The sequence below is a fragment of the Furipterus horrens genome, unplaced genomic scaffold (genome assembly GCF_987537825.1).
Source record: "Furipterus horrens unplaced genomic scaffold, mFurHor1.1.pri manual_scaffold_3, whole genome shotgun sequence".
Lineage (NCBI taxonomy): Eukaryota > Metazoa > Chordata > Mammalia > Chiroptera > Furipteridae > Furipterus > Furipterus horrens.
The window spans coordinates 85,572,110-85,857,081 of record NW_028327173.1 but is presented as its reverse complement, the minus strand read 5'-3'; the positions used below and the strand labels follow the sequence as shown (position 1 = coordinate 85,857,081).

General features: G+C 40.6%; 1 protein-coding gene and 3 pseudogenes across 6 annotated transcripts; 2 read left to right on the top strand and 2 right to left on the bottom strand.

Annotated features, from left to right (window-relative positions):
- The first annotated feature begins 34,309 nt into the window (after positions 1 to 34,309).
- Positions 34,310 to 37,981, top strand: LOC150015436 (annexin A2-like; annotated as a pseudogene).
- A 7,561-nt stretch (positions 37,982 to 45,542) lies between these two features.
- On the top strand, positions 45,543 to 46,028 carry LOC150015435 (small ribosomal subunit protein eS24 pseudogene; annotated as a pseudogene).
- A 23,610-nt stretch (positions 46,029 to 69,638) lies between these two features.
- Positions 69,639 to 258,618, bottom strand: NEDD9 (neural precursor cell expressed, developmentally down-regulated 9). Of its 6 annotated transcripts, none has more exons than XM_090269818.1 (9): positions 258,459 to 258,618; positions 195,711 to 195,834; positions 189,114 to 189,302; positions 95,771 to 96,217; positions 78,396 to 78,497; positions 77,851 to 77,952; positions 75,409 to 76,656; positions 74,011 to 74,100; positions 69,639 to 71,942 (listed from the first exon to the last, which is right to left on the bottom strand). In XM_090269818.1, exons 3-9 carry the CDS (start codon positions 189,123 to 189,125, stop codon positions 71,433 to 71,435), a joined length of 2,511 nt encoding a protein of 836 aa, XP_090125944.1. In that variant the 5' UTR covers positions 189,126 to 189,302; positions 195,711 to 195,834; positions 258,459 to 258,618; the 3' UTR covers positions 69,639 to 71,432. The 6 variants fall into 6 exon arrangements, with proteins under 6 accessions (XP_090125944.1, XP_090125943.1, XP_090125945.1 ...); XM_090269817.1 differs by lacking the exon at positions 258,459 to 258,618 and adding an exon at positions 202,987 to 203,137; XM_090269819.1 differs by lacking the exon at positions 195,711 to 195,834.
- On the bottom strand, positions 165,996 to 174,955 carry LOC150015434 (survival motor neuron protein-like; annotated as a pseudogene).
- Positions 258,619 to 284,972: the final 26,354 nt, after the last annotated feature.

Genomic DNA, 284,972 nt, shown 5'->3' with positions numbered 1-284,972 from the left:
ATAAGGCTATTGACCGATTTCTCAACAGAAGCACTACAAGCCAGAAGGGAATGATCAAAAATATTTCAAGCAATTAAAAACAAAGGCCTACAACCAAGAATACTCTACCCAGTAAGGCTCTCATGCAAAATAGAAGGTGAAATAAGGAGTTTCTCAGACAAAGGAAGACTAAAAGAATACATCTCCACCAAATCAGCATTGCAAGAGATGCTAAAGGGAATGTTCTAAGTAAAAGGAAGAGAAACAAAGAGTAGAGGAACAGAGGTACGAAGGGAAATGAATAAATACATGTCAATTATAACCTTAAATGTAAATGGATTAAATGCTCCCATTAAAAGGCATAGGGTAACGGAATGGATAAGAAAACAGGACCCACATATTTGCTGTCTACAAGAAACACACCTCAAAGCAAAAGATTTACATAGACTGAAAGTAAAGGGATATAAAAAAATATTCCAAGCAAACGGACCTGAAAAAAAAGCTGGGATAGCAGTCCTCATATCAGACAAAACGGATTTCAAAGCAAGGGCAATAAAAAGAGACAAAGAAGGACATTTCATAATACCTAAAGGAACAATCCATCAAGAAGATATAACACTGATAAACATATATGCACCCAACATAGGAGCACCCAAATACATAAAGCAAATACTAGAAGACCACAAGAAGGACATTAACAACAACACATTCATAGCAGGGGACTTCAGCATACCATTATCAACAATAGACAGATCATCCAAGCAAAGAAACACCAAGGATATACAGGCACCAAAAAATACACTAAACCACATGGACTTAACTGATATATATCGAACTTTTCACCCCAAAGAAGCAAAATATACATTCTTTTCAAACGCACATGGGACATTTTCAAAGATAGACCACATGATAGGACACAAAACAAGCCTCAATAAATTCAAGAAAATTGAAATTATATCAAGCATCTTTTCAGACCACAATGCCTTGAAACTAGAAATCAACCTCAGAGAAAAAAAATCAAAGACACCCAAACTCATGGAGAATGAATAACACGCTATTAAACAATGAATGGATTAACAATGACATCAAAGGGGAAATCAAGAAATTCCTAGAAGCTAATGACAATGAACACACAACAGCCCAAAACCGATGGGACACAGCAAAAGCAGTCCTAAGAGGGAAGTTCATAGCAATACAGGCATATCTGAAGAGGATAGAAGAAGCTCAAATAAAAAATCTAATCCTAAAGCTACAAGAACTAGCACAACAACAACAAACAAAGCCTAGGGCAAAAAGAAGGAAGGAAATCATCAAGATCAGAGCAGAATTAAATGACAGAGACTAAACAAACAATTCAAAAAATCAACAAAACTAGGATCTGGTTCTTCAAAAAAAATAAACAAAATTGACAAGCCTCTAGCCAGGCTCATCAAGAAAAAGAGAGAGAAGACCCAAATAAATAAAATCAGAAATGAAAGAGGAGAAATCACGACTGATACCACAGAAATACAAGAATTGTAAGAAATTACTACGAACAACTGTATAGCAAGAAATTTGACAACCTAGAAGAAATGGACAAATTTCTAGAAACATATAACCTTCCAAAACTGAATCGAGAAGAAGTAGAGAGTCTCGACAGACCAATAACAAAGAAAGAAATTGAAACAGTAATCAAAAATCTCCCTGCACACAAAAGCCATGGACCGGATGGCTTCACAGGTGAATTTTACAAAACATTTAGGGAAGAACTAACTCCTACCCTCCTCAAACTATTCCAAAAAATTCAAGAAGAGGGAAAAATCCCAAACTCTTTCTATGAAGCCAGTATTACCCTAATCCCAAAACTAGGTCACGACACAACAAAGAAAGAAAACTACAGGCCAATATCGCTGATGAACATAGATGCTAAAATCCTCAATAAAATATTGGCAAACAGGATCCAGCAATACATCAAAAAGATCATACACCACGATCAAGTGGGATTCATCCCAGGGATGCAAGGATGGTTTAATATTCACATATCAATAAATATAATACATCACCTAAACAAAATGAAAGACAAAAATCACATGATCATATCAATAGATGCAGAAAAAGCATTTGATAAAGTACAACACCCATTTATGATGAGAACACTCAGCAAAATGGGAATAGAGGGAGAATACCTTAACATAATTAAGGCTATATATGAGAAGCCTGAAGCCAACATCATACTGAATGGACAAAAGCTGAAAGCATTCCCCCTGAAATCAGGAACTAGACAAGGCTGTCCACTCTCTCCACTTCTATTCAACATAGTGTTGGAAGTCCTAGCCACAGCAATCAGACAAGAAAAAGAAATAAAAGGCATCCAAATTGGGAAAGAAGAAATAAAGCTATCACTATATGCAGATGACATGATAGTATACCTAGAAAACCCTATAAACTCCACTAAAAGACTACTTGATTTAATAAGTGAATTTGGCAAAATCGCAGGGTACAAAATAAATATACAGAAATCTAAGGCATTTCTGTACACCAACAATAAAATACCAGAGACAGAGACAAAAAAAGAAAATACCATTTACTGTAGCAACAAGAAAAATAAAGTACCTAGGAATAAACTTAACCAAAGAGATAAAAGACATGTACACTGAAAATTACGCAACATTGAAGAAAGAAATTAAGGAAGATACAAATAAATGGAAGCAAATACCATGTTCTTGAATGGGAAGAATCAACATCATCAAAATGGCCATACCACCCAAAGCAATTTACAGATTCAATGCAATCCCTATAAAAATACCAATGACATATTTCACTGACCTAGAACAAATACTCCAACAATTCATATGGAACCAAAAAAGATCCCAAATACCCAAAGCAATCTTGAAACAGAAGAACACAGCAGGAGGAATCATGATACCAGACATCAAACAATACTACAAAGCCACTGTGATCAAAACAGTCTGGTACTGGCATAAGAACAGACATATAGATCAGTGGAACAGAATAGAGAGCCCAGAAATAAACCCAGGCCTCTATGGTCAACTAATATTTGATAAAGGAGGAAGGAACATAAAATGGAGTGAGAAGAGCCCCTTTTAACAAATGGTGCTGAGAGAACTGGACAGGGACGTGCAAAAAAAAGAAACTAGACCACCAACTTACACCACACACAAGAATAAACTCAAAATGGATCAAAGACTTAAATATAAGCCATGACACCATAAAACTCCTAGAGGAAAACATAGGCAGGAAAATTTCAGATATCCCATGTAACAATATCTTCACGGATACATCTCTTAAGGCAAGAGAAATAAAGGAAAAAATAAACAAACGGGACTACATTAAACTAAAGAGTTTCTGCTCAGCAAAAGAAAACATGAGCAAGATGAAAAGGAGACCAACCATATGGGAAAACATATTTGCCAATGATATCACAGACAGGGGACTGATCTCCAAAATATATAAAGAGCTTATATGACTCAACATCAAGAAAACAAACAACCCACTTAATAAATGGACAAAGGACCTGAACAAACACTTCTCTGAAGAGGACATACAGAAGGTCCATAGACACATGAAAAAATGCTCAACATCATTGGCCATCAGAGAGATGCAAATAAAAACCCCAATGAGATACCACTTTACACCAGTCAGAATGGCCATCATCAACAAATCAACAAACAACAAATGTTGGGGAGGATATGGAGAAACGGGAACCCTACTGCACTGTTGGTGGGAATGCAGACTAGTGCAGCCACTATGGAAAACAGTATGGAATTACCTCAAAACTAAAAATGGAACTGCCTTTTGAACCAGCGATTCCAATGCTAGGATTATACCCGAAAAATCCTAAAACCCTAATTCAAAAAAACTTATGCACCCCTATGTTTCATAGCAGGCCTGTTTACAATAGCTAAGTACTGGAAACAGCCTAAGTGCTCATCTGTAGATGAGTGGATCAAAAAACTGTGGTACATTTACACAGTGGAATACTATGTAGCAGAAAGAAAGAAGGAACTCCTGCCATTTGTGACAACATAGATGGAACTAGAGAGAATTATGCTTAGTAAAATAAGCCAGGCAAAGAAAGCAAAATACCATATGATATCACCTAATACAGGAAACTAAAGAACAACACAAACAAACGAACTAAATAGGACAAAGGGTAGAATAGTAGTCAATAGGGGGCAGGGGGGAGGGAGAGAAGGGGGATAAATAAGGGAAAGGTCTAGTCAAAGAACGTGTATAAATGACTCATGGACATGGACAACGGGGAGGGATATGATTGCGGGAGAAGGGGTGGGTTGGGTGGGGGGGAGCAATGGGGGAAATATGGGACAACTGTAACTGAAAAACCAAAAAATAAAAGAAAAAAATGCATAAAGAAAAAAAAATGACTGAGCAGGTAGAGCAATGAATCTGCATCAAATTTTGCATTGAGCTTAAACATTCCTCTGTGGAAACTATCATATTTGAATGATTCAGAAGGCTGCAGCTATGGGCAGCTGGTGATTGGCAGCTTCATCACGACAACATGCCTACTCATGTATCACGTTTCGTGCAGTTATTGATGAAACATCAAATCACCCAGGTGACTCAGCCCCCCAGATTTGGCATCCTGAGTCTTCTGGCTTTTCCCAAAATTAAAATCACCATAGAAAGGGAAGAGATTTGATACCATCGATGAGATTCAGGAAAATATAATGGGACAGCTGATGGTGACTGGGAGAACTGTGTGAGGTCCCAAGGTACCTACTTTGAATGGGACTGAGGTGTCATTGTCCTATGTACCATGTTTCTTGTATTTTGTATCTTCTTCAATAAATGTTTCTATTTTTCATATTACATGGCTGAATACATTCCGGACAGACCTCATATTGAAGGATGATGTTGCTTAGATTTGACTTTAAGAAATGTGGCAACAAGAAACTTGCAGTAGTCCATGCAAAAGATGTGAATCTGTGCAAGGCTGGTGGCAGTGAGGGCAAATTGAATAGATACTGATGGAAATCAATTTGACAGGACTTGGTGATTGATTAGATATGGGAGGTAAAGGACAAGGATCAGTCAGTGACGGATGACTAATGGACATGAGGGTGGGACATATTTGAGAATAAGTCCAGGTGCATGTAAGACCAGTGAAAAGAGCCTATCTAGACCTCAGGGTAAAGGTCAGGAGAACTGAATTCCTACCCAAGCTCTATAACTTGGTAGTTGGAAATTTATTTAACCTCACTGTTTCTTGGTCTGCTAAAAGGGAATGATAACGTCTAGGGTTGCTGTAAGGAGTAAAAATTTTTAAATGCCTGTCAAATAGCAAATTCCATACTATATATAGGCAGTCCATAACTTAATTTCCCTCTCATTTTTCCTTACTTCTTATTCACCTTTGTAACCATAGAAGCCTTTTTTTTAAAGTATATTTTATTGATTATGTTGTTACAGTAGTTCCAATTTTTTCCCCCTTTGCTCCCCTCTGCCCAGTAACCCACTTCCTTCAGCAATCCCATCCCCCTTAGTTCATGTCCATGGGTCGTGCATATAAGTTCTTTGGCTTAACCCTTTCCTATATTATTCTTAACATCCCCCTGTCTATTTTGTACCAACCAATTATGCTTCTTAATCCCTGTACCATTTCCCCATTTCTCCCCCTCGCCCCTCCCAGCTGCTAACCCTCCAAATGATCCCCATACCTATGATTCTGTTCCTATTCTGGTTTGCTTAGTTGGGTTTTGTTTTTATTTTTTAGATTCAGTCATTTATACTGGTGAGTTTGTTGTCATTTTAGTGTTCATAGTTTTGATCTTTTTCTTAAGTAAGTTCCTTTGATATTTCATATAATAATGGCTTGGTGATGATGAACTCCTTTAGCTTCATCTTGTCTGGGAAGCACTTCATATGCCCTTCCATTCCAAATGATAGCCTTACTGGATAGAGTAATCTTGGTTGTAGGTTGCGTGTCATCACATTCAATATTGCTTGCCAGTCCCTTCCTGCCTGCAAAGTGTCCTCTGAGAAATCAGCTGATAGTCCTATAGGCACCCCCCTGTAAGCAACTCTCTCTTGCTGTCCCCAGGACTCTGTCTTTATCTTTTACCTTTGGCATCTCAGTTATGATGCATCCTGGTGTGGTCCCCTCTGGGTCCAGTTCGCCTGGGCCACTCCGTGCTTCCTGGACCTATATTTCCATCTCCTTCGCAAAATTTGGGAAGTTTTCCTCATTTTTTCCAATTCTTGCTTCCTCATTCTGCACTGGTTGACTGCTTTATTCTTCCTTATATTCCAAATCATTGATTTGAACCCTGGTTTCCTTCCCTTCACCATTGGTTTTGTGTGGATTTTCCTTTGTTTCACTTAGCATAGCCTTCACTTCTTCTCTTATGCGTTTGCTGTACTCAAGCATATCTGTCAAACCTGTGAGGATCTTTATCACCAGTGTTTTGAATTGTGCATCTGTTAGGTTGTCTATCTCCTCATCTGTGAGGTTGGCTATCTCCTCGTCGTTTAGTTCTCCCACTGGAACCTTGATCCGTTTCCCCTTTTGGGCCATAGTACTCTGTCTCCTCATTCTGACAGGCTCATGTGTTTGTTTGCCTCCATGTCCCAGGTAGAGCTGTTGCTTCTATTACGTCGTAAGGACTGGAGCTTTAGGGACTCGTCAGTACAGGGTGACCTGTTTCACTACGTTGTGGTGCTGTGTGTGGGGGTGTGGTTTGAGAGGGAATAATGTCACTTCCCCAGCACTAGCCCCCTTTTCAGGCACCTCTCCCACTTCTGCACCAGACTGGTACCCCTCTAGCTGCTTCCCTGGCCATCATTCCCAGAGTGGGTGGGTCTGCGGATGTTAAATAAGTGGACTCTGCTGAGACTGGCAGTTTCTGTCTCCACCCCAACCCCACTGGTCTGCACAGTCAGAAGCAATGAGGCTTGATTTTCCCCGTTGCTGGGACCATGATTTTTGGGGTCTGGGCAGGAGTTGGGAAAGCTCCCCAGGTGTCCCTCTTGACTTTTTAAAATGTGTGACTGCACTTTCTGCTGGCCCGCCGCTGTTACCGCCACCATACTTTGTCCTCTCTGTCCCGGCTCTGCTCCTCTTACCTGTCTGGATGAGTATTTCTCCTTTATATCTTTGTTTGCTGGACTTCCATGTAGTTTGATTTTCTGGAACTCCTGTTTGTTTCTAGTTTTGAGGTAGTTGTATTCTTTCTTAGTTGTGGAGGGAGACACAGGGTGTCTCTCTAAGCCTCCATCTTGGCCGGAACTCCTAGATAAACATCCATAGAAACCTTCTTAATGACAGCTTAGTCCAGAAGTTAATTGCTCAGTTTATTGAAAGGGTCAGTTGAAATGGAGAGTCATGGAAACATATATTCATCCTACACTGAAGTGGGGCCAAGGCATTTTAAAAAAAACTGAGTATAGACTATTAGATTCAATCTTACTTTCTTTGTAAAATTCAGACATAATTCTGTGAATTCCTGTTTTCTTTTAAAATTAGAACAAGAATAGAATCTTGCAGAGCAAAAATTTTTTACTGTATGTTTCCATCTTTTACAGTTGCCTCCTAGATATGCAGGAGTTTTTTAGCACCTTGCATTATCAAATTTTCCCAAAAACTTCAACAAGCTTTCATAGAAACAACAGTTCCTTTTTTACACCCATATTTCATTGTAGTATTTGATTATGTATTTATAATATCAGACAAACTGGAATAAGCAAGTTTGGGGACCATTTTGATTAAACAAGTCATTTGATGAGGACAGAAGATATGTGAGCATATAAGGTAGTAATCCTCTACCCTTGGTTATGCTCCCCGTCCAAGCAGCCACTATGTATATGTACCTTATTTCACAAAGCAAGTGGAAGTCTTAGCCTGGAATCCACTCACCCTTCTGTAGAATTTGCCCTGCCAATACATTAGAGCACAGACCACCTCTTGTGCTTTGGGTCCTATTTTCCTACCTTTTCAGCAAATTAACACTGTCAATTATTTCTTCTATATATTCAGTCACTCTCTGTCAACTAGATCATTCTCAAAAACACTTAAATTTTTTCATTAAATATATTCTATCTTGAAAGAAAGGAAAAAAGAAAAGACTTCCTACTCTACTCCCCCAGCTGCAAGCAACTTTTCTCCACTTCAGACCAAACTTCTCTGAGTACTTACCTTTATGACTTCTGACGAAAAAAAAATTTTTTTTAATTTTGTAATTTTTTTTATCTTTTTTAATTTTTGATTTATTTATTGTTTTCCTATTACAGTTGTCCCACTTTTTCAACCCCATTGCTCCCCACCACCACCCAGCCCACCCCTTCCCCCACAGTCAGTCCCCACCTCATTGTACATGTCCATGGGTTATTTATACTAGTTCCTTTACTAAACCCTTCCCCTATTTACCACCCTTTTCTCCCTCCCCCCCTTCCCCCTGGAAACTGTTAGTCTGTTCCTTGTGTACACGCCTCTGTTTCAGTTTTGCTCGTTTGTTTGTGGTGTTCATTAGTTTCCTGTATTAGATGATATAATTTTTTTTAAGGAAACTTATTTGTTTGCTTGTTTATTTATTTTTAGATAGAGGGGCAAGGAGAAAGAGAGAAAGAGAAACATCACTGTGTCGTTGCCTCTCACTTGCGCCCCCAACTGGGGACCTGACATGCAACCTAGTCATGTTCCCTGACTGAGAATCGAACCAGCAACACTTGGCTTGCAGGCCGACGCTCAATCCACTGAGCCACAGCAGCCAGGAAACTAGATGATATAATTTGAAGGACATTTTCTATTCCTCAACTTTATCTGTTCTTGTGACTTTACTACCCTCTGTTCACCAGAGGGGCCCCATTTCTATCTCTTAAGATAGTAGTTTTCTCAGTATCTCCTCTTTATTTGCTTGCACACCTATCAACTCAACATCTGCAAAGGCAAATTTACAACCCTTTCTGAACCTGGTGTTCTTCCAGTGACCTTGTATGGTCGATGGAACACATTGTCTTGTTCACTTTACATCCAAAAAGCTTTTGAACCCATCTACTTTTCTCCATTTTTTTTTTCTAATTACCATCCGCAGGCAATGTAGTATAGTGATCAAGAGAGTGGCCTTTGGAATTAGAATTCAGAGGGCTTCAATTTTTATCTGTAAAATGGGTGTAAAAATAGTACCTGTCTCACAGGGTTTGTATGAGAATTAAGTGAATGAAACACACAGCATTCAGAATAGTGCCCAGTATATTGAGCATTCCTTACCGTTCTATTCACCTGGACTAGTCTAGTAGTGACTATCTTAAATCTGTTATAGCCCCTCTCCAGTTTTTTCTCCTCATTGTTGCCAGAATGATTTTTTTTTTTATTTGAGAGAGAGAGAAAGAGCAACAGAGAGAAAGAGAAACATTGATTTGTTGTTCCACTTATTTATGCATTCATTGGTTGATTCTTATATGTGCCCTGACTAAGGGTGGAACGAGTAATCTTGGTTTATCTGGATGATGCTCTAACCAGCTGAGCACCTGGCCATGGCCAGAATGATTTTTTTGAAACTCAAATATGACCCTGTCATCTCCTTGCTTATAACGTATGAATGGTTTTCCATTGCTACTAGAAAAAGGTTGGAAAATAAAGATCCTTAACATGCCCAGTGACATGCAACAAAGTTGCATTTCCCAGCCTCTCCAGCATCACTCATAGCACAATACCTGCCTATACTTCCAGCACTGTGAGCTACCCCTCAATCACACGGGTATGCAGTGCTCACTACACACACAATCACTGTCTCCTACTCCACTTGAACACTGCCTCCCCTGCCCTTATCTCCTAGTCATTCATCAGATTTCAGCTCACAAGTCACTTTCCCAGAAAAGCTTTTCTGAACCTCCCCATCCCCCACTCCCCTTTTCCAGGTAGCTTCTTTGTTACCTACAACAGTCTTCTTTTCCTTCAGTGGTGTGATCCTAGACAAGAATTAAACATTTGTGGGTGGATTTATTTGATTAAACACCTTGATACCCACTCCACTGAATTAATATTTCAATGTAAGATAGAACTTGTATCAAATAACATCCTAACCCACAAGCTACATATATTCAATCTTTTTAGTCAGAATCTGAGTCTAAAATCAGAGGTCTAATTCCTGCCTTATCAGCATTTCCTGAAATGGTTATTGTTTTTCTTTAATCAACAAACACAAAAGTGTGTGTTAATGAGATACTTACTTTGTAAGCCCCTAAGTCTTTGTGTATTCTGTGTCCATTACCCCTTCTTCCCTTCTGAAAAGGTCAAAAGATCTTGCCCAATTGTGTTGGATACCATCAGAACAACAGCTCTTGACCACAAGATGGCGACAGATTTCTAGAGTTAGTAGGTGATACAATGTCTATTCCTGTCAGGAGTGGGTTCCTTTAAAAGAGTGTTTTGGGGTTTGGTAATTAAATAGCACCTTATTTTGCATGATAGGTATTTTACCTTATCCTCTTTACCTAAAGCAGCTAGGGCAAGCATATAAATTGTTATCAAACTGGAACACTTAGAGAAGGAAGGAGAGGGGACCAGATTATTCATCACTGAGCCAGGACAACAGATCCAAACCAGGGCTGTTCTGGCCATGCAGGGATGTCATTTCCCTCCATCTAAAGCTGCGATGAGCCAGGTGACAATATTTGTAGTCTCTCTGGTTCCTGCTGGGGAGGGAGGGCTTCAAGTCAGAAAAAGGAGTGCTCACCTAATAGCATTTGTACTTCACCTCCCAGAGTATGACTCAGAAAAGATAATTTTAGAAAATGAGTGATGAAAGGGTGATTGCTCCAGAGATCCCTATGTTCATTGTGGGAGTCAGGAGTCTCTACCTCTGGTGGGACGTCAAGGAAATAATCATAGTGCCTTCAATTTGCAAATTTACTTTTCATATATTACTTTTCTTGAACCCCACAGCTTTGTGAGGTTTAGGAAGGCATGGAAAATGTTATCCTTACTTTACAGGTAAAGACACTGAGGTTAAAAGAGGGAAAGAACTTGACCGAGGATATAAGTGCCAAACCCTGGGCTTCTCCTGTTACTTAGAGGTAGAAGACGCATTTCTTTCTTACTCAAAGCATCCAAATCACCTTATGTTATTCAGCACAGGGAAAATAAGCACATGTTCAAATACAAATGCAAGTTGAAGCCCTGACTTATATGAGCGTACTTGTCAGGATCAACTAATTCAGAAAGTCATCATGTTTATTTTCTTTTGTTTCTTCCTCACTCCCCTAATAGAGCAGCTTGCCCGTGTGTCCAGTAGCACTGCCCCCTCCCACCCACCCCCCGCCCCCCCCACTTCAGGAGAGAGTCACCTGGCTTGGGCTCACTGGGGTTCCAAATCTGATTTTCCAACAGGGAGAAACACTTGCAAAGGGTTGGGAGGAGAGGGACAGTTAGGGACCGTGACTGAGAGGCTTGTGGTGAATGCTGTTGGATTCCCAAGGATGGAAAGCAGGAACTTGGACCCTGTTCTCATATAGCCCTGGGAGATGGCAGGTCTCTGATGGGGTGCCTTGCTGACACTGGGGACCTGAACTCCAAGCTCTGGCTTTAGAAACTACAGCCAGGTTTTCTGTGGCCACATGGGGCCCAGGAAGTGATGCTGTGAGTGGATCTCAGGAGGGGTTCGAATTACAGGCATCTCAAAAGCAGCCCTGGTGGACTTTTGCTAAGTTTCTGGATTGTGTATGACCCTTCGGGCTCTTAGGAAGGGAGATGTTTTTGCCAATAATGACTATAATATTGAATGTCTCACCAACCCTGGTAAATAGACTTAGTGTCACAGTTAATTTGATTTAGACACAAACAAAATACCTAAGTCTTGCACTGAGTGTTGTTAATTTATACTCATTAATGGTTACACATAAAAGCAAACTCTTACAGCTCCTCCTAGACCAAAGAAAAAAACAGAAAGAAACCGAAGATCCTGGCCTTTCTCACCTTCTTCCCTCCCCATCTCACAACTTGGGTCCTTTAGAGTTGAGCAACCATGATCTGCTGCTGCAAATGCCCATCGCCTTGACCCTTTCTCACTTTTAATCTCCCCCACCATCTCTGTCCCCTGTGCTCCTGCAGCCTTGTGCTGGCACATGTACCAGAGCACTTCCCATTTATCTGTCTGGTTAATCAGTGTTCTCGGCATGCAGAATCACCTGGATGCTTGCTAAATGCAGATTTTTGGCCTTATTTCAGCCGACTGAATCAGAATTTCAGGAGGTCAAAATAAATACCTGTATTTTTAATATGTTTTCTCCCAGGTGATTATTATGATTTTATTTATTTATTTACTTATTTATTGTTAGCCTCTTGTTCTGAGTTGAATAGTGTCCCTCCAAAACTCATGTTCACCCTGTACCTGTGAATGAGACACTCGGAAATAGGGTCTCTGCAGAGGTAATCACGTTAGAATGAGGTCATGCTGGATTAGGCTGGGCCCTAATCTAGTGACTGGTGACCTTGTAAGAAGAGGGAAATGCTGACACACAGACACAGAGGCAACACCGTGTGAAAGTGGAGGCAGAAATTGGAATGATGCATCCACAAGACGAAGAGCGCCAAGGATTGCTGGCAGCCAGCAGTAGCTGGGAAGGGACCAGGAACCAATTCCCCCTAAGAGTCTCCCAAAGGGAATCAAGCTTCTGACACCTTGATCTTGGACTTGAAGCCTCCAGGGTTGCGAGAGAATACATTTCTGTTGTTTTAAGCCCCTCAATTTGTGATACTTTTTACTGCAGCCCTAGGAAACTAACAACATTATCCCTACCCCTTTTCCTGCCTTATATTGTTTTAGGTTATCTTTATTTCCCATTTCCCTCTATAGGATGTTACACTTCCTATTCCAATTATTTGAGGGTTACAGTGTACATATGTACATTTTTTTTTAGTGGTCCCAGCGGATGATTTCTTCGGGGTGTTCCCTAGCTCTTGTATCTTTGGGAAGCTGAGCCGACCACTCTCTGTAAAAGTAAAAAATCTCGCTGCTTGCTCTGCAGCTGTCCTGTGCTAGCAAGTTACCTGGGGTGATGGCTCAGGGTCCCTAGGAAGGTGCCCTAAGAAGCCCTTGCAGTGGCTCAGCAGTGGTGGCTGCAGGGGTCTGAGGCCCAGGTGGTTCGACAGGGGTACTAGGCTGCTGTGTCTGGTGCCATGGCACATTCAGGGGGAGCAGGCTTGGAGGGCAGCAGGACCCTCACCCAGTCAGCTCAGCAGCCTGACTGCTACCCTGGAGTTCAGGGCTAGCCTTTCCTGAGATCCTGCAAGCTACTGATAGTTTAATAAAACTCTTTCCTCTTTAAATCACCACAGTTAGTTTCTGTTGTCAGCAACTGAAAGGCCTGATTGTCATGGGTGGACATTTTCTTTTTTTTTTCCTTTTTAAACAAAGATGCTTGTTTAACAAAATCCAAAGAGAGACAATAGTGTTCCATCCTCAATGCCAGGACCTTATGAGGTAGAACTGTTCCATCCTATCCATTTTTCATCTTTTGGGGTTGAGGATTTTTTTTCCACCTTAATTTTTACTAAGCCATCATTACGACAGTTTTTGGAGTTTATGCTTCTTCAGTTATATCAACATATTTACTGATTTCTTTGTTCGCTATTATTTCTTGAGATTCAGTTCTTTCTGGCTTCAGTTTCCTTTCCTCGAAGTACATCCTTTGGAAGTTATTTTGGCAAAGATTTTCCCAGGGCGCACTGTCTGTCTTTGTCTGGACGTGTTTTTCCCTTGCCTGTCCCTGTGACATGAGCTGGATATAGAATTTTATAATTATTTTTTTAACCGTTTAATAGCATTTACTATGGTTGGAAATAGACATACAAGTAATTCCACTCCAAGGTACATATTTAGACCTCCCCCCCAAAAGCATATATATATTTTCCTACTAAAGATGAACATAAGCATAGCACCCATACCAGGGTATATCGTCGTCGGCAGCCGTCCGTCTCGAGAGACGATGGTGTAGCTTCTTAAGAGTCTATCTGCACCGCCGAGAATGGCTGTGTAGTCCGACTCGGGAGTGACACGGTATCTGTCTCCTCCCGTGTTGAATCGACATCTTGCGATGATGCTTGAGTGTCCTCTCCAGTGAAGCTGAAGCTACAGAGCCTGGGCAGGGTGATATGGAGGGTCTGCTGTTGCCCATGCAGCAGACCCCCCCTCTCTTCGCAGCTGAAGGATCCAAGGGAAAGACGGAGTCAATACAGCTTGGCTTCAGGTGTGCCACAGGAGTTGCTGGTATTGACTACAACGTCAAACCGCCTTAGGGACTCCAGCTCCGGATTTTCTGTCGGGGTTTACTCCCTTAGCCTTTCCCCTGAAGAGGTATGCCGCAAGGCAGCGGAGGTTTTTTGGAATCAGAGTTTTCCTTCTCTGATGTGCCCTGACTGGAAGATCGAACCAGCGACACTTAGCTCACAGGCCGACGCTCAATCCACTGAGCCAAACCAGCCAGGGTTACCAGGGTATATAGACACAAATGAAATGCAGGTCTATGTTCATTTAAAAATTTATACGCTGTTAATTGCACTATTCATAATAGTCCCGAATTTGAACTATTCAAATTCCATCAACAGTAGAATGGGTAAAATTCAATGTAACAGAATAATAGAATACAACTTGAAAATGAACTAATTACAACTAAGTTTAACAATATAGAAGAACTCAGAGATTAATGCAGAGAAAAAAGAAGTCTGACAAAGAAAGTTACATATATTATGATTTCACATATGTAAAGTCCAAAAGCAAGCAAAATGAATTTAGGGTGTCATTTCATTCATATAAAATACATCTAATACCCTCCTCCAAGAGAATGGTGGTTTCTCTTGGAGGAGAGTGGCCATCATAATGAGAACTTCTGTGGTTCTAATAAATTTTTCTTGATCTTGGAACTGGTTACATAAGTGTGTTCATTTCATGAAAACTTGTACATTGGTATATTAAAATTTATTTATCTTTTTACTTTCCTGTAAGTATGTGTGAAATACAACATATTTCAATACAAGTTTAAAACAAACAAAAACAAGTCTGAACAAATTCAATGCTTGTGGTCTTAACCCTGGATATATATCCATACTTTAAATATAATTCAGAATATAATAATACTGGCATACACACACATAATACATATATAAATATTATAATATGTAACATAATAATATACTATTTTTGTAAGAACGGAATCACTCAGAAAACCATGAGGACGCATCGAGCATATGAAAAGAAGTTTATTGAGGGAATTAGCAAGCAGGGAGGAAGCCGTGCCTCAAATGGCCCAACTCCAGGCTCCTAGGGAAGGAGGGGGCTGTTTTATAGGTGGGAGAAGAAAAAAACTATTGAATTGAGTCATTTATTGTGCAGCTGTGAGCCTGGGGGCTGATCAAGGCCGAACAGAGCTTGACTTGACACTCCCCACTATCACGGGAAACTCCCAGGCAGCTGTAAGCAGGCGGAGGGAGGGGGGACGGTGTGGGAACCAAAGCTGTCAATTTTATTTTTACAATATCTATAATACACACCATAATATGTATTATATGTATATATGTAATAACAATATATATTATATATGTATCTATAATATATATAGTGCACGTGTGTCTAACAGGATATAAAATCAAGATGGGTTTTCCATTCTGTTCCATTGATCTTTGTGTCCTTCCTTCTGTCATTACCATGCTGTCTTGATTTTTATAGCCTTTTTAATTTTTATTTTGTAAAATATTTTATTTATTTATTTTTAGAGAGAAGGGAAGGGAGGGAGAAAGAGAGGGAGAGAAACATCAATGTGTGACTGCCTCTCACGTACTCCAACTGGGGGCCTGGTCTGCAACACAGGCATATGCCCAGACAGGGAATGGAACTGTCAGCCTTTTGGTTCACAGGCCAGCACTCAATCCACTAAGCCCTACCATCTATGGCTCCTATAGCCTTTTAAAAATATATATATTTTTTATTTCAGGCCAAGATGGAGGTGTAGACAGACACATTGCATCTCCTTCCACAACTAAGAAGGAATACAACTATCTCAAAACTAGAAACAACCAGAAGTTCCAGAAACTCAAACTGCATGGAAGTCCAGCAAACAAAGATATAAAGAAGAAATACTCATCCAGACAGTTAGGTGGAATGGACCTGGGGCGGAGAGGCCATGATGTGGTGGCAGCAGCGGCAGGCTGGCAGAAAGCATAGCCACAAGTTTTAAAAAGTCAGGAGAGACATCTGCAGACTGTTCCCAGTTCCTCACCAGACCTCGCACGCAGCTCACGGTCCCAGCACCAGGGAAAATAAAGCCTCATTACTTCTGATTGTGCAGACCAATGGGGGTTGGGGTAGAGGCAGAAACTGCTGGTCTCTCATCAGCATCCGCTTGTTTAAAGGGCCCCCATGGTCCTAGAACATCTGCAGACTTACCCACTCTGGGAATGAGGGCCATGGCAGCAGCTAGAGGGGCACCAGTTCCGTGCAGAAGTGTGAGAGGTGCCTGGAAAAGGAGCGAGTACTGGGCAGGTGGCATTGTTCCCTCTCAGACCACACCCCCCCCCACAGCACCACAACATAGTGAAACAGGTCACCCTGTACTGACGAGTCCCTAAAGCTCCAGTCCTTATGACGTAACAGAAGGAACAGCTCTACCTGGGACACGGAGGCAAACAAACACATGAGCCTGTCAGAATGAGGAGACAGAGTACTATGGCCCAAAAGGGGAAACGGATCAAGGTCCCAGTGGGAGAACTAAGTGATTAGGAGATATCCAACCTCACAGATGAGGAGGTAGACAACCTAACAGATGCACAATTCAAAACACTGGTGATAAAGATCCTCACAGGTTTGACAGATATGCTTGAGTACAGCAAATGCATAAGAGAAGAAGTGAAGGCTATGCTAAGTGAAACAAAGGAAAATCCACACAAAACCAATGGTGAAGGGAAGGAAACCAGGGTTCAAATCAATGATTTGGAACATAAGGAAGACTAAAACAGTCAACCAGTGCAGAATGAGGAAGCAAGAATTGGAAAAAATGAGGAAAACTTCCCAAATTTTGCGAAGGAGATGGAAATATAGGTCCAGGAAGCACAGAGGGTCCCAGACAAGCTGGACCCAGAGGGGACCACACCAGGATGTTTCATGCTTGAGATGCCAAAGCTGAAAGATAAAGACAGAGTCCTGGGGGCAGCAAGAGAGAGGTGGAGAATTGCCTACAGGGGGGCGCCTATAGGACTATCAGCTGATTTCTCAGAGGCCACTTGCAGACAGAAAGGGACTGGCAAGTAGTATTTAATGTGATGAAAGGCAACCTGCAACCAGGATTACTCTATCCAGCAAGGCTATCATTTGGAATGGAAGGGCAGATGAAGTGCTTCCCAGACAAGGTAAAGCTAAGGGAGTTCATCATAACCAAGCCATTATTATATGAAATGTCAGTGGGACTTACTTAAGAAAAAGAAGATCAAAACTATGAACACTAAAATGACAACAAACTCACAACTATCAACAATTGAATCTAAAAAATAAAAACAGAATTCCACTAGGCAAACCAGAATAGGAAGAGAATCATAGGTTTGGGGATCATTTGGAGGATTATTGGCTAGGAGGGGGTAAGGGGAGAAATGGGGATATGGTGCAGGGATTAAGAAGCATAATCGGTTGGTATAAAATAGACTGGGGGATGTTAAGAATAATATAGGGCCCTGGCTAGTGTGACTCAGTGGGTTGAGGGCTGGACTATGAACCAAGGGGTTGCTGGTTTGATTCCCAGTCAGGGCACATGCCTGGGTTGTGGGCCGGGTCCCAGTGGGCGGTGTGTGGGAGGCAGCCACACATTGATATTTCTCTCTCTCTTCTATCTCCCTTTCCCTCCCTCTATAAGTAAGTAAATAAATAAATAAAAAGAATAATATAGGGAATTGTGAAGCCAAAGGATGTATATGCATGACCCATGGACATGAACTAAGGGGGGTGGGATTGCTGGAGGGAAGAGGGGTACTGGGCAGAGGGGAGCAAAGGGGAAAAAATTTGGGACTACTGTAACAACATAATCAATAAAATATATTTAAAATATTTTTAAAAATTGATTACACTATTAATGTCCCAATATTTCCCCATTTGCTCCTCTCCACCCAGTCCCCCCCCATTCCCTCCAGCAATCTCCCCCTCAGTTCATGTCCATGGGTCACGCATATAAGGTCTTTGCCTACTTAGTTTCCTATACTGTTGTTAATATTTCCCTATTTTGTACTTACCAATTTGTACTTTTAATTCCTGCACCTTTTCCTCATTCTCCCCCTCCCAAATGATAACCTTCCAAATGATTTCCATGTCTATGATTCTATTTCTGTTCTGCTTGTTTGCTTAGTTTGTTATTTAGATTCTGTTGTAGATAGTTCTGAATTTATTGCCATTTTAATGTTCGTGGTCTTAACTTTCTTTTTCTTATAAAATCCCCTTTAACATTTTATATAAAATGGCGTGGTAATGATGAACTCCTTTAGTTTTGTCTTGTCTGGGAAGCACATTATCTGCCCTTCAATTCTAAATGATAGCTTTGCTGGATAGAATAATCAGGTTGTAGATCCTTGCTTTTCATCACTTTGAATACTTCTTGCTAGTCCCTTCTAGCCTGCAAAGTTTCTTTTGAGAAATCAGCTGACAGTCTTATGAGAACTCCTTTGTAGGTAACTCTGCTTTTCTCTTGTTGCTTTTAAGATTCTTTCTTTACCTTTAACCTTTGACATTTTAATTTTGATGTGTCTTGGTTCATCTTTTTGTGGACTCTCTGTGTTTCCTGGATTTGTATGTCTATTTCCTTCACCAAATTATGGGAGTTTTCTTTCATTATTTTTTCAAATAAGGTTTCAATTTCTTGCTTTTCCTCTTCTCCTTCTGACACTCCTATAATTTGGATGTTGGTACATTTGCAGAAGTCCCAGAGGCTCCTGAGCGTATCCTCATTTTTTAAAAAAAATTCTTTTTTCTTCTTGCTGTTCTGATTGAATGCTTTTTTATTTCTTGTGTTCCAAATAATTGATTTGATTCTCAGCTTCATCCCCTCCACTGTTGGTTCTCTGTAGATTTTTCTTTATTTTACTTAATGTAACCTTTATTTCTTCCTGGATCTTTTTTATGCTGTTGAAGTACCCAATGAGTTCCTGGAGCATCCTGATAACCAACATTTTGAACTTTTCATTAGGTGGGTTGCTTATCTCCATTTTGTTTAGCTCTTTTTCTGGAGTTCTGTTCTGTTCTCTCATTTGAGCCATATTTCTTTGTCTCCTCATTTTGGCAGCCTTCCTGTGTTTGTTTCTGCATATTAGGTAGAGCTGCTTTGATTTCCCATCTTAGTATCATGGCCTCCTGTAGAAAAGCACACCTGTAAGTTGTATGAGGTACCACAGGTAGTTGCCGGGACAAAGCAACTCATACCACCAATCTGTGGCTCCGTGGGCAGGAGGGCACGAAGAAAGAACAACATTGCTGCCTGACCTCTGGAGTTTTTTCCGGGAGGAAACCCTTTCCCAGAAACACCTTGATGCCAGTCATTTCACTTTTTCCCCATATGCTACTGGTGCCCTTCCAGCTGTTGCCTTGGTACTGAATCACAGAGGGAGTGAGTCTGCATAAGTCTTAAGTCTGTTTTGGGCCCTTTAAGAGGAGTCTCCTATGAGTCCCACAGATTCTTCCACCTCTCCAACCCTCACTGATTTTTACAGTCAGAAGTTATGGGGATTTAACTTCTTGGTGCTGGAACCCTGAGCTGGGTGGTCTGGTCTGGGGCAGGGATCCTTTGCTCCCAAGGTATCCCTTCTGATTTTTATCCACCACATGTGTATATGGGACCACGCATTCCGGGTCTCCATGTGTATCTGTACCATTCCACATCTCTGCGTGTCTGCTCCTCCTACCTGTCTGGATGAATGTGGCTTTAAATCCTTGCTGTTGGACTTCCTTACACCTCTAGTTTCTGATGTTTCTGGGTGATATTTGTCTTGTAGTTTAGTTGTAATGTTTTCTGTAGTTGTCTGAGGAGGTAAAGCATGTTCACCCATGTCTCCATCTTGACTGGAAGTCTGGATATAGAATTTTAGATTGTGGTTATTTTTCCTTAGCATTTTGAAGTTATTATTCCATTGTGTCCATATTGTTGTAAATGAGAAATTAGGGAAGTTATAAATTATGGTCCCTTTGTAAGCTATCTCTTTCTCCTTGTCCCTAACACACACACTGGTTGCTTTTCTGTCCTACAGTTTTATCACCATGTTTCCAGGGTAGATCTGTTTGATTAATTTTAATTGGAGTTGTGGTGCTTCTTAAATCTTTCTTATTTCTGTAACCTTCTCAACCATTGTCTTGAAATTTTATTTCTCCTTGATTCTCCCTAGTTTTTCCTGGGCCTCTAAGTAGACTAATGTTGGATACTTCATGTTTTTCTTCTTTTTTTAAAACGTTTATATTGAATTTATTGGGGTGACATTGGTTAATAAAAGTTTATAGGTTTCAGGTGTACATTTCTATAAAACATCTATGTATTATATGTGTGTTCACTACTCCAAGACAAGTGGATTCTTCATATTTTTCAACTTTTTATCTGCCTGTGCTACTTTTTACTGGACTTGTTCATATTTACCTTTCAGTTTATTTTTGCCCATAACCAGCTGGCTTAATCCTTCAATTGAATTCCATTTAGCTTTTCATTTCATTATTTGTTCATATGCATACACACAATTACATATTGATATACATAAATATGACCTTGTCAAATATATGTGTGTGTAATTTTTTTCTTTTCCTTTTATCTTGACTCTTTCTTTTATATCTCCATTCACATCATTCTCTCCCTAGCCTAAGGAACTCATGTAACAATACAGTGTATATTATCCTATACTTTTGCCTTGGTCATATAATTTAAATCTAACCCTTTATATACAACTATATATGACACAAGGTTTCAACTGTTATTTGTTCTAAAAAAGTGGGATCATACACATAATAGATTATTCAAAAATACCTCATAGAAATCCTTCCAAATCAACTGGTGAATGTCAGTTCATTGCTATTAAGACTTGCTTACAATTCTGTGGTGAGGACATATTATAATTCATTAAAACACAGTTTAACAATGGACTTTCATTTTACTTGCCCCTACAAGCAATGTTCCAATAAACATACGTTTACAAATAGCTATATAGACTCATGCTTTTATTTCTATGGGAGGGATCAGGAGTAAGCAAACTTTTTCCTTAAAGGACCAGATAATAACTATTTGGGGCTCGAGTAATGTGGTCTTTAGTAGCTCTGTTGTTATCTCCAAGCAACCATAGACAATGTGTAAACAAATGAATGTAGTTATGTTCCAATAAAACTTAATTTACAAAACCAGGCAAAGGACTGGATTGGGCCTGCAGGCCATAGTTTGCCTTATCCAGGATAGATTATCAGAAATGAGATAGAATGTATAGTTTTTAAAAATTTTTAATAGTAGGAAAAAAGAAAAAGAAAAGAAAGAAAGAAAAATTGTAATAGTGATTGACAGAATGCTTTTTAAATGAAATACAATAATTTGTTCAATACATATCCCCCAGCAATGTCAGAATTACTTTTTTCCCTGAATCCCAACAATAAATATATATAAATGTCAAAAAATTTTGTGGAGGGGTGAGGGAGAAAAGAGTGGAAAGAAGGAAATAAAAAGGCCTCTTTGTGATTAAAAAAAAAAAAAAAAAAGGAGTGGAAAGAAGGGAAAGGGTCTAGCCAAGGAACTAGTATAAATGATCATGGACATAGACAACTAAATGGGGATTGACTGTGGGTGAGGGCGGAGGTGGGCTGGGCAGGGGAGAACAATGGTGGAAAAAATGGGACAACTGTAATAGAAAAACAATAGACTTCTGGCCAAGATGGAGTCCTAGACAGACAAGCTACATCTCCCTCCAAAACTAAGAAGAAATACAACTACCTCAAAACAAGAGACAACCAGAAGTTCCAAAAACAGAGCTGCATGAAATTCCAAAAAAAAAAAAAACCAAAAAAACAAAACGATATAAAGAAGAAATACTCATCCAGACAGGTAGGAGGGGCAGAGCCAGAGCAGAAAGAATGCAGTGTGGTGGCAGCAGCAGTGGCAGCAGTGTCAGGCCAGCAGAAAGCGCAGTCACATATTTTAAAAAGTCAGGAGGGACACCTGGGAGCACTCCCAGCACCAGACCAGACCGTGCAGCTCACAATCCCAGCACTCGGGAAAATGAAGCCTCACTGCTTCTGACTGTGCAAACCAGTGGGGTTGAGGCGGAGGAAGAAAGAGCCGGTCTCTCAGCAGAGTCTGCCTGTTTAAAGGGCCCCTATGGTCCTAGAAAGTCCGCAGACATACCCACTCTGGGAACGACAGCCAGAGCAACCACTAGAGAGGCGCTAGTCCCATACAAAGTGGGAGAAGTGACTGGAAAAGGGGTGAGTTCTGAGCAAATGACATTGTTCCCTGTCAGACCCTTCCCCCACATACAGCGCCACAACGTGGTGAAACAGGTTGCCTTCTACTGATGAGAAAATGTAAGGCTCTGCCCCTTACAATGTAGCAGGTGCGACAGTTCTACCTAAAACAAAGAGGCAAACAAACACAGGAGCCTGTCAAGATGAGGAGACAGAGAAGTATGGCCCAAAAAGGGGAGCAAATCAAGGTTCCAGTGAAAAAACTAAGTGACAAGGAGATAGCCAACCTAACAGACACAGAGTTCAAGACACTGGTGATACAGATGCTCACAGTCTTGACAGATGTGCTTAAGTATGGCAAACGAATAAGGGAAAAAGTGAAGGCTATGCTAAATGAAATGAAGGAAAAACCACACAAAACCAATGGTGAAGGGAAGCAAACCAGGGTTCAACTCAATGGTTTGGAGCATAAGAAAGAAAAAAAACAGTCGACCAGTACAGAATGAGAAAGCAAGAATTGAAAAAAATGAAGAGAGGCTTAGGAACCTCTGGGACAACTTTAAACATACCAACATCCAAACCATAGGGGTGCCAGAAGGAGAAGAGAAAGAGCAAGAAATTGAAAACTTATGTGAGAAAATAATGAAGGAAAACTCCCCATATTTGGTGAAGGAGATAGACATATAAGTCCAGGAGGCACAGAAAGTCCCAAAGAAGCTAGTCCCAAAAAGGACCACACTGAGGCACATCATAATTAAAATGCCAAAGGTTAAAGATAAAGAGAGAATGTGAAAAGTAGCAAGAGAAAAGCAGAGAGTTACCTATGAAGGGTTGCCTATTATACTAACAGCTGATTTCTCAAAAGAAACTCTGCAAGCAAGAAGGGACTGGCAAGAAGTATTCAAGGTGATGAAAAGCAAGGACTTATAACCAAGATTACTGTATGTAGCAAAGCTATAATTTAGAATGGAAGGTCAGACAAAGTGCTTCACAGACAAGGTAAAGCTAAAGGAGATCATCATCACCAAGCTATTATTATATGAAAGGTCAAAGGGACTTACTTAAGAAAAAGAAGGTCAAAACTATGAACATTAAAATGACAACAAACTCGCAACTATCAACAACTGAATCTAAAAAATAAAAACAAAATCCAACTAGACAAACCAGAATAGGAACAGAATCATAGGTATGGGGATCATTTGGAAGGTTATCAGCTGGGAGGGGGGAGAGGGAGTAATGGGAAAATGGTGCAGGGATTAAGAAGCATAATTGGTTGGTACAAAATAGACAGGGGGAAGTTAAGAATAATATAGGAAAGAGTGAAGCCAAAGAATGTATATGCATGACCCATGGACATAAACTAAGGAGGGTTAGATTGCTGAAGGGGAGGGGTGGGTACTGGGCAGAGGGGAGCAAGGGGGGAAAAAGTTGAAACAACTGTAACAACACAATGAATAAAATATACTTAAAAAAAAAAAGAAAAACAGTAAGAAAAAGAGAAAAAAATTTTTTTGCCAGTCTGATGAATATGGAGTAAATAGCTCACTGTCAGCTTAATATCATTTCCTTTACTATCATTAAGTTTGCTCATCTAATATGTGTTGGCCATTTAAATTTTTAATCTTTTTTGAGTTATCTCCATGTCATTTGTCTGTTTTCTATTTTATGTTCTCTCTTTGTCAATTAAAAGAATATTCGTATATTATAGATACAAAGCTTTGCTCTATTCTGTGCATTGACACTACTTTTCTGAATAAATTTTATCTATTAATTTTATTTATGGTGTCTTTTGCCATAAAGTATTCATTTTTAATTATATTTTATTGATTATGCTATTACAATTGTCCTAAGTCTTCCCCTTTTGCCCCCCGCGACCCAGCACCCCCACTCCTTCAGGCAATCCACACACCTTTGTTCATGTCCATGGGTCATGCCTATAAGTTCACTGACTACTCCATTTCCTGTACTGTACTTTACATTCCCATGGCTATTCTGTAACTACCAATTTGTACTCCTTAATCCCCTCACCTCTTCACCCATTCTCCGACACCTCCTCTGATCTGGCAACCATCAAAACCTTCTCTGTATCCATGATTTTGTCTCTGTTCTTGTGTGCTTAGTTTGATTTTAGATTCCATTGTTGACAGATGTGTGGTTTTTTGCCATTTTAATTTTCATAATTTTGATCTTCTTATTTTTCTTAAATAAATCCCTTTAACATTTCATATAATAATGGTTTGATGATAATAAACTCCTTTAATTTTTTTTTTGTCTGGGAGCTTTTTATCTGCCCTTCGATTCTCAGTGATATATGTCTTTGCCTGGCAGAGCAATCTTGGCTGTAGGTCGCTGCTCTTCATAACTTTAAATATTTCTTGCTAATCCCTTTTAGCCTGCAAAGTTTCTTTTGAGAAATAAGCTGACACTCTTATGGGAATTCTATTGTAGGTAACTAACTTCTTTTCTCTTGCTGCTTTGAAGATTCTTTCTTTATATTTAACCATTGGCATTTTAATTATGATGTGCCTTGGAATGGGATTCTTTGCATCCATCTTGTCTGGGACTTTCTGTGCCTCCTGGACTTCCATGTCTGTTGCAGTAGTTTGTGGAACAAAGATGCAGAGGCAATTTCAGCAGGCAGAATGAGTGATCAGCAACGAACGGAGGGCCGTAGCTTGCTTAGGCTATCAGCGAAGACTAGCAGTCCAACCGTTCCTTTTATTGGGTTACAAAAGTTACTAAAAATAGAATCAATAAGATGTATGTGTATAGAATATATTCCTTATGGGATTATGGAGCAACATAACTTCTGCAGATAGATTAAACTTTAAACTATTAGGCCTACAATACTAAACTACATTTTATCTAAAAACTACAAAGCAAGGTAATAAGTGACAAGGGTCTGTTCCACCTCAGATGTTATCACTATGGGAAAGGAGACAATGTCCCTGAGGACCCCTTTGTTCTCAGGAGCCTGTGATCTGGCCACCAGGAGCCGCATGCAGCTGCTGGCATCAGCAAGACTGGTTTGCAAGTTCTTGCAGGCTGAGTGAGTCACAGACCACCTGAATGATAGGGCTTGTATGCAAGCCCTTCTGCGGATGCCATCTGTCTTTTCTCTTCACATGTCTATTTCCTTCACAAATTAGGGAAGTTTTCCTTCATTATTTTTTCAAATAGATTTCCAATTTCTTACGCTTTCTCTTCTCCTTCTGGCACCCCTATGATACAAATGCTGGACCTCTTGAAGTTGTTTCAGAGGCTGCTTATATTATCCTCATTTAAAAAAAAATTTTTTTTTCTTCTTGTTATTCTGATTGGTTGTTTTTTTTTTGCTTCCTTGTGCTCCAAATCATTGATTTGAATCTTGGCTCCATCCACTCTACTGTTGTTCCCTTGTAAATTGTTCTTTGTTTCAATTAGTGATCCTTCATTTTTTTCTTTTTTCTTTTGATTTATTTATTATTTTTCTATTACAGTTGTCTCACTTTATCCTCCATTGCTCCCCCCCTACCCTGCCCACCCTTTCTCCCACAGTCAACCCTCATTTAGTTGTCCATGTCCATGGGTCATTTATACTAGTTTCTTGACTATACCCTTCCTCTACTCACCCCCTTCTTTTTTCATTTCTGACTGGATCATTTTTATGCCATTGAGATCCTCACTAGGTTCCTTGAGCATTTTTATAACCAGCGTTTTGAACTCTTCATCTGGTAAATTGCATATCTCCATTTTGTTTAGTTCTTATTCTGGAATTTTGATTTCTTCTTTCATTTGGGCCATGTTTCCCTGTCTCTTCATTTTGGCAGCCTCCCTGTGTTTGCTTTTATGTATAGGGTATAGCTGCTAAGACTCCCTGTTTTGGTAATGTGGCCTAATGCAATAAGTGTCCTGTAGAGTCCATTGGCCACAGCCTCCCATATCACCCAAGCTGAATACTTGAGATGCACCCTCCTTTTGGTCTGAGTATACCCTCCTCTTGTAGTTGAGCCTAATTGCTGTTGGCAGGTCAATGGGAGGCACTTACCCAGGCCAGTCAGCTGTAAGGACTGGCTGTGACCACTGATTACCAGCCTGTACCCTCTGTGGAGGATCAGCTCTGTGGGGGTAGGGTGGTGGAGCTTCGACATGGTCTGTAGCTGTCCACTGGGTGTGCAGGCTCTGGGGTCTTCTGGGTGGTACAGGCCGAGGTCGTCAGCCCCCACCTGTGTTCTGCCTGGGTCCACCCTGCATGAGTTACAGGCAATCTGAGATGGCTGCTACTTGTGCTGGGCTTGGAGATTCCCAGGGGAAACCAAGTTGTGAATCGAGTCTGGCTACTGGTAGTGCCAAGCCTTGAACCACTTAGCAAGAGGTACAGGGACTGAGGTTTCGCTCAAGCCTGTTGTTCATCTGAGATAATTTAGGAAGTTGTGAAGCATGAGTCAAGACCTGTCATTCATATGGAAAAGTCATTGTTAACAGCTTCGGTGGGTCTGCAAGTTGGTTGAGGTGGAGCCTCAGGGGATCTCCAGGGCAGGTCAAACAGTGTTAGCCAGGTTGATGGAGTCTCAGTTATGGCACCTCCCTGCCAGCTCTGTGCCTCTGTGTGGGGAGGGTTCAGAAAATAAACAATGAATTCTGCTTATCTTTCTGTCTGGGAGAAATCTGTCCCCTAGTTCTTGTCTTGATGCCAGAAACTTCAGTTCCTTTCCATATGCCACTGGTGCTTTTACACTGCTACCCCTGTGCTGAAGCTCAGAGCAAGTGAGTCCGAGTAAGACCATGTGCAGGTTCTTTAAGAGGAACTGCATGGGACTCCAGAAGTTTCTTCCACTGACTCAGTGTCCACTGGTTCTTGCAGCCAGAAGTTACAAGAACTTATCTTCCTGGCACTGGAACCTTGAAGTGGTAGGCTCTGTGTGTGGCTGGGACTCTGTGCTCCTGAGATATCCTCCCTGAATTTTTATCCACCACAAGTGGATGTGGGAACAGCCTGTTCCACATCTCTGCCCATCCTACCAGTTGATAGATGTGGTTTATTTAATTCTATAGTTGTTGGATTTCCATTCAACTTGATTTCTGATGGTTCTGAGTGATGGTTGTTTTATAGTTTGGTTGTAATTTTGATCACCGTAAAGCATTTAAAAAGACTTTTTGTAGATGCAGATATATCAATGTTCCCTAAATAGCTTTTAGGTTTCCAGTCTTGGTTAAGAAAGCCTCTTCTAATCTTACTCGAAATGCATCATTTCTTAGATTTTCTTGCAGGATTTTGATTTTTTAGTATTTAAGTCTTTAATCCATTTGAATTTATTTTTATGTGATATAATATAGTGACCTGCATTTATATTCTTTCATACTCATATATAGCAGATGTCTAAGGTTTTGATTACACATTGATAAATTTTTCCCTTACTTAATATGCATAGATGACCAAATTTCTTGTCTCTTTTCTGGGCTAGTGTGCAGAGAAATTTCTAGTCAGTCTTTCACAAATGTGGTTCATTGATTCTCACGCAGGCTTGGTCTCAGGGCCCCATCTTTAACAGGCTACCATACCCCAGTGCTGCCTCAGCTCCCTCTTACTGCTCTAGTTTTGATTTCTCTTTTCCTGGCCCTGAGCCACCTCCCATTCTTTCTTTTTTAGCTGGATTATGAAATACTGTAATTAAAAACAAACTATTACATCCAACTCTTCTATGTGTTTTCAGTAGAAAAGAAGGCCTGTTTGTATCACTTTAATATGCTGTGTTGCTGGAAGAGATCCCTAATAATGGGTATTGTGTTTGAACATTAAAACCCAAATAGAGCACTTCTGGGACCTGCATGAAATTGGCCCACTTTTGTATAAATCCTGAGGTTCTCAATACTTGCCACCTTCAGGTACCTTTTCAGCACTGCCAATTCTCATTAAATCTCAGATTTTGTTCCAAATATATTAGCCAATCACCTGCCCATGGGAATCACAATCTTTTGGGTAGTTGCTTTTTAAACTCTAACAAAAGTAGTTGGTTCAAATTCTTAAGTACAGTTATTAAACCTATGAGACATGCTTTGAGTGACCTTAATGTGCATGAAAAAAATTAGATTGTAAAACTTGGGGAAAGAGTCTCATAAAAGTGTATGGTGACTTATGCTTTTAACATTTGTTTTATAATTTTTTTTGTTGTTGTTCTTAGTTCTGTTTGTTGTTATTTCTTTATGTTTTTGCTTGTGTATGTGAAGAGAGTGACTCCTCTGGAAAAACAAAATGCTTAGGCAACAAATAAGAATCAAGGAATAGCTTAGCATTTTCCTAGGAGAGAAAAATATTTTCTGTGTCATAAAGATAATCCTAGAAAAGCTTAGGTAAATTATAAATTTGGTAAAATATCAAGGTGTGACTATTAAATTATGCTACTTTGGGAGGTATGTTATGGAAATAAACTTTATTATTTTTATTACTTTTTAGTCATAAGAAGATTATGTTGTTAGTTATTTGTGGAGAAGTACCTGTTTCTAAATGATAGTTCAGACATCTGGAAATCTTTCACACATTAAAAAATGTGACTTTAAAAAGTCTACTTCCTTTGCTTTTTCTCTTTATTGATTTTTATATTTATTTTTAATCTAGTCTATCAAATAGGAATGCAGTTTTTGGTAATAGAGGGCTAGGTGATTCAGACCAACCATCTTGCTAAAAATAAAGCTAAAGCAATGCTGATAAAATATAAAATTCAGTTTTTAAATCATCAAAGAATTAATAAGGTTGTGAGAAATTGCTAGTTGACGTCTGGGAAAAGAAAAAATCAAGAGAATGAACTTAATGTTTGGAGCTACTCTTGTCCTGGGGAACATTTGCAAATCTTGAAAGGAGAATTAAAATATTATTTTTTTGGAACTTATTTAGATTTTAATTTGAACAAAAACTTTACAAAATAATTTATGAAACAAAAATATGAACACTCACTGGGTATTTGATCATGGTAAGGAATTATTTCTTTTTTTATTACATATTTTTACATTTTAATATATTTTTTTGTTTTTTTAAAGTATATTTTATTGATTATGTTATTATAGTAGTCCCAATTTTTTTCCCTTTGTTCCTCTCTGCCCAATACCACACTTCACTTCAGCAATCCCACCCCCTTTACTTCATGTCCATGTGTCGTGCATATAAGTTCTTTGGCTTCACCCTTTCCTACATTATTTTTAACTTCCCTCTGTCTATTTTGTACCAACCGATTATGCTTCTTTTTAAAAAATAAAATATGTTTTATTGATTATGCTGTTACAGTTGTACCAATTTCTTTTCCCTCTGCTCCCCTCCACCCAGTTACCCACCCTCCCTCCAGTTGTCCCCCCCACCTTAGTCCATGCCCATTGGTTGTGCATATAGTTCTTCTCAACTTCTTCCTGTCTACTCCACTCCCTCCTACTGTGCTTCTTAATTCCTGCATCATCTCACTCCCTTTTCCCCCTCCCCCCTCCCCATTGACCTCCCCCCTATGTTCCCCATACCTATAATTCTTTTTCCACTCTCATTGCCTACTTAGTGGGCCTTTGTTTTGATTCCCTAGCTTCTGTTGTTGGTTGTTGTGATACAGTTTTCATTTTAATGTTCATAGTTTTGATCCTCCTTCTTCTAAACCAGTCCCTTTAACATTTCGTATAACAGTGGTTTGGATCTAATGAACTCTCTTGGTTTTACTTTGTCCTGGAAGCACTTTCTCTGCCCTTCTATTCTGAATGACAGCTTCGCTGGATAGAGTAATCGTGGCTGTAGGTTTTTGATTTTCATACTTTGAATATTTCTTGCTAGTCCCTTCTTGCCTGCAGAATCTCCTTTGAGAAATTAACCGATAGTCTAATTGGGACCCTTTTGTATGTAATTCTTTTCTTCTCTCTTGCTGCTTATAAGATTCTCCCTTTATCTTTAATTTTTGACATTTTGATTATAATGTGTCTTGGAGTGGTTCTCCCTGGGTCCAGTTTTTTTCGAACTCTCTATGCTTCCTGGACCTGTAAGTCTATTTCTTCCCCCAAGTAAGGGAAGTTCTGCTTCATTAATTTTTCACATAATTTTTCAATTTCTAGTTCTTTTTCACCTCCTGGCAACCCTATAATTCAGATATTCACTCTCTTATAGTTGTCCCAGAGGTTTCTGAGCTTCTCCTCATTTTCCTCATTTCTCATTTCCTCTTTCTTCACTGGTTGGCTGTTTGTTCCTTCCCTATGTTCCACAATTTGTTGATTTGATCCCTGGTTTTCTTCCCCTCACCACTGGTTTTGTATGTGTTTTCATTCATTTCAGCAGGACTAGTCTTCATTCGTTCCCCATCTTGATTAAATCCCGCTGTTATTTCTGTAAGCTGTCTTATAACTATAGCTCTGAACTGAGCCTCAGAAAGGTTATCTATCTGTTCGTCTGTTAATTCGTGTATTTGCTTTCTGGTCAGCTGCGTGATTGGGATCTCTATCATTATCCCTGCCATCTCAGCAGTTTTTGCTTCCTGGGCAAGGCTGTCGCACCTCCTATGCTATAGGGGGCAGAACCCCATGCACTTGTTACTACTGGTCAACCCTTCTCACCACACTGTGGCGCTTTGTGTGGGGGTGGGCATCCAAGATGGATTCCTGCCGTTCTCTCTCTGCTGAGAGACTGGTAGCCTCTTCCTTCATCCCCACTCCCTCTGGGCCTCAGAGTCTGAGGCAATGGGGGGGTCTGCCTTCCCCGGCGTTGGAATCGTGAGCTGACAGGTTTGGTCTGCAGTTAGGGGTGCTCCCCAGGTGCTTCTCGCCTCCCCTTAATTACAGGTGTCTGTGCTTACTGCAGTACCACTGCCAGTCGCCGCTGCTGCTGCCGCTGCCAGCACAGCTTGACCTCTCCGCCCCAGCTTCGTCCCTCCTACCCGTCAATACGAGCACCACTGGTTTATAACTTCATATGCTGGACTTCCACATAGTTTTATTTTCTGGAACTTCTGGTTATTTCTGGTTTTGTGGTAGTTGTATTCTTTCATAGTTGGGGAAAGAGACAGAGCTTGTCAGTCTAGGCTTCCATCTTGGCTGGAAGGCCCCAATTATGCTTCTTAATCCCTGCACCATTTCCCCATTTCTCCCCCTTCCCCCTCCCAGCTGATAACCCTCCAGATGATCCCCATACCTATGATTCTGTTTCTATTCTGGTTTGCTTAGTTGGGTTTTGTTTTTATTTTTTAGATTCAGTTGTTGATAGTTGTGAGTTTGTTGTCATTTTAATGTTCATGATTTTGATCTTCTTTTTTTTAAATAAGTCCCTTTGACATTTCATATAATAATGGCTTGGTGATGATGAACTCCTTTAGCTTTACCTTGTCTGGGAAGCACTTCATCTGCCCTTCCATTCTAAATCATAGTTTGCAGGATAGAGTAACCTTGGATGTAGGTCCTTGCTTTTCATTCTTTTCATCACATTGAATACTCCTTGCCAGTCTCTTCTTGCCTGCAAAGTTTCTTTTGAGAAATCAACTGATAGTCTTATAGGTACCCCTTTGTAGGTAACTCTGCTTTTCTCTTGCTGCTTTTAAGATTTTCTCTTAACCTTCAACCTTTGGCATTTTAATTATGATGTGTCTTGGTGTGGTCAACTTGTTTGGGACTCTGTGTTTTCTGGACTTGTATGTCTTTTTCCTTCGCCAAATTTGGGAAGTTTTTCTCCATTATTTTTTTCATATAAGCTGCTCTTTCTCTTCTCCTTCTGGCACCCCTATGATTCAGACGTTCGTACATTTAAAGTTGTCCCAGAGGTTTCTAAGCATCTCCTCATTTTTTTTTCAATTCTTGTTCTCTCATTCTGTACTGGTTTACTGTTTTTTTCTTTCTTATGTTCCAAATCATTGATTTGAATCCCAGTTTCCTTTTCTTCACCATTGGTTTTGTGTGGCTTTTCCTTCATTTCATTTAGCATAGCCTTCACTTCTTCCCTTAAGCGTTTGCTATACTTAAGCATATCTGTCAAGACTGAGCATCTGTATCACCAGTGTTTTGAACTCTGTGCCTGTTAGGTTGGCTATCTCCTCATCACTTAATTCTCCCACTGGAACCTTGATCTCTTTCTTCTTCTGGGCCATACTTCTCTGTCTCCTCATCTTGACAGGTTCCTGTGTTTGTTTACCACTGTGTCTTAGGTAGAGCTGTCGCATCTGTTACATTATACGGGGCAGAGCCTTAGGTATTTGGCAGTACGGGCAACCTGTTTCATCACATTGCGGCGCTGTATGTGGGGGAGGGGTCTGAGAGGGAACAATGCTGTTTGCTCAGCCCTCGGCCCTCTTCAGACACTTCTCCCACTTCTGTATGAGACTGGCACCTCTCTAGCTGTTGCCCTGGCTGTCCTTCCCAGAGTGGGTGGGTCTGCAGACATTCTAGGACTGTGGAGCCCTTTAAACAAGTGCACTCTACTGAGAGACAGTCAGTTTCTTCCTCTACCCTAACCCCCACTGGTTTGCACAGTTAGAAGCAATGAGGCTTTTTTCCCCCCAGAGCTGGGGCTGTGAGCTGTGTGGTCTGGTTTGGTGCTGGGAATGCTCCCCAGCTGTCCCTCCCTACTTTTAAAACTGTGACTGCGCTTTCCGACAGCCTGCCACTGCCCCTGCCACTGCTGCTGTCACACCATGTCCTCTCTGCCCCGCCTCTACCCCTCCTGCCTGTCTGGATGAGTATTTCTTTTATGTATCTTTGTTTGTTGGACTTCCATGCAGCTCAGTTTTCTGGAACTTCTGGTTGTCTTTAGTTTTGAGGTGTTGTATTCCTTCTTAGTTGTGGAAGGAGATGTAGCGTGTCTAGCTATGCCTTTAGAAGTTGGAGAACTGAAATATTGAACTGCACTTTTAAAAACCTCTTGAGTCTGGGGAGAAAAAGCTATGGTCCAGAGCTTGCCAAGGTCGGGAGACTGGGACACACCCCAACCTGGGATTGAAACCCTGAAGAACTGCCCCCTAAATGCAAAAGTCGACTAGAACTAAATAAGCCCTCCTGTGAACCGCAGCCTCTCTTCAGGAGATTTGAAAGGCCTAGGAAATCTAAAACCTTAACGTTAGAATAGGATTAGTATGGGTGTTATAGTGTACCCATGATTATGGTATAAGCAACAAAATTTTTCTCTGGAACAAGATATGTCATCCTAGCTCTCTAATTATTTCTACAAATAATTTTTATATATAAATATATAACATACTATAAAAATTAGCATGAAAAATTATTGAAGCTAATAAAATATGTGTGTGTATGTGTGTGTGTGTGTGTGTTTATCAGTCAAATACTTTAGAGGATCATTCTACTCAAATCAGGAACAAGACAAGGATGCCTGTTACCTCAATTATTGTACATTGCTTTGGAATGTTTGCTAATGCAATTAAACAAGAGAAAACAATTAGATTCATAAGAACTGGAAATAAAGAGGCAAATTTGTCAATAATACAATTGAATATTTGGAAAAACTAAAATAGTGAATGGAAAAGTACTACAAGTCATAAGACAATAAAGTTGCTGGACATAAAATTAGCATACCATATACATAAACTATAAACAGTTTGAAGATATAATGGAAGAGAAGACCAAATATACAATAACAAATTTAAATACCTATACATAAAACTAATAAGAAATATGCAAAAATAAAAGAAAAACTGTAAAACACTCCTGACAGATGTAAAAATAGCTTTGAACAGATGAAAAAAAAATACATATTTTTGAACAGGAAAACTCATCATTATAAAAATGCTATTTCTCCCAAAATGAGTATAAATTTAATATAACCTTAATAAAAATAGCCTCAAAAAATTCCCCAGAACTAGACAAATTAATTATAAAGTTTATATGAAAGAATAAAAAAAGAACCCTGAGAATAGCCAGGAAGTATTTGGAGAGAACATTTATTGCACGGTTAATCCTATTAGAATATAGTAAGGCTTGACATCTGGGGATACTCACAGCTTTCAGCACCCGGCCCACCTTCTTTCAAGATGTCTGCTGTTCAAAAAATTCTGTGCAAGTTCAGCTTGGAGGATGATCACTCTATACCCCCAAATGCAAATGGGGGTATAGAGTGATGCCAACTGGGATGCTCTGTGTGTGTGTGTGTGTGTTTAAGTATATTTTACTGCTTATGTTACCCTGGCTGGTTTGGCTCAGTGGATTGAGCGTCGGCCTGCGAGCTAAGTGTCGCTGGTTCGATCTTCCAGTCAGGGGACATCAGAGAAGGAAAACTCTGATTCCAAAAAAACCTCCGCTGCCTTGTGGCATACCTTTTCAGGGGAAAGGCTAAGGGAGTAAACCCCGACAGAAAATCCGGAGCTGGAGTCCCTAAGGCGGTTTGACATTGTAGTCAACACCGGCAACTCCTGTGGCGCACCTGAAGCCAAGCTGTATTGACTCCGTCTTTCCCTTGGACACTTCAGCTGCGAAGAGAGGGGGAATCTGCTGCATGGGCAACAGCAGACCCTCCATATCACCCTGCCCAGGCTCTGTAGCTTCATCGCAAGATGTCGATTCAACACAGGAGGAGACAGATACCGTGTCACTCCCGAGTCGGACTGCACAGCCATTCTCGGCGGTGCAGATAGACTCTTAAGAAGCTACACCATCGTCTCTCGAGACGGATGGCTGCCGACGACGACGACTGCTTATGTTGTTACAGTAATTTCAATTTTTTCCCCTTTGCTCCCCTCTGCCCAGTACCCCCCTTCCTTCCAGCAATCCTACACCACTTAATTCATGTCCATGGGTCGTGCATATAAGTTCTTTGGCTTCGCCCTTTCCTATATGATTCTTAACATACCCCTGTCTATTTTGTACCAACCGATTATGCTTCTTAGTCCCTGCACCATTTCCCCACTTCTCCCCCGCCCCACTCCCAGATGATAACCCTCCAAGTGATCCCCATACCTATGATTCTGTTCCTATTCTGGTTTGCTTAGTTGGGTTTTGTTTTTATTTTTTAGATTCAGTTGTTGATAGTTGTGAGTTTGTTGTCATTTTAGTGTTCATAGTTTTGATCTTCTTTTTCTTAAGTAAGTCCCTTTGACATTTCATATAATAATGGCTTGGTGATGATGAACTCCTTTAGCTTTACCTTGTCTGGGAAGCACTTTGTCTGCCCTTCCATTCCAAATGATAGCTTTGCTGGATAGAGTAATCTTGGTGGTAGGTTTGCTTTTCATTATTGAATACTGCTTGCCAGTCCCTTCCTGCCTGCAAAGTGTCCTCTGAGAAATCAGCTGATAGTTCTATAGGCACCCCCTTGTAGGCAACTCTCTGCCTTTCTCTTGCTGTCCCCAGGACTCTCTCTTTATCTTTCACCTTAGGCATATCAGTCATGATGTATCCTGGCATGGTCCCCTCTGGGTCCAGCTCACCCAGAACCCTCCATGCTTCCCAGACCTGTAGGTCCATCTCCTTCTCAAAATTTGGGAAGTTTTCCTCATTTTTTCCAATTCTTACTTCCTCATTCTGCACTGGTTGACTGTTTTTTTCTTCCTTATGTTCCAAATCATTGATTTGAACCCCAGTTTTCTTCCCTTCACCATTGCTTTTGTGTGGATTTTCTTTTGTTTCACTTAGCATAGCCTTCACTTCTTTTATGTGTTTTCCATACTCAAGCATATCTGTCAAGCCTGTGAGCATCTTTATCATCAGTGTTTTGAATTCTGCATCTGTTAGATTGGGTTGGCTATCTCCTCATCACTTAGTTCTCCCACTGGAACCTTGGTCCATTTCCCCTTTTGGGCCATACTTCTCTGTATCCTCATTCTGACAGGCTCCTGTGTTTGTTTGCCTTTGCGTCCCAGGTAGAGCTCTGTGAGGTCCCTGTTACGTTGTAAGGGGCGGAGCCTTAGGTATTTGTCAGTACATGGCAACCTGTTTCACCACGTTGTGGTGCTGTATGTGGGGGAGGGGCCCGAGAGGGAACAATGCCACCTGCCCATCGCTCGCCCCTTTTCCAGGCACCTCTCCCACTTCTGCACCAGACTGGCGCCTCTCTAGCTGCTGCCCTGGCTGTCGTTCTCAGAGTGGGTGGGTCTGCGGAAGTTCTAGGACCATGGGGGCCCGTGATACAGGCGGACTCTGCTGATACCATCAGTTTCTGCCTCCACCCCAACCCCTACTGGTCTGCACGGTCAGAAACAATGAGGCTTGATTTTCCCTGGTGCTGGGACCATGGGCTTCGATGTCTGGTGAGGAGCTGGAAATGCTCCCCAGGTGTCCCTCCTGACTTATTAAAAAGTGTGACTGCATTTTCTACTGGCCTGCCGCTGCTGCCACCACCAGTCCACCTCCTCTCCTCCCCAGCTCCACCCTTCCTACCTGTCTGGATGAGTATTTCTTCTTCTTCTTTTTAAAAATAATTTATTTATCTGTTTTTGTTTGTTTTCTTGTTTGTTTTATTTTTAGAGAGAGGATAAAGGAGAATGAGAGGGAGAGAAACATCACTCTGTGGTTTCCTCTCACTCGTGCCCCCAACTGGGGACCTGATGTGCAACCTCGTCATGTGCCCTGACTGGGAATCGAGCCAGCGACACTTGGCTCGCAGGCCGACACTCAACAGAGTATTTCTTCTTTATATCTTTGTTTGCTGAACTTCCATGCAGTTTGATTTTCTGGAACTTCTGGTTGTTTCTAGTTTTGAGGTAGTTGTATTTCTTCTTAGTTGTGTAGGGAGATGCAGCGTGCCTGTTTACGCCTTCATCTTGGCCAAAGTCACTGTCCAACTGGGATGCTTTTAACATTGAGATGGCCATCCAGACCAAAGGTGTGGGTGAGGTTACCACTGTCAACATTTTGACCAACTACAGCAATGAACAGAGACAGGATGTCACCTTTGCCTACTAGAAAATGACCAAAAAGGAACCTGCATCAGCACTGAAGTAGCCTTGTCCGGCCACCTGGAGAGGGTGATTTTGGAGCTATAGAAAACATTTGCTCAGTCTGATGCTTCTGAACTAAAGGACTTCATGAAGGAGCTTGGGACTAATGAGGACTCTCTCATTGAGGTCACCTGCTCAAGGTCCAACCGGGAACTGTGGGAAATTAGCGGAGTGTACAAGAAAATGTACAAGGCTGATCTGGAGAAGGACATTATTTCCGATACATCTGGTGACTTCCACAAGCTGGTGGTTGTTTTTGCAAAGGGTAGAAGAACAGAAGATGGTTCTGTCATTGATTATGAAATAATTAACCAAGATGCCTGGGATCTCTATGATGCTGGAATGAAGAGGAAAGGAACCGATCTTCCCAAGTGGATCAGCATCATGACTGAGTGGAGCGTGTGTCACAGCCAGAAAGTATTTGACATGTTGGAGAACATCAAGAAGGAAGTCAAGAGAGACCTGGAAAAGGCTTTCCTGAACTTCATCCAGTGTATCCAGAACAAGCCCCTATATTTTGCTGATTAACTATTGGATTCTGTGAAGGGCAATGGGACACACGATAAGGTCTTGATACGAATCATGATCTTCTGAAGTGAAGTGGACATACTGAAAATCAGGTCTGAATTCAAGAAAAATTATGGCAAGTCCCTGTATTACTACATCCAGCAAGACGCAAAGGGTGACTACCAGAAAGTGCCACTATATCTGCGTGGTGGGGATGACTGAGGCCTGAGGCAGCTCAAGTATCCAAGAGTGGTGCTTCCTGCTAACGAGTCTAGAAAACCAGCTTGCAACTATTAGCCCTCTGTGCCCATCCCTATGAGGAAGATGTTAGGATTGCCCCTGCCCAACCTTATTTTAGTTGCCTAAGCATTGCCTGGCTTTCCCCTCTAGAGTCTCCTTTTAGCCAAAGAATGAACATTCCAAGAAGTTGGAAGTGAAATCTATGATGTGAGACACTTTACAATAAATAGATAAATAAACTGAATTTTTACTTTAGAAAACATAAATAATATAGTAAAACATTTAAAGTCCTCTAAACTAAAGCACTGACATACTGGCTCAGGAAAAGACTTATAAACCAGTGGATCAGAATCGTCGTCGTCGGCAGCCATCCGTCTCAAGAGACGATGGTGTAGCTTCTTAAGAGTCTATCTGCACCGCCGAGAATGGCTGTGCAGTCCGACTCGGGAGTGACACGGTATCTGTCTCCTCCCGTGTTGAATCGACATCTTGCGATGACGCTGGAGTGTCCTCTCCAGTGAAGCTGAAGCTACAGAGCCTGGGCAGGGTGATATGGAGGGTCTGCTGTTGCCCATGCAGCAGACCCCCCCTCTCTTCGCAGCTGAAGGGTCCAAGGGAAAGACGGAGTCAATACAGCTTGGTTTCAGGTGCGCCGCAGGAGTTGCCGGTGTTGACTACAACGTCAAACCGCCTTAGGGACTCCGGCTCCGGATTTTCTGTTGGGGTTTACTCCCTTAGCCTTTCCCCTGAAGAGGTATGCCGCAAGGCAGCGGAGGTTTTTTGGAGTCAGAGTTTTCCTTCTCTGATGTGCCCTGACTGGAAGATCGAACCAGCGACACTTAGCTCGCAGGCCGACGCTCAATCCACTGAGCCAAACCAGCCAGGGGAGGATCAGAATAGATCCCCAGAAATTTAGCATGTGACAACAGAGGCATTGAAATCGAGGGGAACATTAACTTTAAATGATGTTGGGACAAATGGATAGCTATAAAGAAAAAAAAACAAAAAAACAACTATTTTTTTCTCACGATGTACTCCTGGAAAAATTACAGTGTATTTTTTAGACAGCTGAATGAAAATAAAATAAAAACAGAAAAACGTACAACTACCAGAAGAAAACATGGGTGAATCTTATTTTTATAACCCAAGAGTGGACATTTCATAAGAAAAATCACAAGATAATTACAAATTGGGAAAAATTTTGTAACTTATGAGTATATCAGAAAGCATTAAAATACTTAATGCAACAAAGATTTCCTAAACATTGAGAAGAAAAAGATCCACAATCTGATTTTTGAAATAAACAGTTATGAATACAAAGTTCACAGAAAAGGTATGCTAATAGCTTTCAGTCACAATAAGAGAAATACATGTTAGAAGTAATAAGATGCTGTCTCTCACGAGATTGAAAAAAAAAATCTCCAAAGTTAGTACAAATTTTGGCATGGCATTGTGAAAACAGGCACTTTTATAACTGCAAGTGGGGACACAAAATGGCACAATTTCTATGATGTGAAATTGGCAATATCTAGCAAAATTACATGTGCACTCACTCTTTAATCCAGCAATCATACTTCTGTTCTAGGATTCTATCTTAAATATTCAACAGCAAATATATAAAGATATATGCAGAAAGCTATTTACTGTGGCCTTGTTCTTTTTGTAGCAAAGGCTAGAAACAACCCAAATGTTTCTTAGTAGAGAATTGATTAAAGTATAGTGTATCTGCGAAGTGAAGTACTATGCAGTTGTAAAAAGAAACAAAGAGGCAACTCCCGTTTCCAGATATGATAAAGTAGTTAGCAGAAACTGCTGCTTCCACTGAAGACAACTGAAAAAGGTGGATACAATTAAAATGAATGTATTTGAAGTTTTCAGAGAGCCTCTGGGACAACCTAGAGTTGAAGGGTCTATATACCAGAGAGAAGGGAATCTCCCCGAAGTGAGCCCAACATTCTGAAAGCTGTCTTTCTCCTTTTGGAACTTGGTAATTCCTGGCATTGAGAAAGATGCTGGGAAATTTGGGAGAGGATAGTCACTGAGAGGCACACACACGGCACAAATGTCAGCAGTCTCATAGGTCTGAGGATAAAAAACTTGGAGTGTGGGGTTTCTTAATCAGCCAAAATTCAAGAAGTCAAGGTTCCAGGAAAAAAGGGAGGTGCTGAGAAGTTAGCCTTTCATTTGATGTTTCCTCTTTGAAGTCCTTGGTAATTCTTAGTCATGTAATGTGAAAGACTAAGAAGCTAAGAAAAGCAGCTGGAAAGCACAATGTTATTTTTGTCAGTCTCATGTTGTTGCAGAAATCAGGAACTGACTAGAAGGCAGCACTTTAATGTCCTAGGCTTTTAGTTGAGACCCTTAAGAAGGGGATACATTAGGGTCGATCATGCCTTACTGCAACTCAGTCTTGAGTCATCTTAGTCCCGGATTGGATTGTGATCAACTCTCCCTGCTTTAGCTGTCTGCCAGACCATAAAGTGAATCCTCTCTGGAGGAACTTATCTTCATCTAGAGCCTCTACACTCTTCCAATACAAAATCATTAGTATGCAGGAAAGAAGGCCAAGAGAAAAAACACAACAGAGAGATACTCATGGTGTCCCACGTAATTGCAGTTATCACACAGAGATTTTAAGATACTAGTAATTAATGTAACCAAGAAAATAAAAGAAAATAATACTTTTACTAGAGAACTGAAGTCTATATTTTTAATAAGAAAATAGAAATTCTAGATCTGAAAAATATAGTAATCAAAATGAGAACTCAATAAATGGGGTTTAACAGCAGGTGAAATGCAGCTGAAGAGAGGACTGGTGGGCCGGAGATAGGGCAGTAGAAAACATCTTGGCTGGAATACAAAAAGGAAAAGAATGAAAAATAAATAAAATATTGTGAAAGATATATGAGTCATAGTCTATCATACGAAACATTCTAACATGTAATTGCAGTTCAAAAAGGGGGAAAAGAAAATGTGACAGAAGCAATATTTTTTTTAATGTGTTTTATTGATTACACTGTTACAGTTGTCCCAATTTCCCTTCCCTCTGCTCCCCTTCACCCGGTGGACCACTCCCTCCAGTTGTCCCCCCCTTTTAGTTCATGTCCATTGGTTGTGCATATAGTTCTTCTCAGCCTTTTCCTATCTTCTCCATTCCCTCCTGCTATGCTTCTTAATTCCTGTACCATCTCCCTCCCTTTCCCCCTCCCTGCTGACCCCCCAATATGCTCCCCATACCTATAGTTCTTTTTCCACTCTCGTTGCCTATTTAGTTTGCCTTTTTTTCAACTCCCTAGCTTCTGTTGTTGTTCCTTGTGATACAGTTTTCATTTTAGTGTTCATAGTTTTGATCCTCCTTTTTGTAAACCAGTCCCTTTAACATCTCATATAATAGTGGTTTCGATCTAATGAACTCCTTCAGTTTTATTTTGTCCTGGAAGCACTTTCTCTGCCCTTCTATTCTGAATGACAATTTCGCTGGATAGAGTATTCGTGGTTGTAGGTTTTGGATTTTCATTACTTTGAATATTTCTTGCCAGTCCCTTCTTGCCTGCAGGGTCTCCCTTGAGAAGTCAGCTGATAGTCTAATTGGGAGCCCTTTGTACATGATTTTTCCTTTTCTCTTGCTGCTTTTAAGATTCTCTCTTTATCTTTAACTTTTGACATTTTGATTATAATGTGTCTTGGAGTGGTTCTCCCTGGGCCCAGTTTTTCTGGAACTCTCTGTGCTTCCTGGGCCTGTAAGTTTATTTCCTTCCCCAGGTTTGGGAAGTTCTGCTTTATTATATTTTCACATAATTTTTCAATTTCTAGTTCTTCTTCTTCACCCTCTGGCAATCCTATTATTCTTATATTAGGTCTCTTATAGCTGTCTCAGAGGTTGCTGAGCCTCTCCTCACTTTCCTTGCTTCCTGTTTCCTCTCTCCGCATTGGTTGACTGTTTGTGCCTTCTCTATGTTCCAGTTTGTTGATTTGAACTCTGGATTTTATTTCCTTACCATCTGTCTTGTATGTGGTTTTGTTCTTTTGAGTATGAGTGTTTTTCAATCCTTTCTCATCTTTTTCCAAATCTTTTCTTAATTCTGTAAGCCACCTGATAACAATGGCCCTGAACTGAACCTCTGACAGGTTTCTTATTTGTTCATCTGTCAGATTCTTCATCTGTTGCCTGGTGAGCAACAGATGTTGTCTGCCTCATTTTGACAGATGCGTTTTGCTTTCTTTAACCGGCTACATGGGGCAGTGCCTGTGTACAACCTTTTTCGCTGCGCTGTGGTCCTTTGTCATCACTACCCAGCAACCAGTGGCAATCTGCAATCTATTTTGTGGCGCAGTGGCGCTTTGTGGTCACTACCCAGCAACCCATGGCAGTCCAGCAACGTATTTCGCGGCGCCGTGGCGGTTTGTGTGGTGGCGGGGGTCTAAGATGGATTTCTGCCATTATTTCACTAGGAGACTGGGATCCGTCCTCCCACCCTCTGGCCCTCACTGTCCGAGGCACTGTGGTGGTTGCTTTTCCCAGCGTTGGGACTGCGAGCTGCCGGGGCTCAACTGCAGCCAGGATTGCTCTTCCTGCCGCTGTCCCTGGTGCTACCGAAAACAGCACCGCCCACTTTCGCTCTTCTTACCTGCCCGACGAGCGCCGCTGGTTTATAATTTTGTACATTGGGCTTCCATATAGTTTTATTTTCTGGAATTTCTAGTTATCTTTTGTTTTGAAGTAGTTGTATTCCTCTCTAGTTGTAGAGGGAGACTGAGCATGTCTGTCTAAGCCTCCATCTTGGCCAGAAGTCCAGAAGCAATATTTGAAGAGATAATAAACAAGAATTTTCCAAAAGGGATAAAAAAATTGGACTCACACAATCAAAAATTACTAAGAACTGTAAGTAGGATAAAGGCAATCAAAACTACACATAGGCAACAAAAATTAAATTACCAAAAATCAAAGACAAAGAGAAAATCATAAAAGCATGTAAAGAAAAAAGATACATTACTTTCAAAGAAGCAACAATAAGACTGAAAGCTAAGTTCTCTGTAGAAATTATGGAAACCAAATGATGAAATAACACCTTTAAGAGGCTGAAAGGAAAGTCTAGAATTCTATACCTGTTGAAACTATCATTCTAAAATGAAGACTAAATAAAGATATTTCCACAAAAACAAATATTGACAGTATATATCACATATGTCACCAGTGGACTTATATTAGAAGAAATATTAAATGGAGCTTTTAATGTCTTATCACAATTGTGGTAGTGGTTACACAAATTTATACATGCATTAATATTCATGAAACTATACAGCATGCATCGATGGTTTTTTTTTTTTTAATGAGTGTGTTATGCACAAGGAAAATAGTCCCAGATGGAAATCTAGAAATGTAGGAAAGATAAAGACAATACAATAGATAAATATATAGATAATGTAAGTGAATATTGACTGATTATCATTGGAGATTGCTAGGGTATCGACTAGTACGCTGAAAATAATAAACATTTGTCCTGCTTTTTTTTTCAAACTGCATTTCAGGGTAACAAAGTAGTTGATGAGGAAAAAGTATTCATTATAAAAGAATTACAAGTAATAAACAGGAAAAAACGCTGAATTGGAAAATAACCATAATTGCAACCCTCATGAAATAATTTCAATAAGGAACTGAAAATAACTATATTTTAGATTCACAAGAAAACCACCTTGAAATTATAGAATGAAAAATAAAATAACAAAAATTAAGAATTTAATATAACAATTTAGATACAGCTGAAAAGAGAATTAACAAACTGAACAATAAAAGAATGAAAAATGAAGCACAATGAGACAAAAAAGATGATTATAATTCAAATTTTAAACACACCTCCAGGGTGTAAGAGACAAATATGATCAAGTGGAAAGATCTGATATCCATTTAATTGGTGCCTAAGAAGGAGGGAAGAGGGAAAATGGGTCATAGCAATATTTTAAAAGATAATGGCTGGAAGGTCATATAGCCATTTGAAAAGCATGGTGGAAAAAACGAGTTAGCAGATTTTCTGAGAAGACAGAATGAATGAAATTTGGGAGCATGCTGCGTTCAGAGAGATAGAGGCAGAGACTTAAAGACATGAGCTAGCTGCCTTGTATTCTGAAATATTTTTTAGGTTCTACTTCTAGTCTTGTGGTGTCCACCTATGTTTTCCATTCTTTGATTTCCTTGACTTTTAGAATAAGTCCCCCTTTTCTTAAACTTTTTTTGTTTAAAGTAATTTTAAAAACCTATTTCTCTTTTTTGCTGTATTACACTGGTTAGACAAGAATTTCTCTTGTTTTAGACCTTTGTGGAAATGGAATTATTATTTCATTAATCTGTATGCTATTAGCATTTTGTTTCAGATTATAGAAATACCTTTCTATTTCAGTATACAAAGAGATTTTGTATGTTAGGAATGCATATGGGATTTTATTAAACATATTTTTATACTTATAGAGATGGTCATATGAATTTATTTATTTCAGTTATTTTTGTGATGACTTATACTAATAGATTCACTATAGTTATACTGTCCTTACCTACCTGGACTGAGCTTACTCATGATTCTTTTAATGCACTGAGGTATGTTATTCTTTTAATTTACATATCCACATGTTTAATTTATATTTTATCTGATTTACATATTTAATTTAATATCTTGTTTAGAATTTTTGCATATGTTTTGGACTACATATTTCTTTTTTTCTTGTTTTGGTATCAATATTATGCAATGTTTTTCTAAATTCTGTAATAGTTTAGCTCATGTGAGAATTATTTGTACCTTTCTCTAGGCTTTGATAAAACTTTCTTTAAAATCCATATGAATCTAGTGTTTTATTTTGGGGGTAGTTCTCTGAAACATTTTCCAATATTTTTCCCATAGGGGTTATTTCCCATTCAGGTTCCTGTCTCTTCCTGATTTTGCTCTGATGATTTAAAATGTCCAAGAACTGTCCTAGTCACCCAGTTTTAAACACATTAACATAGAATTGTATATAGTAGTCTTTCCTCTATACTATCATTATATGTCCTTTCATTTTTAATTTTACAAATTCATGCTTTTTCCCCCACTGCACAGAGTTACCAGAGGTTTGTCTTTTTTGTTGGACTTTTAAAAACAAAAATCTTGATTTTACTTATTAATTCTTCCTTTATTTGTTTTCTAATTCATTACTTTTTGCTTTTATCACTACTAAACATTTTTATCTATTCTTTTTAGTTTATTTTTATTTTTTCCTTATTTTTAAGTGAAAATTTATTTAGTTAGTTTAGTCCTTTAGTTTCCAATTGCTTTTTTTGGAATATTGTTCTTTTATTTAAATATGAATATGAAGATAGATGCTTTCTCAAGAGAACTAAAAACATTTGCAAATTTCAACTATGGCACTGTATTAATTATGTTATCTTATTCAAGGAATCACTATGAGAGAGTTCACGTGAAAATATTAAGTTAGATCTGCACGAAAGAAAAGAAGATTGTAGTTAGTTTTGTAAATTAAAAAGATGCCTTTTGCTTTTCCTCCCTTGCTGCTTAAAGATTAGCCACCATCATGAACGACACTGTGACTATCCGGACCAGGAAGTTCATGGCCAACAGACTACTTCAGCGGAAACAAATGGTCATTGATGTCCTTCACCCTGGCAAGGCAACAGTACCCAAGACAGAAATTCGGGAAAAACTAGCCAAAATGTATAAAACTGCACCAGATGCCATCTTTGTGTTTGGATTCAGAACCCATTTTGGTGGTGGCAAGACAACTGGCTTTTGCATGATTTATGATTCCTTGGATTATGCAAAGAAAAATGAACCCAAACATAGACTTGCAAGACATGGCCTATATGAGAAGAAGAAGACCTCAAGAAAACAGAGAAAGGAATGCAAGAACAGAATGAAGAAAGTCAGGGGGACTGCAAAGGCCAATGTTGGTGCTGGCAAAAAGAAGGAGTAAAGATTCTTCAGTTACTTTATCTGTGCAGATGATGCAGATTTTTCATGAGGATTAATAAAAGACCTTTTATGTTTCTGGTTATTTGAAATAAAAAAAAAATGCCTTTCTATGAAAACATTAAGAAATGTGAATGACCATGTTTCTATTCTGTTATTTCTACTTAAGCCTAGAAGTATCCAAATTCCCATTTCATAAAACTGCTAATTCAATAAGAGTATGTTTCCCCAAGGAACATTTTTCCTTTAAAAACCTCAACCTACTTAACCAAAATTTTTATTATTAATATTATTTGACAGCTCTCATTAGTTTTGGACCAACCATTTCTGCAGTTCAATGAACTTTGTTCAGAAACATTTTAAATTTTTTATAATGGGGAAAAGTGATTTATTTTCATTGAAGAGAGCTTGTTTAGAATTTCCAAAATAAAATTTGAGTTTACACAAAGAAAGCCTCAGACAGAAAGTCTAATTTTTCATAAACTACTGGAAATAAGACTCAGAATGGATGTCTGTCTGTGACCTTAGCGTCTTTGGTGCCTGCCGCAGAACTGAACTGCCATTCTTTATTGTTCTGTGACTCAGCCCTTGTGTATGAATACTTATGTAAAAGAGAGGCACACAGTGGGGCAATTCTTCACTAGTTTAAATTGTTTACAGTTTCTTTTGTAGCTGTAATTCGCAGTTTAAACATTCCTCTAAGTGCATTTGTTTGTATGTTACTCAAGCTTAACACTAGGACTTTTGAGAAGTTTATATGTGCTCTTACACTATGAAATGTCTACTTAACATAGAAAAGAAGGCAGTAAGCAGATGGAGAACACAACCTTATGTGCCAAGAACATGTTCAAAGAACCCAAAATGTACCGTGGGAGTCGGGAAAGAAAAGATTCTTTCAAAAACCTAATGAAAAGTTTGAAACATGGACTCAGTATTGGGGAAAATGCACAGGAGGAATGAAACTGGCCTTAGGACTGGATGGAGATGTGAGGTGATTCCTGAATGATGAAGAAGAATTGGGTTAGAGAAGCAACATGGTAATTGCATGCCCGGTGGGAGAACACTGTGAGCAAAGTTAGGTGTGAAATGCCTGATGTGTGAAGAGGGGCTTCATGCATGCATGGCTAAAATAAGTGTGGGTAAGATGGGAGGCAGAGGATGAGGCTCTGGTCAAGGAGGACCTTGTATGCTACACCAAGGAAAGCATTAGGGTACACCTGAAAGGCAGCATAATCACATTGGAATTAGAGGAAGGTCACCCAAATTCAGGAGGGTGGATGGGTGGGAAAGAGCAGGATGCACAGAGGTGATCAGTTAGGAGGCCTTTGCAGTCTTCTAGCAGACAATGATGGTTGGTATCTGGCATTAAGAGAATAGCCATGGGAAAAATACAAAGTGAATAGATTCTGTCATATTAGAGGCAAAATTCTGTTCCTCTTGGTCACTGGTAGGATATGGGGCCTGTAAGAATAGAATACTTGTTGATATCTGATTTCACTAGCTGGGTGGATGTCATTCACTGAGATACACCACATCTATAGAGATTGTCTGGTAAACCCAAGCAGAGTGGTAATGCACATTGGAAGGTGCAGGAAAAGTGGAGAAGGTCTGAGACAGCCACATGGAAAATGAGTGAGAAAGCCGATCAGAGGCTTGTTAAGCAGAGTTTGGATTCAGCCGAAGGTAGGGATCATGAATGGCACAATCTGCATGGTTATATTTTTTTCCCCAAGCTTGTGGGAGAGCCAGATGCTGACTAATGCCTGGGCCTTATCAGATGTCCTTTAGACCAGAGCAGAAGTGTCTCATCCAACAACACAGCCAAGAGGTGGAAGTCACCCAACTGTCCATCACCAGATGAATGGATAAACAAAAGTATATACCTGCAATGGATTATTATTCAGCCTTGCAAAGGAAGGACATACTGTTACATGCTACAATATGGATGAACCATAAGGACATGATACAAAGTGAACTAAACCAGACCCAGAAAGATAAATACTGCATGATTCCAGTCATATGAGATATCTAAAGTGATCAAATGACTAGAAATAGAAGTAGAATGGAGGTTGCCAGGGGCTGGGAGGAGGGAAAACAGGGAGTTGCTATTTAACTTCAGTATGGGAAGTTGAAAAGTTTTAGAAATCTATTACACAACAATGTGAATGTATATAACAGTACTGATCAGAACGCCAAAAATAGTTAAGATGGTAAATTGTATGTTATATGTTTTTTAAAACCACACACACACAAAAAAAAAGGTGGTGCAAGACGTACTATAAGCAAAGAGATGCTTAGTTTGATTTACAATTTAGAAAAAAATGCCCTGTCCGATGTAGCTGAGCAGGTCCTCTCACACTTTCTTCTCATCTCATTCACTTTGGCTGGTCCTGGGGCTGGCTTATCCTAGTGTCTGCTCTTCCGACACCCCCAGAAACTGACTTTGGCCATGATGTGAGGATTTACGCTGGCCTCTGGCAGTGGATTTGCTTTTTCCTATCACCTCCCCAGCAGGGACTCAGATAGGGAGGGCATCAGGTTTAGCTCTTCGTGGTTGGTGAATGAAACAGGGCACTGATTCCTTTGTTACCCATAGAACTCTATAATGTAATGTTTAGCAAAGTCCACCTATATGATTTATTTACATCACCACATTTTATTAAGCCTTGAGAAAGCTTAGCAGAGCATTTAGCCCTTTATAACTACATTTTAAGTTGAACAAATCAGTGCAAGAGAAAAATAAGGAGAAAATCATAAGAAAGTATGTTTCACTGAAATGTATCTTACATGATGTGTTCCAAGCAGAGGTGAGCCTTGCCTTTGACTCTGAAAGTACCAGGAAAGACACTCATGGTTCCCAAGTCTGCCGTGCTCTTAAGAGTCATTCAATAAATGTTTGGCATATACCATATTCCAGGCACTATTTGGCACTAAGAACAAAATACTGGGCAAGACAGGAAGGGTTTCTTTTCCCATGAGATCACATTTTAGGTGGAAGTAGACAGAGAAAAAAGCAAGAAGTATATGAGCTAGCAATAGGGTTCTGAGAAGATTAAGAGAAGTGAATGTGCGAGAAGGTGAGAGGTGACATTGGATTGAGAGGTTAAGGCTAAAGCTGCTGAGCTCTGGGTAACAATGAAAAGCCTGATCTTGACCTTCTCCAGGGAGCCTCAGGGGAGGGGGCAGCTGGTGCAAAGGAATGACTGGCTTATTGGAGCACAGAAAAGAGGCCCTTGTGGTTGGAATGTGGGAGAGGAGTGTGAGCATGGTCTGAGCTGATTGAGGCCAGGGGTCAGCCCTGATTATGAAGGCCTTTAAAAATCAAGGGTCCAGTGAAAGGGCAAAGAGGACTGGAAGGCACTGAGCAGGCGGGTATCAGGATGTGATTTATGTTTCTAAAAGGTTGTCCTGGCTGCTGTGTGGTCATTGCATTGTAAATGGGCCCGTGTGGAAACAGGACAGCCAGTTGGGGGCATTTGCCTCTGAGAGAGATGGCTACAGCTCAGATCAGGCTGATAGACTGATGTAAGATCCTTAGGGAGGAGAAGAGAGAAGGGGCGTGGAACCAAGCCCTGAAGCCCTCCAACAACCAAAATAGCTGTTCAGGAAAGCATAGCTTTTCTAGGTCTGAGACCCAAGAAAAATTTCTCAGGGGGCCTTTAAAATAAAGGGACACTTGTGTACCCCAGAATACTTCTCAAAAGCCTCCCTGCATTCTCTCTTTGTCTCCACTGTTGCCTCCTTCCATCCTTCGGGGCAGCTGGTGTGTTGGATGCAGACCTCGCGCCTCCTTTATGACTCAACAACTGAGAGGGTCCCCACACTTGCCGTGGCTGACGCAAAACCCAAGGGACAATGAGCAGGTTCTTTTGAAGGAGGCTGGGCAGGTTGTTCTATTGAAGATTAAAAGAAATCCAGCGGTCCTGAGTGAATAGAAACCTCACGTGAATGACAGGTTTGTCACTGAGGCAGATCAAATTCCAATTTGATGGGCAGATAATCAACAAAACAAATGCACCTGCACGGTTGGAAATGAAGGATGAGGATACAAATGTGCTCCTTCACTGCACAACTCTCAGACAAAACCTATTCTCAGTTAGAAAAGTACAATTTGATTACACAACATCCTGCCTTGTACACAGTTTCCTCCACTCTGTCATTTCCTCCCCTCCCTTTCCTTTGTTGTTCATAAAGTAACTGGCATATGTCACCAGGTCTATTGTACTATTATTATTTTTTACTAAATGTTCATTGCTATATTATTCAATTGACATCAAAAGGAAATAGAGAAAGACTGTTTCTGTAAAAAGACCTACTACTGATGCACTATTCGACTTTTATTTTGCTTTCATTGTTTGACAAACAATAACAACAAAATCCTTTTCATACTTTATTTGATTGGAGAATTTCAACATATTTAATTTATTATTGTAAAACCAAGCAAAATTTTATAATTTATTTTTGTACATAACCGTTACATGTAAGCAATCTGTTTTAAAGTCAGAATAAAAATGGGAGAAAAGACTTCCGGCCAAGATGGAGGCTTAGACGGACACGCTAGGTCTCCCTCTACAACTAGAGAGGAATACAACTACTTCAAAACAAAGGATAACTAGAAATTCCAGAAAATAAAACTACACGGAAGTCCAACATATGAAGTTATAAACCAGCGGTGCCATTTGGGCAGGTAAGAGTTAAAGAGGGCAGTGCTGTTTGCGGTCGCACCCGGAGCGGCGGCGGCGAGAAATCCGGGCTGCGCAAGCCCCTGGCGGTGCGCGACCCCGGCGAGGAGTCCCGGCGGCCAAGCCCCTGGAGGTGCGCGACTCCGGAGCTGGGGAGAGCGGCCGCCGCATCGCCTTGAACAGTGAGGCCCAGGGGGGCGGGAGGACGGATCCCGGTCTCCTAGCTGAATAACTGTGTGAATCCATCTTGGACCCCCGCCCCCAAAGAAAGCACCACAGGGCTGCGAAATAGGTCGCGGACAGGCAGGCGCCGGCCGGTCGCTGATTTGTGACGCGTACACAGGCACTGCCCCCTACAGCCGGCCCAAGAAAACAAAACGCATCTGTCAAAATGAGGCAGACAACTATAGAAATCCTGGTGGCGCAGCTCACCAGACAGCAGATAGAGAACCTGACAGATGAACAGATAAGAAACCTGTCAGAGGCTCAGTTCTGGGCCATTGTTATCAGGTGGCTTACAGAATTCACAAAAGAGCAGGAAAAAGATATGAAAGAAGCGAAAAACTTTCATAACGAAAGGAACAAAACCACATACGAGACAGAAAGAAAGGAAATAAAATCCAGAGTTCATTTCAACAAACTGGAATATGGAGAAGGAACAAGCAGTCAACCAATGCAGCGAGAGGAAATGGGAAGCAACAAGGAAAGGATCAGAAACCTCTGGGACAGCTATAAAAGGCCCAACATAAGAATCATTGGTTTGCCAGAGAATGAGGAAGATGAACTAGAACTTGAAAAATTGAGTGAAAATATAATAAAGGAGAACTTCCCAGACTTGGGGAAGGGAATAGACCTGCAGGTCCAGGAAGCAAGGAGAGTTCCCAAGAGACTGGACCCAGGGAGAACCACTCCAAGACACATTATAATCAAAATGTCAAAAATTAAAGATAAAGAGAGAATCTTAAAAGCAGCAAGAGAGAAGAAAAGAATTATGTACAAAGGGGTCCCAATTAGACTATCAGCTGACTTCTCAAGGGAAACCCTACAGGCAAGAAGAGACTGGCAAGAAATATTCAAAGTAATGAAAATCCAAAACCTACAACCACGAATACTCTATCCAGCGAAATTGACATTCAGAATAGAAGGACAGAGAAAGTGTTTCCAGGACAAAATAAAACTGAAAGAGTTCATTAGATCCAAACCACTGTTATATGAGATGTTAAAGGGACTGGTTTAAAAAAAAAACAGAAGCTAGGGAGATGAAACAAAGGCAAACTAAATAGGCAACGAGAGTGGAAGAGGAACTGTGGGTACGGGAAGCATATTGGGGGGAGGTCAACAGGGAGGGGGAATGGGGAAAGGGAGGGAGATGATATAGGAATTGGGGATCAAGGTAGGAGGGAATGGAATAGACGGAGAGAGGTTGGGAGGAACTGTATGCACAACTAATGGACATAATCTAAAAGGGGGGGACAACTGGAGGGAGGGGGGCCACCGGGTGGAGGGGAGCAGAGGGAAGGGAAATTGGCACAAATGTAATAATTTAATCAATAAAACACATTAAATCTGAAAAAAAAAATGGGAGAAAAATTGAGACAACTGTAAAAGAATAACAATTTTTTAAAAGGCAAAAAACACAAAATTTTCTACAGAAAATGAATCCTAAGTACCTTTCCTTTCAAGTCAAGTGCCTTGTTATCTAAATAGACTTATTCAAAATAACAGTATAAAAATCTGCCCTGGCTGGTGTGGCTCAGTATATTGAGTGCCGGCCTGTGAACTGAAAGGTCATCAGTTCGATTCCTGGTCAGGACACAACCTGGGCTGCAGACAAGGTCCCTGGCTGGGGGCGTGCGAGAGGCAACAGATAGATGTATTTCTCGCACACATCAGTGTTTCTCTCCTTCTCTTTCTCCCTCCTTTCCCCTCTCTCTAGAAGTAAATAAATAAAATCTTAAAAATTTTTTTAAAATAAAGTATTTTTAAAAATCTATCACTGCAACAACAGAGCAGCAAGTCTATTTTTAAAGGATATTGCTCAGGGCTAGGCTACAGTATCAAGTCAAAGAGTAACAGCAATTCTGTGAAGTGTAAGAGGCCAACATAGTGTGTTCTAGATGCACAACTCGCTGGTGGACTGGTTTGATAGGACAAAGTTTAGCGCAGGTTGCTTAACTGCACATCTCTAGGGTAACCCAAAATTAGTGTTCATCACCACCTCCATGCTGCAGTCACCGTGACTTGCTGGGTTGGAAGTACTGCCACCCACCTGGGTGCTATAGGTGGTCATTTTCTTGGGACCTCCAGGACCAACCAGGTGGCTTCCTGGGGAGCCCTGCAGGCCTGGAATGGCTGGAGACAGGGCTGGCTCAGGCCCTGCCAATCTGAGGGCTTTCCTGGTGGGAGTCTTCAGGGGCTTTGCAAAAAAAGTCTCTTAGGTGCCCCAAGTCTGCTCTATTCCAGGAGAAATTATTAATAGAATCCAAAAATAGGAGAATTTTACTTTCCCTTCATCGAGTTTTTGATATAAGACTTTCTTCTTTGGCCCCAGTCAGTGTGGCTCAGTTGGTTGGGTGTCATCCAGCAAATGGAAATCACCAGTTCAATTCCCCGTCAGGGCACATGTCTGAGTTGCAGGTATGGTCCCCAGGTTGGGGTATGTAGGGAAGACAACAAATCAATGTTTCTCATTCACATTGATGTTTCTTTTCCTCTCTTCTCCCTCCTTTTCCCTCTCTCTAAAATAAAAAATGAAATAAAATAGACTTTCACCTATGATGTTTGAAAGAAGTGATTGCTGTGAAAAGTCTTTGTGATTTTTTAAATTACTTTGCATCCCAAAACAAGGCTGGGCCATCTAAGGTGTTACATTTCACTTCTTTATTTCTCAGAAACACAATATAATATTCAAATATGTGTTTAGAAGGGTAATGAGTGCTTTTTTTTCTGTTTATTTGAACTCATTATCTGATTTGTAATATATTTCACTGCTTTTACAAAAGGAACATTACACAAGGAACTTAAGCTTGCCCACATTTTTAACCCTATTTGATGAAGCATACTTGTATGATTGTTCACCCAACAATTAACACATAGTTCATGCTAACCCTATGAAAACATTGACATATTAATTTAGTCAGTCTATGGATCCCAAAATAGAATTTTTAGATTTGTTTTATGTGTTTGTTTTGTTTTTAATTTCTGAACCATAGTAGTTATTTATCAAAAAGTTGTATGATGCAGTACACAATCTCTTCTAAATATTTTACAAGTTCTAATTTGTAATTTTAAGGCATGTAACAAGCCCACGACACAGCTATTATTAATACATCCATTTTACTGATGAGGAAATCAAGACTTTCAGAGTGAAATAGCTCAAGATCACACATTTAAGAGGCAGAGAGATTTAAACCTAAGTTCTATTACTGAGGCCAAACTCTTACAGGTAAAATTAAAGTGTCATTGTTTTAAATTTTTTTATTTGGAAGCAATTCCAAATTTACAGAGATGTTGTAAGAATGAGAATAGCAGATTTTGCTGAGATTCCCTTGTTAACATGTACAAAATTTGTTTTCTGAAATATACATGCCTACACTGTGGCTCTTTACCCTGGAATACGTCAGTGCATATTTGCTAGAAACTGGAATATTCTGTTACAGAACCAGAGTACTCATGAAATTTAGCATTGATTAGATACTTCTATTTAATCTACTGTGTGTACTGCAGTGTTGATAATTGACCCAGTAATAATGTCCTTTATTTTTCTCTCCAGGATGGGACCCAGGCTAGGGCCAGGTGGTTGGTCTATCTAGTCATCAGCTTTCTCTTGCCTCCTTTAATCTGAAAACATTTCATAACTTTCCTTCGTGTTGTATAACATTGACAGTTTTACAGAATATGCTTGCCCCCACCTTTAAAAAAAAGAACAAGTAGTCTTCATTTTGCGTTTATTTGATGTTTCATCATGATCAGGTAAGGAAATTCAATGTTATATGGATGATGCTGTGACCATGTCAGGGTCTCACTTCTGGAGGCACATGGTGTCCCTCTGCCCCTCATGATGGTGTTGGTTTTGATCACTCCACTCCATCAAGGGGTTTTCTGATTTCACCACTGAGTAATTACTATTTTTTCCTCGCAACTAATAGGCAGTCTGTGTGAAAACTGAAGGATATTTGTCTGCCATTTGGAAGTATCAGTCACAGGGAGAAATGTATGTGTGTGAGGGTGCAAGGAAGTTCTTTCCTGCCATGGGAATGGGAGGGGAGTGTGATATATGAAGTCTGTCTGGGAAAACTCCAGCCATTGTTAATATAATGAGAATAGTTTGCATGACACTGATGTAACCTGGCAGCCAAGGAGAGTGGGATGGAATGAGCATGCGTGAACAATAATGACTTCACTGTACTAGTCAGTAGGGGCAGTAGATGCTGTTGAGTGAGCATGTGTACTGTGTGGCCATCACATTCAAAATGACTGAGCAAGTAGAGGAATGAATCTGCATCAAATTTTGCATTAAGCAAACCATTCAGATGATACGGAAGTCTTTCAAAAATGATACAATACGTGCAGCGCAAATAAAACTGTAGCACAAACGCTTCAAAGATAATCGAGAATCTGTTGAAAGTGATCCACATTCTGGAAGTCCTACAACAAGCAAAACACCTGAGAATATTGAATGTATATGGCTGCAATCAGCAAAGATTGGTGACTGACTGTGAGAACTAGAAGCTGATCTGGGGATTCTAAAAACTACTGTGTTCAAGATTTTGACACAGGATCATGGCATAAAATGTCTTGTGGCAGAATTTGTTCTGCGGCTTCTGCTACCAGGGCAGAAGTAACATCATGCAACAGTTGCTAATGACTTGATTCAAATGCTACCAATGAACCAGATTTTCTCAAGCAGGTCATAACTGGAGATAACTGGTGGGTCTATGGCTATGATCCAGAAATGAAGGCCCAGTCATCCCAATGGAAGTTGCCTGATTCTCCACACCCAAAGAAGGTGCAGCAAACTCACAGCAAGATCAAGATCATGTTAACTGTGTTTTTTTATTGGGAAGATGTTGTCCATCATGAGTACACCCTCCATGCCAAACAGTTAATAAAAAGTACTACCTCAATGTTCTTCATTGGTTGAGAGATGCAATATGATGAAAACAACTGTAGCTATGGGCAACTGGTGATTGGCAGCTTCATCATGACAACACACCCACTCATGCATCACATATCGTGAAAAGTTTTTTTGTGAAACATCAAATCACCCAGGTGGCACCCTGCATCTTCTGCCTTTTCCCAAAGTGAAAATCACCTTTGAAAGGAAAGAGATTTCAGACTATTGATGAGATTCAAGAAAATATGACAGGGCAGCTGATGGTGATTCCAACAAAGGATTTCGCAGAGTGTTTTGAACAGTGGAAAAGATGCTGGGAGAACTGTGTGAGGTCCTAAGGTGCCTACTTTGAAGGGGACTGAGGTGTCATTGATCTGTGTACAATGTTCCTTGTATCTTCTTCAATAAATGTCTCTATTTTTCATATTATATGGCTGGATACATTCTGGAGAGACCTTGTACTCTCCTTGCACCTACAGCTGGACAGTCTGCACATCTTTTAGTTACAAAGTTTGATTATTTGTTGACAAATCATTGTCAACAAATCAATAAAACCACCCCCAACTAAACCCCACCATTCCACATTGTAAGAGCCCTTAAAAACCAAAGGACTTTGCAGTATCCATAAAGATAACAAATAAAAACTGAAATCTCTTCAAAGGGCAAGATTAGACTACCCATAAGTTACTGTTGTATTTTTCACTTTACATAAGTAATTTTTCATCATTTACTTTATAGTGACCTCTTTTTGTTGGGGTTGGAATGATTGTGGTTTCTCTGTTTGCAAGTTTCTGAGGCTGGATTTCATATTTCATAGCTCCCTATGAACACAGCTCCAGCACACTCCCTTGCAACATTGGTGGAAGTAGACCAGACACTCATCTCTGGATTAAGAATCCATGGTTTTGGGTAACGGTGATGTTACATCATCCCATGTGTTCTCTCCACATGATTCAACCTTTATTTTACTTCCCTATCTTGATACTCAAATTGTTAGCACATTACAATATTTGCAAACTTTCAACCATGATGCCTACATGTAGGACAACAATTACCAAGAAAATTGACAAAAGGCTTAATGGAAGAAAAGTTTTGTTACCAGTATGTAAATTATAGGCAAATGTATTCATATTTGAACATCAAGAAATATTTTGCTTCTCTTGAGTAATCGACACCCTCTTGTCATGGAAGTGAGATTTTTATAACTAACTTATTATGTTTTCCATTTTGCCTTTCACTACCAAGATGATCAGAGACAAATTTGATACCCAGGGTCAGTAACTATTTAATACCTAATGGCTTGAATATTCATCTTCTAACTTTTCTCTTCATCTAATCTTTTCTACCTAAGTTATTCCATGTTTTCTCTTTTTCAGCTATAATCTTTAGTATTACACGTGTTCATGTGAAAGATTTTGAGCACATAAGAGCTCAGGTCTTCATGGGCTGTGCAATGAGGCATGGGCTTTGCCTTTACTCATGCAGAGTTAAATGTCCCCTGGTAATATGGGATGGACCAACGCCATCGGGCTCATAGCTCTTCTCTTCTATGGCATAGGCGCACTGTGAAGGTTCTAGGGTGAGACAAGCTCTTCTACTGGCTACTTCTCATGCCCCAGATCAATCTTTCCTTGCAACTTTTCCCAGATTTGAGTGCTCAACAGTCCAGATTTCCATTTCTGCTACTGTCTGTCGCCCTTCAGAGAACTAATGCCCTTGCCTGAAATCTGGTCTCAGACAAGCTTTAACATATTTGACTCTCAAAGATAGCATTACGGGTTAGTATCCCATTCCTTTTACTTTTAGAAGGCATCTCGGCCACTTTACAATTTCACCGATGCAAGCTTGACTGATCAGTTCATGGAAACATTCAAGCTCCAAATGCTCTGAACCTGAGAGCAACAATGTCTAAGCCCTAACAGATGGCTCTGACATCTGTAAACTTTGTAACTAAAAGATGTGCTGACTGCCCAGCTGCAGGTGGAGGGAGAGTACAAGGTCTGTCCAGAATGTATCCAGCCATGTAATATGAAAAATAGAGACGTTTATTGAAGAAGATACAAGAAACATTGTACACAGATCAATGACACCTTAGTCCCCTTCAAAGTAGGCACCTTAGGACCTCACATAGTTCTCCCAGCATCTCTTCCACTGTTCAAAACACTCTGCGAAATCCTTTGTTGGAATCGCCATCAGCTGCCCTGTCATATTTTCTTGAATCTCATCGATAGTCTGAAATTTCTTTCCTTTCAAAGGTGATTTTCACTTTGGAAAAAGGCAGAAGGTACAGGGTACCAAATCTGGGCTGTAGTGGGGTTGAGCCACCTGGGTGATTTGATGTTAGCCAATCCACAAATTGTGCTCCTTGAGTGAGTCAAGCTTGTGAGATGGAGAAGGTAGACTCAATATGGTCTAGATCTGAAATACACAACAGAATAGAGAGATGTACAAAGGAATAATAGTAATGCTACATATTTGTAGAGCACTTGAGAATTATTTTAAAAGCTTATATTCACAATGTTGAACAAGGTCTGCATTAACGGCTCCATTTTAGTTAGGTTGGTGGCAGAATCCCTTCTGAAAACCAAATTGCCTTTGTAGGCCTTTTGATTCCTTACCAGACCACAAGGCGGTGCTGTGTGAGGCTACCCCGAGGGATCCCAAGTGAACTCTCCTTTAAATCAGCAAAATTCTGGGCACTAAAAGAAAAGCTTTGAAATCACCCTAGGTGGTGTCCAGATAAAGACATTATTACCTGGAGTGAATGGGTGCTGGCCATTTGCACTAGCAGGGAAACAAAGGACTCCTGGGGAGCCTCTTCCGGCAAAGACAGCCACCTGGGAAGTGTAAACACACACAAGTCCACTTTCCTTTGTGAGCAGTGGGACGTGATTACTTTTTTTCTAGAAAGCTTTTCTCTGCAGGACAGGCCCCTACAAGCCCTCTTCCTAATGCTTCTTGCAGGCCTTTTGTTTTCTTTTTGCTTGTTGATTTTTCTATTGCAAACAGGATTGAGGGATGCATTATTCAACTAAAACCTTCTTTTGTCAAATCTCACAACCTTTCTAGTGTTGGGTGGATGCCTAGACAGATAGGTGGAAATAATTGCCCAAGGGCAAGGACAATATTAAGTAAATTCTCCATTTACGAATGAACATCCTCATGAAAATGCACCCACACCAGTCCTTTGTCTTGGTATTTCAGCATTGCGCAACACTCTGGAGTATGTTGCTGCTCTTACCAATGTTTAAATGCCGCATTCACAACTGTTGTTCTTAAGAGACTTCAACTTCTTTACTAGAATTTAAGTGACAAAAGGCTCAGGCAATTCTGAAAAGCCTGTTATGCTCCCTGGGTCATAAAGGAGACTCATAAACCACTTTTGGATTGTGACTACCAGGGGAGGGATAGATGGTGTCTGGTGTCTGATGGTATCCTAACTGCCAGGCAGACCAGAGAAAATTAGGGGTATGTTTTCATTTAACATCATCCCTTGCTGACTCTTGTCTCCCCAGAAAATTATCCATGAGGAGACAAAATAAGATGCCCCTTCTGTTAACTCAATTTTCTTAATTATAGTTGTTGGGAGATGGCTTAAATTATGTTGCGAGGTATGGGTTTTCTCTTTCACCCCACATTCACCCCCCACGCACCCAGGCTACAGAGGAATTTGTTTTACAGACTGGTAATAGTCAACACTGAGATAAAAATCAGTATGCTAATTTTTTTTTTGTGGCCCTTTTTGAGGTTTCTCCCCTGTTTATTAACCTCTATTCATTAAAATCCTTTCAAGGTTGTTTTTCTTTATTTCTTTTTTTAAAAATTATGTTTTATTGATTATGCTGTTACAGTTGTCCTGATTTCCCTCCCTATGCTCCCCTCCATCCAGCACCTCTCAGTCCTTCAAGCCAGCCCCAAACCTTCGTTCACGTCCATGGGTCATGCTATAAATTCTTAGGCTGCTCCATTTCCTATACTGCACTTTACATCCTATGACTATTCTGTAACTCTTTATCTGTACTTCTTAATCGCCTCACCTCTTCACTCATTCCCCTACAACCCTCTCCCATCTGTTAACCATCAAAATTTCTCTGTATCCATGATTCTGTCTCTGTCCTTCTTGTTTGCTTAGTTTGTTTTTTAGATTCAGTTGTTGATAGATATATATATATATTTTTTCTATTTTATTGTTCATAGTTTTGATCTTCTTCTTAAATTAGTCCTTTTAACATTCATATTCTCGGCGGTGCAGATAGACTCTCGGGAAGCTACGCCATCGTCTCTCGAGACGGACGGCTGCCGACGACGAATAATGGTTTGGTGATGATGAACTCTTAGATTTTTCTTGTCTGAGAAGCTCTTTATCTGTCCTTCTATTTTAAGTGATAGCTTTGCTGGATAGAGTAATATTGGTTGTAGGTCCCTGATTTTTATGACTTTGAATATTCCTTGCCAATCCCTTCTAGCATGCAAAGTTTCTTTTGAGAAATCAGCTGACAGTATTATGGGAATATCCTGTACATAAAAGAATTATTTTCTCTTGCTGCTTTTAAGATTCCCTTTATCTTTAACCTTTGGCATTTTTAATTATGATGTGCCTTCAAGTGGGCCTCTTTACATTCATCTTGCTTGGGACTCCCTATGCTTCCTGGACTTGCATGTCTATTTCCTTCACCAAATTAAGGAATGTCTCATTTTTTATTATTTCAAATAGATTTCCAATTTCTTGCTCTTTCTTTTCTCCTTCTGGTACCCCTATGATACAAATGCTGGACCTCTTGAGGTTGTCCCAGAGGCTGCTTACACTGTCCTTGTTTTGTTTTTTTTTTTAATTCTTTTTTCTTGTTGTTATTCTGATTGGTCGTTTTTGCTTCCGTATGTTCCAAATCATTGATCTGATACGTGGCTTCATCTACTCTACTGTGGTTTCCCTGTAAATTGTTCTTTATTTCAATTAGTTCTTTTTTTCAATCTTTCATATCTGACTGGATTTTTTTAATGCTGTTGAGGTCCTCGCTAAGTTCCTTGAGCATCCCTTATCACCAGTGTTTTGAACTCTGCATCTTATAGATTGCTTATCTCCATTTTGTTTAGTTCTTTTTCTGGAGGGTTTGTTTTTTTTAAGTATATTTTATAGATTATGTTGTTACACTAGTTCCAACTTTTTTCCTCTTTGCTCCCCTCTGCCCAGTACCCCCCTTCCCTCCAGCAATCCCACGCACCTTAGTTCATGTCCATAGGTCATGCATGTAAGTTCTTTGGCTTCATCCTTTCCTCTATTATTCTTAACCTCCCCCTGTTTATTTTGTACCAACCAATTATGTTTCTTAATCCCTGCACCATATCCCCATTTCTCTCCTTCCCCTCTTCCAGCTGATAACCCTCCAAATGATCCCCATACCTATGATTCTGTCCCTATTCTGGTTGACTTAGTTGGATTTTGTTTTTATTTTTTAGATTCAGTTGTTGATAGTTGTGAGTTTGATGTCATTTTAATGTTCATGATTTTGATCTTCTTTTTCTTAAGTAAGTCCCTTTGACATTTCATATAATAATGGCTTGGTGATGATGAACTCCTTTAGCTGCACCTTGCCTGGGAAGCACTTCATTTGCCCTTCCATTCCAATTGATAGCCTTGCTGCATAGAGTAATCCTGGTTGCAGGTTGTCTTTCATCACATTGAATACTGATTGCCAGTCCCTTCCTGCCTGCAAAGTGTCCTCTGAGAAATCAGCTGATAGTCCTATAGGAACCCTCCTGTAGACAACTCTCTGCTTCTCTCTTGCTGCCCCCAGCACTCTGTCTTTATCTTTCACCTTTGGCATCTCAACCATGATGCATCCTGATGTGGTCCCCTCTGGTCCAGTTCGCCTGGGAACCTCCATGCTTCCCGGACCTGTATGTCCATCTCCTTCGTAAAATTTGAGAAGTTTTCCTCATTTTTTTCAATTCTTGCTTCCTCATTCTGCACTGGTTGACTTTTTTCTTCCTTATGTTCCAGATCATTGATTTGAACCCCAGTTTCCTTGCCTTCAACATTGGTTTTGTGTGATTTTGCTTTGTTTCATTTAGCATAGCCTTCACTTCTTCTCTTATGCATTTGCCGTACTTAAGCATATCTGTCAAGCCTGTGAGCATCTTTATCATCAGTGCTTTGAATTCTGCATCTGTTAGGTTGTCTATCTCCTCATCTGTGAGGTTGGCTATCTCCTCGTCATTTAGTTCTCCCACTGGAACCTTGATCCATTTCCTCTTTTGGGCCATAGTTCTCTGTCTCCTCATTCTGACAGGCTCCTGTGTTTGTTTGCCTCCGCGTCCCAGGTAGAGCTGTGTGAGGTCCCTGTTACGTTGTAAGGGGCAGAGCCTTAGGTATTTGTCAGTGCAGGGTGACTTGTTTCAGCACGTTGTGGCGCTGTATGTGGGGGAGGGGTCCGAGAGGGAACCTCTCCGACTCCCACACCAGACTGTCGCACCTCTAGCTGCTGCCCTGGTTGTCGTTCCAAGAGTGGGTGGGTCTGTGTATATTCTAGGACCATGAGGGCCCTTTAAACAAGTAGACTCTGCTGAGAGACTGGCAGTTTCTGCCTCCACCCCAACCCCCATTGGTCTGCACAGTCAGAGGAATGAGGCTTGATTTTCCCCGGTGCTGGGACCATGAGTTGGGAGGTCTGGTGAGGAGCTGGGAACGCTCCCCATGTGTCCCTCTTGAGTTTTTAAAATGTGTGACTGAGCTTTCAGCCAGCCTGCCAGTGCCCCTGCTGATGCCACCACCACACTGAGTCCTCTCCACCCCGGCTCCGCCCCTCTTACATGTCTGGATGAGTATTTCTTCTTTATATCTTTGTTGCTGAACTTCCATGCAGTTTGATTTTCTGGAACTTCTGTTTGTTTCTAGTTCTGAGGTAGTTGTATTCTTTCTTAGTTATGGAGGGAGACACAGCGTGTCTGTCTACATCCATCTTGACCGGAAGCCCCCTTGTTTTTTTTTTTTTTTCTGGAGTTTTGATCTCTTCCTTCATTTGGGCCATGTTCCTTTGTCTCCTCATCTTGGCAGCCTTCCTGTGTTTGTTTCTATGTAATAAGTAGAGATGCTTTGACTCCGTGTCTTGGTAGTGTGGCCTAATGAAGTAGGGGTACTGCAGAGTCCTGTGGCACAGCCTCCCTATCACCCAAGCAGAATACTTGAGGTTCACCTTTCGTGTGGGCTGAGTACACCCTCCTTTTGTAGTTGAGACTTGGTTGCTGCTGACAGGTCAATGGGAGGGATTTACCCGGGTCAGTCAGCTGCAAGAACTGGCTGTGACCACTGACAACCACCCTCTGCCCACCGGGGAGGATAGGCTGTGCAGGGGTAGGGTGGTGGTGGTCCGATGTGGTCTGTAGCTGTGCACTAGCCCTGGGGTTTCCCAGGTGGTGCAGGTTAACGTCAGCTCTCACCTGTGTCTTGCCCAGGGACATGCTGAACTGAGTTATAAAGCAATCTGAGATGGCTGCTACTTGTGCTGGGCTTGGAGATTCCCAGGTACAAGCTGTGAATCTAGGCTGGCTGCAGCTAGTGTCAGCCCTGGGGCTCACTGAGGCCAGCTCTTGCTTATTTGATAGGATTTGGAAAGTTGTGAAGCATGACCCAAGACCAGCCTTTCATATGGAAAAGCAGCTTTTGTGGGTCTGTAAGTTGGGTGGGACAGAGTCTCTAGGGATCTCCAAGGGGGGTCAAACAGTGTTATTCAGGTTGATGGAGTCTCAGATATGGCACCTGCCTGCTGGCTCTATGGCTCTGTTGGAGGAGGGTTCAGCAAAGGGACAATGGCCTCTGCTGGCCTTGATGCCAGACATTTCAGTTTCTGCCTTCATGCCACTTGTGCCTTTCAAGCTGCTACCTTGGTGCTGGGGCTCAGAGGGAGTGAGTCTTAGTAGGTGAGTCTGTGTGTGGGATCTTTAAGAGGAATTGCTTTGGGCTCTAGCAGTTTCTTCTACCGATTCAATATCCACTGGTGTTTGCAACCAGAAGTTGTGGGGACTTATATTCCTGGCACTGGAACCTTGGGCTGGGGGTTCTTGTGTGGAGCTTGGACTGCTCACTCCTGAGATATCCCTTCTGAATTTTTATCCACCACACATTAGTGAGGGACCATCCCATTCCTCATCTGCACCCCTCCTACCAGTCTGGATGGATGTGGTTTCTTTAATTCCATAGTTGTCAGACTTCCATTCAGCTTGATTTCTGATAGTTCTAAGTGAAGGTTGTTCTGTATTTTAGTTGTCATTTTGATGTGGTTTTGCAAAGAGGCAAGCTATGTCTTTCAACTCTGCCATCTTGACTGGAAGTCTGTTGTGATTGTTTTTCTTTTCTCTTCTTTTCTTGTTTTTCAACACAGAATAAGCATGTGCCTGCATGTTTAGGACCTGGAAGGAAGTAAAGTGGGCCTCACATAGCCTTTTCCTAATACAGTCTGGGGTTTCTTGGCCGGTGCCACTTGTTCTTGGCCTAGCTTGATGTTCATTGCCAAGGAGGACTGAACTATGGACTTCACAGGTCTGTTCCATGGAGATGTCAAGACCTTTGGTACTTCCTAGCTCAGAATGGATCCACATGCATCCAGATGCCTCAACCTAGTTCCCTCTTTCTCAGGCACCATGCCCAATTTTTCACCATTCTGTTGATTTCCCCTCCCACATTCCTGAAATCTATCCACTTCTCCTTTCTAATCCAGGCTACCTCTGTCCTTTATCCTAGAATTGACAAAAAAGCTTCGTAACTGAGCTTTCAGGATTTACTGGTCCCTTCCTTAGCACCTTCCACACTGCAGAGCGCTATTTTCAGAACTACTGTCTGTATCACTACTACCACCTTTTCAAGAAACATTTCCATCTCCTCTTGGATTAAATCCCTGGATAGGCCTGTCTGTCCTTGCTTATATTTCTCTTCCTATCTCTATATATTTTATTGTTCTTTCATTTCCTTGTTTTTCTCTGAAAAGTGCTTTTATTTTAAAACTCTTCATATAAGATTGACCTTCCCAAAGCATTTCTTAAAAAAAAAGAAAATCCTTGTCCAAAGGAATTGATTCTTTAGCAAACTTCATCCAATTTAATCATCTGTTTGCTTTCTTTATTTTTATTTTCAGACATTCAGATGAGGAGAAATAGATTGAGGAAGCAATAAAGTTTGTTTGTGTAGGTGCCTTGTCTAGATTCAGGAGAAGGATGGTTCTAAAGGTTGAAACAAGTGCTGCTCCTTAGTCTGCTGGTTCTAAAGAGCTGTTAAAGGTAGAGGTATTGATTTTGATAATAGGGTGAGACCAGCCAAGATTCTGTGATATGAGCCTCATAGCAGGCCTCATCCTTTTGTGGAAAAAGGGAAACAAAGACTAACCATCTGAACATCTTAGACCAAGATTTCACAAGTGTTCAGAGAGAAAACAGATCTTAAGGTCAGCAAAGTTTTGGGAAACAGTGGACAAGACAGGTTTCTTCATTGCAAGACTCTTAGGAGCCTTTAATATGCTCATGAGTACTACATTGCGCCAGATGAGCCATGTACCATAGAGGTATTTTCCAAAATGACAACACAATAACATATCTACCAATAATTTGTTTCTCAAAATATCTTGAGAACCTAGATTATCAAAGAAGATGAAATATTGCTTTAGAATCTACATCTCTTGATGTTGTTATTTGTTTCACTGACTTGTTTCTGATTTCTCTGTCAGGTGTCTTCCTGCTGTCTCTTCTCTCCCTGTCCTTCTCTGTTCTCCACCCCCTGCTTCCCCTCCCCTCTTTCTGACCCTTTTCTCCCTTCCTCTCTCCTTCTCTGCTTTTTATCCTTTCATGGTCTTCATTGTTTTTCTTATCTCTTTTGTCTCATCTTGTGCCCTTAGGCATGCTCTTTCTCCTTCCTCTTGTTTGGAAGAATACGGTATCCTGTCTAATGCTCAGTCTCATTGAGCCAATAAATATTTGGTATGAGGTATATTCTAGCAAGTACCCCACCTCTCCATATCCGCTCTGCTGTACTTGTTCCTGACTGCTAGCCTTTGCCAGGCTTTCCTCTGCCCTCCATTCATCCAGTCAGCCCTTCATTTGCCATCAATCTCTTTAACCCCAACCATTGCATGTGCCTGCTTCTAACCATCCTAGATCACTTTGCTTTCCAGACTCTCTGTACAATTGAAGTCTTTGCCTGAAGCTTTCAGTTGGGCATTTGTCTATGATCTGCCTGAAATTGTTTAAACGGCATACTTACTTTTGGTCTCAAACACAGAAAAACAGAGAGCAGGTTTTTTTTCTTTCCTGTCCCTTTGCTGCCCAGCATGTTGCTGAGTGAGCAGAAATGTTGGCTGGGAGGCTCCCTGGGCTGGGACAGGGGTTGCCTTATTGATGGGAAGGGCAGAGATGTGCCTGCTAACATACAATGAATAATTTAATCTTTATTTTTTATGCCCTCTGGTGAATAGCAACAGTTCTTTTGTCATAATTCCTCAAAAACTATGAAGAGGGTCAATGTGGTTTATGAGGAAACATCTAAGGCCCAGATGCACTTTTACTGAATAGGGGAGTAAGAAACAAAGTTTGTCTTCCTGGTGGGTCATGAACTAGGACTGACTTTTTAAAAAATTGAACTTTGGATTTGACCTTTTCTGTGGGCCTTCCAGTGTTTCTGTGAATTGAATATAATATCGACTTGAAAAAATTAAGGTTTAATTAGAAAAAAGCTTTGCCTCTTTTTAAAATCAACTTAATTGGGTCCTGACTGACGTGGCTTAGTTGGTTGGGCATCATCCCACCAAGCAAAAGGTCGCTGGTTTGATTCCCAGTCAGGGCACATGCCCAGGTTGTGGTCCCAGGCCCCGGTTGGAGGTGTGCAAGAGGCAACCTATCAGTGATTCCCACATCGATGTTTCTCATCCTCTTTCTTCCTTCCTTCTCCTCTCTCTAAAAGTAAATAAATAAATCTTAAAAAAAAACCCAACTTCATTGAGATATGACTTACATAACATAAAATGCATGTGTTTGAAGTGTATATTATAATTTTGACAAAGATATGCATTTGCATAATTACTTTAAGAATCATGACATAAAGTACTGTCCCAAATGGTGAGTACTAATCACATTGTGACTATTTAAATTAAAATTAACTAAAATTAAAAAATTTCCTCAGTTGTACTAGTCACATTTCAAGTGCTTAATAGCCAGCCACACATGACTATTGTTTACTGTCTTGGACAATACAAATTATGAAACATCTCCATCATATACAGCACTGATATAAAATGTACGTCTAGCACTGAAATAAAACATATCCATCACACCAGGAAGTCCCTTTGTGCTCTTTTCCAGATAATTCCCAACTTGCACCTCTGACTTCAGGAAATCACTGATTTGGTTTTTGATACTACAAATTAGATTTGTATCTTCTAGAGCTTCGTGTATATGTACTCTTTATTTGCCTGGCTTTTTCTCAGCATAGTGTTTCTAAGTTTGATCCATTCATGCTCTTACCTGTAAAATTAGTTCACTCCTTTTTATTGCTGAATAGTATTCCATTGTGTCAACAGACCACAATTTATTTAGCTTCTCACCTCTTGATGCCATTAAAATTGTTTCCATTTGAGATGATGATGAATAAAGCAGTTTTTCACTTGGATATAGATTTTTATTTCTCTTGGGTAAATACCTATGATTGGAATTGCTTGGTTATATGTACCGTAAGTGTATGTTTAACTTTATAAGAGATTGCCAAACTATTTTCCAAGATGATTGTACTATTTTACATTCCTACCAGCAATGCAGGGAGTTCCATTTGTTCCTTCCTTAAAAATTATTACTAATTTTTTGTTTCTTGTTCTATTAATTACTGAGAGAGAAGTATCTAAACCTCCACCTACAATTAGACTTTCCATTTGTCCTTTGTTATATTAGTTTTTGCTTCATATATTTTTAAATTTTGTGATATGGTACATACACAATTAGCAATGTTTCTTTTTCTTTATGAGTTGATCTTTTTTATCATGTAATACCATTCTTTGCCCCTGTTCTGAATTCTAGTTTGTCTGCTAATATAGTTCTCCAGCTTTTTTGTCTTTATTTAGAATGTTCATAGTCCATCTCTTTCTATCCCTTTGCTTTTAACTTACCTGCATATTTTTATTTAAAGTGGGTATCTTTAAAAAAGCATATAATGTAGTCTTGCTTTAAAAAAGTCCAGGCTGAGAATCTGATTTTTAATTGGAGTATTTAGACCATTTCCTCAAAAAAAAAAATTGACAAAGAATAAACTGTATGTTTTGTTTTAATTTGATGAGCTTTGACATGCATATACCTGTGAAGCCATCACTGCATCATTCTCCAAAGCTCCTGAGCTCCTTTTTAATCCATTCTTCCCACCAGTCCCCCTCCCAGGTAATCACTGCTCTGCTTTCTGTCACCATGGTTTGCATTTCCTAGGATTTTGCGTAAATAAAGACATATGTATTCTTTTTTGGTCTAGCTTCTTTTATACATCATAATGATTTTGAAATTCATTCATGTTGCTTTTTCATTTTTCTGGTTCCTTTTTATTTCTATGTAGTATTCCATTGTGTGTCTGTATCACATAGATGGACACCTGGGTTGTCTCTAGATTTTGACTATTACAAATAGAGCTGCTATAAGGAGTTTGATACAAGTCTTTGTACGGACACATGCTTTTATTTCTTTTGGGTACATCCTTAGGAGAGGGATTGTTAGGTTATATGGTAGGCATTGACTTAATTTTTAAATAAGTTACTAATCAATTTTCCAAAGTGTTTATACCATTTTACATTCTCACCAGCAATGTATGAGAGCTCCATTTGCTTGTCTTTCTTGTAACAGTTCGAATGGCTTGTCTTTTTAATTTTAGTGATTGTATTTGGTGTTTATGTTTCATTTACTTATTGTTCATTCATGTCTTCTTTTGTCAAGTTTCTGTTCAAAATATTTGCTCAGTTAAAAATTTAGTTGTCTTCTTATTCTGATACATACCCTTGGCTGATGTATGTGCTATAAATATTTTCTCCTTGTCTGTGCCTTTTTATTTCCTTAATGGTCTTCTTAAGAGTAAAAGCTTTGAATTTTGATAAAGTTTAAATGATCAGTTTTTCTTTTATGATTTATGCTTTTTGTATTATAAGAAAACTGTGTACCTACACAAACATTTTCTCCTTTGTTTCTTCTAGAAGTATTAGAGTGCTAGGTCTATGATCCCTTTGAATTAATTTTTGTGTAGGGTGTAAGGTAAATATTCATCCCCCCCACCCCATGGAGAGATCTAGTCATTCCAGCATCATTTTTTTCAAGATTTTCCATTCCCCATTGCAGTGCCTTGACACTTGTTGAAAAATCAATTAATGTTTATAGATGTGGACAACTGATACAAGGTATATTCAAATATTCAAATACTTTATAAATCCCGGTAGGATAAGTTAGTGAAAGAGCAGTCAAAGCATTAAAAATAATTTAGGTAGTTGTGAATCTTTTTTCATCAAATATTGTTTTAATTTCTTCTTTATATCTATTCCAGAATGAATGCAACAAATTCCTCTGATTCTAAAACCACATGAATGGCAGATCCGTATGAGAGCAGAAATATCCTACCATTACTTAAAGGTATAGGCTTTCTGGTGAAGAAAAGCCTTGTTCCAGATATTTGGTTTTGCTAATGTTCACTGATTCTAGAATTTTCTTCAAATGCAAATACACTCTGAACTGACACAAACTTTAAAAATATACAACTAAATTTGCCTAAAAAACCCAGATCTATAATACTGATAAATTGACTTTCTGTATTAGGAGTGCCAAAATAAGCCTATATTTAATTCTGTGATAGGGAAAAAAACATGGAAAAGAAAACCCAGTGGCTATGAAAACACAGATCTAAAAAATTTAATGATTTAAAATAGCCTCTACATACAAGATAACAAAAAGAGTAATACAGATAGAACATTTTGGTTTTAAAAACATGAACTGTCACTACTTAAATCTGTCATCTCCTAAGAAATACACATTTACAATGTATATTTCATTTACAATGAAATCTACAAGACACACTTACAAGTGTTGTCTGTTCTCAGCAATCCCCCTTCCTCCCCACACATTCACTTATTTGTCATATAACAATACAACCTTTAACCTTCTTTTGGCAGAACAAAACTTTGAGAACTTAATAGCAGTTGTTTCGAAAAGCACCTTCTGTAAGTTTCACTGGTATTGTACCATACTGAGATCATTCTTCTCTTAAAATCTTGGCCTGTTCCAATGATTTGGTTGTTTAAACCATGCCAGCTTAATTCAGTCAAAGCATGTATTACAAATAAAAATGTTTTCAAATAGGCTGGAATAAAACCATTAAATAAGAACTGGACTGAAAGACCATAGTGTGCTTCTGGACTTGGTAATATGTGAGTACATTTTCTCACCAGGCAGAATGTGTTTTATGTGCCCCATGATCAATCAGATGGCTTGTGGTGTACCTGTGCTATGCCAACACCAGCAGGTGCAAGAGGACAGACTATGGAATGGATGCTGTGCTGAGTGGTTAGATGGTGGTGGGCTGTGTAGATTGTTGCCCAGACAGCTGTAAAGATTAGATGGGCTCAAATAGCTACTTTCAGTGTCAGGTCTGCCTATGTATGTTTTATGGATGGTGCAAGATCAAGCAATGAATTCTCTTAAGAGTAGGATGTGGCCTGTTAGCTCTCAAGTTCAGGTGACCAAGGAACTGATCAGCTTCCCTCAGGTAATGGGGAGATAGTAGCACCTCAGTGAATGCTGGAAGTCAGAAAGGTCTTCTTTTTGTGGATGATTATAGTCTGATGTGTCTTTATAAATTCCTGCTGTAACTAATACGGTTTCCACAAATTTGAAAACATCATTTGAAAAATCTCACGGCCAAATCATTAAAAAATACAGACCATTAAATAGCCCCAGGGGAGCACATGTTCTCCTTGTATTGTGAAGTCCTCTTGGTGTCGAAACAACCCAGTCCTAACTGGGGTCTTGACTTCTTAACACGTGTCTCTTCTCTCTCTAGCACATAAAATATAGGTGCTTGGATCAATGTAGACTTTCTGAAACTTCTTCTCTAAGATGGCTTTTTCAACCAGAAGTGAGACATTTTGTAATATGTACCTAGACAGTCAATTTTAGAAGGAGTTTCAAAACAAGGACAAATTATACCACGCCTTGTAATTTGGGAGGTGAACATTTGCAAATATACTCTGCTTCCCAGATGTGGAAGTGACAGGCTCAGAATAAATTGCTATTATACGTAGAGCAATATGGTATGTTTTCTAAAAAATAAAAATAAAAAAATGCAGCATTAGGATGTGTTTACTAAGGTGCTTCTTAATTCATGTTTTTTAATGGAATGTATCAGACAAACATCTACAAACAACCATGAAACACACAGGCACACAAACGCGAGTGGACCAGTTCCTGTACAGTTTATGTCTTAGATGCTTGTATGTGTACATAGGACCACACAGAGAAAAAAAGCTCTCCCTCTAACTCCCTGAATTTCTGAATGTTGTCTAATCCATAAAATGTTAAAATATTTCAATTTTATATAAAATATCTACAAAAATAGATAACATTGACAAAAACCAGACAGTATTTCCAGTTTTCCTTAGTAAACCACTCAGTCCCCTTTCCTCCTTTTCCTCTCAGAATGTGGCCATCTCCAGCAAAGAGCGCTTGAACAGCTGTGCGTTCCTGGACAAGTCGGTCACTTGGTGTACCATTTCTTGCAGGGCTGTAGTGCTCGGGTAATGGAGGGCGGCCATCTTAGTCGCCGTAACTATAGTCTTGAGCTGTTCACAGAGCTGGTTGCTGGAGTTCATCACTTTGTTGCGAATGTCCTGGGCAGCAACCTGCCTTGTCAGCGTGTCTCCAATGAACACCAGTTTGTGTGCACTTAGAATGACAAACTTGCTGTGTGCCACGAAGATCCGCGGGGGCTGGGCTGAGCTGACGCAACTGAAGAGAGCATCAATGGCATTGAGAAGGGAAATGTAATGGGTCTCACACTGGTCATAGTAGAAGCAAAGCAACTGCCTGTCCTGAGCGCCCACGCTGCTGTTTGTGGTCGGGAGACTCTGAGAGGGCTTCCACTTTGAAATGTCGTTTTCCACAGGCTTTGTAATTTCTTGTTCCAACAACTGGAACTGATTTAGCTGCAAGGTAGGAAAAAAAAAAAAAGATTTCATTAAAGGTAAGATAGTGTGCTGTAATGAAAATTAACCAGGGCTTGGAATTAAAAGATTGAGATTTTAATCCCAGGTGCTTATTAGATGCGAGGCCTTGGTTGGCTTCCTCTGCCCTTAAGACTGGAAGGTATCGTAATGTTTAAACCCAGCTCTGTTACCTACACCTTTATGAAAGTTAAATGAATTAATATTTACAAAGTGCTTAGAATGGTGTTTGGAATATTGTAGGCTCTATGTAAATGTTTATTAAATGTCGAGTGGTACAAGGGAAAAATGAAATGTAGGGATCTCTTTGTCAAGTAAATCACTGTCAGTTTGCTCCTTATAGAGGAAAGTCTTGACTGTCCTTCAGGATGCTTAGATAAATGGCAATCCATGACCTATTTCTTGGTATAAATGACAATCCATGACCCATTCCTACACTTTCTGTCCAGATTCATAATGTTATTATCCAGCACTACAGAGAAGACTAATGCATATAATTATATGTGCACTATGTAAAAGAATATCTCTAAGGAAATCTGAATGCCAACTGTGCACCATAACAGCTTCACAGAATTGAAAGCAAAGGACATCGCATAGAGTCAGACTCAATGAGAGTTAGCTTTCTTCTCTCATTATTGCACCTAGATTGTATATTCTTTAAGTTGCGATGATAATAACTTCCAGCTATTCTACCAAATCTCAGGAGAGACTCTTGCAGGTAAGGACTATCTGTAACCTCAGCTTAGGACCCAATCTTTCACCCTGAGGTAGGGCTGAGTCAGAGCAGGGATAACCTCACCTAGCTCCTTCCCCAAGAAATGCCCAGTGAGCTTTACTCTTCCATAGAATCTGTTTTTTTCTTAGGAATCACTATGGTTTCAATAAGCTACCTAAAGCTCTGCAGTCTTAATTTGCCAAATGTTAAAGCAAACATAAACAGAGACAGGGTGATGCTTCAAGATAGAGTTTATCCTTTTGCAAATATGCTCATAAATATATCATCTTGTGACTGACTTTCTCATTTTAGAGAAGTAACTGAAGTTCTGGGAGGTTCAATGACTTGTCTAAGGGCACACAGTTGGTTAGTCAGAAAGTAAGAATTAGAACTCTGGTTTCCTGAGTGCAGTGTGCCATTTCATGTCTCTATATGCCATTTTATTTCATCTAAAAAAAGGCTTATAAATCCGCAATTCATTTTCCTTATTTTTATGCCCTTGCACTAGCAATACCCATCATTATCTGCCCCCAATGAAGCTCAACTTTGAATCAATCTGCCCTGTGCAAAGTCCTTAGTAAATGGACTTGGATATATTTTGAAAATATTGGATCCTGCCCTCATACCCTTGGATCTGATCAAGAACAGCCAAGCCATAGACTTGTGTTGTAGGGGAGAGGTAAGTAGGTAGATAGATATCTAGAAATAGATAGATAAAGATGGCCAAACCAGATTCTTTGTTTAGGAATTTAATGAAGCACAGAAGGAGGTGAGGAAGCTGAGATGAAAAGCCTTCTATAGAAAGGGCTTTGGGAGGCCATTTATGGGTTCTGTAAAGTTATAGGGGAACCAAATAGTAGATAAGCAGAGGAAACTATGAGAAAACAGAGGAGAAGAGAGAAGCAGATTTAGAGAAAAGCAAAGGAAGTACAAGAAGGAGAACAGATTTACAGTCCTAGTTTTCATTGGACCTGGCTCTATCTTCATTTTCTGTTCCCGAATTTCCCTACTATGGCCTTAGTATAGAACCTGTTTGCTTGGGCTAGCTTGAATGGGTCTTGCTTATTGAGATCAACAGCCTTAACCCAAACAGTCCTAATAGATGCACAGGCTCAGCCTGGAAAAATTGGTGTTTGGATGTAATCCAAGTACACCAGCTGGATTACTAAGATCGTAAACCCTCTCTTTGTTCTTACACCCTATTATATGCCTTGGAGCTTATTTATACCAAAGTGTGCTGGAAGGAGCAAAATCATGATCTTTTGAAGTTATACCTTTCTTATTAAGCAGGAAATCTTTTCAATACCACGTGGTTTTTGTTCTGATTGAACTTACCTGATGATGTTCCAGCTGCAACTTGTTCTGTTTGATGATATTTTCTTTTTCCAACAGCTCTTTCTGTTGCCTTTCAAACTCCTCTTTACCCTATTATTTTTCAACATAAAGAAAACATTACATCACCACTATGATTCACTTATGATAACAATTTCATTGACAAATGTGTAAATACTCTTTAATTTTCCACTGCCTTGGTATTTCCCACATGCCCAGTTACACCCCATGAATCCCAGGCAGGGATGACGTGCTTCTCAGCCAGACTTCCAGAGTCACTGTGTATGCTACTTAGGGCTGCAAAATGAAACCCATTTCTATGTGGGGCGCTGCCCTCTCTGTTCCACTTAACCATTTTTGGAGAGCTATTCATGATCTCCTTCAAGCCTCCTTATCCAGTACTATTTCTCAGGTTTCCATTCTAATGGATTATATGTGAACCCATTAATCTCCCAACTTAGGTCTAAATGTGGTCCACATTGCACTTCTAGTTTCTTTGAATCATCTAGAACTCCACACCATAATATTTCTCAATTCACATAGTTAGACAACCAGCCCTTTCCTGAGCACTAGGTGTGGCTCATTGTTTCCTTCCTTAGCCTCTTGCACTCAAGGGCATTGCAAGTTAGATAGTTCTCAGGATAATCTTTGGTTCTTAGTCTAATAAAAGAATGGCAGAATAAGATAGTAAACCAAATTCTAAATAATGGAACTTGGTAGAATGTTTTAATCCCCCAAAGTGAAATGGCAAATTGTCAGGATCCCAGGTCAACTTGGTGGAATTTCCACCTGTAGGAGGCAGACTGTGCCCAATTTCCCATATGCAGGTGAAATTCTAGGTCAGTTGGGAAATGCCCAGTGGTTTTCACTGTAAGTCTGATATGGGTTTTGTTTGTTTTTTTAAGTATTCACACACACACACACACACACGTAGAGATGATGGGACCTTAGAAATTCTCTAGTGCAGAGGCTTTCAATTATTTTTTCTTAACACTTAAACTTCCCCCACTTATAAAAAATAAATGACCATGTGGAACTATATCATAAAGTGCAAACAGGAATGGAACTGGTATGATTATCCAAGGGCCCACTCTCCTACTTGGGGAATCTCTTCAATCAATGGGATCTAATACATTCATTTTGCAAATAAGGACATTAAGATCCAGAGAAGTTACATAAGTTGGTCATACAATCAGTGTCAGAGAAAGGTCTCAAGGTGAGGACTCTGGACATTCAGGCCAGTGCTCTTCCTCTCGTACATTGCCTCCCAGTAGCAACTCACTAGGATTAACATTAATCATGTTCTCTCCTCTGATAGTCCAACCTACCAGCTTCACAGGCTTTTTAGTTCTGGGCTCCCTGAATGTGAATGTAGGTGCTTTAGGAGTCTGGTTTCTTTACCTGTAGGTGGACATAGTCGTAATCATCCATCCAGCTCCTTTCAGAGCCATCACTGCTGCTACAGTCAGCTACAGGCTGGTCCTTGCCCAGGCTTGGGGTCAATGTCTTGTTGAGGGCCTGGGCCTTGTGGTCTCCAGAATGCAGCAGCTGCATCTGGGATCCAGTGTGGGGGTACTCAGTGGAATTCATGATGCTCTCAGGCCCATTCTTTACATGCGAGCTGCCAGGGCCTGGTCTGAAGAGGGCCTCTGCATTGGTGTTGATGGTTGTGGTGAGCTGCTTGGCATCATCGGGCACCGTCTTTGCCACCATGACAAACCGGTCCAGATCATCACACTTGTTTTGGGGCTTGTTGATGGCCAGGACATTGAGGGACCAGCTGCACTCATTTAAGGCATGGCTGGTTTGGCTCAGAATCTGCTGGGAGTCTTCCACTCTCTGGAGCTCCCGCTTCATTTTGTTGTAGAGGATGAGTTCTGGAAGGCAGGAAGCATTTGCTACAGCTCCCTTGGCGAAATGGAGATAGTCCCTCAGGAACAGTTCAACCTTGTCCACCGCAGTGCGTATCTCATTGATGTGCTGTTCCATGTATCCGTAACACCGCCAGTCCGTGGTGGTGACTAATGCCATTAGGTTTGAGACACCCATCTCCAGGGTCTGCTGGAGCCGATGAAGTCTCTCAATGGCTGTGTCTGGATCCAGCAAGAGCCTTTTGTCCTGAGATGGGGAGGCTGACAGTGAAGACTCTTTCGAGGTGGTGGAAGATGTGGACATGTTACTCCTGGTGCTGCCTGTACTAGAGAAAGATAATCGGTTGATTCCATCTACTACATCCTGAGAGCTTTTGGCATCCGCTGGGTTGTGCAGAGGGACATCATAAACACCATTTCTTTCTTCAGAGTTTGCTTTCTCACTGGTTTCTGCTGGTGGTTCCAGAAACTGAACCCCTCGTGGGACATCATATGCGTCGTTCTGAGTGCCCACTGATGGTCCCATCCGTGGGGGTGGGGGTTTCAAGGAAATGCTTTGGTGTCTTTGGGTTGCCAGTTCAGCAGCTCCTGAAGCATCACAGTTATATTTCATGTGAAGGTCATTCCCCACCAGCTTGGTACTGGTTGGGGGGATGTCATACACACCCTCAGGTCTGACATCTGGCCTTCCAGCTTGTCTCATTGGAGGAGGGAAATCATACTCTTTTTCCCTGAGCCCTGTTTCATCTCGGCAAGCAGAGGGTGGAATGGCATACACCTGGAAAATAAGTACAAACCAAAGCTAGTATTTGTTGAGTTGGCTCGTGTTAACATGCGGAAAAAACTGTACATTTAAATGAAGGCCTGGATTATCAGTCCTGTTTGCTGCCTCTTCTTCTTCCAGCTCCACCCACTAACAAGAGGTATTTCCAAGGCTCTGCTCTGCTCCCACTTCCTCCGTCCTTTGACAAGTACATCCTTCCCCTGGCTCCAGTGCTGCCTGTTACGTGGACCCTCTTGGCTGAGTTTCTCTCCCTGGGTCCCAGTCCCATGTTTCTGACCACCTCCTGGGTACCCTTCCTTAGAGGATTCAGGCTGAGAGGCAGAGTAGGCATTAACACACTGCACTAGTTGTCCGAAGACCTAAGCTCTCACCCTAGCTCTATCAGCTGTGTGACACTTAATGAGCCACTTAAATGTCCTGAGACATAGTTCCCCTATCTATAAAATAAGGATAACTGTACTTCTTGTGTAGGCCTTCTTCTGAGGGTAACTGAGTGAATCAAATTCATCAACACATACACATGGATTGAGTAAGCTCTAACACCCTATGTACAGATGAGATATATTAGTTGCTGAATGAATGATTTAACCTTATTTACTCTCCTTATTGACTACCCCATTTTTTTTTAGTGCAGGGCCCTTAATGTGGAATCCCTAGAGTTACCTTTCTAAAAACTAGTTTCCACTCATTTATTTGCCTGTTTTGCCCTTTCTCTGTGAGCACCACAAGAGCAGAGGCCATGCTAATTTTTTTAAAAATTACATTTACTGTGGTGACATTGAATAACAGGATCATATAGGTTTCAAGTGTACATTTCTATAATACAAGACCTGAATATTGCTCTTGTCTACCACCCGAAGTCAAACCATCTTCCATCACCATACATTATGCCTCCTCCACAACCCCTCGACCCCCTTTCCTCCAGCGACCACCACACTGTTGTCTGTGTCCATGAGTTTCAGTTTTATACTCCACATATCAGTGAAATCATGTGGTTCTAAGTTACCTTTAATTATTGTCTTTTCTTCCTCCCTCTTTCCTTATCTCCCATCCCTTTACTCTCTCACAGACTCGTTTTTCCCCTTTGGTCTGCCCTGCATGTTTATCCCAGTAAATACACACACACACACACACACACACACACACACACACACACACTTTTGTGCTGCTTTGTAGCAGCTCACTTACCCCTTTAGTGGGAGGGATGTCATAGACCCCTTGAGGTTTCATCTCTCCCACTGGAACTGAAAACATAGGGCCTTTCACCGATGATGGAGGGATGTCATACACCTGAAGAGAAATACCTGCGTTACCTGGAATAGAAATGTCTTCTACTTGTCATTTTTTATACTATTAAGCTTTTAATTATGGATTTATTTACCAGCTTATGTATTATGTTCTTATTCTTGATTTATATTGAATATAAAAATGATCTTAAATAAAATATCTACATTGTCTGTACTTTAAACTGTAGTTGAAATTATATACTTTCTGAAATAAAATGATAAAGTGATCAGCAACAAAAAGCTTTGTCAGATAAAAGCCTAAGATTTCCTGAAAAAGCAAATCCAGAATACATAATTTAAATAACGTTGGTTACAATGGCTCCTGAATAGACAAATCAAGCTTCATATGAAATATACATAATTTGTAATTTTTCTTTCCTCTGTAGCCCTGAACAAATGTCACCTGAAGAGCTCCTGTCCCCTGGGGATCATGGTCCCGGTACGTACCCCTTGAGTGGAATGGGAAGGAGGAATATCGTAGATGTCCTTTTGGTATCTGGATGGGTACTCGTACACATAGCCATGGCCTGTCCTTAGTGGGGTTATCACCTGTGGGCAAGGAGACATGGAGGTGTAAAATTCCAAGTCCAAGTCCTGAGTCAGTCTCCTAGCCTCCTCATCTCTTTCATCAAAGAAAAAAAATCCAAAGAAATAGGGAAGACAGAAAAAGGAGGAGACAAGGGGACACTAGGTCAGTAAACTTTTAAATCCCTCTTGAATCCCAATGAAGAACAAATCCCTGAAATATCTCTATTCTCCTTCCCCATGGTAGCAAAATCCTCTCAAAGTTGGTCAGATAAAGTCTCAATTCCCAAAGTGTATCTTAAGGGAGGATCACTTTTACATTACGATTGTCCTAGATCATGGCTGTGGAGCATCAAAAGCCCAGCATAATGAAAAAAAAATGTTAAGGTTCTAAAAGTATTTGTAAAGTGAATAATACAAATACAGTTCAGCCACTTAAAAATTCCTCTCATACTTTCCCCAGGATGCCTCTTCATCTGACATTATGATTACAACAAAAATTCCATAGACCACTAGAGGACTTTTATGCAGCTAAGCTCACACAGTGCTGCCTCTTTAGAAGCCTCTAGTAGCTTTCAATCTAACTTAGAAAACAAATGAAATACTGAGTCAGGGAGTCCCCAGGAACAGAGTTCAGGTCTCTAATCATTTTCCCATTTCCACCAGGGAAGCAAGGATCCCAGACAGTACTCAAGTCCAAGGGATGTCAGAAGTCAAGTACACTCATCACACCTCTGGCATTTGGAGCCAATGTCAGTAAAACAAACTGCACCCAACAGGCTCATGTTTTCACATCTACATACTTCATTGTGTCCTAAGCAAGGATACAGAAATTATTTGAACTTAAAACTCATTTCGAAATATATTTAATCCTCCAAGGGCTTCTAAGTGAACAGGGTCTTGCTGCTGCCTAACCTCTGCCCCCGAATGACTAATAGAGCCCACCTGCCCTTGACATTTCTGAAAACAGATATTGCAAATAAGAAAGAGTTGGTTGTTCCTTAGGAGACCATCATTTTTAATCCTTTCTCTTAATATGAAAACTCTGGTGTCAGGCTGCCTACGAAACTATGTGAAAAATGCTCATGGCTGTCGTCGTGTGCTCAAGTGGGTGGAACTCAGCCAAATGCACCAATGCTCTTCTCCCCAGGGGCTGTAAAATGCCCAAGTTCAGTTTGGTTTTAAACCCCTGGTGCTTGTGGCTGTTTCTTTCGATGAAGATAAAGGAGATTAGTATGCAGTCACCAACCCTATCAAATCACTGCCTGCAGTTTAATTAAGGAATCTATTGCTTTAAGGTGTGTTGGTGGGGAGCATACAGAAGCATTTTATTGAGTGGCCCCTATATATATTGTGCAGAGCAAATCTTCCTTTTTAAAGCAGGATGCCCTTTCCTCAAGAAAAACACACTGTGTTCCTAATGCCCTTATGTAATTTTCTTCACTATTCTTGAGGAAAGAAATTAAGTATCTTCCCTCAGTCTATCTCATCAGTTCCTCTATTTATAGCTCTCTATTTTGGTTTTATAATAGAACATGCTCACAACACAGCTTTTGTTCATTCTAAAAGTTTCTAAGAGTGGATTCTATCCAAGGTTGCCAAGTTAGCAATAATGCTAATTGAAAACCAAGGCTGGTTATGCTAAAGGCCAGCTAAACAGCTTCATCTTTAGTTTAAGAACGGAGGGGGCTGGGTTGTATTGGTATCTGAAAATAACCCTTGGTGAAATCTAAGCACATGGGATGACCTCAGGAAGGTTGGGGCACATACAAGTGTTTTCCTTCCCTTTGTGGATGTTCCCTGGCAGAGCAATAATGCTTCCCGGTATTTAACATCTCACTTCCTGAGAAATGTCACAGAACCCCAACTTGCTCTCTCTTTCTCATTTAGAAGATGCCTGTGGTCATCTGGTTTTTTAAAAACTTTGTACTCCAAACCAGTCATTTTCCTTGTTTATGCATTAAAAGAAACAGATGGTGAAAACCACAGGGGGATAAAGCCAACAAAATACAACCTCCCCATTTCCAGCATTCCCAATGTTACCATCTAATTCACATTGGTTCACAAATGGCATTTAAATGGGACCAGCATTTTGCATCTGGTTAGACACATCCAGGGCCTACAGCAATCCACTGCGTGAGGCCTGAAAGAACGTGGAGCTGGAAATCTACTTTTGGACACTCCTCAGCCCATCGCCTGGGTCAGTTTCATGCCAGTTGCGTGTTCCCTCCTCAAGGGAAAGTGCTGACTGTTCTGTACCTTACTAAGTATCCAGTTCTGTGGTTCATCAGGCCTTTTCTTCTTGCTTGACATAGTACACTAAAACCTTTCTACTGTCCTGTGTTACTGAACCTCAGCCTACCAGGAACACCAAGGTCTAGCTCAGGGGACATAAGTTTTGGAAGGATTCCCCCAGGCAATTGCAATGCAAGGCATTGATGGAACAGCTACACAAAGGGCATTTTAAAACTAATTTTCTCAATGAAATCAGGTTATGTTTCTCATTTCCTTTTTCTCTCAGTTTGTTTTTCTTTTCTGCATTCCTTTCATTCTATGTATTTATTTATAGTTACAAGAGCTTAGACTTAGGAATGACCAAACTGACCTCCCAGTTCATTAGTGTTGCCACAAAGGGAGGCTAAACTGAGATTCCTAGGGCTCTAGGCAACTGCTTTCCTCATCACCCTGGAAGAGGCCTGCATTTTCCAAAAGTGGGTTTTCTGTCCCGATGAGGAATCTGCCCTTCCTTGGGTGTTAGTACCATTCTTGTCAACTAACAGACTGAGAAGAGCTATGAAGCAGAGAAGGGCAGACTGGAGACATTTAGAACAGGGAGAGTCCATTAAATAAATCTCCAAGGCTGGGCCCTGGCAGGGTATGACCCAAAGTCCAGAGACTGAGATTATGTTAGCTCTCTAATTAATTGGCTTGCATAAAAACAAGCAAACAGACACGACCTGTCCCACCCTACACTTTGATGTGTTTGATTTACACCATTCTGAGCCTCAGATCCTGGGCAGCATGAGCTGTTTTTAGAGATGCTTTAAATACTTCCACATCTCATAATTATGAGAGCTGTACATGTTGAAATTTTAAAGCCTGTCTTTAGGGTAGCAGCGAGGGCTAGGGAACCCTGAAAACCAACTCATGTGGGAGTCAGAGAGCTAGAAGACAAGTCTTTGGGGTCTGTCACTCATGCTCACATTTGGTTTGGCTGGGCTTGCACGTGGAGAGAGCAAGGGCCTACTGCTCAGGTGCCTGCCAGGATGAGAAGGTACGGTGAAGGGAGAAGCAAGCCGGGGTTGTGGAGGGGAGACAGAATTCACACCCTACTGAAAAGAGGCAGTCATTTCAGTTCCACCCAACTGCCATCCTGAAAAAATACACCCTATGTTCCCAGGTCTTTCAAGTTTCAGAAGAAACCAGAAATCTGGACTTTTATGTGAAATCTGATTTTCAAAATTGGCTCAAATATTTCAAACATGAGGGCCAAACTAAACATGTCTCTGGCCCTCAGAATGCCAGTCTTTGCCTTCATTCCTCAGTACCTTGAAAGCCTCTGAGGGCAGGGCTTGGGAGCTCCTCACCAATTCCATGCCTTGGCATGATGGAACTCCTCCATTTTTAAATACACACCCTGTCTTCACACCTCTGTGCCTTCATTCCTGCTGTGTCTTTGTCAAGGTACTCTTTTTCCTTTCCTCAGATTTAAATTTTACTCAATTTTCAAAGCTAAGCAGAGGGCCTGTCTCCCATGAAGCCTTCCCAGACAGATATAATAGCTTCCTCCTTGGCACTTCCTGAGCATGTTAACCATACATATCTAATGGTACTTGCCACTTGTGGTTTGACTGTCTCCGTGCCTCTCATCTCAGTATTGTGGAGACAGAGATCATTTCTTCTTCATTTGTATTTAAACAGCAGGGCCTAGCACAATGCCTTGGATACAGCAGGTCTTAAATAAATGTATTGATTGAATATATTAACAAACTAAAGGAAAACTCAAGGCTTTTCTTAAGCAAGATGATGTGGAACCGGAAAGGATACTAAACAAGGTCTCCCTCTATAGGATAAGGTTGGTTTCCAGGTTGTTAGCTTTAGGTTGAATGGGATCCAAAGGATAAAAGGGCAGAACTGTGTCTTATTATCAATGCACAGTAGCTTTGGAAGACCAGAAAGCAGACAGACTTATATAAAGCTGAGAAATCAGAACCATGGAAGAATTATCACCTGTACCACTGTTTAGTGCAAACCACTACTGGAGACCAGTTAGGGCCACTAGATGGTTTCCTTTTCCCTAGTCTAGAGCCTGCATGTGACACAAACACCTGTGTTATTCTCGGCCACAAGCTAGAAACATATGGGGGCGTTTTGCAAAAAGAGATCATAACAGACTTTGCTTTTTACCTTAACATCAGAAGGAAAATAAAATAGCAAGGAACGGAAGTCAAGTTTTCTCCAGTTGAGAGAATATGTGACAGGCCTGTGTTGTGGGAAGTTGTGTAGCAGAGGCCATGGCCACGTTGGACCTTCAGCTCATTGAAAAGATCAGGTCTGATAAGGGGAATGATTGAGAACATCAGCTAGACTCAGAGAGAGCTGGATCTAAATCCTGGCTCTACCACTTACTAGATGTATGAACATGACCACACTTATCTGTCCATTCTAAGCCTGTTTCCTCATTAGTAAAATGTCAATAAAAATACTTATAGGATTTTATGAGCATTAAATGAGACAAAGTACATAAAGTACTCAGCACAGAGTAAACCTTTATACCTTCGCTATTTTTAATACAATTGGTACCTAGGTTCACTTGTTTTAACTTTGGACTTAAATTGTGGACTAGGTAATTTAGATCAACCATCCTACTGAAGACAGCTTAAGAAAATGAGGGAAAGATAGTACAAATATTAACGGCATCAAAGAGTTAAAGGAGAGTAAAGAATTACCATGTCAAAATTTGGCAGTAGAGAAGGAATTCATAGAGGCCAGCCCAGATTTTGAGGCTGCATTTTCCCTGAGAGCATTTGTTGATGTGAAACTGTTACCTCAGATGCCACATGTGTTTTTTACAGCCTTCTCAGATAAGGTGGAATATTGAACCGTAGGTAGTGGCTTACCCAGACAGAAACCCTGATAACCATGCTCCACTCTGCGTTAGGGCCTTAAGGGCTGCATGCAAAAGGAAGGGTTGGCGAGAACATCTCAAAGTCTGAAATTAGAATATGTGCCCATGAGGCTGGCAGAAAGAAATAAAGTCCTCTCTATTAAGTAAAGAACATCTTTGTAGGATTTCTTTAAATGATTTCTAAAATATTTAAAAAATACAATGTCCAACACATGAAGATAACAGGAACACAAAAGACAGGGGAACAAGACAACAGCCTACTCTTGCTTTTTTTTCTAATGCGATGAGGATGTTGTTTGTGTCTCAGTGATCACAGATGTCAGATCTCAAGGCTGTTTGCTTCAAAATGTTTCATGATTAAACCATGGGAAGAAATTTTAATCACTCTTATATTTAAGTCAGATAGAAAGAAATTAATCTTACAAATGCATCAAGTGCTCCTAGTGAAGTCTATGAGACAATGGGAATTTTCCATCAAAGCAGTAAATGACAAGAGACTTTGGCCCTTGGTAACCAGCAGTAGCTTTATTTGTATTACTGTTTTACTCTGGTCATATCAGTGTTGCCAATTGTCACAATTATCACCATAACAGCCTAACACACTTCAGTGGAAAACCCCAGGAGAAAACATGCTTTATAAGGCATAGAGATAAAGATGTTTATCTGAGAGAAAGACGACAAGGTCCAAAACTCAGGGCACCTAACTGAATTTCTCTTCAGATAAGGCTTGTTCAGTGGACGCTCACAAGCTGGGTTTGTCAAGGATCTCACCAAGAAGTAGGGTACATTCGCATCTGGAATGTCTAGAAGCAAAATACTTCTCACAAGACAACTTCTGCTCACATGGTAACACTTGTACCAAGGTCCCAGCAAGTTCTTCTTGGGGGCTTCTTTCCTTGGGAAAAAAGAAAAGTGGATCTTTTCCTCCTTAAAGCAGAGCCTGGGATGGGGGCATCTCAGCAGCAGAGGCCCTGAGTTTAGGAGAACCTCAGCTTCTCAACTGCATGCTGACAATTCAATGGAGTGCTGAGGGAAGTGGGAAGAGAACAAACTGTGCCATTCATGAAGGCAGATCCTTCTTGCTCACCAAGTATCCTGCAAAAGCTGATTAATAGGGTCTTAGGTCCTGCCACTGTCTGCTCTGTTTTTTTCTGATGCCTGCCCTACCAACCACTTTTCACAACTTCTCACCTCTCTCTTCCAGCGCTCATCCCTGCTTTGATTCCTTCCCTCTTTCCCATGCTCCCAGCAACCCCAAGGAAGAACTAAGACAGTAAAAAGGATATCTAGATAATGCTTTGATAATTAACCAATGGAGTTAAGCCATGAATCTAGCAGAGCATGAATGTGTGTAACCAGCTCCAGGTGGTCTGCCCCAAGGCCTAGTCAAGAACTGGGCAATGCAGGTGGTGCTCAGGAAATATATTACATTATTGGTGACAAGTTAGAAGTGCTACTGTGCCATAACAATCTCAGTACAGATTTATAACCTCACCATTAACAGTACTTAAGATTGTCAGAATTCAAAAGTAGGCTTCACTGATTAGCAATCACCTATTTGCATTTTTCTTGGCATATGTGGAAAGTAAAATTAGATTGCTTTTTGTCTATCTCTAATCCCCCCAACTTCCCTGTTTACTTAAAATTTTTTACTTTATTTTTATCTCTGGGTTTCATGCATTAACAAGAGTATTTAGACTTCTGAAACTGCCTGTTGGAAAGGCCTTATTTCACATAAATGCCCTTAAAAATCATTAACAGAGCCACAACAGTATTTATTAGATCTTATAATAACCTCTTTGTCTTCGAGCTCATGAACTGTGTAACCCTTCCCCTTTAAAGAAAACCCTAGGAAAAGAAACATTACTGTTATCACTGCCTGCCCATTAGAACTGGGATCCAATGTTCAGAAACTGTGAAGTTATAGAAGTTTTTCTGTTTAAAATCCAAGATTATTAGTTGCTTTTCTGTGACCAGAGGAAAAGCCACATGTGGCCTACACTGGATTTATTCTCTATAAATTCTCTTTGCCCAGCTTGGGTGCAGCAGTGAGCTCATTTATTTACTTGCATAGCAACAATATAATAAAACTGGGTCTGGCCATAAAAAGCCACCTTCATGGGCCATGGCCACGGTTAACCCGTCCTAATGCTTACCTTGTGCTCATCAAGATTTTTCTTCCTGTTTTTGGGAAGCAATGTACTCTCCTTTAAATACATTTTGATGTTTGGTTTTATGCTCAAACTATACAGCCAGTCTCTTTTTTCAACAAGGAGAAAGTCACAACTGAAAGCTCAGAATTGGAACGGGGCTCTCGGGTCACTTTAATTTGACACAGCATTTGGGCGGCGAAGCACTCAGTGGAAACAGTGCCCTGATTGTTAGGGCTCACACATCTCCCCTGCTGCTCTCAGGAAGCTCTTTGTGTAGTAAGCGCTAAAGCAATATTTAGTTATGGAGTGACCAAGCGCCAAAGAGCAGCTAGAAGCATTTAACGTGAAAGAACACGATGGGAAATGATGTCTGGGCTCCTAAGTGCTTGAGGTCTTTCTCTGGACAAAGCTGAATACGGCCTGTGATAATTGGGTATATAGCAAAGCCATTTTTTAAAAAATATCCCCTGGACCAAAATGTTCTTTGAATGAAAACCAGAAAGGGCACAAGCATTTTTGTTCTTTTGCTGTCCAAATAAATTCAACAGGACACTAAGCACTAAATCTAGACTTTGAAGTGGATTTTAGAGAGATGCCCACAGATGCTCGAAAGGGGATGTAATTATGGAAATTAATCAAGGAATGAAAATTTCTTGACCCAAATGCCTATGGATATCATTTGTTTCTTAAATAAGAGTCCCCCCCCCCCTCCCCACCAATGGCTAAAACTGAGAGAAAAGACACAATGGCTGATGGAGCAAACTGATCACATGACAGAACTTGGAACCGGTTCTGAAGGGGGCTGACCTAGGGCTGATGCACCAGGGGCCTCTGCCAAGTCAAGAGGATTAAACAGAGGAAAACGGGCATAGAATGAGTGCCAGTACAAAGTACTTTCTTAGCTCTTGGGAACAAAGAAGGGATAAGAGTCCTCCTTACTACCCAGACTTGGTACGGGAGGTCTGCAAACTCTCATTCTTCCTGGCTTAGCATATCCCAACCCTCTCCCCCTCCCCCTTGTGTCCCTGCCTGCTTCTTGCTTTCTACTGACAGGGTTCTATCTTTTAAGTATATTTCTTTTTTTTTTTTAAAGGGTTTTTGTTCTTTTTTAATTATTTATTTCTTTGTTTGCTGGTTTATTTATCTATTTTTAGAGAGAGGGGAAAGGACAAAGAGAGGGAGAGAAACATCACTGTGTGGTTGCCTCTCACTCACGCCCCCAACTGGGGACCTGACGTGCAACCTAGTCATGTGCCCTGACTGGGAATCGAAGACAGGGTTATCTTTTAAAGGAGACTGTGGCTGTAGGTAGGAAGGTGGGCTGAATCCTAAGGGAAGGGTAAAAAGGATTTGCCAACACTTAGGGTTCAACTGAAATTTATATTAACACCTGAGTGTCTTTTATTTAACAATCTTGAGGCCAGGTCATTTCATTAAACTTTTCAAGCAACACTAGAAAAGAATCAGATAAGGATATTTGGGTCATAAAATTTTAGCAAAGACCATTAAAGATAATCCAGCCCTACTCCCCATTTCACAGTTGAGGGAACAAAAGTTCAGAGACGTTATTCAGCTCATTAATGACAGAGAAGGCAACAAGAACTTTCGTTAGCTGGATCCAGCAGCCCAGCAGAATGTCCTGTTGCCTATATTCCTAAGACATGTTAAAATTTTTACTACTTTTCTAATTTCACAAATAAATACTCCCAAAGAAAGTTACTTCTTTACTTGAGAAGCAAAACTTAAGATATTACTATCTTATTTTGGGGGCTGCCCCTTTTACTGGCAAGCCCATTCTGGGAGATTTAACTATATCTGATTAAATGAAATTATCCATTTGAAGCAATCTGAAGTCATCTGAAAAGGCTGTATTTCTAAAGACACAGAAAGCCAACATAGCAATGGCCTCAGCAATGTACCCTGGACTTTACATCAGCTTAATGACCTCTTCAGTATTTCTGGATTGGCCTCCCATGAAACTGACCACTGCAGCTGGGAGATGGCATTCTTACATTTCCTCACAGACTCCCTCCTTCAGCAGGGAGGCTACTCTAAGAATCTGAGGTAGGAGTCTTCTGGAGTGACTTTAATTCTTCCTGGCCAACAGGATGCTTTTTAGCATCCAGGATTCTGACGAGCTGGACTTGCTAATGAAGTGTCTAAATATGCCCTCTTATTTTAGGGCTTGGCAACACCATCCATAAGCCAGGATATAAAAATCATTAGTTTCAGAGTTACGTCCTTTAGCAAGTTAACTTATTTCTCAGACCCCAGTAAAGTGAAGTTTGTGAGGAACACCTTATGAGGCTGCTGAGAGGATTAGATGAAATTATGGATATAATGTCCCTCACATGGAGCCAAAGCTCAAAGGCACCTTTGAGTCAACCCCACTTAATTTCTTTATTTTTTCAATGATTTATTATTATTTTTGTAATCCTCAACTGAGGATATGTTTATTTATTAGGGAGGGAGGGAGGGAGAGAAAGAGAAAAACATTGATTGGTTGCCTCCCATACACATCCTTCCACACACATCCCACCAACCCGGGATTGCATCTGCAGCATAGGTATATGCTCTGATCAAGAATCAAACCAGCAACCTTTTTGGTGTACAGGACGGTGCTCCAATCAACTGAGCCACTCAGCCAGAACAAGTCAATCCCACTTCAGATCTAAAACTATCTTGAAAAATGAGTAACTTAATAACATGCTACAGGCTATACAGTCAATTGTTGGTAAATTTGAAGACAAATAACTATTCTGATAAATAACTGGTTTAAGCACACACTGCTTTAAGAAAACCAAATATTAAAAAATTATTCAAATAAATCAGATGTGATAATGGCATTGCTAAAGGAGTATTTGCTTCAAAAACTGATTGACTCTAGAGTCCCTTGAAAGACAGGATTCCTTTGTACTTTTCAAATATTATTGGAGTTACAACTTCTAAGAAAGACACACCTCTCTGGAAGTGTACCTTGACAACTGGGTTTGTGGCACAACTATTGAGAAGCCAGTGCATTTCTGATGGTATCTAGCTCTGAATTTTGCATAATTTACTCAAACAAGTTCACTTTTAAAGATGTGGGCAAACAATATTAGGTTTGAATTTCATCATCAAATCAAATAACTGTATTCTTTTCTTCTCCTTCACAAATACAGCATTAATCACTTAGAGTGACATCATACTACACAAAATATCTGACCTATTCACTCTGATAAGCACAGTCACTTAGCATGAAATCATTGAAAAAGGAAGAAAGATTACCTCTGTTTGTTTTGGTGTGGGTTTATAAGAAGTTACTAATGCACTCTTAGAAATATTCATTATCTCTGAGCCTTACAACAAATTGCAACTGAGTTTGAAGGCCTTGGCATTGACCAAACAAAAAGGACTGTTGTTAATTTTTAAGGAGATATTACAATTTGCTCATTACACTGGTGTGAATGATTCTACTAGGAAGGGATACTTCTCATTTTCAAAGTAAGCTCATCAAGTCCTGCCCTTGAATCGCTTAAGGACTTCAAATTTAAAATTTATCTTGAATCTTATGGGTAGAGATTTTAGATGAAAGTTTGCATAGCTCAAAAAGCCATGTGTTGAAATAAGTTCATTGAAATTAGGATGATTTTTATACAGAAATGTGTAATTCTGGAACATGGTCATACTTTACTGAGTTGCAAGTGAAGAAACTAGAGATACCTTCTGTTCTGTCCAACCCTGCTATTTTTCAGGGTATGTATGTATGTTTGTGTGTGTGTATAGGAATGGAACAAAAGAAAGTGAGGTAAAGTCAGAGTTTATCTCCTCTGGGTACTTTCATTTCCTCTACATCTATTTTTACTCATTGGTAGACAGCTCATACAGCTAATATACAGCAATTAGTTGACTGGTAACTGAGTGTTGCTCTGGGCAACCAGATTTCACAATGCTTCAAATCCCAATAAGGAAAGTCCTCTGTTCTTAAACACTGGCTATGGGTGTGTGCGTATGTGTCTCTGTGTGTGTGTAATTCATGATGACTCAGTGTCTAAGAAGGTATAAACATTGTAGTTAATCTATTTCTGGTTCTTACATTACCTTTCAAGAATGGGCCTAGAAGACCTGGCTAAAATCTTTGAATCGTTTCCTGCTAATATATGGCTGTGCCCCATTTTGGAAGATATGAAATGGTATTTAAAGATGATGTAATGGGGTCTAGTCTAGATAAATCTTAATATTACTTAAATTTTCTGAGTGCCATTCCTGAAGTAGTACTTGTCCCAGCCTAGCCCATCTTACACATTAATAGCAGACCACTACTGTTTCAATGAGCCTATGAGCTCCCTTGAAATTAAAAGAAATTTACAACATATTTTGGGGCCATAGAGGAGGGAGACAATGCCAGTGTGCAGACAGAAGGCTCCACAGAGGAGATGAACATTAAAACAGGTTTTAAAATATGAATGGGAGTTCACAGGTAGAATAGTGGAGGAAAGGCATTCTAGGTAGATAACAACATAAACAAAGGAAGCTCTGCTCCTCAGTAGAAAAAATGTAGTTTTCCTTTTTAGGTTACTATAGAAGAATTAACTGAACTTTATATCAATCACACTTCAGATGTCCATGTTTTTTGTATAGATAGTTATGATTACAGAAAACAGATGGTGACATTCTCTAAGACCCTTCTGGGGGAAAACTACCATGTATAATATGACATATGTCGTAACAGAATATAATAAGCTGAATGACGAGGTCTGAACAGTGTGTGACGGTGAATAGATGATAAGATCAGAATCACTTTTCAGTTTATTTATAAAGGTCAACTCAAATTAAAGCTTCATGTCTTGCTTTGGTCTTGTTTGTTTGCTCATTGAGTGTTATCTTGTGTGTTGAGACTTCGCTATCAGCTTGGCCTATAGCAGTAAAGAGACAGCCACAGCCCTTGCCTGCCTTAATGGAGTTTATAATTTGCCCATTCTAATCTTCAGAAGTACTCAAAGCAAATCTAATCCCACCAGTTAGAATAAAAACAACTTGTCCAAACGATAATCAGAGAAGCACACTTAATTCTCCAGGAAGGTCAAGCATGAAATGGATGAACTCAAGGGGCAGTTTTACTGATCTCTGAAGCAGAGAAATGAGGCTATTTCAGACCGTTGTGGGTCTTAGGCTTTTGCATGTTTGGGGGCTCCACTTCAAGCCATATTACCACATGAAGGAGAATTTTTGCTTTTAAAAAATTGAGAACATTTAAAAACTATAATTCAGCTTTTCAAATTATTGGACTATGAGTAATTCATTTAATTTAGAATTGCCTATGAGTTCTTGGCAATCACAGAACATATTTAGAAATCTTTTCAAAGTGAGAAAAATCTAACCTACAAATTATTTTCAAATGTAATGAAATACTTATGAGCCCTAAATGTAATAATGAGATTGACGTGATATTGTTTCCTACACATTTGTCTGTTTATTAATGTCTATTTTTCAGTTTTTGTGTTTCATGTTGTGGAGCCAATTTTTTTTTATTCAGCCCTCAAACATTCTTGTAGGCCCTGGGCATTCTTCCCACGGTGTCTAATGGATAAAACGGCTCTGCACACAAAACCCAGAGTGAAAAAAGACCAATGAAATTACGTGTAGGTGTTGGCGTATATGGTTTCCAGATAACTTTGGGAGTTCTTTTCCACTCTGTCCAAAAATCTTGTAGAAGCAAAGAGAGAGCCCCACACTCAAAGGGAGGGAATGGCCTATGTGCTGGCATTGAAGTATCTGCATATTTGTTTTATAGTGAGAAACACAAACAGGGCTGATGCAGTACAAAATAAACTCTGAGAAAGGAAAGAAGAACAAGGTGATGGGGACTAATACTTTTAAGCCCCTGCTATGCTAAGCACTGTGCCAGGTCCTTTCTATGTATTTTCATTTAAGCCTCACAACGACCCTATGATTATTCCCATTGTACAGATGAAGAAAGCAAAGCCTACGAAGTTCAGTAACTTGCTGTGGAATAAAAGCTGTGAAAAAACAGAACCAGGAGTCAGCCTAACCCCAAAGCCCATGCTCTTTGCGCAATACTCATGCTATCTTCTTGTTTTGCAAAAGGGTGGGGATTGTATTATATGCTCATCTTTCCCAAACCAGAACCACTGACTTAATGAATGATGAATGTCTTTTGATATGGATGGGATGCAAGAAGGTGGGTAGAAGCTGGAGTTTCCCAGAGAGCAAACTTGTAGTGATAGAAGGCAGAGTCACTTTTTTTCTTTCCCTCAGTGATTCATTAGTAGAAAAAAATGTGATGGATATTTCTGAAGCCAACTGTCTGTTTGCAACATCAAGGGAATCTTTAACCATGGAAAGTCCCGAGTCACAATCAGATTGGAACATATCCAACCCCTACATGGCCCCTTTTGGCCCTGGCTGGTTTAGCTCAGTGGATTGAGCGTCGGCCTGCGAGCTAAGTGTCGCTGGTTCGATCTTCCAGTCAGGGTACATCAGAGAAGGAAAACTCTGACTCCAAAAAACCTCCGCTGCCTTGCGGCATACCTCTTCAGGGGAAAGGCTAAGGGAGTAAACCCCGACAGAAAATCCGGAGCCGGAGTCCCTAAGGCAGTTTGACGTTGTAGTCAACACCGGCAACTCCTGCGGCGCACCTGAACCCAAGCTGTATCGACTCCGTCTTTCCCTTGGACCCTTCAGCTGCGAAGAGAGGGGTGTCTGCTGCATGGGCAACAGCAGACCCTCCATATCACCCTGCCCAGGCTCTGTAGCTTCAGCGTCATCGCATGATGTCGATTCAACACGGGAGGAGACAGATACCATGTCACTCCCGAGTCGGACTGCACAGCCATTCTCGGCGGTGCAGATAGACTCTTAAGAAGCTACACCATCGTCTCTCGAGACGGACGGCTGCCGACGACGACGACATGGCCCCTTCACAATCTCTCTGAGAGTACATAGTACTGGACCACCTCCCCCAGAACTATCTAAGGAGATTGCTAAAATGCAGATTCCCAGGCCTGGGTTTAAAGACAGGCCTGGGGATATACGTTTCAATTCACCTTCCTTCCATCCCTGGGTGATTCTTAGTTCTCTAAATTTTAAAACCGTATTTTACTAATTCAGAACAAGATTCTACTGTCTCTTCTTTTTCTTCAGTAGCTTTTAAGAACCACAGCTTAAAGTATCAAGAATGTCTAGTTCTGGGTTCACCACCTTTTTATAGATGAGAGATTTAAAAAGAAAATGGGCACAGGGCTACAATGAGAACTCACCCCCGCCTGCTCCCTCAGCCTGATCCCCCTACTGTACTGGGATTAACTTCTGGGGCTTTGGCTTAAATCATTAGGATGATTCTCACCCGCTAAGAATATCTGAATCAGAAACTTACACTGAGGGAGATGTTGATAGAAGTTTTTAAAGCAGCTGCTGTTATATAGAAGGTTAAAATCACCTCTTACCAGCCAAGCCACCTCCACTAGGAAGGAAAAAAGGAAGGAAGGAAAGAAGGAAGGAAGGAAGGAAGGAAGGGAGGGAGGAAGGAAGGAAGGACAGAAGGAAGGAAAGAGAGGAGGAAGGGAAACAAAGGGGTAGAGAGAGAAGGAGAGAGAAGGAGAAAGAGGAGGAGGTGGGTTAGGAAAGAAAAGAGGAAGAAAGGAAGAGAGGGACAAGAAAGAAAGGAAGAGGACAAATTCACTCCCATGGGGGCTTGTAAGCCAATGGCCCAGTGCAGAAGTGGGCAGCCTAGAGAACCAGAGGCTCTAAAATGACTTTCAAGGTCAGGTCAGAATATCCTGCAAAACACCTGGTGTTTGGCAGGGATGAGCCAGAACTATTCCCTCCTGCCCTTCCCATTCTCACATGTTACCACTCAGGCTCCCACTGTTCAAAGCAGCTCAGGGCTCCAGGCATTCTCTCCTCCTGAGCTCTGGTCAAGTCTGTGGGCATCCCCTGAAAGGGCTGGCAGGGGTCCTTTTCAGAAATTGGCTTCCTCCTACAAGAATCACCTACCCAGCTTTTGTTAAACATAGTATGTTCCACTGATTTTAGAATTAAAAAAAAGCAAACATAACATTGAGTTCAAGCGCCCAACAGTAACCCCAGCACCCCAACATCAATACAAAGGAAGGTGTAGTCAGTATCCCCCCTGCTAACAGGATGGAGAACCACAGAGTGAATCTGCAGTATAGTGACAGCAAATAAAATGGGGAGAAGTCTGAGGTTTTAGATTTTTCAGACTTGGAACTAAAAAGGTTGAGTCTAAAAAAGAAAACATGTTACCTTCCTGCCAAAATAAACTTGCGATGAAAGTTTAGACCCCACCACCTTTCAGCCAAGCATTTCCTGTTCTGGTCTCCCCTGTCTGCTTCACACTAGTTCAGATGAAGGGAGAGCTATTTTTAAGGTGCAAACAACCAGAACTAAGAATGAGAGAAGTTAGTTATTTATAGTCACACCTTTCAACTCTTCTTTTTCTCCTCTGGAAAGAGAGGCCTGGTTTGGCTTTCCCTTTGAATTTGAAATCCATGGGATAATGACTTTGAAAGGTCATGGCCAGTCTCTCTGCAGACAGGAATCATTGGCTTGGGCAACACAAGTCAGAAAGCTGTTTACCACTTCTTGAGGAATTCCTCCTAACGTGCACACACTTGGCTTAGTCAACACATGTGCTCTGAGAACTGTTTTGCATAGCATACTTTGGGTATAAGAGGTGATTTGGATTAATTTGTGCTTTATTATTTAAGAAATCCAAAAGTAAATTCCCCACCCCCATTGTTTTTCAACACAGGATTCCATTATCATGCAAATAGATATCCCCTAATTTACATGGATTTGAAAATTCAGACTTTGTATTCGATTTTCTTGAGGCAGGGCACCTGTATATGTAGAGTTCTAAGAACCAACATGCTCTTTCTGGCTTAGAATTACATCTTTTGTAATTCAGAGGTCCTTTCTTATTCTGTTAAATTGGCTCATTCTTAATACCAAACTTCACTGGATCCTCTGTAGACCCCTGGAATTTGCCAGTAAGCAAAAGAGAAAAGCCCTCCCTTGTAACAGTCACACAGGCATCATCTTGGTGTTGGCTGTTACCCCCTCAAGCTCACTGACATTATTTTCTTCCCAGCATCTGAAAGTACAGTGTTTGCTTATGTCCCCCCACTACAATGTCAGCATCATGAAGGCTTTATTCGCTCTTTAACTCATCACTGTATCACAAGCATCAAAATATACTCGATGTTTAAAATTCATTCAATTAACAAATTTCTATTTATCTCAAATTGTTATGGCATTTGGAATTATACAGAGTGCTGAAGAGGTCAGTCCTTCCCTTTCATCTTCTTTTTTTAACATGATGGCTTCCTAATAAATATCTTAGCTGCACTGTTTTCACCCACTGGCTCAGGCATTGTTGTAGAAATTACTTGAAGAATAAGAAAATGGCTCCTTTCTAAATACAAGTATCTATGTATTTTAAGTGAGTCAAATTGTAAGCTAGCAACTCCACAGAACAAGTTGGTTGATATAACCTACTCCTAGCTTCCTTGCTTCTATTTCTAGTAGGTTCTTTGTGCAGCCAGGCCAATGGGGTTGCAACTCAACTTTTGGTGACAGGAGGGTCCTTCCTGCATCACTGTGCTAATACAAAATTTGGTGCCTTGTACCATTTAAGGAAGAAACAGAAAATACTGGAAACTTTTTGAGTGTAGAACTTAGGTCTGAAAGCAGATCTATCAGAAAGATGAAAACAACTTAAATTATCCACTATGACCTGGAATGGCACAGGAACTTTATAATGACTTTGGATCAACAGTAATTGGCATATGGTAGGAATTCAATAAAGTTTTGCTGACCAATGAATGAAAACATGATGCAAAAATAATGCTGAGTTAGGGTATTGAGATATACTTACTTCTTGGAAGACATACTTCTTGGAAGGGTCACGTTCTAATTTTGGGAACATTTCTTTCGCTGTGAGTGCAAAGGAAAATAATAAATTGGAACAAAAAAACAGTCAGTTGCTCACTCACCTTTTTACTAAAGTGGTGACCATTAGCTCCCCCAATGCCTCTCTGCAGAGATGGTGGTACTTGATACACATCTTGTTCCTGGGTACCATGGCCAGTGGGTACTTGATAAATTCCCTGATTTTGGTAGGAAGGTGGCACTTGGTAAACTGTGTCTCGAAGAGCACCCTGTGGGTTTGGCACTTGATAGAGCTTCGATTGGCCAAAGGTCTGGTGAATCAGTCCGGAAGTAGGTTGGTCCTGACTGGAGGAGGTCTCCTGTATGGGGCCAATCAGAAGCTTCACCCGGTTGCCTGGGACAATGCCTTGCCGACCATGTAAGGAGCAGAGCCACCATCCTTCCAGTCCTCCCGTGTTTTGCTCTATGACAGTCAGGATGTCTCCCTTGCGAAAGGCCAGTTCCTCAGCACACTCTGGGACATTGTCATATAAGGCTCTTGCCATAAGATTCTAGGAAGGAAAGAAAAGAGGGAAATCATCTTAGACTATTAGCTTAGTCCCTTTAACACCTAAATCCCTTCCTCTTATGGAGAGGCACACCTCCTGAAAAGAAGAGAAGAATAAATCTAAACGATAGCCTGTAAGGAGAAAACCAGATGGTGCAGACAAAAGACAGATACATACATTCTGCGTCTGCCACCAATGACATCAGACCGCCTCCTTGGAAAAGCTCAGAACACCGCAAGAGATCTTTCCTCTAGCAGTAGATGTTGTGCCAAGGAATTATGAGTAGCACTGTTAAAAGAGTCAGAGAATGGTTCACTATGCAAAACTTTTTTCTTCCTTTCTTAAAGCCAGCTTAAGGAATAAAATATTTCAAGATATTCAGATGTACTACACTGACATGTCTCAGGTTTTTTCACAAAGAGTTAAAGACCATCCCTGATAACAAACAGTACAAATGGCTTTTATATTTGGTGTTAAAATGGAACCAAAAGTACACTTATACATGCCTTGGCAGTGCTTAAACATTTTTATTCTCAGTTGATCACCAGGTCTTTGGATACAGGGAGAAATCTCCAAGCAAGCATTTTTTTCCATGATCATCGAGCATGGAGCAGTGTGATGGGAGTCTGTATCTCCAGATTTGATGGCAAGGAGTTACAAAGAATTTATCCCACGTAGGCAGATGCCATCTCTTTCTCTGTTGGTCTTTAATTCATACCTTTCCTGAAGGCCCCTCCTCACCCTGTCACTATTTCCTACTACTTAAGTCTTGCCATTCACATAAGAAATGCTGTGCCTTCCCCTTTCAGGGGCCCAAAACACTTTCTCTCTTTGTATGAAGTCCTGTCTGGTACATTCAGTACGAAGCAGACAGCCAAAGTAGGCATTCAGCAGAGAGTGGGCAGGCAGTACGTGCTGACATTCTTGGAAGCCTTTCAAAGGCTCCAAAGATTTCATTTCTTGGCGTTAGCAATGTTTCGCAGCATGATGGCAGCCATCACCACATGCCTGCTCCTTCCCAGCACACGAAGGAGTCAGGGAACGTTGTAAATTCACCACAAGCACTCAGAAAACTAAAAGCAATCTCTTCAGAACTCCACTGAAATGTTTGGATGCACAAGATGTTATTGAGATGATGATCATTTGTGGGAGAAAGAACTGCCGACTGGATGGAGTGTGTTTGTGACTTTCCATAAGAGTGGAATTTGGGGTTGTTGTTGTTTGGACTTCTATGTCCTGTTTTTTTCTCGAGAAATGTGGACTTGATCTTCGAGCTTCATGCTTTGCATTCCTTTGTAACTGACATACATTAATCAGCTCCCCCTGTACTGTGCCCTGTAACTGCAGGTCTTGCTCTGTGTGCTGGTTCTCTGCTATGAAGTGAGCATACTCTGTAAGGGGTCTCCCCTCTGGTCAGTGGTTGGAAAGGGGGTCCTTTACCCTGTTAACCAAACTCCTCTCCGTCAATGCAACTACTTAACCTAAGGAAAGGAGATAAAGCCCTAAAGGCCAGTACCCAGGAAGCCTGGTGATGCTCTTTAAGGATAGGGTTAAAATTCTTGTTCTTGAAAGTTCTGAGGTCCACAAAGTCGATGTAGCCAGGTGAACAGAAAGGCAAGCCAAAGGAAAACTGAGGGTTTGTGTTCCAGGTGAACGTTTTACTTAGTATTTATATTCTAGGAAGCTTTGGGTGCCTTTCAACAATTAAAATTCACATATATAAAGATAAAATCATGCATCATTCTATTCTGCTTTAAGGAACCATTTAAAAATGTGTCATAATCCTAAAATCTCGTTTCACTTCTTTCATTCTTTTGGATATTCTGTAATTTAAAAGAAAAGTCACAGATTACCGAAAACAGGATTCTGGTCCTTTGTACCAAAATGATTTCAGGGAAATTACTCCACCAGAGTGTACTGAGATTATAGGACAGGGAGAGAGCTGACCTCCCTGTCCCCAGTCTCTGTTCCTTTTTCCAGGGACCATTTAACAATTGGGAATGGCTGGTAAGGAAGCCCCAAGATGAAATCAGAAGTGACAAAAAGTAGAGGCCAGTTCTACGGGAACTGAGGGTGGATGGCTGTGCACACTGACTTCAAGGCAAGGAAAGGAAAGAAACAGAAAAGAGTAGAAAGGCAAAGGACTACAAACCTAGTCATAAATAAAGCCAAGGCTTTTGGAGCCGAGCCACTGCCACAGAACCCCATGGAGCACTGACACAGAGCAATGGGCTATACTTGATTCAAGGCGGAGAAGTCCCTGTGTGAGCGCTGTCCTGAATGTTCTTTGTCGGCTGTCCCATGGCCTTCCTGCCACCTGGTAACCAGCATGCTAATGTGTCTAGATGCACCTCAAGAGCGGCTTCTTTGGGAATACTTTCAGAGCCCATTGTCCTTGCTAATGGAGCCACTGTGGGTGAATTCTCCTGACTACCTGTGCATGATTTCCCAGCAGTCCTCCCCACTGCCAACAGAGATCAGGATTTATAAAGAGTTTGGCATGGCTGTTAGTGCCAGCCCCCCACCCCCCTATCCCCCCAGGGCTAGCTTGACACCTCCTACACTGAGAGATATTCTTAGTCTTGGCTGAACAGGAGTGAGTTATTTAATATCTGTGTAAGCTACAGGGAGCCAATGTCTATAAGCAGGCACTCTGCCAAACAAGAGTCCAGCTCCAGAGACCTTTAGAAACACCTGGACCTATTTTTACAGACAAGAGAACAGGTGGGGGGTGTGCGCGCACATTTTATCATTTGACCAAGGCCACACTGTTGGTGCCAGGGATGAGAACAGAACTATAGTCTCTTGGTTCAATTCTCTTTCCACCTTGGCTCTACTATACAGTGTCCTCCTAACTGGGCTCAATTCCATTATATTTCATTCAGTAAAGTTCTAAAGATGACCAATTCTTCTTGTCATGTCTATAAAATAAAATAGATTCTTGGGGTTTGGTGCCCTAACTGTGCAACTTAGGCAGACTACCTTTCCCCCTCCACCTACCTCATAGGTTTGCTGTGAAAATTAAATGAATTAGTTCAAGTCAAGTACTTTAACACTGCCAGAGACTTAAAAAGTTACTATGACTATTGGTTTAATTTGCCAGATGGCACTTTGCCCTTAGGCTCTCTACACTGTTCACCTCCCCTCAGTTCTCAATCAAGTGTTGGTCCTAGTCTAATGATGCTATTATATATTGATTTAATACATATCTGATATTTCTCTTGCTCATAATTACACTTAGGAGAATTGTCTCTCAAAACAATATTGCTTTGAATTAATAATGAGTTCTAGGCATTGCAAGCTTTTGTCAAGCATTTGCCTACAAACAGCAGTAATAAAACTACTGGTCGCATTCAAGAGAGCTTCTGAGGCAAAATACTAATACTAATCCTAATGATATTACTGGGCAAATTTTGAAAATTATTATTAGATTCCAGCAGAGTAAAGGCTATCAAAAAGTAGGGGAAAACACAATGGCTTTTGAAGATACTTAAGTGTGTTGGGGCAGGAGTTCAGTAAGATGACAACAACAAAATTAAGTTCAGCCAGAAAACACACAAATCATCTCATTCAGAAGAGCACATGCAACTCATAAATCGGCAAATTAAGAATTAATTCCTCTGCTTAGGAGGAGGTGCAGGAACCCTCTCCCTCAGTGCAAAGGTATGATTCCTTAAGACCACAAAGTCAGAAGGGGATTCTCTGAATATCTTAGAAAAACCCAGGAAAGGCAGATCTACTCTTTCTCATCCCCACCCCCATATTTATCTCCATGGCAAGAAAGGTCAATACAGAAACAAATCAATGAGAGATAAGAGAGCTAGGCAATTCTATATCCAGTTGGATGGTTGGCCTCCAGAGATGGGCAGTTAGAAATGCAGCTTGAGCTTGGCAAAGTATCAAACAGTTGGGCATGGAACCCGAAAGCCAGAGGAACTTTAAACAATTATAGTCAAACTCTTTCACTTTAAAAATGAAAAAAATGAGGCTCAAGAAGTTAATGATTTGCCAAAGTCACCTGGCAAGAAGGTCATAGAGCTGAAACAAGAATTCAGGCTTCCTGAATTAGAATAGTATTTAATAAAGTCAAACACATTTGCTACAAACATTGTGGTTCTAATCAGGATTGGAAATTGGCCTTTACGGTCACATATCCTATTTGAGCCAAATACATTGTGATGGAAGATGATTTGGCTTTGGATGGTGGGCACACAATGCAGTATACAGCTCATGTATCGCAGAAATGTACACTTGAAACCTATATGACCATATGAACCAATGGCACCCCAATAAATTTAATTTTAAAAGTCCTATTTGAAGGAACCTTAGTTGTAGCAGCCTCTAACGTGGATCCCTATCCTGATCTTCCTCAAAATTATTTGGGCTTCCATGTTACCACTTCCTACTTCTCTCTCTTTTCTTGTTCTTATGAACACTCATCTTCCTTCTTGTTCACAGACTTTAAAAAATTGGGGGGGGGGGGAGCTCATTCCTTAAGTGATCATGTTCCAAAGGGATCTCTCCTTTTCAATTGTCTCTTGCCTTTATGCTTGCTCTCTTCAGGAAATCAAAACCATGGTATTGGTAGCTAAACACAGATAACACTCAGATTCATAACTCCAGCCTAGATACTTCTGCACTTTAGCTCCACCTTTCCAGTTGTCTAAGGGGTTTCTTTATCTCCAAATTAACAAATGCAAAAATCTCTTTATCCTGCTCTACTTTTCTTCAGTAACAGTATGCACACCGCTGCCAAGATAGTGGCTTCAGAGGGTTTCAGAGTTTTTTCACAAACTGAAACCCAATCAGCTTGGACCCGGCTTTCCTCCTCAGTACCACTCCTTGTTCAGGCCCTCGACAACTTTTGGGGGTGGGGGTGGCAACTGCTTCCCAACTGGTTTTCCTGCATTTAATCTCTTCCACATAACTAGAAGAGTTATCTTTCCAAAACCTATCTAATCGTGTCTCTTCCCGGTTTTCTGTTATAGTATTTCTACCAGTGTAACTTGTATTATCCCATTGAAGATTAGGAACTCAAGTTCAGGAAGGCTGTCTTAGTCCTTCAGCATTTTCAGAACTTTGTAGCCCAGTGTCTGAAACAAAATATATACTCATTAAATGTTTGCTAACTTGGAGTCAGTTCTGGGTTGGTTTTCTACAGAAGGTAAAATTCTTTTCTGGAGACATCAGTATGATATTTGGTCAAAATTTTCAGATGGACATGGGAAGATAAACTAATGGAATCAGAAAGATAAGTGGTGTGTCCAGGTCACCAAGACTCACAGCCAGAGAACATGGGACACAGCAAGCAGGAAATTGCCTGCCCCTCCCTATTAAAACAGGATAATGAAGTAGATGGGAACCCTGATTCTAGTGTCCACAACCACTAAGCAAACAGGAAGGCCAAAAGGAACTGACCATCCCAGCCAGATTAAATACAATGTTTTCTGTAAGAGCCTTTCTTCCTTCAATGTAGCAGCCTACATCCAGCAGAGGTGACTGCGCACATTCAAACTTTGCCAGAACACTGGGTTTCTGCTGTTCCTGGTTCCCAAACTATGCCTGAGGAGTGGGAAGAAAATACTGTACAACTAGCCAGAACAGCAGGTAGGTCACATGATAACTCCCACATTACCCCCTACTCTTCCCTGAGCTTTCCCCCCCCACTGCTGTCAAAATGTCAAGAAAGCTTAATACTTCTACTGCCAGGGAAATTATCTGCTATTCCAAATACAGAGAAATGAGACTTGTAATTTCCATGACCACCTATGCTGTTCTTTGAAGAGAAATTAGACACAATGGATGGTGTGTCACCCCACTAGGACTGATAGCATCATCAATGGCCCAACTTCCTCTTATTATTTTTACTTTATTATGTATTTATCATGCAGGAGCTCCTGCCGCAGCCTCAGGGCTGCCACATTCTCAACAATACGACTTTCATGTACCCAAGCCTCCAAACTTGAGCCTTGGGATCTGGCAGGGTATGCGACACACACACACAACCATACACACTTGGGGCAGGGCAGATTGTGAGAAACAGACATAGTGCAGTAGGAAGTGGCCATTGTCAAGGAAATCAGTTCTAAGGGAAGTGGCTAAAAGATGAGCATCAAGGTCAGTCTGAGGACACAGAGGAAGAGAAAGGCTTATGTGCTTTTGTGCCTACTGACAAAAATCAGCTGCTATCTGAGGGTCGTCAAACCACTTTGGCTTTTTCCCGCCATCACCTTTAGGATATAGGGGGATGTGGGGATTTCCCAAAAGAATAGCTGTAGTCAGAAAACACGCAGATTTAAAAGTGTCTGGATTTCACCTCTTGGAATACTTTGGTTTACATCTGGGTTTTTTCATTGGATGATGTGCAATGTTGAATTAAAAATCTTCCCGCGATTGCTAACTAGTAAACACAAAGCTTTCAAGTTCTGGAATTAGAGGATATGATACATAGCACATCCAAGTTTTGCTCAGCAATCTTCATTAATTGCAGTCTGACAGTTTCCATCATGTGATCTGAACTAGTCACAGAAAGGCAGCAGCAGGATCCTCGTAGGCCCCACCAAGTCCCTTGTCATGCTGCTGATCACATGAAGAATGTCCAATATGTGCCACCAAAGATTACTCTGGCCCCTAGACGACATTTCAGCCAATTTCTTTTTATTTTCTGGGAAGTGCTTCTAAACCCCTATGAGGGTTACAAAACTTATATGAGTATCTCAGACCCTCTCTGATTCTTCATGTCATCTATTCTGCCACAAGTCCTTATGTTTTCTTACATTCTTCAGCCTTGTGAACTTTCAGCCATAGCATTCTCTTTGTGCAGCTCAGAGTGGGAGATGCTTAAAGAAGGTGGCCCTAGACACTTGCCTCCCAAAGATACTCTTTGACAGGCAGCAGCCCCCACATGCCCTGTGCCCTGTGTGTGGTGCTGCATAAGGCTCCCAGGTTTGGGAATCTTAATGTCTCCACTGTATTGACCTATTTCTATTCAATGAGGGATCATTCAGAACCGAGCATTACTTTGGTGGTCCACGTGCCCAAATGACTCTAATTCTTAAGAGTTGATGAAAAAATGTGATACTGTTTGTAAATTTAGATATTTGGATCTCAGAAAGAAATTTCTATCTGATCAGATTCGGTAACATGATATGGGCAGCAGAGATGTGAAATTAAAAAGAAGTGTTTCCTCAAATGTTGGGTTCCTTTCCTTTCCTGAACTAGAATAATGTCATCTATTCTCCCTCAATTTAAGGTTGATACAGGACAGAAACATTCATAGACTGGGATTTGTTTACCATGAAGCCAACAAAAGCCTAGAGCAAACTGTTTCATATTTAAAAAATTACAAATCGTTTGGTAGGTAGGTGTGTGCGTATGCGTGTACATATGGGACTTCATAGTTCCTTTCTCTTATTTCTCGGCTTGTCGTGGAGGATGAATTTGATTGCTGACAGTATTTGAGGAAAATAAGTTAGTTTTTTCCTTAAAAGTCTGATGATCATAAATAAGATATGTATCTTTAACAGCTCAATGTTCTACTCTTGTGTGGTCTTTGAGATTGAGCTAAGCAAGTCCCGAGGGACTTAAAGAAGGTGGAAGGGCATATGGGTTTCAGTGAGTGTCTGAACCAGAGGTCACCCATGGCTTGACCAGTATCAACTACACTAGACTGTCAGACTAAGAAGGGATCTGAGGGATCATTTTAACCCAATCTTCTTGTTTTATAACCCAGATAAGTCTCCTATTAGATTAGCAGCAGAGCCAGAAATAGCATCTGGTTCCTCTCTTAATCTAGGATTTTTTCCACTGGACCAGGATGTACTTCCTGAGAGCCTTCTCCATCTTAGAATTTAGTACCGTTGCTATTAAGCCTTGGAATTTATAAGCATTTGTCCCGCATTGCCTGGTTTTGATAGATTTAAATATAGTATATTGGCAAAGGATCAGAAACATAGGGCAGGCACAAACTCTTTTCAGGGTTCTGTCCCTAGATAAATCTGACAGGCGCCATATAATGATGAAGGCCTGACACCCACTCACCCAAAAGATAGGTTTTATTAACAATAAAACAACCAGCTGGATTTCAGCCAACATTACAGTGTTGGCAAAGGATCACATCTATCTGCCTGTCTAGACAAATCCCTCCAACATCCAGGTACTCAGGCAAGTGAAATGAGAATTGTTATAAAGGAACAGGAGACTCCACTCCATTATATCACAGTATATTTCCAAAGATGACATTTCTCAACAGCCAAAACATACAAGTTATAACATCGAATAAAATATTTGCACCAAGGGTAGCCCCCAAGGGTTGAAGTTGTACCTAAACACAATACAATACAGTACCAATATCTAAAATACAATGCCAGTACAAATACCTACACAACCTGGCAACTTCACCTCTTTCCTAGCCTGAACCCAACTGATGTAACTTGGATGCTAACATTCCGTGGAACTCTTGTAGACACCCCTTCACCTAGGTATGGTGCCTAATTGCTCTTATCCCACTTAACTTGTGGGGTCCTCAAAGAATCTAAGAACTGGATTTGGACACTTGGCTGAGAGGGTGTATGCAATTGCATGTTGTCACCATTGCAACTACAGAGAAAGAACCTTTAGATACAGCTTCTCAGGTGGAAGAGAGAGAATGATGGTAGGAGCAAATAAAATAGACAAAAAACTCCAAGTGACACTGTTCAATGGCTAAATGTATAGATAAGCTCCAACATGTAGGTATTATCCACCAGTTTATGAGAATAAGATAGCTTTCTTTAAGGTCCATTTCTAAATGCATTATAGACTATATGTATCAGACTGTCTATGGCAACCTTAATTCTCTTCAAGTCATCTTCCTCTGGCTTGTTGGTTTTACATGTGACCTGAGGGAGAGCCCCTGCTTCTTAGTATTTTGCGGTATTTGCTTGAACAAATTGGTGCTAAGCATATAAAGGGAAGCTTCCTTTTGGTTAGGACCTGTTACATTAAGCTCAACTTTAGTCATGATGAAATTATGGCAAACAGTTTTTATGGTTATATATTTGTGATTCTATCACATCAAACCAGTAAAGCAATTGTTTTTAAGAAGAAAGTAGGAGTAATTAGGCCAGTGATTCTTAACTAGAAGGTGATATTTGGCAACATTAGGAGACTTTTTTGGTTATCACAATGTGTGTATGTTGTTACCGGAAGCTAGTGGGTAGAGGCCAGGGATGCTGGAAACATTCTGCAATGCACAGGACAGTTCCCCACAACAAAGACTTACCCAGCCCTAAATGTCGTTAGTGCCAATGTTGAGAAACCCTGGACAGGGGGAATGGACATCTAACTGAATTAAGAAGGTCTAGTCTCAGTCCTCATATTGGAAGACTAATGACAATGAAATCATGCTGCCTTTTGTGCCTCTGTTCCTCATCTACAAAATGGGGATAATGAAGATGTTCTTTATAAAAATATTATGAGAAGTCATGAAACTATATACGCAAAACACTGTTTTTTTCATAAGAAAGGGTGTCTATAAAATCACAGCACAGTTATTACTGCCCTATTATGAGCTCATGAAATTGTGTCTTAAGAACTGCCTCCTCCCCCTCAAAAAAAATTCCTCCAGGAAAAGAAAATAAACCAGAAATGATCTCACCATGATTACACCTGCCACACCAAAAAACAGACACAGTTCAGAGAAACTAAATTCTTTCCCTCCAGCAATGAAGTAAGCTGTGTCTGTAATTAAGATCTTAATAAGGGAGGCAGGAGGCTTGGGCAGATGCTGCAGGCTACGAGGCAGAGAGCTACCCTGCCAGGTTTAAAACAAGAATAACTGAAACACAATCCCATGCTGCTTAGCACTCTCAGGTGTTTTCTGCACAAGTCCACACTGTAAAACAGGCTTTCCATAATTTCTAAAGATGCCTATTTCTGCAAGAGAAAAGAAAAGGAACACCTTATTACTTATAAGTAAATGTTATTTATGACTCGAGGTGAAAAATCTGCCTGTATTTACTTTTTAAAAAAATGCTTCTTAGATAATTTCCTGTCAGGAGGCTGACATAAGGGAAGAGGGATAACGCCTTCAACAGCTGACTGCTGGAGCAGCTCCTGTTGACTGTCTACAGAGTGACCATGTGTTCCTGAACTTTCCAAGACAGTCCAGTTTCAAATATCCTTCCCATTGTCAGACCATATGTCCCTTTTTTTAATACATAATCACAGAAATTACATACGTGTATATTTTAAACTAGAAATAAAAGGTATTCAAGTATATATCTTGCTAATGGGTCTGCCTTGGTTCAATTTAGAATTTGAGAGAAAAAAAATAGGTACAGATAAGAGTCTTTGATTCCACCAATGGACATGTTCTCTAAGTGATAAGATGATCTTTACAAGGAAATGAGATATATTCCAAAGGCATCTGGGCCTCTATGAGACTGTTTAGAATTCCAGCTTCACAGTGAATGGGGTTATTAAGAGAAAGAATGCTGTTGGGTTAACTGTATTTCTATTGTTGTCTACCCTGACTCCCAGTTAAGGGTGTGCTCATCCCACTTAGCTCTGAGTGGAAAAGGTTGGAGAATCAAAAATAACATCCAAGTTGTATCCCAGGGGATCACTTAAGGGAAAGAGGACCTCAAAATGCTGTTATGCCAATACTGCTGTGATAGTACTGAAATCCTTCTGGTCCACTAACCCATTTCCTGTCAAACTCTAAGTCATACCACAAAAGATTAGTAAGACACACACATTCCCCCTCAAAACTCATTGATAGGTTACTAACATGTTCTGTTCAGATACTGAAAACTGAACATCAAGTAGGCTGGAGTGTCTGGAAGTCCACTTTACCGCCTTCCCAGAGTGCTGGCTTTGCTTGTTGCAGTTATTGGGGGTTGAGGGCTGGGGGCCTGGGGTATCCAAGCTCATTCTTTCAGTATAGTGCAGAGTCTGGGGACAGAAAAGCCTATAAGAGTTACCCATATTTCCTGGGGGGTGAAGCACTAAGTTAAGGTTAACAAACTGACTACCACAAATCAATGAAATTAGGGCTAGTTTATATAAGAGATAGTAGAGGGTTTCCACATAACTAAGAGACATTAAGAAAAAATTAATGACACATCATGCTGTCTAAATACATGTTGCTGTAATAAATGAAAAGATCTGGTTCAAATCTAAACCTTATATGCCTTTTGGTTGCTGCAACTTTCCATTAAGTTTCACAAATAATCCTCTCCCCACACACATGAAGAGAAGAAAAGGAATTAAATTCAAAAAGAGCTATAAAACATTTTTGTGCAATGCTTGCACTCTTACATATTCATGGTTGCTCAATCTTTATTTCTGGTAAGCATAATCATCAACATTCCACATACGGAACCTTTTTGGTAACATAACTATCACCTCGACATATTAGAACTATCAGGAGGATTTCTAATTTGCAGCATATACACCAAGATTTACAAAGAAATAAGACACTTCCAAGTCAATGGACCCAGCCTTTGAATGACAATCATGGACCACTTTGTTAAACACTATTTAGCACCATTAATGGTTGAGGATGTGAGTGGGGGAAAGGAACTAGCTCTTTTAAAAGAATAAACTGGTAATTAGTAGTCCATGGAGGGGCCCAGAAATATAGTGAAAACATTCTGCTGGCAAATTTAATCTCTGTAATCAGCTGCTCTACCCCTTACCTTAACCACAAAAAATCACTGTCATATGCCATTACCATTCACATATTCTAGAGTACCTCTTCTATCCTCTTATAAAGTGCAGGCCTCAATTCACCTTGAGCACATTGTCTACTAAAACTGCATTCTAAAAAATCTCTCTTTGCAGCGGAGGGTGGAAAAGGTCACCAACAAAGCCATTTATCTTGAAATGAAGATTCCTCAGGAAGATATTCTTGCAGCTAGGCTGTAATGTTCCCCAGGCTGCAGAGTCCTCATTAACTAGTAAGAATTACCGCAGGGATATGACTGGAATGTCCAAAGTAAATAGACAGAGAGGGGATTATTATTGACAAAGTATAAATAGTTTTTTGTGGGGGAGGGGTCCCCTTTCCAAGCTCATAGTCTTTGCAATCATCCATTGCCTAGGAAACCAGCAGCAATTCTCTGGTATTTTAAGTTGGAAATGTAGTATTTCTTCCCAGTGGCCCTGTTTTATTTACCTTGGCAAGGAGGCTTGATAATTAAGTCTATATGTTACTGCAGAGTAATGTCATGGTCCCAGTGACTGGCATTTGAAACCAATTTGTTTAGGTTTCTTCCTAACCCTAAAGTGATCTAAAAATAGATAACCAAGACCTCTTACTTTCCATCTACTTACACTGACTACAATAGGATAAGGGATATAGTTTACCGTGAACTTCTGTACCCAGCAACTCACTACTTTTGTGTTTCACCTTTGATTTTTTTAATTGATGACTTTTTTCTTCTCCTCATTAATACTTTTGTTTTGGAGAAACAATTCTAGTGAGTGTTTCCTCAAGTTTTTATCTATATAATGCTTGTGTAGATCTATAACTCTGAGTGTATATATTACATATATCGTATAATGTATCACAATAGCTACTATTTTTAAATGCCTACTCTGTGCTAAAAGCTGAAAAAGATGTTCATATCTTATTTCCTTACAACTATCTGATAAGACAGGTATTTAATAAATCCTATTTTTATCAATGAAGAAAAAGAGGCCTGAAGTAGCTTGCCTATATACTATTAGAAAGCAACCAAAGTAGTATTTGAAACTAAGCCCATGTTATTTCCATTATGCCATACAGCATTAAGACATTTTTAATGGTTATTTGTATAAGTGTTTTTTATGTAACTTAATATTCAATTCAATGTTTGTTGAGTATGTACTATGAGCAAGGTCCTAAAAATACAGGAATATCAAGTCTTGTTAACAGCAAAGAGGATACTAAGTCATTAATAGATTAGCAAGAGGGCACATAAGTGTGCTTGTAATTCCCTATGGAATTACCCCATGGAATATTCAACAATACTCAACCATCTCAACCTAGTAACTGGGATTTTGACATAATCCTGTCCCCAAGTCTCGAGTCCACACTATCCTTTCAACATCTATTGAGCATCTACTGTACAAGGAGAAATGGAGCTGACTGGCATTGTCTACTTACTATACACCAGGATTCATGTTAAGTACTTTACATTCACATATTTTCTTGTTTAGGCCTTAGAACAATAGTATGAGGCAGTGATTATCCCTATTTTCAGATAAGAAAACGGAGGCTCAGTGATCTTAACTTGCCCAAAGTTACAGAGCATTAAATCGCACGAAGTAATGTCTTTCCCCAAAGCCCACACTCCATCTTGTCTCTATACTACAAGTATACACAAGACAAAGACCTTGCCGCCTCAAGACAATAGATCCTAGATCATCCTTTTTATTCAGTGACCTGTTTATCAATCTACCTCTACATACAAATAAAGGCCACCTTTTATTTATTTCTTTATTTCTTGTGTTCCACAGGGCTTACTTAAAGCTGGACAGCCTCCTACACAAATACAAAATAACATTAAATGTTAAAAAAGAAAAAGCTGAACAGACAGCTCTAGTGGGTTACTTCTATGTTACAGGTATCATTTAGATAGTAATTTGATTGAAAGGGATTAATAAATTAGGTAGTACTAACAGAGTAGGGCAGAGGTGAAAAAGCCTGTTGCAAAGATTACAGAGAGACAGTCAAGGAGACAAAGGTTTGGGCTTCACAGAGTGGATGGATGAGGAGACTTGACCTGTGGAAAGAGATAGACTAACCAAGTCATATAGGTGCAAAGAGATAGGGGCAAATGAATCAGGGAGCAGCAGAAGACCAAGATTTCCCACAGCAGAGTCAAAAGAGAGAAGAGAAGTGGGGTATAGGGTGTGCTTTGAGGATGTCAGGTCTATGTGGACTAGGTAGGCAAGCCCTACAAAAGTCAGCTATTACAGAAGCATAAGGAATGCGTGAATGGAAAAATGAGAGACAATGAGGACAAAAAAGGAAGAGAATTTGCGAAGCAGATTGAAAAGTAGAGAGGAAATTGCTTTTAGAAGTTTGGAGGGGGGGCGGGTGCAGACAGGAAGCCACTGATGAATTCTGATAAGAGAACCTATCTATATTCCAGTAAGAAAAGGATGCTAAAGGCATCCTTGGTATGTCCCACGCTGTGCAACTTGCTACATTCGGTGTTATCAGAACATCTTCAGCTCTGCAGAGGCTTTCATCACTGTAGGTAAGTCATTTAGCTCCAAAAATGTGTTTGCTCAATAAATAAATAGTATAAAACAAATAATTAAGTGAAGACTTTTCAAAGCATTTTTTGTTGCTTTTAAATTTATAGATCTCACATAAGATTTAAAACTGGAGACAGGGGTTTCTAATTTGGATTGGTTGCAACAAGTCCTGCGGAAGAGAATAAAGAATTTAAAAACCAAAGTGTCAAAGCAAGGAAAGAATTGGGAATCATATAGGTCATTAATGACCACTGACTAAATTGAAGACCCTCAATTATTTTTTTCTCAAGCCAGCTTAGGACAATAAAAATATTTTCAAAGTCCCCTCAAAAACTCTTAATAGTACAGACTTTCTTGTTTCCCCAGCCTACCTTGTTCACATTCAACCAAAACACAGAAATATGAATTTCAGGATGTAGTTTTCTGACTTGTAAATTCCATCTGTAATTTTTCTTCAGTCCAAGCATTTAAGAAGGAATTTGTTGAATGGTAGATTAGAGAAACAATTTAAAATTTTAATGGAGGCCCATGGGGTTCAGAAATTTGGCAAAGCCCCAAAAGCTGCTTAGCTATTTATTAAGAGATCAGACAGGCAGTGCCTGCTTAGAGCACTGACCAGGCCAGGGCCTGCACAAAATGGGCGGGGTCTCCGGCCTCTGCTCAAACACAGCTGCGCACTGGCCCTTCAATCACCCTCCTGGCAAACAGCGGCCAAAATCGCTTCCATAACCTCATGAGGGAAGCCTTCCCTGAGCAAGCCTCACACTCTCCGCTCCGTCCCCTCCCCCCCAACTTCAGAACATACCCTGTATATTCAGAGGAGCTTGTTGAAACTCACTCTTAACAAATAACACCCCCCAAAAAATTTATTATCACAGAACCTCAGACTGACTCCTTTAAGAGAAGTGGAATATTAAGTACACATGAGAGTGACTGCAGCCTTCCTATAAACAAATAAAAAGTATACGATTAAATAAAAATAGACTAGGTAGGCGCTACCCAAAAATGTTTACATAATAGCTTACATTCCACAATTCTCAGGATTATTGTAAAGACACAGCTGGCTGACCTGGAGCTGCGTATCTGTAAGAGCAAAATGAGTGCAGGTTTGGTTGTTGTCCAGTTATGATCCCTGAAGTGGCCAAACCAGATAATCTAGTTTAAAAAAAAATCTTATTGTGGCTGGATTACAAATCTCTCAGTGAACATTTTTAAGTCTGTGCTAAATTTATAGTGTATAGCACAACACAATGTTTAAAAGATAATTCCTGACTCCAGGATTTTACAATCTAATAATTACCTGGCTTTACTACCTAAGCGGCTCAAATTAAACAAATAACTGCAAAACATGCAATTCCCTTTGCTTTGTAGAGTTACTGCCTAAAACAACAACAACTACAACAAAAACTATATCCTGCAGGCATACTTGCAATGAAATAGTCTTAAGTTTCCTGGGAGAGGAAAACACCAGTCACACAGGACAGTTTAGAGAGGTCACAGATGTTTTTTCTTTTTCTTTGATAGTAATTTAAACTCACAAGTTCTGGGATCAGATACTCTTGGTTCAAACCCCAGCTGCACCATTTTTTAGCTATGTGGCTTTGGATAAATTACTTAGCCATACTTTCCACATTTGAAAACGAGTATAATCTCATAGTTATAGGGATCATTAAAGATGACATTGCTGTATGGTCACTGTAAGTCTTAAGAAATGTTATTTATCACATCTTTACCTTTCTGTCATCTCCTACTTACAAAATCCTCTCCTTAAAGTGGTCTATTATTAACTAGAGAGAAAACAGGCTTTATAAGAAAGGGAAAGTAGATTGCTTCAGCCATTGGTTCATTTTACCGTTACCACAAGGTGTCAATCTGTCATTTGGTCAGTCAAAGTCAGTATTTTTTTTCTGGTGAAGGTGTCCACAAGCTAATAAAAATCATGTATTTACACCACTTGGCAGGGTATTCAACACTAGTAAGACCCAGCAGAGAAGCAGGTTTTCTCCATGAATGCTAGTTGTAATTTACATCATCTATTGCCATGATGTTTTCTTTCCATGAGAGCAAAATGAAACATGATGAGGTCACTGAACAAGTGATTTTAGGCTTTGCCACTTTCTAGATTGCAACACTCCCTGTTAATTTCAGTCATTTATACTTTCCAAAATAAATGTATGAACATATTTTCCTATTTCTTTTTCCTGCCATCCAGTTTTTATTAACTACAATTCAAGCAATTCAGCAGGAGGGTCAAGGGCTCACCATAGTCTGAGCAATACTCTAGTCCTATTACTGCTCTGAATAAGGAAACTGTGGGTATATGGGTTGAGAAAAAAGAACTTTCCTGCCATTAAAGGATTTGTTTCTGGTTGCATCTTGAAGTCAAATATTAAGAATCTTCAAATTACCCATTCCTGTGGTCTTTCCTACTGAGACAAATAATGGAAAGCTGACAGTAGAGTGATAACTAATCCCTGTGTCTTCAGATAGTTGTAACCTTTTCAAGGAGAAGTGTAAGTCATACTTTATAAATAAAAGGCGTTCGATATTTAGAGCTTTGAATAAGATTTATAACTTTTGAACAAAAGCGTTATCACTGTGGTTAGACAGTGGCTATTAGCCAGAACAGAGTATTTACAACATCACATTAAAAAGGGATGGGCCAGAAGCTAGATAAGTCAGAGAGAAAGCAAAGTAGCACAATCCTGAAGGTCAGAGAGGTAATACAAATGGTCAATCCAAAAGCATAGCCACCTTGCCAGAATTTAGTGGTAACTATTCTAGAATAGAAATATTCATCCTCCAAGGAAAATTTACATCCTATTCATTGCAATCTGCTTCTGTCCAGTGCCTCTGGTAGCTGCTTGCCTCCTACGTGGGGGTGACTTAAAACGGAATATGCTGAGCAAGTTATAATCCTTTTGCCAAGAATAAACACACAAACAGCGGTGTAAAATGCATGGGAAAAAAACTGCTGCCAAAGTGTCACAGCACTCTGCAAACTTCAGGGACAGTAAACTGGCCTGAGCTGAGCAAAGCTTCAGACTCTCAGTCCATTCAAATGCCAATAAAAGTGTTTTCAAGAAATGGCAAATATTCATTTGTTCGTATGACCAACATCATTTAAGGATGTCAAAATTCTCCATCACCAGCCATATAATAGTACCTGGGGCTTTTAACTTCTGCCACCAAAAGTACACAGGGCTAACTGCATCCCAGACCAAACGCTTAAAGCAAGTCTAAACACTGCTTTACGAGCCAGTTTGGGAGACTCTCAGCAGTTTTGATTCCTCTCATTACAGCTCTCCGGCTCTGGGAGACAGTGGAGGCCAGGCCTGGGGAAACCGAGGAGACTTAAGCTAATACGTGCTCCGCTCTAAGTCAGACACTCTGTGATCTACAGTGGCGGCTACAGACCGCGTCTAAGATTAGTTCTCCAAAACTTTCAGAGGAGACAGACTCGGTTGTACTGTTAACTCGGAGTGGGCTTAGAGGCTGGGTCTTTGCCTGCTTGATTGTATGCCAGCCTCAGTGACTGAGACCCATCTCAAAACTCGGTCACACAAGGAGGCCCTCCAGAGGAGCTGTCACAGTGGGAAACACACACACACACCCAGACTTATATAAAAGGTACTCTCTTACCTTATACTTCATCTCGGCAGCAGTAAATTGAGCCGTTTTTCCTAGCACACTAGTTAGACTGCATTGAGTACAGGCGTGTCCGCCCCTCCATCGACTGTAGAACTAAATGAAAGTGAGAACGGTCGCGGGCTGGGGGCAGGTTCGTCAGTCGCGACGCAGAGCTCAGGCACACAAACTCTTAACTAATGCTCCAAAGCCTCTGAGCTCACTGTTTTGATTGAGGCGGGCGCATCACGGGCTGTATTTGCATACCGCCCCGTCATTGGCTAGTTGGCCAAGGTAATGTATGCCCCGCCCACTTCTTAACTAATGAAAATTTCTGACAAAGAACAAGTAATCATTTCTTTTTGTGTTATCAGAAAGGATGGAAAATAAAACAAAATGGGAACCGTTCCCAACTTTACTCCATCCTTCCCACCCTCTCAGAAAAACGGGAAAATAAGATAAATTCTTTTTAAAGATTAACCTGTGTTTTAAAGAAATCGAATTCACAAAGCAGCCTGATAGTCGTGCTTCCTGTGACCTAGCAACTCCTTCATAAATCCATTTCATTTCAAAGCCATTCACCTCACAATCTCTACATGAAACGAACTCTGGGGAACAAAAGATTTTCTGTCTCCGGGCCCCTTTTTACTAACTACCCCTGCTGATACCTCTCTGGCTCTCCTTCTCTCCTCCCTCCCTCCCTTTTTTTGTGGCTATTTGCCTTCCTTTTTTTTTTTTTTTTCTTTTTTCTTTTTTCTTTTCAGTGTTCAAAGTACTTGCGACGTCAGTCTTCAAGGAGCCAGAATACAATTCCCTCTCAGTGAAAAGGAACTCCCTAGCCCAGGCACCAGGATTTCCCTGGCCAGCTCTCACAGGGCCTCCCAGAACTGAGTGTCAGCCACATTCGGCGACCTCCTCTGGCTTTGCTGAGGATAAAGGTTAGATGTGACCCCTCCGATGGGGCTGGCCAGTGCTCTATACATCATCACTGTCTACTGAATACTGTGTTCTTTGATGGTTGGCATTTCTAGCTCCAGCTTTGAACACTGCAGTTTTTCCTTCTGACCTCTCTCCTGAAGATGACCCATTAACCCAACAATGCTTATTATCCAGGGGACAAAAAAAAATGCCTACTGTTTGATGAGCCTGGTTAAAAAGACCAGTCTGTCTCCAGTGAAGCACAGAACATTTGGTTCAGCTTCATGATTTCTGTAGAGAAAGAGAGAGGAGAAGACAGAAATAGTCACTTTCAGAAACCTTCAGAAACTTTTCTGAAGGGTAGAGAGGTGAGGGAAAATTCCTTTTTAGTGGGCCTCAGGATTCAGACTTGGTAAATACAGACAATAAGTTGTCCTTGAGTGGGATGGACTCCAGCCAGACTACGTGACTTGGATGGAAGAATCAGCCTTTATATTTTTCCTGGCCGAATTGGACCAGAATCTGTTTGATTCATTCCCCCTTACCCCTCCGAAATTCTCAATGGGTTAAAACTACTTTTATGATCTAAGCAAAAAGAACAGAAGAACAGCTGCCCCTCAAAAGTGGTTCCCAGATCCATGGCTCACAGTTTAGTTCAAAATTTAATGTGGCACCCATTCCCCCAGACATGACCCCCGGGCAGTCATAATGAGCTTGACACACCGGTTCTGGCATCCACTAGGCCTTGCTTTTCCTCGTTTAGCCTCTGAATAAAAATGAGCCTGAGTGGTTTTTCAAGGTCTTTCTGAACACAGTTTAAGCATGCAGCACATTGCACTGCAAGGATCTTCCGAACAGTCCCACAGACTTATGGGAGAGTCATTATTGTGCAGGAAATTGTTTTCTGTGTCTGCTTAGATTAGCCAAAGGCCTTCCCATCTGTAAGATGAGTCTTGTGGCTTCCAGGAGATCTAGATAACATTCCTTTGGCTTCCTAAACAGTAAAGTTGAACCCTCCTTCTGTTTTGTTTGATGAGCACTATTGAGTAGTGAACACTATCTAACCCCATTTTATTGCTTTTGAACAGTTTCCTAAAGCATATGCTAGGTTTTTTTTTTTTTTGGTCATTTCATTCTCTAGTTAGAAAGCTTAATTCATACCAAGTGGCCCTCCCACTACCTGTTTCTGTCCTGTATAGTAAGATACTTAAAATCTTCCTCAAGTTCATTTCGAGGTGGATTGGGTCATTTTATTGTTAGTTATATAAAGAAAAGCACAAGGAAAGCCCTGGCTGCTATGGCTCAGTGGATTGAGTGTCGGCCTGTGAGCCAAGTGTCGCTGGTTCGATTCCCAGTCAGGGCACATGACTAGGTTGCACGTCAGGTCCCCAGTTGGGGGTGCAAGTGAGAGGCAGCCACACAGTGATGTTTCTCTCCCTCTCTTTCTCTTCTCCTCTCTCTCTAAAAATAAATAAACAAACAAATAAATAAATAATTTTTAAAAAAAGAAAAGAAAAGCACAAGGGTGTTGGAGTCAGGTGGACCTGTGTAGGAATGTCAATAAAATTTTTAACTTCCTGATTTTGATGTTTTGAAGTATAAAATACAGAAACTAATAATATGACCCTTGCTAGGGTCATAAGGAGCATTAAATGAGATAATGTGGATAAAAGTTAATAATACTTTGCATACAATAAGACCTTAATAAATGGTTGTTTATTATTATTACCATTATTATTATTTTAATATTAAATTTATTATATATTACTTTACTGAAATATTACATAAAATTGTTAAACATATATATAAATTATATTAATATTTAATTATTTTATTGATTAGAATATTATTACCATCAGACTATTATCGGTATGTGTGGTAGGCATTCAAAAAAAGGGGGAGGAATCCCCTCAACTGTATACCATTCCTTCACAAGGCAGCTTTCTAATTTGACAAATATCAGTTGAACACCTATCATGTGTCAGGTACTGTTCTAGGTGGGGAGGATATACAGCAGCTCAGACAAATGCTCACCCTCACGAAGCTTACAGTCTAGTGGGAGTGGAGGACAATAATTAAATGAATAAATAATATGATTTTGGAGTAATAAATGAAGGAAAGTTAAGCAGGAAAAATTGCAGAAGAAAAACACCAAGATTGAGGGGAAGAGGAGTCTTATTTTATTTTATTTATTTCTTATTTTTTACTAATTTATTTTTATTGTATTTTTTCCCCATTATGATTTATACCCCTTATACCCTCTTCCACCTCCATCCACCCAGGTGTCTTATTTTAGAAAAAGTGGTCAAGTAAGTCCTTCTAAGGAGGTAATATTGAAGCAAAAATCTGAGTAACATGAAGGATGCACTCAAAGATCTGGGAAAAGAACTTTCTAGACAGAGGAAGTGTCCTATGGATAAGACTTGAAGTGGAAAGAGGTTGGTGAGTTTAAGAACAGCAAGCAGTCCAGGTACCCTGACGGGGACACCAAGGGGCCTCATGGAGAGAGCAAGCTCAGAGACAGGGGTAGTAGCAGTTGAAATTTTCTCTGGAGTGGGACAGGAAGTCACTGGAGCCTTTTGAGCAGAGCATGCTGTGACCTGTTCTCTCTGTTTTTATCCTTCGTTTAAACACCTAAGGACAGCAGGTTATTAGTTAAAATACTGAGCTCTCGTCTTCATGCAATTCATATAATGCTGGTCGTTTTTACTTTATTAGCATCATCTAGAATTTTTCCTTCAAGGAAATACAAATTCTCTCAATGAATGGAGAAACAGCCTTTCCCCCATTGATTACCTGAGGTTTTGGATGCAAAAATACTGTTTAAATTGAGTGGTATCAATGCTTTTGATTGATTTATGGAGTCCCCGTCAGTACTCCCATGGGTTGAAATGGGCTCAGCCCCTACCTGTGCTCACCAGAATTCTCTTGGCCTATCAGCTTTGCCACACACCTGTTTATCTGCCAAGGGCTCTGTCTCCCAAGATGCTCATGTAGGCAGGAGCAAGAAAGGGCAATGACATCAAATGCCATCCAAATGATTTTTCTACCTGTCATTGGGTACCAGCATGGATACAGCAAAAAATCAAGATGATGCCAGAGGGAAGAGATTCTTCTGTCCACAACCTGGGAGGAACCCATGTGGCTGCTCTCTAAAAGTAAAGGGCAATGTCAGAGCATGTGAGGGCAGGAAGTGACCTGAGAAGTCATCCAGTTCAGCCTTTCATAGACAGAATGAAGCCACTGCTCTGAGGGTGGGCGCTCTGGACAGTCTCCCCCTTTCGCCGTTGAATCAGGACAACAATCACTGCTTTTAGTCAGGCCTCTGTATCTCTTGTTTGCTTTAGTCCAGTCATTCTTTGTAGTTTTCTTGCCTGAAATCTCTCCCTGCTCCCACATTGCTACCTGTTTAATTTCTAGAGTACGGAGCTGATCACACTGCTACTATACTTAAAAACCTCTAGTGGACACCTCAATGCCTTAAAAAAAAAATCTATATACTTTAGTGTGGACTATAATCTGAACCCGCCCTCCCCTTCTGGCCTCATCTCCCACCATCTCCCAACCCCACAGCCTACACTGTAGCCACACGGAAAAGAGGTGGGGGATGACTCACCAAATCTAAGACATGTGTGTACCATCCTGACTTCGGACAGATGGGTACCTCTGGCAAGGATGTCCTCCCTTCACTCCTCTGCTATCACACTGAGCCCCAACACTGATTCGTTTGTGCTTTCTTGTCAACAACCCCTAGCCTGCCCACCTTGCCCTTCCAGAACTAATTCCCCTTTCCCTTTACCACCATTGTACTTGGAACATGGCCCTATTATCAGGCTCTTCCACATTATATCGAATGATTTGTTGATGTCTGTTTCCTCAGCTTCAAGGTGAGCCCCAAAATGGCCGGGTGCTGTTCAACACTGTGTCCTCTTCAGGCTTATACTTTATAGGTGCTTACATGCCTGCTGAATGAATAAGAGAATAAATGTAACTTCAAAGAGGCCTGGTGCCGGTTCTGGCTCTTGGACAGGGGTCAGTTAAAAAACTATAACTTGCAGCCACTGGTTTTTACATGACCTATGAGCTAAGAATAGTTTTTACATTTTTAAATGGTTGAAAAAAATCAAAAGAAGAGTACAGTATTCCCTCACTTATCACAGGTATTATGTTCTTGACCCCCCCGCAATAGGTGAAAATCCGCAAAGTAGGAACCTTACATTTATTTTAGTATTTGTATATATTTTAAGGCTTTATAAACCCTTCCCACACACTTATAAACCATTCCCAGTCCCATATTAACCTTTCCCACTCCCTTATTAACCATTTCCACACTTTTATAAACACTGCTTGTGTTTGTAAACATATTCTACACTCTTAAACCTACGTAACTTTAACAACATATAGACACAGTACCGCAAAATCCCGCGATATAGCGAAAAATCCACGATAAATATTTAAATATAATATTTTGAAAAATCCCACAATACAATGAGGCCACAAAAAGTGAACCACGATATAGAGAGGGACTACTATAATACTTTTGAGATGTGAAAATTATGTGAAATTTAAATTTCAGTGTTTATGAATAAAGTTTTATTGTAACACAGGCACCCATTCATTTACCCACTCTCTTGAGCTGCAATGGCAGACTTGGGTGAGTTGCACCAGAGGTGGTAGAATGCAAAGCCAAAAAGATATGGCTCTCTACAGAAAAAGTTTGCTGACTCATGCTCTAGAATGGTACAAGATATATCCATCCCTGAGTTCAGACTAAAGAATAGATTCTTCCATATTTACAAAGAAACAGTCTAGAAATACCCATTCTAGGGCCATGTTTTACCATTTCTAGTTTGATACCAGTTTTTTAGAAGTCTACATATATCAAAGTTATTTCAAAAAAATAATCTGTGACAGCAACTTTTTAATTCTACAAGTTTCCAGAAATCTCCCAAAACAAAGATGAGCCCTTGAGTTTTCTCCTTCAACCCAACTGTCCCCTGGCTCTTTCAGCCTTGACTGAAATCCTTCTTGGTGCCAGGTCCTTTGCTAGATATTCACAAACGTTATTTTGCTTAATGTTCAACCTTCTGTTTAATATAACAACCTTCTGAGGTAGGTTTTAGTATTCTGGTTTTACATGTAACAAGACTGCGACTCGGACAGGTTCTACAACTGGCACAGTTACAGGCAGGTGAATGGTGGTTCTGGTATGTGAACACAGGCTTTCTGGCTTCTGAGATGTGGTGTGCCATACAGTCCAAGGCTTCCTCTGGGTGCCTTTGTTGTTTCAGTCTCATCTGTCAGTTCAATAAGGTTGTGTCTCGATCCTAGTGGGGCAAAGCCTAACTGAGGAACAGGTATTGTTCTTGAGTTGCGACTAAAGCTAATAGTGTGAATACAATCACACCATCCCCCCTTACTCACCTGTACTTTGAAGCTTGTATTTGTGTGGTCCTTCTTGCTTAGACTGCCTTCCTTTCATTAGTCTGCTTACCTATATACTATATTTCCCTAGTTTGAACTCCATCTCCTTCATTAAATATTTCCTTAAAAATCTCTCAGTTTTTGATATTCCCCCAACCGCTCTATGTTTCTCATCCTCTATGACCGCAGTGCTTCTCAAATCTGACTTCCCTTAAAAAACAATTTTGAGCCTTGGCTGGTGTGGCTCAGTGGACTGAGTGCAAGCCTGCAAACCAAAGGGTCACCAATTTGATTCCCAGTCAGCCTGGGTTGCAGGCCAGGTCCCCAGTTGGGAGTGTGTGAGAAGCAACCACACATTGACGTTTCTCTCCCTCTCTTTCTTCCGCCCTTCCCCTCTCTCTAAAAAAAAATAAATAAAATATTAAAAAACAATAACCTTGAATGCTCAGACTCCTCCCCTTTCCATTGGGTTCAGTAGGCCTGGTGTGCAGCCTTGAAATCTACGTACTAAAAAAGGTCCTATAATTCTGCATACAGTTTTATGTGTGCAGAGCATCATTTAGTGCTTAGTTATTGCCTTGTACTGTTTCACTTGTGAGAACTTCTTTCTCCGCAATGAAATTTTAGGCAACTTACAGAAGGGGAACTTCTCTTCAGTTGTATCCCACCTTGCACCTATGTAGGTAACTGAATTTCACCTTATGTCTTCTCAGAGCCCTATGTCTTGTCCATGTACCCAGCCTTCGCTGATGTCCACATGGAAAACGTAAGTGAGTTTCAGGGGAAAGAACTTTCATTCTAGGCAATGGTTCTCTTTTAGCTGTTGAGCTAGTCACAATCTTGTTCTGAATGACAGTCTATTATTAGAACAAAGCTCCAGGAACAATCTCTAGTGCTTGTTTCTTCAAGTGCTGTGGAATGGAGCTTTCGTTGATTTTCCCTTCCACTAATACTATGGCACAAGAGACCTCATGAAGGCCACCCAACCCCACCCCCCATCTTTTTAGCAACAGTGTAACAGTGTTTTAGGAAGAAACTCCTGAAACTGAAAGAGCTGTTAAAGGCATTGCTTTAAAATATTTGTTGCTACAGATGAGGGGGTGTTTACTAAAAAGGCTTGTTAACTCATGATTCCCAAATTATTTCTGATTTGGTTTCTCCCTGACTTATTTCCTCTTCTTACTCAGTGAGGAGTCACCTGGGGTTGGGTGTGGCTTTAAACGATAGAGATTAGAAATGATTTCTCTGGATTTTTTTTCTGCATGACATGATGGAGTCCCACACTTTGAAGACATTACAAGGTCTCACTGACCCTTTTCACTCAGCCTACTTTATAAGTGTGTCATTGTTACCGTCCTTTAAAAAATCTATCACCTTCCTTCCCCCACCCCACTTCCTACTGCCTTCTGCCTTCCATCCCATACTCTTCTGGGTGAAGTGCTAAAATTGAGTGTCGTAGGCCCCTCTCAGTCCTTGATTAACTATGAAAGAATACAAGTAATACCGTGTCACTAATGTGCTACGAAGAACCTAGTAGATCCCTGCAAATGGGGTAACTGTGGGCAATACCTTGACTTGATTTTTGAAGAACTGTGAACTTTTTGATGTTATACATATACATATATAATAATGTTATTATAACTTTGGAATATTTAATAACTACCTGCCCCCAAAGAACTAAACAACATAACAGATTAAATTAAATGTTATATGAAGAGCAATTGTGAGGCTCCATTTTAGAATTTAGTGTTTTCTTTAAATGCAGAATTTGAGAGAACTAATTTAGGGATGAAAATACGTGAAAAATTAGAAACACAGAATAAAGATTTATGTTTATTTGTCTTCATAAATGTGCAAAAGTTTAAATTTCTACTATTTATAAGTACCCAGCTGGGCTCAAGAATGAAGTTCCACGGAACAAAAGGAGATTAATAACAAAATGATGCAGACTGCCAGACAAAGGCTCTCTCCAGTTTTCTCTAGCCATGAGGTGTTCCATTATTGCATACTTTAGAATGTCCAAGTAAACAGTTTGTTATACCAGCCATCATAGAAATCTCTCCTGTGGGTAGAGACTTTAGACTGTGGATTTTTACAAAGGTCAAGGTGATCTGCCAAGACCAAATCAACAGGAATTGTGTGACTTGATGGAGGATAGCCTTCTATTCTTTAAGAAGGCGCTGCCCAAAACAATAATAGTGCCATATAATATGTGTTAAGTAAGAAGCGACAAAGGCAGCACATTTTCTTCTTGCTAATTTTTGTTCTTCCTTTATATATTCTTAAATTTGAAACATCTCCCTGACCCTTCTTCATATACATATTATGATCAAATATACGCACTATGACATTATAACACGACTTAATGTGCTAGAACATTGCAAGCCCCTTTCCACTCTCCACTTGTTGCTACTGTTTAGGTTGAATAAGGAGAGAGGCTTATGGACTATGTGTCCTAAACCCTGGATGGGGCTGGATGCTCTTGTTTCCAATCTACTCCTGAGCTCTCCATTCTGCAGACACACTGGCCACTGACAGTCACCATCCACATCTGGCATTCTGCATAACTCCAGGATGGGAGTGGGATGGGAAAGAATGGGGGAACATGGGGGTGCGTGTTTGAAACACCAAAATACCACTTTCCTGGAGGCCCTGTGTAAACCATTCCTTTGGGTTTTGGCAATGTATTTTCCTCCCTGGGGCCCTAGCTGACCCAGTTCTACTAGAAAGGCTGCCTCCTGTCCCTGACGGCTCTCATCAGCTGAGGCCATTGAGCGTCCAGCAGGCTCGGTCCCAGAGCATCTGGCCTGTCTGGCCAGCCCAGGCAACCGCCAGCTGGCGCTGATGAGCGAGTAAAAAGAATCTGAGTAATGCAGGGCCTGGGCTGGGGGGTTGGAGGGGGTGGCAAGATGAAAGGAATGTGGTGTGGAGACACGGCATACCCCACACTGTTAAATCCAAGCTTGTAAAGAGTTTGATTCATTTTAGAGAGCAAACAAAATGCTTCAGCTATCAGCAATCTTTTATTTTGTCTGCTAGAGGAATGCCTTTCCAGCGTGGGCTGGGGACTGGGTGGTGGTGGCAACACCAGTGTCCACCCTTGACTTGCTGTGTGGAGTGTGGACAGTGCATTCCTTTCTGCCCACAGAAGCTGAGAAATAAAGAGCGGCTCCCTTCTTTATAAGAAAAGCCAAAGGGGAGCCCTGCTAATGAGCACGCACCAGACTTGAAGGCTCACTCACTCACAGCATGCTAAGTTTAAATTCTTTTAATTTGCTTAAGTCCTGGCACCCCGTGATTTCATACTAGAAGATATAGACAAGGGGTTGCCGCAAGGGTTTTCTTGAACTTCATTGCCTTTGGCTCTCATGACTCATGCTCTAACCAGCCTTTGGCACTTCTGGGGAGAGTTGGGAGAAGAAGCAAGGCCATGCCCTTTCCCACCTAAGAAGACAGGGGCTACGTGATCCCTAGCTTTTGATTTTGCCACCTCAAAATCCCTCTCTATCTTCAAAAGCTATCTTTTGTGCCACTCTGGCCGTGTGTAAACAAAACAAAACAAAAACAAAACAAAAAACAAAACCTCTTTCTCCTTACCCAGACAGCCCCATGCTGAGACTCAGCTCCCCAACTCTCCCTCTTCTAATTTGTACTGCTAATCTTTCACATCCTGCTCTCTATAAGTATGTTCATGTATTCCTCATCTTAAAACCTGGAGGCTGGACGAGTTGTGGAATTCAGAATATATCAGATTTTAAAAACAAATTTAGCATCCATACCACATACCACAAAACTCCCTGTGCACCCCAGGCCAGCATCCCATATGCAAACTCACGCATATTTTGGCAGTCAGATGTACCAGTAGGGGTAGTACTAAGTGGAGTAAGTAAAGATTATGCATCACCTCAGGCCAATCCAGGTCAGGCTTTGCTACCAGATGAGCTTTGAAAGAACTCTAGACTTTCATACTTTATAACTGCAGGTGAGTGAACGTGGACCACCAATGTACTCTTTAGTCCTTCAGGATCTTCCCTTTGCCACCTCTCCTTCTCCCATCATCAAATCAAGTGGTCTCCCTCTTTCACTTGCCACAATCAGAAGGTGAACAGTGCTGGCCTCCCACTTAGACCTCCTCGCCTCTCATCCTGCCACCCATGCTATCGACCACCATCCAGGCCAGCACCTTGCAAACTCTCTGCTGTAAAGTGTAGTGCTTCCATTTCTAATCCATCGTGAATTGGCAGTATTGAAAATACAGGTTTCCCTTACTATCCAAAAGCGGTGTTACTAGGAAAACTTTTGTAAACTGGAATGGCCTAAAGTGAAGAAGTAATTGCTAATGTAGGTGCACAAAATAAATGGAGGTGAAGCCCAGTGGCAGGTGTTCATAGACAGTGCAGAGTTTTGAGTGTGGTTCGGGGGAAGGAGCCTGGCATCACCAGTCCCACTGCAGGATATGTGCTGCCTCTACAACAGCTCACATGAAACACACACTGAATGCTATTTTTGCCTCTTCCCTTTACTCATAAAAGCAAAAATCTCTCCACATTTCCTTTGTTTAGCAAAAAAAACAAACAAACAAAACAAAACAGGTATTAATGTAGGTCTTTTGCAAAAGCAAAGTAGCAGAATAAGAACTTTCAAAAAGCTCTGGATACCTGTACTTAAAACTAACTAGAAAAATAAAATAAAAAGAAAGAAACACAAGCCTTGTCTGCTATTAGTATGGAGTTTGAGTGATATGAAATGAGTCCTAATTGCTGTCAGAGTTGGGAAGGGCTCATTCTCAATTTCACTCTCATGTTGGCCTGTGCAGGGTGCCCTGGTGCAGGTCTGCAGGCCCATTTTAGGGAGCACTGCTTCATACCCTCGCCCTCCAGGAGGCAGTGGGGACTCTGCTCCATCCTTCCTCTTCATATCCCCTGGCTCCTGACATTTTCCACCACCACCTGTCTTGAAATGGTGTTCCCACAGCAGTAGGTTCTTCCATTCCTTCTACTTTTCCCATCAATATTTCTGTCTTCTTTTCAGGCTTTCTCCAAGGTTCCACCCGTAGCCCTTTTCCTTCAGGATTTTCTCCTATCTATTAGATACCTTATTCTCTTAATTGACTTTTACTCTCATTTCTATGCTGATGACAATCACATCTGATCTGTGTTTTGTATTCCAAACCCTCAGTTTCTACTGCACCAAAATTTTCTAGAGGCTTCTTATATACTCCTCATATTCACACATTATGACAGTTAATTATATGTGTCAATTTGGGTAGGCCAAAATACCCAAATACTGGGTTAAATACTAGTCTAAAGCTACTGTGAAGATCTTTTTTTTTTTTTTTAGCTGAGAATAATATTTAAACAGTAGACTTACCTTCCATCATGTGGATGGGACTCATTTAATCAGTTGAAAGCTTTAAGAGAAAAAACACCCATGTCCCCTAGGAAGAGGAAATTGTACTCCAGATAGCCTTTGGACTCAAGTTGCAACATCAGCTCCTTCCTGGAATCCAGCCTGTCAGCCTGCTCTGCAGATTTTGGACTTGTCAGAATCCATAACATGTGAGTCAATTCCTTAAAATCAGTTTCTCTGTCTCTGTCTCTGTCTATCCTGTCTGTCTCTCTCTGTCTCTGTCTCTCTCTCTCTCTCTCACACACACACACACAAGTTCTATTGGCCTATTGTTTCTACTTTTCTGGAGGACCCTGGCTATTACACATATGAACTTCCAAATGAAATAGTATCTACTTTTAACTATTTTATTTCTACTTATGATGCCACCATTGTTCCAGGTAGCTAGAATCAAAAGTTCAGGTTATGTTTGTTTTTTTGTTGTTTTTCCCTCCTACTTCTCACATCCAATCAGCCATGTCAATTTTATACCATCAATATTTATGGCACAAATAACCTCCTTTTTATTCATCAGCTAATGGAGATCTCCTAAACACCTCTCAGGCTTGATCTATCATACCAGATGGGACAAGAATGTGTTAATATCATCTTGTCCAGGGTGAGTCCTCCAAGAAATTGGCATGTGACTCAGAAAGAGTCAATCTGAGATCTTTGAGATTTTGTAAATAAAGCTTGGGAGGGAGAGGACCTCTTTCTCTTTAGATGATAAACTGTAAATCTAAGCTTGACAGTAAACATCTTTTCCACATTGTAGGGAGTGTCTATAGCCAGAGAGAATGAGTCCACATGAAAAAGCAAGCAAAGATATTTGGCATTAAGGAATGGAGAGAGCCCTGATCCTATTGTCTGTGCCTCTGGATCTAACCATTCCTGAAATCTGCTCTTAGACAACCTAATTCATAAGGCAATAAACATGCTTGTTTTCATGAACCTAGCTGGAGTTGAGCTTCTTTTACTTGTGACAACAGTGTCCTGACTTACCCTCAGTCAACAAGTATTCTCCTTGGGGCAAAGGGCATACCTTATTAATATGCGCCCACTGTGGCACCACGTTTAAGATCATCTCAGTTGATATGTTGCACTGACTTTCCAGATTGTCCTTAAGGTACCAGCTACATTGTAAAATCTGTGTGTGAGGGGAAGGAGAACTGACAAAAAGGAGCATTTTTTTTGTGGCTCCTATGACAGCAGAAATAGAATGGAAACTTAATACATTAGGAAAATTTCAGAATGATGGTGGTTGGGGGCATGGTGACTCAAATAAGAAGCAGATATACCCTCTTATTTCAAATTCATTGATTTTAACAATGAAAGAAAGAGCAAGACATATTTTTGCTATTAAGTGTAGGGTAGCAGTGTTTCATCTACCTTTAGATCCATATAAATAGTTATACTACATTCCCTTGCCAATTACCTTATATTTGTTAATTGCTGCTTAGATTTCATTCATTCATCGACCAATACTTACTAATTGCCCAATAGAATGCTAGGCACCATGGGAGTTACAAAGATGAATAATACCCAGATGCTGCCCTCGCTTGTTAAATAACTATTCGGTAGCAGTCAAGGGGACTTCATGAAGATAAACTCGTGTTGAAAAAAAAAAAAATCACACTGTAAAGTTATGTAAGTTTCTATTTTAAAATCATCTGGTTCTAATTTACTAAATTTAATGCTTTAGAGTCAATGCCAAAGTGCTACATTTGATTTATGGAAATACTTTAGCACATTTTTTCCATTGCACTCTTGTATACTATATTACTGCCCTTTTGTTATGGTTAGCAAGATTATGGACCTTAAAAAATGTTCTCTTTACGAGTTTGCTGATATTTTATTATAAAATGCCATAAGATGGACTAAGAAGTCTAGGAAACAATCATATTCACTTAGGAGCATTCCGCATGGATTAGGGGTGTGTGTGTGTGTGTGTGTGTGTGTGTGTGTGTATGAAAATTTAACAGAGAGGTCCATCTGGAAAATGGATGTTAAAAACTTTCACTTTATGCCAAACCACTTCTTTTCAGAGCAGGCAAGTTCTTGGGGTGGGGGTGGGGGTATATTTAAATAGCAGCCATACCATGTTACACTGCTAACAAAATAATAATGTTAATACCAAAAGATAGACTCAGACTTCCATCATCCCAGAGAGAGTTTACAAGATACTCCCGTAAAATGGGATATAAGTCCCATCTGTGTCATGTCAGTGACTCAGGGCCTGGGCACCCACCAGCAGGGCAACGGCATAATCTACCGCAGGTTGAGGTAGATGTGAGGTTGCTCCTACTTTGTCCACCCTCCCTGACATTCTCACCCACTGGTGCCCTGATTCCACAGAAGAGGCACAGGTAGATCTGCCTCAGGTCCCAGGAATGAACTACCTCTACCTAGCCTTGGGGCTCTGGACTCGACTAGCTTCCTTGGGATGGGAGCTTGATGACTACCCATGACATTTTACAGAAATATCAAGACATCTTACCAACCTTGTTACTGAAGCCTCCCAGACAGACTGTGGTCTAGCCAACAAAGCCTACCCTGGATTTTCAAAGTGGTGTTTAAAGCCTGTGTGTGTATTCATTTTGTTTCTGCTTTACCCTGCCTTTGTTGGGCTTACAAAAATGAGAGGTTTTTCACTTCACACCCACATAAAATAAGGTGGCTGCCTAGAAATTTCCCCTTCGCCTTGCAGCACTGTATTTCTTTAAAACAAAGAAATCTTATTTCCCTCTAACTGAGTTTAAACAACTTTTGTAATAAAAAAATTGCAAAGTCCAGCCCAGTCGAAATGTTTTCTTTTCAATGAGGGTATCTTTACATCAAGTTATATGATGTAGGAGACAGGTGTTCAAATACATCCGAATGAATGATGACTGTCTGGCATAGTTCAAGGGCCTCGGATAATGAAGTTCTGCATCCTCTCACATTGAGGCAGGCCTGATCATCAAGAAACTGTCTAATATTGCTCTTCTCTAGCCATGATTTGTTCCCCCAACTCCTCTGCCCTGGAGATCAGTCTTCCTATCTTGTCTTGAAAACACCATAATAAAAAAATGAAATTAAAAAGACAACAACAATACAGTACAGAAATCATCATGATCTCTCCCTCCTGGATTATTCTTTGGAATGTCTCCCACTTCACCTCCTCAAGTTCATGAACTATATTCCTCCCTGATCCTCAGCTCAAGTCTCACCTTCTCCTTAAAATGTACTCCAGCATCTATTGATGAGTCTTTTTACTGAATATGTGCTATGCCCACAGTCCATTCCACCTAATCTAACATTGGCATCATGGTGCCATTGCATATTACTTGTGAATCCCTAATTATGCCTTGTTTGATGGTGACTGCCTCGTGTTTGCATAACAGTTGACCTTGGATGTAGGCAATCCCCTATTTGACCCAGGCAATAGCTATTTGTTCTTATTGGCATACAATTCACATACATACAACTCACCATTTTAAAGTGTATTATTTGGTTGGATTTTTTTTTTTTTTTGTAGCCTAAAAAACCATCTTTATTTTATTGAATATTTTATTGGTGTTCTACCACAGTTCTCCCGATTTTTCCACCTTTGCTATCCTCTGCCCAGCCCACACCCCCGTTTCCACAGGCAATCCCCAACCTGTTGTCCATGTCTGTAGGTCACTCATACATATTCCTTGACTAGTTTCTTCCCCTTCTTTCCAATTTTATCCCCGTCCCCACTCCCCTCTGGTTGATGTCAGTCTGCTGTTTCCAAGCCTTTGGCTCTAGGTTACTCATGTGTTTTCTCCATTAGGTTCCTTTTTTTTTTTTTGTATATTTTATTGATTATGTTGTTACAGTTGTCCCAATTTCTTTTCCCTTTGCTCCACTCTGCCCAGTACCCCATTACCCTCCAGCAATCGTACCCCTCCTTTAGTTCATATCCATGGGTCGTGCATATAAATTCTTTGGCTTCACCCTTTCCTATATTATACGTAACATCCCCCTGTCTATTTTGTACCAACCGATTATGCTTCTTAATCCTGCACCATTTCCCCATTTCTCCCCGTCCCCACTCCCAGCTAATAACCCTCCAAATGATCCCCATACCTATGATTCTGTTCCTACTCTGGTTTACTTAGTTGGATTTTGCTTTTATTTTTTAGATTCAGTTGTTGATACTGGTGAATTTGTTGTCACTTTAGTGTTCATAGTTTAGATATTTTTCTTAAATAAGTCCCTTTGACATTTCATATAATAATGACTTGGTGATGATGAACTCCTTTAGCCTCATCTTGTCTGGGAAGCACTTCATCTGTTTTTACATTCCAAATGATAGCTTTGCTGGATAGAGTAATCTTGGTTGTAGGTTGCTTTTCATCACATTGAATACTGCTTGCCAGTCCCTTCCTGCCTGCAAAGTGTCCTCTGAGAAATCAGCTGATAGTCCTATAGGAACCCCTTTGTAGGTAACTCTCTGCCTCTCTCTTGCTGCCCTCAGGACTGTCTTTATGTTTCACCTTTGGCATCTCTGTCATGATGCGCCCTGCTGTGGTCCTCTCTGGGTCCAGTTCGCCCAGGAACCTCTGTGCTTCCTGGACCTGTATGTCCATCCCCTTCGCAAAATTTGGGAAGTTTTCCTCATTTTTTTCAATTCTTGCTTCCTCATTCTGCAGTGGGTGACTGTTTTTATTTTTCCCTTATGTTCTAAATCATTGACTTAAACCCTAGTTTCCTTCCCTTCACCATTGGTTTTGTGTGGATTTTCCTTTGTTTCACTTAGCATAGCCTTCACTTCTTCTCTTATGCCTTTGCCATACTCAAGCATATCTGTCAAGCCTGTGAGCATCTTTATCACCTTTGCCATACTCAAGCATATCTGTCAAGCCTGTGAGCATCTTTATCACCTTTGCCATACTCAAGCATATCTGTCAAGCCTGTGAGCATCTTTATCACCAGTGTTTTGAATTGTGCATCTGTTAGGTTGTCTATCTTCTCCTTTGTTAGGTTGGCTATCTCCTCCTCACTGGAACTTTGATCCATTCCCCCTTTTGGGCCATAGTTCTCTGTCTCCTCATTCTAACAGGCTCCTGTGTTTGTTTGCCTCCGTGTCACAGGTAGAGCTGTCGCTCCTGTTACATTGTAAGGGGCGGAGTCTTAGGGATTCATCAGTACAGGGTGACCCGTTTCACCATGTTGTGGCGCTGTATGTGGGGGAGGGGTCTGAGAGGGAACAATGCTGCCTGCCCAGCCCTCGCCCCTTTTTCAGGCACCTCTCCCACTTCCACACCAGACTGATGCCTCTCTAGGTGCTGCCTTGGCCGTCATTCCCAGAGTGGCTGGGTCTGCGGATGTTCTAGGACCATGGGGGCCTTTTAAACAAGTGGACTCTGCTGAGAGACCAGCAGTTTTTGCCTCCACCCCAACCCTCACTGGTCTGCACAGCCAGAAGCAATGAGGCTTGATTTTCCCCGGTGCTGGGACTGTGAGCTACAAGGTCCGGTGAGGAACTGGGAATGCTCCCCACATGTCTCTCCTGACTTTTTAAAACATGTGACTGCACTGACTTTTTAAAACATGTGACTGCACTTTCTGCAGGCCTGCCGCTGCGGCTGCCACTGCCGCTGCTGCCACCACACCGCATCCTCTTTGCCCCGGCTCCATCCCTCCTACTTGTCTGGATGAGTATTTCTTCTTTATATCTTTGTTTGCTGGACTTCCATGTGGTTTGATTTTCTGGAACTTCTGGTTGTTTCTAGTTTTGAGGTAGTTGTATTCCTTCTTAGTTGTGGAGGGAGACACAGCGTGTCTCTCTACGCCTCCATCTTGGCCAGAAGTCTATTTGGTGGTTTTTAATATATTCACAGTGTTGTACCACCATTATAACTTTTCTAATTCCAGACCATTTCATCACTCCTCCAAAAAATCCATGGCCATCAGCAGTCACTCCTCATTCCTCCTCCCCCATCCCTATCCCCAAGCCCCTGGAAACCACAATGACCAATCTAATTTCTGTCTGGCAATAGAAAGTTATAACTGACTTCATGCATTTTATTTCCAGTGCAATTTCTAAGACAGACACAAACATGAGACTGGTCACTAAAATTTTTGCATACATTTAAAAAGATTTCTTTGGTTGTATGAACACATGTATAGCTTTAATGCTTGCTAAAGAATGTGGAATGATAACCAAAAAATAGTAATTAAATATAGAAAGGGAGTGACGGTGAGTGAAGTCTTTAGAAAAAAAAGAACTAAGGTCTTCTCATAGAGACAGAGAGATTATTTTTTTCATATTTATCATGTAGAGATATTATCATGTTCCAGATACACCTAAATATATTATCTAATCTCTGTAACAACCAATCAAATAGGAGTTAGAAATCCTAGTCTAGATGAGGAAACTGTTGATCAGAGAGGTGAATGCCTTGCCCAGGATCATACAACTAGGGTTTAACCAAGGCTTGTTCGGCTTCAAATCTCATGCTCTTAATACCCTTGTTAGTTCCTTTGAACACTTTGGCTCTATAGATCCTTGAACTGGTCCCAGAGTAGTATGGTTTGGAAATTGCTATTCTGTGGCAAACAGCCAGAAGACAGGGATTGGTATTACACTTTCCCAGCCTGGACAGAAAGAGCCTTGGCTATTGTGTTAGGCTGCTTAGGTTCCAGTCTCTGTGGCTTTCACAGAAGCCTTCAGAGCCTCTGGTCTATCACATCTCATAAGACAGTCTCACCCAGAAGCTATCTTGTCCAGGTGCTTGAGACCAATTCTCTGGTTGGCAGTAGCCTCCTGAATATCAGAGCTACTCTGACTTTCTCCAGCTCTAGTAACTTACTTGATGGGAGACAGAGGCCACATCTTGCTCCTGAGTGCCCCTGCTTTTGGCACATGGCTCTCCTTGAAGGGCAGGTATCTGAGGAATCAGCCAAGTGTCTTTGCAGTCTCTTACCAGCTACCTGCTGTCTCCTCTACCTGATCATTAAATAGTGATGTTCCTCAGGGCTCTCACTTTGTTTTCTCTCTCTAGGCAATGCAACCCACTTGCAATGTTTTCATAGTCACCCATCTACAGGTCAATGACTCCCTAGTTTTCATTTCTGTGATAATTAATTTTATATATTAACTTGGCTGGGCCACTGTGTCCAGATATATGGACAAGTCATTATTCTAGGTGTTTCTATGAGAGTGTTAGATGAGATTTACATTTAAACTGATGGACTTTGAGTAAAGAAGATTGCCCTCCATTTGTGGGTGGGTCTCATCCAATCTGTTGAAGGCCTGAGTAGAACAGAAGGCTGACCTTCCTTGAGCAAGAGGAAATTCTGAAGATTTCCTTTGGATTTCATCTGCAACATCAGCTCTTCCTGGTTCATAGTTAGACTACCTTTGCAGTTGAACTGCAATTCTTTTCTAAGTCTCCAGGTTGCTGGCCTCCTCCATCAGATTTTGGCCTTGCCAACACTTCGCAAATATGTGAGCCAATTTTGAAAAAAAAAAACATATATGTTCTATTGGTTCTGTCTTTCTGGAGAACCCTGACAAGTACAATCCCTGAGATCTAAAATCCTGTGTACATCTGGTTACTGCACATCTTCTCTGAGCTGTTCATAGTCACTTCAAATTATGACCCATCCCCAGCCCTCAGGCCTCATTCATCCTCCAGAGCTCCCCCAAAGTGGCAGTTCCACATCCAGCTAGTATACCAAGCTGGCATCTCCCTTACCTAGCTCACAATCATCACTAAACCTCTTGGTTTTACTTCACATGTATTTTCAAACTGTCCACATATCTTTGTACTCACTATCCTCTGCCGTACAGCTCAGGCCACTGTTGTTGACAGATTATTTGAGTCTTTGTGCATCCACTTAAGTATCCAATGCATTCTCTTTACTGGGGCCAGAAAAACTTTTTAAAAATGCAAATCTGATTATGTTCCTTCTAGGCTTAAAGGGTTTCATCCAAACTTTTTCAATAAAAAATAACAAAATGAAATAAAATGGAACACAAATCCCTAATGTGGCCTATAATAGCACTTTTCCAATTGTTCTATGTACACCAAGCTCCCGGGGCTCTTGTTAAAATGTAGCTCTGGTTCTATAGTCTCGGTAGAGCCTGAGAGTCTGCATGTCCAACAAGTTCCTGGGGAATGATGGAGCTATTGGTCCATGGACCACCCTTAGAGTGTCAGTGGCTTAGAAGACCCAGATGATCCTGCCTCTGCCTGCTTCTTTGATTTTCTCCTTTGAGACTCTCCTTGAATGCAGTGTTGCAGCCACTGACCTTTTAGTTCCTCAAGTGGAGCATGCTGCCTCTCATCTCAGGGCTGACAGCACTTCACCTCCTGACTCTTGCTCAGTGTTAAGGATCCACCTGAAACATCACTGTGCTTATTGTGTTGGAGTTCCAGGTTACACAGCACCATTGCACACTGCCCTTCTCATAAAGATCATCACACTTGTTATTTTTTCTTCAAAGTCCAGCTTTCTTACAAAGTTACAGGTGCAAGAGGGCAGGAACCATGTCTATTTCATTTACTGCTTCATTACTGGGTATGGCTTAGCCAAAGTGCTGAACACCTAGAACTGCATTCACTCATTTTTAATTCAGTCACCTTGTAAGTCAGTTAGTTCACACAACAAGCATTTATTGAGTACTACAGGCTTAGGTTTGACTGTTAGTGACAGAAAAACCTAGAAAAACAGGTTCAACCAATATAGAAGTTAATTTTCTTTTCATTTATTAGAAGTCTGAAAGAAAGCAGTCGAGGGCTGATTGAGGGCTTCATGAAGTCTGCAGAGACCCAGGTTCTTCCTATCTCATGCTTTGCCCTCCCCAACAACATGTTCAAGGCTGCTCAAACTCAAGCCAACACATCTAGTCAGCAGGACAGAAGAAAGGGGAGAATAAATGTGCCTCCTGTCTGGAAGGTGCACATGAACCCCCTCTGCTCACATTCTGTTAGCCAGATCTTGGTCACATAGCCACAGCTAGCTTCAAGGTAAGTTGGGAAATGTAGTCTTTATTCGGGGTCATTTCAGGACTAAGGAAGAGGAGAACAGGTGTTAGAGGAAGACTATTAGTGTCAGCCACAAGTGTCTCTGGTGTAAATATGTATAGTAGGTGTTCAATAATTATTTGCTCCACTTGTACATGTCAGCCTTCATCAGGCTGTCAGGATAAACCTCTGCACATGGCAGATAGTCATACTGGGCCAGTAAGTTATAATCGTATATTGAATTACCCTCCCCTGCTGAGAGGTTATGTATGCTCTGTCTGCTGGCATAGACATTTTCCCAGGACCTGACGCTGGCTCTGTGCTCCTGGTACACAATGTCATGAGTGTAGGGGTTGTGGTTGAAAGGGCTGTCAGAGGCTCTAGCTAGGACCAGGTCACTCCCAGCTTTCTCCAGCCCACAAAACGTCTGTGCTGTGACCACTGGGTTCTGAAGTGGGTCATGAGCCCTCCCTGTTCCCAACACTCCACACAAAGAGTTGAAGAATCGTAAAAATCGATGGATGTGGACAGAATATAGTCAGACATCCATCTAGCCTGTGATTCAGGGAGGGAGAGGGAGGGAAAAGCAGGGACTAGGAGAGGAAAGAGCCCCTGCTGGTCTTTCTCCCACTTGGCCATTGTCCTTGGAGGTCAAAGATAGTGTAAAGTTATAAAATTCTGTGAAATGTTGGCTCCGGATGAGAGTTGGAGTGCCATGACATGCATAGGAGCCAAAGTCTAAATTTAATTTGACACACCATGATAATGAGACAATAGTATCTAGCCTTGTTGGAATCCCCAGGTGTCACTCTCCATTAGTTTTCATCTCAGGGTGACTTCTAACATCTCTCCCTCTCTTCAGCATCATAAGTGCTAAAGGGAAACATTCCTGGGTATCCTTAACACACTGAAGAGGAGAGAGGCTGCTAATTGCCCAGAATCACATTCTGAATATACTGAAGAGGTTTCTGCTGCCATTCCTGTGACCATGGAGCGCTCAGGCCCACCCCGGTCCTGCATGCTGTCATTCATTCAGTAGGGATCCCTCCTCCCCAGGTCCTGAGAGAGACCTGTTAGCTGAGTCCAGAGACAGTGTTTGATTTTAACAGTGATGGTTCCCTTGGGATAAGTTTGTTGGAAATGCACTGGGACTTCAGCTCTGAGATTCCAGAATTGGGCACAGCCCCCATGCCACTCCTTTGAGCACTGAGGCACCCTTATAGTTAACAACATTAAAATGGTACTTTTTACTAGATTGGGGAATAAAACCACACACCTGTAAATTCTCTCTCTCTAACTTTTATCTCTAACTGCCAGTCAGTGTGCCATATTTTAATTTCTCTAGGCACTGTGCCTGGATCTTCTCTTCCACCTGTGAAAAGCTCTCAGCATTTTGATGCTATAAGGAAACTTAAAGGAGACTATGGATTTTGTGATACTTGACTGGTTACTTTGGGTTTTGAAGGAATATAACTTACAGTGGAAAAAATAAATACAATCCTATAAAAATAATAAGCCCTATAAGAACTGGTTCGCACCCTGGTTGGGTGACTCACGTAGTTCGAGCATTGTCCTGTACACCAAAATGTTGCAGGTTTGATCCCCAGTTGGGGTGCATATGGAAGGCAACTGATTGATGTTTCTCTCTCCTATCAGTGTCTCTCTCACTCTCTCCCCCACACCTTTCTCTCTCTAAAAAAATCAATAAACATATCCTCAGGTGAGGATTAAAAAAACTAAAGAAACCTGGTTGGCAATTATTTCATTTTCTCAATCTTAACTCTCCCAACATTGGAAACTTAATTGAAACTTAACTAATATAGTCAACATCATTCTTCCTTTTCAGGGAAGATAAAGGTTTAGGGACCAATAAAGGTGTTTTGTTGTTTTGGTTGTGGTTTTGTTTAAATTACCTTGTTTTCCTAATAGAGAACAAGATATAATAAAGAATAAAATATCTATAATGGAGACACTGCATAGATAGGAATTAAATAGATAGGAATATTGGTGTCCAGGGTAGTTAAGTGAGGAGCTCAAATCTATACTGTAGAGGAAAATAGCAACCCTTTTGTGCGGAACTCATGTCCAGAAGCACCTTGGGCTCTCAGGCTCTCTCTTCTCCCTCTAAGGTGGGCAGGACCCATATTAGGGCCTCATTTTGAAGGTGAAAAAGCCAAAGCCTGCTCATTTTCTGTAGAAGAGATCCACCTAGCCAGCAGAGCTAGTTAAGCCCTGACTCCAGGTTTCTGCATTTGAGCCAGTTCCCTCCCACTGACTAGGTTTGTTTCTAGTGACCCATGACAGTTTCAAGCCTCAGAGGCAGGTGCTTGACCACTTGGGACATTTAGAAACAGTGCTACAAAGGGAAAACAAAACAAACCTGGGAAAAGGCACGGCTTAACTGAAGCATATGGTTCTTCTTCAGGTGTTTCTACAAAGAAATGACCCTTTGTACGCTAGTTCCCCAGAATGTTTGACTAATTTATTTGTGGATCAGTTCCAGGGGTACATTTGCTGTGGGCCCTGTGCTGCTTAATGCCTCAGCACAAGTCTGTGTGTGTCAGTGTCTCTGTGTGTTTGTGTGTCTGTGTATGTGTGTGTGTGCATGCACACATGCATGCATTTCTTTGTGAATATATATGTGTGTGTTGGGGGATGAAGTGCAAAATTCTCCTCTCAAATCCTGCTTTTATTTCACAGAAATGCATATCCCATACCATGTGCTTTTGCTCTGCCCCGTGGTTTGAGGTTATGTTATTTGATTTCTGTCAATCACAGATTGCATTTTGCTCTCCCCACATGATCAGAGCTTAATCATCTATCCTGGCATTGAAGCACTACCTCTGCTAGATTTTCATGTCAGGTCGGTCGTGGGTGGAGCTCTTAGCAGCTCAGTGGAGGCCTCCCCAGAGACAACTGGTATTCTCGTTTTCTACTAGCCCGATCATGTCATGAAGTTTCCGGCCCACTGGCAGCTGAGAATACAGTTGAATACAAAAATCAAAAAGGGCTTTGGAGGCTCTAAAAGGGTGCCAATCAAGTGAAAGAGCAGTAGGTATCTATTGAAATATCCAAACCAGCTCTCCTGTCCTTACCTCACGGTAATTCATTTTTCTCTGCTTATCTGGAATCCCTCAGCAGAATATCTCAGCACAAAATTGGTGCTGACATCATTCTCTGCAGGTCTGAGTGGGCCCCTCCCTTTCTTTAAAGAGAGTAAAGCAAATTAACACATGCACATAGTCACACCCTACCACTACCCCTACCCCAACCCCAACACACACACAATCACAGATACACACTAAAACATGATTCACTGCAAATTGGCGTTAAAGACCCTGGAGGTTATGGTTGACCTTTTCCCAGGCTTCCTGGAAGCAACCTTTCCATAGTCAAAGAAACACTATAAAGATCAGAAAGGAGCTTCTAAGAAATGGACATCTTTGTTCCATGCCACTCACATGGTTTCATTACATAGACAGAGTCTTCTGCACATACAAACAAAGCATTGCTTTCTTAATATGCAGAGTTGGAAATGACAAATGTTGGAGAGAAAATAATTCCTAGCCTAGCGTAGTTCTCTTTTCCCAGAAAAAGCTCTGTCTCTCAAATATATGGCTTGTTTTTGTCTGTTGATTGATTTTATACCCCACGGCCAACATATTCTTTAAAAAAAATGAGAGAGATAGAGGTGATAGGAATACAGCCACCACCCTCAATTTCAACAGAGTAATTATTCTTTTGGAAAACTGGGCTTGTGTTTGATGTTTTTAATGCTAACTGATGGTCGCATAGAAACAAAACATTATCTTCTGGGGAAACACTAAGGACACAAGAATGTTTAAGTTTGTCTCAATGATCTAAGGTTCTTGCAAAAGAGCCGAGTTCCAAGAAAACCAGGACATGTTCTTTTAAAAGCCTCTAGACAAGATCAGGTTATGGTCAAAAGAAAATGCATAGACTTTAGTCCTAATACTGGAGTTCCCATTTAATTTCTCATGGAAGCAATGTCTTATTTTGGTTTTGCACATTCATGTATGTGTGCAATCATTCAACTCTCAAAAACTTGTCACATCAAACTGAGTTTTAATTTTGGTTAATACTAAATTGAAAAATATTACCTTGTAGGATTTTCAGGGGGAGCGGGAGATATAATGAAATCAAATAAAACTCCCTCCATTGGGATTGCAGGGAGTATGTGTATGTAGCAGTTGGTACTTCTGAAGAGAAATTTAATCAGGGTATATGCCTTATTTTTCACTTTTATTTCCTCCTCCTTGAAAAGTCATAGGTATCCAGGAAAATTTCTGGAGAGTATATGTATTTATCTTTCCCTGCACAGCCCCATGTCCTGGGACAAACTCACATTTGATTGTGAGTTAAATCCCAAACTTTCATGCTAACTTATTCAAAATGTTCCAGTTTGGTTCCTACTTTTCTATTTTTTTTAACATAAAATTTTATGAATGGAAACAATGATGTTATTTTGGAATTGAACTCTAAATCTTCTATGGGAATAGTATTAAAACTATCACCAAAGTCCCTTTCTGCTTCCTAAACATAAGAGGCAGAAACACATGTCTGCATATGTGAGTGCAGTATTATCCTAAGGATTCTATACAAGGAATAAAATAGATCCAGCACTTACCCTTTCAGATGACGATTCAGGCAGTTATATGATAGCCATATAGACAAATGAGCAAGCACGGAGAAAGAATGACATTTATCTGATCACACTGTGCTGCTATTCATTTTTTTGTGGGCTGTCCTTTGGAGCCACTAGTTAATATCATGGTATCTTCAACCATATGTTAAAAGCATGTGGTAAATTAAACTTATTAAATAAAATACAGAATGACCAGTTATATTTGAATTTTAGATGACCTATGAATACTTTTTTAATAAGTACATTCCATGACATATTTGGATATATTTATATAAGAAAATATTTGTTGTCTATCTGAAATTCAAATTTAACTGGGAGTCTTGGATTTTTATTTGCTAAACCTGACAACGTTACATGCAGAGAAAGAGTATTGCTCCCATGACAGCCTGCTGGAACAAGAGAGGAAATCCCACCAGGCCCCAAAGATGACAGTGACTTCCTGTTCATTGGAAGACACTCAGAAGATACCTAGCTTCTCTCTCTCCACAGAGATAGCACCTCTTACCACCTCCATCTTATCTACTCTCTTAGAAGCTCAAGTAGGTAGAATGTCACTGGTACTAGTGCTGTCTTAAAGTTGCGTCTTGAGATTATTCCCATTACCTAAACTTTAACGAGTGGTATTTCAGTTCAACAAATATTTATTAAGCATATACCACTTTGTAGAACAGTATGCTAGACTGAATCTCTTTTCTCAAGGAGTTTATAGTCCAAAAAAGAAGACTGATACATCTACAACTTATTCAAGACAACATGTGAAAAGATATAAATAAAGATCTATAGGATCACAGAGCAAGATAAATAAATTCTGTGAGGAGTGGGAAATGAGAGAATTCATGGAAGAAAGACTGGGTGAAGTGGGCTTGTCAGGAAATGAAGACCCTTGGTGGGCAAAGATACAAACCAACAATTTCCCCTGCTGAGAGGATGGAATCATCAAAGAGAAATAAGAATGTGTGACTAGAGAGGATCTCTTTTCTACCCTAGGAGGGCATACTTGTTTGTTCAGTAGATAATTATTGAACACCAGTGCATACATAATGTAAAATCACAATTGTGTAAAGAGCTATGAAGAAGAGTATATGGTGCCATGAAAGGTAATATATGAGGAATAACCTAGTGAAGAGGTTGGACGAGATCTTTATGAAGGAGGCAAGTGACTGAGTTGAGTTCTTTTTTTTTTTTTTTCTCTTCAATTTGTATTTACTGATTTTAGATAGGGTGGAAGGAAGAGAGAGAGAGAGACAGAGAGAGAGAGAGAGAGAGAGAGAGAGAGAGAGAGAGAGAGAGAGAGAGAGAGAGAGAGATGTGAGAAAGAAACAACAATCAGTTGCGTGTTCAGTGCCCTGACTGAGAATCAAACCTGCCTGCAACCTTTCTGGTGTATGGGGAGGACAACGTTCCAATCAACTGAGCAACCTGACCAGGGTCATCTACTGCTTTTAAAAACTTATTCTCACAGTCTTTAATGATGCCAAGATATAAATAACTGATAACAACTTCAAATGATAATTTTCTGCAGAGTGGGTATATCCTGAAAGGCAAATGCCAGATAGAAGAGGCTGTGTTACAGCTATGTAACTGGACATTTTTCTAAATGAATCATCTAAAACCAGTCTAGAGTGAATGTAGACCAACTCAAGTTTTATCACAGCGTCCCATAGCACACATAACCATCCATTTCCTGGTGTAGCTATATTATTACAGGACCCAGAGCATTAATTAATGAAGATAGCCTGTGCCTACCAGGGAAGCTCAGAGGCTTAACCAGGCCATGGTGCTTGCATAGCAGGGGAACAGTGTGAGAGCTGAGAGCAGGGCCTAGCACCTCAGTTGGGCTCTGTTGTAGAAGGTGTAAATACTGTTCTCTGAACTCAGCTCACAGTAAGCCTCACTTAATGATTTAACATGTTTGCTATCAAGAATTTGAAGGGAAGTGGTTTTGTGGGTTTTAATGCATTTTTTTACATTTAAGTTTCGGTCTGAAGAAGCATTTTTGCTAACTGACCTGCTTTAAAAGCCATTTCATCATCTCTATTCTTCCTCTGGAATTAGACTCTGGGTCATAAGTTCTGAAGCACCTGACTCATGCAAGTTGTGACACTCCACTGGTGACAATGCCACTTTCCTCCTAAAGTAAGTGTGAAGCAGAGAGGTCATTAAACTCTCTGATGGGGTAATGTCGATTCAGGTTGGAGGACACAAAGTCAAATTTTTCAGGGCTGACTGTGCCTCCAAGCAAGGTAAAATGGGCGAATGCCTGGGGAAAGGTTATTTATTACTTCATAGGTTTCTCGCATTGCAGATGTTATTTCTGTTGTAAGAGGAGCTAGAAAAAGCTGCAATGTGAAACCAGAAAACGCACAACTCATTTCTCACTGTTGGCACTTGGGGCTGCTGGTGTTTTTCTTGGGGGTTCACTGGAGTCTTTTTGTGCAGGATTGAGGGGATCTGAAAACAAAACCCAGCTCTGGGTAATTTCTGTGAAGGTGCGGATGCAGCTTCTAGATAGGAAGGGAAACATGCTTGGACTTTGTGCAGCACCAGGTGGGGCGTTGCTTCCTCTCCTTACCCAGTGGCCCCAGGCATGCTAAGAAGATTTTCAAAATAAGACCCTCTGGCCACAGGAGGGCTCCTCCCACTGCCTCTGCTCTGATAGCCTTATAGGGAGTGCGGTTTCTGCATGTGAGGGTATTACTGGAAGACGCTCTCTGCCTGGAACCTCCTTACTCAGAAACATTTTTCCAAGTTAAACTTAAGTTCCAAGACTTTTCATCTCCAAAGGCCACTTGGAAGATGGCAGACAGGGTAAATCCCAAGTTTTTAAAAAGGCAAGTCATTTTTCAGATTCCTGTAAATTAAGGTGCCTAATAATATTGTTGAAAACAGCAGAGACTTACAAAACCATGCTATAATGGGGTAAACTTTGAAGATGAACTTTAGTCCTGTCCCCCAAAACTAGCATTAAAATGCCATCAGGAACAATTTTATAAGTACATGTGATAATTTAATCTTAGAGCTCTAGGCATGTATTACTATTAGCAAAGTGACTACTAATAATGGAGTTTTGTTTGTATGCTCTTATTCAAAATAAAACAAAACAAAAAGACACTCTAGGAAACAATACATGGACATGAGTGGTCACATATTCCCTCACCTTTCCTAGAGTTAGAAAAGCAAGTGATATTGTTAGGTATAATCAGCCTAATTTCTGATTCTCCAAATAACAGAGGTAAATACTATTTTAAGATAGACTGATCAAATAGTAATATTGACTAGCCATTTTTACATCTAGGATAAAGACATTGAGAGTGACACCACTAAGACCAAACCTTCAGAGAGATCAGATCAGATGGTTTCCGAAAGGACATGGTTTTAGGATTGTATGATTGCCTCTAAAACAACCAATCAAACAACAACAACAACCCATAGAAAAAAGGTTTCTTTCTCTTCTGCTTGCCTCAGTGTTAGCAGTTGTATTATTAGGGCCCTGGCCAGGTGGCTCAGTTGGTTGGAGCATCATCCCATACACCAAAAGGTTATGGGTTTGATTCTGGTCAGGGTACATACCTAGATTTCAGATTCAATCCCTGGTTGGGGAGTGCATGGGAGACAGCCAATCAATGTTACTCTCTCTTTCTCCCTTCCTCTCTCTCTAAAATCAATAAACATATCCTCAGGTGAGGATTAAAAAAAGTTGTATTATTAGGAACTCATTCATTTGGCCTATAGCATATAGCTTTTTTTTTTTAAAAGATACAGATAACCCTAAAAAGAGAAATTAAATTGCCATTAGTCACTTACATTATAGTAGTATTTAGTTCTTTATATTCTTCCAGGCCTTGCCTAGTCATCCATGTTTGAAGAGTTTTAAAATATGTATTAGTGGATTGATAATAATAAACACAGTAGAGGGTGTATAACAAGGAGTTCCCAAAAGACCTTCCTCCTCATAAACCTCTGCCCTAGCACACCAAAAATGTCCTGTGGTAGAAATGCTTGGGAAGGCAGTAAAGTGAGGTGGTTAAAAACATGGACTTTAGAATCAGGTCAAATTGGCTTCAAATACAGACACTGGCACTTAAAAGTTGTGTGTCTTTGGGTGAGTTACATAGTCATTCTAAGTTTCAATTTGCCCATCTGTAAAACAAGGTCAATAATCTTCATTTAATAAGGCTGTTTGTTGTAAGATTAAAAGGTATGTTGAATGTAAAGCCACATAGTAAATGTTCAATAAATGATAAATATTGGAAAGATCATAATAAAGGGGATGATGATTTCTCACCCTACTCGTTGTCACCTGGGTATGGGTTCACATGAACTGACTTTGAAGTAATAGAAGTTTAAGAACATATATGGTGGGTCTTAAGTAACTTGAGAATCCTGGGCTTGCTTCTGGGGAAAGGGACAGTATTAAAGTGAAAGAAGATATAGAAATTTTGCTAGTCAGAGAAGACAAACTAGCTCTCAAGTTTTCTGAGAGTGGGTCTTTTCCACACCTACTACCAACCATTCTCAGTTCTGAAAGGTATGTGATATTTGTATGTCTAAGTGTGTGTGTTGCAAAAGAATTCTTCCTGGGGTTGGTGCTCTATAATTTCCGAAATTTGATTGTACCCTGGCTGGCTCACTGTGGGGACAAAGCATGAAATGTTATGAGTTATTTTTTAATTACTATAAAAACTAAGCCAATTTAAAAAGTAACTTCAGATGTGGTATAAAGTTTGTTGTGACTACTAGCTTTTTTTTCTTTTTTTTTTTTTTTTGCAAGATGAGCAAACCAGAATACTAGAACACTGATGATAATGATAATAAAGAAAAAAAATTCCATTTGTGTGTATCTTTTCAGTTTACCTAACATTTTCACATTCGGTGTCATAGGTGGTTTATATAACTATTCTGGGACATAAGCTAAATAAATAAGCTATTTCAATTTTATAGATGGGAAAACTGAGTTCTTGGGAGGTTTAATAACTTTTCAATGAGACTGCAGAGCCAGGATTAGAACCTTGGTCTTTGGCTTCTTAAATTAGGCTAAACAATAGTAATAGAGGTAAAACAATGTAACTTAATGAAATAATTGTTATGCTCTCATATTAATCTTGATTTTTATTAGCTTATTTATTTTTCACTGCATTTATTCATTCAACATATATTGAGCCTTTTCATTTGCCATATGTTATTGGAAATACCAACATAAATACCATCTTTTATAAATTATACTTAGTTTATAATTTAAATTTTCCTAATTAAAAACTGAAACTCACTACCTGGCAAGTATAACTACATTTATAGGAACAGCCAGGGAGATTACATGGACATGGGTCCTGGAAAATTCAGGATGTATGGTATACGGTGGTTGTGGATAACTTACACTTCATCTTTACCTCATTTTCTCTGCTTCCCCTTATTTTTGCTCCACTAAAATCCCGAAACAGGCAAAGTCCAGGTAGTGAAAGATGGCACTGGCCCAGTGATACAGCTTGCAGACCACCACACTCATTGTTCTGATGTGTTACATTCTTGTTTTACCCTGAGGATGTCAAGTTTCGAACTGATCTCCTTGGAAGACATCTCCACCATAACCACCTTCAAAATTTCTCAACTTTATGACTTTGAAGCATATCTCTTTTAAAAAGTATATTTTATTGATTATGCTGTTACAGTTGTCCCAATCTTTTCCCCTTTGCTCCCCCTCTGCATGGTAACCCCTTCCCTCGAGCAATCTCCTCCTTTAGTTCGTGTCCATGGATTATACATGTAATGACTTTGAAACATTTTTTTCAAAAGAAATCAATAAATTAAAAGCCTTAGGTATTCTGAAATATTCCCCACTGTGGAAAAGCCCTCTGACACAGGTTCTATTTCCTATGATCTGATGGTGCATAAGCTCTCTCAGATGGCCAGAGAAGTGCAAGAGGAAATTTTAAAAAATATTTTATTTATTTATTTTTAGAGAGAGGGGAAGGGAAGGAAAAAGAGAGGGACAGAAACACTGACTGGTTGTTTCTTGCACGCCCACAACTGGGGACCTGGCCCACAACCCAGGCATGAGCCCTGACCGGGAATTGAACTGGCAACGTTTTGGTTTGTGGGACAATGCCCAACCCTTAGCTACACCAGTCAGGGTGCAAGAGGAAATTAACAAGCAACTTCCAAAAAGAGTTCACCAAAGAGGATTTGCTTTAAAGGTTTACTTTTTCTGCACCTTAAAAAAATTCTGGCAGCTATATTGGTGACAGATAATGTGGCAACTTCTTTTGGCCTAGGTAAATGTTTGCTCTTTTTTTTCCCCTCCCAGATTGTGCAATTAAGAGCATATGGGTCTTGATTCCCTCCCTGCCCTAAGGTGGAACATGCAACCTACCCTTCTGAGGGTAGAAAGGAAACATACACTTTGTTCGGGTCCCAGATTCTCTGCTTGAAGCAAGTTTAGGAATTTATGTGTGGTTGGAATGGGGAATTATGACTATTCTGGAACCTGAATACCACAACACATTTCCAGTTTGGCTTCGTTTGTTATTCCAGGACTGGGTTCTTAGAGAAAAGAATTTCCATTCACATAGTCCAGAAAATCAAAATAGAAAACTCAGAGTTAAACACAATATAAATTTGTTAAAAGAATAAAATAAGTTAAAATCCAGCAAATACATGGAAAAATAGGTTTGTGGAGGAGCAAGAGGAGAGATGCTTTTGGACTTCAGATAGAAACTTCAGGTATTGTAAATCATGACAGCTGTTTTATATAAAGGTCACAAATAAAATCAGGTGACATTTTAACAAACAGAATCATACATTAAAGTGTAAACTCTGGGCTGAACTCTCACCTGATGAAATTAGATAGAAATAGTCTTATAGAAAATGAATTATTCAATTTTTCCCATAGTACTTCTGATGGCGAAAACCTAGGACAACCAATGTTTTAACAGGAAATCTAAAAGAAATGAACAATAAGTCCTTGGCTAATTTTTAATTCTCATGATTTCATAATATGCATAATAATTGCATTTTTGGTTTTGTTTGAATCCATTTTAAAACTATTAAACATATGCTCAGTTGGTATGTATTCCGGGTAAACCATTGTTTAAATGTTAAAAATCATTTAAATCAGATAACCAGGATTTGGTAGCTTTTTTTGGCAGCATGGGGTAGATTCTGATTAAATGTAAAATAATTCAAAGAAGTTCAAGAGTCTTGTCTGTATGGTTAATAGTCTGCAATAGATATTAGAAATCCAGACAGACTAAAGGCAAAATACCTTCCCCTTGTAGACAGACTGTATTTTAACCTCCAAGGACTCCACATATTTAGTCACTCTCTCAATTCAACTGCCTTTGCCAGTCCAAGCTTCATTGGATTAGAGAGTAGTGGAAAAAAATCCCCTCCCAGAAGTGATCATATCAAATTCCCTGAGTGTTTAATCTGTCTGGCACATGGAAGGCCCTCTTGAGCTGCAGAGAGTGCACAGCAGAGAGAACCATCTTGGGTTGATGTCTTTTTGCATGGAAAGTGAAAGCAAGTTGTTATTTTCTTCTTTTCAACTCACAATCCTTGCCTTTGACATCATGAGGTCATCGTTTGGCTGGAATGGAAGACTGTGTAAAGGTCACACATGGGTAGGTGTCATTTTTGTCTGGGACATTTACACAGGGAGCTTGAAACCTCTCTTGGTAGATGTAGTCTATCACTTTAACAGAAAGAAGTCCATTAGTCCTAACCAAAATTTTAATTTATGGTTCCTTAAGCCTATATTTTTGCAAACCTTAGTCAAGATGGTCCAGTTCCCTCATAATAATCATGTAGAGCATCTCCTAATCTTCCTGGGTTCAAGTTCAGATTCTATGGCCTGTTAGCTGTGACCGTAAATAAATTTCTTAACTCCTCTAGACCTCAGTTTCTTAATTTTTAACAAAGAGACAATAATAATACTTCCCACCTGGGGTCATCTAAATATTGAACAAGACCACATATGTAAACAACTAAAAGCAGTATCATATATATGAGAAGCAGTCAGTTAATGTTTTTTTATTATTATTATTAAATTCTATATCCTGATCTTTCACTTACTTTTGGTATTTCTTGAACTCTGGAAATGTTAATAGATTTCTCAATACATCCCCTTTACCAACAAACATTTATTAAATATCTGCATTTATTGGGTATTCTGTTTCAAAAGTCTTTTCTGACACAATCTAAAAAGATAACTATTCATACAGTCTGGTCATTTCAAGTGCTAAGATGTGTATGGTAGACTAAAAGTGCAGTCAAAATTTAGGGGGATGAGAGTAGGCAAGAATAAACTGGGTGACACTTGAAGAAGCTAGAGATTTACTTGCTTTGAGGGGTAAGTACTTAATACCAGAACATCAGTGTGAAATCATGGGATAACTAATCCTTGGTTATGTCATATGTATATTTTTGGAATGAGTGGGGATGCTAAGAGCATACAAGAAGACGTCTTTGGTACCTACTAGAGTAATTAGGTTACTCAATTGCAGACCCTGAGAGGGACATTAAACAGAAAGAAGACTGGAAGAGAGAAACAGGGAAAGGGGAGGAAGCAATGGCTCTGTGCCTTCTAGACCCATAGAAAGAGAATGGAAAGAAGGGAGAGTAGTCACCAGAGTTTCCTGGATATGGAAGAAAGGCAGTGGGAAAGGATGGAAGATATGCTCCCACTGTTATTTTGAGAGAAGAGAGGACTTTGTGCCTGGTGAGAGGTGAGAGGAGACTTGCACCTGAGCAAGTGGGCTGAATTCGTCTTTTGAAAGACAGCAATGAGCTTTAGGAGATCTGAGCAGGCCAAGGTGTGGCCTCAGTAAATGATGCCCCTGAGAAGAGGAACCAGGGAGCTGTATGGGGACACAATGTCCCACTATCCAGTGTGAGTTCAGAGGTCACTGCACTGGCCATGAACTCCAGCAATGATCATGGAATGACATCTAGACAGCTTGAGGGCAAGAAAGGGTCACCTAAGAGTTGAACTTCCAGTCACGCTGTCCTTTGAGTATGAAAGCAGCAGGGAGATGTCTTCAAGGATTCAAAAGTTCAAGAAATATAGCATCTATGGGTCCTTTTTGCAAATAAAAACTGTGTCTTGAAAACCAATCTAGCCAAATAAAAAATGAGTCAAAATAAAGAATTCAGGAAAGGAAAGGCTGTGGATTCATTTAAAATAGCAATGAGACCAAACAACTGTAGGAAGTATGGCTAAAGAAGAAAACTTAAAGGTCCCATGTAAATATTATAACTAATCAAATTAGAAATGGGAGGAACATGGGTAGGGAAAAAGGTTAACTTACTTCCTCATCTTTCCCATGAGGGAGTTAGTAGATACTGTTTAATGTTGAAAGGGACAGTTTAAAAACAGCAATCTTAAAATTTTACATAAGCATTTTCTTAATTTAAGAGTTCTTTTAAAAACCAATATGTCTAGTGGAAGAAACATTTATTTGAAATTCATGTCTTTTTCAGTTTACAGTTTCTTTGTCATCTGAAAATTAAACATGATTCTTTTTATTTAAAACTACATGAATATAACTTTTTTGTAAAGGTCAATATGGAATCATGGAATAATCAATCCTGGGTTATCCAGAAGAACTTCTGTATATCTTTGAGGGTTAATACCTTTTTCTGTACATGGAGAAGTATCTGAGAGAATGCTCATCAAATACCAGTGATGGTTCTTTGTGATTGGTGAGACTTGAGGTAGTTTTTAAATGTTTTAAAAAAATTTACTCGATTACCTCTATTGATTTTTTCTTTTTCTTTTTTTAAACTGTATTTTATTGACTGTGCTATTACAGTTGTCCTGACTTTTCCTCCTTTGCCCCCCTCCACCTAGCATCCTCTATAGATTTTTTCAAGAATATTTGCTGGACTTTAACTTGTTTTATTCTTTCAACAAATCTATACTTAGAGTTTTCAATTTTAGTTTTCTAAGATGTATGTTTGGGAACACTTTTTTCTAAGAACCCTATCCTGGCATAACAATTGAATCAATTAATGTATTGTCCTTATGACTAGTTTAAATAAACTGGTCATCTATTTTTTTTTAATGTGTTTTATTGATTAAAATATTACATTTGTGCCAATTTCCCTTCCCTCTGCTCCCCTCCACCCGGTGGCCCCCCTCCCTCCAGTTGTCCCCCTCTTTTAGATTATGTCCATTAGTTGTGCATACAGTTCCTCCCAACCTCTCTCCGTCTATTCCATTCCCTCCTACCATGATCCCCAATTCCTATATCATCTCCCTCCCTCTCCCCACTCCCCCTCCCTGTTGACCTCCCCCCAATATGCTTCCCGTACCCACAGTTCCTTTTCCACTCTCGTTGCCTGTTTAGTTTGCCTTTGTTTCATCTCCCTAGCTTCTGTTTTTTAAACCAGTCCCTTTAACATCTCATATAACAGTGGTTTGGATCTAATGAACTCTTTCAGTTTTATTTTGTCCTGGAAACACTTTCTCTGTCCTTCTATTCTGAATGACAATTTCGCTGGATAGAGTATTCGTGGTTGTAGGTTTTGGATTTTCATTACTTTGAATATTTCTTGCCAGTCCCTTCTTGCTTGTAGGGTCTCCCTTGAGAAGTCAGCTGATAGTCTAATTGGGACCCCTTTGTACATAATTCTTTTCTTCTCTCTTGCTGCTTTTAAGATTCTCTCTTTATCTTTAATTTTTGACATTTTGATTATAATGTGTCTTGGAGTGGTTCTCCCTGGGTCCAGTCTCTTGGGAACTCTCCTTGCTTCCTGGACCTGCAAGTCTATTCCCTTCCCCAAGTCTGGGAAGTTCTCCTTTATTATATTTTCACTCAATTTTTCAAGTTCTAGTTCATCTTCCTCACTCTCTGGCAAACCAATGATTCTTATGTTGGGCCTTTTATAGCTGTCCCAGAGGTTTCTGATCCTCTCATTGTTGCTTCCCATTTCCTCTCGCTGCATTGGTTGACTGCTTGTTCCTTCTCCATATTCCAGTTTGTTGAAATGAACTCTGGATTTTTTTTCCTCACCATCTGTCTCGTATGTGGTTTTGTTCCTTTCGTTATGAATGTTTTTCGCTTCTTTCTTATCTTTTTCCTGCTCTTTTGTGAATTCTGTAAGCCACCTGATAACAATGGCCCAGAACTGAGCCTCTGACAGGTTTCTTATCTGTTCATCTGTCAGGTTCTCTATCTGTTGCCTGGTGAATTGTGTCACTGGGATTTCTATAGTTGTCTGCCTCATTTTGACAGATGCGTTTTGTTTTCTTGGGCTGGCTATAGGGGGCAGGGGGCAGTGCCTGCGTACGCGTCACAAATCAGCGACCGGCGCCTGTCTGCGACCTATTTCGCAGCCCTGTGGTGCTTTCTTTGGGGGCGGGGGTCCAAGATGGATTCACACAGTTATTCAGCTAGGAGACCGGGATCCGTCCTCCCGCCCCCCTGGGCCTCACTGTTCAAGGCGATGCGGTGGCTGCTTTCCCCAGTGCTGGGGTCGCGCACTGCCAGGGGCTTGACTGCCGCTGGGATTTTTCGCCGTCCCGCCGCTGTCTCAGGTGCGACCGCAAACAGCACTGCCCTCTTTAACTCTTACCTGCCCAAATGGCACCGCTGGTTTATAACTTCATATGTTGGGCTTCCGTGTAGTTTTATTTTCTGGAATTTCTAGTTATCCTTTGTTTTGAAGTAGTTGTATTCCTCTCTAGTTGTAGAGGGAGACCTAGCGTGTCCGTCTAAGCCTCCATCTTGGCCGGAAGTCCTGGTCATCTTTTTTATAAAACAAGAGGCAATTCTTTTGGAGGGATTGAGAGTGAGGAGTTGGGGGAGAGGTATCATTGGTTCAGATGAAATGTATGTATTAAATAATGCCCTAAACCAGAGGTTCTCAACTGGGGGTGGTTTTTTACTCCTTTCACATCCAGGAAACATCTGGCTGTGTCTGGCGTCAGTTTTGATTGTCATCACTGGTTTGAGGGAGTGCTACTGATATCTAGTGGATGGGGACCAAGGATGTAGCTAAACATATCAAATACACAGGACAGCCCCCACAAGAACTATCTGGCCCAAAATGTTAACAATGCTGATTTTGAGAAACCATGTCCTAAAGTCTTGGAAAAGAAACCATTACATAGACAATTCGTTCACTTCTAAGAGTGAAGCTGGAGGCAGAGGATTCTGTCTTGGAGATGAAAACTCTTTAAGGAGCTGAGTTTATTCTTTCTGGCTACAGGGTTTTTAGCCAAGTACATTTATTAAAAACAAAGTTTCTGCTTTTTAAGGGTCTTTAATTAGTCTTTAACTGTAGTTAGTATCAATTTGTTTGTCACTGAGGGATAAGAAATTGTAATTATAATCAGTGGTCTAAACAAAGGCAGATGTAGTTTCCAGTGGTACTGTTAGTGACCTTTGCTGAGTTGGTCTTTGACATCTGTCTTTATTATCTGAGCAAGCCCAGTCAGGCTATCTGAAGTCTTTGTAAAGCCAGTTGATAGTCAAGATCAATTGCATTAAGCAGGAAATTAATGCAGGAAGAGTGGACTTGTCTTGGTATATAAGCATGCAGGGAATGAAGTACCCTCTCCTCATTCATCATAAAGACTATCCACCTCTGTGAATCAGAAACAACACATCAACAAATGGGAGCAGGGATGACTTCAGTTGAGTGGAGATTTTGCTCTGAGCACAACAGTTTTTATAGGAAACATGTCAGAGAAAATCTGTAATTATAAACAAAACTACCTGTTTTGTTTGTAATTACAAACAGCCTTCAAGCGAAAGCTGAGCATCTCTGGCAGCTCTTTCTGAAGTCAGTATCCCTTGATTTCAATTATTTTACTTTAGCCACAGCTATTTCTCTCTGGCAGTGCTTCCTGTAAATGAGTCTTTTCAAGAAAACTAACCTAGAAATGGTTTGTGACATACCACCTGACTTGATCAGGCCAAGAACAAATGGCTCTTGTCCTTATTAGATGTCAGATGAAGGGAATTCTTGGTCTGAAGCTTTGACAAGGTCATATGTCTTTGCAAAAATAGAAGCTATCACTTCCTTGGCTGCGGCAACGTAGTTCCCAATATCTTTCCATAATACCTAAGACTTGTACTTTGACTTAACTCTGTTGTATAGAGCTTAAGAAACTTAGACATGGTTTTATAATAACATAGAATCCTTCAGTGCTAGAGAACCAGTTAAGTATCCAGGGCTGTCTGAAGCAGGGGCTTTTAGCTAAATGTGCTGACTACTGCACATTTTATCGATTTACAACAGAGATCCTAGGGAGCAAGAGTAGATGTAACACTAATGAGTCACTAGAAAAAGAAAAAAAAGCCATGAAACTATTATCTATTGAAATATGGGTCTTGTCTAGGGGGAGAAAAAGTGGCTTTATTCAATTTTCCATAAACCAGTTATATCTAAGGCATATAATAGAGTTTATTTCTAAGTATATGCCATAAAAATAGATTGAATTTGAGTAGAGAGATGTGAAAAAGGAACCAATTGACCCTGAGGCTTTGCCCTGCATTATCAGTGCCTTAGACCATGGTAGACCGCCTTCAGCTTGGCAGGCCCTTGAAATGGACATGATGAGTTCATCTTGCATTTATGAGGCTCATAAAACAGACCCTTCTGATCTAACTAAAAAGAGAATACTGCAGTGACAGCCAGGATGAGGATTAATTTAGAGTGAGAAATATTAATGCTGAATAAGTCAGAACATTGATGTTATCACAAATACCATACAAGTTACAAGGGACTTCTGGCCAAAATGGAGGCATTGGTAGACATGCGTCACCTCCTCACACAACCATATGAAGAATCACAACTAATCTCTAAACAAAAAAAGATCCAGAAATCCCAGAAAATCAAATTGTATAGAAGTCTGACAACCAATGATTTGAAGAAGAAATATTCATCCAGATGGGTAGGAGGCGTGGAGATGGGGAGCTGGGGTGGAGAGAGTGTGGTGTGGTGGTAGTGAGGTGGGGACAGCCAGGCAGCAGTGGTGGTCAGTGGACTGGGTGATCCCACATTCACGTGTGGCAGATGAAACCTGGGAGGGACAGCAGGGGAGCGATCCCAGCCCCAGGCTAGACTGTGCAGCCCAGGGTTCCAGCGCCAGGAAAACAAAGCCACATAGCTTCTAGCTGTGAAAACAAGTGGAGGTTGGGGTGGCAGAAGAAACTGCCTGTCTCTCAGGAGAGTTTGTTTAGGGGGGCTCCACAGTGCTAGAACATATACAAGCCCACCTACTCTGGGAATCACCACCAGGGCAACAGCTAAAGGGTCACTATTCACATACAGGAAGTGGGTGGAGTAACTGGGGAAGGGGAGAGCGCCAAGTAAGTGGCATTGTTCCCTCTCTGACCACTTCCCCACATACAGCATCATAAAGTGTTGAAATAGGTCGCTCCACACTAGCAAATACCTAAGGTTCTGCACCTTACAACGTGGCAAGTGTGCCCAGACAGGGAGACAAAGAAGCTCTACCTCATACACAGAAACAAACACAGAGAGGCTGCCAAGTTAAGGAGGCAAAGAAATATGGCCCAAATGAAAGAACAGATCAAAACTCCAGAAAAAGAACTAAGTGAAATGGAGATAGCCAACCTATCAGATGTAGTTCAAAACGCTGGTGATAAGGATGCTCAGAGAACTCACTGAGTATGGCAAATGCATAAGGGAATAAATGAGGGCTACACAGAGGGAAATAAAAGAAAATTCACAGGGAACCAATAGTGAAGGGAAGGAACCCAGGGTTCAGATCCGTGAATTGGAACATAAGGAATAAATAAACAGTCAACTAGTGCAGAATGAAGAAACAAGAATTCAAGAAAATGAGGAGAGAATAAGAAGACTCTGGGGACATCTCCAAAAGTGCCAACCTCTGGATCTTAGGGATGTGAGAAGTGGAAAAGGGAGTGAAAAAAATTGAAAACTTATTTGAAAAAATAACTAAAGAAAAGTTCCCTAATTTGATGAAGGAAATAGACATACAAGTCCAAGAAACACAGAGAGTCCCAAATAAATTGGACCCAAAGAGGACCGCACCAGGACACATCATCATTAAAATGCCAAAGGTTAAATATAGAGAGACTCTTAATAGTAGCAAGAGAAAACCAGAGAGTTAGCTACAAAGGAGTTCCCAGAAGACAGTCAGCTGATTTCTCAAAAGAAACTTTGCAGGCTAGAAGGGGCTGGCAAGGAGTAGTCAAAGTGATAAAAAACAAGGACCTACAACCGAGATTACTCTATCAAGCAAAGCTATCATTTAGAGTGGAAGGGCAAATAAAGTGCTTCCCAGACAAGGTAAAGCTAAAGGAGTTAATCATCACTAAGCCCTTAATTATATGAAATGTTAAAGAGACTTCTTTAAGAAAAAGAAAATCAAAACTATGAATGGTAAGATGGCAACAAACTCACAACTACCAATAACTGAATCTAAGAAACAAAAACAAAAACTAAGCAAACAACTAGAACAGGAACAGAATCATGGATGTGGAGATCATATAGAAAGTTATCAGCTGGGAGGTGAAAGGGGGAGAATGGGAGGAAAAGTACAGGGATTGAGAAGCATAATTTGTAGGTATAAAATAGACAGGGGGCTGTTAAGAACAGTAAAGGAAATGGAGAAGCCAAAGAACTTATATGTATGACCTATGGACATGAACTATGAACTGAGGTGGGGATTGCTGGAGGGAAGGGGGGTACCAGATAGAGGGGGGCAAAGGGTAAAATAATTGGGACAACTGTAATAACATAATCAATAAAATTACTTAAAAAATCAAGTTAAAGTACATTGAGTCCATAGTTTGAATAAATGATGTTTCACATATGTGCTCTACTAGTTCATAGATGTATATAGCTGCATTGATTTAAAAATATTATTGTATTTGTGTGTTTTTTATTACAGTTTTTTCAAATCAAAAGTTCCTAAAAGCATGTTTTGATTAGCCTTCACTTTTTCATGTTATATGGTAACCCCGACCCCTGCCCCCTGTCATGGTGTTGCTTTCCACTGATTTCAGTTACTTATGGTCAATTGCTGTCCAAAAAAATTAAATGAAAAATTCCAGAAATAAACAATTCATGAGTTTTAAATTGCACACCGTTTTGAATAGACTGATTAAATCTCACACCAACCCACTTTGTCCTCCCAGGGATGGGACTCATCTTTGTTCAGCATCTCTATGCTGTACTTGATCCCCACCTGTTAGTCCTTTAGGACCATCTCAGTTATCACCTCCACTGTTGTGGTATCATAGTACTTGTGTTCAAGTCACCCTTATTTTATTTCATAATGGTCCCAAAGGATAAGAGGAGTGATGCTGGGAACTTGGAAATGCCGAAGAGAAGCTGTACAGGTGCTTCCTTTAAGTAAAAAGGTGAAAATTCTTGACTTAAGAAAAGAAAAAAAATCATATACTGTGATTGCTAAGATCTAAGAATCTTCAATCTGTGAAATTGTGAAGGAGAAAGAAATTCATGTTAGTTTCCTGAGAGAGACAGAAACCCCATTTACATTACTTTTACTACAGTATATTGTTATAATTGTTCTATCTTATTATTAGTTATTGTTGTTAATATCTTACCGTGACTAATTTATACATTAAAATTTAACAGTATATATATGGTTTATTTAGTACTATCTATGGTTCTAGGCATCCTCTGGGGGTCTTGGAACTTATCCCCGGGGTTAAGGACGACTATTGTATTTTGCCACTCTTAAACTCCCTTTTGTCTTCATGATTTAGACATTGACTAGTACATCTCAGGATACTGCATGATGAGGTTGCCTACCAGCCAGTTGTTCAGTTTTTACATTGTCATCTTTGTGTACCAATATTTGTGCCATTATTAGACTTTTTTCAGTTTCAATTTTATTCTTTTATCAAAAGAAGTGGAAAACAAAGTGATAGATAAAATGTTGAAACTAGTAACTAGGAACAGATCTCATTAATTTAATGCAATTGAATTTTCACACAAAGTGGCAAATCTTAGGTTTCCAATAGACACTCATCGTGTGTAAGCCTGTTGGTTATGTTCACTTGTCATAAAAAAGTGAAATTAAAGAACAGATATGAAATGATGAAAATATATTGTCAGCTATTGTGCTAAAAGGGAATTTTGCAGACAATGTCTAGGAATGAGTTACATTACATGTGAGGGAATATTAGAGCATTTTTACATCCAAAAATAAAGCCCTCTTCCCCTGAAAATTTCCCCCATATTTGAAAAGTTTGAAAACCACTGAGATAGTAGTATCCTCCAGTCATGTTTCAGAGAAGAACTTTAAAACAAATTCTTAGGACAGCTTTTCACCTGGAACAGCATACTTTCTACCTCCTATGAGTGAACATTGACACATTCTTCAGCTCCCTTTGGCTCCTGCTAGTCTACTTTTTTTTGGAGGCAGCCGTCCGTCTCGAGAGACGATGGTGTAGCTTCTTAAGAGTCTATCTGCACCGCCGAGAATGGCTGTGCAGTCCGACTCGGGAGTGACACGGTATCTGTCTCCTCCCGTGTTGAATCGACATCTTGCGATGACAGTGGAGTGTCCTCTCCAGTGAAGCTGAAGCTACAGAGCCTGGGCAGGGTGATATGGAGGGTCTGCTGTTGCCCATGCAGCAGACCGCCCCCTCTCTTCGCAGCTGAAGGATCCAAGGGAAAGACGGAGTCAATACAGCTTGGCTTCAGGTGCGCCGCAGGAGTTGCCGGTGTTGACTACAACGTCAAATCGCCTTAGGGACTCCGGCTCCGGATTTTCTGTCGGGGTTTACTCCCTTAGACTTTCCCCTGAAGAGGTATGCCGCAAGGCAGCGGAGGTTTTTTGGAGTCAGAGTTTTCCTTCTCTGATGTGCCCTGACTGGAAGATCGAACCAGCGACATTTAGCTCGCAGGCCGACGCTCAATCCACTGAGCCAAACCAGCCTGGGCTCTCTCCAAAATATAAAGAACTTATATGTCTCAACACCAATAAGACAGACAACCTAATTAAAAAATGGGCAAAGGAACTGAACAAACACTTCTCCAAGGAAGACATACAGAGGGTCCATAGACATGAAAGGATGCTCAACATCACTAGGCATCAGAGAGGTGCAAATAAAAATGACAATGAGATACCACTTCACACTAGTCAGAATTGCCATCATCAACAATCATCAAACAACAAGTGCTGATGAGGGTGTGGAGAAAAGGGAACCCTAGTGCACTGCTGGTGGGAATGCAGACTGGTGCAGCCACTATGGAAAACAGTATAGAATTCCCTCAAAAAACTAGTCTACTAGTCATTTGCATACTAGCCTTTCCCTGTGCAAGCTGCAGTGTAACTGCAAATGACTGCAAAATGATACTTTCTGATGGGATTTAACATATTTCCTAAGTCTCCCTTAGCAACACATCTACAAACCACCTCAGCGATGATTACTCCTGATCATGGTTAAATTCATGCATTTTGTGTTGGTTTTCATTAGATTTTCTAAGAGGGTCATCTTTCCTGATTTTATCCTGAATTTGGATTTATTTATCATCATCATCTTCTATGGCTTGCCTATTCCTCAAAGAAATGTTACTAAAGATGTAAGCATTTATAAAATTCAGAATGTTGGGTATTTCATATATCAATAATAAAGACTTTAGTTATCATTAATTGTATTACATTTGAATAGCACTATATTATTTGAGAATTATTTTCATAGCCAGCCTTTTTGTTGTCTGATTTTGTTTCAGGTTTCAAAGAAATCAGAAGGAGGTAGAATAGGACTCTCATTCCCCCCATCAACCCTGGTGTTTGTACCTGCCTTCAGATCAGATGGTCATACCGAATTCTGCACCCCATCCTAGTTCCTTTCTCTGGTAACTGGGGAAAAAGGCAATCTTATACAGCACCTTTGGACTATTTTTTGTGAGTCTATGGAGAACATAGAAATAAACATACTTTGAACTAGTCTATGTATAGATCTTAGAATTTAACTCTCAAGTAGAAGTTTTGTTTTTCCAATTTTCCGATTATCCTAGGGCTCTTTCAGGAGCTCCCACATATTCAAGACATGAGCAAGCCCTGGCTGGTGTGGCTCAGTGGATTGAGTGTGAGCCTATGAACCAAAGGTCACCAGTTTGATTCCTAGTCACAGCACATGCCTGGGTTGTGGGCAAGGTCCCTGGTTGGGGGCATGTGAGAGGCAATCACACATTGATGTTTCTCTCTATCTCTTTCTCCTTCCCTTCCCTGCTCTCTAAAAACAAATAAATAGGAGACTTCCAGCCAAGGTGGAGGCCTAGACAGACACACTGCATCTCCCTCTACAACTAAGAAGGAATACAACTATCTCAAAACTAGAAACAACCAGAAGTTCCAGAAAATCAAACTGCATGGAAGTCCAGCAAACAAAGATATAAAGAAGAAATACACATCCAGACAGGTAGGAGGGGCGGAGCCGGGGCAGAGAGGATGTGGTGTGGTGATAGCAGCAGCAGCGGCAGTGGCAGGATGGCAGAAAGAGCAGTCACACGTTTTAAAAAGTCAGGAGGGACACCTGGGGAGCATCCCCAGTTCCTCACCAAAGTGCACAGCTCAAGGTCCCAGCACCAGGAAAAATCAGGTCTCATTGCTTCTGACTGTGCAAACCAGTGGGGGTTGGGGTGGAGGCAGAAACTTCCAGTCTCTTATTTAAAGGGCCCCCACAGTCCTAGAATATCTGCAGACCTTCCCACTCTGGGAACGACGGCCAGGGCAACAGCTACAGAGGCACCAGTCCCATACAGAATGGGGAGTGGTGCCTGGAATAGGGGTGAGTGCTGATCAAGTGGCATTGTTCCCTCTCAGACCCCTCCCTTACATACAGTGCCACAATGTGGTGAAATAGGTTGCCCTGTACTGACGAATACCTAAGGGTCTGCCCCTTACTATGTAACAGGAGTGACTGATCTACCTAAGACACAGAGGCAAACACACACAGGAGACTTCCAGCCAAGATGAAGGCCTAGACTGACATGCTCCATCTCCCTCCACAACTAAGAAGGAATACAACTACCGCAAAACCAGAAATATCCAGAAGTTCCAGAAAATAAATGGAAGTCCAACGTATGAAGTTATAAAGGAGTGCTGCTTGTCTGGACAGGTAGGAGGGGTAAATCCAGGGCAGAGAGGTCAAGCTGTGCTGGTGGCGGCAGCTGTCGTGATGGTGATGGGACAGTGGTAAGCACAGACACCCGTATTTAAGGGGAGGCGAGAAGCACCTGGGGAGCACCCCCAACTGCAGACCAGACCCCTCAGCTTGTGATTACAATGCTGGGGAATGCAGACCCCCATTGCCTTGGACTGTGAAGCCCAGAGGGGGTGGGGATGGAGGAGGAGGCTCCAGGTCTCTCAGCGGAGAGTGAACAGCAGGTATCCATCTTGTACCCCTGCCCCCACACAAAACACCACAGTGTGGTGAGAAGGGTTGCCCGGTTGTGATGAGTGTATGGGGCTCTGCCCCCTATAGCGTAGGAGGTGTGACAGCCCTGCCCAGGAAGCAAAGATAAACACAAAACTGTCAGGATGGCTCGGATCATGATAGAGATCCCGGTGACACAGATGATCAGACAGCAAATATCTAATCTAACGAAGCAGCAGATAGTAAATCTTTCTGAGGCACAGTTCAGAGCTTTGGTTATAAAAATGCTTTCAGAGCTAACAGCAGACCTTAAACAAGATGGGGAAGAAATGAAGGCTAGTCCTCCTGAAATGAACAAAAACATACAAAACTAGTGGTGAGGGAAAGAAAACCAAGAATCAAATCAACAAATTGGAACATAGAGAAGGAACAAACAGTCAACCAGTACAGAAAGAGGAAATGAAAAGTGAGGAAAATGAGGAGAGGCTCAGAAACCTATGGGACAGCTATAAGCGGGCCAACATCTGAATTATAGGGTTGCCAGAAGGTGAAGAAGAAGATCTAGAAATTGAAAAATTATGTGAAAAAGTAATGAAGCAGAACTTCCCTTACTTGGGGAAGGAAATAGTCTTGCAGGTCCAGGAAGCACAGAGAGTTCCAAAACAACTGGACCCAGGGAGAACCACACCAAGACACATTATAACCAAAATGTCAAAAATTAAGGATAAAGAGAGAATTCTAAAAGCAGCAAGAGAGAAGAAGAGAATTACATACAAAGGGATCCCAATAAAACTATCAGCTGATTTCTCAAGAGAAACTCTGCAGGCAAGAAGGGACTGGCAAGAAATATTCAAAGTAATATAAAGCAAAAACCTACAACCACGATTACCCTGTCCAGCAAAGCTGTCATTCAGAATAGAAGGGCAGAGAAAGTGCTTCCAGGACCAATTAAAACTGAAGGAGTTCATTAGATCCAAACCACTGTTATATGAGATGTTAAAGGGACTTGTTTAGGAGAAAGAGGATCAAAACTATGAACATTAAAATGAAAACTGTCTCACAACAACCAACAACAGAAGCTAGGGAATTGAAACAAAGCAAACTAAGTAGGCAATGAGAGTGGGAAAAGAATTATAGGTATGGGGAACATTATGGGGGGAGGTCAGAGGGAAAGGGGAAGTGGGGAAATGGAGGGAGATGGTACAGGAATTAAGAAGCATAGTAGGAGGGAGTGAAGTAGACAGGAAGATGTTGAGAAGAACTATTTGCACAACCAATGGGCATGGACTAAGGGGGGCAGACAGCTGGAGGGAGGGGTGTCACTGGATGGAGGGGAATAAAGGGAAAAGAAATTGGGACAACTGTAACAGCATAATCATAAAGCATATTAAAAAATAAAGACAAATAAATAAAATCTTTAGAAAAAAGACATGAGCAAATATGCTAATTTACTAATTTGTGATGATTTTATTTCTTCTCAGTGACTTGTCTGTTGCTTGGGGTACCCCCCTTTCCAGAGCAGGGAATGTGTGTGGCAGAATTAGGTACCAGGAATATGTATGAAATTAGGGAAAATGGACTTGAATTCAGCTTGGAAAAATATCTAGCCTAAGCTTTTGAAAAATTTGGTGAATAACTCCTGAGCTGACAATATATTTTTCAATGCAAAAGCACCCAGAAGAGTTCAGTTGAGAAGGTCTTGTGATGTAGAAAGCTGCGCAATCAGAAGGGTGATCACATGGACAGCGCTCACTGAAGCACTGTCTGTGGGGAAGAGAGCCACACTGGGGACTTTGGGACTTTAGGAAATCCATAATGTGGAAATAGTTGATGAGAGCAGTATAGTCATTAGACTATTTTTGTCACTGTTGGCAAATGATTCCTATTATTAGATGGAAACTTTGGCTTGCTTTAACTCAATTCTATTAACATCATATTGGTTTAAGTCTCTTGTTCTGATTCCAGGGGCATGGAGCTCCCTTCTGGTTATTACTTGGCTCTCCACATAAGTTTTCAGGTAGGGTTCACATGAAATGTCAGCATTCTGTTTCTTATGACAACAGTCTCTCAAGGGGAAACAATAAAGTGGCTCCTCCTTGTTTCCCATATAGCCTGAGTACAGGAGAGAATCATGCCTACATAATCGCTTATTCTAGTCCACCATATTTTGAATTAATTAGGCTTTCTAGAGGATACCCTAAGCACATATGCATTTTGGTTGATGGCACCCCTGGTCACAATAAGAGCAAGTTTCTGAAGTTTTGAAGCAGAAAACCAGCTCCTAGGATACAACTGCCTTCTAGAAGTACCAACCTATAGGATACTGCCCATCCTGCCTCCACCTGACTTTCCCACCTATTCTTTTTCATATAATTTCTACTGGTGTGCAGCAATCTCTTATCCATTTGATTAATCTGAGAAAGTCTTATTAGTTCTGGGACAAGGGTAAAATTTATTTATCTTTGACGTCTATCCTGGAATGTGGTGACTACACCTCAGAACAGGAGGCAAGTGGTTTGACTACTTAGCTGTTCTCCACCAGTTAGCAGTTCTATTTCCTTGTCTTTTTTTTTTTTTTTTTAATTTTCTTGACTTCTAACTGAAACATGGCAACTAAAAAAAGATGAGAAAACATAGCTTTTAGGATACAAATAGCAATAAAAGTAGCTGCTATTTTGTTTGCTGAAACATGGTAGATAATAGATAATTAAAATAGATCTTCAATTAATTTACACTGAATTATTTTCTGATTTAGAAAATATCTGGTAGCAATTTTAATACTGGTTGTCTGTCAATCAGGTAAACAATAGAGCAGTCTATTGCAAACACAAGAGAAATAAAACAGCAGATATATAAAATAAGATTGAGTACAGACTCACCAATAGACATGTGAAAAGATGCTCCATGTCATTAATCACCACAAAAATGCAAGTTAAAACCACAATGACATATCATCTCACACCTGTGAGAATGGCTATCATCTATAAATTCACAAACAACGAGTGTTGGTGAGAATGTGGAAAAAAGGGAACCTTGCTCATTGTTGGCAGGAATGCAGACTGGTACAGCCACTATGGAAAATACTATAGAGAAACCTCAAAAAGTTAAAAATTGAACTGCCTTGTGACCCAGCAATTCCACTTCTAGGTATATATCCAAAGAAACCCAACACTAATTTGAGAGAATATATATGCATCCTTATGTGCATTGCAGCATTATTTACAATAACTAAGATATTGAAGCAACCCAAGTATCCATCAATAGACGAGTGGTTAAAAATGTTGTGGTACATATATACAACAGACTATTCCTCAGCCATAAAAAAACAAAATCTTACCATTTGCAACAGCATGGATGGACTTAGAGGGTATTATATTAAGTGAAATAAATCAGACAGAGAAAGACAAATACCATATAATTTCACTTATATGTGGAATCCGAAGAGCAAAATAAATGACCAAAAAAAAAAGAAAGACTCATAGATAGAGGGAACAGACCGATGGTTGCCAGAGACAAGAGGGTGTGTATGTGTCGGGGGGGGGTGGGGGGAGGTGCAGAGTGGAAAAGGTGAAGGGATAAAGAACTACAAATTATTAGTCACAAAATAGTTCTAGGGATGTAAAATACAGCATAGAGAATATAGTCAATAATATTGTAATAACTATGTATGGTGCCTGGTGAGCACTTGAAATATTGGAGGGACGAGTTTGTAAAGTATGTGATTGTCTAACCACTATGCTGTACACCTGAAACTAATACAAAATGATATTGAATGTAAACTGTAATTGAAAAATAAAATTAAAAAAAATAAAGTTGTTGACTTTTAATGATAATAAAGAATTTTCCAGTATTTGGGAAAAGGGGTTAAATTTATATTTCTTTCAAATGAGCAAGACAGAATGGCTATATTTTATGTTCTTAACCTAGTTTCAGAAATATTTAAAAATACTTGAAATTAGTGTGGGTAAAGAAAGGGGCACTGTAATAAATTTAATGGAAAGTAACCTCACATGGTGATCTGATCATAAAATCATAACTAGGCAAGTCAAGGTGGGCAGTCACACCCTAGGCCTATAACTTCTTTAGTGAAAGGTTATCTTTGCCTTAAGTGAGCCCAAAGTGCATTTCTTTTGTGCACCTAGGTACTATCTATAATCCAGGTATAGAGATTTCCCTGCCTTGCTTTTTTCCCCACCTTCTTGTAATCTTCTTTATATTCCCCTCATTACTTCCAAATGTGTAAAAGAAACTGAAAACAGTCATTCTTGGAAGCATATTTTTCAGTCTGTTGAAATCTTGCCTCCAGGAATGTCCTCTGTTTGGCTCTAATAAACTAATAAATTAATAAAAATTTTCTATAGGTTTAGACGTTCTTATGTCCACATTAGGAAGAGAAATTTTACTTGTTTATGATTATTTTAGTAAAGCTGAAAATTGAAATTAGAATTTGCAAACTTAAAGAAAGAGCCCAAATTTAAAAAATGCCCCTGGCATTTCCTACCTTGCAAAAGTAGTGTTCTCTTTTAGCTTTAAAATATTTAATGCAAGCCCAAACATCTGAATTTAATTGTAATTCAGTGAACCTAATCCATTTGTTAATGGGAGAAACCTGGTTCTTCTTGGCAACACAGTAAAGAATTACAGATTAGCAAGTCTACTAGCATGCAAGCAAGGTTTATTAGTGATATGTTCTAATGGAAGAGAATGGGCGTAGCTAAGTGTGGAGTTGGGGGGAGAATGGCAAGAGCAAGGGTGGCCAGAGGTCTGGTGGCCAGGAACATGGTGTCTAGAGGCTTGGGGGGAGAGAGAGAGAGAGAGAGAGAGAGCCTTAGATCCTTTGTCTGAGGACTTACATAGTTGGCAGATGGGGGTGAAGAAGTTAGATAGATATTGATTGGTGGGTTAAGCTGGTGCCAGCTTTCCTTGGAGGGAGGGATGTTACTACCCCAACGTAGGTATGTGTGGAGTTCTGTTAGCCCAAATCCTTATCTTGCTCCAGATTCCATTTGTTCAGGCAATTAACCAAAGCTGTTTTATGGGTTTTGTCTTTGAGCACTGTGGAACCCCTCCTCTTCCCCATTCCAGGCCTTGGGATGAATACAGTCTCAATATCCCAGCTAGTGGAGATGATACACACAGACTTTCAAGTGCTCCCCTGTACCTGCGCTATCATAGTTTTGTTTGTCTTCTTTGGAATGCTTGGCAATCTTATCAGACCAGGCTCAGGACTGCTGAGTCAACAGGTGAGACATGTTTCCCTTCCTCCCTACCTTGGTTTACTATTTATCATATCTAAGTGCTAAAAGGTGTTGCCTGGCAGCCAGGATGCTAACCGCTGGCCAGCAACAGCAGTGCAGACTCAGAGTTCTTCCTATGTTACCTCCTACATCACATTCACTATAAACTGGGTACCAGGGAAGAAAGTAAGTGATGCCTTTGTAGGGTGGACCTTCCAGCCTCTAAATACCTTCTATGGAATCTCTGCTCCTATAGTTCTGTCTTGTGCTCTCTCTGGTTAGGTCATGGCTTTCTTTTTGCTGCTGGGAACAATTTGAACAATTTGTTTTTGATCTTCTCTGATGTCTTAGGCTATTTAGAGAGCTAGTGAGAACTTCCGGATGAAGACTGAGGGATCATAGCTGTCCCACTTGTTTTGGTCTGTTGTTATTTCCAGAGATACATTCAAATTCTGAGGGCAAAAAGGATCACTTATTAATTGGTTTGTGGCAGGTTGAGTACTGAGATAATGCTGGAGTTTTTCTCAAAGAATTTTCCTGAGAATAACCTCTTTATTTCCCATGATTTAAATGTAGACTAAACCATAAAAAACAAATAAGCACTCCCTTATTGATAAACAAAGAGAAAATACTCCCTTGATCTGAGGGGTGTGTCATGAAGCTCTTCCTAGCATTCTGTCAACTTCAATTAAGGAACAAAGCTTCAGTGTTTATTACCCTTAGGTTACAAAATAGTAAGTGGTTATTAACTGCTCTTAAGGGGAGCTATAATTACAGTATCTCCAAATGCTGAGTGTGTGGTTTCCCCCCTCCCTCCTTTTAATGTGCCAGGGATTCCAACATCTCTTCACACTGTTCTAATTTAAAAGACTCCCATGATCTCTACCCCTCGGCATTTCCTACCCTCCCAGGAATAATAGCAACACTTATCTACCTAAAATAAACAAGCAGACACTTTCAGGACAGCTGGAGACCTTGAACAGTCTTGGCCATTGGCTTATCAGTCTCCAGTGATACAGCTGTGAAGCCAGGAAACTCTTGGGGACTTAATTTTATCCTGAATAGCAGCATCTCCAGCAGTACCACATCTGCATTCATGAGCTGGAAGGATCCTAGAGTCTCAATGAGATTAAGTAACAAGACAAATAAGGCAATTGGGAAGGGTTCATTCACTCTTGATGTGATTATCCTCATTATTCATTTTGCACACAAGAAAAACTGTTGTCCATATATAACTGAACTGAGCATGTCAAGAGTCCGTCAGGCCCATATCTGCATCTTTGCATTGTGTTGTCACTCTTAACAAATAAGGTATAATGAGTTTCTCTGCTAAATTTCCCCAATGACATATGACTGGATCTGGAGCTTCATTTATGAACGAAGTTGTAGGTCATCCATTCCAATATTTTAATTCCCCTCCTTCTCTCTTCTCTCCTCCCCAATCTCATTTAGCCATTTTCTCCAGCTGTTGTCAGTACGGAAACGATAAACATGCACATAGCTTAAGTATGACAATATTAAACAGAGCTTTCTTTGTGCTGCTGCTACATAAACCAGGCTCATGTATTGTAAAACCACAATGAGCAACAAGAAGCATCCCTTCCTTTAAAGCATGTCTCTGGCTGGTTCTCTTATTAAGATATTTCCCCAACCACTTCTTAGGTGGCCTGACCACAGAAGATAGCTGTCATATCAATGCTCAGCCCAGTGAAGACCTAGTGTGTCAAACCAGGAGACTCCTCTGCTGGGAGTTGCCTTCCACTGGCCTGTTCTTCTTTCTTCCACTTCTCAGAGATTGCTTGTTGTGCCCTCAAAACAGATGAGATCTAATCATTCCCTCCACCCTCAAATCTTAATTCGTTGGTCACCAAGTGTGGCTTTTCCCAGCTGCCAAAGCCCTGCAGAAGGAAGGTGAGACGAGCGCAAGGTTTCATATTGACAACAGCTATGATTATTTTTTAAATTAAAACAAAACAAAACGGTCACCTCCTAATTTTAAGGTTTCTAGCTACAGCACAATTGAATGCAGATTGATCTAGATTTGCTTCTTATTCTGCCTTTCATTATGATGTTTTAAATTAAGGTTGCATGTGTGAACACTGTACAAAAAAGGGGAGGAGAGCACCATCATCAGATGGATTTACTTCAGGGTCACTGACTGGGAAAATTCCATTTTTCACTAATGGCAGAAGGTGTGTTTCCTCTTCCCTCCCTAAGCCAAGGTTGCCCGGGCTCTTGCACTGGCCTTGACTTCCATAGACCCTGGAAGTGTGTGATCCAGAAGCAAGCCCAACTAATGAGGCTGTGGAGGGGTCTCCAAGTTAGGCAGAGAAAAGCGGTGCTGGGAAAGTGCGGTTGGAAGCACCACTCTTTTATTCCTGGCTTCTTCCTATTCATGCTCCATTGCACATTCTGCAGTGCACAAAGGAGAGCACTGTTTATCCGCACAGGTACTGGATTGTTGATCTTCTTTGGTCTTCATAACTCTGCTTAATTTTTATTTCTCTTCCCCTAGTCTGATTAATTTTCTTGACCCGGAAACCCTTGGCCCTGTCCATACCAAAACACTGACTCTCACAGCAATGGGGCCAGGAGAATGCACAGATCTGTCACACAGCAGTCCTTGTTTTCCAGTCTTCATTATTAACAGATCGTCAGAGGGACATCTGGCTTTGTGCTGGGGTATGAAGCAAAGACATTCTTATTGCTTAACTGTTGCTAATTTGACTTGACAAGAAAGTGGTTTCTTAGAGGAAGGAAAGTGAAGGTTCATTAGAAGAAGTGTCCAAGATATGATACTGAGAATTAAATAGCCATGTGACTACCTCCCTCCCTTTCTTTATGTGAGTGTATTTTTAATAGATATCTTCTTGAAAATGTGTAAATTGGAATTTAAAAAATTATTATAACTATTAGTACAGAGGCATTATTTAGGACTTTGGTTAAGTGAAAAAATAGTTTGTAAATGAATAATCCCTCTAAGTTACTTTCTATAAAATGAGTGTACAGCCCTGGCCAGGTGTCTCCGCTGATGAGAGTGTCCATTATCCCATATACCAAAGGGTTGTGGGTTTCTTTCCTGGTCAGGGCACATATGGGAGGCAACCAGTCAATGTTTCTCTGTCACATTGATGTTTCTTTCTCTTTCTCTCTCTCTCTCATCTTTTCTCTCTAAAACCAATAAATATATCTTTGGGTGAGTATTAAAAATAAATAATAAAGTACAAGAGTGAACAACATCTGTGAGTGATTCTTAGCACATTGTTCAACATGGGAATGCTCCCTGGAAAATTGCTCTGTCCTCACACACAACCTGACCTCCATGGATATGATTCTAATGTGAGACAAAACTGCTGTGTGTGTTTGTGTTGGGGGCGGGGGTAGAGATGCTGAAATGCTCTGTCCACTTGTGTTGGATCCATTTCATCTTTATTAGCATTTTCCCTAGTTGAGCCAAGAGATGGAAGCCAATTATGCTAATGATACCTCAATATCCAAATGTACTTCCCCCCCTCTCTAATGGTGGAATTTAGCCACAGACTCCAATTAAATCACAAAGCATTACACAATATGGGGACTATTGTCCCTGACCATTTGCTTGAAATGTTTTCCAAGCAAAATCCCAGTGTCTTTTGAGACCAAATTCTTCAACTCTTTCTACTTCAAGCCTGAGAAGCAGGTTACAGTTTGCATTACTATTTGTTAGGAGCTTTTGGAACATACCCTCATTTACATATAACCTGGTCTTTAAGTTTAATGGGAGTAATAATAGAGTACTTATTAAAAAGGGAAATGATATAAGGTTAAATAGTCTGGTTCTTATCTAGCCTGTCCCATCCTGGGCGAGTGTCTGAGCTAGTGTCTGTGCCATGTGCTCTGAAGGGTAATGAAGACCCTGGTCCTCAAAGCCTTCCCCAGACCAGGAAGGGATTCCGAGTCACCAGCTCAGGCATCAATCCCTCTGTGCAAATGTGTCTATGGCTGGTGCCACACTCTTGGCCCTTCTGCTAGGGAAGATTATTGACACTGTAGACCATCCTCCCTTTATCACAATTATTCCCAGGCTTATTCCTGCTTTCTAGGAATGTTAATGCCTGTGATTTCCCACTTTCCAATAATTACTTATTTGCTCAATTCATTTGTCCATCCTTCCCTGGGCCCGCTGGGCACAAAGCACTGTGCTTTATGATGGAAATGCCAAGCTGAATAAGACCCACTGCAAGAGGGCACAGTCTGCTGAGAAGGCCACTGTGTGCACAGGCAGGAGCACAGCATTATGTGAGAGGTGCTATGATAAAAGTATGGACACAGCATCAAGGATGCAGAGAAGGGATCATTATGACAAATTAATGGGTTATTTGCATTAATGTTCATCACTATGAGCTAAAAGCTAAGACAGTCTCCAAAAAACACTCATATTGCTCAGTATTGGACTTTGTCATTTCTTTGCTAGAGACACATGTGGACAAATGTCGGGGGATGTTTCTTGGAGGTATTGGTTTTGCTAAAGTAGTGCCCACTCTGAAAAAATTAAGAACTGAAAATATAAGGCATCCACTTCAACCTATCCAAACAGGGAGATAGGGGGTAATTTTACATAATTTCTACTTCAAAATATTTTAATAAAAAGACATCATCTGAAGATATGTTTTTAGATACTGATGAATAAATCCTCAGTAAATTTGTGAGTATGTCATAAATTAAAAATGCCAGACAACACACTAGATTTTAAAGTGGGAGGTATTTCTCAACCACCAAAATTATGCATGTAGAAACAGAGATGGATTAAGAAATACAGTCAAAATCCCATCAAAACCAATTGAAATGGAAATTACTTGGGTAGAAAAATTACTCTTTCCTTGACCAGTGTGGCTCAGTTTGCTGGGTGTTGGCCCGTAAAGCTAATGGTCCCTGGTTTGATTCCCAGTCAGGGCACATGCCTGGGTTGCGGGTTCAGTCCCTGGTTGCAGCATGTGCAACTGATGTTTCTCTATCACATTGATGTTTCTCTCTCTCTCTTTCTCCCTCCCTTACCCTCTCTCTAAAATATAAATAAATAATTTCTTTTAAAAATTACCTTGATTAAGGGAAATGCTTGCAATACAGATTTTTAACGTGTAATTCAATTTTTGTTATTTATATACTACTTAACTGGAATTCATTCCATGCCAGCGTGCCTTATTGGGGGGTAGGGCCTCTCTCCTTATCTAAAATGCAAGCTTCTTCAGGGCAAGGATTTATTGCATCTATAGGACCTGTGTGTTCAATGAATGCTGCTATTTCTGCTACTGATGATTCTAGCCTGCTGTGAAACCACATCAGTGGTTAAACTCCTGCCAACACAAATCTCACCAAGCCTTTTTAAACTTCAATTTTCATTGCTCTCTGGGGGCACTGGCACCAACATTATGGTGCTTTTGCTTCAGGGTGCCTAAGTACTGGGAGGGGAGGAGGAGGACGTTACATGTTCTCTTTCTTACTTAGAAGAGCCTAAGAGTAACATTTGCTCTTCCAAAGGGGAGGCTTTCAAAGGGAAACGGAGCAAACTATGGCTATTCCTACATGTGTATGTGATGGAAAGCATGAATCCAAAGGAATTTGGAATGGAGTAATAAGGATTAATATTTTGATTAAACCTGGTAAAGAAGTATCTAGTTATAGAATCTGGAAAAAACTTGATGCTATAAATGAAGGTAGGGTCACAGCAGGGTCTCTAGTGCAACCAAGTGTGTATATCAGCACAGTATAAAAAGTTCCAGAAGCATCCAGGCATGGGTCTGAAAGTTAATAATTTTCACTTGCAAGATGATGGATGCAGGGGCTAAACATGGAAAGGAAACTATCACCCTGCATAGATGTCTTTGGGGGAGACCACTAGCCAACCTGAGCACCGTCTCTTACCCCTTACACTTGAAATGGAAGCCCTTGGGAGATAGGGGTCTCTGCTTCTACTTATGTCACTCAGTACTTGATAGGTAAAGGGGCTCCGAGGCCAGTTTTGGAGGGTAAAGGTAAACACAGCTGACAATTGCTACTTAAGTAGAAAGTGGGATGTTGGAAGACTAAACACTTTATTGGATGAAAGGTCAACATTCATGAGTGAGAAGAAAGAGGTGACATTTGGGGTTGGGGAAGTAATGGAGGAAACATTCCAAAGTATGCTCCAAGTCAGGCTTAGGAATGTGTTTTAATTAGCAAAGGAAGTGAGCTGGGAGCTCTGTCTTCCGATAAACATGGGTAAGGGTGGAAAGGAGAGGAAAGTGAGCAAGTAAGAGAAGGGCTCAGTCAGGAATATGAACTATTCCTTAGGGATGAAGGGGTTTGCACTAAGCCCTGAAATACCCAATGAGCATAAGACAGTTTTTAAAATTGGACTTTTGCCCACAGCGATATTGAACCATCTCAGTTTGGTGCAAAGGTCTGTGGTCACGGTATCTTTCCTCCAGAATGATGTGGCTTGAGAGGCAATTCTGAATCTATGATGCATAAAGTTTGCCTGCGCCAGGGCAACAAGTTCTTTCTCTGATGACTTCCCAGCTCAAGTGATAATTAATGACAGCTAACTGCTGGGTACTCTCCTCTTAACTCCTCACCCATTCAGATTCATTCTCCCCACCTTTTTGTGCTTAGCTCTGTGCCCTGAGAGGCTGACCCTGAGATCAGAGATTTGAAGCAGAAAGAGGCTAGGGTATTTTTTCTCTACAACCTCCCTGCTTCTTTGCTTCATCCAGGGCAGTTGCCGTGTCTCTCCACAGACTCAGCTTTCACCGGATCCCCATAAGACTACCTCTTCCCCTTCCAGCTTAGGCTAGTAACAGCTTCTCATTGTTGCTGTAACACCCCTGGTCTATTTCCGTAGCCTTGCCCACACCTCTGTCTCTCTACCTTGACCATCTAAAGTGAATTTTGTCTCTTGCCGAAACTAATAACACTGACATTGTGCCAGGCTCTATTCTCAGTCCTCTGTGTGCATAAACCTTTTTTAATCCTCCCAGTACTTTATTGGTGAGGCTGAGGAACAGAAAGGTTCAGACACTTGTCAAGGTAACAGAGTAAGTTGCAGTATCAAGGTTTGAACATAGGCAGTGGAGCTCTAAATTCTGAGCACTTAACCACTGATCCATCCTACTTCTCTCCTAGCTTACATCACTTCCTGGAGCACAGCTAAGAATGAAAAAGTGAATGCAAAGAGTTCTAATACTAGATCACATACTAAATAAAGCTTATTGGTTTATATACTGAAACTTATTCATAGGAAAATCTCTCAGGTCATAATTAACTCTTATTTTATGTTTCACTTTAATAAGATAGGATATCACGTTTCTTACCCAAGTGGTTCTCAATCATGGTTGCACAATAGAATCGCCTGGAGAGTTTTAAACTGTCCCTATGCCCAGATCATTCCCCAGACTAATGAACTCAGAACACTGGAAATGGGATGCAGGAATGGATAGTTTTTTAAACTCCCAGGGGATTTTAGCATGCAGTCTAAACGTGAGAACCAATTTTAACCAAAAATCTAACCTACAGTGGTTTTTACTAGAAGGCAAAGATTTTGGGTGGATAGGCCTGATGATATAAGTAAAGAGTCACAGATGACAACTACACAAAGGGAGGCAAAGAGGAGCGATGGAGAGTTTGTTCAAGAACAAGTCCCCCTGCGCCCCACCCCTTAAAAAAAGGTCACTTACTACCTGGGCAAATTGCTCCTGTGGCTGAGGAGAGCTTAATATTTTCTATTATTACATTATAGTAATTGTCCTGGGCCACTTTTAAAAAATTTATCATTTATTAGTAAAGGCATTAATAAAAAGCTTAACATACTAAGGAAGTTACAATATACAAATGTGCCCAACAGCGATATTGACAGATTGATTTTTCTGCACTTGTGACCTTGAGTTTCTTTTAACCACTCACATTTCCATGTTCAGTTATTCAAATTGATTATTCCCTAGAAATATCCAGTTCATTTTTTAAGCACAAGTCACATGCAACAAAGGCAAATGCAGATGATTGCCATTCAAGCAAGTATTCATGAAGAAAATGATGAAAACTGTTTGACCAGGGCATATCAAAATATCCTTCTCTTTGGAGAGAGCTGCACCTATCGAACAATACTGTATGAATTACTCCTTAATTAAAATGTGAGCACCCTTCAAAAAAAATGATGATAGTTTAAGCAGCCTTCGGGACAACTTCAAGAGGTCCAACATTTGCATCGTAGGGGTGCCAGAGGAGAACAGAAAGAGCAAGATATTGAAATTTTATGTGAAAAAATAATGAAAGAAAACTTTCCTAATTTGGTCAAGGAAGTAGACATGCAACTTCAGGAAACACAGAGAGTCCCAAACAAGATAGATGTGAAAAGGCCCACTCCAAGACACATCATAATTAAAATGCCAAAGGTTAAAGATAGAGGGAATCTTAAAAGCACCAAGAGAAAAGCAGATTACCTATAAGGAGTTCCCATGAGACTGTCTGCTGATTTCTCAAAAGAAACTTTGCAGGTAAGGAGGGACTGGCAAGAAATATTCAAAGTCATGAAAAGCAGGGACCTACAGTCAAGATTACTCTATCCAGCAAAGGGCAAATAAAGAGCTTCCCAGACAAGAAAAAACTAAGTGTTCACAATCACCAAACCATTATGATGTGAAATGTTAAAAGGACATATTTAAGAAAAAGAAGATCAAAACAATGAAGAATAATGACAAAAATACTTATCTATCAACAATTGAACCTAAAAAACAAACTAAACAAACAAGAAGAGAAGAGACAGTATCATGGATACAGAGAGCATTTTGATGGTTGTCAGATGGGAGTGGGGTGTGGGGGAGAATGGGTGAAGAGATGAGGGGTTAAGAAGTACAAATAGGTAGTTACAGAATAGTCGTTGAGATATAAAGTACAGTATGGGAAATGGAGTAACCAAAGAATTTACATGTATGACCCATGGATGTAAACAATGGTGTGGGATTGCTTGAGGGAGAGAGGGATGTTAGGTGGAGAGGAGCAAAGGGGGAAAAATCAGGACAACTATAATAGCATAATCAATAAAATATACTTTAAAAAAATGTGAGCACCTTCCTTCTTCTTTGATTTGTTCAAAACCCATATGTTAACCAGTATGATAGCCGCTCATCTACCAAAGGTTAAAATACTTTCCAAAGTGTCAGAATCATCAAGAGAATCTGGACATTTGGGAGGTGGTGGTGGCATTATTGGTGGGTAAGAAGGAAATGGAGGCACCCAGCATGATAGAAAGGGTGGTGCTGGTGGTGGATGCTGGTGGTGTGGGGGGGGGACCATTGAATTGTAGACTTGGCTATCCTGGTCCCTGGCTTGATCTTGGCATGGGGAGTGATAGAGGGAGAAAAGAGTTCCACGGAGCAGCTTTCAACTCGATGCCATTTGGTTTATTTCCAAGATAGCTGGAGGAGTTCTCATTTTCATCTGTTGAAATTTGATTTTCGTTTTCATTTCGATGAGCGTTCTGTTCTATATAATTAGCTACTTTAGATCTTGGGGAAAGAAGATCAGACAGATTTTGCTCCTATTTCCATATCCAGTGTAAACCACAACAGTTTTCTCTCTTAAAATCAGTGGAAGCCATCTTCTGACCAAATGGCAGAACATTTGCCACCAACTTTCCACTGCTTCAAGGGAGTTGTGGTATTCTTTTTTTGGCTTGTATTCTTTTTAGCAGGTGTTCTTTTAGGTGTGCCTTTTGGTTTCTCGGAAGCTTCAGAAAGGTCACCATTCTTTAGAGCATGCTTAAGTGAAGCCACAGCTTTATCATAAACTTTTTATCAGTGCTGTATCATCCTAAACATCAGAATTGTCACTGTGGCCTGTATCACATGGGACAGCACTGAGTCCCCCTGCTCAGGTACCCAGCCACCACTGCCTCCTTTTCCCATTGCCACAGTGAGGCTAATGCCAGGTGTGCGAAATGGGCTGCCTGCCTCCCTGAGTCACTTTAAAAGGTAGAATTATTGTCAACATACTTTGTTACTCAAAAAAAAAGGAAATATACACCTTTTAGAAAGCTTTTTACCCCCTAAGATGACATCCTTATGGTTATTCTTAAATAAGTAAACTTCAGGTGTCTTGAAGATTCACTTAAAATACAATACTTCTTATTGATCTATAGGTCAAATAAAAAATTGCTGTATGAAGCAAATGTTTATCAAATGCTCCCACCTGCTGACCTTTAGCAGAAGCTAAGTTCATCTGCTCTTGAATCATGGTCATAGTTGGTGTTTAACAATTTTCAGTCCTAACATGGGTGATCGGACAAACAGTGGTACCAGCGTCTGGTTCTCTGGGAAATGGTTCCAGCCTAAGGAAATTGCAGGCTTCAGTATCTAAACATCGAACAGACTCCTGTTGTCATGGTTGGTCATTTCCTTTGGACTGGGGCTGAAAAGTCCAACAGTCTTTTCCGGACAGAAGACCAAACAACTTTGATTTTTTTCTTATGTTTCTTGTGGCTGGTCTTGTTTACATGCTTGCCTGCAAAAAGCTGATGTTGGAACGCGATGATAGTGTGTGGGCTGATGAGCAGCTTGCACTGGTCCACTGCAACCCAGCCTCACTTTCTCCCCCTACTATTAGCTCAGAAGTTGGGGAATTGGTCAAGGGAAAATTCAACAATGGCCATGCCAAGTGTATGCCAAGAGCCCCTCCATGCTCATCCGCCTCAGTCCTGCATCTTTGCTTCCACTAACTCCTCCCCTCCCTGTTCTCAAAGGGCCCTAGTGCTGTTTTTTATTAGCTCACCCTGAAAACAAAGATTTCAGCCAGGTACATAGGGAGATCTGCAGGGTGTGGTTTCTGGGGGAAGGTCCTGTACAACAGTCTAAGCTCCTCTTGAGGTCTTCATCTTTGGCACTATTGACATTTGATGTGGGGCTCTCCTGTGCACTGTAGGATGTTTAGCAGCATCCCTGTCTTCTGCCCACTAAATGCCAGGACCATGCAGCCCCTCCCTCAAGTTGTGACAATGAAATGTCTCCAGACATAGCCAATATCTCCAGGGGGCAAAATCACCCCTACTTAAGAACCACTGTACTAAGGAAAAGACATGTGGAGACCCTAACTGTCAATCTTCATCAGACACTGGGGTTAAGAACTAAACCAAAATCTCAATGACTTTCACTCTAGCACTTGGCTGGCAGATGTATGGACTGTTCACCTTTATCTGTAGTGTTGTCATGGGGAGGAGGTAATAGGTCTATTCTGTATGAAACCCTTGGGTTGACTGAAAAATTTCCAACAGTCAGAGTTGTCCCAAGGTGAAATGAGTGGCCTTGGGAGTGGTTGGACACTCCTTATGGGACAGGCTGGATATCTTTCACTTGCCCCTCCAGAACCATCTTCACTCTTTTCTCCCCTGCTCTGTGCCCAGAGTGTCACCTGTAGGGACTCTGTTGATGGTCTCCCTTGCCTTCTGGCTTGTAGTTGGAGAGAGGGAGAAGGTAAAGCCAGGGCACTTATTCCGCAGGTCCCCATGCAAAGCTGCTTTAGGCTTACAGTGACCCTTCACATAGGTCTAAGCTCCTATTGGGTGGCCATCCTTCAGAGCACTCTGCCAGCTTGGGCCCAGGTGTGACAGGGAGGCCTCTCTGGTACTAGCCTGGTTGCTGCATTACTCATGGTCTCACTATGCTCTGCCCTCACTCATAGCTGGTCCTGGTTTCAAATCCTTTGAGTTCTTATTAAATTAGGATAATTTGAAGATGTCATGTATTTTTTGCCGGGACCTTGTCTAACACACAGTCATGGGGCTTTTATATTGAGAATACATGGACTTTCAAGGTCTCTTCTGACCCCAGAGTCTATGACACTTTGGAAGGCACAGGTGAGCAATTAAGTAGTTTCTCAAACACAATCCTGAGTAGAACGAACTTCTATTTTGGCTGAGAGATAATGCATATTTATTCATAACTTCCTGTGTTTGTATCATTGCTGTGGGGGAAGGGGCACATTTAGAATGCCAAGCACTTGTATTGCCGACAGTATGGATTATTAAAGCAAGAACTGCCCTTTTAATTCTTCTTTCTTTCTCACAGAATCCTGACTCTTTTTACTCTCTTCAGAATGGCCATGTCCTTCAGAGATTCTTTCCTCAGCCCTGGGGTGTGAATGTTGATTTATGTCATTCTCCCTGCCAGGATTAGTTTTAGGCGTGGGTTGTGCCACATTCTGTTTCAGTTGAAAGGGAGTTCTGCAGGGGGGCTACTGGTAGTTTTCTCACTCTTAAAAAGAGACATAACGAAAAGCTGTCCCCTTTATCCTACCTCTGGATACTGTGAGAGACTATAACATCTGGAACTGCCATCTTGTCTTTATGGGAATAGCAGAGTCTAAAATGAGGTCCTTGATGACATCTTTGAGCCAATGAATTGACCAAACTCACAACTACTCTTCTTCCATAGTTATAGTACATGACATGATAAACATTCTCATTACTTAAGCTACTTTTAATTGAGATTTCTGGTACTTGGCCTGTAGCCCAAAGCACCTTAACACACTGTTCCAGGTGTTTATTTCACTTAATTCAGTAATAAATTTTAGAGATTAAAAATGCCACCTTTACCTTTCAGCAGCTTTTGCTCATCCCCTCCTTGAAACACTTCTTACATTTGGCTTCCCTGTTCCTATACTCTCCAGATTTGTCTGCTGCCCCAGTGACTGTTCCTTCTCACTGTTTTCTTGGATCATCCTCTTATTGGAACTCTTCTCATTTCTAGAAACAGTCACCACATGGGTGACCTCATACAGTGCCATAAATTTCATGCAGACACTGATGATTCCAAACCTAAACTATAAAATGTCTGGAAGAAAATATAGGAGAAAATGTTTTGACCTTGGGTTAGGCAAAGATTTCTTAAATACCACACCAAAAGCAAAATCCATAAAAGAACAAATTAATAACTAGAACTTATCAAAGTTAAAAATGTCTGCTTTTCCAATGACGCTGTTAAAAGAATAAAAAGACAAGCCAGAGATTGGAAGAAAATGTTTACAATATCCCTATGTATCTGACAAAATAATTGCATCCAGAATAAATTTAAAAACTCTCAAAACTCGATAATAAGAAGAGGATCTAATTTACAAAATGGACAAAATATATGAACAGGTATATTTTAAAAGGCATAGAAATGACAAATAAGCACATGGAAAGATGTTCAACATCATTAATCATTAGGGAAATGCAAAGTAAAATCATGATAAAATACCACAACACATTTATTAGAGGCTAAAATAAAAAGTAAAATCTGATTATACCAAGTGTTGATTACAATGTGAAGAAACTGGAACTTTCATATATTGCTAATGGGTCTATAAAAGGGTATAGCCACTTTGGAACCAGTTTGTTAGTTTCTTAGAAAGTTAGGCATACACTACAATATGACCTAGTCCTCTATTCCTAGGTATTTACCCAAGAGAAAAGGCAGCACATGCCCATAGAAAGACTTTTACACAAATGTTCGTAGAGCTTTATTCCTAATTGTCCCAAACTGGAGATAACCCAAGTATATATCAACACATGAATGGATAAATACACTGTGGTCCATATATGCAATGAATTCTACTCAGCAACAATGAAATGAACTGTTAATATATGTCATTGCATAGATGAAAACCTAAACAATTATGCTGAGTAAAAGAAGCCAGAAAAAAAAAATACTGTGATTCATTTAAATAAATTCCTGGAAATTGCAAACTAATATATAGTAAGAGAAAGCAGAGCAGTGGTTTCCTGGGGGTGAAATGGGAGTAGGAAGGGGCAGAAGATGGAATTGTAGAGGGCACGAGGAAATTTGGGGGGGTGATAATTATGTTCATTATCTTGATTTTGGTGATGGTTTTACAGGTGTATATGTATGTCAACATAATACAAACATACACTTTACGTATAATTTATGTACATCAATTATACCTTGATAAAACTATTTAGAAAAAAACAAGTAGTTAACTTCTATGGACATGGGTTTATACGTATGTGACAGACTGGCATGAGGATACAAGAGTGTACAAATCCTTCTCCCTACACATACAGGGGAAACAAACAGACACATACACACACATAACACACTAGTCAAAACTCTTGAAGAGACTAGGGTTAATGCTCTCCAGTTTTTATGCCATGTTTTTTGTTGCTGTTAGCCCTGCCTTCTGTGTACTGTCTTATATATTTCTGAGATTCTGTAGTAGGGGTTTCTGACTTTATTTTCACTACAACAGATTTTATGTGAAATCTAAGGCCTCAAATGAACAAGATTCCAGACAGAGTTGTAGAGTGGAGAGTGGAGAAGGAACAGGGAGGGGTAAGATGCTAACCTATCACCCAGCAGGTGAGAGGTGCCACTTAACCTTTCAGCTCTGGAAGCTGAATTTTGTAATGAGCTGTCACTATATTTATCACCTAACAATTACTGCAACTGGATAAAGTGTGAAAAACCTGGAAAACATTAGCCTGTCAACTACACTGGTATCTTTGATAAAGTTGTCTATGGCAGGGTCCCAGATACAATTGAAAATCAGCACGTGGCCTGTTAAAATGGTCTAGGTTATTTCCATCCCTTCATTCTGCAGACTGTTTCTGGCTTACAACATGGCAATTGTTTTGTCAGATCAGTAAAGGCAGTCATGTTATTAGAACATCTTGATCTTGACTTTATATATGGTTCAAAATTACATGCGGCTGGTTCAGCTGCAGTTCAGGAAGTGGAGAGTGAAGGTGGAGCTGTAACATTACCGCCTGCCCAGGTGTACTCCATAAGGTGGTGTTTAAGTTGAAGAATATACCACGGTCTGAGGTCTGTTAGTTTCATAAAAATGATTTTGTTGGCATGCTTAAGGTGGAACCAGCTCACAGCATCAATATAATTATAGTAATTTAAAATAATTATACATCAGGCAAGTAGAACAGAAAGCTTTGAGGCAGTCCTATCAATATGCTCACTATATGAGGAGCCAAATTATTACAAGGTTGCTTGGTGTCTACAGAATCGGTGCAAAGGCTTTTACTTGATCTTAGAATACTGCTGTCAATGACTTGAGGCACTCTTACCCACAGAAGGAACAGTCTTGCCAAGGAAACCATACGCTTTGGTGAATACTGCCAAGATTACCTCTCCCAAATCTTCCAGGGTGATAGGTTCTGCCATCCAGAGAGCCTCTATGAACCTCTGATCCTTTTTACTGCTTCCTTGGCTAGCCAACTCCTTCTGTTCACAAAGCTTTTATCCAAACAGGCATGATGTAGCCACTTAGCTTTCTGCTCACTAACTTACAACCACATGTAGATCTTTCTCATTACTGTACCCCCAGATATGGGACTGCAGTTTGAGATGCTCCTCCACCACCCATACTTCTATTTCATATATGTAATGGGTCATTTTTTACTCTTTGCCATTTTTTGCGTTTTACCCCAGTGGCAGGTTATTTTTTTTTGTTCACGTATCCTAGCAACCTTGAGCCCTCCACCCCCTTTTGCTAGCTGACCCTAGCTGTAGCCAAGGACATAAGAATAGTTTTGTGCCAAGTATTTATCAGCTGAAGCTCCTTCTAAATTAGAAAGTGTGTGTATATGTAGTTTCTCACGCCTGTGTAGTATTTTTGTTGTTATCTGGCTACCCCAAGGACATGAGTATAGTTCTTTTGCCTTTAAAAACCTTTTAGTCTGTAAGGCGGGGCGGCTCTCCCATCTTCTGCTTCCGAAGGTGGGAAGACCCATCCCTGGCCAGGTAAATAAACGCCATAAATTTATTTCTAAATTGCCTCGTGTCCTCTTTGCTCGCTAATGCTCCATAACAATATATAGATGGATGATTTCTTGGCTTACTTCCTCAATTGGCTAATTATATCCATCGTTTTACTAGTTTGCATGTCTTTTATATTTAATTTTGCTAGTTTATTTCTGAAAGCTACCTTATTTCCAGGTTTTGGTGATACCTATGTGGCCTGCCCCCATCCCTTCTGCTCACCATTGTGACCATTGATCTGAGCCCAAGCTTTGCTGTAAACTAACCTGTGATTCAGTAAACCCATTAATTTCACTGGCTGCAATATCACTGTCAGTAAGATGGGCACAATATTCCCCCAGCTTATAAGGATAGAATTTATTTTAAAGAGAGGGAATAGTGAACATATAATGAACAGAATGAGATAGAAAGATTAAAAAATTAAGGCACATACAATTAAATTCTTTGCTAATTTAATGTCTGATCTGTAAATCTATGAAATGTGATTGTTATTTGTGAAAAGGCAGCTAAATAAAGTTATGTAACGTGGCACTCCCGTAAATCTAATTTCTATTATCATTCTTACTTGATTTTATGCCATAAGAAATGTTTAGATTAAATCAGCACTTTAATTTTCCAGTGGCAGATGCAGTTTTTATTTCTTTTTCCCTCCCTAGCCGTTATGGTGGGGAAAGGGAGACCTCAGAATATTAAATAGTTTGCCTAAGATCCTTAAAATTAAGAGAACTACTGTGCATCCTTTAACTACTCAATATCATATCTCCAGATAAAAATTTTAAGGTTCAGGCAAAAAATCCAGATCTATAACCTTTGTAATGATAAAATCGGACTTCATAAAAATAAATATCTATAGTGTTCAATAGACATTGATATAGTTGGTCAGAGGTGAGGCAAAGGTTAATCTAGATTTGCACACTGGTGTTTGCCCTGGTGAAGCCCTGCTCTTAGACAGCTTTCAGACCCCGCCTGACCATCCTTGCATGCACCCATTTCCACATTCTTCACCAAGTATTTTTTGGGAGTCTCTGTTTTTTCTCACACTTGATCTCAACTATGAAGAGGGCAAGCTTTAGAAATGTATTTTCTATGAACCAATGTAATGGCTGCACACCAGGCTGACCTCATTCAGAACTGCTCTCCCTATAAAATCCTCTCTCTACCCTTTCAGCTATCTTGACAGAATCAAGCACAAAATGCAGCCATAATAGGTGACTTCTGTCCTCTGAGTAAAGCATTAGAGTATTCTGTTTCTGTTTTTCTTGATTTTCTGCAAAGTAATTTTATATCCCTTAGGAGCCAAGAAGCATTTCCCGTAATTAGGGTTTGCTACTGGTACTTGCTTCTTGAAATATTCATCCATCCAGCTCTCAGACTGCAAGGACAGTACTGGAACTGTGTGTTTCCCAGCAGTGTAAGCATAGGTCTCCTTCGCCTGGAATCCTGATTGGAAAGTTCTAGAAACAATGTTCCAACTGTATCTTGAGATTTCTGGAATTAATAGAATTGACAAGAGGACTCTTGGCTAGCACTGAACTGAATTGTCACTGATTAACTGTGTGTAACTTATGTTCTTGGGTCTTGGTTGCTTCAATTAAAAAAAACAACAACAAACCTTAAAGGGATTGAAAGCAAGGGGCAACTAAAGACTCTCAGAGGCAAATGCTACTACCATCTTTGCACTTCTCTACATTTCCCAACCTTCTTTGGGCCAATAGCATGCTCATGAAAGTGTGATTGACTCCACTTTCCTGGCCTGCTCCCTACAATGTTCCATACCCTTTCTCTTTCTATCTACACTTCTTCCCAGAGTGAAGGACCCTGAGATGGTGGGGCCACATGACAGAAGAAAACTAGATCCCCGAGGAGAGCTGCGCATTGACTGTTACAGGAATGAGAATTAAACTGTGCTGTACTAAGCCCCTGAGATTATAGGGTTTACTTGTTACTTTAGTTTACTGCAGTCCTACCCTAACTCATGTGTACTTTCAGCACTAAAATTCTGAGTATCAAAGGAATGGCAGAGCATAGGGCAGAGGTGGAAAGAGAGCTGAACACAGGAAGGAGGCACTAGAGGTAAACCTACTGTTTAATTGGACTACTTGTTCAAAGAAGCTTGTCTAAATGAGCCAGTGTAAAGACTGACTGAGGGGACTCTGGATAGCACTTAAAGGATAGAGGTGCATGGTTTGTATTAGTGACTCTGTGCATGTTTTAAGGACCTGGTCAAAATTGGAGAAATATTTAAAAATAATAATAATAAAGGCCCTCCTGGGTGGTGTGCTCAGTCGGCTGGGTGTCCTGCAAACCAAAAGGTCACTGGTTTAGTCCCCAGTTGGGGCCTGTGCGAGAAGTAATCACATCAATGTCTCCCTGCCTCTCTTTTGCTCTCCTTCCCCCCTCTCTAAAAAAAAAAATCAATAAAATCTTAAAGAAATAGAGTAAATGCAAATCGTGGAAAAATGATGAGATGAACCTCCTTCATCAATAAGAGAACTCAGAATAGATTTAAGAACAGAAAAGCTCAAATTTCTATTATGTACATATGGAGATGGTGAGTACAAGCCACCCTAGGCTTCTCCATGATTGTAACGTGATATTTTTGTTGTACTGCTTTAAGAAATCTTTTTTGTCACATGGAAAGTGATTAGATTGGGTGGATACTAATCATTTAGGGAAAATAGACTGTTACTTTCATGTTCTTAGTTTAATCCTTTTTCCAAGTAAATTCCCACAGATAACATTTTCATCTTGACATATTTTTACTGAGTGAAAGTACCATTTTCAAGAAACCCCCAAGGCTTCATATTTTAGAATAAATGAGGCCTCTCTGTGGGAAAAGAAAGCCACAGAAGACACTGGGAAACCACATGGCCCACGTTAAATCAGGGAAAGCGTCTGGTAGGGATGTGAAAGCCCGTCTGTCCTCCAGGGTCACTTTCTGTGTTCCAGCTCCTGTTTACTTTCTGGACCTTGGTCAGTGTCTTTCTGACAGTGCAATTTCTACAATGCAGCTGGGGTTTGGGACCCATAATCAAATGCAGAAAGCCTTCAGCAGTTGCATCCAGGGAGCTCAATTTTACTTGATTTAAATGAGAAAGTTAAATCTCCATCCAGACGTGCTGCTTTGCAGGCCCAATGAGTCTCACACCTGCAGGACACTTCATCCTTGAGCGTCCTTTCCATTTTCCAGACAAGCTCAGGGGATCCACCCCCCAATAAAATTTCTGTCTGTCCTAAATTGCCAGGTAGTTATAACTTACACCTCAATAAAACTACATCTTAAAAAGGAGAATTGGTTTGATTCTTTACCTGCCATAATTTATGCACATTTTGGTTTGGGAATACAGAGTATTTATGCAAGGGAGAGAGGTCTTTGTGATGTGATTGGTGTATCCGCATCAACAGAACAAATGACAAGGCAGGGGAGTGGAAGTGACCTCTGGCATTTTCTAAGCACTGGACTTCCATTCTTACTGAGATCATATCCATAGCCTTCAGCTGGGCTTTAAGATTTTCTGGGAATCAGAAACCCCCATGGAGCTTGCTAAAACTGTGCATTCTTGGTTTTTACCATAGATCCTTTGAATTAGATTCACTGGGGTGGAGGGAGGTCAAGGAATCTATAGTTTAACAATCTTTACAGGTGATTCTGATTACACCAGATTTTGAAAAACATCCTTCAAGTCAGGAGATCAAACCTCTATTTGTGAGTTGTAATTGGTTATCACCAATTAACTATTTGCTAAAAGAAAGGGGAGAAAACTAATTCCTGTTGGGTGCTGCTGTGTGTGTGTGTGTGTGTGAAGCATTATACCAGACATTCCAAGCATATATTTTTAATTTAAATCTTGCTATAGTCCAACAAAGCTGGTGTTATTATTCTCAATTTTTAGAGGAGAAAATGTAGGTCCAGGGAGGGTAAGAATTATTAATACATAGTGAGGCAGAGATTTGAACCCATGTCTTTTTTTGTCTCTGGAGAGCATAGTTTTCACACTAAGGCATACGACTATCTTGCTGGGCATTTTCTATGTGTCCATCGTGGACCAAATATTTGATTTTTTTTTAAATTTTTTATTTTTATAATAGGCCATGCTTCGATCTACTGAGAGACATTATGAGAAATATCTGAAGAAGATAATGGTAAGTCCTTCCATTCACTTGGGGAACTTCTGTTATGGACATTGCAGTGTAGTGGCCAGAGGCCCCGCTTTGTCTCAGTCAGTCTGTCAGCTCCTGAAAACTTGGTGATTGGCAGCTCTCAACTGAATCCTCTCCTGAGAAGGTCCACAGCTGAAGAGAACCTCTTAATGCACATTATGCCTCTTCCCTGGGACAGCCCACATCCTATGTCTGGTTCAGGCAGGGGTAGAAAGGCCCACCCATTTTGCTTCAATTACAGACAACTCTGATGGATCACCCCAGCAGCAGAGGGCCCATGTAGTCAGTCAGGACCTGCATTACAACTGTACTGCAGCCCACCTTTCCCTCTGCCTAATCCTGTGCCCTTTACGGCCTATGGATGTTTCCAAGAGTGCTCCCCACCAACCTCCAGCATCCAAACCTCCATCCCTCCAGAGTTCACTTCTGGGAACTCAACCTGTGATGTTAAATTTTTCTTGTGAATAAATTAGGCTTATGCTTAGGCAGTGTTATAGGCTGAATTGTGTCCCCATGTACCTTTCCCCCCAATTCATGTTGAAATTTTAACTCCCAGTATCTTAGAATGTGACTGTACTTGGAGATAAGGTCTTTAAAGAGATGATTAAGGTTAAATAAGATTAGCATATATCCTAATCCAGTATGATTGGTATCCTTAAAAAGAGATTAAAACACAGATATACACAAAGGAAAGGCCATGTGAGGACACAGTGAGAAGGAGGCCATCTGCAAGCCAGGGAGCGAAGCCTCAGAAGAAACTGAACCTGCTGACAACTTGGTCTTGAACTTTCAGCCTCCAGAACTGTGAGAAAATTATTTTCTGTTGGTTAAGTCACCTAGTCTGTGGCACTTTGTTGGGGTGGACTGGTCAAGCTCATAAAGATATTATAGATTAGAGCTAATTCTTCATTTCAGTCCCTATTCTTTCATCTTTACTCACAGAACAATCTAGAAATATGAACAGGTTAAATTGTCATTTAGGTGTAAGGAGGTAAGGTAATAATTCTCAGTAGATAAGAGTTTTCATAGTCCATTAAATATATCAGAAAAATCATATATTTTAAAAGGTGAAAAAAATGACATGAATTACTCCACTTTATTGCATTTTCCTTTTTAGGACATTTATCACAAACCTATGACAGATGTAAATGCATAATCTGATAGCTACTTTGGACTTGAGGTGAACTCCCATTTAATGGGAGAAAAGGACACAATTTTCAAGTTCTGTCAGTCAATACTTTCTGGCTCTCTGTGAGGCAATAGTTCAGTCTGGCTTTTTAAATTTAGATTAACCACAACAGACTATGTTCAACTGCCAGCTTCCTGTCTTAGTATAAAAGGGGAGAGTAAGGAATACCAAAAAAAAAAAAAAAGCTTTACAGTTTCAAAGATTTTTTTTCTTTCAGTTTTTCCATTTTTCTAAGCCAGCGCCTTTATAATTCCCAGTGGTGCATTGGGAATTGTTAAACCACCAGCTTTTAAAAAATGAAACAAAACCAAACTGCCCCGATGTGTAGCCTGGGCCCGTTTCTGTGGCGTAGATACTGCCACTACGGCCGTTAGCAAGCTGCTGGGTGAATTCACTGAGACGCAGGAGCACAGCCGGTCTGGGGAACCGGAACTCGCTGCCTGCGCACCCACCGCTGATTCGTGCGGAAAGGCGGAGTAAAGCTGCCCGAGGCCAGCCTCAGACGGCTCTCCTGGTGTGAGCACGGCTCTCATTGGAATTTGCAGTTACCTCAGGACTGGCTGTTTTTTGCTGAGGTTTTCTTGTTTTTGTTTTTTCAAGGGGCGCACTTTTAAGAGTATTTATGAGATCAGCACAGGTTTCTTCAAAGGATTTTGTTGGCCATGCCCTCATGGTATATTCATTGTTGCTGCTGGAACCCAAAACTCCCAGCATTAGGGAGGTCAGGGGAGCAACCAAGTCTAGCCTGAGCCTCATTCGTCAACCAGCCCTTTCCTCACACTCTGTTTCTCCCATCTTCTCCCTTTAGCAATTTCTTTTAGCAGCAGAGACTTTACTTTTTCTGTGTTGTAGAACTCTGGGTTTCTCTGAATCCTCAATTGAAGGTTATGCTCACAGAATATGTGCCAAAGCACAACTCTAAAAGATTTACACACTCAGCCCTATTTTATAGATGAAGGAACTGAGGCACAGAGAGGTTAAGTAACTTGTTCAAGGTCATACTACTTGTTAGCATCTTGGCTGGAGTTCAGATTAGGCCGTGTGCTTAAGGTTCATATTTTTTAACAGCATACTGCCCCCAATAGAACAGCAGGACTGTATCCTTAGGAAGTGTTGATGACAAGGAATAAATGCTCCTTTTAATTAGGTGAGACTAATAATTTCTAAATATTTACATTCTACTTAGTCTAGCATGAAGTTACAAGTGTGTGTGTGTATGGAGTATTGAAATAAAGTTTAATAATGAAAAAACCCAGAAGTGATGGAATTAATGATCTCAAAGAACCATTGGACTCTGAACATAGAAAATTCCAAACAAAATTAAAGATTTTAGGTGGTAGAATTGTGTATTTTTCAGGGCTAGAATACCAAAAGTTGAGAATCAACATTGATTTATAGCAATAACACCGTGTGAATGTTCATTGCAAGGACTCATGTGGAATGAAATACTGGCTTGCTTGATAGAATACTCTGCTTCTTTCTCTCTCTAACCCCTCTTCGCCACTCTGCTCTGTTTTTGTCTATGTTTAATATAACTGGCTGAGAATTATTAAAAAATGAAAAGAGATGATTTTCATTTCATTCTTTATTAAGAAATTAATATTCATGCTAAGGAATCACAAATAAATGTAATTTGTTCCAGTTCAGATGTGTGATTTGGTTTGGTTGAAGCCTCTGAAGTATCCGATTCTGTGACAGATTTTTGTCATAGAATTCGAGGACTAGGAGGAATTTTTAAGAGGTCATCACTTTACTTTAAAACATTATGGTAATATGGCAATCTAATTGGTTTTTAAAGACTTCCACAGGAACTACTTGAATATTTATTAAAATGTTTAAAGAAAAAATTTGTTACTTAATTTACTTATAGCCATTCCCCTGAGAATGAAATCAAACCCTCTTTGTAATGAGTGAATGTCCAGTACTTTCTTTTTTGTGTTGATAGTTAGTTTTCCATGGGATACAGACAACTAATTAATGAGCTGAGCACAAGGAATTAACCTCTTTTCTTTTGAGCACATGTTACTTTGTGTGCATTTTCTCTCCATTCTCAAGATAATCCTCCTATCACCATTTTATAAATTTGCACACAGAGATTCAAAAGGGTCAAATAACTAGCTCATGGTTACTCTACTGGTAAGTGTCCAAGTGAGGACACACATCCTCACTTGGACCCCTGCGCACCACGCCATGCCATGCTGCCTGCCTCCCTTAGAAGTCAACTAATAGGTTCAATTACATATCACTTTTACTTAATTTCCACAAAACTGCTGGAGAGCCTTAGTTAGACAGGAGAATCGACCATTTTTGACCCTAACCAACACTTGAGACAAGTTGATTTTTTTGGAATGGCTGAATTTAAAGGCAATTGACAGACAGGGAAAGGAGGCACTGGAGAACTGGCTAATCCATTACTGAGGTGATTAGCCTCTGAATAGTTCAGTAAGTATAACTTCCAGACTTGCTTGGGCACTAATTATACTAAGAAGAATGTTCCAACTGTGTACAGAAGACTGCTTCCCCAGAGATTTCTGAATGGAAGAGGATTTCCTGTGGACACAGTGTATGCATATAAAAAGATTCACCTGTTGGGTGTCATCCCACAAAGTGAAAGGCTGCCAGTAGGATTCCTGGTCAGAGCACATGCCTAGGTTGCAAGTTCAGTCCTGGGTTGGGGCATGTGCAAGAGGCAAGCAATTGATATTTCTCTGCCTCTCTTTCTCCCTTTCTTTCCCTCTCTAAAAATAAATAAATAAAATCTTTTTTAAAAAAAGAGTCACCTAACAGAGTTAAAACTCATGGCCTAAAATCAACCTTTTGATTTCAAATATTAGTTGCAATTCTGAATGAGAACAGAATGCCATTTGTATTATTGTTTCAATGGAATTAGCCTGAGTTGAATTGGATAGAAGACAATCACACCAGAAGTATGTTTTTTTCATCACTACTCACCCTTGCCCACATTTTCCCCGATGATTTTCTCTTCTAAGCCAAGGAATGTTTGTGCTCTGGATCTTGAAAAGGACAAGTCTGGTGTTTTAGTCTGTTGACCAGTTTCTTCCTTTTCATAACTCTACTTTAAAGACTACACGATGTCCTCATGCCTGCGTATGACATTACAAAATTCACAGCTTCCTGAACCTGAAAAAAAAGGTTAAAATCATGAAATGGGGTAAATGCTAGGAAACGCTGAGACACTTTTCATCACTTAAGGATTGTGTCATAGCAGTTGGAAAAGCCAAACCCATATTCTCATGAAAGGAACCCATCATTCATTCATTCATGCAGTCAAAGAAAGCAGTTACGGACCTTTTACTAGGCACTAGCTGGAACTTCAGGGACATATAAAATATGGACCTCTTCTCAAGGAACCCACAGTTTAGTAGGGAGAACCCAAAAGTGCAATGCCATAAAATGTCACAGGAACTCCAGTGGAGTATGAAGTGGATCTGATGAAGGCACAAAATGAGGGAGAAGGTAAACATTGGGAGGAGTCATGATGATATTTGCCAGGTGTTTCTTATTGGGGCAGAACGGGAGAAGTGAGTGATCCTTCATTGTCTATAATCCACAACTTTCATCCTGTCATTGATTTAACTTTTTTTACTCCCCCACCCATTGCCTTATTATTTCCCTTTGAACTAATCAAATACTGTATGTTGCTACTTTTATCATTCTGAAGCCTCCCAACGTGTCTGATTCTATCTCTCTGCAGCAGCTTGTGAAGGTCACTGGAGCTCTATGCTTTCCTTGTTTCCTGAGAATGTTTTGCCAATATGGCTTTCAAATAGCTTAGATGCAAAGGCCAGATTTTGATTTTTTGGGAGAAAATAATTGACTGGGCTTTTGGCTGTTACTACTGGCTAGTTTTTTACTTCCCCTTCATCATCTCACAGCCATGAAGTTCAGTTTTGGGATGGTGTGTGTGTGGTGTGTGGTATGTGTGTGTCTATATGAACCTTCACTGAAATATATATTCTTAGAAAAACTCTGATACTTAAGCTATGTGGAGCACACAGAAGTCTTTTTGAGGAGCAGGAAGATGAACATTTGTAAAATGAAAATATTTTTCTTATCAAGAATGAAAACAATCCCAACTAAATGGATGTTTCAAAATGTGGAACAGAAAAATAAGGATTGCATCTGGCACACAGTAGAAGCTCAGCAAACCGGGTGAGGGACATATCCAGCTGCCCTGATGGGGAAAAGAAGTCTTCCTAGAACTGCTCTCCAAACACAGGATAATTGAGAGTTGGTCTCCTTTCACTTCTACTAGAATGGGAACAGCCTCCTGTAATTTCAGTTTGATAAACACAGTATTTATAACTGTGGTTAAGAAGGGGGAAAGGAATTTTCCTCTGAGGCACTTGCAGTGCTAGGCAAGACTACACAGGCCTGTGACTCATTTGCTCTCATGAACTCCCCCACGGTCACCCAGATGCTGGACAGAAACAGCAGTGACAGTTACTGTGTTTTCAACATTCTGTCCACTTTCCCCTTAGGGTTTCACACCTAGAGGTAGTTTAATTGCACAGAATGTCTGAGCTTAAAGATAACCACTAAGAATGGATTTGTCTGTGAGGATCCCATAAACTACAGCACAATGAATTTATATATATATATCTCGTCGTCGTTGTCGTCGTCGGCAGCCGTCCGTCTCGAGAGACGATGGTGTAGCTTCTTAAGAGTCTATCTGCACCACCGAGAATGGCTGTGCAGTCCGACTCGGGAGTGACACGGTATCTGTCTCCTCCCATGTTGAATCGACATCTTGCGATGACGCTGGAGTGTCCTCTCCAGTGAAGCTGAAGCTACAAAGCCTGGGCAGGGTGATATGGAGGGTCTGCTGTTGCCCATGCAGCAGACCCCCCCTCTCTTCGCAGCTGAAGGATCCAAGGGAAAGACGGAGTCAATACAGCTTGGCTTCAGGTGCGCCGCAGGAGTTGCCGGTGTTGACTACAACGTCAAACCGCCTTAGGGACTCCGGCTCCGGATTTTCTGTCGGGGTTTACTCCCTTAGCCTTTTCCCTGAAGAGGTATGCTGCAAGGCAGCGGAGGTTTTTTAGAATCAGAGTTTTCCTTCTCTGATATATATATATATATATATATATATATATATATATATATAAAGAGAGATTTCATTAAATCTTTATTGTAAGATATAACATACCTACAGAAAACTATTAAAAAATGTAGAGCTTAATAATAAGTTGTTATAAATGTAACTGCCGCCCAGGCCTAGTCACTGAATACTGCCCAGGACTCCAGAAGTTTGCTGGGTGCCCTTCCCAATACAAACCCTTTTTTTTTATATGCAGTACTGCCCTAAGCCCCATGCAGGGAACCTTGTGTTGGGCCTGCGTTTTTGAACTTGTAGCTCTCCCCCAGCTATGTCCCTTTCCAAGGGGACAGGAGTCTGTACAACCAAGAGGCCATGACCATCTGGGACCCGTAACTTCTGTTCTAATCATGGGCCAAGTACAGGGACATTTAAATTCCTCATCCAAATGAGTGTGCACCTACTTCCAGGCCTTCTGGGACTCTTCTTCAGGGTTTCCTTCCTGAGGGGTACCCTAGAGGAAGAAATTTGAAGGAGGCTCTGGATAAAGCTTAGACTTTAGGACTAGGGAATGCACATATATGATCACAAAGGCCCTCGATGGGGTAGAGCACAGGGTAGGAAGAGAAGGTGGATGGCCCTGGAGAATGGGGGCCCTTCTCCCTGTGTCACATGTTCCAGTGAGAAGCTCTAAGCAGTCCAAGAATTCTGAGGTCCAGTCTGGACTTCCAGTTTGCCATGAAGATATAGCTGTCAAGGTAGGAGGGTAGAATATCTTTTATTTAACAGTTGGTAAGTTAAATTTACAACTTCAGATATTTAGGCCTATGATAAGAAGTTCTCCACTTAAACCCTGCAAATGTTAGGGGTGGGCCTGCCTAAAGATAACCATCCTGTTATGAAAATTCCCTCTGTGCTTTTCTTTACACTTTACCCACTTAAGTCTGCATTCCTGTATATTATAGTCAATTCCCTGTTTTTGAACTGAATAAATAGATCATACAGTATGTATTCTTTTATGTTGGCTTCTTCTACTCAGTGCTATATTTGTGAAATTCAGCTATGTTATTGCCTATAGCTTTAGCCTATAATTTTCATTGCTGTATAGTATTCTATTGTGTGAATATTCATCCATTTTAATGCTGATGAACAATTGAGTTGTCTCCAGTATTAAGCCATATGAATAATACTAAGTAGATCTTTATTTTTGTTGTGCATATACATAGGATCAGAGTTGCTGGATGATAGATAGGCACATCTTCAAATTTAATGGACAATGCGAAACTGATTTCCAAAGTGATTGTACTAATTTATGTTCTCACCAACAAGGCATGAGAGTCCCCATTGCTTTTGAAAATATTTGGTATTTTTTCTTAGTTTTAACTAGTCTTTTCTAGGAACGTTTTAAGAATACTACTAGAAATGTTCTTTTAAAACATTTCTATTATTTGCATTTTAAGATACCAAAGTGATTCTAATAACCTGGAGTTTTAAGTTGACTGCTGATATCATCAGTAAAGGTATGTAATAACAATAGCAATAATATTTATGATAATACCACACTGTAATTTTAAATTCAGTAGCTAAGAGAAAATCTGTAACCTTGAAAGATTCACAGTAATAAAATCCAAATAAACAGGGTTGACCCTTACAGCATTTGAAAAGAAATCTCAGATTAGCAGACTGATTTAGGGGGTGAACCGACATACCAAATATCCATTTGATATTAACATCATTTCATAGGGGTACACATGTCCGCGGAGCTTGCTCTGACAGTTGTGGCAGTACTGGGAATAATTCGCCAAATTACCCAGCTGGGACCAGTCAGGACCACCTTAGAGTAGGAAGATCAGCTCAGGGAGCCCAAAAGCTTATAACTCATTAGCATGCCACATCTGGTAGCATCTGTTTTTCCAGGAGGCAGCAATAACCATGTGCTCTGGTCACAGTAATCAAGGGACATGCTCCAGCCTCTTCAGCAGAAATAGTCATAGCCTCCTTACCTCACATTTCCTTCTCCACCTACTTGGGCCCCTGAGCTTTCTTCCTCTTACTAATATCCTCAACCTCCTTGCCACTTTCTCCTTTTAGTGCACTCTCCTGGGCAAAGCCCAGCCCTAGAGGAACTCAATTGTTTATTTTCTCTACTTCAATCGCCCAGCTGTTGAGCATTGCTGGAAAAACCGCACACCCTGCAGATGGTGCCACTATAAACTTGTGGTCACCAACGCCATATGGACCCTTGTTACTGTTAGGCAGCCCTTGTCTGTTTCCTTGGTCAGCTCACCCTCCTATCCTCCCATTTTTCTATTACAATGATAATAGGTCCTCTTCTGTAATGATGCATTGAGTAAGCCCTAACCTAGACACAGCCGGCTGTTGTCATGCACAGGGCTATTTCAGACTTCCTCTGCTCTCCTCAAGTCTCTGATTTTGTTGCCTGCACCTCTACTGAGTCTCAATCCCAAACTCCGCTGTTAGCCTCAATGGGCAATCTCTCCTCCTGCTTCATGAAGAAAGCTGGCACCATCTTAAGGGAATGCTCTTGACTTCCCTCTTCTACATCTGCAGATTCACCTTGCATCCAAACTCATTCTTTTCTCTGCCGCACTTTCTTGTGACAGTAAAGGAAGTGTCTCCCCCAGGGCTCAATTTAATACCTCTACCTGGCTACAGTACTTTCTCAGGGATGTCTCTCCATATTCCCTGTCTATCTCCTGACTTCTTCCCAGCACTGGTCAAATAGGCTCACATCTTTCCCTTAAGAACCTGGTGTCAAGGGATTCCTTGGCTTGACCAAGACCTTCATCCCAACAGGGCAGGAAGCGGTGCTATGGGTTGAATTTTGTGCCCTCTAGAATCATATGTTGAAGTTCCAACCCCCAATATCTCAGAATGTGATCTTATTTGGAGACAGGGTTGTTGCAGGTGTGATTAGTTAAAATCAGGTCACATTCTCTTTGTATCTCAGTTTCCTCACTGCAGACATGAGGAGCAGTTGGGTTACTACTTTTGTGGCATGCCATTCCCACATCTGTGAAAGCAGAGGTGGTGGGATGGGAGAGGAAGATTAGAAGAGAGGGCTCAGAGCTCTTTACCTCTCCTTTGACCAAAGCAGCTCCAGTCAGAACTGTTTTGTATTCTGAAACTCTTCGTAATATCTGGCTTTAAGAAAGTGTTTCATCTTTTAAAAAATAAAGTAAAAAATTTAAATCTCCTGACTTAGGTGATATTTCAGATCCTTTCCAACTGCCATAGACTATGATTATAAGAGGTTTTACAAGTTAAAGCATATGGATTTGATGAACATATAGCACAGATTTTCATCAGAAAAGCCTGATGTAATAAAATTTATTTCTTTTCAGTAAGGGAAATTTGTTAAAGGACTTACTAACCCAATTTAATTTTAAACCTTTTAAAGACATTCATATAAAACACTCACAAACTAGAAAAGCAATCTTTTTTTGGACCATATGTTGGAATTTGAGGTTTATAAACATGCTCACTGTACACATGGGACTCTGAGACCCATGTGCAAGCAAGCACTTGTATGTAAATAGGACCCTTAGGTGATGAGCGCTTAGAAATAACTGGCTTCTCCATTTTTGTTTCCCTGTGACCTAGCTTAGTATATGGTACACAGTTGGTGCTCAGTAAATGCTTATTGAATGAGGATATATGATAAAATAGACTTTTTTAAAATCCTCACCTGAGGACATGTTTATTGATTTTAGAGAGAATGGAAGGGAGGGAGAAAGGGGGAGAAACATCAGTGTGAGAGAGGAATATCCATTGGTTGCCTTTCACAAGTGCCCTGACCAGTGACCAAACCCACACCTAGATATGTGCCCTGACCTGGAAGTAAACCCATGACCTTTTTAGTTTATGCGATGATGCTTCAACCAACTGAGCCGCTTGGCCAGGGCTGAAGTAGACTGTTTGTTTATCTGGTGCTCTGTGAGAATTCTTGGCAAGAGGAAAGCAAAAAGAACTTCTTTCTCAAGGAAGGGGTGGGTAGGGTGGGATCCAGAAACAGATTAGAGAGGGACAGTTCTCCTGGCCTAGGCATGTGTGAAAATGGCAAGGCTTCTGCCTTGAAAGCCATGGTAAAAATGCTATTTAATTGAAAGGGACAGAAGCGAAGTATTTATCAGTTGTAAACATTATATTAGTAAATCAAATGCATCTATCTGGTAACATTTTTTTACCACTTGGGTAGTTTCCTGAGGGAATGGAGCCTGACCTGGGTCAGACTTATGGGAAAAAGTGTCAGAAAGACAATCCTCAGGGAGCCGAGCAATGTTCCCCCAGAGGAAGATACCAAGAGAAGGAAAAATCTGAACTTTGAGCTGAAACCAGCTGGGTGTCCTTCCTGGTTCTAAGAGCAATTCTGGACCTGGGATTAATGCAGCCAACAGAGCACAGTGGCTGTTCACTGTCTGGCCACTGTCAGTACCGGATATAAAGGCCTCTTGAAACTGAACACTTACTAACTTGTCTTCCCTCGCAATTTCACTTCCCTAGGCTGTGGAGCCTTGCTAAGATGTTGCCTGCCAGCCGCTGATGGAGCCCTTCTGCCACGTGAGAATTCACACAGTTTATTTTGGTAGATAACTAAGATGGAGAGACAGAATTAATTAAACCTTTCATATAACAGTCCATCAACCATCTGCTTGCACAGCAAAAAAGTCAGATTTGTTTCCTGCTTTTTGGCAGAAATATTGTGTTTTTCAGCCCTCCCTAGGGCCCCATTCATGATTCTAACCAGGCTACCTGTGAAAACTTCCTCTAAGTTATGGTGTATCTTTTCCATTTGTGTAAAAACAATAAATAAATACCAGTGATCTCGTTAGGCCATGACAAAGAAGAATTTGTTGGGGATTTAGTACCGTAATGCATTGGACACACTTAAATTTGGCTAAACAGTCAAATTAGGTAGTTTGGCTCAATTTAACCAGTTTAAATGTTGTTGGCAGATTGCTTTTGAAATGACCTTGGTTTTTTCAGAATGATCCCTAGAGGGGATTGACTTTTAAGTGAACTGGAAATTTTCAGGTGTGTTTTAAAGATCTACAAAAGCAGACTTTCCTTTGTTTTAAGTGGGTAAGACTCAGTAAAGAGTGAGATGGAAAGGACTGTCTATTATATCATCTAGGTGCACATTTCAATGCGCACCTTTGGGGGCATAGCAACAAATAATCCATGTTTTCAATGTTTCTACATACAGCAAGATATTCCAAACTATAGCCAAAACCGTGACCAAGTTAAAGGGCATGGCAATGATCATGAAATACATGAGGGTGGAAGTCAGCACTGTAAGTCCTTTAAACCCTTTTGTACTTAGGTAATGCCTCGCTGAGTGCACAACCCTGGTTCTTCTCCTGGTCTTTGCCAGTAAATTTTTAGAAGTCTCCTGGCAAAGGAGAAGACATTGTTTGCCACACCTTTCACTTCTATAGAGTTTTTGGACGCTGGCTATTTACAGTGACTTTCATCTGCCTCCTTCATCCATCTGGTATTACTTTGTATTTCTTCTGCTTTACTAGGTCTGACTCATTTCTGCCCAGACCTTTCAGTTTCCTTAAGATGCTGCTTCCCCAGACATGGTGCCCCACCCAGGTAACTCAGTTTCCTGTTGTCCATGAGGAAAGAAGGGTTTAGGTCCCCAGTCTCAGAGAATGGGGTCACGATTCACTCACTCATCCAGGTCAGAAGTGGAGAGGTTTCCCTTAGCACTGCCTTTATTCTCATGCCCTAAATCTAAGCAGTAATGGGATCTTGACATTTTTAGCTCCTTAGGGTCTCCAGCTCCCTCCCTCCCTTTCCCGTCTCTGCATCTCATCTGCCACTCTCAGCTCATTGTCTCTCTCTTGGACTATTGAATTTTCTACTCCTCATTCTTAAGGCAGCGAGGAAGACTGAAAAGTTTTAACTGGAGCAAAACTTGCTCATATTTCCTTGTCATAAAATCACACTGAATCTAGTGGATGGGTTGGAAAGGCTGCTGGAGTGAAAGTGGAAAGAAATCCATTACAATACTGTGCTAGCATCCAGATAAGAAATGAGGAGGGTCCAGATTAAGCCCAGACAGTGAAAGGAGAGGAAGTGTACATTTAGCAAGTAGAGCTAAATAACTAACTGGAATTAGAAGGTGAGAGAGAGGGAGAGCTTGTAATTAATATCTCCCAGGTGGAAGGTTAGGAGTTTGGGTGCATGATAGTATTCTGAGAGAGAGGAAATTAAGAATTAAGTCTGTGAGAAAATGATGAATTTAGTGTGACATGATCAGCTCCAGTTTGATGTGAGGAATGTCATGTGGGGAGAAAATCCATAGACAGTTTATACACACAAGTCTGGGATTTAAAGAAAAATGAATGTTGAAGATATACAGATTATGGAGTCATGAGGTTATAACTTAAAGCAAGGGAATATATGACATTGGATGGACAGAGCTTATAAAGTAAGAAAGGGAGAGGGTGGGTCCCTGAAAAACACCACCCCTAGGAAGCTCACAAAGGAGAAGGAGCAGGAGAGGTAGAAGAAAATTCAGGGTGCTGTGCTGTTACAGAGAACAAGAAAGGAAAGAATATGACAATTTGATTATGAGTGTTCTTAAGGTATGATGGGAACAGACTCCAAATGCCACTGGTTTAAACAGTCAATGAAAAATTTCAGACAGTGAGTATAGACTTCTCTGTCCAGAAACTTTACTGTAAAGGAAGAGAGAAATGGGAAACAGGAGTGATAACACGAGAGCTCATGTTCTTAGGCCCACCCAATAGAGGCAAGTGCAGAGAATAGAAAGGCACTTAGGTGTCAAATTGACTGGGCCATAGGGTGCCCACATACTTGGTCAAACCCTATTCTGGGTGTTCCTGTGAGAATGTTTTTGGAAGCGATTAACATTTAAATAAGTAGACCAAGTAAAGCAAATTATTCTCCTTAATGTTGGTGGGACCTATTCAGTCAGTCAAAGGATTGAATAAAACAAAAAGGCCGACTCTCTCTGAGTAAGAGAGAATTTCTCCTGCCTGAATGTCCAAAGATTTTGGTTTTTCCTGCTTTTAGACATAAGTGAGACATTGGCTATTACTGGGCCTTCCAGCTTTCAGAAATGTTTCAGATGACACCATCAGTTGTCCTGGTCCTCAGGCCCTTAGACTTGAACTGGAACTAGATCATTGACTCTTCTGGATCTCCAGCTTGCCAATTCATTCTGTAGATCTTAGGATCTACTACCTTTATAATTACACAAACCACTACTTCCTTATAATAAACCATATGTATGCTATTGCTTCTGTTTCTATGGAGAACCCTAATACAACACAGAATGGAAAAAAGAAAAAAAGGGAAATAAGGAAGAGATAGTGGGAAAAAAGAAGTGTAGGATGAATGAGATCCCTGAGAGCCTACGTGCTGTGAAAATGTAGAAAGAAGGATGGTGACTGTCTAGCTGTCTGTAATCTCTGATGACACTGGTGACTCATTAATGCTATGTAATTAAAATTAGCCTTCAGACATTATTGTCTTGGACTTCCTTGTCTTTTAGAAGCAGGACTTCCTAGGTTGGCGTGTTTTCTTGTTACTTAGGACCTGTTGCTAGCATAAAGTCATACTTAGAAAGTTGAACCCTCACTAAGATTACTCAGAGACTTGGCTGCTTTCCTTTCAGCCATTTTGTCTTTAGGTCCCCAAAAGAAACAGCTCACTTTTCTAAAGTGACATTACACATCATTTTGAAATATGTCTATAGGCCAGACCTGAAATCTATGGATTTTGGGAGGATGCTCATGAAAAAGGAGCTTTTAAAAATATGTTAAAATTTCTTTGTTTTACTCCAAAAAGCTTTTTTGATAACCCAATTTTTAGGAAACTATCTGCTGAATAGAAGTGAGAGCAGAGGTAAGAATTTGTCTAGCTCCTACCTAATTCATTTCTGCCACAGTGAGATAATAACCACAGAAGCCACTAGGGCGAATTAAATGAGAGATTTATTAGAATCTTAGAATTCAACTAGTTTCTGCCCTATTTTTATAATGCTTTTTGTTATAGTTAAAGTGACAAAGATAAACCACCTTATTTGTGAATGTAGCAGAGGTGATTTAGAATATCTGCCCAGCTCAGAAAGATTCCCCTGGTTGCTCTGCTCTAGCAGAGCGGTAGGTTCCAGATTTTAGTTTGGAAAGCATGATCACACTTTACTGTTTAAGAGCTGCCTGGGCCTGGGGTGGGCGCCTGAGCCAAATTCAGAGTCAAAGTCCTTTGCACATGCACTGAGTCACTCATGCAGTCCCTCTCCAAGTGTGAACTTGGGAGCATGGCTGCATTTCTGCCTCTGGTGCCATGAGATAGATCCTGCTGTTACAATGACCACCTCCCTCACCTCCCTTCCTTTCTCCCTACCCCCACCCTGCCTCCACCAAACTGAGTTGAACAGTATTTTATTACTTTCAGCCAAGAGTACTGATTTATTCAGTTATATTAAAATAATAAAAAATATTCCCTCCTTGGATTGTACAATAAAAACTGGGGCTTAAGAATTCCAATGGTAACAGTCATGAACAGTGCACTGGGGAACCCAGTGTTCTAATTCAATAAGTTCCCATACTCTCTAGCTCCTTCCTTATCCCAAGAAAGCCTTAGAAACTAGTCTCAATAGGGACAGCCACAGCCTTTCACACTGTGCAATGCCTATGGCAGACAATTTGTCTGAACCTATCAGGATTACACATGCATGTACCCATTGACCCAGTAAGGGCATTTGCAGGAGTTTATGCTACAGATATACTTGAACAGGTGCAAAAAGACACAGGACAAGGTTACTTGGTAAACATTGTTGCTAAGAGCAAAATATCAGAAATAGCCTAAATTTCTATTAATATAGAATTGGTCAAAGTTATGGGAACCCATATAATTGGAGTACCATGATGCTATAAGAAAGAATGAGTAAGGTCTTCATGTATGGAAAGATCTCTAACATACAATGGCAAGTGAAAAGAGCAAGGTACATTACAATAGTGGGTCTTGTAGGTTATCACTTGGGGATAACAACATCTATTCAAATTTGTTTATATATATATATATATATATATATATATATATATATATATATATACATATACGTATATATATACACATTGAAAAAAAACTCTGGAAAGAGAAGCAAATAAACCAATACCAGTAGTTTAGTTGTGTGTATAAGTGTGTGTCTGGCAGGTGGTGGGGACTGAGCAGCTTAGATAGAAAATAGGAGTAGGAAAGAGACTTTACCTATATATTTCTTAAAGTTTTAAACAATGTTATAATATTCAAAAGAAAAGGGGGAGGGATAGGGAGAGGCAGTGGGAAAAGGGAAGGAAGAAATAGGAAGAGGAAGAGACAGAGGATGGAGGGAGGGAAGGAGAAAGGAAGGAAGAAAGGGAAAAGAGAGAGGGAGGGAGGAAGAGAGAAGAGTGAGTGATGGCTATCAACAAAATGATACCTTTAACCAGAGTCTGTTGGTTATTCTTTGTAAAGAATATATTTGAAACTACTTTCTCTTGAGCAGAAGAAACACTGACACTGGTGAACAGAGCATGGCTGAGGCCATCGCATAGTGTTTTATTTGTCCCTAAGTGGCAGGAATCCCTGCAGGATTAGAATCTCTACTATTTCCAGCTATGTCCACCTCAACCAGACAACTTTTTCCTTGATGGGAGAGGGAAATCCCAAACTCTAAGAAAGAATAAGACTGAAAATTCCTTCCCTGTGCATAAAGTGTGTTGTTCCTCAACTTCACAATGGAAAAATGCTTAAATTTTTACCATGTGTGAAAGAGAGGAAACAGTGACTCAAAATGCACACTAAGGTAAGTAAATTTAAATAGCTATTTTTTCTTGAAACAGATTTTTTCTAGAGGAGTGGATTCTTCATCCTTGTTACCATTGATAGAGCCTGAAGAAACTACTTACAGGCTTTCTTGGGACTGCCCCACGTGGTGTGGACAGATAATACAGAACTCCTAGTAAGATCTGAATTTCAGATCAACAACAAATAATTTGTATAGTAAAAACAATGCTAACAATTATTTATTGTTTATCTGAAATTCAAAATTCAGGGTGAGGTGGGGGGTTCCTGTTTTTTCTTTTGCTAAATCCATCACCTGGCCCCAGGAATGGCTTGGAGTGGAAGCTCTGGTGGCCAAGGTTTAAGTCATAAGTGGGAAGGTCCATTTGTCTATGTCATTCTAAGGAAATAATGACCAAACACCTCCTCCTCTAAGAGCCAACCGGATGCATTCACGCCAGATTCCAAACATGATGACCACCGCTGACTTCTCTGCCACCTCTGCTCCAACCTAGCAATGAAGATCATCCAGCCCACTACTGCTGCTCCAGGTCCCATGGATAAAACATGAGTACCCCCTTCACATGGACAGAAGAATTTTATTGCTATACCATCAGAAGGACAATTGTTTGACTTTGTGTTTCTAATAGGAAATATGAATTTGTGCTTCTCTACCAAACTTTCTCACCTGGCTTGCCCATTCTCACGACCTAAAAAGACAGAATGACAGTATCTTCAATTAGGTCGAGAAATTCACTTCTAATAATCAGAATATGGTCTCAGGTAGGTGTAAAGGTATCTGGCAAGCCTTGGACATGACAGTTGCTCAGTGAGCATGGAGTGAGAACAAAGGGGAATGGACCATTGTGACAGCTGCATCTTCTGAGTGTGTGTGTGTGTGAGGGCGGTTCTAATGAGACATCACCCCAACAGCAGAGACCATCTTTTTAGTTATGAGGTGACCTGCTCATGTGCTTTCTGTGAGCCCCCCATCAGGGAAAGGGAGCCAGCTTGTCCTCAGAGATGTCTGTTCTTGATTTGCCATTACTGATTCAAGGTATAGATCATGCTCATGAAACACCCCTCAGGTTTCCTCCTCCTTCACAGAGGACAGTCTCACATATGAAAAGATCTCTTGCAACATATGGCTTTGGGTTACATGTGGTCTACACGAGCAGCCAGCTCTGTGGTTACAACACACACGATGACAATAACATAATGGCAGTGAACATGGTTCCCAGCACCCCACTTCCCAGGGACAGAAGAGATGTATAAATCCCACAAATGATAGGTTCATCTTCTCTGAACATTGGTCCTCCCAAGAAGGGTTTCAGCTTTGTGAGTTCATAGTCTGTCTTCTGAATGGTTTATAGAATTGGAGGCACAGTTATAAATAGTGTTTGGCTTGTTTTGGAAAAGGTGGGCTCATGGAAGAACAATTAAGATGACAGCTATGCTAGATCAGGGCCACAGTAGAGAAACTGGCTCTTTCCTGAAGCTGCAGCTCACCAAACAAAAGCCAAAGTCACTGAGAGCTATGGTTTGAATAGAGAAGAGCAACCACTGGAGTCATGATTCAGAGACACTGAATTCTCTGCACATCGTGAGTGAATAGCTAGCGATGTTACATCACAGAGACTAATTTTAAAGTGCAGTGAACCCCAAGTGAGGTTTGTAGGGCAGACATACAATTGCTTGCAAACAAGTCACAGGCACAATAAACAACGTTTTATGTTTCTTTGCAGGTTTTCTCTTTGGTCTCTCAAGGGAACTGGGAGAAACTCAAGTCTGAAACTCAAACCTACCTCAGCTATTATTTTCCCTTAAACTAGATCTAAACCCCAGGAGATCTGGAGTATTCACTGAATTCTAATGGGAACTGAGCCCTCCAAATATTATTCTTATGTTTTGCTAATGTTTTTCACTGGAAACATATCATACCAAGATGTCTTGGATCCTTTACTTTCCCAGCTTATTTGGGAGCTAAAGTGAGCAGACATCCAGCTTTTGGGCTGATCCAGGTTTTTAATGGTCTCGCCAAAGTAGGCAAAGCTTCCAGGAAGAGTCTCCAGGGAAGGCCAAGAATTTCTGAAAGTATCTGTGGACAACAAATGCATTGTTACTGGGATAATTCCCATAACTAAACTAATGGATGAAAGTGCTTTGTGATTTACTGGCAGGTAGGCTCAGTGGCATGGGTCCTGGCACCTGAGACCTGAGCTGGGGGAACCCTTCAGCCTTGTAGATCCTGCTTGGATGCATCCAATAGGGGCTGGATTTTTGAACCCAGTGTTGCCAATCAGACACTGGGCTGACTGCAGGATGTAGGAGGGAGCCCAGAGTGCTTTCAACCTCACCCAACCCTTCTATTTCTCTCCTCCCCTCCTAGCATAATGGAACAAGATGGAGTTCAGCATTTCTCAGGTGAGATCCACAGACAACCTGCATCAGGATCACTGGAACTATTTGCTTAAAATCCCAGTTCGAGTGCCTGCTCTAGACTTATACCTATTGAGTCTCTGTGGGGTAGGCCTGGGAACCTGCGTTGTTCATCAATACCCTCAGGTGAGTCCCACATGCACTCAAGTTGAGAAGCATAGGTAGAAGTGAAAGAGTCTTTGATTAGCAGGCAAAAAACTGGAGTTCAAATCCATTTACTTCCTGGGTGGTTTGGGCAGGTTATTTATTAACTATCAGACTCATTTTTCTATCTGAAAAAAATGAATATGTTATTTTATAGGGATTATTATTTTTTTCTCTCTGAGAATCAAATGAAATAAGACATATGACAAGGCTGGCAAACACTGAGCTCTTGCTAGATATTAGATCATAGTACTGCAATATAGAAAAGGGATGGTGAGCTAACAGATTCTTTGTTCGCCTTGAAATGTTTATATTTCTGCAGCAATTTTCAAAGACTCATATAACTCCTTTGGGTGGACACAGAGCAAGGAGACTTAGTCACCAGTGGCTTTACTACCCACTAAGGTCTTACTAACATACCCAGGAGTAGAGGATATGGCGCTATAGGGGAGACAAGGTGATGAAAAGAGACACATTCAGTAAAGCACACACAGGCTAATACAAAAGTCGGAGAGCAAGTCCAGCTAAGAGCACATGGTGAAGGTGGTGCCTTCTACAGGCATGTTCCTCAGCAAGGGCCCACATGCTCTAAGTCACTGATTCTCACCCAGGGAAATTATGTCCTCCAGGGACATTGGGCAATGTCTGGAGACACCTCTGATTGTCACAATGAGGGAAGGGGTGCTACTGGCATCTAGTGAGCAGAGGTCAGAGATGCTGCTAAACATCCTACAGTGCAGAAGACAGTTTCCCACAATAGAGAATTATTTGGCTCACAATGCTTACAGTGTGCCAAGGTTAAGAAGCCCCATTGTAAGTTAACACAGAGGACTGAGTTGTGAGTGATGGAAGGAGGCCCGAGTGAGGGCCACATGCTGCTGTGTTGCAGTCTCATAGATGAACAGCGGGACCCAGAGTCCTGCAGGCTGGCAGTTCCCCACTCACCACTTCCCATGCCATGTGTTCAATGCTGTCAGTTTCCCTCTTGTTTGATATGATCAATCATAAAAGCATTTTCTAGACCTTTGGAAAAGCAGAAGTGCTGTTCTCTATAGGAGAGGATGGAGGCTGTTTTACTCTAGCAATGGTCTTGTTTTTTACCGAAAGGGAAGAGCAGTGAGAGGGAACTGAGAGGCCGTGCCGCCCACCAGGGTTTGCCACCCCAGGGAGCCAAGTCCAGGCATGTGAAATGGACTGCGCAGGCTTACAGGGATTCTTTGGAAGACCCTCAGGATTGCAATCAGATCCACGTGTCAATGGTTTATGTTAACCCCTGGTTAGTATCTTGCTTCTCTATGTGATTCTCAGCTTCATTTATTGGTTCTCTTCAGGTGCTTCCAGTTTAGTGTCTTGGTTAGCCAGCCTTTTCTCTATTTGGTCCTCCCTCCACTTGATCCAGTCTCTTTTTGTCTCCTCTTTCCTGGCATGGCATCGGCTCTGGGGCTATGCCTTTGCTTGCCCTGGACTCTTCCTGTCCAGACTCCTGTGTGAGCAGACCCAGCCTCCTAGGGTTCTTTATCATGCCCCACCCAGATCTCCTGGGATCTCTTCACCATTTTCACACGTGCTGCCTTCTTGTGTGCAGGGCCAGCATCGTGGCGTGGAACCTGTGTGATTACATAGGACTCCATGCTCAGAAAAACTTCATGCTGGGTTTAATACTTTGCTGTCACCATAGTAAACTTCTTAATAGAACTTCGAACTTGTATTTTATAGGTGAATTCTGATGGGACAACAGAGCACGTGCAAGAACAGAACAGACATATATAATACGATTGTCTGCTCTTCCTTCTGTTGCGTTCTTGTGGAGTGTTCACAGAATTCTAGTGGACCCACAACGTGTGGGAGTTCATGGAGATTCAAGGTGAATACAAGCTGAAGTCTGTTTTGTCTAGAATGAAGGAAGTGGATGTGGGGGAGGGATGCCAACAGCCCCAAGAGGCCACACTTGGCCATTTGAAACAAAACTTGCTTCAAACACAGAAGGCAGTGGCATTCTAAGAAACACGAATGACCAAGGAACGCTATCATGCCCTCTCTTTCTCATGTTACTTCACTGTACTAACTCACTGCTTATGCTAAAAAATGATAACAGAGAAGGAAAGAGATAAGGCAACTCATAAGTTCCTTTGCTTTCAATCCTTCCTTATTCATCAATGAGCTAAAAGTAGAGACTGTGGGTAAAATATTTTTATCAAGAAATTAAGTAAAAGCAGTTGATTTAGTTTTGTGCAGCTTTCTCACTGTTATGGTAAGAACAAAATATGCAAATTGTGTAATTTGGTGATTAGCATATGAGTTAAATTGCTTTTATATTTGCATTTAAAACTGGTATCACACAATAGAGATGAAAGGCAAAATTCATGCTTATATAACATTCAAAATTTAAATTTTTCTAACAGTGGCATTAAATTAAAAATTTTAAAAAGAAAACTATGACAAGTAAAGAGAGAGACTGTAGAAGAAAGGAAAAAGCTTTTATTTTAGTATCGTTGATGGCACCTTTTTCCTGCTTTTAGAAAAGGAAGCTCACAATTTTATTTTATGCTGGGCCTTGTTTGTATACTTTCACTTCATAACACCAGAACTGGTGTCTTTTTGTCATTGGACTGTCGTCTGGCTGTGGGAATCAATTAGCCTGCCTACACAGAGAGCAGGCAGTTCCTGGGAACAGATGTTCCCGAGGACTGATGCCAACCCGGTTAAGACTGGTTAGCCCTTCAGCACAGCCTTGGAATGTGCCCTGAACCAACTCCAAGTTCCCCTGTGGGGTTGACCCAAGTTACTCTATACAACTTCCCTTTGCTTGCTCCTTTACCTTTGTGGTTCCACTTCCTCATTCCTTACAGTTTCTCTTGGGGAAATTTCAAAAGAGTCACTTTCATTAAACTTAAAACAAACTCACCCCTCCTTCCCAGTTCTGTGGTCTGTGCCAAGGTCATTGGTTTGTGAGGCGTCAATAGTAGATGGTGATCAGGTTGTGGGGTAGGAAATCCAACGCTATGGACATTCCTAAGGGAGTCTTCTAGAAATGTTGGGTTTTGAGGTTTATAATGAAACCTCTGATAAGAAGTCTTTCCATGCAGGTCAAAGGGAATGAGGAGAGCACTTTGGAGATACAGTTCATCATGGGCCACTCTGCCACCAAGCAATGTTCTGGGAATCTCTAGGCCAAGCCCTCAATGAGAGAAGACTAGGTGGCTGGGACCTTAGGAAAACGTGCTCTAGTTATCTAACAAGCCTCCTGAAGCCACAACATCCCTGGCTCTGCTTCCTTTGGTAGGAGAAAGAAAAAGAAAAATTACAAACACCAGGGTTTGTTTTACCTTATTAAATTAGTCATAATCTGTTCTGTAAGAACTGGACTAGAACCAAAATGAAACTCATATCATCTTTTTCCACTCATCTAGGTACATGGTTACTTAACCTAAACAGTCTTAGAGTGTCTTTCATCTTCCCTGACTGGAGAATTTTTATTCATGCTTCAGAATACAATGTAAATGCCAATAGTCTGTCTTTCCTCTGCCACATAATATTCTCCCGTAAGTGTTTACATGTATATTTGCCATCCCCCTTAGATTATAAGGACTTTGAATCAGGATATTTATCTTATTCATTTTTGAAGCCCCATAGCCTTGTACAACACTCAGCACATGACTGATGTCAAGCATTTGATTAAAAAACAGTAATGGCAACTAGTACGAGCCAGACACTATGCTAAGCACTTTACATGCATTATTGTCTTCACTGTTCACAATAGCCCAGTATGGGTGAGTACTGTTATCTTCATTTTTTAATTGGAGAAATGGAGGCCAAGGATGGTCAAATAACTTGCCTGCGACCACACAGCTTCCAAACAGTAGAAAAGAGTCAAGCCCAGGTTTGCCAGCACCACAGCCTGTGTTGTTGACCATGGATTAAGAGAAGTCAGTGAATAGGTATTTCCAAGGCTGCCAGGGAGAGTGCTCATTAGACAGACAGACTTGTCTGTACAATAGCCTCTTAATTAAATAGTTTAGCAAAGTTCTTTATATTAAAGAAAAGCCATTTTTATTTCCCAACTCTATGTGGAATCAATTTCCATTTTAACCAGTTTTGCCCAAGTTCACTGAGCTTTGTTATCAGGAGGTCTTGTTACACAGGTATTTAGTTCTGGTGCAAGTTAAAAGTAATAAACAAACAAACAAACACACAAAAAAGAAAAACACAAAAAAATCCCTGCACAGCTGCAAACCCCAGGTCCTCCCAGATCATGGTTATAGCTTGCTATGGGACTCTACCAAATTGCATTTTATATTTACAGCATATAAGAAATTCTTGAGGGTGATACTGATATACCAATTAAAGACACCAGTATTTTTGCCCCATGGGGCAGATAAGAGAAAGGGATTTTAGTTTGTTATGGGAAACACTTCCTTGCTTATACTTAACTTTTATTGCTCACAAAGGATCTCAAAGTATTACCAAAGAAAATGAACACCATACTTTAGTCATGTGGACCTGATGGACTTTCACAGCCTAATGGTAGTGTTTCACATTGTATATTTTTTCAGTCCAGTGTGGAATCATTAAAAGAAAAACGTCACAAATATAAGCTTCCTGCCCCTGCCCCCCTCCAGCCTTTGTCACTGAGAATGTGGGCACACATGGGTAGTTGTCTAAAGCTTGGTCAAGGTGGTGGGCTTGACTGGGGCCCAGCTGATCCTGCTCCTGGGCTGTCTTGTTTTCTCCTCCACTCAGGAACTAGAAGCCTCGTAGCTCAGCCATGTTGGACTTGGAACTGTCATTTACAGCCACCTAACCTTTGAGGATGACTAAGTTGTGAAAACATGAAAAATGAAATCAGATAAAGAAACATTTTAAGAACTATTTACCATGTCAATGCAGTTTTAGTCAAAAAGGAAAAAAATCCTTTATATTTTAACACACCTGTGAGCCTTACTTAAAGTAAATAAAACATTTCTAATATTATTTTTGAAAATAATAAGAGCTTATGAATCTCCTCCAGTAAATATCTTCACAAGCAACAAACAACTATGTCTGTAGGTTGAAAATTTCTTATTCGATGATCTATAAGCTCATTGTCGAGGTCCTCCTGGGAAAGTATTGAGACTTGGAGCTCCGCACAGGCCAGGTGAAGGAAACAAAGCCTGTAAGACCTGACCAGAAAACTGGGACAGCTGGGTGCATACCTGCCTCAGTGCTATAGCCAGTGGGCCCTGGTGGGAACTGGGCCATGAGAAAATGCTTTATGTCCTTTGAAGCTTGCCCTGTTCTTTTATCTTTCTTGATTGCTTTATTGTACCAGCAGCAGAGGTTTTAACTTTAACTCAGAATGAACTCACCCTCCCTATTTTATGGCCATCTGAAGTCTTTGTGTCCAACACACCCTGACCTCAGGGAGATCTCAACTTTCCTTCAATTGTTATCCCCGAATGATACCTTTTTTCTGTAATAAGCACTGTTTAACATTGGTTGATGAGCTTTATATGCATGCTATATGCCCTTAAGCTGACTGCACTCAGTAAAAGACCTTGGAGGAAGGCAATCGAGGCATTTGCCACTCAGACATTTTCTGGCTTTCTCTTCCCTAGCCCAAGCTGCTTGGGAAGCCCTCATTTCATTGGCAACACCAGGGGATTTCTGCACGTTGGTGGTCCCTAACAGCTCATCTCCAGTTCTAACTTTCTCTGATCACTCGATAACTAGTGCTTCACTCTGTAAGATATAGGCAGAGAGAGAAAATGGAAAATGAAAGATGGCCAGCCAGGAGTCTGCAGCTGCTGGCCATCAGTATGGGTCTAGGGACGGGATCTGTATGAGAATGTTAGATGGGGAGGAAATCACCTAATCTGAAGGCACCTGGGCAAATTTATCACAGAGTGAAAAGGGAGTGCTTTGCCTTGGGGCAAATTTCCTCCCCCTTTAAGACCACTTGCTCCACACCTGGCAGAATTCTTAGAGGGTATTCACAGTATTAGGAAATCAACAGGGCACAGGAATGAAATGGCTGTGCAGCCGGTCATTCTCTTCTCTCATCTTCCACCCATACTATCTCACTCTAGGGGAAGAAAATGGGTCAGTCAAAACCCATCCACAGATCTATAACAGTGGGTCTCAGATCTGAAGCCTGCAGAATCGGCTAGCAAAACAAATGAAGGACTAGTCTGCTGCCTAAATACTCCCATACGTAGTGCTAACATTCTGATTTCTAAAGCAATAAACTTGCAAGGTGCTCAGTGGGGCAATGCTACCTACTAAGTGGTGCTGGGATATGCATGTGTTAGGAGGTTGTTGATTGTGATAGTGACTGAAGGTAGACACCACTAGCATTTTGTACCAAGAAGCTGGGGATGCTGAATACCCTGCTATGAACCAGAGAGACATTCCTATAATGAAGAGTCCTCTCATCCACAGTTAAAGGCATCTCCACCCAGAAATACAGACTAAAACAATGGGCTTTTAATCTTTACATGTAAATAATTATTTAGATCTTATAGGAAGGTTCAAATCACACTGGCTGACTTCCTGTGGTGCCAGACCATTGTGCAGAGCTTCGAGATGGAACATGTTAATTCTGATAGCTCCTGGATAAAAGAAAAGAGATGAGGTCTCCCCAGAAGACACTGTGCAATTTGTCCCCACTGCAAACTAAAGTATATGAAGTATTTTGTGAGGTGGTTTATCTTTTCTCTTAATGTTGGCAGAACCATTGAATCGTCTCTATTTACGTATGAGATGATTGACATTGTCCCTCAAAAACAGAAAAATAACTTGAGCTAAATCTAAAATGCAAGCATGCAGCCAATGAGCAGTCCTTTGTCTCTGTTTTGCCTTCTATGGTAAATTTGAACTTCTCCTGAATTTGGTTTCATTCACTTCAGCTAGAAGTTTGTGGTGAATAAACTGTTTACCAGTCTTCCCATGCGAGAGTTGACTCAGCTTTGCTGTGAGCTAGTGGCCCAGAGGAGCAGGCTCAGAGTTCCCTCTCCATAAGATGTCTCTTAAAAGGAAAGAGATCACTGACAGCTCACAAAGGAGGCTGTGGTCATATAAATTTCAGCATTCGATTTCCTTAAAATCTTAAATAATGAAAAACACCTGCTTGTTTAAGACTTTTAAGTCCTCCAATCTTTGGATTCATGTTCCAGTGTCTTGCTTCAGAATTGCATGGCGCAGTACAAGCATGGTGTTAGTCAGGAGGACTGCATATCACATAGAGCCTTGCCTAGGTCAGAGAGAAGGGCTAAGCTCTCAAGAGGATCCTAAGACAAATACACAAATTCAGCTTTGTACATGTCAAAGATCTGTGCAAGGGCAAACATCTTTATGACTTTGGGCCTGGGAAGAGAGACCCAGCCTGGGTTAGAATTTATAGCTGACAGGCGATGAAGCAGCAATGGCCATTTAGTGCATGAATGGCCACTTTGGGAAGAGGCAGCTTAGCACACCAGGCCGGAAATTTCAGAGTGAAGCCCAGGGCAACCCCGTTCACCTTTGTTGAAATAAGTTAATTCACCCCATAATCTGTTCCTTGGGCCTTTTATCTGCCTTCCTGTGGATTTACAGCCCTGCCCTGCAGTTCTTTAGGGCTTCCACACACGTGACAATTTAGCATCAAGGGAATTCCCAAGACAGGCAAAGAATATCTTTCTTGGCTATAAATGTCATTCAAAAATTCTTCTTATCTGTAATGCTTCAAGAACCCTTGAAATGTGCATAGCCTGTCCCCTGCAGCATCTCTACCCTCTAAGAGCCCACAACTCCCTGGACCTGTCTTGCTCACTAACATGCTTACACATGTTTTCTCTGACCCCAAAGCATCAGCCAGCTTTAATCCAGTGATTCTCAACTGGGAGCAGCTTTGTTCCCTAGGAACAAAAACTCTAGAGACATTTTTGATGGTCACAGCTGGGCGGGCGGGTGGGTGGGTGGGTGAGGGTGCACTAGCATGAAAGGAATACAGGCCAGAGATGCTTATAGATGTCCTACAGTGCATAGAACAGCCCCTGCAACAAAAGAGGGTTCAGTCCAAAATGTCAGTAGTGCCAAGGCTGAGAAAGCCAATGTCAGGGCAAGAAGTAGACTGCTTCTGCGTAGGTCAAAAGCGATCACCTGAACTTGCACTGTCCAGCAAAACTTTGTGATAATGAAAGTGTTCAAGTCCGTGCTGTCCAATACGGCAACCAGAAGAGACGTGTTATTTCGCACTTGAAATGTGGCTCTTGTGACTGACAAAGTACATTTTAATTTTATTTCATTTTAATTAATTAAAATTTAGTTATCCTATGTAGCTAGTGACTACTATAGTGCAGATCTGTATAATGAGAGCATGGAAGCATTGAGATAGCCTACCCTAGCTTGTTATCTCTTCCACTGGTTTAAAATAAGAACTCCACAGTTAGACAATCCTTCCTTATCTAAGACTGACTCATTGATATGCATTACCCTGAGAGTGAGATGATTCTTAATTTATAAAGAACCGATGCTAATTCAATATGACTACTGGATCTGCAAGATGTTTTCACAAGAGCAGAGAGCATTGGGGGTGCTGAAGTGAAGGAGGGGACAACATGAGATTGAACAGGGAACTTGGGGTAGGCATCTGGAGTAACTAGGAGCAGTGGAAACATGAGCTGGAGGTAACAAAGGCAACCTGTGCTTACTTTAATCATATAAGCCCTGCTGATAATGGAAGGCAAATAATCACAATTCTCATTCAGATACATGTTCTATGAAAACTAGAGCCAATGGGAGGCAGAGAAGACAAAGTATAGAACAAAGGCGAGCCTGTTTCCTATCCCTTCTCTACCTGCCTTTAGCTCTTAGGCCAAATCTCCAAGCAGTGAAATATTATGGTGCTCCCTGCCATGAGTAAGTCAAATAAAAGGAATACTAAACTATGAGACACAAAATGGTTTTTCCCTTTAATCTGATTATAAAATCTGGATAAGTCTGTCAAAGCCATATTGTTCTGATTTCTGCTGGTGCTCTAAGAAAATAAGAGCCTCCTTGTTAATCTAGCACTGTCTCAGGACCTATTTTCTACATAACCCATTGAATAACTAGTTTACTGTACAAATTTGTACATATGGAATATTGTATACTTTAGTGTAAAGATTCCTAGAGAAGGAAATCACCACCTTCACTTGATTTCCCCATATTTCTACAGATGGGGAAAGAATAATAACTAAACTCAAACCCTTTCTTCCTAAACGTTCTGTAGGGATAAAACTGGAGCCCCTGGTGGCATCAGTTTTAGTGATTCTCAGGATAACAATGGAAATCAAACTGAAAGAGTAAGTCTGCCAAAATTATGCCAGAGGTATGGTGACTGTGGTATAAGAAGAGCTAAAGAGATGATAATTCTACCCAGAAAAACACAATTTGAAAGACACACATGGCTGAGAAAATGGATAGCTGTAAGCACTGACTTGTGCACAAATTGCTAGTTTGTCTAAATGAACTTGGTAGGAGTGAGAGGGGTGTGGAGGGAAACATAGGTAAATTGAGAAGCTTGGAAAAAACTGTTTTTGTCTTAGTCTATTTTGTAAGGGTATAATCCTAATCCTAATCCCATTCATGAGGGACACAGACATTCAGTCTATAGAAGTCTGTCTCTATTTTCATGAAATTCATATCCTTTTTGCATAGAAAATACCTTCATTTCATCTGAATAGCCTCCAAAATCTTTAACTTATTCCAGCAGCAATTCAAAAGTTTTAAACTCAAAAGTCTCATCTAAATATTATCTATATCAAATATGGGTAACACTCATGGGATGATTATCCTGAGGCAAATTCCTTTCCAGTTGTGAATCTAAGAAGTTCTGCTTCTTTTTTTGTTAACAATTTTATCTTTAAGTTTTTCTTTCTTCTTGAATTTTACTAGAAGCAGTCATGAGGAGCCAAGCCGCACCTTCAACATTTTGCTTAGAAACAGCTTTAGCTATTTTTTAGTTGGATTGTCCGGGGTTTTGGTGTTGAGTTTTATAAGTTCTTTATAAGTTTTTGATGTTAACCCATTATCAGATGTATCAGTGAGCATGTTCAGACATTTTTCCAAAGAGAATACACAGATAAGCAATAGACATATGAAAAGATGCTCAACATCACTAATCATCAGAGAAATGCAAATTAAAACCACAATGAGCTATCACCTCACACCTGTCAGAATGGCTATCATCATTAAATCAACAAATAAAAAAGGCTGGCGAGGATGTGAAGAAAAGGGAACCCTCGTGTGTGCGTTGGTGGGAGTGCAGACTCATGTAGCTGCTGTGAAAAGAAGTATGGAGTTACCTCAAAAAATTAAAATGGAATTTTGATTCCACTTATAGAAATTTATCCAAAGAAACTCAAAACACTAATTTGAAAGAATATATGCACCTCTATGTTCATTGCAGCATTATTTATAATAGCCAAGACTTGGAAGCAGCCTAGTGTCCATCAGTAGGTGAATGGGTAAAAATCTGTGGTACATTTACACAGCAGAATACTACTCAGTGATAAAAAAGAAAATTTTACTTGTTGTGACAGCATGGATGGACCTGGAGAACATTGTGCTAAGTGAAATGGGCCAGTCAGAGAAAGACAAATACCATATGATTTCACTCATGTGTGGAATCTAACCAACAAACTGAACTATCAGCAAAATAAAGACAGATTCATAGAGAGTGACCTGACATCTCGGAGTGGGGAGGGTGTTGGAGGTGGAGGGACTGAGCAAAAAAGAAAAAGAACTCATGGACACAGACAACAGTGGGGTGATTGTGGGGGAGGTTTGGGTGGAGGTGGAGGATGGTATAAGGGTAATAAATGGTAATGGGAAAAATACAATAAAAAATAAACCATTAAGACTAATCATCATCAACAAATCGACAAACAACAAGTGCTGATGAGGATGTGGAGAAAAGGAACCCTAGTGCACTGTTGGTGGGAATGCAGACTGGTGCAGCCACTATGGAAAACACTATGGAATTTCCTCAAAAAACTAACAATGGAACTGCCTTTTGATTCAGAAATTCCATTGCTAGGTGTATACCAGAAGAACCCCGAAACAGCAATTCAAAAGAACCTATGCAACCTTATGTTCATAGCTGCTCTATTTACAATAGGCAAGTGCTGGAAACAGCCTAAGTGCCCATCTGTAGATGAGTGGATCAAAAAACTGTGGTACATTTACACAACGGAATACTATGTAGCAGAAAGAAAGAAGGAACTCCTACCATTTGTGATAACATGGATGGAACTAGAGAGAATTATGCTTAGTAAAATAAGCCAGGCAACAAAAGAAAAATACCATATGATATCACCTAATACAGGAAACTAATGAACATCACAAACAAACACGCAAAATTGAATAAGAGGCATGTAAACAAGGAACAGACTAACAGTTACTGGAGGGGTAGGGGGGAGGGAGAGAAGGTGGGTAAGTAGGGGAAGGGTTTAATAAAGGAACTAGTATAAATAACCCATGGACATGGACAACTGAGTGGGGATTGACTGTGGGAGAAGGAGTGGGCTGGATGGGTGGAGAAGCAATGGGGAAAAAAGTAAAACAACTGTGATAGAAAAACAATGAAGAAATAAGGAATAAAATAAAATAAAATAAAATGCACAGACTGAGAGGATAAGAAATGAATATTAAAAAGCTATGCAGTCTGGCCAAGATGGAGGCCTAGACTGACACACTCCATCTCCCTCCACAACTAGAAGGAATACAACTACGGCAAAACCAGAAATAACCAGAAGTTCCAGAAAATAAATGGAAGTCCAATGTATGAAGTTATAAAGAAGTGGTGCTCCTCCGGACAGGTAGGAGGGACGAAGCTGGGGTGGAGAGATTAAGCTCTGCTGTAGGCAGCAGCAGCGGTTATGACAGTGGGACAGCAGTAAGCACAGACACTTGTATTTAGGGGGAGGCAAGAAGCACCTGGGGAACACCCTTGGCTGAAGACAAGATGCATCAGCTTGAGATTCCAAAGCTGGGGAAGGCAGACCTCCATTGCCTTGAACTGTGAGACCCGGAGGGGGTGGGGACAGAGGAGGAGGCTCCCGGTCTCTCAGCAGAGAGTGAATAGCAGGAATCCATTTTGGACCCCCACCCCCGCAGAAAATGCCACAGCATGGTGAGAAGGGCCACTCGGTTGTGACGAGTGCAAGGGGTTCTGCCCCCCATAGCATAAGAGGTGTGACAGCCCCACACAGGAAGCAAAGGTAAACACAAAACTGTTAGGATCATGATAGAGATTCCAGTGACGCAGCTGATTAGACAGCAAATATCTAATCTAATGGACCAGCAGATAGATCATCTTTCTGAGGCATAGTTCAGAGCTTTGGTTATAAAAATGCTTACAGAGCTAACAGCAGATCTTAAGACAAGGAAGGAATGAAGGCTAGTCCTACTGAAATGAACAAAAACACATATGAAACTAGTGATGAGGGAAAGAAAACCAGGGATCAAATCAACAAATCGAAACATAGGGAAGGAACAGTCAACCAGTGCAGAAAGAGGAAACAAAAAGTGAGGAAAACGAAGAGAGGCTCAGAAACTTATTGGACAGGTTTAATTGGACTAACATCCAGATCATAGGGTTGGCAGAAGGTGAAGAAGAAGATCTAGAAATTGAAAAATTATGTGAAAAAATAATGAAGCAGAACTTTCCTTACTTGGGGAAGGAAATAGACTTACAGGTCCAGGAAGCTCTGAGAGTTCAAAAAAACCTGGACCCAGGGAGAATCACACCAAGACACATTATAATCAAAATGTCAAAAATTAAGGATAAAGAAAGAATCTTAAAAGCAGCAAGAAAGAAGAAGAGAATTACATATAAAGGGGTCCCAATAAGACTCTCAGCTGATTTCTCAAAAGAAACTCTGCAGACAGGAAGGGACTGGCAAGAAATATTCAAAGTAATGAAAAGCAAAAACCTACAACCATGATTACTCTATCCAGTGAAGCTGTCATTCAGAATGGAAGGGCAGAGAAAGTGCTTCCAGGACCAAGTAAAACTGGAGGAGTTCATCAGATCCAAACCACTGTTATATGAAATGTTAAAGGAACTTGTTTAGGAGAAAGAGGATTAAAACTGTTACAGAACCCCTGGGCTGCTCCAATTGAAAACAAACCCACGGGCTCTTTAGTTAGGGGTCCGATTGCCCACCGCCAGAATTACAACTCTTAATACTTTAGTTGAGTGAAAAGAAAATTGTTTATTTAACAGTTACACATATTTTTGCCTCCCCCCTACCAAACCTAGCCAGTTTTAGGAAGGTCAGAAACACCGTTTCCCTACTTCCCAAACACAGTTCAGCTTTACCAGCGGCTGCCAATCATTCAATCTGATTGGGGAGGTCCTTTCTGTGCTGTGGTGCCCTTCAGCTCTCAATGCAGGACCACCTGGATTCTCAGCCTCCTTGCAAACTGTCTTCTTTCTGTAAACCACGTGTATCTCCTCTCCTTCTCCAGAGCACCCTTGCAAACTGTCTTCTTTCTGTAAACCACGTGTATCTCCTCTCCTTCTCCAGAGCACCCTTGCGAACACCCGCCAGCAAGGCGGACAGCCCCAGAACGCACCGCCCCCCTAAAGTGTTCGCAGCTGCCTATATATCCCTGACTGCGTCCTCTGACGCAGTGGGTGTTGCCAACAGTTCTGACCATTCACAGAACCCCACGTAGGCTGTGTGTGCTTTCCATACCGTCCCCTGGTTCAAGACTCCTCCCATCCACCTGAGGCCTTGGAAGCATCCGAGCAATTTTGCATAATGAAAGACACCAGCCATCAGCCTCAGGGGTGTGGAGGCATTCTGAAAGCTGCTTCCTTCTCCCCATCCCCCAGCCGCAAACTCCGGGGATTTTTGGACTCCCCTGTTTCTGTAACAAAACTATGAATATTAAAATGTAAACTGTATCACAACAACCAACAACAGAACATAGGGAACCAAAACAAAGGCAAACTAAGCAGGCAATGAGAGTGGGAAAAGAATGATAGGTATGGGGAACATTATGGGGGGAGGTCAGCAGGGAGGGGGAAGGGGATAAAGGGAGAGAGATGGTACAGGAATTAAGAAGCATAGTAGGAGGGAATGGAGTAGACAGGAAGATGTTGAAAAGAACTATATGCACAAGCACTAGGCATGGACTAGGGGGAGGACAACTGGAGGGAGGGGTGTCACTGGGTGGAGGGGAACAAAGGGGAAAGAAATTGGGACATCTGTAACAGCATAATCAATAAAGCATATTAAAGAAATTTCAAAAAAGAACGCTATGCAGGGGAGAGAATAACTAAAATAAATAAATAAATAAACCATTAAGGAAAAAAACAGTATCAGCTAAATATCCAAGTTCATTGCTCACTAGTACTACTGTTACAGAAACAGGGGAGTCCAAAAATCCCCGGAGTTTGCGGCTGGGGGATGGGGAGAAGGAAGCAGCTTTCAGAATGCCTCCACACCCTTGAGGCTGATGGCTGGTGTCTTTCATTATGCAAAATTGCTCGGATGCTTCCAAGGCCTCAGGTGGATGGGAGGAGTCTTGAACCAGGGGACGGTATGGAAAGCACACACAGCCTACGTGGGGTTCTGTGAATGGTCAGAACTGTTGGCAACACCCACTGCGTCAGAGGACGCAGTCAGGGATATATAGGCAGCTGCGAACACTTTAGGGGGGCGGTGTGTTCTGGGGCTGTCCGCCTTGCTGGCGGGTGTTCGCAGGGGTGTTCTGGAGAAGGAGAGGAGATGCACGTGGTTTACAGAAAGAAGACAGTTTGCAAGAAGGCTGAGAATCTCAGCGGTTTTGTATTGAGAGTTGAAGGGCACCACAGCACAGAAAGGACCTCCCCAATCAGATTGAATGATTGGCAGCCGCTGGCAAAGCTGAACTGTGTTTGGGAAGTAGGGAAACAGTGTTTCTGACCTTCCTAAAACTGGCTAGGTTTGGTAGGGGGGAGGCAAGGATACGTGTAAATGTTAAATAAACAATTTTCTTTTCACTCAACAGAAGAATTAAGAGTTGTAATTCTGGCGGCGGGCAATCGGACCCCTAACTAAAGAGCCCGTGGGTTTGTTTTCAATTGGAGCAGCCTGGGGTTCTGTAACACTACCTTCCACAAAACACTAGAACTGAAACACAATTTAGCCAAGCTCTTCGCCAATTCATAACAAGGATGGCCTTTCCTCAGTTTTCAATAACTTAATACCCATTTTCTCCTGGAAACTCATCATAATGGCATTTACTAGTCATAGTTCTACCAACATTCTCTGTTCATGATTACTTAGGTATTCTCTAAGAAGTTTGAGGCTTTTTCTACAGTTCTCCCTTTTATTTTCCGAGTTCTCATCAGAATTGTCCTTCAGGATTCACTCAGGGCAATTGCGGCTTTTTCTAACCTCAAAACTCTCCCAGCCTCTACCACCCGGTTCCAGTGCTTTTACATTTTTACCAGTTTATTATAGTAGCGTCCCATCTTTAGTAGCAATTTCTCTTAGTCTGTTCAGGCTGCTATATAACAAAAATACCAAAGACTGGATGGCTTATGAACAACAAACATTTGTTTCTCACAGTTCTGGAGGCTGGGAAGTCCAAGATCAATGCATCAGCAGATTTAGCATCTGGGAAGAGCCCACTTCCTGGTTTATAGACATCTTCTCATTGTGTCCCCACATGACTTAAAGGACAAAGGAGCACTCTGGGGTCTCTTTTATAGGATCATTAATCCCATTTATAAAGGGTCCACCATCATGACCTAATCACCTTCCAAAGGCCCCACCTCCAAACACCGTTATACTGGAGATTAAGCTTCAAAATATAAATAGAAAAGAGAAGGACATAAACATTCATTCTATGTCAATTACTTAATACAGAGTGGTGGGGGGTAGTGGGGAGGGCAGTGATTTAAGAGCCTTTTTATCCCAATGACAAAGGCTGCCAAAATAAAGAGCTCCAAAGATGTTTAACCATAAAACAACAGTTTCCAAAACCAATTCTCCACTAGAGGAAACTAGAGTGTTCAAGGCTAATCTTTGGAGATAAGCATAGAGAGACACTCCATCTTTTTCCGTTAATGGCCCCCTGCCATTCTCCAAAATTGGATATTAGACCAGTCTTGTCACAGGTCTTTGGGTTTATTTCATATGGTTGCTCTTCCTAAACCTTATAACTGAGTTAGCAATTTATCCATATTTGATGCAAGCAGCTTTTACGTGCTAGTGCTGAAACAGGCTGAGACACACAGTGCCTCCCTGGGTAGAAAATGGTAGCTTCTCTGTGGCAGAAGCAAGCCCAGACCTATGGGGTGGGGGGCTCTCATTCAAATGCTCTAGTAGCTGTTTTTAAACTGATCGTCTCTAAACCCTAGAGAGCAATGGCTGATTATTGGGTCAACAGACATAAAAAGCTTTGTCAATTGGCCAAAGTTTGAACCAGAAGCAACATGTCTTTCATGATGAAAGATGTAAGATTACAAAACAGCATTGGTAACAGTGAGCACCACTTGAGGGGTTTTGTTGTTGTTGTTGTTGTTATGTATGTTTTGCCCTAAGAAAAAAAGGCAATAAGAACTATAAGTAGTCCTTGATTATTTTTCAACCCCTTTGTAAATTGTGAGATATCTTCATGTTTCCATCACAAGAACTACAGGGTAAAGTTTCCAATCAGACTTTCAGCTTTTAGCTTAATGAGATGACACTCATATGTAGTGGTACAGTGACCATTGGTTCAGGAATACTTTACTGAGTGTGAATTTGACATCATCCTCGTTCTTAAAATTTTTTAAATTGGTAGTGGTTCTCCATTACCTTGAGGATGCAGAGAAAGTCTCTTGTTAGTATACACACCTCTCATCTTTGCTCCTGTCACATGATGATACTTTGATACTTGCAGTCCTCCAAGTGTTCCACGTTCTCTTACAACTCCACTCCCTGGCTGTTCCCTCAAAATCATGTGCATCTTCTCTGTGAAACCAACCTCAACACCCCTTGAATTAGACTGTCCTTTGTACTCTGTGTTTAACTTCATTATAGCACACATAATGTCCTATTGACATTAGCCCTCAACTCATCTGAGATCCTCGAGGCCAGGGGGTAGGTGCTATGTTGCTGTCCTCCCTGCTTTCCCAGGGCCTAGCACAATTCCAGGCACACAGGTAGTAGCAGGTCAGTGTGTGCCTAGGGGTGAAATGGATCAGTTTCAATGGACTCTAAATGATAAAGAGCGTTTCGACTAAGGCACAGCCCATATTTTCTCTTTAGCAGAATAAATGCTAATATAGTAGTACCCTCATATCGGCTCTACATAAAGATATAGTCTAAATTCATGGTTTCCCTTAAGACAAATGGAAAAAAAAAAGCAAAAATAGAAACAGTTTATACATTTTAGAAAAGAAAAGGGAAGGAAGGGTTTTCCTTCTGAAAGTCTACCTCAGGTGCCAGTGATTATTTATATTTAGTTCTGATCGTTGGTCCATGAAAAAAAGAAGTGACTAAAATATATTGCATTCCATCCATGAGATTAAAGAGGAACATCTTTCAGTTCCTAATCCGTCAAAAGACATAAGTTGTATTTCTAAAGAAGTTCAGGCGTGTAAGAATTGCATTAGACAGTGGAAACCAAACTGAACTAAATATGAAGTGCCAGATTAATTAGCCTGTTTATTTCCCAATACCTTCTCTTTTCATTTTTGAGAAATGGATAAGCTTTATTAATCATCTCAATTGGACTTGTGCCTCACAGGTATTGATGCCCCTCTTGAATAGAGCCTCTCCCCCCCCCTCCTCCTCCCTGTGGAAAGACGGAGGGCGTGTCAGCACAAACATAGCCTCCCTGGATGTGGAGAAGATGTCAGGTGAGTGACAGGTGCAGAGGCCCGACCAGGGCCACACAGCCTGGAGAGGTTTTACCTCCTGGCAGAGAAGGCTGTCTCTACTTGCTTCTCCCTGAGATGGCTCATCAAGAGCAGCTGGGATTTGGGCAGCCGGCAGCTGTGTTTAGGAGTGCATTTGCTTTATCCACCACATCCTTTGAGGATTTCATCACAGACCACGTTATCCACTCTAATGAATGCTCTGGCAATTTCTGAAGAGAGATGTGTCTACATGCCCTGAACTGTGATTATTTTCACCACTGTTGAAATGGAATAGAACATATATTCACGAATCCTTTTCATGTAATGTGTCCTCCAGTTCAGGCCTAAACAAGACAACAACTGTAGGGAGAAAGACTTTAGCTCAAAAGTTGGGGTTGCCCATTTTCTTCCTTTTCCTCTTACCCTGTAAGCTAATCAATCGCCTCCTGCTGCTATGTATAATTTAACAGCTTTCAAAGGTGTCCCCTACATTGGCTGTGTAAATATGGCACATCAATTAAAAATTAACTTGTACAAAGTTACTTATGGAATAGGGGAATATAATATATAATGTGGAAAAGGCAGTTTACAAAACAGTTTGGGTAAATGATTTTATACAGATGTATATATACACACACACACAGGATTTTGAAAAGAACCTAATAAGATATATGCAAAAATAAATAATGCTTATTCCTACAGTGGAATTAAGGGTCATTTTTTATATTCCATATGCATGAACATTTTCCCAATGTTTTAAAATATTGAGCATGCATTAACTTATAATCTGAAAAATACAAAGTATTAATAAAATGAAAGAGATGTGTGAAAATAGGGGAGAGTAAGTATTCTCTGTGCTTTCTATTCCTGTCACTACAACTGTATTTTATTGCTCCTTTTTATTTCCACCTACAAAAATTTCCTTGCATAGTACCCTCTCTTTAATTTCTCTTCCCTTAATTCATTCTCTCTCATAAAGGTTTTCCTGAAAAGAAAATCTGACCAAGTGGCTCCCCTAAGTCCTCCAGGGTTTCCTGTAGGGTAAAGAAGTCCAAAATATTCAGGCTGAAAATTAAAATGCTTCAGAACTTCATCTGCACCAGAGGTTCAACTCCAAGTCCCTTGTCTCCTTCCTGAGTCAGAAGGATGGCTGCCTAGGTATTTCTTGCTTTGAATGGGGCATCTCCTGAGACTCCCCTTTCCCCCTTCTCACCTCCCACCACCCTCACCTACCTCCTTTACTCTCTGCCTCAACTTTCAGCAGTCAGCTCTTGTGTCACTTCACACAGGAAGCCTCCCTCAGCATCTCCAGGTCCAGTTAGGGGTCTTCTTTTCTGCTTTGTTCATTTCTCCACATTAGCACTCACCACATCAACATAAATATGACTTAATGCATGTCTTTTCTCCACCTAAAGGGCAGGAAGGTGTTCTGTCCAGCTCTTTGCTCAGCTTCCAGTGCAGTGTCAGGCTCTAGTAGGTACTTCTTAGATATTACTGAGTGAATATATTTTTAGCTGGTGCAAATGTGGGGACAGGAGGAGACAGAATCTGAGCTTACTTTCATTGATGTATTGCTCTGACTATAGAAACTGTCATTCTTAGTTAACCAAATTTCAGCTCTTTCTCAAAGGGTGATAATGCATTCAAAACTTTGGAGGTATCTAATTAGGCCAGTACTTATCAACTTTACACATTTGGGGAATAAGACAATACGTTCCATTAACTGTACCTTATAGATACTGTATTGCAAAATACTTCCCCTCAGTAAGCAATGTAATTATGGATAAGGGGAGTGTTACTTGGTGTTATGGCTTGAATTGTACCCCATCCCCTTAAATTCATATGTTGAAGTGTTTTCCCCTGGTGCCTCAGAACGTGACCTTATCTGGAAATAGAGTTGTTGCTGATGTAATTTGTTAAGTTAAAATGAGGTCATTGGGTGGAACCCCTAATTGATTATGGCTAATATAGTATGACCTTCTTATAATAGGGGGAAATTTGGACACAGAGACACACCCACATGCACATAGCGGGGACACCATGTGATGATAAAGGCAGAGATTAGGGTGATGTTTCTACAAGTCAAGAAATACCAAGACTTGTCAGCAAATCACAGAAGAGAGGGGAGAGGCATAGATCTTCCTCAGAGATTTAGGAAGGCACCAATCATGCCTACACCTTAATCTCAGACTTTAAGCCTCCAGAACTGTGAGACCATAAATTTCTCTTGTGAAGCTACTTAGTTTGTGGTACTTTTTTACTGCAATCCTAGCAAACTAACATGCACAGGACCCTTCAGTGAAATATCAGAAGAAAGGACTATATCCTAAACATCCCTTATTGACTCGTAATAACTATCTGGCATGGTTATGGCTCCTTTTACGAAAGGGAGAGGGAAGGACCTATTTCTAGCTCTTTTGAAAATTATATTGTGGTGTTATTTTCTTTTTTTCCTACACTTTAAAATGTTCTCAACTGAAAAAAAGTACAACCTATCTGAATTTAGGTACACATAGAACTAAATTTAAAAGACAAAATGACAGACTGAAAAATAAGTCTCCTGCTTGTTCAGTCCCTGCTATCCAGTTCTCCTCCCCAGAGGCAACCTCTTTTATGTATGTGCTTATGCATATTTTTTTTTTACATAAATGATTATAGGCTATACCTATCATTCTATACCTGGATTTGATGACTTAATTGCAGATGTTAGAGATAATTCTCTGTTAGAATATACAAACATGTCTCATTCTTTTTAATGACTGTGTAGTATTTATTTGATTAGTACTTTCTGCCCATTTCTTTTCCTTTGTTTTTAATTTTTCTTTTCTTTTTCTTCTTTTTCTTCTTCTTTTTTTTTTTTTTTTTTTTTTTTGAGAGTACATTTATTAAAGCTGGAGACAGTGAAACAAGGGAGGGCTTAAGATAGAAGAAGCCATGAATGAAGGACTAGGTGGGGAAATGAGCCTAATCTGAGTTGGTATTGGCTTGCTGAAAAGTTGGAGAAAACAGGCCTTGGAGACAGGTTCAGGGGTTTTGCTGTCCACTGTTCCCTTGGTTGCAAGTTCCATGGGGGCTCCCAGAGTTTTGTTTTAAAAAGTACGTGCCCAAGGGAAGAGCACAGGTGCATTCCAAGGAGGGTGGTCTTTTCTGCCCACTCTTAATAAATTCTTAGTTGATTTTTAATAATCAAAACAAACATAGCTTTCCAAAAGTGATGAGCCTGCCCACTGCTTTTATTCCACTGAAGAGACAGTTACTCTCTTTGCCACCAGAGTTGTTAGATATGTTTTAATCTCTGTGAAAAGCTGGCTTTCCTCAGATTTTATACAGGTGACCCCAAAGCACAGCAGCCTGTTGCTGTGGGACTGACCCTCCTGGCTCACTATAATCTATTTCATCAAGTGATTATCCTCCCATGGGCTATGCTAGAAATGAGCAATTGAATGTACGTTGGGCCAGATGAAATGTTAGACCCCATGCATTAATCAAAACCTTTGAGTAGTGTATCTGTTGCCTTCCTGTGGTCAATGGACCATTATTCACTTCTCAAATGCTGCTGGCGCTGGGATTTCAGGGCCCACCTGAGTTCTCTTGTGCTTGCAATTCTTGAACCTTTCCTATGGCGGACGTGCCTCACACACCCTAGGCTCAGTTGGAAGTTGCTCTGTCCAGCAGAGGCTTCATGACCATGGTGGAATAAACTTTTACCTAGGACACTTTATTATGTCTGGGGGAAGGAAGGTGACTGCTCTTTCTAGTGGAGAACAGCAATTAGACCTTCTTCCCTCATGCCTTTTATTGACGAGGATACACAGGAGAGATACAAGGTCAAGATTCATGAATCATCAATAGCTTGGAGGCGTTAGGATTACAGTTGACGATAACAGATTACATGTACTAGTACAGAGGGCACAGTGACCAGTCTGTGTCAGGGTCTATCAAACATCTTGATACCACACTGGCATTAGGTGCAAGTTTCCATATATTCCTTGCTAGAGATTATTTATGTTATATTATAGATAAAGAAAGCAGAGCAAGTTCTAAAGCATAATAAGCATTCTTTAAATCTAATTCCCCTGGCAACCCTGAGTGGTCTTTGGTTATGTTCCACACACAGCCTTATGTTGAGACTTAAAGACAAGCACAGCCAGAACGCTGGTGGCAGTCATGCTCAGGCCAGGCTTACAGTTCCCTAAACCACAAGGAGCGGTTCCCTACACTTTCCTAAATTCTCAGAAGACATTGGAAAATGCTTCTGGCTCAACAAGACTGTGTACACATTCATCATCTAATTTCCAAACACAAGATAATAAACTCACTCAGCTGTAATATAACAAATTGTATTTCATATGGTTGATTCTGAATGTGAGCTTATGGAGATAATGGTTCTAACTCATTATTTTTCACATTGAATCTAAGAAGCTCTTCAAATGTTAGCCATGGCCACAGATTCAGGGGATCTTCAGAAACCATATATGGAACATCATCTCTGGTGGGTCTGTAACTATCAATTAGGCCAGGTAGCCATGTTCATGATACAAATTCCCTTCTTTTTCAGAGTATCTGTGTCTCATTCATCCTTCAAAGTCTGATTGCCTCCCAGAAGTCTTCAAAGACCTCTTCAGTTTGAATGAATAGCTTTCTCTCTTATTCAAGAGATGAAAATGTGTACATTTACTTAGCTCTTATTTACTTCAGTGTTAAGAGACTATTTCCAAGTCGGCTTCCTTTACTAAGCTGCATATATACTTTGAGGAGAAGAACTGAATGTCTGTACCCCTCATTCATAGAGTAGGAAATAGTCCATTGGGTCAAGAGATGATCATCACACACTCAGATGACAAGATGGCAATAAATAACATTTATGGAGCACTTACTCCACGTGTATAAAGTGCCATTTAGGGAATTTTACATGAACAACCTCATTTAATTGTCATAATATTTTCATGTATTATTATTATCTACATTTTATAGAAACAAAGAGAGACATTTTAAGCCACTTGCCTAAAGTCACAGAGCTAATTTGGCTTTAGATGATGTATTCTCAAACAATAAGGTGGATGTCTTTTATTGAGCCCCAAAGTCTAAGAAACTGCTAAAAAGCTAGCTGTCAAACTTTTAAAATATAGAATTTTAATTAATTTGCAAGTTTAGCCAATAGGTTACTTCAATGGCCTTCTAATTCAGTTCCCTGTTTTTGTCCTGATTCCCTTGCATTTCAATAGACAGTGTGATCCTGTTATAACCCAAGTCAGTTCTTGGCCCACAACTTCCCAATGGCTTCCTGTCTCACTAGCATAAAAGCCAGAGCTTTTATAATAGCCTATAAAGCTAACCAATATTTTTTTCCTACAATTTCTCTGACATCATTTCCTATTTCCCTCTGCTCACCATACTCCAGCCATGTTGCCTCCTTGCTGTTGAACTAACAAGACAGGCATGCTTCCACTTCACAGCACTTTTTGCTGATATTTCCTGTCTTTAAAACTCTCTTTCCCCAGATATTCCTCATCTGATTCAGATTGTTACTTCAAAGGAATCTTTACAGGCTGCTTGACCATGACAGAATAACTGGTTTCAGACTAACTTGTCCCCTGTAAACAATCAAGAAACTGGACAAGATATGTGAGGTTAAGATAGTGTTCAGGCAGTGTAAAATGAACTGCAAAAGAATGTAGCACCTGACAGAAGAGAGCATGAGGTGAGCCCCACAGTAATCCAGGTCTCTGCCTGAAGATCAGAATTTGAACAGAGTATAGTAGTTCTGCTCAGCTCATAAGGCAGGGATCAGAGTTAAAAGCAACTAAATGACTGGAATCTGTTCAGAAAGAAAGCCCTAGAAGTCTGTGTACATGTTTGGGGAAGTCCTCCATGAGTACATGGCTGAGGGCTGGACGGTACATGTGCATGGATAAAAAACTCCAGGCTTACCAAAAATTAGCTGCTATGGGATTGAGATAGAAACAAATATAACTGAGGTTGAGCAGTTATGGGGGTAAATACGTAAGTATTTAAATTAGCAAAAATTAATGAAATGTAAACTTCAGTTCCTCATTAAAATTCAAATGTCTAATAGCCACTACCCTATTGCATGGTGCAGACATAGAACATTTTCCTCAATGCAAATCTAGCATCTCTAAAATGTAAAATTCACAATGTCCAGAAGTCAATCATATACCACTAAAAGTGGAAATACACAAACAAGCAAAACAAAACAACTTGTGTAATCTAGAATAAAAAAATAACATCAGTCAAAAGAAAATGATTCTAGGATAGATCAAATGTTGGACTTAGACAATAAAACTTTAAAATGGTCTTTTACAGTACAGATTTTAAAATTAAAAATACAGTCACTAATGTTTAAAGGGTGCTATTGAGTGCGCAGATAAGGAATCTTAGCAGAGAAATGGAAACCATGAAAAGAACTGCATGGAAAATCTAGAATTGTGTGGTACCTGGAGGGGCTTGCAGATTAAAGATGGGAGAAAAAAGAACCACTGCTGCTGGAGACTGATCAATAAAAACCATCAAAAAGAGAAAAAGATATTAAGAAAAAATGAACATAGAAGCAGAGTCAAACAGCCCAACCCATGGTTGATTGAGATCCCAGAAAGAGAAGAGAGTGAGAGCAGAAAAAACGATATATGAAGAAACAGTTGCCAAGAACTTCCTCAATTTTTTGTAAAATGACTTATGAACCCAAGAAGCTCAAGAGAAATAAAGATTAAGAAACCCTACATAGATACGTCATAGTTGAACTACTGACCACTAAATATAAAGAAAAATCTTGAAAGTAGCCAGAGAAAAAAGACACATTACATACATAGAAACAAAGGTCAGAATTATGCTAATTTTTAATAAGAAATATAGAGGCTAGAAGATAATGAAACAATATCTTTTGAGTGTTAGATGAAAAATCCTGTCTACCCAGAATTCTATATTGAACAAAAATATTTTTTAAATGAAGATCAAATAGATATTCTTAAATAAATAAAATCTGAGAAAATTCATCACTAGCAGATTTGAATAAAAGGTGTCCTTCTGTCCAAAGGAAATAACACCAAATAGAAACTACAAAAAACCAAACAAAAAGTATCAGAAATAATAAATAATTGAATAAACAAATTGTGCTATATTCATACAGTGGATTGATACTCAGTAATAAAAGCAAAAACTACTGATAAATGAAATAACATGGATTAAACTGGCCCAAAGAAGCCACATACAAAAGACTTCATGTTATATGATTTAATTTAAATATATGACATTCTAAAACAGGAAAAACTAAACTATAATGATATGTCATATTCATAGTATTTTGGGGTGAGGGTAGAAGATTGACTGGAAAGATGGACATATCTATTAATCTGATTAGTGTAGTGGGTATATACATTAGTCAAAAGTTACCAATTTAAAACTTAAAATGTGTGAATTTTACAGCAAATAAATTATACCTTAATAATATGGGTTAAAATTTTTTTAAGTTACCTTCTTATCAAGGTTCCCTCCCATTTAAAACTGTACCCTAATACTCCATATCTTTAGTTTTCTCTGTAGTACATATCACTGTCTAACACACTATATTTTATTTATCTTGTTTTATCTTCCCTTCTAGAATGTAACTTCTATGTGGGTAAGGACCTTTGTCCATTTCTTTCACTGTTGTAAACAGGACCAAAAACAGTAGTTAGCAATAATATATGCTCAATAAACATTACATAAATGAATGAGTGAATGAATGAATGAATGGACTTTCTTTATTGTTATCAAATGTAAAATTGAGTAAACAGCCTTAAATAATATCCCATTATGTTGTGAACCTCAAGACATCAGATTTTAGTCTAACTCAAAGTTAGAAGTCAGTAAACCTGAATACAAAGATATTACACATAGATGAAATACATGTGGTAGTTGGCATGCCATGTGAGATACTTTACCTAGGCTCTTAGATGAATTACAATGTTTACAATAAATATAACCTCAGATATTTTCCTGTACCTTGTCCATGAGAGATAGAGGTGTAACTAGGAAGAAGATAATAAGGAAAAGGGAGATGGGGTTGTAGTTTGCAAGAGACAGGGGTAGGTGGGCTGCTCTGTATCATCCTGAGATCTACCACCTTTTTGGTTCTTTTAGGAATTAGTAAGTGTAAACTCTATTAAGTATAGTGATCTCAAAACACCTGGGCCTGCGCCACATCTCTGGTTATAAAAAAAATGATTGTAATGGACATCAGTATTAGAATATGAATGTGGTGCTAATTCTAAAGAGTTAGGCACTTCATTTAGCCGCAAATTCCAGACAACTGAAAAAATCCACCTGGTCTTCCCTATTAGAAGGTCCTCTCTAGTGAAGATATTTACCTTGAAGAGAGAGGGAAGGGGTGTGCACAAAATACCGCCGGCATCATGCTCCTCTCCTATGGCTTACACCCTTCCAGAATAAAAGAGCAAACAGGATTCTAAGTTTCAGATAAAGGCATGTTTATTCCAGGTCATAGTTTAGTTGATAAAATAAGATTCCAACATACAGAATCATTTGGATGACTCTGAGTTGTGTGACCTCAATGCCACCTCCCCCAAGGCAAACTGCAGCCTCTCTGATTTCTATGGCACTTAGATTGCATAGCACACATTCCAACATGTGACTGCATTCTGCTGGGTATTGTTCCTGGTTGTTAGCCAATATTGCACCACCCTCCCTCAGCCCATCAGGCATATCAGCCTCTCCAGCTCCAGAATTCAGCAAACATGTACCTTATCTCTTATTTTGTTTATTCTTACCATCAAAAAACAACCCTCTCCCTTATCATCCCTCTCTTTCTCCCTACTCTGGCCCCCCACCCCATTAGAGTCAGCATTCAAAGGAGCTGGGCATGGGGCTGAAGGGTGAGGGAAGAAGAAAAAAGTACTCATGCTTCTCATTCTATGTCTTTCTGAATGTTAGAATTATAAATGCCAGGAGTCACCCATTGAATGGAAAGGAAAGAAATGTGGGGACATTCTTGTGGAGGTAGAGAAGATGTCAAAAAAGATGGTATTTTGTGAAGGATCTTGTCTGGAATAAGGTGACTGGGAAGGGGGTCTAGAAAGAGGGACCAGGGTGAGGCAGGATGGGAAGATGCGAGAGAGTGAAAGGAGCCTTGAAGATTCTGAAAGAAGAATGGGAGAGGACAATCCATTTGTGGGAATATTTAAGATTTAACAGAGAGACACTGGAGGTGCAGGTGAGAGAAAAAGATGAGCTGATTAGTGCTTTAAACCTGAGCCAAGAAAGTTGAGTAACAAGAGACCATGACATTTGTGTTATTTCAACAATATGCCCTTTAGGACAGTGTGAATGAATTTCAGGGTTTCAAGTTGCCTGTGTATACTATCTTGGTTGTCTTGGTTCAGGACGGCTGTGGATGACGTGGAGAAGCAAGCCCCGAGATAGCAAGTGTAAACCTCTGTGTGAGCATGTAGGAGTGTGCGTGCAGCCTTTGAAGGCCTGAAAAAAAGACTTTCCTCCTGCCAACTCTAGCTCCGTATGTGAAACAAAGACTCGTCTCTTCCCCTGAGGTCACAGCCACAGTTGGTCATGGCTTCCTTGCCAGGTGAACCTCAGTAAAAATGAGTTTCTAGACCCAATTTCAATGTGAAGAGTTGCCCCACACCAACAAGCAATTCTTGGATGCCAACAAGGTGTTCAGAAATTTAACTCAATTCTTACACTAACTACCTGGAGATAGCATCAGATCCCACAAGTTAAGGGTTAAGTCCTATAACACCGCTCCCCTACCTACACACTTCAGATGCCAGCTGCAAACCCAGGTTATTAGCTCAGCTTCTGACCAAACGTCCACAGATTGGAGGTTCTAACAACCCACTCCACCTCAGAATGCAAATTCTAGGTCTAGGTTTTCACCTGCACTTTCTGACTGCCTGGATATGAGCCAGAAGTTCCCAGGAACCCTCCTCAGATTAGTTTGATTTTCTAGAGTAGCTCACAGGACTGACAGAAACATTTTACTTAGCAGATCACTGGTCTGTTTATTGTAAAAGAATATAACTCAGGAAACAGCAATATGGAAGAGCTTCTATGCCCTGACCAGGCACGCCACTCTCCCTGCAGCCTCACATGTTCACTAGTCAAGCTCTCCTTCTGGGTTTTCATGAAGACTTCACTACATGATCGTGATCGACTAAGTTATTGGCTATTGGCAATTGATTTAACCTCCAGCCCCTGTTCCCTCCCTGAAGAGGGATTGGTGAGACTAAAAGTTCCAAACCTCTAATCACTTGGTTAGTTCTCTTGGCAATCAGCCCCCACTTTTCAGTGGAATCCAAGTCACCTCCATTAACATGACAACGACACCTTCCTCACCTTCTCAACACATAGGAAATCCCAAGGGTTTGGGGAACTGTGAGCCAGGAACTATGTATGATGACCAAACATCTTGCAAGTCACAATATCACAATAAGATTGCCTAATGTTGAATCTGCTCTTAGTCCCCTGTCTCCTGCCCCCAAGTTTCCAAAATGGGCTTTCTGGGGCAGAGAGTATCTTCTTTTCAATCTCACAAGCACTTGCAGAGGACTTATCTCTGAATAGAAAGTACACAACACATCATGCACGTGTTGTATATACCAACACTGTACTAAGCGAAGCAACGATCGTGAAAGGTTTTTATAGATGACATCCAAAGGCCAACTCAGGGTGATAGATGGGGGTGGAAACAATTTCCAAGCTCATCTCTTACCACTTTCCCCAGCTTATGCCCTCCAACCCCACTAGCCTTTTGCTGTTTCCTCAAACACAACTTTTGTAGCCAGTTTCTTTGCCTTAAATTATGATCCCTGAGACTGCTCTATCTAAAGCCTCTCCATACACCACATCACCCACTTCTAGCTTCTATGTGACACTTACCGCTCTTTGGCATGATCTGGTGTATCTGTTTAGTTGTTTGGCTTATTCATGTCTTCACTATTAGAATATAGGCTCCATAACAGTGACCTTGTCCATGTTCTCTAGCACTGAGGATAGTGTCTGGCACACAGAAAGTGCTCAATAAATGCTCATTGAATGAATAAGCATGCCTGCTAATGTAGTATTTGAATCTTTCAGGTTACATAGAAGAGATTTTTCTGCACTAGGTACTGATTCATCAGAATCTTCCAGCCCTACTATTTCTTTCACTGGGGACAGTCCTTAAAAGACAAAAGAGTGAGGAGGACCAGTGTGAGCTGTTAAATACCCACTCAAGAGAACAATGCTCTTTATTAAGGAAGCAAATATCTGTGGTTCACATTTGTAGTGTGGTCATCAGAAGGCTCAGAGGCCCCAGGTGTGTTCAATGTCTCTTCTGTTTACTGGGTAGAATCAATCTCATTATGATGTACACACTAGAATTTGCAGGCCAAAAGGGCTTGGTTCTCTTTGACTTATCTCCACAGTTTCTGTTTAAGGCCAGACTGGATTCTCCTTGGGGAAGAAAGTTAGGGCTGAGGAGCACAGGTGTTGCAGAGAGCATCTGGGCTGGCTGCTGGCTGAGCAGCTATGCCCTCAGGTTTTCAAGGCTCCTTATTTGCTCTGATCACTCAGTCTGTAGCTGCTTCAGGCAAGCAGCCTTGAATTTGTGCTCAGTAAGGTCCCAGCTCTTGGGCCCCATGTGGAGAGGGTGTGAAAACCTCTGTTCTCTGTGGAGCTCATACTTGATAGCTATAACCCAAATCTTCTGAGTCAGGGCCCGCCAAACACTGAGTTGTAAAAGGTCACTCATTCTTTCCTTTTCCCTCTCCTTGCAATTGCATTCCATGTCCCAATTCCTTCCCCTCACCCTTTGTGGACCCCCATTTGGATGGGGATCTATAAAGCACAGCTCATCCAGCCTGCTATGGCTGGCCCTCACTCCATCCATCCCTCTTCCACCTCTCAGCCTCAAATTAGGATGCCCACCTCTCCACAGAGGAGGGCCAGGAGGTGCAGGGTGAAAAAGGGCATTGTGGGGACAAAGATTGGGATGCTGGGCCACTTTTTTTCATCTTTATGGTCTGCAACTTGGGGTGTCACTTCTCTCTGAGACTCAGTTTCTTTCTTTGTAAACCTCAATAAAAATCCCCCATCTGTCTATTTCAGAGTACCTCTGGGTTCAAAAGAGATAATGGATGGTGTACAAACTTAAAGCCTTTTCCAAACTTTGAGACTGAGAAATTCATAGTTCACAGTTCTTCAGGGATTAGTCTGAGCAATACAGTTTGAGCTACTAAATAATAAACTAATTTACAATTGGCTCATAATGGCCAAAAGTGACTTCAAGGGTTACACATTTGGATAACATATTTTTATTTATATCCAATCTTTTCATGTAAGGAGAAGTCATTTAGGGTGGGGCTTTCAGTTGTCAGGCTGACCTCCAGAAGCAATACCTTGAGGGGGAAGTCTGCTTAACCACTCAAGTCATAGTTGTGATAATTGTCTTCTTGCCCTTACACAAAGCTGACCCATATAAAGCCGAGTACAATCTAACAGAACCAAAGGTGGTCTCAGAGGCTACAGTCACTGTTATGCAATTAGTTGTTTTGCAACTCTTGCCTCATCAACACTACGTTTTCCTCTTGGTTCATTTTCTCTTTTCAATACCCTGATTACAAATGACAAAGATCAGGCAACCCCAAACAGAAAGAAGTCTCATCATCCGGCTTTGGCAACTTCCTGTTCTCTGTGTCTAACTGTGGGAACAGAAATTGAGACTCACAGACTCTTAGAGTAGATGGGAACTTACAGGTCATCAGGCTTGGCCCACTTCAACATTGTCAGTCAGTCAACATGCTTGTTGATCACCTACTCTGTGCCAGTTGCTAGAGGGGATATGACATAGATGCTGAGCAAGACACTATGGCTAACCCCTCCGGGAAGGAGGCAGGGAAGTAGACAGGCAGTTGCAGTGCATGGATAAATATAGTGGAGCTGTACACTTGGGCGGGCTCTGGAAGGAATGTCCAGCAGGGTTGGGAAATTAGAAAAGGCTTTTTGGGAGAGGTGGAGTCTTGAAGGAATAAAAGGAGTAAGCCTGAATAAGGTCAAAGGGTGGAAGAAGATGGTCCTGTAGGGTTTACAGCATGTGCAGGGCACAGACAGCAGAAAGGAAAAGAGGTGGGAAGATGGAAAGAAGAGACTGAGAGGATGAGGTAAAGCAATGAGAGCAGACAAGGATGGGGAGGTGACTGAGTTCTTCACACATTTAGGGAGCTGCCAGGAGACCCACAACTAGAGTGTAAAGTTCAAGGGGAGAAGTGGCGGGAAATAAGACTGGAGTAATAGGCCTGGGCCAGATCAGGAGGGGTCCCCTGGCCCTTGTTAAGGAGTTAGAACTTCATCCCAAAGACAGCAAGGGGACTCTGAAGGTTTTAATCAACACAGTAGTTAGAGACTACTGGATGACTTCTAAGGTTCCTTCAGTGGTCCCCTGGCAGATAGTTCATTCCATGGTGAGGCAGGTGAACTTGTTAGCAAAATGTGTTTTCAAATGGAGTCCAAAGCTGCCATCACAAGGACACGTGGCCTGGCCCTGTCCTCACTGGCATCTTGTTCTTCCACACACAGCACTCTCGATATCCAAAGACTTTCTTTTATCCCACCTGCATCCCAAGTTTCCTCTTCAGGGTTAAAAAGCCCACAGGTTAACAAGCCCAATTCCTTCCACCACTTCTCATAGGACACAAGAGAGTTTCTCCTGGGAAGCATGGGGCTTGGAAACCCACCTTTTTTTCCCTTTGCCTCTGCTCTAGAGAAGTAACTCATTGACACCACCTGTATTTAATGAATCCTCTCCTGGTGGGCAGTATAGATATTTACACGGATACTGAGCCCAGCTTGCTTAGCCTTATAACAGTCAACAGCTGTCATTTGCTTTTTTGATCAACTAACCCTCCTGCCACTGATCAGCTAGCTGCCCACTTACTCTTCACTGTAGCCTATTCCCCCAGGAATATACTCTTTTTATGTTGCTTTATTTTGTTAAACCTCAGATTCAACTATTCAGTTTCTCCTTGTAGCTTCTTCTACTGAAGCTAGGACAATCTTAATTTGGATGCCTTGATGCCCCCCACCAGCATGGCATAGTGGTAAAAACAGTCTTCAGAGTCAGAAAGACCTAGGCAAGTGACTTAGCCTGGCTGAGCTTCAGGTTCTTCCTTTGTGTATTGCTGACAACATCCATCCTTCAGAGCTGTGAAGATTTAAGCTAATTTAGGTAATTTCCTGGGTACATAGAAGGAATGTGAGAACTGATGGCTATTAATAATGAAAATGGTAATAATAATAATGATCTGGCTCTTCTATTTACAGCTGTATGCCCTGCATCTACTCAATTACCTGGGGCCTCGGTTTTCTCAACTATTAAATGAGGCTAATAGCCTTTATTTGGTAGAGTTGTTTGGGGATCCAGTGTGATAAAATGTGTAAAGCACACAGTAGGTTCTTGGAGCTCAGCTATGTCTCTGCCTCTTTGCCCTCCAGGAGATCCCTTTCCCCTTTTAGTTATCACCTCCATCATTAGATCCTTTCTTCTATCTCAAGATGTTAATGGTAAGAGTCTCAAAATCTTGCTGGAAAAATAGCCTCCGAGAGGAGGTTTTGGTTGTCCAAGATCAAAGAGTCATTTTTTCTGTCCCTTGTTTTTCTTTTGTTCCCTTTTTCCTGCCTCTTGTGGGTCAAATTATGTCCCTTGCTCTTCTCCCCCCAAAGACATCTTAACTCCCAGTACCTGTGTGACCTTATTTGGAAATAGGGGCTTTGCAGATTTAATCAATTTAAATAAGATCATTAGGGTGGGCTCTAATCCAATATGACTGTTGTCCTGATAAGAGGAGAAGAGAAGTCCTGTGAAGACAGAGACACAAGGGAGAAGATGGCCACGAGGCGATTGAGAGCGGCTGGAGTTTTGCCACCACAAGCCAAGGAATACCTTCCAGAAGCTGGAAGGGGCAAGCGAGGATCCTCCCCCAGAGGTTTCTGAGACAGCAGTCTCTCTCTGGTCTCCAGAACTGTGAGAGAACTACATTTATGTCATTTCAAGTCACCCAGGTTTTGGTAACTTGTTACATCATAACTGGGCAACTAATACACTGGCCCCATTGCTAGACAGAGTCCACATGATTGAAAGGATTATTAATATGTAAAATAAACATTCTTAAAGACCCCTTTAGAATTGACAAGTTGTTTACCCAAATTAGGGATCTATTATGCAATTATGTATAATATAAAATAAAATGGATCAAATGGAGTAGGGGCAGTCTGATCAAGAAGGGGAAAAAGACTGCTTAAGAGGCTCAAAACACCACCTTACTGATGAATAAGAGAAAGCAAGTTGTAAAAGTTGGAAGGGCCTTAAATGAGTGTCAGGGTGAGAAGGATAAATGCAAGACCATAATTCAGAGGTCTCAGGGGAGCTGTCATTTTCATGCTGATTAATTTAAGATTTCAGCTTAACAAGGGATAAGGATTATAGACCAAAAATTAGCCACAAGGTACAACTTCACTCCTGGCTCAACAGAGGACTGAAGAAGAAAGCAAGCAGCTGTGTCAGAACTAGCAGGGCAGTGTGAGATGCTGAGGTCTGAAAAAAGCTGAGTTGGCCAGAGTATGAATTACAGGAAGAAAGGAAGGAAGAAAAGGAAAGAGCTCTGAGGCTATTTATTCCTTTTCTATGGGGCACATAGAAGAAAAGACCGAGTCATATGTCACAGACCCAGCTGGAAAACATGGGGCCAGACAGGACACAAAAGGCATGAGTCACCAGCTCCCAACTTGCAGGAGCTCAGTATTTGGGAGCCCAGCAAAAGGTTCTCCGTTACTCTAATGGAGTCCCCTGGTTTCTGGGGCTGCTGCGAGCTTCAGCCAAATGCTTTGCGGGCCTTAAAATTTAGGCCTGGTGGTGATAGCCTTGTATTCACAGAGCATGGTTTCAGGACAAAATCTCAGCTAGGTGGGGGTGGAGGAAGAAACTGGGGTACATGCTGTTCATGGAGTAATCAGGTCTGATGGGGTTGGGGTGGTTCATGGCTCAGTTTAAGACTATGGTGGGCTTTCAGTTGCTCAGCATTTTTCTTCTCCTGTTTCTGGGAACCAGATTCTGGTGTTGCTTTGGAGTCTCAACCTTTTTTTTTCTCAGCACCTGATGTTAAATGTGGTTCATGCTCATGGCCCCGTCAATCAGGATATTCCATTGTCCTGGCCACAGTATTGGCTTAATAATGGGCACAGGGTACATTTCAGCCCAAAGAGAGTCAATCCCAGGTAGGGCCTTTCACAAAAAAACGATTGGGAATGAGCTGCAACCAGCTGGGTTGCTGAAAGGAGAGAACGGGCACCTGGCATTGCTGGGGGCCTTCTTGCTACAGAATTGGAAGCGCCAGCCCAAGTGAGCTCAGGGATGGAGAGAGAGACCAAGTCCTGATGAGACTGAGCCCCTCTATCCAGCTGTGCCTAAAGTTCTTTTCTGTTATATGAGCCAGAATGTCCCATGCTTTTGTTTTCCTAAGCCATTAGAAGTCAAGTTTCTTTCACTGGCAACCTAAAAGAGTTCTGACTAATAACACACAGACTTCAACAAGGCACAATAAGACCGCAGCAAACACCACAAAAATATACAGAAGCCATAGAGAAGACTCAATCTGTATGCACATAGCATATTAACTTCAGGGCTTATAATAGAGAAAAGATATAAACATAGCAGTGGTTACAAGGGCATTTTAGAATACTTAGAGTACTTTAAAACATAAAATAATGGTATTACTCCTTTAAATTCTTTTGGAATTAGGGAATAAAAACAAAGTGAAAAAACAGTAATCTGAATTCTTTTTGCAACAATATGGCATAATAATAATAATATTAACAATAACAATAAAAAAACAATCCCAAAGGCAAAAAGTGTGGGTTTCATCTAGGCTCTGACCTAGGACTACCAGCTCCCCCTGATTTGTACAGTGGTTTATACCTGTTTTAAAATTGAAAGTCCCATGTTTTCCTGTTTTCAGAGCCCAGTTAATTCTGAGAAAACCTGGATAATCAACCATGCCATACTTGGGGGAGCTCCAGGTTTTTATAAAGGGCTGCAGGAGCCACTGTGGAAGGGAGAGGGGTGCTGCGTTACCTCTTCTACTTCAGTCTTTGGAGTTTCTCTTCCAGATGTTTAACATGTCAGAATCTATCAAAGAGTGGTTGGAGGTAGGGAAACCTGCCCTCTGAGGAACCTGTCTCTGGAATTTCATGTCTTTTCTTTTCTTTTTTCTTTTCTTGCTGCTGTTCTTACAGGACAAATGGCTCTTATAGACTGGTGGTTCTCACACCTGGCTGATCATAAGAGTCACCAAGGGAACTTTAAAATGATATATATTCTGGCTACCACACCTGGAGATTACAACTCAGACAGAATTGGGTGGAGCTGGAGATCCGTATTTTGAAAAATCTTTGTAGGTGACATACATATAAATTATATATAAATATTGGTATGTTAACCATCATTAATAATAAACCACTTTCCACACGCCTCACAAATGGCCAAGTCACCATTGTTTGAGACCATGTTCCAGTACATCTTAAACCTTTCATGAACCAGGAGGACTTGTTAAAACACAGCTGGGCCACACCTCCAGGGTTACTGCTTCAGTAGGGCTGGGGTTCATGGAATTTGCAATTTGGAGTGGCTTTCAGGGAGCATCCATGGGTCTTTAGTATCATGATTCTAGATCAAAAGCTCAGTTGAGTGCCCTGTTTGGTCTCTTTAATCTTTGTAATCATTATAACATCCTCTTTCACTGCCCCTGCCCCACCCCCCAGTATAGAATCCAATACATTATTGATGAATAAATGTGTGGATGAATGTTTTATTTGTTTCAATGATAGTGACCTTTCCACCAACTTTCTAAAGAATATTGTGACCTACACCCCTTAGCATGTGAAAAAAGGTTTCCGTTGGTTATCTAAGGAGCATTGTCCCGTGGGACCTCAGCTGAGGACAGGGTGGGAACAACAGGATTTCCTGCTCTCAGTTTTAGGGGCTTTGCACTGAATACAATAAAGCAACTGCTACACTTTGTTCTGGGGCCTCCAGCCAAGCCCACTGGACTCTCAAAGACTCCATTTTACTTGTTTGTCACTTTTCATCCACCAATTCCTTTTTGACTTTCTTTAGCTTGTTGTCATACTTAAGTTTTAAACTGATTTGTCGGGAGATTACTCAAGCATATTCACTCTACTCCTGTGGGTAAGATAGTCATTATCCTTCTGGAGGTCCAAACATGACTATCTAATCTCTGTGCAGGCTATGCGGGGCCCCCTAATCATTCTTTGGCTTGTGTTTGATCCCTGTTGATGCTGGAACAGCTGTGGGCATCTTGGCACCCTCTTCCCACCCATCTTCATTAGTACAAGCAATGTGTCTTGGACTACAGAGACCTACACATGGCTGCAGCCCAGACCTCTATACAGACACACCCCAAACAAAGTTAGAAAGGAAGAGAAAGCCACTGACCATTATTGGCCATTAAACAGAGGAGTGCCTTGTCCAAGTTCTACAGAAACATTCAGATGGTGTTTAAGTGGCTTTGCAGCTTTTATGTAACTACTTGAAATAGGAAACAGCACCCATAAAAGTGCAAATAATAATAGTAATAATAATAGAATTTAAAGATTCCCTCTCTGTATTTCAGACTCCTGCTACCACGATGATACCACAAACAGTTGATTAGTTGGTATATGGTCTTGTTACCCCTGAGAAAACAAGAATGTGTATCCAAGCTGGCAGGAAACAGAGACCTTCCAAACTCCTCCCTGGAAAAAGATTTAGTTCTCCTCAGAGCCTACACATATGGAGAAATAATCTCTTCTAGATCAGTTCTACATCAGCCTAGCTGCATGGCGAACTTTGTGGCAATGAGCAAAAGCAGCTTTCTCTGCCTTTTACTGGGGCAGTCACTGTGAGTCACCTCCAGAGATGACTAGTCAACAACCAAGGGAGCAATCACCCTACTATTCTTTAACATCAACAGCAGAACAGGAGCAAATTCGTTCTCCTCGATGCCATAAGTGGCAGAAATTACTGCCGGTGCAGAACTATGCTCTTGTGCAAACTGGTCTGGAAGGCTTGGCCATGTGTACTCTGGAAGGTCTTGGAACCCTTTTGGTGTTGTGTTAAAGGCATCCATGTTTTGGGAAATACCTCTGAACCTGGATAACAGGAAAATATTGTGTTAGGTAATATATAAAGATGATGATTTAATAAATTTTGACTCTCCAGAGTCAAGTCACTCTACAGCAGCGGTTCTCAACCATGGGTCTCGACCCCTTTGGGGGTTGAATGACTCTCTCACAGGGGTTGCCTAAGATCATTGGAAAACACACATATAATTACATATTGTTTTCGTGTTTAATCACTATGCTTTAATTATGTTCAATTTGTAACAATGAAAATACATCCTGCATATCAGATATTTACATTACGATTCATAACAGTAGCAACATTAAGTTAGGAAGTAGCAGCAAAAATAATTTTATGGTTGGGGGTCACCACAACATGAGGAACTGTATTAAAGGACCGTGGCATTAGGAAGGTTGAGAACCACTGATCTACAGGGAGACGAGGTGTTTTACTTTTAGGTTGCCTTGTGGGCTTTCAGAAGCATGGCCAATGTTGGTGGGCTGGGGAGGTGGGAGAAGAGAGAAAATAAGACCTGCATGTCACTCTTGATAATTGCCTCTTGATTTAGAATTAGGACATTTATTTTTTTCTGCTTTACAAAATGTGTGATGGTGGGGGAAGGGTGCTGCAAGCAGAGATGTAAAACAGCTCTAACCATTTATAGAGGCTGAGGAGATTCCCATACTGAGGCCAAGTTCACATCATCTCAGGAAATCATGGCTTAATTATGCATATTACTACTGCTGAAGGGGAAACCAGGTAATCCTCAAAGTTCATCTTTTTAAAGGTGGGTCAGGAACAAATATTTTGTGAGAGACTTGTTGAGTTCAAAATGCTTAGAGAAGCCCTAGCTGGTGTGGCTTACTGGGTTGAATGCTGGTCTGTGAACCAAAGGGTTGCTGGTTTGATTCCCAGTTAGGGCACATGCCTGGTTTGCAGGCCAGGTCTCCATTTGGGGGTTTATAAGAGGCAATCATACACTGATGTTTTTCTCCCTCTCTTTCTTCCTCCATTCTCCTCCCTCTAGAAATAATAAGATCTTTTTAAAAAAGATAATTAAAAAAAATCCTTAGGGAGACTTGAAAGGGCTTTTGTATGTAACTGAGAAAGAATAGAAAGTTCCCACCACATGGAGGGCAAATCTTCAAGAGTCTAAGTCAGAGGACTTACAGGGAAAGAGCTAGCGAGGATTTCATTTGGGACAGAGGTGGAAGGAGCAAAGAGGGGAACATACATATTTATCTCTGTGTAGGGAAATTGTTGAAGAAGCAGACTGAAACTTTCAATAGGCCATCATGTTTACACTTGAAGAAATCCAGAGTAAAAGGGCTTTTTCCTGGGAGTCTGCAGGGGTCTCTTCTGTATTTGGATTTCTCTGAGCAAGAGGATGGAGGAAGCTCCTGCCTAACAGCCTGGTATCATGAAGATGTACACAACTGGCTTTAGAGAACAAGTGCCTGCCTGTGTATGTTTCACAATAGTCTGCATTGGCTAGTTAATTTTGGTAAATTCACATTAAAGAAGGAACTACATTATTTCCAGTTCAGCTGTCTGTAAGTTCCCCTCGTTCTCTGTATACACTTAACTTTCACCTCATGTCCTTTTGGACACTTTCCTCCATTCTACATGTATTTGCAGGAGAGAAGCCATGGTGGCTGGGGTGGGCTGGGTATTCAAGAAAAGGTGTCAAGAAGAAAGGAGTCTGTAAGCCTGGTAGGTAGATAGGAAGAAGAAATTAGTCTGAACAATGGTGGAGGAATTCAAGAATATTTGAGAGATTGTGTAGAAAAAAAATGAAATCTTAATGAATCATGTCATACTGTCACTCTTCCATTTCTCTCTCTCTCTCCCTCCCCCTATTGTGTGTGCTCTATCTCCTACTTCTCTTCTGCCATTTTTAAGCCTTTCAGTAGCACCCTTGGGCCCAGCTACTAGCAACCAGAGCTTCAATAAATACTTTGACCTCCATATTCTATGTACTTCACTTCTTATTTTTCTAGGTCCCATTATTTATTTTTCAAATTATGATAGTAACTTCACATTATTCTTTACCTTTAGTTCCCTTCCCTTGCTTGTTTTGTCACTGGAGGGAAACATTTGTGTAGGTGTCAAAATCTGGCTCTGGGTTGACTATAATCATCCAATTAATACCCATCTACACATTTGGGATATGTCATAAACCCAAAGGTGAATCTCTTTGATTAAATGACAATACATTAGTAATTGAATGTTAAAGGAACAGACCCTTATTCACCATTTGTAAATTCTATGTGAGGCACTATAGGTGACAGGAATAACCAAGAAGTTACAAAAGCTTCATTTGTTGGAAAAGATAGGTGCGTAATGCGTAACAGCTAACTGTGCTAATGTTGAAACAAACTATTGCCCTAAGACTTTATTTCATCATACTCTATAACAATATGGCAATCTCTATTGATAACGCATGTTTTAACTTAAAATTTCTCCCTTGCAAAGTGTCTTTTATAAAGTCTAAATATTGGGGCAAAATTCAAAGGATTCGGCAAGCCATGTCCCATTTCTAAATCCTTTTTATTTTAAACTAGACAATACCTCTCAGTTGGCTGCAGTCAAGCACCCCATCTCAACACAGAGACGTCCCTGGTTCAACTAAGTTAATTTGTACAGTTGTCTACAATGCATTCAGAGCTAGCTGTTGGATACATCTGCTGCCCGTTGACATAGCCAAAGACACACAGACCTGATGACAGGGGAAATAGAGGGGATTCTGTGATTTAAAGAGCTTGATCAACTGGTTTGTATTAGGAGAGGGTGAGCAGGAGAAAGTTCTTAGTCAGATTTTTTTTAAGCCTAAAAATGATTTACAGTTGGATGATTTCGATTATCATGTGAAGATTCACTATATAAATCTTGTAAAAGAAAATTCTTAGGACGTTATGGACACATATCCTGAAAATTGATAGATTTCAACAAAGCATGCCTAATTGAGTAGAAGGAGAAGATTGTGATAAGTTCAAAATATGCTCCTTTGGGGCATTAAAGTACTAGACCATGTCTAAACTCTATGTGTAGGTTTAATCAGTTAGGGTTCTGCACCAAAGTGTGATATTGCTTGTAGCTTGAGGAAGCTAGGTCTCAGAAATAAGCAGCTACTCTTAAATTCTCCATCCACTGTGAGCCTGAGAAGGAAGGGATCCACCATCTCCACTTTCAGTTGAGGTTTGAAGAAGGAAACTATTTTGCTGATGCTGGAGTGAAGTGAATAAATGCACGGATATTTTTTAGTTAGGCAGATGTGAATTCAGATTTTGGTTAGGCCAATCTTGGCTCTGTATTTACTCTAAGCTTCAGTAATTTTTTCCCCTTTAATAGTAATGGCTAATAAAGCTTTAGGACTTCCCAAATATAAGGCATTGCTGTAAGCAGTGGATGTGTATTACTTCATCTAATTTGACAATAATCCAATGAGGTGATGTACAGAAAAGAGTTAATATAGCAGGCCCAAGGTTTCTATCCTTTGAAAGCTCCTGGCTAGCATCTGGGAACCTGGATTTCAGGGGATTTCCACCATTCCCTGATAAGAGTTACTCACTGTACCCAATTGTTTGTACAAACAATGTGGTTTTTGCTGGACACCTGCTCCCTTTCTGGGAACCTGGAATTTTGGTATGTGCTTGACAGAGGGTGCCTAAGTGACTAGTCCTCAATCAAAACTCTAGCACTGAGTGTGTAGTGAACTTCCCTGGTAGACACCATTTCACACCTGTCATAACTCGGCTGGAGGAATTAAGTATGTCTTGTGTAACTCTACTGAGGAAAGACTCTTGGTAGCTTGTGTTTGGTTTCCTCTGGACTTTGTCCCATGTATTTTTCCCTTTGCTGATTTTGGTTTGTATCCATTTGATGTTATAGAGTATGACTACATGTTGAGTCATGTGAGTCTCCCTAGTAACTCATTGAACCAGGGATGGACTGGGGGGACCTCTGACTCAGGTGTTTAACCTTATTGATATCTTACTTTTAAAGGTGGGGAAGCTGAGTCATGAAGAGGATAAGTAACTATCTTAAAAAAACACAGCAGGCCCATGACATAACTAGGATTTGAACCCAGGCAGGCCAGCACCAGAGCCCTTGCTTCTAATCCTTATAGAGGCTCTGAAATTATATTAGTAATAACACCTCCCTTATGAGTGATAAGTCAAAGGAGGTGTGTTTGCTCAGGACATATTAAATGCTCAATAAAACTTTATTAGTACTACTATTGTTATCCACCAGCCCTCTGTCTTTTCCACCTACTAACCAGGAAATCTACCATGTATTTCCCACAGTCCCGATAATAAGCAGAATGTGTCCAAGAGGTTGAAACATCTGTGAAGAAGGAGAAGAGAAGGAAATGGTATGGAACTCATCCTATTATGTATTTTTTAAACAATAATATGCATTACAATGATTTTTCTTTACAAATGGAGCCTCTATATTTCTTTACCTCTTCTATGGTACCCTTGTGTCCAGCTGGGGCTGCAGTGACAGTAGTGAAGTCATAAAGCAGACTGAGTTTTTAGAAGAACTGGGGCAAAAGGAGGAGAGGGTGGGCAGTTTGACTGAGCCTCTTTCATTATGGTACCCATATCTCCTACCACCCATCCCCAAAATAAAAACACATTACTTTACAATAGAATATTTAACATGCTGTTTGCTGAGATTATTTCTCAATCAACCTCACCGCTTCTTACCTTTCTAGCCCTCTGGTTAATGTAGAAACATCCTGGTTTTTTTTCAATGAGGAAACAAAATGACCCCAGCATTCCACAGATCCATTCTCACACTGCCTTCAGAGAAAAACAAGTCTTCCCGCTAAGTGCGTGTTTGGTATTCGTCATAGCAAATGTATGGCAAGCTGCTATGTTGCCTTAGTTGTTGGACCAAAATGTCCTGGTTAGAGCTGAGTTGGCTAAAGCACATTACATCTATAGAGAATCACTTGGAGGATAAAGGAAGATGTCTCTGATTTAAAATTTCTCCATCTACTCCCCCAAGCCCACTTTACTTGAGAAGCAAACTTCTTATTTCATAATAAGAAGTAAAGTTTAAACTGTAATAGCAGATGAGTAGTGCCTTGGTATTGTACCAACTGAAATCAATAAGATCAAATCCTGCCCTGGCTGGTGTGCCTCAGTTGGTTGGAGCGTCATCCTGTAAACCAAAAGGTCATGGGTTTGACTCCTGGTCAGAACTCATACCTAGTCTGTGGGTTTGGTCCCCTGTCCTGGCACATACGAGAGGCAACTGATGGATGTTTCTCTCTCACATTGATGTTTCTCTCCTCCTTTCTCTCCCTCCTGTCCCTTGTCTCTAAAAACAATAAGCATGTCCTCAAGTGAGGATAAGAAAAGAAAAGAGAAGAGAGAGAGAAAGTTTTTCTGATTCTTTTTTTAAGACCAAATCCTTCTCTGTACATTTGATAAAGTAAAATTGGAATGAACCCATGGATATTAGGTACTTAAAAAGGGGACTTAGTCATAACAAATGGCACAATAAAAAAATGTGTTGTAGGAAGAAAAACTGTTAGTATTGAAGAGTTACTTCACGGATGCTGAAGATTTTATTGTGGGAAATTGTGGCCCTTGACAGTCAGCACTTTAAGAGCAATATGAAAGAGGTAGAAATAAAAAAAACAACAATTTCCTAACTTGAAATAAAATTCATTTTTATTGACCCTGCCTGGGTAGCTCAGTTGGTCAACATTATCCTGACATGCCAAGGTTGTGGGTTTGATCCCCAGTCAGGACACCCAAGAATCAACCAATGAATACACAAATAAGTGGGACAACAAATTGATGTCCCTCTCTCTCTTGCTCACTCTCTCTCTCTCCCCCTTTCTTCTCTCTAAAATCAATCAATAAATTTTTTTTCTCTAAGAAAAAATCAATGTCTTCACACCAAAGGTATTTATATTGTTAAGGATCCACTGCGTTTGCCTAGTCATTACATGAATGTTTTTTAGCAAATGACTTAGACAAAAGACCTGGGTTTAGTTCTGGCTGTGTCATTTGATCAGTTGCCCGCTCCTACTTAGGTTACTTCATCCATCCCACCTCAGTGTCCTCAGTTTCATTTATGTACAGAGACAGATATAATAATACTTCCCAGGACCATTGTGAACATTAACTAAGATGATGTGGGTCAATGTGCTAACTGAAATATAAATTAATATCTAAATGTTAGTGATTAATATTTTTAATTCAATGATGCTAACTAGCACCAAGATTGAGAAGAAAAATCAAACATAAAATGAAAAGCTAGTTTTAACCATATTGAACATTAAGAAAGGATGGTCACGTCTAGAGGAGAGTCCTATAGCACTAAATTACAAGTGAAAAGGGTGTTGCAATAAACTGGTCAAATACAGAGCCTTTCCTCCTTGTGGCAGCCTTAATCCCTTCTCCTGGGTGTGCCTGGTTAAAATCACACACATTGGTCTAAACAGGCAATGGGCATCAATTAAGATTTAAGTCAGAGCCTCTGAAGTAGCCAGTGATTTAGTTTCTAGGATTAAGAAAGACAAAATCTTACTGATGGATAGATAAAAATAACATTCCTTTTTATTGTGATCATCCTACATCAAGGAAATGTTTAGGCAGCGTAGTATGAGGTGCCTGCTAAAGTTATTATATGGTTGAACTTTGGAAAACACAGCAGCACGAATGTGTTTGATCAATCTTTACTGTTTGTAAGAATCCGGGAGAAAGCAAATTTGACTCATCTCCCACTGCAGCTCACTCTAAAATGGATCATTGTTCTAAAGTACTCCTGGTGTCTGTTGGATTGATCTATCTACTTGGAGTCCCTTCTCCCTTCATCATCATTCAAATATCCTGTGCTCTCTTCACAAATGCTGCAGACTGTCATTAAGTTTAGCATAAGCTGCAATTAGCAAGTCTCTCAGCTTCTCTTTCAAGGAACTTATTTTTCAGTAGAAATTTTTGTACTGGTTTCTGTCTGATTTTTAACTCTTCCATGGAGACCACACTCTCCAGCTCAATCCTTGGCAACAGAACTCTAAGAATGAATGATACCCCTTTGGCTCAGCTAATTACCATAATTTCTTAAATTTAGCTACTAGCTATATTGGCACCTTCCACACAACACCCACTACAAATAAATTCTGCAGAGCTATGAAATGTCTGGCCTGTCTGAACTCTAAGAGATTTACAGGACCGGATCTGGGCTCTCACAAGGGCTCCAGTGTGGTCAGGAGCAGTAAGCAAAAGCCTCAGTGTTTCAGGGACGCACTTGCATTTATTTTACTGAGTGAAGGTGATAAGTAAGGTATTTGTCAAGATCATCCAGATCAATGGCCATGGGGTAGTCTAGAATTTACTGTGGTAACCGGACAGTTACTATTCCCCTCTCCCTTGGGCCCACAAGGCCATTTGCAAGTTGTAAAGGAGAGATGGGTATGCAGGAGAACCAGAAATCCAAACAGATGGTGAAAGGCTTCTGATTTCAAAAGCAAAACATTTATTTAACTTACAAATAAATATAATGTATCAATTATATTTATTCCTGTGATTCCTCATTAGCACAGAAAATCAAGAGTTATCTGTAATTTTCCTTTCTATTTATAAACAGGTCATACTGAGGTAACTACTGTAACACTTGGGTACATTACAAATCAACACAGAATGAGAAAAAAAATAAACCGAATAGTTTTCCTCCTTTAAATCAACTAGAAATAAATTCCATGCTGGCAGGGACTGTTGGTCTTATTCCCTGTAGGGCCCAGCACACTGTACACACTTCATAAGTATGTGTTGATAGATGACTAATACACAGGTTGGTATACACAATAGCAAAAGAAAGCAACCTTTAAAAAATTCTCCTTATATCAATACAATATTTCATTTTAATACTTGTACTATGTGCTCCTGTTTAGCACCTACGTCATGAAATATTATTTTTACTTTCTTTACAGAGGTTGAGCTGAACTTAATTGAATTGTTTCATTCATATCTTTTTTTCATTTTTCCATTTTTAAAAAATTCTTTCTTTTCAAACCCTACTCATTCTTAAGGCCCCTTCTCTTTTATGAAAACTTATTCTCTCTCCTCCTCTTTCTCCTACTAGCTAATGTGTACCTACCACTTATCGCTTTAGGTACCTTGTGTATATTGACTCAAAGAACACTCAAAACCATATATTGACTCGTAAAACCTTCAAAACTACCCAGTGATGTAGGGCTGTTATTACCTCCCTTCTGCAGATGAGAAACTGAGATATAGAGAAATAAAGTAACCCACTCAAGAGCATACAGCTGGTGGGTGGGGGAGGTGGGGTTTAAACCCAGGCAGCCAGTTTCAAAGGCATCCTCTTAAGCACCCCAGCAGTTACTCTTGGATCTGCCCATTTCCTGAACTCCAATGATCGTTTCTTTTCTTTTTTTTTAACAAGGAGAAAGATAATAATGATAATTTTATTAGAAAATAAGTTGATACTGTATGTTCTGTTGTATTTCGTCGTCGTCGGCAGCCGTCCGTCTCGAGAGACGATGGTGTAGCTTCTTAAGAGTCTATCTGCACCGCCGAGAATGGCTGTGCAGTCCGACTCGGGAGTGACACGGTATCTGTCTCCTCCCGTGTTGAATCGACATCTTGCGATGACGCTGGAGTGTCCTCTCCAGTGAAGCTGAAGCTACAGAGCCTGGGCAGGGTGATATGGAGCGTCTGCTGTTGCCCATGCAGCAGACCCCCCCTCTCTTCGCAGCTGAAGGGTCCAAGGGAAAGACGGAGTCAATACAGCTTGGCTTCAGGTGCGCCGCAGGAGTTGCCGGTGTTGACTACAACGTCAAACCGCCTTAGGGACTCCGGCTCCGGATTTTCTGTCGGGGTTTACTCCCTTAGCCTTTCCCCTGAAGAGGTATGCCGCAAGGCAGCGGAGGTTTTTTGGAGTCAGAGTTTTCCTTCTCTGATGTGCCCTGACTGGAAGATCGAACCAGCGACACTTAGCTCACAGGCCGACGCTCAATCCACTGAGCCAAACCAGCCAGGGCTATGTTGTATTTATTGCTTTGAATTTAGTTTACATCTTTACCTGTCTTTGTGCATAGACCAGCCTTATTCCTTTTTAACAGTAGCACAGTATTCCAAAGCATGAATTGCCAAACTGTAATAAGAACCCTACTGATGGACATTTGGATTGTGTTCATGTTGGCAGTGTCATGTGTAGCTGCATTTTAAAGTCCCTTAAAAGAAAAAAACTCATGCTGGGTTGAATACAAATAGAGAGTATTAGGCCAAGGGGCTCTTCTATGCTATTAAGAAATGCTAAATTATGCAACAGAGAGAAAAAACAGCATAGAAGTGACCAAAATTGTCTAACTGGGTGTTGTTGGGGATATTGTTATTGGGATGTTAAATGATGTATTTGAAAAATCTATTCCCTATGCAACACTTTGTTTAACTACAGAACAGACACATTTTGCTGCTAAATCATCCTGGCAGAAACCCAGGAGGGCCAGATCACAGGCCTGCTTAGAGTAAGGTAGTAATGGAAGCATTACTGAAGTTTTCCTATGGCTGAAGCAAGCAGCCAGCAACATTTTCTCTGAAAAAATGCTTAGGCCAAAAATAGTCTTTGCTCTGCTATATTAAGTTGAACTCTGTTTTCAATCAGGTTGTTATTCAAATACTGGAGCACATCCAAAATTGCTTTCCTGAGGAAAAGTCTGTCTTTGCTACAGATTGTGCAGCTCGATAAAGTGGGCTTCTTACTTTCACAACGGATTGCCAGGCCTGCAGCCCACTTGTCCAATATGTAGGAAAGATGGTTTCTACTTCTGCCCTCCAGGCAAAGGGGCTGGTCCCCAGAAGTGCACAGGTATAAGGCTGCCCTGTTTCTATCTGCTCAGGCCACTTTTTCTTCCCTTCACGATCTCATACTTTTTGTATCTTTCCTGTTCTACAAAGACCAGCCCAAGCCTCATCTCTCCTGAACAAATTTCTTGGCTCAAATCGCTCTGTTTTCTCTTGCATAGTAGCACTTATTTCTAACACTCACTTGGTGATTCATCCATTCATTCATCCATTCAAAAGATATTTATTGAGCACTTACCAAATGCCAGAGATACAATAATGAGAAAAACAAAGTCTTGCACCAACAGAACTGACATTCCAGAGAAAGAAACAGACAATAAGTAAATGCATGAGTATTTACTATGCCAGGTGGTGATAAGTGTAGGGGTCATAGTGCATGTGCAAGGTGGGATGTGGCTTTTTTATACAGAATGGCAAGGGAGAGCTGCATGGTAAGGTGACATGTGACCCAAGAGCTGAATAAGGAAAAGGAGAAGACTTGCAGGTTATCTTCAGAAACTTCCTTCCAATGCTAAAGTTCTGAGTTGGATACATGATTGGCCTTTTGGGGAAATATCAAGAAGGCCATTTAGCTACCTTTACGTGTGATTTTAAATGAATATTCTCTCTTAAACTCGAATGTCAGCATCTTAAGGGTGGGGGCTCTATGTTGGAGATAACAGGTGATAAATTGTGACAATGCCTTCTTTGAAGTATACCAACTTGTAGTATATGGCCTTGTGCCCTCTCTAGCTCTTACCTAAACCTTTGATTGGATTACTACCCTTGGCTGTGGCACTCAAGTATGCTAATAAAATGCTGAATTCTTAGAGTGCAGTTTATGCATGTTACACTCCTATGCTGGTGGCCATGTCTAGCACGGAACAACAAGTGGCACAGATAATCCCATGATTTTAAGAAAATGAATTCTCAGTTCTAAACGACATGAACTAATGCCTTTATTTCTAATATTTTCACTTGCTTCAGATGAACACACACACACACACACAAAACACAATTAAAACAGAGGCCAATAAAATAAATAATTTAAAGCAACCAAAGAAACAAACACCATCTTGCAGTCCTAAATTTTCCCAAATCAATCTTTCTGAAAGCATAACACCTTAATTAAGTGATTCTTTCTTTCTAATCCTCACCTGATAATATGTATATTGGTTTTTAGAGGAAGAGGAAAGGGGGAGAAAGACAAAGATTGATGTGAGACAGGAACGAGATCAGTTTCGAAGTCTGAACCCACAACCTAGGTATGTGCCCTTACCAGAGATTGAACCTGCAAACTTTTGGTGTATTGGATAACACTTCAGTCAACTGAACTATGTGCCCACAGCTAACATGGTTCTTTTATTCATTTAGACATAAAAATAAAGAAATTATGAAAAAATTAAGTAAATATGTATAAAATACTCTGGCCATATAATTTTAAGTATAATTTTATGTGATCTGTTAATCCTCACTGTCATTTATAACTGAATTATATGTGCTTCTGAAAGCTGCATAATGGATATCATGTTGTACATAATTGTCGATATGTGTTTATGGTCATTGTATAATTTATATCTGAAGTCCCTGTCAACCATAAAGTCTACAAAGACACAACCTCACTATATTTCAATACCATATTTTAAAGAAAAATTGGATTTGATTGACTCTAGTGCAGTAGTTCTCAACCTTCCTAATGCCACAACCCTTCAATACAGTTCCTCATGTTGTGGTGACCCCCAACCATAAAATTATTTTTGCTCACTTCATAACTGTAATTTTGCTACTGTTACGAATTGTAATATAAATATCTGATATGCACAATGTATTTTCATTGTCACAATTTGAACATAATTAAAGCATAGTGATTAATCACAAAAACAATATATAATTATATATGTGTTTTCCGATGATCTTAGGCAACCCCTGTGAAAGGGTCATTCGACCCCCAAAGGGGTTGCGACCCACAGGTTGAGAACCGCTTCTCTAGTGCTTCTTGAAGGTATGAAAACTACTGCAAGTGTTTTTAATTACTTGGACACCTCCCACAAATGGGGATAGGGACTTTGTCTGCTTGGCTTCATTACTGAATCCTCAACACCTAGCACAAGGTCTGGCCCATCGTGGACCTTTAACAAATATTAAATAAATAACTACTAAATTATTTTATGAAATGAGATATGGTATCTGTGGTTGTTAATTTTATCTTTCAACTTGGCTAGGCCAAGATACCTGAATATCTGGTCCACCATTATTTTGGATATTGCTGTGAAGTTATATTTTAGGTAAAATTAACATTGAAATCAGTAGATTCTATGTAAAGTAGATAACCCTTCATAATGTAAGTGGACCTCATCTAATCAGTTGAAGATCTTAAGAGAAAAAATACTAACTTCACTTGAGCTAGAATTCTGCCAGCAGACTGACCTCGTATTCAATTGCAATATCAACACTTCCCTGGGTCTCCAGCCTGCCAGCTTGCTCTGCAGATTTTGTAACGTGCTAGTGTTCATAAATGCATGAGCCAGTTTCTTAAAATAAATCTCTATGTGTACGTGTACATATATACACACATCCTAGTGATTCTTTTTCTCTATAGAGCCTTGAACAACTACAGTATCTTTTAATCATTTGCTCTTTCAATGAATTAATCAATACATTGTATTCCAAGAATCATACTCACCCACCAAGGTACCATAGCCACCAAAGCCAGACTAGTGATACAATTCCTGACACCAGCTGTTGACCTCAACTTTTCCACTCCAGTTAAGGGGACAGAGAACATTACCTCCTCACTGCTTAATTTCTCTAGTGATACAAAGCACCTGCAAGTTTTCTCTTTAGAGAAGCAGGTGCTCAGTGGACCTGGTACAGAATGAAACCATGTTGTGATGGTGTTAGGTGAGGCACTGGCTTACTACCACTGGGCTCTTAGGGGAAAATACTTCCCATGGTGAAGCTGAGCGGCTGATGGTATCACTTCCTCTAAATATTTCCACTCTTTATGAGTGAAACTGTGGGTGGGGAATTTCAGTCATGGAAACTAGTCAAAAGGTTACAAAACGTTCACAAACACTTTCCCATTTAATGACTGTGTGGTAGCTAATTAGTCCCATATACTGTAAAGACAAAAATGAATCTAAAAATATATCAGTGGGAAGCCTCGGGGGGAGCATGGTATGAAATTTGGTTCAGAATCTAGCAAGTGATCAGCACTGACAGCACACATTTGCTCATCTTGGGGAGGATGCTTTTGTAAAGTGAGTTTTTATAGAGCTCCTTCCACCGAGGGTTTATGTGGTAGGAGAAGTGGACAATGAGGATGAAAGCCGTCCTCAATGTGCCCTCAATCAGCACAATTTTTCATCCCAGAGTATGTTTTATCTCTAGCAGTTGGTCATATCTCTTCCTCGTCTCTATTTAAGGCCCCTTCTTTCCTTTGATTGTTTTTCCCCATGGCCCTCAGGTCCCTAACTCATTCATCTCTTATGCCCAGTTAAAACCTGTTTCTACCATTAGGCAAAGCTTCATGCCTGTGCTGGTAATATTTTGTTCATCGGAAAGGAAGAAATTTGGGCAGCATTGTGCCTTTATGAAATTATGTTCTGAGCCTTCATCTTTGACCTTTGGTAATTACTGAGCATTGCCAATTGATAGAAATGATAGATGGTCATATGGCTACACAATAAAATGCTGTGAAAAGAAGTCATCAGTACCTATTTGCATCGACATGGATAACATGCCAAAATCACGTTGAGCCTGAGAGGCAGTTATGGAAAAATAAATATGATATGATTACATTTGTTAAAATTTCCCAAACTGGCAAAACTAAACTGGACACCTGGCTGGGGTGGCTCAGTGGACTGAGTGCTGGCCTGCGAACCAAAGGGTCGCTGGTTCAATTCCCAGTCAGGGCACATGCCTAGGTTATGTGCCAGGTCCCCAGTTGGGGGTGCACAAGAGGCAACTACACATTGCTATTTATCTCCTTCTCTTTCTCTCTCCTTCCCCCTCTCTCTAAAATCTTAAAAAAATCCCTGCATATATACATAAATTATATGTTAATTTATATGTAAATATATAAGATTGCATATACTCATATGCTTACATGTATATGTATGGACATATGTGGCTAATCCGAAAAAAGGAGGGAATATACTTAACACAAAATTTAAGTCTGCAGTTCCCTTTGTGGGGGGCATAGGTGGAGTCAGACACAATTGTTTAGGGGTGTGCTACAGGCTTCAAGGGTTGGTAGATGGTCAGTAGGTGAATGTGTACTTGTTTTATTGTTTTTATGATTATTTAGAATACACGTACACATTATACAAACCTCTTTGTAATATGAAATGTTTCATAATATTTAAACATTTTCTAAACTGAAATTTACCTGGATTATTAACCCTTACTTATCACCTTCCTTGGAAAGTGGAGGGGGGCAAGGCTTGGAGAACAGGTGCTTATAGAAATTAAATAGAAAGTTAGTTGAGTTATAGATCTCTGTTAACCAAAGCTTCTATCTGAAGTGGATGTGAAAAGGAATGTGGATGCATTGACACCTCCACCTGTCACCTCATTTCACCATTGCTGAGTTACTTCTAACCCCCCCAGTATTTTTGTTTATGGCTAGAACTACCATATGATGAAGCTTTGTGGTGTGTCAGTTATGAGTAGTCTATACTAGCACTGCCTGGATATTTGGGAGCCAAGGTGGGCAGTGAAGTTATTTATTTGGATGACCAAAAACTGAACTAACCCTGGACTGCGTCTCCACCCGCTGTTACAGTCCCTGTGACTGGGAAGCAGCATCAACATCCACTGGGTATCCAAATCAGGAAACAGAGGATTGTTTTTGGCATTTCCACCTTGCTTTTCTTTCCTGTCCACCTACCCAAGTCCTGTTGATTTTCCTTTGTGAGTTGACTAATTTCTAGTTGCATAATTCTATCTCCACTGTCACCGTTGTCCCTGGCTGGTTTGGCTCAGTGGATTGAGCGTCGGCCTGCGAGCTAAGTGTCGCTGGTTCGATCTTCCAGTCAGGGCACATCAGAGAAGGAAAACTCTGACTCCAAAAAACCTCCGCTGCCTTGCGGCATACCTCTTCAGGGGAAAGGCTAAGGGAGTAAACCCCGACAGAAAATCCGGAGCCGGAGTCCCTAAGGCGGTTTGACGTTGTAGTCAACACCGGCAACTCCTGCGGCGCACCTGAAGCCAAGCTGTATTGACTCCGTCTTTCCCTTGGACCCTTCAGCTGCGAAGAGAGGGGGGGTCTGCTGCATGGGCAACAGCAGACCCTCCATATCACCCTGCCCAGGCTCTGTAGCTTCAGCTTCACTGGAGAGGATACTCCAGCGTCATCGCAAGATGTCGATTTAACACGGGAGGAGACAGATACCGTGTCACTCCCGAGTCGGACTGCACAGCCATTCTCGGCGGTGCAGATAGACTCTTAAGAAGCTACACCATCGTCTCTCGAGACGGACGGCTGCCGACTGTCACCATGCTTATCTTGTCTGTATATATATAAAAGGGAGTAGAATTGCTTAGTCATATGGAATTTTGTGTTTAACGTTTCAAGAAACCATTGTAGTCTTCTTGGAAAGCTCATTCTCCTGTGCACCTATTTAAATGTCAGAATTTCTTGAGATTCAACCCTAAGCTACCCTTCTCTTTTCTCATTTGATACTCTTAAGTATAGGCATGTACTTGCTTCACTGACTTGAATGATCTAATAGGTCCCCCTGTCTACAGCATGGCACCTCCTATCCATTCTACATTCTGCATCAAAAGGGAGACCTTAAAAACGCAGATCAGATCACAGCACCTCTAGCTTCTTCACCCTTTTAGAATAAGCAGCATTTTTAATGCTGACCCTTTAGACCCAACTTGAACTACACCCTCATCCCTCTGGCCACACTGGCCTTAATTGTGCTGGAAAATTCTGTGGTCTCCCACCTCCGGGCATGGTAAAACTGTTCCCACTGTCTGGGCATTAGCCAGTTCTTTGTCTTGTGAACTCCCATGGTTTTTTCAGTCCTCATATCCACCCTCCTTATGGGAATCTCCCCAACTCCCAGCTGAGACCAGTGTCCCCTACAGCAGTTCTGGTCCTCATCATAGTTGTGTATTTATTAATTAATGTCTGTCTCACCCCTGGACTGTCCTTTTTGGGGGGGGGGATGGGGCAACAACAGTTTTGCTTCAGTTTATGCAAGTTTTGACTTAAAAGTGCCCTCCACAAAGTGGATACACACTAGATGGTTGTTAAATTAATTAACAAGAAATGGTGGAGTTTTAACTCAAACTGATTTCATATCCTTCCCTTTCCACCACTCCACTCCACCTCGTCCTCAGAAAAGGAACGTCCTTGAAAATAACCAAACTTGGGAGGAAACAGAAACAGGGAGGAAAACCGCTTGGCTGGCTTCCAGGGTTCTGTCATGGACACTGCTCTTCACACCCACTTCTGAGTGGGAAACCAGCTTCTGGGGGAAAAGAGGGACTCCTCAAGCAGCAGTTAAAAACATGGAGTACCCACTTCCACCTTGCATCATTAGCGCAGGGAAAACACTGCTCGTCTATCTCCACACAGCCTTTAACAACATACAACAGCCAGTTGCCCCTTATCTGCAGAAGATAGCATTCCAAAACCACCTGAAACCTCAGACAGTACTGAACTCTATATAAATTATGTTTTCCCCTATACATAATACCTGCAATAAAGTTAAATTGTATAAGTTAGGCACAGCAAGAGATTAACAGTAACTAATAATAAAATAGAACAATTATAACAATATACTGGGAAAAATTATGTGAATGTAGTCTCTTGAAATATCTTATTGTACTGAACTCAACCTTTTCACTTAAAGGAAGCACTTTATGGCTTCTCTTTGGCATATCCAAATTGCCAGCATCACTACTCTTGGTTCTTTGAGACTATTATTAAGTAAAATAACATTTCCTTGAAGATGAGCACCATGATACTGAGACAGTCAATCTGATAACTGAGATGGCTACTATGTGGCTAATATGTGGGGAGTATATACAGCATGAGATGCTGAGCAAAGAGATGATACACATCTAATGCAGGATGGAGTAGCACAGTGGAAGATGTCATCACGTGACTCAGAATTGTACATAGTCAAAAAATTAGAAATTGTTAATTCAGGAATTTTTTATTTAATATTTGCAGACCATGGTTGATGGCAAGTAACTGAAACTGCTGATGGGGGAAACTACTATATAACTCTTTTAGAATAGCTTCCCCTTTTAAAGTTGTATGTGTTCTTCATTTTGAAGTAATTTCAGCAAGAAAAAAAAGGTGGCTTCAGATCCTTTGTGGGAGAAGGCAATTGCATTGATGAATGAGTTAAATGAATTAATAAATACAGAACCGTATGGACAGAGTTGTTTTTGTGGCCTGTTTGGACAGGTAGAAGAGTAATTTGTCCCAGCCCCTTAGAGAGAATGCTGATGGCCAGTTCTCTGCCAAGCTGGGATATACTGAGTTCAATTCTCAGTCACCATTTCTTGCCCCTCAGGAGCCATTCCCAGAGAGGCTGAATATGGCATTATAAATGACTCTAATCCATCATAAAGTAGAAGTGACAACCCACAGTCTGAAGTATTGAAAAAGTAAAAGCTCAAAGTTATCAGGTAAGCTCTCTGAGGAGAGTAGGAAGAGGAAGAAGCCAATCTCTTTTACACACCAGGAAGCACCTACCCAGGATGATTTAAATAAATAGAACCATGTAGGTTTTAAATTGCATTAAAGCCAGTGCCTCCAGGCCAACTTGAAGGAGACCTGGAACCACTATTTCTCCTTTGGGGCATGTTGAGTCTCTCCCACCTCCATTTAAGGGGTGTAAACAGTGGGGAACACCACCAGATAGATGTCTGACACCAACTCCGGAAGTCAGAGTCTGAACAAGTTTCCCCCACTTCTCCCCTCAGGTCACAGCAGTGCTTGAGAACTCACCCAGGACTGAACCATTGGAGGAACATCTGGTCTCCCTGGTGTTCTTGCAGGAGGGCAGAAGGTGACAGCTCAGTCCTGTCTTGTGATCATGACTCTCTCTTGCTGCACCCACCAGACTTGCTTCTAAAGGCAGCTGTAAGCATTTCCTTACTGAGCAACCACACACGTAGAATGTGAGTGGCGTAAGTGTGTGTGTGTTTTTCCTTCCGGTTGCTGTGAAGTGATGTTGTCTCAGTTCATTTCCTCTCTGAGCCTCTTCTTTTTTTCTCAGTCAGAACTTCTGATACACTGTGGATGATTTGTAGTTTAGTGACAGGTAAGAAATCAAATTTAAATCTGTACCATTTGCTATTTTGAGAAAGATAGGAGATCTTTAAATTATTATTGCAATTAAACTCTGGAATGTACTTTCTAAGTGGCATAAGCTCCTTTCTAGGCTGCAGTGAGGCAACAATTAGTCTATTTTAAGGCAAACCAAATTAGGATTTTTGTGGTTTTATGGCCTCAATATGCTCCAGAGTTCCACTATAAATTGACAAAAAACATCCTTCCATTGTACAAGTATTTATTGAGCCTGTACCCTATGTGAGGCACCCTGTTATGTGCTAGGTACACAAATGGAGACTCTCCTATTTAAAATGTGGTATGGGGCCTTGACCAGTGTGACTCAGTTGGCTGGGTGTCATCCTGCAAAGCAAAAGGTCAGTAGTTCACTTTCTGGTCAGGGAACATGCCTGGGTTTCAGGTTTGCTCCCAGTTGGGGTACATATGGGAGGCAACCTGTTATTGATGATCTCTCTCACATGGATATTTCTTTCCCTCTCTACTTCCCTTCCCCTTCTCTAAACATAATAAATAAATAAAATAAATAAATAAAATCTTTTTTAAAAATGTGGCATGGAAGCCAGGATTTAAGTATGTGAAAGAGAATTGGAAAGTCACTTAGTCCCAAACCCTTTGTGTTTTCCTGGCTGTACTTTTCAGTAGCTGTCAAGTGAATATGCTGTCAGGCTAAGTGCCAGGTTTGAATTACCTCTACGCTTTAAACACTTATGACATTTCTGTACCTTAGCTTTTTCGTCTGCAAAGTGGGAATAATAGGGTTGTTACAACCATTAGATAAGTTAGTATATATAAAGCACTCAAAGAGTGCCTGGCACAAATAACTAAGCAGCGTGTATGTATTTGTTATTATTATTAATGTCAAGTGGTGCTATTATAAGCTCAGCCCTTTGCTTTCTTCCTTCTCTTCACTACTTCCCACCTCTTGCTGGTACCTCGAAAATGACTTGGGGACATAGCAGTTTGAGAAAGGAGAGGTGGTTTGAACAACTGATGCTCCTGAAGTGATCCAGTGGTATCTGATGCTCTTGCTTCTTCTTCCCCCAACATCAAGACAAAGAAAGGGCTGTCCTTGGTCCTCCCCTCATCTTTATACTATGTTGTATGTTGCACTCTCATGACTTCTGGCTTGTTGTTTTGCTTTAATTTGCAGTTACTATTTCTCTGAAATTCAGATTCATGCCATTTGTTTTAAAATGTCGAGCTAGCCCTGGCTCATGTGGCTCAGCTGGTTGGAGCATTGTCTTGTAAACCGAAAGATCATGGTTCAATTCCAGCTCAGGGCACATGCCTGGGTTGTGTGCTTAGTATCCAGTTGTGGTGCATATGACAGTCAGCCAGCTGATGTTTCTCTCTCACATGGATGTTTCTCTCACTCTCTCACTCCCTTATCCTCTCTCTAAATTTAATAGGCATGTTCTTGGGTGAGGATAAAAAAAGAAAATTTATAAAGATGTAGTCTCAGAAGTCACACTCCATTATTTCTAAATCATCCTATTAAAAAAAAAGTTGAGCTAATCTACATCATGCTTAGGAATACTTTGCCCATAAGCAGATACCACATTTAAACAAAAAAACAAACACAGAGGCCAATGCCTTGTGCAATTGGGACTTGTACATAAACTAATAACAAGAACATTTATATTAATCATCATATATATTGCATCCTTAAGTGAAATTAGCAATATCCATGGTAAAAATGTCAAGATATCAAGTTACTCTACTTTAAATCTTTATCTTGCCCTCTCCCTAAAAACAAAGCAAAAGGAAACAAAACAAACAAACAAACAAAAAAAACCACTCTAGAATACATGCTATGTATCAAAAACTGTTACAGATTTGGGTAGAACTATCCTTTCCCAGGTTTTATTTTATTAAAATTAGTTTTTAAATACTCACTCAGGATATTTTTATTGTTGGAGAGAAGAAGAGAGAGAGAGAGAGAGAGAGAGAGAGAGAAAGAGAGAGAGAGAGAGATGGAGGGAGAGAGAGAGAGAGAGAAAGAAAGAGAGAGAAACATTGATGGGTTGGCCTGCCATACATGCCCCAACTAGGAATCGAACCCTCAACCTAAGTATGTGCCCTGACCAGGAACTGAACCCCCTCAACCTTTTGGTGTATAAGACGATGCTCCAACCAGCTGAGCCACCAAGCCAGGGCCTAAGTTTTATTTCATAGTGCAAAGTATTCATAATAAATTGATAGAAGTAAAGAAATAATATAGACATTATGTATTTTTTCAAAATGTCTCTTTACTTATTTTCTATTATATAAATCAGCTAAGATATTATGTTCTTCATTAGATATTTAAGCAGTATAAATTTAAATGTGTCAATTTTAGAAAAAATAATTTACAGTTACATAGTATAACAAGAAGATTAATGCCAATTAGTTGTCTCCATAAGTCAATGACACTCTAGATATACTAAAAAAAAAGATAAGCTTGGCCATAATTTAAATAAAGTACTTGAATTTGGCAACTTGATTCTACTTTGTTCTGTTCTCTCATCTACATCCTCATGGCTTATTTTCCCACTTTGAGCTGCCTGGACCTTTCACTGTTGGATTCTTCGGAATAGAGAGAAGTCACTTCTGTCAAAAGCAAAGTAAGAAGCTCAGTCTTTGTCCAAAAACAGATCAGAAAAACAAGTTAAATATTTTTCCTACTTGGAAAGATGGAGGTTTCCTATGTCTGTTTTCCTACTTACAGTCATATTATTTTCTTCTTCTTCTTGTTCTTTTTTTTTTTTTTTTTTTAGTTTGTTTTTTTCTTTTTGATTAGTAGCAGGTTATGCCATGTGTCAAAATTTTGACAAACCACAGATGGTTCTGACAAAAAACAAACAGCTGTAGTTTCTAATCACTCTATCCAATAAAGGTTGTGTTTACATTTTCAGCTTTATTTAAACAGTCTTTTTGACTGCTTTAATTAGCTTCTTCATGCCATCTCAGTTAGCTGGAATTTCAGTTAGCACCACAGAATGGTTTATAACTACCTGTTAAGCAGTAGCCAAACCCCAGGCAACTGTTTTGAATTTGTCATTAATATTCGGTCCAGGAAGTGACTGCTGTATGGAGTGGAGGCTGAAGGGTGGGGAAGAGAGAAATGAGAAGCTAAAAAGTTAAAAATCTATGGCCAAGTTGTGTGTGCATTTGTGTGTGTGTGTTTTATTCCATTTGCTTGACTCATTTCCATCCATGATTGAAGACAGTATTAGCTATAGGGAATCAGCTGCCCACTGAGGAATTTAAATGAATATGCTCAAGAGTTGGTTTGGCAAGTTTTAAGAGCAGTGTTGTCTAGTATTATAACATATGCCTCATTCCTGCTCAAGAATATGAGTTAGTTTTGAGGTTTTCATTTTTAGTTGCAAAAATCAGAGCTCAAAAACATCCAGTTCATATTCTCATTCAGAAACTACAGTGTACCTACAAACTCTCCTGACCTTCCCTGTGCATTTTTGATCTATCAGTCCATAAGACACAGGGGCTGCCCTCAAGAAACTCATAACTTAGTGGGGAAGTAATCTAGTGAAATAACTATTCCGATGAATTGGTGTACTCATGATAATGAAACAGTTATTGATAAGTGCTATGAAAAATAAAAAATAAATGACAATCAGCTCCTTTCCTAAGAGAAATTACATTCTAGTGGACATGACAAAATGAACCTGTCTACCTTTCTCTTCTGCTTTCTAGCCACTTACAACCTTCATTTTCTCTCTCTCATAACAAGACATTTTTATCTTCTGCCTCTTATATTCTTCCAGTCCATCGGCCAAGTCCTGGGGTCTAGAGCTCTTATATTGTCAAAACCCAATAACCAGCTATTTCAATAATGCATTAATGTTGATTTCAGTTTTCTTGTTCTTCTAACTACTCACCCATTTGCAGCCCTATGAGGAAGTTCAGTCTATTTTTCTTTATGCTCCAGCGCTACTCAGACTCACTGGGAAAAGTTAACAAAGGCCAATCTCTTCCCTTGCAAATTCTCCCCCCCAAAATCTCAACTGAGATCCTTCTGCTGCTCAGGAATCTTCCTGCTGATCTCTCACTAATTATTTGTCAAGTCTTCTTTCCAAAGTTTTTTCATCCTCTAGAAGCTCTGAGCACAAGAGCTGGGATCATTTTCAGCCACATTTCTCTCTGCAATGGCTGAGTCTTTATCTTTCCTCTTCCTCAAATGTTTTCCTCCTTCTGATTATCAGAACAGCCTCCATTTCACAATCCCATATCAAGAGATTACTACTTTAAAGATCAGAAACGGTTTTTGTTTTTTACTGATTCCCAGTACCTAAAACCTCAGCACTATTTGTTTTTTTCCCTTTGATTTTTATGTAATAATTTTACTCTTAGACAATAGAAATATAAAAAGGAAATACAACTTATCCCTGCTCAGTTTTCACCACAGCTCTTCCTGTTACATAAGCAAAAGCCTTGTGTCCACATGTTCCTGCAAGCCCTGAAACCCAGTCCCTTGGTTCTGTCTCTGTTTTTCTTTTCCTCCTTTTCTCTTCTTCCTCTCAAGCTCAGCTTTCCTGAACGAGTAGTTTTTGTTCTATGACTCCGCTCCCACATCTTCTGTTCCGTCCTCCTTCACCGCACGTCTTTCATTCACCGTCTGGCTCCCGGCCCTTCTCTGCACTGAAGTTGATTGTGTTAATATCACCATGGCATTCTAGGTGATGAAACCAGTAGACATTACAGTCTCTCCCTCTGTTCATTTAAAATGACTGATCCCTTCCTTCCTTTCAGACCCCTTCTTGCTTTCTTCAGTGAACCCTACTCAGCCTTGGATAACGTGAAGTTCTTCATGGTCACTACACCTTTTCCACTTACTGCTACCTATGGTTCCCCTTTGGAACTCACACATTTTTGAGATAGGATAGTAAGAAGTTAGGAAAATTCCTTGGCTAGTGGAATAGGGAAAATAAGAAAGATAGCTGAACAAACTGGCCGAGCAATTTACAGCCAGGTGCAGAGGGTCACAGAAGGACCCCTGTGCATGGCAGGGGGCAAACTGGGAAAACAAGAACCTTATCCCCAGGGTAACCCCCCCCCCTGCCCTTTCCTCCCTAGAGATAATATCTAGGAGATGATATACAGGCCTCAGTTGTACTTCAGCTCCAGGCCCATAATAACAGCAAAACCAGGTGGGTAATGCCAGAACCAACTGCAATGACTAAAGATCCCCTGCTCTGTCACTGATCAATCAATAGAGACCACAAGCCTGAAAAGGCACACCAAGAGATGTGATGAGTATTCTGCTAAAACCCCCTTGAAACCTCCCTTAAGATTCCCACCTGTAAGAAAGAAAAAAAAGCCTCAAGATACAGGACCCAGCATGCATGCTTTTCCTCTAGGGAGTAGCCTGCGCCATTTCCTTTTTTTCCTTCCCCAACCTTTTTCTTCACAGGCACGTGTCTCCTAAACTCTAAGGCAATGGACAGCTGGTAGCTTGTCCCAGGCTGATATCCTGAACCTGTCCACAAAGTCCCCTGTTCTCTGAGTTCCCAGTGAGCTAAGGCAGCCCAGCCTAGGGTCTCCTGTTGCTTCTTCTATGCTAAGCCCTTCCTTGTTTTACTGTCCCCAGCTTTAATAAACATACCCTCATAGTTGCCTGGACTGGTGCTGTGAAATCTTTCCTGCATAAAGTCAAGAACCCACACACTACCAGCTGGCTCTAGGCAGAGACCTGCTCAGGGCCAGGTTCCTGTCTGTAACATTTTCACTCTGCGGCTCTCTGGTTGGGATCACCTACTTCCATTTAAGTCTTGTTACAGTAGAATGAGAAGCCATAAGGGAAATAAAGGCAGGACCCTCACCATCACAGTCTAACAAAGAACTTAATACAGGAGGCTAACGGCAAAGAAAGACATGTGTCACCCATTGACCCAGTAGTCCTGAGCCTGGTTTGATAAGACTACCAGGCATTCCGAACAGCATAGGTAAACTATGATAGTGCAGCAGGGAGCCCTTGAAAGTCTATGTGTATCATCTTCACTAGCTGGGAAAAGGAAAACCTTGAGACTGTGTTATTTGTCCCAAGGCCTGGAAAGGGGAAATGGAGGGGGACTACAGTGTCCAAAGAAAAAAACCCATAAAATAACTGGTTAACTGCAGACCCCTATCACATATGCAAAATGAACAAATGAAGTCTATAGCAAGATAAGAATTTGGGCTAACAGACCCCCACCCATACCTACGTTTGGGTGGTCATGTCTCCCTGGGAAGGCTGGCACCACCTTTACCCGTCAATCAATATGTAGCTCCCTCACCCCCACCCCAGCAACTATATATGTCCTCAGGACAAAGGACTCTCTCTTCTCTTGGCCTTCTGGCTACCTGTGCTCTGGTCACACGGGTGCTGGTCACCCAGCCTTTGGACACCTTTGCTTTTGCCACCTTTGCTTTTGCTCTCCCATTTACTAATGAACTTTGTGTGCATGCTAATTGACTCACTGATCGTACTTCTTTACTATGTCAGGGAGAAGAACCAGGGTTTCTCCGATAACAGTCTGGGTCAAACCTTTGCCTCTTGAATTCTCCGTTAACATAATTACCATACACTTAGTCTCTATTTAGTTCTGGCTGCTTTAACAAAATACCATGAACTGGGCAGCTTAAACAGCAAACATTTACTTCTCACAGTTATGGAGGATGGAATTCTGAGAACAGGGTGCCAGCATGGTCATCTCCTGGTGAGAACCCTCTTCTTGGTTTGCGGATGGCCACCGTCTTGCTGTGTCCTTACATGGGGAGACAGAGAGAGTCTATGTTGTCATTCAGGCTCTAATCCCATTCATGAAAGCTCCATTCTCACAGCCTAATTACCTCTCAAAAACCCTATCTCCTTACACCATCAGGTTGTATATTATTAGTCTTCAGTATATGAAATGGGGTGGGGATGCAGTCAGTCCATAGTAGTTCCTCTGCCCCCAAACATTGCAACCTTCTTCCTCTTCTTCTTAAATTTAATGCCACCAAATTCTTTTCTTTTTTAAACTAAATCTCAAATATTGTTGACCCATTCAATTTCCTCTATACATACTAACTGCCACTACCTTAGTTTCAACTTTTATTGCTTAGATTGTCTCAATTCCTAACAGTGACAGCTCCCCTCTAACCTCTAATACTTAACACACTGTTGGGCACACAGTGGGTCTTCAGGAGATACTAGTTGAATGAACATTTGCACAATACAAAGACAAATTTCAAATCTCTTTATGTCACTGTCTGCTTAAAAACTTCCACTAACTTATTGTTTACAAAACAAAGTTGAACTGACTTTGTTCGTGAATTGAGATTTGTGCTATCTTCTTAGATTACCTCTTGCTTGTCCATCTTTAAAGTGTTCTCCACCCTCCCATCATACTGAACTGCACACTGATCCCTAATATCTTATGTCTTGTCATAATTGTGGCCTTGTAAAGGCCATTTCCCTGCCTAGAATAGCATCCCTTCTTCTCTTTTTGACAATGTCATTCAAGAATGTATTCCTCTAGACAGAATATCCTTTCCTCTTTTTACAGTCACCAGGACTTTAATTACTTTGTTGATCACATAATATCACAATAGCATGTCTTCCTTCCCTGGGCTTCAAGGCTCCTGATAACAGAGAACTACTAATTATTTATTTTGGGGGCCAAATGAAAGCTTTACAAAGTGGTCTGCAGATGTCTTGCTTCAGAATCACCTAAGAGGATGGTTAAATATAGATTCAAAGGCTCTACCCTTGATTGCAGAATCAGTTTCTGTGGGGAGTCAAACCCTCTGAGGTAATTCTTATGTGCATGAACATTTGAGAACACAGTTACAGCATCCAACACATATTCGATGAATAAAAACATGATAAAAAGTACTGAGATTCCTACTCCTAAAAATCTGTTCTATTTCCTTCATTCCTCTGGGGTATATTTTTGCTGGAGACAAATTCAGGGAATTTGGCTCAGCCATGGATCAAAGTGACCTAATGGAGAACAGCCTTGCATTATTCTCTAATCAAGTCAGGCAAAGTACCTGTTGTCCTGTCCAAATGCCAAATTAGGTTTAGGGTCATTCAGAGCCCAAAGATTGTTGGCTGTGATAAGAGCTGACACATTCTTGCTCAAGTGAGAGCTCGTATTGCTGGCATGCTCTGTATTTTAATTCACTAAAGCCAAATTCTTAAGCTGAAGTAGTCCACAAGTACCTTCTAAGGAGTAACACTGTCTCTTTGCTGCATTTATTACCAGTGTTGGTAACTCTAGAACCAGTTAATAGCTGTCACCTGTTGACATTGGGTGGCTTGTGAATGGGCTTCAAGAGTTCCAGACTTTAAGTGAAGCTGATGGGCTTTTTAAGATAGGCATGTCTTGTTTAAGCAACAAAGTCTCTAAACTGTCTTCTTAAAATTTCTTCAGATTTTGAATTCCATTAACGTGATCTTGAGATCTGTCACATTGCACCACATGAGGCATAATGAAGACTAAAAAAAATGCATCATCTAAATGATCTCATTACTACACAAAGTATCCTAAACAAATATTTCTTGGATTTATTATTTAGCAAATAACTAAATCTTTCCAAAAACATATAGAATGAAAGTGCAGAAATACATTGACATTATTTGGTGGTTAAATACAAACATATACTTGAGCAATAGGGAAAAAAATGAAGTCATCAAGAGTGATTTGAAATCGCTGGTACTTTGTGGAGGAATTGAGACTGAGTATAGCTCCAAGAAGAGGCAGATATAGGGTGCCAGTTAAGCCATCTCCTAGATTGTTCATATAATGTCATAGCTGGGCCAAGCCTTATAGGTTGTCTCATTTATTTTAGCATATATTACTATTCTTTAACATCTCCAATATTTTTTTATTACACAAAGAGCATATACTCATTGTTGAAAAGAGAAAACTAAGTAATTTTAAAAGATCACATAATGCTACATGGAAGTGTGTACTTTAAAACCTGTTTTTCTGTATATGTGGCTTAAAAAAATATTTATTATTTTACAGTTCTGTAGGTTAGAAATCCAACACAGGTCTCACTGGGCTAGAGTTAGCTGCATTCTTCTGGAGGGTTTAGGGGAGATCCTGTTGCCTTGCCTTTGCCAGCTTCTAAAGGCTCCTCCAATTCCTTGGCTCCTTGGCCCCTTCCTCTATCCACAAAGCCTGCAATGTTAAATCTCTATGACCAATCATCTGGTAATCACATCTTCCTGCATCCATAGCTGAGAAAAGTTTTCTCTCCTTTTAAGGACCCATGTGATTAGAATTGACTCTTATAGATAATATAAGAGTCCATCTCAAGGTCCCTAATTGAACATCTGAAAATTCCCTTTGTCACTTAAAGTAACATATTCACAGAATTAAGACATGGACACATTTGGGGGACCATTATTCTACCTATCACATATAGAGATTACAAAGCTGGTGGATAATGGATCTATTAGTTAAACTCTTTTGGATTGCAAGACTCTGATGCAATCAGATTCTCTGCTAATGAAGATTTATGATAAAGGGATGTAAGGAACAACTGCAAAGAGTTCAAATAAACACAGGACTGAGCCTCCTAGGAACTGGCACTTGATTCTCAGCCTACACATACCATAACTTGTTTCTGTCTCAACAGCAGGCATCTCTGGCATCAGATGAGGCCACTGCCTATTTCTGCTGCAATCTTGACACTTCTCGAACCTTTTCAGCTTCCTCCAATGTCCTTATTTTACTGCTTAGCTCCTTAGTTTCTACTGACTCATGGCTTTTGCCCACTGTCTCCTCTCCATGAGTCTCTTGGTTTCTGGACTTTTCTGTCACTTTTATTTCTTTCTCTATGTCAACTTCAGGCTCCCTAAGAAAAATGATCTAATAAAGTCTTTTGGTTACTGTAGGGCACTGGACACCTCTGTCTGATAGAGGGCTCCTTCACGTTATCTCATCTGGTGCCACCAGTTTAAGGATGGCTGTCTTCAGAAACAACTGCCACTTCTCGGTTCCATCGGCAGGATCACGGGATCAAATATGACAATCTGTATGTAAGGAACCACACAGGGTCACTTCTGTCACAAGAGGGTCACAAGCAAGTGAGCACGAAAAGAATCTTCAAATCCTAGGGCAGGATGTCTTCTTAAAGAGCCCGTGCACACATGGCAGTTGAACCATATCTGGGAACTGGAACTACAACTAGAAGAATCAAGCTGAATGAGAGTTTAAGCAGGGGCTGAATGAGAGGAAAGAAACAGTGCCCAGAACTAATACTAAATATGGGCATTTTGAAAACAGTGTAGGTAATGCTTTCAGTACTTTAGGGCTAATTGCTGGTCTTTAACAAAAGAGGCCACACTGTCTCCTGCAAATTCTAAAATTATATCAGTTTTATCAGTAACCAGGACCTCAATTTGCTCCCACAAACCTCACAGGGCCTTGTGAAATAGGCATTGGAAAAAGGACTCTGATGTCTCTAAGTGACGCACCCATTTGCTTCTCCATCTACATTTGCTCTGCAAAGGGGAAAGTGGTCTCATTAACTTGGAAGGAATGAATCTAAACAAGTTTCAGAAGAAAAACTCTCCTGGGTATGCTGAACCCTGCCACCACCACTGCCCCCCTCTTCCTATGGAAAAATGTTGCAGTAAATGTTACATCTGATATTTCCCACAAAAATGTGTGCTGTGGTCAGAGCTCAGAGATGCCAACACAAATCTCAAACACAACCACCTCCTGACAGAGAACTCAATCTGGGCTGTTTTTAGTCTGGACCTCGGTAACCAGGGACAAAAGTTGATTTCAAATTTCAATTAATTACATGGGAAGAAATGAATATCCAATAGACAGGGAGCCAGGGGTCTTAGCATGAATGTTTCTTTTCCCTGGTGGCAGAATATTGGGATGTTGCCATATCACAGGCAACCAGGACTTTTTCTATGCGGTATGCTATTTTTCTCTCTTGTGCTTTTAGAGAGAATGCCAATAGCACATTGTCTCCTGAACTTTCTATACCCTATAATAACTTATTGGATTCATTCATTTTTACTTGGAAATACACAACATTCTTCATGGAGGTAATCAAAACATATTTTTAGAGCAATTACCACTATTTTAGGAGCTGGGAATAAACTAGTGAGTAAAAATATACATAGTCTACTGTGTACAGCAGACCTTTTAGCTATAAGAATGTAAAAATAGAACTTATAGTGCCTTGAAAAATAGATTTTTGTTGCCTAATCAAGCAAGATGTCTGAGGTTAGGTTCTCCTGGGTTTGGTTTATTCTGTAGATCAATAAATGTCTTTGTGTCAACTTTGTTTTCAAGTGGTTAGTTTCCTCATGATTGCAAAGTGGCTGCCACATCTCTATATAGTGCATTCTCAACCATGTGCAAATGCAAATTAATACATAAATACATAAAACCAAAAGGAAGACACTCTCATTTTGGGGTCCTCATGCCTTTTTTTGAGAGATAATTAATTTCTTAGATGGACTGCCTCTCCTCCCCTACTCTCCCCTACCCTGTTCCAGGCAGAAACATCCTCAAGTCTTAGGAGGAAGAAATGTATCACAGGCTTGTTCCTAAGCCCATCAATACAAGGCAAATAAAATAGTCATAACTGGCTCAAACCAGTCAAATTTTGCCTCCTGAGGTGAAGAAAGAGCTCAGTCTTTCCTAAAGCACAAGGTTGCCCCATACACAAACAAAATTCAGCTCTATTGTCAGGAAGAAGGGGTTTTAGTTATTGGCTAAGAGACCAGCGGCTCTGCCTCAGGGTAGACTTTCAGATAACACAGGAGGAAAAGGAAAAAACACACTCCTCCACACGTGTTTTTCACACAGTCTGAAAGACTGATGTTGCAGTATCCTCTTTGTAGGGGTAGCTGTAAGATCTTGGGTTAGTTATTTAACCTCTTCAAATTTCTGCATATGTAAAATGGGAAATCATTTCTATCTCATTGGGGGTGTTATAAGGGTCAAATATATTAGTGTATGCAAAGTGCCTAGCGCTGTGTCCGGCCTATAGAAATTGCCCAATAAACCCCATTCCTTTTCTCAAAGCCTCCAGCTTGCTGACAGCCTAAATTGCTGTGTAACTGACAGGTCAGCCAGCTTGTATTCTGATTGACAGGCACCATGATGAATATGTACGGAGGCTTCCTCAGGGAGGTGATAGTATCATATTGCCAGGAACTATTAAGGTCTACAAAAATGCTTCTGCTACAACTCGCGCTTTCCATTTTTTGCTTTATCTTTCTTCTACTCTTGTCAAGTCCCTTTCTTTTGGAACTCTATCTTCTCTTGTGTTCTGTGACAATATTCTCTTGGTTTCTCTCCTGCTTCTCTATCTACCCTTTTCCATGCTCCCTTATAGGGCCCTCTTTCTGGCCAGCTCCAGAGCTGTGTTCTCCACCTCTACTGCAATCTCACATGTCGGTTTTGGAGGTGAGATTTTTATCCTTGAGTGTACCTTCAATTTCCAGTTGCATGTTTGACACATTATATACATTTAATACCTATTTCTTTAATGCATTTTTATGCAATCATTTACTTAACAAGTATTTATTGAATGCCTATTATATGCCTGATACTGTTCTTCATGCTGAAGATATAGCAATAAATACAACAGACCAGTCATTGCATTTATGAAACTTACATACTAGGAAGAGACAATGAATAAACAGAAAAACATTTCCTATATTAGATTGAATAAGTGCTGTGGGAAAACATAATGCTGGGTAAGTAGAACAAGATGAACATGAGGTAGGGACAAGTTATTTTAGGGAAGCTAGGGAAGCCTCCTTGATGATATAACATATGCATAGAAGCCTGAGAGCAGTGAGTCGTCGGCAGCCGTCCGTCTCGAGAGACGATGGCGTAGCTTCTTGAGAGTCTATCTGCACCGCCGAGAATGGCTGTGCAGTCCGATTCGGGAGTGACAATCCCTGCCGCACTTGGTACAGGTGAAGGCAGATGGCTGTTGTTGCTGCTGCTGACGCTGCTTCCGCCTCGATCTTTTCTGGACCGCCTCCTCGTGGCGCGCAGCCTCCGCGCGTGACGTACCTTGCCTGACCGCGAGCCTCCAGGCGAGGAGGTCGTCTGCTTGAACTTCCCATGTGTTGAGATTGATGGAGCATTGTGTCATGTCCTTTTTGCAGATGTCTTTGAACCGCAGTTTTGGGCGCCCTGTCATCCTCTTGCCTTCTGCTAGCTCGCCGTAGAGGAGGTCTTTGGGGATACGGCCTGCATCCATTCTTCTGACATGGCCGAGCCACCTGAGGCGTCTCTCGCTAAGAACTGCATGCAAACTGCTCATATTGGCTCGCTTCAGCACCTCGGTGTTGGGGACCTTATCCTGCCAGGCGACATGCAGGACGCGTCGCAGGCACCTCATGTGGAAGCTGTTGAGTTTCCTTTCGTGCCTTGCGTAGGTGGTCCACGTCTCGCTGCCATAGAGGAGAGTGCTGAGTACGCAGGCTTGGTAGATGCGCAGTCTGGTTTTCTCAGTGAGGCTGGAATTGTTCCACGCTCGCCGGTTCAGTCTGGCCATAACTGTGGCTGCCCTGGCGATTCTCCGGTTGACCTCCAAGTCGACTGACAGAGAGCTCGAGATGGTGGACCCGAGGTAAGTGAAGTCGTTGACAACCTCCAGGGTGTATCCGTCGATGGTGATGCATGGGGGAGTCCCCGTGCCTTGAGCCATAACATTCGTCTTCGTCAGGCTGATGGCTAGTCCGAACTCCTTGCATGCGTGGGAAAGGCAAGTGACTAGCTGCTGGAGTCCCTCTTCGGAGTGTGATGTCAAAGCTGCGTCGTCGGCGAAGAGCATCTCACGGATGAGCACCTCTTTGACTTTGGTCTTGGCTCGTAGACGGGCCAGGTTGTAGAGCTTGCCATCGGATCTGGTGTGAATGAAGACACCCTCGCTGCAGTCCTTAAAGGCGTATTGGAGGAGCATGGAGAAGAAGATTCCGAACAGCGTAGGCGCGAGGACGCAGCCCTGCTTTACTCCGCTGCTGACTGGGAAGGCCTCAGAGGTTGTGCCGTTGTAGGACACCGTGCTGTGCATGTTGTCGTGAAAGGACATGACCACAGCAAGCAGATGTGGTGGACAGCCAATCTTCCGTAGCAAGCTGAAGAGTCCGCTTCGACTGACCAGATCAAACGCCTTCGTGAGGTCAATAAAGGCGAGGTAGAGTGGTTTATGCTGCTCGTGACACTTCTCCTGCAGCTGGCGTAGGGAGAAGATCATGTCCACTGTTGAGCGGCCAGCTCTGAAGCCACACTGGGACTCTGGGTAGACGCGGGAAGCAAGGGTCTGCAGGCGGGCAAGAGCAGTGAGTGACCCAAACATAAGGCTTGACAGAGAGAATAAAGAGCACTAATGCTCTGGGGTGAGACTGACTTGACATCTTCAAGGAATCCTCAAGTGGCTAGAATGAAGTGAGCCATATGAAAGAGGAAGGCCGTGGGGCGGGTCAGTGGGCCTCACAGGCAATGTGAGGGCTTTGGCCTCTCTTGGAAGGAAACAGAGAGCCGTTGAGGGTTCTAAGTAGTGGAGTGATATGATCAGACTTATGCTCTTAGGGGATCCTGCTGGCCACTGTGTTGAGAAGAGACCTGGGAGGCTGGAGCAGAGACAGGAATTCTGTTAGGAGACAATTACTATAATCAAGGCAAGAGGTGCTTGGGGCTTGGATTGGGGAGGTAGCAATGCAGTGGTTAGAGTTGGGTGAATTTTGGTTTTAATTTGAGGTGAGATCAATAGGATTTTGTATTGGATGTGGGAAGTAAAGGAAAGGAATCAAGGTTAAGCCCAAATGGTTTGGTTCCAGCAAGCAGAAGAAGAGGCTGTCATTCTCAGAGAAGAGGAGAACTGTAGGGGGAGCAGATAGGGATGGGAATGAAGAATTAGACTTGAGGCAGGTTAAGTTCTCTTCAGTTATTAGACATTGACATGTTGCTGCTGAGAAGGAAGTTGGATTTAGAAATGCAGAGGTCAGGGGACAGGTCTGGGCTGGAGATAGACATTTGGCCATCAGCACGTAGATGACATTGAAAGCAGTGATGCTGGATGAGATCACTGAAGGACACATGGAAAGGGAAGCAAACTGGGGACTGAGCACTGGGTAGACCCAACTGAGAGGTCAGGGAGAGGAGTGAAACCAACAGAAGATATGGAGAAGGGGTGGCCTTAGAGGAAGGAGGCCCACTACCAACCAGCATGTGGCATCCTGAAAGGCCTGTGGAGAAACAGTGTCCGGCAGGAGGTAAAAAGTGTGTCAGTGGCTGACAGTGGAAGTATGAAGGTGCTGAGAACTCTTGATGAATTTGGTGACGTGGAGGTCATGGATGATTTTGACAAAGCAGGTTCATCTGTGTGTGCAAGAGAGCTTGGGAAGAGAAGTTGTAGGCAACAGTACAGACAAGCCCTTCAAGGAGCTTTGCTGTAAAGCAAGGAAATGGGTAATAGCCAAGTGAGGTTTGTTTAAAGAGAGGAGATCTGGTATTCTTGAATGATAATTGAAAATCTAATAGAAGGGGAGATTTTTATGATACAGGAGAGAGGACTGTGGCCCATGATAAGAGTAAGGGGTGGAATCCAGGGAATAGTGAAGAGATTGGCTTCTGTCAAGATTTCAGCTAAGCTATTCCATGGCATTGCTGCCTCAGCCTCTGTTTTGTTGGGCCAAGCAGCCTGCAAGGAGGTTTAAACTGGTGCTAGCCCACATTCCTTAGGCAGCAGCCACAGAGTCATAAGCAAATATAAGTTCCTGGTATGGCTTTCCCAACAGCCCTTGTAATCAACAGTCTCCCCCACCTCCCAGGGCCTTCCCCTTGTGCACCCCTTAGGCAAAACCTCTGTGTAACTTACCAAAACCCTGTGAATTTGGATTCCAAAATCACATATCCACTTACTTTCCAATACCTATCCTCCAGGATTTCCCACAAGAAAATTAAGGTCATTTTCTCTCTGCCCATCTCTACTTAATCCTCCTATGCTCCCTATTTCAGAGAATGTCACCCCCAATGCTCCCGTTTTCCAAAGTAGAACAATAAAGTCTTTGAATAGCTCATAAACTAGTATGGGACAATGGTTCTTATTTTCTGACATTGAAAACAACTGGTAAGTGAAGCACAGGGTATGAGATGTGAGCCTTCTCCATGCAACAAAAGACCAAGAGAGACATTGAAATTGAGAAGCTTATTTCTCATTGGTCCTGCAAGAATTACACAGCACACTTCGAGGGGCCTTGAGGGGAGGTCAAGGCAGGGTGCAAGCAGGGAGAGCAACAGGACGTGGGCACATGCTGGTATTAGGGTCATGGGTGGAGTGCTTTGTGGTTCTCAGGCTAAGACCATTATTAGCTCAGTTTGAACACTATCAAGTCAAAATACCTGTGAGAGATCCAAGTGGGAAGGGTGAGTATGTAGTGTAGCCGAAACATGTTGGGTGACTAACTGACTGCCCGGCCTGTACGTATTCCTTTAGTAATCATGAGGTGTGCCTCTGGCCCAATGTGCATGCAGTTCACCTGGGGGTTTTATTAGAAGCAGATGGTGAATCAGTAGCTTTCGTGCCAGGCTTCAGATTCTGTAGTTTTAACAAATTTCCAGATGATGCCAATAATATTGGTCCATAAATCACACTCTGAGGAGCAAAAGTTAGGAGAGAGAAACCCAAGCTGATCAATTCATTTAATGTGTTAATTTTTGTAATAATAAGGGAACTACATGAACATAGTTTAGCAAGTGGATTAAGGCAAAACCATGGAGATTGTTCGCTGTCAGGCCAAGAAATGTGTTCTTCATTCTGAAAACAATGTAGAACAATGGAAGGATTTGATGAGTGGGATCACATGGTTCTATTGCAAAATGCTAAAAGTAGTCATGGGAATATAAAGTAAAGCCTAAGGAATATAGTCAGTTATATTGCAATAACTATGTATGGTGTCCAGTGGGTTCTAGACTTATCGAAGTGATCACTTTGTAAGTTATATAAATGTCTAACTACTATGCTGCACAACTGAAACTGATATAATATTGAATGTAAGCTGTAATTAAAATGTTTTTAATTAAAAAAAAAGAAATGCAAGTCAGTCATGTGTTGACTTCTCTGTCTGTAGTGGAGATAAAACAGTGAAGAGAGGAAAACCAGAGACCTGTTCCCAGGGAGCTAACATCTGGAGGGAATCAGACAGGTAATAATAAGATAAATAAACAAACAAGGTTATTTTAGATTGTGAAAGTGCTGTAAAAAAAAAAAAAAAAAAAAGAAGGTCTAATGTGATTGAGTGTGGTGAGACTCCTCTAGTGGGAGGTCGTTTTTAAGCCCAGAGCTAACCATGCAATGGAGCCGCCAGTCCTACAACGGTCTGCAAAAGAGCATTCTTGGCAGAGGGAATAACAGGGCGGTGGCCTTGAGGCAGGAGAGAGCAATGAGGCAGGAAGACCAATCAGGACAGTGTGATGGGGCCTAGTGAGCAGGGGGAAATGATATGAGACGGGGTCCGAAAGATGAACAGGGGCCAAGTCATACAGAGCCTTTGAAAGCTGCAATAACGAGTTTGTGTTTTATTTTAAATGTGATAATAAAAGAATCTGATATTTTTTTAAAGATTGGATTGTGAGTATGCTTGTGGGATGAGGTGGAGTGAAGGGACGTGCTCAGAACTGTCTTTAGAAAGATGAAATGTGTCAGCAACATGTAAAATAGCTCAGAGGGGAGAACAGCTCTTCAGAAAAGTCTTCAATTGACAGTTCAAGAGAGCCTGAGCTAGGAAACTCAGACCCACACTTCTAAACGAGGTGACAGGAAGTGAGCTAAGATTCAAATAATCCCCAACTCCCTTCACTCAGGCATGGAGGCCAGGGCTCCCTCACTAACTCCCTCATTTAATCCTCTCCACAACTCCACAATTCTGGTTACAGATATCAGTTTCCAGGTTTTAACCCAGACTTACTGCTGAGAGCTCCAATGGCATCTGCTTGTCAACACATAAATGCTTCAGGAGATTTTAAATTCAGGGGAGGCTGGAGTTACTGAGTGTGTCTCCATTTCCTCTGCCAAAAGGAATGGAGATGCTTATCATTTTTTGATTATCAATAATTTTCTTTCTCTAACACATTGTGCCTTTCTTTAAACCCTGCCAATTAATTTAAAACCCAAGTAGCAATAAATACCAAATTGCAAGGTTAGGAAGCCGATGAGGAGGAGTCTCTGCTTGTTGCTAGGGTTGCTGTGCAATGCTGCTGGGACATTTCAGACACAGGCAAACCTTGGGCGCAATTCTTTTAGCTGTAATCCTCATTTGTATTTTAATGTAAATGAGTTTCAGATCCTACTTGAGAGGAAATTTTATGGCTGGGAACTATGGATGGTTCTGGGCCAAGAGTTGGGGGCCAAAGCCTTGGGGGAATTGAATGGGGAAGGGGAAAGAGGAAGGAGTGGCCCAGGGCACTGAACTTCACTTCCTTCCCTGTGTTTGCTGGAGCCAGGAAACAACTGCTGCCCCCTTCCTGAGCAGAGGGCTCTCAACATGCTGAATGAAGAAGAAAATAATTTGGTTTTATAACTTTGCATTATCTGTGCTTGGTTAGATTCTCATGTGAGCTGTGCATCTGGATGGTTATGTTAAAATATGCATTTCTTCAAAAAAGGAAACGGCCACCTGCATTTGGGCCTGTCTCCCTTGGCGTAGCTGTTGGGCTGTGTCTCCAGAGCAGCAAAGGTTTTGCAAGCAGAGGGGAGCTACAAGGAAAAATGGCACTTCTCAGGAAGGTTATCTCATGTGCCCATTTTCCTCTGGTTTTTCTTGGACTCTCCAATATGAGTGGTCACCCCGAAAGACAAGCACACCTCCTGCCATGTCACTGTATGTGTGTCAGTATAACTAATATTTACCAGGCATGTAACACACTCTAGGTGTTTTACAGAGATTCCTTAATTTGTATTTTCACTTTCAGATTAAATAACTAAACCCTAGAGATGCTAAGGACTTGTTCAGAATCAACAATGCTGTGATTCACACCTAGACCTCTGGATTCTATAGAGATCACACGTTCAGTCATTATGTGATACAGCCTTTTACTTAGACACGGAATGCAAATATTTGCACATCTGCTCTCACAATTCCCCCCTAAGTTTATGTTTGAGGTGTTCAGGTACCTTAGTTTTTACCTACTCTTCCTCTCCACAGGCATCCCCTCTTCACTTTAGGTTCCCATAGTCCTCTTATATTATACAGCTCACTACCACTACCGCCTCTTTTCTGAAAAAATTACCCAATGTAATTTACTCCTTTGTGCTAACGTTATGCATAAACACAGTTTTGGACTTTTTATCTCTAACTATAAAGTTCATTTTTCTTCTGAGAATTCTCAGCTATAAACTCCTAGATAAGGATCCATTTGTCCCTTGAGTGTAGTTTTGGGATACCTGGGGCTGGTGACTGGTTGGACTGAATGTGGGAGCCTCCTCTCAAAAATTTCCTGCTTATCTTGGAGAGGGTGAGCTGAAGGACCAGCCACTGACAGTGTGTTCTCTGAGTAACGTCCGGAATAGGCACAGGTGTCTTGGCCTTAGTAGCCTCTTGGAACTGTAATTCTGAAACCTGGAGCCTACTCTGCTTAAACATTCACTCATTCAGTCACCAAAGATGTATGGTCACTTCACTGGCACTGGGATGTCTGTTAATCAAGACAGACATTGTTCCTGTTGCCAAAGTGCTCACAATGCTGAGGAAAAAGACCTTAAATAAGAAACTTCAGTGGAAAATGAGCAGATCTCATCTCCTATTTGTCTTTTTCCTTCCTGTTTCTTTCCTACTTCATAGACATTATATTTTTTCTCCTATCCCTTTGCCCTAAGGCTTCCAGATATCCTGTAGTATCTAGAACCTTCCTTCCTCTCTTGTGCCAATACCCCAGCTTGAGCCTCCCTATCTCACTCTGCTTGGCCGGTGATCATTATGTTTGGCCAGGCTCCCTGCCAGTCAGGAAACCCAGGTCTTGCGGCTCATTTTTCTCTACCATGAACCTTTTGGTCATTCATTCCAAAGACACAGAATTAGGAACAGCAACAAGAACAGGTAGTAGTTGATGATGAAATTCAAAGTATCCATTTAATTAATCCATTCAGTTAACATTACAGCTGATGCCTGCCAGGAATCGAGATATAGAAAGGAAAACTACAGTTTTTGCATAGTAAAAATACTATAAATTTTAATCTCTAAAATAATAGGATAGGCTGGATTGTCTTTAAGATTGGTTCTAATATTAAAATTTATAGCTAATGGTGATTTGTATTGAATGTTTTGTTTGATTAATAATATACTCCCCAAAATGAATTTTCCACGCAGCTGTTTCTTGAAATTATGCTTAATATTGTGTGGTGAGTGGCTTCTAGGAGGCTGGAGGCTCAACCCAAAGTGGCCCACTTAGAAAAAAGTAATCATGAAATATCTTTGTCATCTACTATGTATTGTCTTAAAAGTTTATGCGCATTCTATTTCTTAATGTATTTGACATGGTTTTATTATTAAAATGTTTTATTATTATTCATTGATATTCCAGGAAGGTAGGTTGGCTTCACCCTTTTGGTTTAAATATTTACAGGTAGTGACAGCATACGTTCAGAGCAGTGATTAAAGTCCCTGGTTGTCTCCTATTTTCTAGTCTTTTTTCACTTGCCCACTCACTGCCAGCTTCCCAGAAGCAAGGAGTCTGAACACCAGCTCCTCACATAAGTGAAATAGAGTAGCTTAACTGGGTTACTTGATCTTTGTAAATGTCCTGGTCCAGAGGAAATCAAATAATTGCTTTCTGAGCCTTAGCATCTTAACTATTCACATACAGTATTATTTACATCCACTTGGTTGTATGACTTTTCCCTATAAAAGAGTATGAGATATAGAAGCCACATATATAAATGCCTGAAAGAAACACACACACACACACACACACACACACACACACACACAAACACATATACACATTAACTGGATTCTTGGCAAAAGACTGAAAAAATGTCCCAGAACCGACGAAGCAAGTTATTTTTAGAACAACTTTGCCCTAAAATGTTTTGGTGCTTCTGTGAATGAGTTCATAGCACATGCTACAAACTCTTTTGGCCTGATTCTTTTAAAAAAAATCTCCATTTTTCCTTTTTATTACACAATAAAATAAAATGAGTAGTCTCCTAGTGCTGTGTCTTGGAAGCTTTTCTCAGCTGGAAGTTATTTTATTTTTACTTCCATCTTCATGTCACCTTTGTCTTTCCATATGCTCTACTTTTGTGACCTAAAGGCATTAATAGAAATTTAAGTTCTTTCCACCATTCATTTAGAATTTTAGTTGTCCCCATTTTTAACCCATGAGCTCACCCTGACGATTCATCAGATTTCCAATACTACGACCTTCTGTTATTTTTCTAATGAAAAGGTTAAAGACTAACACTTTATATGGCATTGCAAGGGAAGGAGTAAGCCACTGGTAGTAACTGAGATGTGACTTTGTGATAACAGGTCTGGAATGATTAGAAGACCTCACCTTGCTGGTCTTAAAATGGAATTAGTTCGATGGTGCCAATGGGAATTAAGAGACAGCATGGTGCCAGAGCAAACACAATACCTGTCTTTTGGATGCTCTTAATCTCAAAGGCAAATGAGGGAAACAGGTTTTCTGAAGCCTAGCCACACATTCCCCAGTGATTATAGTACCAAATACTTGTGATTTGAAGTGACTGTTTATCAGATAGTAGAAACATTTATATCATTAAAGGATTTAAAGGGTTTCTTGAGGGTCTCATGTTCTTTAAATTAATGAGTTTTGAGGTCATTTATTCATATCTGAGGCTGCATTTACAGAGGTTTTCAATAATCTTGGCCATATAGATCATTGGAAGGAAAGACAAATTTACTTCTAGAAAGTGCAACCTGGATATAGATGTTTCTTTAGTGTGTCCTGTGTACTTTGCTTACAGAAAGAACCTCTACTATGTATATTATATTCTGGATAAATTTCAGGACCTCGATGAAAACAAGCATAATTATATAGTACTTCTTCATGTTTCCAGCAGCCTTGAATTTCGTATCTGAATTAAAGTAGCTCCTTAGTATGTGGATTGCTTTTAGCAGCTAGGAAAATCCAGAAGCCCTCTGTACTCACAAGATCTTGCCCCTTAAATTATCCCTATAAAATTGTCTGATGACAGAATTGATCAATTATTCAGCCCATTATTTTAAGCTTGAATCTCTGGTAAAATGCACGTAGTCTGATTGAAACATTCTTTATATCATTGTCATTCATTTAGACTTTAATGTGAATAAAAGTTCTGAAAGATTTTGACATAAAGTGGAGAAGAGAGCTCAGCATCCTAGGCTGCTGTGTTATGGGTAATAATGAGGAGAGATTTTCTGAGGATAGAAGTAAATCGTGACTTTGCTTAATTTAATAGTTGTACATAGATGGCCTTGCGCTCAGTTATGAAAATAGTGCAATTCCTTTAAAACAGAGATGCTCTCAGAGTTGTAGCACTTTTATTGTAAATAGTAATGGAGTATGTAGTACCGCAGAACCTGAGACCAGCTCCCATTTCTTAAGGCCCCCTCCTGTGGGCATGGACCCATTTATGTCAATATGGGCAAATCAAAATGGCTTCCAATCAGAGCGCTTAGACATGTATCTATTGCACATTCTTCATGGCTGAATTTCTTGTTGCTGGTTACAGATTTGACTTTAGAAGCTGATTGATACAAAATCTTCCTGTCAGGTCAACGTCTGCATGTAAAGTTTTCTTTTCTTGTAATGTTTTGTCTGATTTTGGTATCATGGTAATCCTGACCTTAGACAATGAGTTGGAAAGTGTCTCATCTTGTTTTTTTTTAGAAAAAATTATAAAGGAAAAGTTTAAATCTTTGATAGATTTCAACAAGTAAAGGTGCTTGGGCTTGGGCTTTTTCTTGTGGAAATTGTTTTGATTACTACAAGTATGGAGGAAAAGAAAGGTTAGTAGTGGTCTAATGACCACTTTGTAGTGAATGTTAGAGGCACAGGATTTCTTTTCTGAGTGATTAAAATATCCTAAAATTAAACTGTAATGATAGTTGTACAACTGTGTGAATATACTAAAAACCACTGAGTTGTTCACTTTAAATGTGCTAACTGGCAATGTGAATTATATTTTAGTAAAGCTATTTAAAAAACAGGTATTGATTCTGTTCATCACCTCTACTGTTTCTCTTTTTTGTATATTATTAATTTCTGCTTTCTTCTCTTCTTTAATTTCTTTGGGCTTGCTCTTTTTCTAGCTTATGAAGTTGCAAATTTAATTCATTAATTTTCAATTTTTAATTTACTTTAAGTTCTGTGTTTACCTCCAAAAGCCTTTTAGCTACCTCTAACAATTTTAGAAACAGTACTTTTATTCTGTTGTAAATTTTTTGTAATTGTCATAAATTTCTATCTCTAAAATTATAGATTCAAAATACATAAAACATATGAATATTTTTCAATGTGATTTTTCCCCATGAGTCATTTAAGAGAAAACATAAAAAGTTTTCCAAATACATGTTTGTGTTTATTATCTCCTGGTAATTTTTTTTATGATGTAATACCTACACTTATTCTTATTAATGTATTGTGTCTGAAATTCCACTGTGTCTAGTATTGATATTGTTACATGGATTTCTTTGCTTATTAATTGCATGGAACCACTTTCCTATAACTGTCAATATTTCTCTTTAATTGTGTCTTAGATTTTGTTTAGTGTTTTTTATTAACAGCAACTACCTGTCTTAAAAATTCTCAATCTGTTAATCTCTGTCATTTACCTGATGAATTTGATCTACTTTCATTATTAATAATTACTCATATATTTGCACTTATTTCTACCTCCTTATTTTCTTTTTACCATGTACTTTCATTGGATTCTATATATATATCCATGTTTTCTCTTGAATAAAGTTATGGGTTTGTTTTGTATTGAATATTCTCCATGCATCTTTCTCCCATTTCTGTTGGTTTGGAAGCATTTTTTAAATTTCTGTCTCTAATCTTTACTGTATTATTTTTCCCAAAGTCTACATTTACTCAAAAATTTTTAGAATTGTACATCAACTATAACTGAAAAATAAATTTAAAAATAAAGAAAATAAATTTATGCATTTTAAAGAAAAAGGATGTTACAAACTCCTTGAGCAGTTGTATCTACCCATTAAATAACTACTTCTGGAATTAAAAATTATTTTCTACACAATTGCTAACAATTGCTAACAATTTAATTTAACATTAAATTAAATTAACCAAGATGTTTGTTGTTAATATTATGTTTACTGCTATTTCTTGTATTCCACACCTTCCCTTTTACTTAAATACAGTCCTTAATATTTGTGTTCATGAGAATCAATTTATGGTAAACTCTCTTGGTATTTATTTATTTTTTTAGTATAATTCCAGCTTTTTATTATTTATTTTTTAAACAATTTTATTTATTTATTTGTTTGTTAGTTTATTTTTGGAGAGAGAGGAAAGGAGAAAGAGAGGGAGAGAAACATCACTGTGTGGCTGCCTCTCACGCGCCCCCAAATGAGGACCTGACATGCAATCTAGTCATGTGCCCTGACTGGGAATCGAACCAGTGACACTTGGTTTGCAGGCCGAAGCTCAATCTACTGAGCCACAGCAGCCAGGTTGGTATTTCTTTATGAACCTAAAAACACATTTATTGCTCTTGATTTTGTTTGAGTGACCATTTATCTGGGTATAAATATTTAGGCTGAATTACTTTCACTTAGCATTTTGAGGATATTATTCTTTATTCTCCTGGTCAGTTTAACTGTTAAGTCTTTTGTAAGTAATCTGTCCTTTTTTACTTCAGTAGTTTTTAAGATTTCCCCCTTCCTTTGTTCTTTTTTTTTAAAGTATATTTTATTGATTGTGTTGTTACAGTACTTCCAATTGTTTTCCTCTTTGCACCCCTCTGCCCAGTACCCCGCATCCCTCCAGCAATCTCCCCGCCCCCCTTAGTTCATGTCCATGGGTCATGCATACAAGTTCTTTGGTTTCACCCTTTCCTATATTATTCTTAACATACCCCTGTCTATTTTGTACCAACTGATTTTGCTTCTTAGTCCCTGCACCATTTCCCCATTTCTCCCACTTCTCCTGCCAGCTGATAATCCTCCTAATGATCCCCATACCTATGATTCTGTTCCTATTCTGGTTTGCTTACTTAGATTTTGTTTTTATTTTTTAGATTCAGTAGTTGATAGTTGTGAGTTTGTTGTCATTCTAGTGTTCATAGTTTTGATTTTCTTTTTCTTAAGTAAGTCCCTTTGACATTTCATATAATAATGGCTTGGTGATGATGAACACCTTCAGCTTCACCTTGTCTGGGAAGCACTTCATCTGCCCTTCCATTCTAAATGATAGCCTTGCTGGATAGAGTAGTCCTGGTTGTAGGTTCATTTTCATCACATTGAATACTTCTTGCCAGTCCCTTCCTGCCTGCAAAGTGTCCTCTGAGAAATCATCTGATAGTCCTATAGGCACCCCCTTTTAGGAAACTTTCTCCCTCTCTCTAGCTGCCCCCAGACTCTGTCTTGATGTTTCACCTTTGGCATCTCAGTCATGATGCGTCCTGGTGTGGTCCCCTCTGGGGCCAGTTCACCTGGGACTCTCCGTGCTTCCTGGACCTGTATGTCCATCTCCTTCACAAAATTTGGGAAGTTTTTCTCATTTTTTCCAATTCTTGCTTTCTCATTCTGCCCTGGTTGACTTTTTTTTTCTTCCTTATGTTCCAAATCATTGATTTGAACCAAAGTTTTCTTCCCTTCACCATTGGTTTTGTGTGGGTTTTTCTTCGTTTCACTTAGCATAGACTTCACTTCATCTCTTATGCGTTTGCCATACTCAAGCATATCTGTCAAGCCTGTGAGCATCTTTATCACCAGTGTTTTGAATTCTGTGTCTGTTAGGTTGGCTATCTCCTTGTTGCTTAGTTCTCCCACTGGAACCTTGATCTGTTCCTCCTTTTGGGCCATACCTCTCTGTATCCTCCTTCTGTCAGGCTCCTGTGTTTTTTTGCCTCCACATCCCAGATAGAACTGTCACTCCTGTTATGTTGTAAAGGGCAGAGCCTCAGGGATTCATCAGTACAGGACCACCCATTTCACCACGTTGTGGCACTGTATGTGAGGGA

Bases quoted from the DNA above. Each gene is read 5' to 3' on its own strand.
- NEDD9 (XM_090269818.1), bottom strand. The intron at 77,953-78,395 runs GTACGTACCGGG...ATTTCTCTTCAG, and splicing joins CTTCCCATTCCACTCAAGGG to GTGTATGACATCCCTCCATC. The intron at 76,657-77,850 runs GTAAGTGAGCTG...CTTATTTTCCAG, and splicing joins ACATCCCTCCCACTAAAGGG to GTGTATGCCATTCCACCCTC.